The sequence below is a fragment of the Diadema setosum genome, chromosome 8 (assembly GCF_964275005.1).
Source record: "Diadema setosum chromosome 8, eeDiaSeto1, whole genome shotgun sequence".
Lineage (NCBI taxonomy): Eukaryota > Metazoa > Echinodermata > Echinoidea > Diadematoida > Diadematidae > Diadema > Diadema setosum.
The window spans coordinates 888352-1121302 of NC_092692.1; the positions used below are offsets into that span (position 1 = coordinate 888352).

Below are 232951 nucleotides of genomic sequence, written 5' to 3' on the forward strand. Positions count from 1 at the left end.
GCTCTGAGGACCAAGAAGATAACAATCAAGAAAGGACAGGATTATGAACTTGATCCCGCTTTACCAGAATCAATAAATACTAATGCTGGCAGAATCGACACACTGGAAGCAGAACCGCCTTCTTTTGTCACAAAGTCTACTCAACAGACTATTGAAGGTTAGAGATTTTGTTCAAGTTATTGAATGCATAGGGGTAAACTTTAATGTAGTAGTCTTTATGATATGTAAATATGATCAATTGTGGTATAGCAGGCAGAGCTTTGGATCTTCAGACAAGAGTCTTGGTGTAGATCCTGTATGACTGCAGACAAGATGTTTAGCCCCTCTCTTTGACCAAGAAGCTTCCCTGCAAACCTGGCAGTAATAGGGTAATTAATAGCAAGCCAGAGTCCTCTAGGAGAACATGGCTTACACGGGAGAATTTCCTCTGAGCAATAAGATATTAATTTTGTCATTGTTTATTTTGAAAAACATGTCTCCTAGTTCTTCTTGACTCTGAAATTGTAGGTAGATAGTGCTTTTTATTCTGGTTTCCTTAGCAAAATAGCAAGACAAAGGATATTCATGCAGAGGGGAATCTGTTTTTGATGAAGGACAAACTTGAAACTTTGTTGCATTCGTTAAGGAAATTTGTGAGAACAAAGTGGCTTGAAACAATCACTTGCTATAAACTAATAGAGGTATACCCTTCATTTTTCTGTTTATTAATAATGTCCTTCAAACCATAAATCCTTTTAAGCTGACTTGAATCTCATGTATGAATATTCATGAAGTATCATTCACCTACACACACATTTATCACATCATGTAAACTTTCCCCAAACCTTTCCATCGTCCACAAAGGACCTGTTACTGCCACAGCGACACAGACCGTCGTCACGGGCAACGGTGCTGCTGGGTCCTTTACATCAGATGACAGTCTCATCAGCTCTGTCAACCTTCCCTACATTGACAGCGTAGCCTTGAGGAGCAGCGGAGATCAGACAATGACTGGTCAGGTGACATTCAATGCCGATCTGACCGTTGGAACAGCTGTGACGGTCAATGGGCTGATCGGTGGCATATCAGTTCCGGGTAAGGTCATTGTAGAATGCTCCATGATATTGGACATTGACATGACATTGGATATTGGATTAGTGACTATTCAAAAATTACTTTCTCTCTCTCTTTTATAAATGTTTTGAGTTGAGTGTTAATATATGCAGTTGTTTTTTTAAATGAAAAAAAAGTACTTTACAGGGGTGTATGGCTTTTGCAACCATTTTCTCCCTTACTCTAAATGCATACCTAAGTAGATATGTACTCTCTCTGTCCTGTGTTAGCAAAAGGAAGAAAATACCAAGTGTTATATTTATTTTTTGTGTATAAATGAACAAAATGTGTTCATCATTTACAGTGAAATCAGTACAAAGTTGTGTGGTTTTGACAGGTTATCTTTCCATAGGTTATATTTCTGCTCAAAACTTCGTATCCAAGGAGAATGTTCTAAGCCCAATATGAAAAAAAAAAAGAAGATGATAACTAATGATTTATCACTCCTCCATCTAGCCTTTAAAGATGTTGATCCTTTCTGCAGTATCAAAGTGCGTTTCAGATATGATGGAGATATTTTTGATTTGCGTCGCCTAAAAGCCAAAACTAAGATACTCACAGATTATATAAGAGAAGCTCAGTATGCTGATGATATTGCCATTTTTTGTAATGAGTCTTCTGCACTACAGACTCTTTTATCTGCATACAACACATTATCCCTAAAGATGGGTCTACGTATCAACATTAAGAAAACAGAGACAATGAGTGTGGGAGAGCAAGTTGATTTCTACATTGATGGAAATAAACTTTGTAGAGTTGACCGTTTCAAATATCTTGGCAGTTACATTACAAAAGACTGCAAAGTAGATGAAGAACTCAAGGCACGCATTCAAGCCGCATCATGTGCAATGGGAAGATTGAGGCAAAGAGTATTTCAGTGCCGGGATTTGACTACCGAAACAAAACTCAAAGTGTATAACCAATGTGTGACCCCTTTACTGCTATATGGGAGTGAAACATGGACACTCTATCGGCGCCATATAAAGCAGCTCAGGACCATTCAACAACGACACCTTAGGTCTATTCTCCACATCAAGTGGGACCACTTTGTCACAAATGATGAAGTATTGGAACAGGCAAAAACACTTGACATTGAAACCACCCTCGTTAAAAATCGACTACGATGGGTTGGTCATGTTGTGCGAATGGAAGCTGCCAGACCTGTCAAGGAGCTCTTTTTTGGAGAGCTTGATGATGGCTCTCGCAGTACAGGACGCCCTCATCTGAGATACAAAGATACAATCAAAGACATTCTGAGGAGAGCTGATGTCCTTCACAACTGGAGCGACCATGTTGATAACAGACATGAATGGCGGAAATTCACTCATGATGTTAGCATGAAAATTGATCATCAGAGGAAGGAGGTTAACAAGTTGAAAATAGAAAAGCGTCACCAACAACAGTCAAGATGAAAAATGGACGTTTGTTTTGATGTTTCTTTTGAATTTTTGGTAATCTCATCTTGTAAATTGTATTTTTGCCCGTGTCGGGATTTAGGCGTATATACATATCTTTCTTAACCTTTTGGCATTTTAAACACACTGCATGTTATTAATTGCTTTGCTCTTGTGCAGCTATGGAGCCTGTAATATTTACTATGACATTCAGGGTCATACAGCTGTACAAATACCCATACATATAACTGCTGATTAGTGTTTGAAAATCAAACATGGAAAAATTCAGTGACTTTTGTTGCAAATACAAGCATGTATGTTATGATATCAAATGCCAATTTTCAATGAATATGGCAATTTCAGGCAAAAGAGGCCAAAAAAAAAATGCAAACAAAAAAACAAAATATGTTCTTTTAATGTCTCCAGTATTATCAAGTTTGTGTTGCTATTGAAATAGTGGGATAACAGAAATCAAGTAGATACACATGTAAATGACACAGATAAACACCAAACTTACTGTAGTATATAGCACTTTCTTTCAACAGTATATATGCAGCAAGAGATGTCAAAATCATATGCAGCATATTTTGTAAACCTTTTCTTTTGACACTCAGGTTGCAATCATGTTATTTACTCTCCGTTGTACCATCACACAGCCAATGTCATGGACAAGAGTAGCACCCAGACTGTCGATGGATCGAAAACTTTTGATGCAAACGTCAACTTCCATGCCAACGTAGACGTTGACGGCACAGTCAATGGTCTCGACCTTAACTCTGACGTAGTCCTGACAAGCCGGACTGCCACTGTAGCTGGGACTAAGACCTTCTCCCAAGACATTACCCTCAGCACACCCTTGGCTGTCGCCAATGGAAAAACTGTTGATACGGTAATCAAGGGGTGCCATTAAAACGTACTGATGGATTACAGATTCTAAGCAAATGTCAACAAAGTTGCAGCTTTTAATGACTATGAACAGTGAATTTCTTAACATTTTTGTTGTATCTCCACTGAGATGCATCATATCAAAATTCTTCAACTTTTCCAGACAAAAAAATTACTGTCATGTTCAACTGTATGGGTAGTAATGTATAATGATATGCTGTTTTCTTTGGGAGTCTATGAGATCTCGCTCTCTGTCAGTTTGTGTTTCATTCTCACAATGCAGTTTGATATTCTAGCAAAAACATGTCAATACTAGGATCAGTATTCTGCCATAGTCTTATAAAGACCTGTTATTCTCAATCATATATTTTATGACATCATCAGTGGTATTTTATGACATCATCAATGGTATTTCCTGCTCCTGTTATCAGGTTGATGTATCAGAGTTTTCCAGCTTAGTGCTGAGTGTGAGTGAAGGTGGCTTGATCACTGGGGATGTGGACTTCAGCAGTCCTCTCACGATTGATGGCAATGTCGTCATTGACAACGATGAGATCAATGGAGTGGACTTTGTAGCTGCCTACAATGATGCTGTGTTTGTAGACACATCTCAGACAATCACAGGTTTGTTAGGATGAACACATCTCTCTCATTCTCTCTTCTCTTTCTCTCTCTTGCAATTTTTTTTTTAATCTTCCTCCTTTGCTCTACCTTCCTCCTCTATCTCTTTCTCATTTTTTTCTCCACCTTTTCATTTATCAAATGTTGTTAATGCTGCTCAAAAGGTATTACAACTTGTGCACAAAATTCTATATTTTGTCTTCTCTCTGGTGTTTTCCTCTGTCTATGTGGATACTTTCACCTTTTAAAAAAAAATTTGTATTTGTGTGTGTTGGTGGGGGGGGGGGGGGGGGGTGTCGTTCCCTAACATTTGAAAGCGCATGATTAAGTATTTTTTTTTGGCATATATAGTCGGGTACCTAAGGGGGGGTCACCGTGCACCCCCCCAGGACTCCTCAAAACTTACATTTTCAGGATCCTCATGACATACCAAAACATAATCAAGATGTTAACAGGAACGAAAAGTGGCTGTTCTAGGTGAAATTTAATGTATTCTATTGTTTTTCATAATTTCTCATGTATTTCTTTGTTTTTCAACTTTTTCAACTTTTGTTTTTTCTTTGTTTTTCTATTGGAAATTGTCACTGATCACTTTTCTACCATAATTAGCACAAAACTAATCAATGAAAGCGATTAATTGTAAAAATAATCAGGTTTTCATGACTTTCATGACAGAGCACCTGTTTTCCATAGGAAATGTACACAAAAGCACAAAATTGTGCCCGTTTTGGGACGACATTCCGTTACAAAAATGGGCGTGACTTCGCATAAGTATGCGGGGAAGTTGCAAATTTGGTCTCAAAAGTTGCGTGAGACTTGAACAAAACAAAGTCAAGTAAGTTTTGAGGAGTCCTGGGGGGTGCATGGTGACCCCCCCCCCCCCTTAGGTACCCTACTATGTAGGCCCTACATGTAGTAAGCACATTATATATTACATACATAAGGACGGGGGGGGGGGGATCTGCCACCCCCCCCCCTCAAAGTTTCGCGCTGTAAATCTGTCGCGAGGCTTCTTGACTTTGTTTGGTCAAGTCTCGCACAACTTTTGAGACCAAATTTGCAACATCCGCGTATACTTTTGCGACGTCACGCCCATTATTGTAACGGAATGTCTCCCCAAAATGGGCACAATTTTGTGATTTTGTGTACATTTCCTATGGAAAACAGGTGCTCTGTTATGAAAGTCATGAAAACCTGATTATTTTTACAATTAATCACTTTCATTGATTAGTTTTGTGCTAATTATGGTAGAAAAGTGGTCAGTGACAATTTCCAATAGAAAAACAAAGAAAAAACAAAAGTTGAAAAACAAAGAAATACATAAGAAATTATGAAAAACAATAGAATACATTAAATTTCACCTAGAACAGCCACTTTTCGTTCCTGTTAACATCTTGATTATGTTTTGGTATGTCATGAGGATCCTGAAAATGTAAGTTTCGAGGAGTCCTGGGGGGGGGGGGGGGTGTACGGTGACCCCCCCTTAGGTACTCAAGTAATAAATGATTGATCTAAGACCTATGAAAGGAATTCAGATTCTAGACTTGAGTTGCATCATTTGTTTGTTTTAACTTGAATGTCTGTGTTACCTTGAGAAAGATTCTATGAAAGTATGAAGCCAATATAAGCATACCATGGTGTGAGCAGAAATGGAAATGAAATTTCTTCTGTCCTCCCATTTTCTGTGCAGCAAGCAAGACATTTCTGAATGATGTTGAAGCATCAGGCAACATTGATGTGACTGGAACGGTCAATGGAGTGGACCTCTCAGAGCAACTCTTTACCTTCTCCACTGACCAGACCGTAACTACCAATATCACAGTGATTGAGGGCAAGGTGACCGCAAACCAGGACATCATTGTTGAAGGAGAGGTCAACAATATTGACCTGTCAGAAGAAGTGGTTTTGGTTAACACCAGCCAGACAATACAAGGTAAGAAAAAAGTATGTAATGGTGATTTGAAAAAAAAAAAGAACATTTATTTGAGATGTGTGTCTCATTGTGAATCAGGATCAGTTGTAAAAATTACTAAATGTGATTACCTTGTGTGATCCATTCACTGAAACACTCGTCATTATCTTTGCCATCAATCAGAACCAAACCAAACCGTATTGAATCATACCATACTTTACTGTGCCAGATTGAAAGTGTTCAACCGCTCTGTGGAGAAAGCATACCTCACGAGTCATTATTGGACTTGAGTGGGAGGGTCACATGTTCTGTAGCAACAGGGGTCTTGTACTTGGCATGCTTACGCTTCATCCAGCTATCCCTAACAAATAGAATCAAATCATTGCATTATGATGTAGTGCATGTTACGAGTATTCTTCTCATGCAAACTTCTGATATACTATGCTTTTGGACCACTGTGTGGCACGGTACAGAATGATACGCTAAACTTTTGGCCCACAATAGGAAGTAGTCTACTTATGACATGATACAGTACGGGACAGTACACTTGGGGAGCTCCTCTGGCTTGGGTACTATACGGTAAAAGTGTATGATATGCTTTAGCAGAGCCCTTGAATGTACCCAAAGCCACCCATTATGTAATTGTGTGATCACCAACAAGTCTTCTACTCTTGTCAGTGATGTGCTCCTAAAATAATTGGTTACAAACTGGTAGTACTGATATTCCTTGTTACTTTGTGTTTTTTTTCCCCAAAACTCATGATGATCTCTATTTCTACTGATCAGCAAAGAAAAAGTGTGAAATTTTATTGATATTAATCACAGACGTTTTACCTCAGTATAGGCATGAAAAGCATATTGTGATTATATGCATTTACAAGAATAAAATATAAACTCAATATTATTAGATTAGAGATCATCAAAAATTTAACCCTAAAAAGACTGGGCTATTTTGGTAGCTCGAAAGACTGGGGGGGGGGGGGGGGGGGGGGGCCTAAAGGGCCCCCCCTTAAGATCTCGGCCGTGGATCGCGCAATCGCCGCGGAAATTTGCACAATGGTAGTGTGAGATGTAATCTACAAGATCGTATATTTAAATTTTCCAAAATAGTCTTCTTTTATTTTATTTTTATTAATTATGCTAATTTATGCGAGAAATCAGACTTTTTTATCTAAATCAGTAAATAAAGCTCCAAAAGTGCTCATTTTTGGTCTAGATATTCTTTGTAGCATTCTTAGCAAATGTACTTGAAAAAAAATTCGGTATCAAAATTGATTTCTTATTTATTTTATTGTTTTATGAATTTCTTATGTATTTATTTGTTTTTTCGACCTTTTGTTTTTGTTGTTTTTTTCAACAAAATTTGTGACAGACCCTTTTTGAAGCATAACACTACTAAAACAAATTGATTTTAGCCACTGAGAGTAAAAATAAGCATATTTATATGAACCATGTGATAAAACTCAATTTGTATTGACTTTGTACACAAAATCACATTTTTGAGCCATTTTCGGTCTCACGTGCATGTACAAAAAGTTATGTAACTTCAGAACCGTACCCCCGGGCGTCACAAATTTGGTGTCAAAATATGTGGGAAACTCGAAAGAAAAAAGTCATAGAGCATCGCGGGGAGAGCATTGCGTGTTGCTGAGTAATCGCGCGAAATGTCGAGGGGGGGGCCTTTTAGGCCCCCCCCCCCCAGTCTTTTTAGGGTTAAGAGGGGAAACAGGTCCCAATGAGATTGTGTATTCATTAGTTGATATTAAACATATTAGAATAGATCACTATTTGGATAGCACACTCTTATAGAGGCTACCATATGTATTTGTGGGACTGTGAGCATGTTTTCACAGACACTTCTATGTTGATTTTTCTACTCTATTTCAGGCCTGGTCATATTTGAAGAAGACATAGTTGTGAATGGTTACACCTACGCTAATGATGGTGTTACTGTGGATGGTGTAGACCTCAGTGTGTATGCTGCATCCGTTGCTAGGATCGACCAGGACTCCCAAACCATTGCTGGTGCTAAGACCTTCACAAAGCTCCTTACAAGTTAGTCTCGTACAAATTAATATGCTCCTACACAAGCCCCAAGTTTACATGTATGACTTTGGCCAAACAAAACCAAAGAAGGCATATCTGAGCATATCATTGCACTAGAGCTAATTGTATTAATGAACATTTAATCAAAAACCACTAACTAACATTAATTCTTAGGATCAGTGGGTTACTTGCAGTGGGTTACTTGCAGTAGGCTGAAATTCTGACGTATTCAAATTCATTGCTATTCTCTATGAGGATGTAGTCACAAGATACTAGTAGTCAATGCATGTGCCACTGTTAGATATCCCTCATTACTTTGAATCTGGTTTGTGTGCTTTATCAGGAGCTGCTAAGTCAGGCAAGACATGGGCCCATTTTCTGGTTGTCAGGAGTGACCTGTGAAATGCAGGTATAAATATATGTGACCCGCTACAACAAAAGGATCCAAAAGTCGGAGGAGGGCAATTTTCTGAAAATGGCATGACATTATTCCCTTAATCTTCTACTTTAATTTCATATATAGCACAACTAATAAAAATACTTGGTTGCGGAGATATCAATGATTTTATTAGCACATTTCAAGTGGTTGAGACAATCAGAGTTTCGAGAAAAACGCCTTCAAAGTTTTCCTTCCGATGCTATCAGTTTTCACTGCTTGACTGTAGAAGGCATGTTCCTAGCGACCTCCACGATGTTCATTCAAGCTTAGCGCCAGCGGTCTACGCACGACCAATCAGTAATCAGGATGCCACGCACTGACCAATAAGATCACTCCCTCGCTGCTAGGGGCAGAGTTTAGCTGCGGCGCTAAATCCAAATCTTTGGACACGTTTTTCTTACGTTGAAAGTCGGAAAATCATGGCCCAGAAAAACGCTGATTTTTTGCCTTTCCTTTGATCATTTAGCTTCGAAATTTCGGCAGATGATAGACAAAACATTAGACTACAAAATCATGCCAATAACAGAAATCCGATTGTTCTGACTAATTTTGATGATGCGACTTCAAACTCGATTTTCTCGGCTCAGCCGTCAGCGACTTTAGGATCCTTTTGTTGTAGCGGGTCACATGCATAGCAATTTGAATTTGTCAGTAAACGCGTCGCTGAATTAAAACAACCAGAATTTAGAGGAGAACAGCGGACTTTGGAGGGTTCACTGGTTTATCACAAGGGTGTGCTTACCCTATAGTCATCTTGACTCTTGCACATATTTGGCTTCTTCACTGCACCGCTTGTTGGTGTGCCTGTGGATGGTATTTAGTGGTACATAGTCTGTTTGTGGTTATGTTAAATTTATGAATAGTTAACACAATGCATAACCTTTAACACATAATGTTCACGACATATCTACACATTGCTCAGGTATTGGCATACATTGCCATGACATACTTGCAATTGTCATTTTTTTTTTTTTTTTTTGTGGGGGGGGGGGGGTCACAAGACTTAGTTTAAATGGTTCTTGTATGTCTGCCCTGCTCCACATACGGTATGTGCTGGAACAGACAGTTTGTATCTAGGTTGCGTATAGTTCAAGAAGGGTTTGCAAAAGTTTCTTCAAAATTTAGTTGTGCCAACATGTTGACAGGATTGCTTCCCATGTTGGCACAAATGATGCTCAAACGCAAACACGTCCAAGTGTCAGGGTGGCCTATAATTTACCGTTGATGTTTTATGACACCAGGGTGAGGTGTTGAGGCTTTTGTTTGCCTTTCCTTTTCTCAAGTTTCTGGAGACCTGTCTGTTGGTGGTACCATCAATGATGTCGACATGGACGTCCTGTACACTGATGTGCTGTTGATGTCTGAATCTCAGAGTTTTGATGTGGCAGTTGATATCAAGAGTTCCATCGAAGTGTCTGGTGATGCTACGCTGCAGGATACGATAGATACATTATCAATTCCAGAAGATTTGGTCCTTTTGTCTACCTCGGATTCAATCTCTGGTAAGTACCAATCCCTATGGTATGTTTTTTTTATGCCTCCGCCACGAAGTGGTGCCGGAGGCATTATGTTTTCGGGTTGTCCGTCCGTCCGTACGTACGTCCGTACGTCCGTACGTCCGTACGCCCGTACGTCCGTCTGCATTCGTTTACGCGATAACTTGAGAAATATTGACTGGAATTTTACCAAACTTGGTCCAAGTATAAAGTATGATGGGTCTATTACTTGATTAGATTTTGGGTGAAATCGGCCAAAGGTCAAAGGTCAAAGGTCAAGGTCAAATCATGAAATTGTATCCGTTTACGCGATAACTCAAGACTGGATTGAGCAAATTTCACCAAACTTTGTCTGAGGATGATGTATGATTGGACAATTACATGTTAGTTTTTTTAGTGAAATCGGGCAGAGGTCAAAGGTCAAAGATCAAGGTCAAATCCTAAAATTGATCTGTTTACGTGATAACTCAAAACTGGATGAAGTAGCTTTCACCATACTTGGTCCAAGGATGATGATGGGGCAATTAGTTGAGGAGATTATAGTGACATTGGCAAGAGGTCAAAGGTCAAAAGGTCAAGGTCAAATGCTAAAAATGTTGCTATTTCCCCCATATCTATGCCATGCCCAAAGGTATTTTATTGAAACTTAGTGTAGACATGTACTACTGCGTAAAGATTCTCCAGAGAGTTTCATGTCATAAGGTCAAAGGTCAAAAGGTCAAAGGTTAGGTGAAAATGTTGCAATTTCACTTTTCTCGCAAATGGTTTAATGTATCTTCATAGAACTTGGTACATATGCATGTACTGACTGGCAGGGATTATCTAGGGAATTTAGGGGTCATGGGTCAGTATGTAGTCAGGGGTCAAAGGTCAAGGTCAACTCCTCAAAATTTTACTGTTTCCCTCATATACTAGTGTATATTCAATGCTTGCATTATTAGTTTTAAAACTTAATATATACATGTTGTACTACCTAATGGAGATTCTCCGGGAAATTTCCAGCCAGAAGGTCAGAGGTCAAAGGTTAAGTATCAAAGGTCAGGTTTAAATGAAAAAAAAATCTATTTTGTACTGTAATTACACTCTTTCTTCATACCTTGAAAAGTACTCAATGCATAAACTTATAACAGGGTCGGTCAGAAGTCAAGTAAAAATCCTCAATCCCCCAAATATGTGTACCTTCACTCTTTGACAATTATAGCAAACCCAGTTTGAGGAAAGTGAACATTCAATACATTTCTGACAAACCTGTCATATCAGTATTTTGCCAGTTATGTGAAACTGTCATTACACATTGTGAAGACATTGTACTATAATACACCTATTGGGAGAATCATGCATTATGGTGGAGGTATCAGTCACCATAGCAGGGCTGCCAACATTGGAAACTACTTGAGAGTGAGACTCCCATAGACCAATGCTATAATTTCGGAGTCAAAATGAGTGAGATCAATAGAAATGCATGCAAATGAAATAAAGTTTTAGAGTGAGAAAGGACCAAAATGAGTGAGTCTCACTCTCAATGAGTGAGAGTTGGCAGCCCTGCCATAGTGACATTTCTAGTTTAAAATGTGATTTTCAGGGTATTGGTACACTTTAACATAAATGCACAGGAAGGATAGTACACTGTTAGCACAATTCCCGCCATGGTGTCAATCTTATGGTAGTGCTCTGATCCAGCACCTTACAATGCAGCACATCTATATGAAGGTCTTGGTTTCACTTTATTCAGACTTCGGGAATTTGTGATGATGCATGCAAAGGAAACAAGCCAAATAGCTCTAACATACACACACACACACACAAATCCAACTCAATAAATTGTTGATGGTTTTGCAAGCTCTGTTTGATAGCCAACTGTATGTTTTCCATCTGAAGAGGGCTGCATACCTCTACAGAGTTCATAATAACAAGCAATGAGTAATTGAACTGTACATGTCTTTCAAGTATTGTTCAGTGGTGTGATCTTTCTCCATTGGCTGGTTCAATCAAGTAGCATACTGTACACATGAATGTACACTGTATGCCATTTATACATGCATAAAATTTGCTATATATGAATGACCGCAGATCTGACACCGTAACAGAATGCCTGATCACATTTATATATTCATATATAATAATATATATATTCACATACGTTGTATATATTCATATATTCATATAATCATATATTCATATATTTATATATTCATATAGTCCTATATGTAGTATGGACCTGTTGATCATTTGTGATTATTTGTAATTATTTGTAATTATACAGTTACAGACAAGCCTGATTTCACATAGACCATGTACAAAGTACAGCCGGGCCAAAGGCGGGGCCTAAGGCCGGACCCAAGGCCACGGGCCTTAGCCCGGAACCAGGGGCCCAGAGCCCAAGTGGGCCCAGGCCCAGGGGCCCATAGCCCAAGTGGGCCCAGGCCCAGTGGCCCAGGGGCCCCGTACGGGGCTCACGGGGCCCAAGGCCGGGCCGAGGCTAGGAGCCTAAGTGCTGGCCCAAGGCAGGGAGCCCAGCCAGGGGCCACCAGACTGAGACCACTAAGAGTACCAGTCATGACTTGCTGTGATAATGATGTGACAGGCCTGTACACACACATATTATGTAAATACACTGTACAGGGCTGTGCATATTATGTAAATACACTGTACACTAACTATACACAGTCATGACTTGCTGTGATAATGATGTGACAGGCCTGTGCATACACATATTATGTAAATACACTGTACAGGGCTGTGCATATTATGTAAATACACTGTACACTAACTATACACAGCCCAGTCGCTGTATAAATCGCGACAGGGCTGCACCTGAGCAGCCCACAACACAGAGCAAACACAAAGCAAATTTTACGATTGCATTTAGTTTTGATACTTGACATCATTTTTTTGTCACCTCAAATGCATCAAAGACAATCTTTATTAATGAGACTTCATACCGTAACAACCATAACAAGTACCAACCATACCGTAACAACCATAACAAGTCTCACGCATTCTGCGTGAGACTCGAGCATTTAGGGGCAGTCTCACGATCTCACGCATGGCACCCATTTTTCTCACGCATCGGACGAAGTCTGCAACTTGGGCCTATAATAAGGAGCATATCTAAAAGGATTAGAGTGGTAGTTGCAATTGAAGGTATATTTTCCTTTTGTCTTTCAAAATAAGTAAAGAATAGTCACTTAAGTATGCACCTGATCGCACCATTAAGAGCTAAGAATTGAAAAAGCTCCCTACCGTGGGAGGCCACAGGGGGAAAAACCCCTCCCACACCTTCGCTCGTGCGCACATTCGCTCGCCGAGATGCCGAGTCATGAAAATCTCACTCATAAAAATTTTTTGAACTTGGCATCCCTGACATTTCTGTGTTTACTGCTGTATTCCATGAACATGAATTTAACAACTACTGTTATATCCTGTAATATGAGCTGCCAGAACAAAACTCACATATGCTCTGATTCTGTATAGCAATCACTTTCAAAGCAATGCATTGATACATTTCTGCCAGCTAAAAATTCTTAAATGTCGGTTCACCCATGTGAACGGGTACAGAAACTGAAGCCTAGGTGGTGGGTTAAGCAGAATTGCTGCTGTCCTTACAGTCCCACTCATATGTTTTTATGTTAGTCTAATGCTAGTTTGTGGCAGTAAGAGAGTGTGCCAAGCAGTTTGCCAAGCAGGGATTCAGCTGGATGTCGAAAGTGATTAGCCATTCTGATACTTGAATTTAACAATACCATTCAACAATTCCATACCACCTAAAACCCCAACCCTATCAAATTCTTTAGAATTTCTGCTATCAAAACAATGATAGGATAATCTGCAGATAAAGTAGATTTTTTCTGTCACAAATCTGCTGTTACTGTGTTATTACCTCCGCCCAGGGGGAAGGGTATGTTTTTGTTACCGTTGGTTTGTTTGTTTGTTTGTTTGTTTGTTTGTTAGTTAGTTAGTTTGTCTGTGTGCAAAATAACTCAAAAAGTAGGTAACGAATTTGGATGAAACTTGCAGGAAAGGTTTAGATTGATACAAGTAACAGATGATCAAATTTTGGTAGTGATCTGAGAATTATGAAGGATTTTTGATATTTTGGCAGGTAGTGTCAATGAACTTGGGAATTCAGGCTGCGCGTATTTGAGGTTTGCATGCGCGCACTAGTGCGTGCTCTAGTTTCTGCTAGGGCGAGGCACGCCGTGCAGCTGAGGGTTTATGACGTAACAAAGGCTTCTATATTGGGAAATTGGACGACTTTCAGCACACAATGCTATAAGTATGTATGGGTGGAAATCACTTCTATGGAAGAACAAGATCAGTGGTGGAAATGAGCTGCATGCTTGGCAGAGGTCTGCGCTCTCAGAGTGCTTCTGTAGTTTTGAATGTCTTCCTCTGTGAAAAATGTGAAATCAATGAAAGGAAAAAATATGGTACCTGGTAAATATTAATAGCTGTGCACATTATTCACACATGTACTATACAATGTATGACAGTAGCATATATTCACTCACAAAAAACACTGATACATGTAAAGGAGTTAAAGAATCAGCAGACATAGTTTTACAAGATGTATTGCAGAGTTCAATTAGTATTATTATTGTTATTATTATAATTATTAGTAGTAGTAGTAGTAGTAGTAGTAGTAGTAGTAGTAATAGTAGTAGAAGTAGCAATGATAATAATAATGATAATAGTGGCTACTTGTATAGCGCACAGGTCCGCTTTTTAGTGCTCATGGCGCTTCATAAATGAAAAGATAGATATAACACATGTTCAAGCATGACAACAGAGAAGAAAATGGCAAACAACAACAAACACATACCAGATAAAGAATACAATTGTTCCGAACATTATAGACTGCAATTATAGTCCTGAGTGTGAGAGGAATAGGTAACGTTTTGAAGTTTGGATTTGAATGTTTCTGTAGATGACAATTATAGCTGTACACACAGAGAAAATGTTCCAGTTAAAGAGGAACATAGTCATACAAAGTGTATGTATTTCACATTTTTCAGTATTTTCAATCTTTCATATCCATATGCAATGGGCATAATGGACTCATTTGCATATCATTTGCATAGTATGCTATCATAGCGTGTGAAAGTATGCTGAGTGTTGACATATACAAACGATAGGTCATCCACTCATTGTATCCCCCGAACAGAGTTCGGAGGATACTATGGATTTGGCCTCGTTGCGCCGCGTCCGCCACAGAGATTTTCTTGTGAGCACTCTACTGGCTGCAATTCTTCTTAGATCATCTTCAAATTTGGCATGAAGGTGTGTTATGGTAAAACGAAGACGCCTATTGTTTTTGGTGATGGTGCCCTCGCTTGTTCCGTCTTTATACATGAAAAAGTAAATTTAACAGGGTCTGTTTGTGTGTGCGATGCTGGCCTTGCTTCGTGACCAATTTTTTTTATGCCTCCGCCAACGAAGTGGCCGGAGGCATTATGTTTTCGGGTTGTCCGTCCGTCCGTACGTACGTCCATCCCATTTTGTTTTTGTCGATATCTCAAGAACCGTGTGGTGGTTTTACATCAAACTTGGTATGAGGATATATCCCGGGGGTATAATACTTTGTTTGGATTTTAGGGTCACGGGGTCGAAGGTCAAAGGTCACACGTCACACGTAAAAAAGGTTGAAAATTCATGTTTTTCTCCATATCTCGCAAATGGTTCAAGGTATCTTCATGGAACTTAGTATATATGCTTGTTCCAATGGGGCAATGATTATCTAGGGAAGTTGGGGGTCATGGTTCAAAGGTCAGGGGTCAAAGGTCAAGGTCAACTCCTCAAAATATCACTACTTTCCTTATGGTTATGCAATGCCTGAAGGTTTTTTTTTTTTTAAACTTGATGTATGCATGTATTACCTGATATATATTCTGTGGGAATTTTCTTGCCAAAAGGTCAAAGGTCAAGTGAAAGTGTTGAATTGCACTTTTTCCTCCATATCTCAAAAGTAACTCAAGGTATCATCATGAAACTTACATATTTATGCATGTTCAACCTAACAGTGATTCTCTTTGGAACTGTGAGGTCAAAGGTCAAAGGCCAGGTTTAGATAATGCTATTTTCCCATTTGATACTGAAATTATACTTTTTCTCAATACCTTGAAAATTACTCAATGTATAAACTTATAAAAGGGTCAAAAGTCAAGTAAAAATCATCAGTTCCCCAAATACCTGCACTCTGACATTTTTAATCATTCATCCAATTGAACCTAGTTCTAGGAAAGTGAACATTCAGCACATTTGTGGCAAACCTGTCATTTTAATATTGTGCCAACTGTGTGAAACTGTCATCGCACATTGTCAAGACATTGTACTATAGACCTATTAGGAGAACCATGCATTATGGCGGAGGCATATCAGTCGCCGTAGCGATATATCTAGTTTTCCCTGTTTCTCCTTTTTTATAAGTGTTTTGGTATTCATCTCTGGGGTGACAAGACCTTGTATCTCAAAGTTTGGTGAAAATTACTTTTTTTTTGAAAAACGAATAGCCAGATAAACAGTTATATGATGTTTTGTCCAAATCCTAGCTGTCTTACCCCAAAATGAAGCCACCATAGCATGTCAAAGGAAAGGCTATCCCATTTGATATATGGTGCTTTGGCTGTCATTTTTCTTGGCTCTCCTGAACATTTAATATATTGTAGATATGAGGTCTTGTCACAATATGCTCCTTCCTTTTGTTTGAAAGGAGACATTAATTGCTACATCAATATGATAATGCTTGGTATAGCATGACATTGTCATATTTTTGAAATAAACAGGTCATCTGTTTATTCAAGAGTATTGCAAGCCATGCTTTTTTTTTTCTGAGATTTAGGTAAGCTAATATTTTTTCTTTCATAACAATATATGATACCAAATATAATATTTTTTAAATGCTAATAAGAAAAACATGAAGTAAATGAAACTTCGGTTACACTCCTCAAAAGATATGAATACTTCAAGGTTGTTCTGATTGGTGAATTTGGTGTTCATTTTGATGTTACGGTATAAATATGCCATGAAAAAATATCAAAATTTGTATTGATTTTGTGTACCGCAGGTCTGAAAACATTCTCAGCACTTCTTGATGTGACGGGTAATCTGAATATGGCAAGTTCAAAGACGGTGAACGGCAAGGATCTATCAGCCTTTGATACAAGTGTGAGTGAAAAATGAAATGTAATTTCATTTGTTTGTCCTTGGACAGCTACAGACGTAGATTGAGGAAAATATGATTCAGGAAATGAATTCAATTCTGAAGTTTAAAATTGCTCTGAGTGTTTGCTAACTGTTCCTTTTTTCCCCCTTCAATTACTTGAATTGTTGTCTGCAGGAAACATGATTACTTTAATGGAGAAAATGTTGTTTTTTTTTTTTTTTTTTTTTTTTTTTGTCCAGCAATATTGACAGAATGACTTCAAACAGATCTATGTGATTCTCAAATGGAACCTCAAAACACTGAATGCAGCAAGTCAGTCACTAAACACAATGAAAAATATTGTCTCTATAGCCATACTCATTTTCTCAGTTTGCATGGCATTGTGTTTGTAGAAAGAATTATTAAACCTTTTTGTGTGTGTGTGTCTGTTTAGATCCTGAAAAAATCTGGAGCACAATCTGTGTCTACGTCTGGCATCACATTTAATAATGCATTGTCTGTCGGTGGAGATGTATCAGTGACTGGGACTGTGAATGGATACACTATTCCTAATGACTTTCTACTCCTAGCAGGAGAACAAACAGTATCAGGTGAGAGAATCAGTGTGTGATTGTTCACTTCTACAAGCTACTGTAAAACAAGGAATGTTTGCGTGCATTTTAGTTTCGCGAATTTCCCTAGCGCCAAAAATTTGCGAAATTAAAATGCACATGAAAGTTCTTGTCTTCACTATATGCATTGAATGTTAGAGGCAACTCGCGAAAATATCATGCTGTGATAAAGGCCGTTCGCTCCAATTTGCAAAATTTTCATGCTGTGAAAATATACAGTATCTGTCACTAGCCATGATTTCTGTTCATCTTTGTGATATTCACCATTCATGGAGTGAAAAGACTGGAATTTTTGGAATTTGTGTGCACTATGGTTCAGACACAAACTGGAAAGGAAATCAGTGAAGTGGAATAGTGGCAATTGGCCAAACTGCCACTTGTACTGCATGAAGTACATTGCATGGGTTCAATCCTCCATAGTATTACCTTAAAGGGATGGTACAGTTTTGGTTGAGACCTAATTTCAGGTTTCTAAAATTTTTGGTGAGATAATGAGAAACCTCTAATAAAATATGAAAGAGCATGTAATTCCATGAGGATTTCAACATTTATTTGATGAAAAGTGGTTTTGAAATGGCTGAGATATCCAAAACAGAGCGATTCTAATAAAGTGTGGGACCCACACTTACTTACGATCACTTTGTTTTACTTTGTTTTTGGATGTTTCAGTCATTCCAAACCCAATTTTCATCAAATAAACTTTTGAGTTCCTGTTGAAATGGTGTGCTCTGTACTATTTCATAAATGTTTTCTTGGTATCTCGCAAAAAGTTAAAAGCCCAATTCTCATCTCCACCAATACTCTACCATCCCTTTAATTTGATATGTTTGTGGACGTGGAGGACTTTAAATTGTTTATATTGAGCTCATTCATGAATTCAAAAGTAAATAAGATGAGATAACGATAAAAATGATTAATTACTTTCATGTTTAAGGCATAACTTTTACCATTATTCTGTAATGTTCTGTTTCTCTACATTGAATTACTGGTATTTATGTATTTAGCAGCATTCAGCAAGGTTTGTCGTTGGTGAAAGGACTGTATTCAGTATGGTAAGCCATATTGGAAGACTTTGATATTTCATTCAGTGATTTTTTTTTAACCTATTTATTGATGGAATTCTCCTCCATCAGGCTGCAAGACTTTTAACCAAGCATCTCTTCCTGTCAACACCTTGATGGGAACGGTCAGCCTGTCTGTGACTGGGACTTTAGATGATGTGGATATCAACAATCTCTACAGCCAGGCTTTGCTGACGTCAAATGGCAATAAATGTACCGTGGCTGGTCAGAAGTCATTTCCTACCTTGGCAGGTGAGATTCTGTGGCTAGGACCCTTCAAAAAATATGTTAGGCTGTCCATTTCATAACAAGCCATGAGTGTTGATTAGTAGATTTCTAGTAGGCACTGACAAGATATGCCATTTGGGTGTGTTTTGTGTTTGTTTCTTACATTACTGGGTTTGTGAGGATTTCTCATGAAAGGAAAGTTACTATATAGGTATCTCACAACAATTAGAGATATTGTGCTATATTCATTTATGAAGTCATAACCATTGCAAATCAAAGTCATTTTTACAAAACAAAAAACAAAGTAATTTCCCATTTTAACAAAGTCCTTGGGACCAACACTTTTCTTTTGTTATATCAAGATTTCATAACTGAACAAATAAACACTAAAAAACATAGAGTGGATGTTGCAGCCTGAATTTTTACTCCATTGTAATAGGAATTTCGTTATGACTGTGTTTGTTATAATGGGAGTGCGCTGTATTAATGTTCAACTGATACTGTGCTTACACAAAACTTTTCTGAGAGGTCATAATTGTTGCAAACACTACTCCTATTTAGATACTTAACATTAAAGCACTCAGACCATTGAGGTGTTATATAATGTACTGTATCTGATGTACATGTACATTGTACATTGTACAATGTTTTCTGCCATTGTTTATAAATGTACAGGCTATATCTCATAATGTATTGATTTTTTTTTTTCTCCAGTTAATGGTGCTATCTCAGTAACTGGCACAGTTGATGGAGTCAACCTAGCTAGTCTCACCTCCAGTGCTGTCTACCTTGATGGAACTCAGTCAATAGCAGGTGACACTCTAATACCTTAACCTGTTGAGGATGGTGTGATTTTCCTACAACACGCATTTCCCTTACATGCTTGCCTGAGTATACTCAGGACTCGTCCTCAACGAGTTAACAGCAAAGTGGCCAAAGTGAAACAAAGAAAGAGATTTATAACAGGTTTATTACTGCTCACATATTGTAGATACATGGAGTGTCTTTGAATGCAATGCTTTATTGTTAGATAGAAGAGTTTTCACCACCTTGTAATTATCGTGTTTAGATTAGTGTTGTCACAAGCCATGGCTTTCTCAAAATAGAATTTTTCCCCTCTGTGCACTGTCGAGGGTTGTTGTAGGAAGTGATATCTCCATTGAAGGCATGTGATATTTTCTGCACATGAACTTGGGTTATACATTTACGAGAAAGCAATGAGTTCAGTGAAGCAGTAAAAAAATATTCCTTTAGAAGATGTTTCTGATGTTTATGGAATATCATGATGGATTTACCATCAAACTTTTGTCTTGCATGTTATGAATGAGGTCTGGTTACCATATACATGTATCTTTACTCTGTTCTTCAACGTCTTTCCAATTTAAATCTGATTATAATTACCAAACTCTTTATATCAAGATGCTTTTCTGTTCATTTCCAATGGCATTTTTTGATCTAGTTTGTGTCACTCCCTAACACATATAATAGAGATGCATCATTATCATTGATTATTAAACAAATTCTGTAAACTTTTGCCCATTGCAGGAGACAAGACGCTGACCTCCAGTGTTCACTTCAACCAGGACGTGTCTGTCACAAACCAAGTCAACTCACTAGACTTTGCTGAAAAGGCTGAGACAGTAATATCCAAGATTGCAGCTGGACCAATCAGGGGCCAGAAAACTTTCTCAGGGTGAGCATGCATATTCTTCAGGTTGGCTACATCTGTGACCACACCCTGATCTTGTGAATTAAAAAAGATGTAGGGAAATTATTTCCTTCAATATTGGAGAAAGGATATTGTTGTATGAGTTAAATCTGAACAAGGTTTGTCATAACCAATCGAGCTGTGAACATTTATAATGTAAGCTTCTCTTTCTTCAGTGTAACCAAGGGTCAGTGTGTGTTACCACTTTGGTCATAAATTAAAGATACATTATCTTCAAGCAGCATGCTCTAAACTTTACATGTAAGCATAAGTTTGAAAATCAAGTGTGCATGCAATTTATGGAAAACATAGAAATAAGAACTGGTTCCAAAAGCATGCATTTATCTCCAGTGATTGATTGTGTACAAATGCACATGTAGTCTTCATAATACCATCCAAAGTTGAGTGTATACTAGTGTGATGAAATAAAATGCATTACTGTTATTGCTGTTATTATCTTGCCACTAAGGACCAGGTAACATATGAACAAATGTTTTTAGACCAGTGTAAATTAAGACTGCCAATCTAAGACTTCAGGGAACATACAGTGTAATATGAGGAAATGTTTATAGTGGTTCCATGACATTTGATTCTGGGACAATTGCTCCCATGAAACACCTGCATGCTTTCAAAGTCAAACATAAATTCCACCTACAAACATAACACTTAACCCTAATCCTCACATCAAACTATGCCTAAAACCCTATCACAACCCAACCTTAGCCCTAAGTCTTTGGAGAAAATAAGACCGGAGCAATTGTTGCAGGAGCAAATGTTGTGTCACCATTTATAGTCCAGTTACGACTGCCAATTCTAAGACTTCACATATCAAGGACACTTTTCTCTTTATGTAAATTCTACTATTTTTCGACGTGAATCATGGGCACAGGTGCGCACCTGGTGTGCCCGTCCTCTGGATCCGCCACTGTGGGCATTGTCCACTGTGTGTATGTGTGTGTATGTTCGCTCACAAATGATGACACCTGCTGGTTTGTTTTACCCTGACAGGGGGATGGATGTAGATGGTGATGTTGATGTGAACGGTCTGGTGAACGGTGTCAACATGACCAAGTTTGAGGAAGTCTACCTCTCCAAGGAGTTTGAACAAGTTATCTCTGGTCACAAGACCTTCACACAGTCACTCTATCTTGGTAAGTTTCTTCATCTTTGTTTATCTGGGTGCAGTTTTTATCTGGATTTCCCCGAGTGTCTTGATGTGAAATGTAATTCCAAAATGTGGTAGTTCTAGATTTCTTTTCCATCAATCTTGAATAGCACTGATTTCAGAAGTGCAATTTTGCACCTTTTCACATTGGACTGATGTGCATTTGCTGCACTTTTTTGAATGATTCATTCAAAGAGTTTTTTATTTATTGTTTTCATTGAAACTTTGAGGAGTTTTGTTATGAATTGTTGCTAATTTATGTGTTGCCATTCCATACCACAATTAAGTCATTGTTCTATAAAATCCGCCATAACATGATTTGCAATTTACAGCTCACGCCTGTAAGTGCACCACTGATGCTGATCCTTTCTTGTGAACAGATTTGCAATGTTTCTTGTCTTTTTTATTCTTACATCAAGCTAATCTAAAGCTGGCGGCAGGGAAGACTCTAGATAACGTTGATCCAAGTGACTTTCTCCTCCTGAGCAGCGATGAAGGCATTAACGCGGCCATCACATTCGTAGATGACTTTGATATAGAGGGCGACGCTACCGTTTCAGGCTACATCAATACTGTTGATATTGTAGAGGTTTGTAAATTCTTGTGCAACATTCAATGACCGTCTATACAGTGTTTTTTTTTATCAATGGAATATGTTAACAGTTGAATATTTCTTGTTTTTCTTTTGAGTGTAACAATTACTTCCACTGATAGGAAGGAGTACTTCTTGTCCCGTGACTGGATATTCATGTTTTTGAATATGAAAAGGAAGTATCTTATCATACAGTTGCATGCACAGATGTGATGGATGCACCACTGTTACTTTATATTGGATATTCGGTAGTGTCTGTCTACATATGGTAAATCTTGAATCAAAGACTTTCATCCTAATGAATTCATTACTATGTTCATTATAGTTGAAACTGCAGAGGACTAAATAAAAGATTTGCATCAGTGATCGATCATAATGTCTTTTTGTACTTCCTAAGGGTGTTTTCAGGTGCACAGGAGATCAATCATAGTCAAGTAATGTTACAGTTGAATGTCTGATAAATATTATGCCCATATAGTGCTCTAGGTGATATATTGAAGTCTTGACATGTTTTGCTCACTTTCTATTCTAGTTGAGCAACACAGTCGTTCACCTGACAGGAGCAGACCAGGTTGTAGGTGGAGCCAAATCATTTCCTTCCATCACAGTCCACAACAACATCGTCATCGAGCCATTAGGACTGGTGGATGGTGTGGATGTATCTGGTAGGAATTGAATCATGAAATATTGATAGTGTTTGAGGTGTGCATAGAAATTCACTATAGTCAAAGGCTTTCCGGCATGTGAAGCGTTATATGACTTAGGCCTGTACTTATAGGAGGAGGTGCTACATTTTTGGGGTTTTTTTTTTTTTGGTTTTTTGGATGATTTCATTGATGAAGTAATGTTTACTTTGCTGCTCTTTACATTCTGTCCTTATACAATAAGCACCGATTTGAATGAACTGACTGGCATTACACCACACAGGGTATTGGGCCTTTCTATACTCTATGCATTTCAATTGCAAACTAAGACATTTTAAGTTAGAACTATACTATGATACAATAAAGTCAAGAAAAACATCCACCGTCAGAGTGCATTTTTGCTATTATTTTATGTCCTCTATCAAATTGTATGTTTTTTAATTCCAGGATTTTTTGCTCGTTACTTTTTTTTCTTCTGTAGACATACTTATCATTCTGATCCATTTTAGACTAAGGAGTAAGAAGTAAAAATCAATAAAAATACAAGGCAGTATCAGGGTATCTGTTGTATGTAACATGACATGTATGTGTCTGGTGTGTAGGAGAGTGTTATCCTTTGCTTGCCACTATTCAGATGTTCCTGGGCGACACTCCTGTCATCTTAAAGGAGAGATATCCTTACCACGGAAGGTTAGGTTTTTTTTGCCCAATCCTAGAATTTTATGGGATGCAATTCATTGCAAGGTCAAGGTGTGATTAATCTAGTTTTCATTTTTTCTGCCTCCCATCTAGATCTATCAGACAGAGTTCTTGTCTCCACCCAGAGTAATGATATCTCAGTGAGGACGGTGTTTAGTGGTGGTGTCACCATCTCTGGTAACCTGGATACGGAAGCAAACACGGGAGGAGTTAACATCGGCAATCTCCTTCAGGATGCAGTCTTGCTCAGCGAGGATTTTGTGAGTTCAGAAAAGAAATTTTCCCCATTCCATAAGTTGTTGAGCCCAAGGATATACCGTAAAGCCAGGGCTTTCACTGCATTTGGAGCCGATGGTCTTTTTTATGGCATAAAATTTTTGTGAATCGTCACCGACATTCAATGCATTGCATAGACAAACACTTTCACATGAATTTTAATTTGGCAAATCTTGGCTCCAGGCAAAATTTGCAAAAGTTTCAAGGATGTGAAAATTTCAGGATTTACAGTACATTTCCATAAAAACCTTTATATTAGAGTTTGAGCATTTCTAGTTTATTCACTGTACGTCCATGGCATAGACCCTGCCTGTATTCCTATTTCAATTTGCTTTCAGATTCCTGATGATGGTAATGATGTTGATGATGATGATAAATGATATGAACAGCATTTATATAGCGCCATTTTTCTGTAGAAACATTCAAAGGCTAATTAATATTCATCCTGTCATTTGATAAAGAGTGGTAGTAAGCTGTTATTAAACCCAAACATTTTGATCTCTAATCTTACCTATCACTTTTATTCATTTGTTGTACTTTCAGGACATCACTGGGACTGTTGTCTTTGACTCCGAAGCGGTCATCATAATGACCGACATGACCTTTGAGGATGATCTCACTCTGACGGTCACCTTAGACCGGACGACACTCAGCAATGTTCTGACCTCTACCGTCCTGGCTTCTACAGAGCAAGAGATCACAGGCAACGTTGTCTTTGATGACAATGTTGTGCTCCAGAAATGCCTCAATATTTATGGTAAATCATGAGTAAAATTTGGGAGATGGCTGTTCAGAGTCCACAGGAATCAATAGGTTTTCCTAAACTTGTAATGGTACTCTAGTAAGTCGGGAGTCCATGCTATACCAGCTGAAAAAGTCCATGCTGTCTTATCAGCAAAACCTGTTCATGTGTTGAATAAATAACTTGTATGTGTAAATTATTTCTCATCAGATGTACATATGATATACCTCATTTCAATATCAGACAATAAGCATTCTCCTATGGTATTCTGATTTCTTCGTCATTACCTTTTTCATATCATCCACCACAGTTTTAAGATCTTCTCTTTCCTGACAATTTATTCTAAAAAGAAATTATTTGAGCAGAGGGGAGAAGACGTGCTACAACATCCAAGTGTTGATCTTCTAACAAACATGTCAGAAAAACCAAACCAGTAGGATTTGAAATCTTATTTTCTTCCCCCAGGTTCAACCGATAACATCGACCTGTCGGAATATGCTGTCCTAAAGAGTGGAGAGCAGACCATATCCGGCTGCACCCGTTTCCAGGCTGGTTTCCGTGTCAACGGAGACATGACAGTGGGAGGGACCGTGGATGATGTCAACCTCGCTACTCTTGTCTCAGAGAGAGTGACGTACTCCACCGTTCAAACCATCACGGGGACATGGACTCTAGCCGACTTCACAGCAAATGGTAAAAAGGATGTCCCATTTCTACATGTTAATAGGCCAGGGACCCATTTTTCAAAAATATTTACAATTATAATGATGTGCAATAGCAGTTTCTGTGGCGACTAACCAATTAGCTTTGAGCAACTACCTTTTGCCATGGTAATTGCAGTTGCTGTAACTACTAATGGTAAGGGCAATAGTTTCAGATCGGGGATGGAGAGGGGGGAGGTGGTGGGTTTTTGGCAGTTTTCATTTCTGTATGAGTTATGGAAGTTGATGCTTTTCCTTTTATCAATGCACGACTGTATAAGCTGTTATTTTGGGGAGGGTTTAATTTTCACAATTTCACGAATTACAGCTGAACTGTGAATCGAACAACATGATTAATGTCGCCATGTGCTAGGGTAATGTGCACTGACCATGGCCTCGGTGTGTTAATCCACTAGTGCTTCTCACAAAAATGTCCAGGACCTCCTCATTCGTGGAAATATCTGTATGTCAAAATAACAGCTTAATCTACACCATTTATTCATCTGCTGTCTTCCATGTTCTCTCTCTCTCTCTCTCTCTCTCTCTGACTTAAAACGAGAGAACAATTGGATATTAAGTAGAAAGAAAACTTGGTAAGCTAATGTAATCAGATGCTGTGGAGATTAAAGTTTTGTAATCCTTTTTAATACTTTGTAACGGTGACACAACATTTGCTCCTGTGACAATCACTCTGACATACTTGCCAACTAGTAAGATTTTATCAGATTCAGTAAGATTTTTTACGTTAAAAATAGCAAAATCAGATTTTCTGTCAGAAAAATCAGATTTTTAAAAAATATTTAGATATACCTTTCATGTGTATTTTCTGAAGATTTGACCGAAAGTAAGATTTTTAACTTCAGTTTGCATATAAAATAAGATTTTTGTAATCCACGAGTAAGATATTTCATCTTGAAATGTTGGTAGGTATGCTCTGATCTTATTTCTCCAAGGACTTAGGGTTAGGGTTAGGAATATGATAGGGTTTAAGGTTTAGTTGGATAAGAGGATAAGGATTAGGGTTAGGGTTATGTTTATGGGTAGAATTTATGTTTGGCTTAGCGTGTAGATATGTCATGGGAGCAATTGTCGCAGGAGCAAATGTCACAGAACCTTTGCCACATCAACATCAAAGTAAGATTTTTAACTTCAGTTTGCATATAAAATAAGATTTTTGTAATCCACGAGTAAGATATTTCATCTTGAAATGTTGGTAGGTATGCTCTGATCTTATTTCTCCAAGGACTTAGGGTTAGGGTTAGGAATATGATAGGGTTTAAGGTTTAGTTGGATAAGAGGATAAGGATTAGGGTTAGGGTTATGTTTATGGGTAGAATTTATGTTTGGCTTAGCGTGTAGATATGTCATGGGAGCAATTGTCGCAGGAGCAAATGTCACAGAACCTTTGCCACATCAACTCTTTATCAGAATCCATGCTGTCTCTCACTCTCTCGGAACGAGACAGTTTTAGCTCTCATGTTGATTGATGGTATGCTTCATATCTCAATTCCTTCTCCTGATGTCCAGGTGATGTGGACATCGATGGAACCCTGAATGACATCGATGTCGGAGGAGATCTGGTGACCATCTCTGACAATGCAGTCATCACAGGAACAAAGGACTTTGATGCTAACATCATTGTCACTGAGGACCTGGACTCTGCCGAGATCAATGATGTTGACATTGTGGCTCTTTCCCAGAAAGTTGTTCTCAATGAGGGATCATTTTCTATTGATGGAGAAAAGGTAAGAAAGTGCATCAACTGTCATATAAATCAGTGTCCTTCATACGTAATTTATGTATAACTCTATGATGTGTGTATTCTCACATCTGGGAATACTTTGTAATTTAAAAAAACAAAATCTAACTTTTGTTTACAGTGAAAAAGAATAGGAGAAGATTTTGATCTCACTGATTGTACTACAGTGCACTCCCATTATAACAAACACGGTTTTAACGAAATTCAGTTTATAACGAAGAAAAAATAAAGGTTGTAACGTACGTTATCCACTTTATTTATTTTTGTTGCTTGCTTTGTTATAACAAAGTTCTGATATAACGAAAGAAAACTGCGGGTCCCAAGGACTTCGTTATAACGGGAGTTCATTGTATGCATTATGTCAATTCAAGTAACTTGCAGGGTGCCAAGTAAATATGCAAATATATTTTTCCTCCTGAGAATTTTCGTGACTCAACTATGACCCTTTGTGTACAGATTGTCAGAGACACGTATATTTGTAACTGTGGGGAGCGTTGTTAATGATATCATTTTCATTTCTATTTCTGTCTTATTCATGAAATCACGACAAATCTTAATTTTGCTTCTGAATTCCGTGGTAGACATTTGAATCAGCCATCACCGTAGAAACAGATACTGACGTGACAGGGTTGGTGAACTGTGTAGACGTGGGCCTTCTGTCTTCAAGCTACGACACGTCCACCTCAAACTTTGACTCCTCCCTGGCTAGTCTCAACACCTCCATGAGGGACCAGTGCATCTCAGCTGCCAGTATGCAGTCATCATTAGGAGGTGAGGATGATAGATACCAATCTCCATGGCAACACATCTCAGTTTATCCAGACAATTTCATCCAAGTCATATAGTCCTGCCAAAGTTTTTTTTATCAAGTTTCAGTTAAAATCTGAAAAAAATTGCTGTACATTCTGAGCAGGGTTTGGACTACAAGCTTGAAACTTTTTTGTTTTTGTTTTTGTAGAGAGTTAAGTTTGTAGAGGTGTTATTGCCAAATATCAGTACAGCATGGTACCCAAAGTTCTTGAATGTTTGAAATCATTGGTACAAACACCATATGGACATAGGGAAAAAGTTCTATATCGCTTTCACTCTCTCTCTCTCTCTCTCCATGTATACTTAAAAGTTCACATCTGCATTAGACAGGTCTGGTGTTTGAGAAAGAGTTGTTACAGGCAGTCAGTGTGTATATGTCTGCTTCTTAACCTGTTGAGGATGAGTCCTGAGTATAATCAGGCAGATGTCTATAGGAAATGTGTGCCATAGGAAAGTCAGTCTGTCCTCAGCTGGTTAAACTACAGCTCGAAATAGCATGACTGCCCCCCCCCCCAAAGAAAAAAGAAAGAAAAGAAAACAAAATGTGAATGAAATGTCTCTTCAGTATTTAACAGTCATCTGAATCAATATGCATTGCATTGCATGACAAAATCCCTAAAGCTGAAGGTTACTAAAAGCAACGTAAAATCTCATTTCAGAACAACCTCTTGTGTTGACACACTGGGAAGACGTAGCGGACATTGAGAATCCTGCTGCGGGACATTTCCATTCTGTGACCCTAGAGGGCGGTGACACCATTCTCAGCCTCGCGGAATCGTATCATTCTGCTGTTGATCGCTGCATTGGAACACAGCTCTACCTGTGCCCTGCAGACTGGATTTCATGCGTTCTTATTCTGGAAGAACTACTGCCTGCAGCCACCTTAGCATATCTCTACAGTTACCGTGGCGATACTTTCATTGTCCTCCTCCCCAGTCAGCAGACGGGACAATGCGATGAGCATCATGATGAGAAGGTCAACGTCCTAACCGTGCTGAAGTTGGAGGATAAGGATTTTAATGTCACTCTGGAGACCCCTCACGCCTTGGGGGCAACCATGTTTGAGATGGATGGTAATCTCTTTCTGGCTGTAGGAGATTTCATGGATGATGAATCTCGTAAGTCTGAGCCATTCTTGCTCCTCATTGTACCCCTCCATATGAACAAAAGCAAGCTAACCTCATTAATAACCTGCAGAGTAAACATTTGACAACATGTTGGAATTTCCCTCCTTTTTTTTTTTTTCATTGAGTCCTTTGAATAAGCTAAACTTGCTCTTAAATTGGATGTATGCCAAATCTACTTGTCACATCTTGAGTAATGTAAATGTCATGTTTTGCCCGATAAATCAAGTCTTTTTTTCATTTTTCTCTACATGGAGCTCTTAACTGTTTTTGGACTCAATTTATGTTTTCAGGATACTATGATGCAGTGATGAATGACTTCAGTTATATCCAAGCTCAAAGAATGACTTCTAACATGTGTCTGCAATGTGCTCCCCAGATAACATGGATACGAGTTCTATCATATTCCAATTCAACGACACCACACAAGACTTTGATGTTTTCCAAGAGATACCAACCCATGGCGCCTACTCAGTCGCTCATCTCTCCTGGCAAGACAAAACCTGGCTGTGTTTTGCAAACAATGCTCTTGACCACAAGTCACCAATATATGTCTTTGATGAGGAAACCAACCAGGTGAATGTTACCAAAGTCACAGAGGAGTATTGTACAAAATCTCCATCGATTTTACAACATACATCATTTTTCTCTTCCCAAGCTTGATATACCAACATTTGTGATGAAAAAACTCCTATTAAAACTCCATGGTAATTTATATTCCTGTCCAACATTCATTCTGTGCCTGTTATGTGATTATAAACAATTAAAACTTTACTGGCAGCCAGCGTATAATTTGGAGACTATATATTGGTCTGCATTCCAGAATTATTACTTCATACTCATAACCCATTGAGGATGAGCTGATTTTGTAATAATACACATTTCCCATAGACACCTGTCAGAATATACAGTACTTGGGACTAGTCTTCAGTTGATTAAGATTTTTGGCATTAGTGACACATTGTCATTTAAATACATATCATCGTGACACCTTAAAAACCACTAAGATAAATGACCCTAGAACACTCCATGGATTTTGGAAGTGATATTGAGCTATTGATATGCATGATTCTATGATCTGTAATTCATTTTCAATTGTAACTACCTATCATCTTGACATTTTCTTACTCCATTTCTGTCGCACATTTCAGTTTGTAATAGATGAAGAGCAAGGCACAAACCACGCCTCCGATGTGTCAATGTTCCTTGTGGACGGTGTTCCATTTACTGTCATCTCCAGTGAGAAGCTCATTGGTGATGAGCGTGAGGCAGAATTCCACCGGGATCTCACTGTCCTGGCTTACCAGGATGGTGGCTGGGTGTTGCTGGAGAGTATTCAGGCTTATGGCATCATTGATACCACAGTCTTTGCAGTTAGTGGTGAGTTTGAAGATTCTTTATATGCTATCTTTTCTGACGTTGTCTTCTTTCTTTATCCTTACCTTGTGTCTTCTTTCTTTCTTTGTCATTTATATCTGCTTCCTCTTATTTTTTTTTCCTGTTGTTGGTTTAACTTTAATTTTTTGCATTCTTGGGGGCGGAATATGAAGAGACTGTTAACATTTCACAACTCAGAATCTTTAAACGTTCAAATTTCCACTTCACATCATATAGTTGTGCATTCATAATACTATGTGTTTTGAGGGGATTATGTCTTTTACAAGTTTATCGTAATGTAAATCAATCTTTCCAAGTTTTTTTCTATCAATATCAGTTGACATGTCAAGATGGTAGTGCGATGGCCAGTTTGAAAGTCGTTTCAATACAATGCACTCAAGTTACAACAAACATGGTTATGATAAAATTCACGTTACAACAAAGTAAAAATTTAGGTTCCAAAATTATCCTCTATATATTGTTACATAATGTATTTGTTTAATTATAACAAAATTTCGATAATAACAAAAGAAAACTACCACTTCTGAAGACTTCGTTATAGTGGGAGTTAACTATATTGAGAATGTCAATAAAGGCATGACAAACTGACCAAAGTCTGTGGTAAAACACAAACGTGATCATACCGGCCTGGGGAATAAGATACTTTGGGTTGACAACGTATCAGTCAAAGACTTACATGTCTTGTATACCTATCTTCTAAAGATGATAGTATGAATCCACACTGTTAATCCAGTATATGCATCTATCATTTACTATTCAAGTACAGGCAACTCCCATTATAACAAAGTCCTCGGGAACAACAGTTTTCTTTTGGTATACTGAAATTTTGTTATATCTGAACAAATGAAGCATATAAAGATATCTAATTGTTAATTTTGGGCCCTAAATTTTACAACGTTGAATCTGAAATGTTGTTAAAGCTGGTCTGTTATATCAGGAGTGCACTGTAGTGGTGAGGTACCCTGGGATGAATTCAAAGTAATGACCATCTGGCTCTGTCTCTCATTCTAACTTGTCGCTCCATATGATGCTATTAACCTTCACACAGAGTTCGTCTACCTTGTGAGTGTAAGTCTGGAAGGAGGTATCTTATCCATCCATGAGTGGCATCATGCCGGGATGTTTGAAGTCTACCAGGAGCTGCCCTTTAGTAATCAATACAGTGCACATGCCTTCATCCACAATGGTGAGATCATGCTAGCCCTGGCCAGGCCTGCGTTTACTTCGGTTGACATTTACTCCTGGAAATCCAAACTCATGAGGGCGACAGTCAGAGGTAAGGAAGTTTACAGTGGACTCCTGTTATAACAAAGTTCTTGGGACTGGCAGTTTTCTTTTGTTATGTTGAAATTTCGTTATAACCGAATTTGTTATAACCGAACTAATAAACATTAAAAAATAAAGAGTCAATAATGTTGCGGCCTGAAGTTTTATTTATATTGTTGTAACTGGAATTTCGTTATAACAGTGTTTGTTACAACGGGGGTGCACTGTATCTCAAAGAACTCTATAACATTATGAGCAGGTACTAGAGTGCTCACTTGCCATATGCCTTGTGTAATTACTTTGTGATTGCATTGGGAGGAGACACAAGGTGGTAGGCTCATCCCTCATGAAAGCACGCTCCCATTTGAGCATCCAAGGAGCTGCAAGGAGTGCTTTCTTGCGTAAAACTTCAAAAGTTAAAGTATGCCTTGTGAAAATGCTACTTGAGCGAGCAGAGCACAAGTCTACCATTACTAAGTAGGGCACTCCAGCACTCTTTGTAATCACAGACATATCTGAGAAAAATATTATTAGTGAATATGAAGTGGAACTCATTCAGAGTAATTCTATTGAATTTAATGGAAACTAGTAGCGTAAAGAAATCAAGATTTAGTTGAGATAATTGACAGCGGGTAGTATTATCAAATGAATGATTTTCACTGTGGTCATACCTTCTCTGAAATTGTTGTTGTTGTTGTTTTAAAGAACGAAAGGAGAGAGAGAGAAAATGGGGCCCTATACAAATAATTTGTCCCAGACAGCACTTAACATAAAACAAACATTATAAATCTTATAGAGATATAAACAAGAAATTGTCAGTGGAATATTTGTTATCATTGCAGGAAAAACCAAGGATACATTTATGCAGGCATGGTGATGTGATCTCCGTAGCAACCATCTTCAATTGGAAGTTCCAGAAACAGCTGATGGAGTAATCCCTTGATAAATATGAATATCTATCGAGTTGAAATATGTAGAATATGAGGTCTAATATATCAAATATATTTCTAGATTGCTACGTTTACTGTCTACTTCATTCTTTTAAGCAAAAAGTGATATATGTCAAACATTCACTGGGATACTTTTCATGATTTATAACCAATATATGAGACATTCAAAATGTACTGTGAATTAAAGGCATGATAACCTTCATCTATTTAATATTGCATGAAAACATAGGGAGTCATAGAGTAGTAACATTTTGACCATGTGTACTGACGAAGACCTCTATATTTTTCAAGACATTTCGTCTAGCCGTAAGTATCTATATGCCAACTTATGACTTGCAGTAATCATTAATTTTATATTGTTACAGACCTACCTCCCACATCTCCAATGTTTGCAGAGTGCAGCTGAAAATGTGCATTAGGTTGATCAGAATATGTAATATAGAGCATGTTGTTCCATGAATAGATAAAAAAGAAAGAAAATTATGTAATTTCCACTACGTGGCTGCATTAATTGTCAATTTTGAAAAAGGAAAATTAAAGGTATCATGTAATGATAACAATGTGAATACCTTTTTTGTAGCCTTTCTACATGCTTTTGTAAAGGATCCGATTACAATTAATTCCAACTCCACTGCTTTCAGCTGGAAATTTCCTGCCTTGAAGCCGTTTTCTCAAAATCTCCCATTCTCCAGCTGAGTTTGAATTTCTCCCACGCGAGGTGTGTGTGTCCCACTTTAAAAAGATGCATTTTCTCCTACTCAAAATTTACTTTTTTCCCAACAAATTTTTCTTTTGTCATGAGGAATCCCCCCAAAACAAAAAAATGGCTTGGATAGCACCATAGGCGTATATACAACTCTTGAGCTTCCAGACCTCCTGCTAGGGACATTTACGCCTGGTGCTTGAAGTGTGTTTGTGTGTAGTGCACACAGTGTTGTAAACCTGTTCGTGCAATCAATGGCCCGAATTCATGAAGGTGGTACAATCTTTGTCCATGGTTTAAACCATGGACAAAATGTATGGGGCATCAAGTGTCGCATAGCCTATTTCATTACGAAATCAGTCATTTCGTTGACGAAATGTTCATTTCATTATGAAATGATTAATATTTCACCAAGGAAATGATCATTTCGTAGACGAAATGTTTCATAACGAAATGACTGATTTTGTAACAAAATAGGCCATTCAACACTTGGCGCCCCTTACAAAACTACGATCTTTGTCCATGGTTTAAACCACGGACAAAGATTGTACCACTGTCGTGAATTTGGGCCATAGTCTCTGGTTTGCCAGGGTGTCCACAGGTGGGAGAATCTCCTATTTAAGAGATGCTTGGGGTCTGAGTCTCAGCATTTAAGGTTCAAAGTCTGTGTAGAAGGTGATCACAAATTAGTTAAAAAAAACTTACATAATTTCATGCTTATTGTTTAGTCTACAGATAAAATTCTGGTGGCTTGATTGTCAGTCAAATTTGAGTACATCATATCATTTTGTGATTTGTAAAATCATTTCAGTTTGTCATAGAAAAAGAAAAAATTAATGTACTGTTCTGTTATCTGTTTAAACTTTTCATTTTGTTTTCCTGGATAACAAGGTTGCAACTTGCTTTCAAAGCATTTTTCCTTTTTTTGTCCTTAATGTGTTCATTCCATTTCTGTGAAACAGGAGAAAAAGTAAATATGTTTTACAAGATGCAAAGGCCCGCTGTATTTTTATTTTTGTTAGTGTATGTGATGTTTTGACTGCTGAATGACATTGGAGAAGTGCATGCAACAATTACAGTGCATCATTTAATGATTTCACTGTGGGTGTTACATGAGGTTCTGAGGTTCAATCAGTCTGTACTGTTCTCAAGGTGATAGCAGCAGCCCGTAGCTACTTTCTGTAGTGAATTCAAACCACCTAAGAGAGCTAGTGATTAGATGTAGAGATCTTGGTTGCAATGATCACATGCCAGTTGGCAAGATCCTAATTATCCATCTCCCACAGGTATAATAAATCATACAGTACTATATATGTATGCCAGCCACTCCTTGTTAAACCCTGTTTGATGGTATATGCTACTTGTTGCCCTCTATATCAGAGGTTCAGCATCTCACATATTACATTTTTGAAGGGCAAACCGAATTAATCCCTTCAAAGTAAATGCAGATTAAAAAAAGAAAAAGAACAAAGTAATTTCCAAGACAGGACAGTTTCAAGATTGTGATGCAATATGTAGATCATATTCATGAGGCGACATGATAAAAAAGCACATTTTATCATGTGTCATAAATATCACCAACCTGTTTATTGATATCACATTACCAATGAAGGTTGTCTTTCTTTATTTTTAGTATTCAGTAATTATATATATATATATATATATATATATATTTTTTTTTTTTAACCTGTAGAAATTTTTACAAAAGTTCACTTTAATTGTGTCATGCCAAGGAGGCTATATAGCACAAGATGGATTGATTGACAGACTTCACAAGTGCAGACTCCCAGATTGTGTTTCTTACATAACTCTTTGCTCAGGACCGCCGTCAGTGGCCACATAAACTGACTGAGATAAACAATACCAATACGTTACAATGATGGATGGTAGTATCTAGCAAGAGATACTACAGTAGTACTGGATTACTCTGCTGATAGCATAGTTACAACGTTGTAATGATACTACGTGAAAATGTATTTTACCTATTGTTTGTTAGCTTGGGGTTGATGGAATGGATGTTTGATTTGAAACTTCAAATGACATAGGGAGCAAGGGCACAAAAATTATTAAATGAGCAGAATACATGTATCTGTTTAATACTTTAATTTAGTAATTTAAGAATGTTCATGAGACAAATTCAAGAATCAAATACAAGTATATCATTAACACTTTTTTATGCCTCCGCCACGAAGTGGTGCCGGAGGCATTATGTTTTCGGGTTGTCCGTCCGTCCGTCCTTCCGTCCGTCCGTCTGTCCGTCCGTCCGTCCGTCCGTCCGTCCGTCCTTCCGTCCGTCCGTAATGAATTTTGTGGACAAGGTAACTATCGAAACCTGTTGAGGTATCCTAATGAAACTTGGCATGTATGTGTATTAGGGGGTGAAGTTGTGCCTATCAACTTTTGGGTGCACATGCTCAAGGTCAAAGGTCAAAAGGTCAAGGTCAAATACATAAAATTTCACTATTTCCAACATATCTATTGAATGCCTGAAGATATTTTCTTGAAACTTAGTGTATACATGTATTACCCAATTAAGATTCTCTGGTGAAAGTTTGGGTCATGAGGTCAAAGGTCAAAGGTCAAAAGGTCAGGGTCAAATACATAAAATTTCACTATTTCCACCATATCTATTGAATGCCTGAAGATATTTTCTTGAAACTTAGTGTATACATGTATTACCCAATTAAGATTCTCTGGTGAAAGTTTGGGTCATGAGGTCAAAGGTCAAAAGTTCAAAAGGGCAAACGGTCAAGTAAAAATATTAAAACTTCTTTTTTTTCTCCATACATTTGTACCTTGGAAAATTGTTCAAGGTATCTTCATGGAACATAGTATATACATGTACTGACTGGAAGTGATTATCTAGAGAATGTAGGGTTCATGGGGTCAAAGGTCAGGGGTCAAAGATCAAGTGCAAGACTTCAAAATTTTACTATTAGCCTCATATTTATGCAATGCCAGCAGGGTTATTTTTTACACTTGGTGTATGCGTGTGTAACCTAATAGAAATTCTCTGGAAAGTTTTTTTTTTTTCTCTTTTTGCCTCAAAGGTCAAAAGGTCAAAGATCAAGTGAAAGTGCTGAACTAATTTTTTCCTCCATATCTCGGAAGTGGCTCAAGTTACCTGGAAACTTAGTACATATTATGCACGTTCTACCTGAAAGTAATTATCTTATGAATTTTAGGGTCAAGGGCCAGATGAAAATGGTAACAATTTATTATTCAATTCAGAAATTGCACTTTTTCTCCACACCTGTACCTTGAAAATTACTCAGTGCCTAAATGTATGAATGGGTCAAAGTCAAGTTAAAGTCCTTAAATCCCTAGATACATGCTCTCTTATTCATCCAATTAAACCTACATCAAGGAAGGTGAACATTCAACACATTTGTGACAAACTTGTCATTCCAATATTTTGCCAATTTTGTGGAAATGTAATCACACAGTGTCCACATGTACTATCTAGACCTATTGGGAAAATCATGCATTATGGCGGAGGCATACCAGTCGCCAAAGCGACATTTCTAGTTCTAATTTGAGAAATCAATTTAAATTCCTACCATTTTCTTTTTCAATTTAACTCAATTCAATATTATTGTTTGTTTCTGGATATTTGTTATGTTTGCATGCATACCCAGTTACATTGATACATTATACATAATATTATACAAAGCACACATATAACATAGATACATAGACATGATAGACATACAAAAGATATACAGCAATACAATAACACTATCATTGTCAAAAATACATAGCATTAAGAAAGTATTAATCTGTATGAGTGTGCATGGTGTGCATATGATATATACAGGTGTATAAAATGTGTGTCAATAATTATTGATAATAACTATAAAAGAAATTTAAACAATACAAGTGAATGCATGTTTATATGTAAATAAATGATTGTATAAAAATCTTGAAGATTATAAATGCGTGTGTGTGTGTGTGTGCGCACACACACACACATATATTTTATATTGCTTCTGTCATTTCTTTTGAATTTGGATTTGACAGAACATTCTTCATTTCCCTTTGTTATTTTAGCCTTCATTAATCTTTTTTTTTTTTTTTTTTGGGGGGGGGGGGGCTTCAAAGATATTATAGAGGTCCTTAGCTTTATTTTGCAACTTAAACGAAGGTGTTCGCTCATGCATACAGTTTACCTTTTTATTGACCTACCAGGTTAATAGCCAAATAAAAATGTAATACATTAGACTTTTAGCCAAATATTCTGTGAGAAATGTAAACTTGAAAAAGTGTTTACTTTTTTTTTCTAAATGTATATACATATATATATATATATATATATATATATATATATATATATATACATATTGAAACAAAGGAAGGGAATACTGACCAGAAACAAATAATAAATAGTGAAAACTTTGAGCAAAGAAAATGGGTTTTCATTGGGATTCGAACCCGAGACCTCCGGATTACTAGACATAGCTCAGGTGCTCTACCGACTGAGCTATTGAAAGCCCTAGATCGGTGTTCGTCCCAAACCCTTAACTCTCTTTGCTCGTGTGGTCAGAAGCTGTAGTGTTGAATATGTAGGCCTATTACCATCACACCTATATACTTGAATATTAGAAATGAAATTACGACAAACATATATCTCTACATTTCTCAAGTATTGAGGGCCTATAGTCAACATAGGAATTGTATAGGAAGGCCCATTTCTATAGAAATCATCATATTCAATCTCGATCGAGTGGAATGTTTAACTGAAACGAGACAATCATTAAACTTACTGAAGATTTTACTCTTCATTATACCTTGTGAACGAGTATACTAACTTGGCAGTCTCCATGTATATATCCCTGTAAATGCAATTTCATTTTTTTTTTTGCTTTTTCTTTGTTTTTATGGTTGCAGTATAAATTTGATGTCAATTATTTGATATGAAAGAATGTAAAAAAGAGGAAGAAGAGGAAAGGTAAACCACTAGAAACTATTCAAACTACAGTATATACCATTCTGCTGTCTCGTTTATCATGCAATGATCAGTCGATCACGTGATGAAGCGCAGTGCTAAGAAAATACTCAGGCAGTCACATGATTGTTGGGCTTCTGTACTGTACGCAACATGTGACTCCCCTCGACATAAGTTAGTGCGTCGCGTCGCATCGATCATGCATCGGCGGGCACGCCCGCCGCCACCCCGTAGATCTTGCGAAATCAGCTACTGGTAGCTGGCGGCATTTGGGAGATTTGCCTTCTCGAACCGCCCTGCTTATTCCATTTCAGCCGTGGCCCTCAAATAGTAAAAATGGAGAGGCTCTTTATTCTACTCTCCTTCTTTTTCGGGGCCTCTTTAGCGCTGCAATGTACTCAAACAAATGACAATTTGCGTTTCGACTGTTACCCAGAGTCTGGTGCCTCGCAGTCGAAATGCGAGGCGAGAGGCTGTTGCTGGGCGCCGGCGAAGTCGGGCGATGTGAAGCCACCGAGGCGTTGGAACACCACGAAAAGCGGTCCAGAGATCAACGTGCCTTACTGCTACTACCCATCCGACTATCCTGGCTACAGCTTCAACGGGGCAGCCCAGCCGACGAGCTATGGCTACACCGTCAATCTCACTCGGAGTACGAAAAGTTATTATCCCAATGACATCGTGAATTTGAAGGTGGATGCGTATTTTGAAAATGACAATAGACTTCGGATCAAGGTGAGAAACCTGTTTACCTTTGTAACACTATAAGTTATAACACTAACACAAAAACAGAGTTGGTTTCCCAACCATAATATGCAATTAACATGCTTTGCCTTTGCTGGATTTGGATTTGAATGATCAGATGTTGGTTTTACATGTTGTAAAAAAAAGTTTAGTGTCCAATTAAGCAATGCAATGTTGTGAATGTATTTTTGTTTGTGTTCTGATGAATGTACAGGCAACAGCCTACACTAGGGAAATAATATCAGAAATAGACATGTTGAGCTTTCCTTGTCATCAACTTGAGTTGAGTGTGAAGATGGCTGGTAAATCATTAAATTTATCACCACTTGGGTGCTGGAGAAGGGGAATTGGGTTTAGGAGGAGGAGGAGGAGGTGGAAGAGCTCAAGGAATGGTAGGAGGAGGAAGAGGAGGAGGAGGGGTTAGGCAAGGAAGATGGGCGAGCGAAAGATCGGTCTGTATTTTGTCATTGGGTTTATGGGGATATTAGAGGAGGGTTGATGTGGGGGAGAAGGGTTGTATTACATGCTGATCTTGAATGTGGATGCTGGCCAACATCAAATCGATTGAGTTAATACTATATAATAGGTTTAGTGCATGCCATCCTTCTCTTGTGCCATGTTTACTTGCAATACACATTTCTTCTTCCTCAAATTTTGACCAATATCAGTTTAGTGAGACCATGGTTGTAGTCGCTTACCCTTGAAATTAAAATCTAGTGAGATGCAATTTCAGTCTGATTTTCTCGTAAGACCCATTTCCTATTTACCCGAAGCCCAAGAATACTCGGGACTAGTCTTCAATGGGCTAAAGAATGTATGTTAATATTGCTTTTCATAGTTTGTAGGTAAAGTTAGATTAGAATGAGGTTCAAATGAAATGATTGTGCCAGTATTCGCAACGATATTTTGAAACACACAATGTGCTTTATATGGATGTTTGAATTGTCCTATTCTAATAGGACAATAATCAACAGAACTCTGAATTCCAGTGGCTATGAATTGTTTGGGACAATGTTACTACTTGAAGCAAGCTTCTTTAAAGTGTGGCCATCATCTTTTCTTTTTTTTTTCATTTTGGAATAATGAATCATGAACCACGTCACAAGATAGTCACTTGACATGACTATTATACTTCCCTTGATCTATAAAGCTGTAGAGATATGTACTGTATATATGTAATGGTAGTGAGAGTTGTGAATACCAATCTGTGGAAGTCATAAAATGATAGTTTTAGCACTTATATGTGAAATGCATTAATATTTACTCTAAAAGTGAAAGTTGCTCAGTTGCCCTTTTCTTTGCTGCCATTACTATGCCATCTACATGCATGGCAGTGTTTTCTTTGATGACCTGCATGTCCATTGTGTTCTGCTGCTGAATCTTCCCAGATTTATGACTCCAGTCAGGCAAGGTACGAGGTGCCCATTGACACACCACCTTTCACCCAGAGAGCCAGCAATCCTCTCTACAAGGTGGCATTCAACCCTCCCTTTGGTATCACAGTCTTCAGGATATCCACAGGGGAAGTCATGTAAGTTGATGGTCCTTCCTCTCTGCCAGTAAAGTGCTGTGCTGAGGAGCATTTCAGTTTTGCTTCCAAGATGAAACCCTTAGCATGAGCCATCCCCCCCCCCCCCAATATGTGCACAGCCACATTCATCCCCACCCCACCCACACACAGGCTGGGGAAGATTTTGCAACTTATTATGACAAGTAAACAAAATGTTGGGACTTCTTCGGCAGTGATGTTCAGCAAACTTCTGCTGGAATTGTTTCTCAACTTTTGTGTCATTCCCTGCCTGGTCATATACTGTCAAATTCAACACCAATTACTAGCACCCTCAAAGGATTACTTCAGGTCTTATTTAGCTTATGAAATTCATGAAAGATACATTTTGTTACTTAATGTGTACACACAAGGGAAAGTGTGGAAAAGTTTCATATGGTACACTGTGAGAGAACAAAGAGATCCTCTGCTTATGTCTGAAAATACCAGAATTTTCCATTTCATTATGTTGCCCAACTGTAATAGTTGCCTTCATCTGTTTGTATATCATTCTAACAATTGAGTCACATGAGTACCAGGTAGATTTTTTTTATTGGTAATTCTTGAAACATGACACAGCTGAGCTTGTAAAAAATACAAAATATCACAATACACCATTGTTCCAGGTGTTTCCATATTTAGAGTATCTATGTTTTTATGTACTTCTTGTCATGTGAACCTGAATTTTGAATTGGAAAAAAGTAATGAAAAGTGTGCCCATAGCCTTGTGGTGCAGTCTTAATAGTATCATAGCTAAAACTGCAAAGGGTTTAGGCAAGATGCCATTTATGCAGTATTTCATGATTTAGCATACAACTTTATGTTGTCATTTATGTTAAAAAGAAGAGAAAAAGATAGTCAATTGCCATGATGTCACTCTTTATGTTCTTTTTACTGCAATATCTCTAAAGTGCTTGTGTTGTCAAATTCACAACATCATATATTCTAGGCACCATTACAAATGGTAAATTAGGGATTGGTAGGTTAGTATCTTCTTTCATCTTAGTCAATTTCCTTGGTGTTTCTTGACTATTAATACCATTGTTCTGGCCAGGGCGGAACAAACTGGTACATTGTATCAAAGTTGCTGGAAAGTGAAGGTCTGTGTATGAGTAGGTGTGAGTATGACATTAGATGCCATTCCTCTGTCACCTCCGGTCATAGGAGGCTGATTAATGTATTGAAACAAAGTCCACTCTTCCTTAGCATTGTAAATCAAACTTTACTAATCAAATTTCGGCTTTGTGGAGACTGAATATTAACTACAAGGTTATGACTCCAAGCCTTGACAGTTGTCAATAATTTATCTTTTTTATGAAAAGGTTGTCTTTTATGTGACCTAATACTGTTGTGGATCTTTCTGATATACGGCATTTTGTTATATATGTATATATTTTTTATCATGGCCGGTGGAAGGGGGGGGGGGAGCTCCCCCCCTCCCCACTTTTTTTGCACCATTCAAAGGAATACATAATGTGTCACCACTTTGGGACCCCCCCCCACTTTGTTTGTTTTTTTTTGTTTTTTTGTTTTTTTGTTTTTTTTTTGGGGGGGGGGGGTTTACCCTGGAAGTGCGTAAGTGGCACTAAAAAGAAATAGATGGAAACCTTGAAGTGTGAGTGCAGTAAGGTTATGTTTTTGCACTGGAGACCTTTTTTTTTTTTTTTTTGCTTGTCAGCTGAAGAAACCCGGAAGCGGCACCAGAAGTTGCGCTGAAGGGCCCTTTTTTTGTGCTTGTTAGCTCATGGAACCTGGAAGTGGGCCCCCCAACTTTGAAAACATTGCGCTGGCGATGTTTATAGCTTCGTTGTACCAAGTCAGAGTATCCTAGCCCTAGCTATTTAAATCTCCAGAAAATAGATAATGTGAGTGCTCCGTTACAAATATGTCATTTCATTCACCAATTTTTAGAGAAATACAAGGTGTCATGCCTGCTAGCAATTACCACTATTCAGCAGATGATGAACATTGGAGTATTCTTGTTTTATCCAGTTTCAACACCAGCATCAACCCAGGCTTCATCTATGCAGATCAGTTCATCCAGGTGTCAGCCCCCCTCAGCTCCTCCTTCATCTATGGTCTTGGTGAACATAGGAGCAGCCTGTCTCTGCCCACTAATTGGCAGGTTTTCACCTTCTGGGCACGAGACCAACCACCCTCTGTAAGACAAGCATTTTAGTACTCTATCTAATTTACTGTCTTTTCAGTCTGTTTGAGTTATGGATATAAGCCATTTATTTGGGAACAGCACTCCAGTTTGATGATTATATTATAATCATCAAATTGGAGTGCTATTCACAATTAAATGGCTTTGATTGAATAAAAAAGAGTGTATTTCAGAGACCACTGAACTTAACTGTTGTACAAATGAGGTTGATGTTCAAGGGATTTTCTCTCTGTCACACCTAAACAAAGTTATTGTGTGATCAGCTGTATTATGAATATACATGTATGGATTTATGGCCATCTCGGACTGTTGTTGATTATAAACTCAGGTTATATCCTAGTAGAGGAAATGAATGTTACAAGAAAATCAGTTCATCTTCAGAAGCCCATGTAATAGTATCTTTCTCTGTGTGTCACTTGACCTCTCACATGACACAGCTAAACTCCAATCTCTATGGCGTCCATCCATTCTACATCAACATGGAGCCAGATGGCCTGGCTCACGGAGTCTTCCTTCTCAACAGCAATGCCATGGGTGAGTGAATCTCCTCCCCTCAAATAAAAAACACCTGCAGGAAGATTGATTGTATGATTACATAATGAAAATAGACTGACACAGTTCTGACATTGTTTCAATATTTTATCTGTTACATGACAGAAGTTCCATATTCTGTAATAATGCCTGTAGTGTCTACTTGTATGTGCATGCAATTGGCTAATTACTGTAAGGTACCTGTGTATTTCTTCAAGACCATGACAAATGGAACATACAAAAGTACTACAATACACATATCACTATAAATTAAAACTGGTACATATAGGAAACTTTGGAATTGTGATTTTATAACAAACCTGACAAAATGTAATTTATTCATTTGAAAATTATATTTTTCCCTCTTCTCTCATATCTTTAATACCTAATAGTCTTTGTACTTTTTAAGTTTAGTTATAGATTTAAAAAAAATGAAGGTTTTACCAATCTGCCAATCACAAGACCTGTCGAGTCATAAAAGATTTATTTTCTGATTCCATGGTATTAAATCACAAACATTTCATGCAACAGACACTTTTAAGCTGCCATAACAGAGTGAGATGATTTCAAATGACTTTCAACCAGATTGTGCTAGATTCACTGTAATCATGAGCCACACCAATCTCTTCCCTGCACTATAGATGTCATCCTGCAGCCAGCTCCAGCCATCACTTACCGTACCATCGGTGGGATCCTAGACTTCTACATACTGCTTGGTCCAGACCCGATAGACCTGGTACGCCAGTACCATGGGATCGTGGGCATGCCTTTCATGCCTCCCATGTGGGCCCTTGGTTTCCACCTGTGCCGCTGGGGTTACAACTCAGCCAACGGCACCCTGGCTGTAGTAGAAAGGATGCGCAATGCAATGATTCCCCAGGTGGGTGCTTTGGTTCAGTCAGTGGTATGTGATCCAAGTGGCAGTCATTTCTTGCCATATGTTTAGAGTTCATTTGTTAGCTTCTAGTGAGAAGGCTTGACTCTTCTAGAGACAGCACAGGTCTGGATATGAGAGAAAATATCTTTGTTCTTTAAAGTGGGTTTAATAATCTATACATTAGTATCTGTCATTGTTTAAAGGAGCCAGATTTGTTTTGTTTGTTTGTTTGTTTGTTTGTTTGTTTGTTTGTTTTTTGGGGGTGGTTGGGGGAAATGTCTTACATAATGACTAAAAAATGCAGTAATAAAAAGTCACCTAAAGTCAAATGATCTTTTTATAACTAATTTTTCAGGTGTTGCTTCCTGTTTCTGCAGGAATTAATCCATTGTTTTTTGTAAAGCAGATTATCTTCAGTTTCTGTGCTTTGGGGATGTTTTTCTCAAAGTTATCTCTGATAGTACAGGCTGAAATTGATAAAGGTGGATTTTACACATGCTTCCTACTAAATGTTATCACTCCTTTTTCCTCTTTCAGTTGAAGAACATTATAAAGTTGCAATGTGATACAAGTTGGTTTTTTTTTCTGTACTGCAGTGTCAATTGACTGCATGGATATCAGTAGCTGCTGAAAATCTATGGTAATTGCCCTATGTATGTTTAACAACACTGATCTAATTTTTATTCCTCTTGCATGACTACAGGGACACCAATTTCATGAACATTGGTCTTGCTCTAGATTTCATGTCAATGTGTCTTATTAAATTACCTTGTAGACTGCTAGATAACAGCAGTGGATTGCATTACGAATTTATTAATTTTATAAGCTAAAAATGTTTTTCAAGAAATGATTGCCTCACTAATTGTAGGCATGCCTTGTGTTCCTAACTTATTCCACTCTTTTTCTCTGAGCAGGATGTCCAGTGGAATGACATCGATTACATGAACAGCCACCGTGACTGGACGCTCGATCCAACCAAATATAATGATATGAGTAATGTAGTCAGCAATCTCCATGACAACGGGCAGCGCTACATAATGATCTTAGTATGTTGAGGAGTAGCTCATGACCTCTCATTTGACGAGGAGTGTTTTTGTCAATCTTTTCTCAGTTTGTAGTCCAAAGACAAAAGCAGTGTTTGCAATATCAGTCAATGTGTATGTAAAGAGATCACCGTTAGTAACAAGGGAGAGATGTGATAAAGAAATTGGATAACCAGTCAGTACGTCACTAGAAACTATTTGACTTCCCCTTTACTATGTACGCTTTTAGTTTCTGTCAAATGATTTTGTTTGTATTTGCTTTTACCTATTAACGTGAGTACAAAGAAATCCAAAACCTGTATCATAACTGCTTTTATCAAAGCGCAGAAATGTTGATTTTGAGTCAGGGACAAAATAACAAAGCAAAACCAAAGAGCTCTCCTTTGTATATTACCAAGCGTGCAATGGGACAACATCCAGTTTATATTGACTGATATGGCTGAACATTCTTTTGTCTTTTCTTGCTACATTTTTGCTGTGTACATCAGACATGATAACGTCAGTCCACTCTGCATTATTTTCTTTTCAATGCATGCAGGATGTACAGTGGAATGATATAGAATATTCCATCGGCCGCAAGGATTTTACTTTAAATACGGAGACGTTTGGCTCGCTGCCAGACTTGATTGCAAACATTCATGCTCATGGTCAGCACTACATTCCCATCATTGTACGTCATGCACTGCAACTTTCTTTTTCATGCTCGCATTCTTTGATTTGATTTGTACAAAGTTCTTTTGTAGTACTAATCAGTGAAGGTGCCATTCACAAAAAAAAAAGATGTATTATATCACTTACCAAATGATAGACCATGTACTATAGTAAAACAATACCATGACATAGCAGCAATGGAATATTTCAAAAAGTATGTCCTTATGTTTTCAGCTATCCCCTCAAATACATTTTGATTTCTTCAATCTGACAGAACAAAAAGTAAAGAAATGTGGCCCTCCAGCAGTTGTTTGCTTTGCTTTTCGAAATATCAAATGCACAACCACATTTCGTCATGTCGGACCAACCCCCTTTCAGGGAAAATCATAGATTTTCTCTAGACACAACTGAAGCAAAATATCAGAATATGCATCGATATTAAGCTCTCTGGCTTGCATCAAAGATACAAATTCTGTCGTTAGCCATGAGCAACTTTACAGAACACTCATAATTTTTAAAAGTGAAATCCTCAGGTTTAATAACATGTATTGAAGAACAGTGCTGCATTCATCAAACTCATGTCATGTTTATGCTGTATGCAAAGTGAATCATCAATCACATTCCATTTCTTTATGATGACAGTAATAGGAAGTGTTCATGCAAAATTAAGCTGTTGTCCTCAGTTTTTAGGGTACATACATTGTTTGCAACATTCACTGACATGCTTTGGCTAGCATTTGCATGCTTCTTTTGTTTGTTTGCTTCAAAATTAAGACTTTGCTACATAGTAACATAATCATAAAATCATTGTGTCAATGCCAGGATCTTAGCTGTGGTCCATATCTGATTGTTGTCATTCATTGTAGGATATCATGTTTTCAAGGATAGCCTTTCAGCTGAGTTCACATGTATCACCATTTTAGACTGGTATTTGAACTCCATATAAATTCTATTTATAGACAAAACCGGGTATGCTTTTTATTTGTGTTGCCAATATGGCAGTCCTCACACACAGAGATACCAGTCAAGTACAATCCAATGTTGACGAACTTTACAAACTTAAAACTACATTTATTCAGTTTGTTTTTCAAAAATGCTTGATCTGGACTGTTATAACTTTTTTTTTCAGCATCAACCAGAAAAAAAGAAAGATACTTTACAGAGATATGATTAATTGATCAAGTTAATTGTATTGAATTACACATGAAGGTGTCATCTTTTGTAATGTTATGTGTCATAATAGCCACTTAATTGCCAATCAAGACCTTCATTTACATGTATGAGACTTCATCCTCAGATTGTAGACGAGTGGTAGAGAGTGATGTAACTTTGCCCCCCTGCCACACCCTCTTCCAGGATCCAGCCATCAGCAGCTCCCAGACCCCAGGGACGTACCCTCCGTATGACACCGGGATAACAGATAATGTCTTCATTAAGACTGAGGATGGGAAGGTCTTCATTGGACAGGTGTGTCTTTTGGAATAATAAATGACTGAACAGCTTTCATTTCACTTTACTTATTACATTGAAAGGATATTGCTAGAGTTAAATGAGTTTGAAGTGTATCCAAGAATTTACCACAAGCAGTATAATTCGATATACATTAAAAAAAAAAGATGTTGAGATACATACCATGGTGAAAAAAAAAATGAGTGTAGTTTTCATAACTTCAGATATTGAGAGCATACAAGTGTCATGGATTCAGATGGTCATGGTCAAAATAGGACTTTGCTGAAATGTTCCAACAGGGAGATCATTTTCCACAGAAAAGACATGAGGTTTTTTATTAGAATTCTTTAAAGTTTTATTTGGAATTGTCTTTATCTAGATATTGAATTAGCAAAGTTAAAATGTAACTGAAACCATGATGTAGTGTATATGTGAGAATAACAAGTGAAGTCAAAGGAGAAAGAATTAAAGGAAAAATTAAAGATATGAAAACATGATGAAACGGGTGCAAGCTGAATAGATGAATGAATTGTTCTCCAATTGACTAGAGTGAATGCTGAATTTTTGAAGTGCAAAGCTACTTTAAGACATAATCGAGAATGTTCTTCTTTCACAGTAATATGAAAAAATATGTCATGTATTATGTTTATGAGCAATTTTTTGTTGTTTTTTTTTTTTTGGGGGGGGGTTTGTCAAATGAAAGACTTACAGTACATTCTGGCCTAATATTTGGCAAATGAATAGCTTGGATTTTTCCTAAATAAGTAACATTCAATTATGTTCTGCTAAATATCCATGTCTACCCATGTTTTATGTGTTTGTTTGTTGTTGTTTTTTTTTGTATTGTGTACATTGTCTTGTTAGTTTATACCTTCAGAGAAATATTTGAATAAAGGAAAATATTCACTTAAAAAAACAACAACAACAACAGTCAGCCTGTTTCATATGAGGGAGCTATTCCTTACTAACTACCAAGGGCAGTGACTACTAGATTATTTCTATTTTCAATAGCCGTATGCCATGAAAGAAAGGATATGATACATTGCCTTATCATCAGTTTTCCTCTTCTTGCCGACAGGTGTGGCCTGGTGACACCGCCTTCCCAGACTGGTTCCATCCCAACACCTCCTCCTGGTGGGAGACTCTAGCTCAAAAGTTTCATGACACTGTGGACTTTGATGGCATGTGGCTGGTAGGAAGACATCAAACTTTGATAGACTGTGTTTTTTTGGTGATAGGAAAATTTAATGCTTTGATAATTTTTGTTTCGTATAGATTTCAATAAAAAATAATTGACATGTAGTATATCATGACACGAATATGCAAGTTTGTTTGGTAAGCTGCATAATAATTGTTCTGGTATGAATGATTTGAATGCTCAGTGTACCAAGCACCAAACACTACAATGTATTTTTCTCAGAATGAGTAGTTCTCATCTTTCAAAACTCAACTGGCAAGTTAGATTATAATGGAGATATTCTTAAATTATAAGCAGGAAGTGACTCGTTTGATTTTCAACATTGGAATATCATAGAGGTGATTTATACAACAAATGTAACATGAAAAGTTGTCAAATGATTTTTTGGACTGATTTTCGTGCACAAATTATCAGCTTGTCTTTGAATTGGTAACACAGTTCTACTTCTTATTCTTCATCACATAAAGATAAGATGAATCTACAAATCTAGTTAAATTTATTTGTGCTGGTATAAGGTTACAGGTGCAAGTTTCCCAGGATGAATGGAGAATTTGTATGAATCAGTTGTTGCTTCATCGATATGGAGTGTGAATATATTATCTCTTCCGCTGATGTATGAAACTTGAAGTATGAAAAAAAAGGAAGCTGGGTGTCATAATAGCACAACACCAATGTTGGTCTATTTGACTGAATGTGAAGTGGGAAAAAAAAGTTCTAAAAGTTATCTGGAAGATTCATATGATTTTGTTAAATCAAATAGTCATTTTGATATCTTCTTCAGGATATGAATGAACCATCGAACTTCATTGATGGAACCAAAAATGGATGCCCAGATAACTCATACAACAACCCTCCATATGTACCAGGTTAGTCATGTTCATCATTTATACCCTCTTGAGGTAGACCTGAAACCAGAAATTTAGAATTTCCTGTCCTGTTTAAAGAGAATGTACACCAGTGATAGGGTCACTAAGAGTTACATGTATAAGCAGTTGCTGATCAATAATGATCTAGGCATATTTGACAAATATCAATAATACTATCATTGTTTGAACTCAACTACATCAACTACCAGGCTGTGAAATTTGAAGTTAGCCATTACTGACTCCCAACTGTTACTGTTCATTCAGGATAATATTTTATCTGTGAGAATATTTTATCTGAGATTAATGTTTCTGTGATATTGTTGCTACTGTTGCTAGATTTAGTTTAATATGTTACTGAATGTGAAGATCATTAAAACAGTTCTTTTTGATAAAATGATGTGACAAGAATATTGATCATTCTATCAATTTATTACCAGTGTCTCTGCAAACTTTCTCCCTCAAAACAGTTCTAATTTCAAAAATCCTTTGCAAGCTTGAGTAAAGAGTTTTGTTTCCAGTCCAGGATTTCCTGTTCACAGTGAACATCCTTTGATCAGGAAACCATGGTTTAGATTGGGCTTCTTGCGGTAGTCCTTTCATTCTTGTTTGATGGAAGTATCATTGTGCCAGTAATACATTGTTGGAATAATCAATATTCTTGTCATATCATCTTATTACCTCTGCCAAGGAAGGAGGTTACGTTTTTGTTTGCACTTGTTTGTTTGTTTGTCTGATTGTCTGAGTGCAAAATAACTGAAAAAGTTGAGAGCAGATTTGGTTGAAACTTGGAGGAATAGTTGATAATGATACAGGGAACAGTTAATTCAATTTTGGTATCAATCTGAGAATTTGTATGAATTTTTGAAGAATGTTTTATATTTTCACTAATAGGGTCCATGAACCTGGGAGTTAGTGCTGCAAGTATTTGAGGTTTGCATACACACACTAAAGCGTGAGTGTGCTCTGCTTGGGCGAGGCACCTCGCAGCTGGAAGCTAATGATGTCAGCAAAGGGCATCTATATTTAGAAATTGGGTGATTTTCAGCATGCACTACTAGTATTTTGAAATTGGGTTAATGCCTGTTATATGTGCACATATATTCAATAACCATAAAGATAAAATAAGTACTTCAACAACCCTTTAAGGCTCCTACCTGTTGTGTAAAGAGAAGATTCCTTTACACTTGAATAAAGTGTGAATAACTTTAAGAGACAGGACTCATGCAGGCCAATATTCTTATGACTTCCAGCCGTGGTTGGTCAGAAGCTCTACTCCAGGACAGTGTGTCCATCAGCCAGACAAAGTCCCTCACTCCACTATAACCTGCACAGCTTGTATGGCATTTCTGAAGTTATGGTATCATTCAAGTAAGTAAACAGAATATGTTATTTCTGTAACTGTGCTATTCCAACTGTACTTTAGAAACGCTGGTCCTCTTCACCAGCTTGATATTGGAAAATGACGGCTCATATCAAATTATCAGAAAAGTTTTAAGCAAAAATACCTGTGCTGTGAACGCCAGGGCCTGTTGCTTAAAACTTTTTTTTTTTTTTCCCCGAGTGAATGTAATGAGCAATATCAGTAATTGGGATGAAGCAAATCTTACCAGGAATGAATATCTTCTGATGTCAGGGCCCTGTTTTATGAAGAGTTAAAATCGATTATAAAGTTGATTTCAACTGTAAGTCTATGGCAGACTGTGTGGTAAGGAAATTTAAAATCGATTTTATCTTTTGATAAAACGGGGCCCTGGGCCCTGTTTTATGAAGAGTTAAAATTGATTATATAGTTGATTTCAACTGTAAGTCTATGGCAGCCTGTGTAGTAAGGAAACTTAAAATCGATTTTATCTTTTGATAAAACGGGGCCCAGGTCTTCTTTTCAGTGTTATAAAGCTCAAGATGGCAAGATGTAAAGTTTATCCATGTCTCCATAACATTATGACAACAAACATAGGTATATAGTACTATGGTGTGAAGGATTTGTTGTAACAACAATTTGTAACTAGCCATCAAAGTGTCGAGCAGAAATTGAATAGAAAAAGAAAAGTGAGCATAAAATACTCTGTAAATATTGTTGTTGGTTTTTTTTTTCCTTTACCAGTATGGAAACAATGCAGATTTGAGTCTGAGGGTTTCTGTGTTTATTTCTTTTCTTTCTCATTTACTCAAATATTTATATTGTATTTATTTCTTTCTAACAGCACCCTTAAAAACATCCTCAAGAAACGTCCTTTTATCATCTCCCGATCCTCCTTCCCTTCCTCTGGTCGCTATGGTGGCCATTGGCTTGGAGACAATCGCAGCGAGTGGCCTGAGATGCACTACTCCATCATAGGTAACTATGACTTCATGCACCATGGATTCTATATTCTTGTTTCCATTCTCTCATATTGTAAATATAACTTTCAGAGATGATTACAGCTATTCTGCTAGTCATTTACTGAAAATTAAACAGAAACTGGATAATGTGCCATTTTATTAAATTATTCCACACAATGTAGCTGTGGGTGTAATTGAAAAAAAAAAAAAAAAAGTATAAAACCACATATTTGTGTGCTGTCATTATGATAGCAATTTTTCTGGATGTTTGTGGAGTACGCCTTTACGAGTATAAAATGAAATGAGTACCGGTATCCATTTTCTATCTAAGCCAAAAATTATTTACGTTTTACTGCTGTGCTTTCATCAAATTGAATTTGAACTTATTCTTAGGAAAGTGTCTTGTACATTGTATGTTATGTCTGGAAATATATAAGAGTAGACAGAAAATATGTACTGTTACCTCTGTGATGTGTTGTGGAAGTAAATTCCAAATGTGAAAGAACTGTTACTGCACCAGCTATTTTCAGTGAATGTCTTATACTGAACAATGTATGGACACTCATGTATTAGGTACTGATCAGAGAAAATACATGAATCAGTACATTTACTTTTCAAGCTGTTGGTACCCATGCATCTACTGATAACTGGGCACGATTCATGTCTGTGTATTCACATTGTACAACACTTTGCATTCTCCATGTGTATACATCATAAAAAGATCTGTCCTGAATTAAGATGCTTACTTCTCCCTCCCCCAGGCATCCTGAATTTCAACATGTTTGCCATCCCAATGGTTGGGGCTGATATCTGTGGTTTCAGTGGGAACACCAATGAAGAGCTGTGCACACGTTGGATGCAGCTAGGAGCTTTTTATCCTTTCTCACGGAATCACAATGGACTGGGCAACAAGGTCAGACATTCAATCAATAGCTTAGAGCTATGTATCACATTTATGATCCATTTATATATAGATGTGACTCTTTATACTCTGTGAAGTGTTGATCATTTTTTGGCATGTTGATGATCCTAGAATCAAAGGTCTCAGTACACCAACTCTGACATGAGATGACTGAAGATTTACCACATGAGCATACTGTAAAACAGGCGCGGTGGAGCACCCCAATTTGCATCTCATTATCGCCCCGTTCTATTTGAATTTCCAACGGGCATCCACGGCTGCCCGAAACTGTGTGCATGAAAAAGTCAAATCTTTACCTTCTCCTTGTGCCGCTATGCGTGCCGCTAGTAAACTCAAACTTCCCACACTATCTAAGTTTTTAAAAACCTTCCTTTTGATGAAAAAATTATGAAATTTGCTGCACTAGAACTTGAGATATTAAAGCGTTTTGAAAATCACCTCTCGCAAAACATGCTCTCTGTTTTTTTCCGACTGGACTATGGCCGGGCTCCAATGTGTCCGAAACTGGCAACATAAGTTCATCAGGCCTCAATCCATATATGGTGAAAGTTTTCGCTTTGTACCACCTGTACTTTTTGAGAAATCAACTTGTTTCTACAGGGTTTGGAATAGAAAATTGTAGTCGGCGAAACAATTGAAAATGACGTCATTTCTTTTCCCGTAATATTGGGCATGCGTGGTACGTGAGATTCAGGATTTCGTGCTCATTGTTGGTTACCGGTTTGCATGTGACGCAGTCAATTTTGCTGAGTGTCGCACGGCGGTGATTGCTGAGCTGCTGCCGCGCACGCTGCATGCAGCAGTGCGTTGTGTGTGCTGTGACATGCAACGCCACAGTGACGCGATTAATTATACATGGGACCGACCTGTACGCTTTGCGTTCGTGTCATTTTTGACATCACCTTCTGTTTTTTTCCGACACAACCATGGCCGGGAATATTATGGTATGAAATTTAAAATGCAAGCAGATAAATGAATTTCGGTGTACTTTGTTTGAATGGCGCTTTTGTTCCGCAATCACACTTCGTGAATTTTAGGATGATTTTCGAGGCATATTTCTGGTAATTTTGCTCGCCAGGTTTTCGCTAAAATTTCACATTTTATCATTGTCAAATCCTTTAATATGTTATATGTGCATATTCGGACATGTTTTCAAATTCAAACTAACTCAATTTTAATCCGAAAATAGGTTTCCTGAAATTGTTATTAGCTTGAGAAGTTGTTTACTTTTTCTCAACTACGCGAGTACATGTTGTTTACTTTATGCAAATGAGGCTCGGCTGCCGATGGATTTCTGCGAGATAATTGGGGTGCTCCACCGCGCCTGAAAACACGATATTTTCGCGGCATGTAATTTTTGCGAATTGGAGCCAACGGCCTCTTTTGCTGCATGAAAATTTTTGCAAGTTGCCTCTAACATTTAATGCATATAATGTAGACAAGAACTTTCGCGTACATTTTAATTTCGCGAATTTTGGCTCACGCGAAATTGAAATGCATGCAAACATTCCTCGTTTTACAGTACGTCATGCTCTGCTGTCTGCTGTCTAGCACATCTATACTGGTACTCTTTAGTTTCAGTGATAGCACAGATTTTCTGAAAGTATTTGTTAATGAATAAATGTGTGGCCTGCCTGCCACATTTTTGGACAATCTTTTTTTTTTCAATGGGAATAAGTAAAAATATCATATTCAGTATGTGCCAGATCACATGATGTACAGCTTAAAAGTGGTAAAGCTCCTTACTGTACAAGGAGTGAACACCCCCTGCCATACCCTCCCCTGCTTGGTTACTCCAATCACTTACTCGGCTCTGATGTACCACAAAATCTCACGTCTATTAACTGCTCAACAACCATGACGTTTCTGTAGGGTCGTCTTACATCATAACCGATATGTCTATATGTGGGGTTTAGGTTAGAATTAGATAAAAACCATGCATGTTATGATGTAATGCATGGGCATGTAAACAAGTACAGCAAAGGATTGCAAACCCCAAGCTCCTTAGATATATTGTATGCTCTCATATGTTATGTTTTGTACCAAGACGAGGCTGTTTTCCCCAAGATATGAGTGAATTGGTTCCATATTAACCCTATGTCTGGTCCTCTGTCCCTATTTCCCTGTGTGGTCCCTGTAGGACCAGGATCCAGCAGTCTTCAGTAAAGCCAGCCAGGACTCCAGTCGTGATGCTCTCCTCATCCGATACTCCCTCATTCCATATTACTACACCTGGTTCATGAGGGCGCACATCAACGGCAGCATGGTGGCACGTCCTCTCTTCTTTGAGTAAGTTTTCTAAACCCACCATGTTTTCTCTGGCTGATAGACTCGTTTGTTAGTACAATCAACCTTGCCTATGTCGAATAAATTTGGACTGAGGAAATAGCTTCAACTTAGAGAAAAATTTGACTGGAGATGGATTAAAATCAATAGAATATAAAGAGAAGAAGATTTGAAAGATACCTTTGACTATTCAGGCGATTATTTGAGTTATGCGAGGTTGACTTAAGCAAGGTTGACTCTACATTCAAATTTATGGAAATTTCCTCTCCTGAAGATTGCACAAGGCGCTCTTCAGTTTACCCGATTCTCCTGAATACATTTCATTATGTCAATTTCTACTCGTGTCTTGACAAACTCGGGCAAACTTCACATTGTTAAGCAAGATATTTTGGTGGCATGAAATTTTTGCAAGTTAGAGCCGACAGCCTTTTTGGGGCAGGAAATTGTCATGAATTGCCACTGCTATAATGCATATATTGTAGGCAAGAACTTTTGTGTGCATTGTAATTTTGTGAATCTTTGCTCTTGTGAAATTCATGAAATTTAAATGCATGCAAATATTTCTGGTTTTATAGTAGTTTGTCAACCGTAAACAATTTCAGCAGAATAGGATGGCAAGTTGTGTCTAATTGCAAGGACATGTGACATGGTATGCATCCATGTCATGGTGGAGGTGTGAAGGCATGCACATAAATTTTGAATTGTCCTGGTAATTGAGATGTATCAATGGATGTGTTCTGTTTTCCTCCTGTATGTGTGTTTGATGTTTTTGTCTGTCTGTCTGTCTGTTAGTATGAAGTCATCAGAGTGACCAGTGAGTGCTGGTAGAGTTTTTTTACCCCTTTCTGATCCCTTCTTTCCCTGCACCATCCCACAGCTTCCCAGGTCTTCCTGAGCTCTACTTAGTAGACACCCAGTTCATGATAGGCGAGGCTATTCTGGTCAGTCCAGTCCTGACCCAAGGGGCCACTACCGTCAATGCCACATTCCCACCCAGCAAGTGGTATGACAACTACGGGGTAAGAAGGATGCAAAAGCAATGAAAAGATATTTCACTTCATATCAAGAATAACACAGAAAAGGGGCTTAGTAAAGACTGACCAAATAATGCTCAGATGTGATAGATATCTCACAAGATTCTAACTTTTGTCAAAATATTAGTGGAAGGTCAAATATGTATTCATTTGTTCTGAAGGCAACAGAGAAAAAGTGGAAATGTTTGAATGAATATTTGAAAATGTCAATGAGAATAGATGATGATCTCATTTCTCAGTCAAATATATCTAGTAGTTGAGCTAGAAATGGAAACATCAAACTTAACTTGTTAATCTCTGCCAATGTTATGTAAAAATGCACTTTGTTGATATTGGAAGAGCTTGATGAAAAGTCTATTTCTACTTTCATAAATAGAGTGAGAGAATGAAGATATGATTTTGATACATTATATTGTCATAAATACTGTGAACAAATTGTTCTTATTGTACACTTAGCTCACTTTTCTTTGCAAGGGCTTGTTGTAAGGCTCATTTTCTAAGAGATTTGAGGGAAAACAAAAGTAGTGCCTGCTTGTTCAAAACAAGTATTGGTAATAACATGCAGTTTAGAGTACTGTAAAGCAAGATATTTTCTCAGCGTGAAATTTTTGAGAATTGGAGCTGATGGCCCCCTTTTTTTTGGCAGCATGAATTGTTCTTGTTGTTTGTTTGGTGTTGTTTTGGTTTTTTTTTGACAGAGAAAAAGGTACAAGACAAATCATGATAAAACCTCCAGACAGCTAGTGCACTAAGCTGCAAGATCTTTATCTTGGTTTGTATTGTGATTGATCCCCAGGCTGCACCAATCACAGTTTCGAAGACAACGTCCAAAATCCTGGATGCTCCTCTTAATAAGATCAATATCCACCTGAGGGGGAGTAAAATCATCCCATCGGTCATTCCTGGCTTGACTGTCAACCAGACCAGGGGGAATCCTTTTATGCTGATAGTCTGTCTGGACATTGACCTGACCGCTGCTGGAGAGATGTACTGGGATGATGGGGAGAGCCTAGGTGAGTCACATGACCACAGTCACCATGGTAACCAATAGTAGTCACAGACAGTGCCACAATATTGGATGCTGCTATAGTTACAGACACAGCCAAAATGGCCGATACACTCACAATATCATACACTATCACATTTTTGACGCTGTTCCATAATCATTCTTTTTCTAGAAAGGGAAGCTCTATTTCAGTGCTATCTATAACAATTAATAGTACCATGCAAAAGATTACAGTATTGGAGTACAATTTGATCTCATTTTCATTCTGAAGTGGTCCATATGTATCTAAGTTGTGATATTGTGCTCTAATACAGGAAAATTTATGCTTTAAAAGTGTAAGCATGCCTTTAGAAAGATATATGTTCTGGGCAAGAATTGGACCCCAGACCAGTTGTTTAAGAGTCCATAAAACTCTCCCCTCTGAAAGAAACAATGCCAGCTGTAAATGAAGTTTGAACTAAGAGCCTTTTTCTCAATGGTCAGGAGTCCAAACTAACAGATGACACCCACATCCATTGACATTTTATAACAAGTTAACTTGACCCAAACTTGACCTGTTCTTAATTGTATGATTCAACTCGTTTTGTGTCTGTACTCTGATGACCAACAGATACCTTTGAGAAGGGACAATACATCTTATTCAACTTTACGGCTGCAAACAACACAGTAACATCAACCATTGTCCATGATGGCTTTGCCGAGTCTTCTTCTATGGAGTTCTATGGTGCCGTCATCTTTGGTGTGATAACCCAACCAACATCCGCAACCATCAATGGACAAGCCTGCAAATTACTGTATGAGAAAGACTATGAGGTGAGCCTCTACCTACGTCATGCATGATTAATTCATGTGACTGACTTTTAATTTGGATATGTTTGATTCTATTCCAAGGTGTATAGATGTGGGAACCATTATCAAAAGTGAGCACTGAGATCCAGCAATCTCAGGATTAGTCAATATAGACCAGTGCAAAGCTGAATGGTGGTCAACGTAAAAGAAGTAACTTTTATATGAATTATGACGACGACAACGACGACGATGACGACGACGACAACAACAACAACAACAACCACCAAATACCAGTTTTAGTGAAAGATTTAATTAATCTCAGTGTGGTTATTCTTTTATACATGTAAGAAACATAACTCTTATCCCATGGAAATTTAATACAAGCTATCAAATGCAAAAATATTTGAAGACTATTACTCTGACCTATTTCACATTTTCGTGTAGATGTATCTCTTTCACAGTATTCCATCCATTTACAGCTCTGTAATGCAATTCTTAAGATTCAACTAATCTACATTCCATATTTTGTCAAATTTTTTTTCTGCAGAAACTCAGCTTGACCTGTCCATACATGCCATTCAACAAGCCTCTGACCATCAGATGGAGCTAGAGAATTCTTGGTCCAGCCTCTGACCATCAGGTGGAGCTCGAGATCTCCTGGTCAGTATTCACGCCTTCAAGCTCCCTGACCGCTCACTCTACTTTGGCATGCTATGGATACAGCCACCTGATAACACGACTGGAAGAATGTTTTTATACCCTCACTGAAACATTGTTATCTCTCTATCAAGCTCTGAAATATCCGAGCAGTGTTGCTGTGTTGCATTATTGTGTTTAAGTTCTTTGATTACTATACACTGTACATTTTGCTAAAATGTCTTTCTTTGAATCACTTTATTCAAAAATATGAATGCTATCTTTGTATAGCTCTACCTGGCCACATGTTTTCATCCTTGTGGGAGGGGGGACAGGGAAGTGTAGGATCTTCTTGTTGTTATTCATAAGAAGTAAGATGCTGATATGCAATTCACAATACACCTTTTTCTTGCTCATCACTGTGCTCTTTACATAATTTGATTGATTTCAGCCAAACACTCCTATATTAGAATGCTTGGCACTGTATAACAATACATACATTATACATTCTGCAATGCAGCAATATTCCTTCATTGCAATATGTTTAGAACATGGTGTGAGCCAACCTTCTTGGCATATGGGTATTTCTTTATGAAGCAATTTATGACATAGCTTTGAAAATGCTTTTGAAAGTGATGTTTCTGAGAGTAAACCCGATATCTATGATGGTTGCTGGGATTAATCCCTCTGATGAGACCTTGAAACAGTAAAAAAAGTACAACTTTTGTGTACAATACAATCCACAATGTTCTAATTATTAATGGACTCTAAAATCCTCAGAAGACAGCATGATATGCAGGTATGCATCAATCAGGTTTAGAGGTTGACAAGGTCAAGTGTATACTAGGTAGTTACTATGTATGGAATATATGTACATGTATGTACCTGTTCTTAGAGCAGCTCTATTGAAATATCGAAATGCATGTACTGTCTGTTATAGCTTAAAGCTGTTTGAACATCATCGTCAAGGGGTAATGATTATGATGTGGTACATTGTAGTTGGTAAAAGATGTCAAAAAGAAATACATGAATATGTGCAATTGTGAGATGCAGTACTTTGAGATGAAGCATAAAACTTATTTTAGGAAGTCACTGATCATGGGTATTTGTGATTACTCTTCATTTGTTCATCCATATTTTCAAGTACACTGTCGTATCGAATGATGAAAGTGTCTTTGGAAGTGTGTCCATATTAATCAGCTTGTTTGGGGTTAATACACTATTTGCTCACATGCCCTCATGACATTAGATGATACCAAAGAATTTGAGCCCCCGACAGTTCCATGTAGAGTGTTGTTTATGTGTAATGCAAAAACAGATGGCTAAAGAGGTACAAAACAATTTTTCATAACAGATTACAAGGTGAAAATGCACTGTATGTTTTGTATAAATTGTGATTTAAATTTCAAATCTCAATCATGACAATGAAGGATGAAAAAAAAAATTAGTGTATGAATAAAACCAGAGATTCTCTTTTGCAAAACCTTTGTTTCTAGTTGTACTGAATTACTGGTAACTGTATTTATGGGAGTAGAAAGTATATGTGTACATGTGTGCACGTGTATGTGTCGGTGTGTGAGTGTCATTGCCATAGCGTATATTTGTAATATTACAGTGCACTCCCATTATAATGAACACAGTTATACATGTACGTAAATTCTCATTACAATGAAGAAAATTGCAGGTCCCAAAATTATCGTCTCGGCCTATATATCTGTATGTACTTCATATACTGTTGCTGCTAGAACAAAATTCTGATACTGTATAAAGAAAGAAAACTGCTGGTCCTGAGGACTTCGTTATAATGGGAGTGCACTGTAATCTATGGTTTACAAGGAAATGGAAGAAGTGAGTGTACTCGGTAAAATGACAGTCAACCTCTAATACAATGTATGTCAAGTCCCTGGAATAGGAGTTTTAGCTATGATTGAGTGTTGCGGTTATTGGAGTAAATGATGGCGCTGTAGGGATATTGTCTCCAGTTTTTCGGCCAATCATGTTCAAGGTACACAAATCAAATACAAATGAACATAACACTCCAAATAGTGAAGCAGAAGCCATAAGCAAAAAAAAAAAAAAAAAAAATAGAACATTAAAAACAAAACAGAACCAGATAAAGAGTTGTTACATAGTTTGGCAATCAAGAAGTTTATTTGGCAGCGTTTCAGTGAAGGTATCATTCGCTTCCGATTGGACAAGTATCAACAAGGTGCTACAAATACATGTATCATATACTGACCAGCTTACTCAAGGTAACTACATCATACTGAAAAATGACAGGTGCAGATCACTGGGACTTTAGATTTTACCTTGTTATAGCAAGGAGGTACAAACCTAGTACCTCCTTGGTAATTGCCAGTATCTCATTGTAAACACGCCAAACAAGAGACCAGCTAAAAATACAGCAATTGAAAATTGGGACAGTGGAATTAACCTCGTTAAAAGCGATGACTCGTAAGCAATATCATTTCAACAGGGTTTCCCTGCTCATGTACTACGGAGAGTATGTAAAGGATGCTTGACTGGTGGTAACCTTATGAGACCAACTCAGAAGTAAGTTATTTAATGTATTGTAAGAGGCACCTGATGTTTATTGAACAAAATTTCACATATGGCACAGGTGTATTGCTGTAACACCACAAAATTTACAAAAAAATAAATGCATTGTGAAATATAAGATGTATGCAGTAGGTAGGAAATCCTTTATGGACGCTGTGCTACATGTAATGAATCTGTTCTTACTCTATTCTTATCTTGTTTCACGAGGTTGAACATTAATTGATACAATGTTATTTAAAGGGAAAGATTAACCCTTATCTGCAGGGTTCATATGAACAGGAGTGAACTGAAGAGAATCTGACAATATCAGCACAAACGACTGTAAATTTAAGAGCATTATCTGCATATGTATGGTGTTAAGTGCATTATTGACATAGCAATATTTCACACTCATAGTAAAAACAATTTTCTCTTCCAAGTAAACTTTCATTTACAAGTTAACCCCCTTTAATTTACCTTTCTGAAACTAATTGCATCCTTATCTTTCAAACTCACGTCAACATACAGAATATTCAGGGTGTTATTGTGTCTTGTAGAGAACAAACTTAACATTCAATTTGGTGTATGGGTGAAAGTACCCGGTAGGTGGTAGGCTGAAATACTAGTGATCAGTATCAACAAAGTTTAGCTTCTGTGGCTGTATTCACTTCATTCTGCAGTTTCATGCATTGACAATAGAGCTAAGCATGCCTTATAAAGCACATTCAGACCAAGGCAGTAGGCTTGTACTGTACATTTCACTACTGTCAATATAGATTATTTTAGTGTTAAGTCCTGGTAAAGAATAAAATCTCACTTTTTGCACAAAAATTACAAATAATATATAAGTACTGTATTTCATTTTAAGGTGCAGGTATGACTAAAAAACAATATCTTATTGAACAGTAAAAATTAGTTTTACATTTCATATCTCCAACAGGAGCAAAAGTCTACAAAGTCAATATCTCAGTGAGCTGCACTCATAAGCTACAGTTGTGAAGAATTGGTTCATTATAATGTCCACTACTTTGTCATCAACAAACCAACATTATCAGCAAATACATGGTCTATGTAAATCTTTCATTAAATGGGTGCCATGTCTTATGTTAGCTCCACATTTGCCTAATTCAGCCCTCTCCACTGCTTAACTTTCTTACACCAACCTTTCTTCACTCCAATAAGAACAAAACAAGCAAATCACTGAAGTAGATGAATAAAGCATTACAAGGAATAGATGATGAAATGACATCTGATTTCAATTCTGAGTATTTGGCTAACCAAGAATATAACTCCGACAACAAGAGTCAAGTCATTATAATGACATAAAGTTGATTTATGTGTAGAGAGAAAGATCTATAGATCATAAAGGCCTTACATGTTTGAAACCATGTTTCTTTTGACTTAGGATTTAGTGGCTACCCCAAAGCCTTAAAGGTAGGGAATCCCATTTGCATGCCTTAAATGAAGAGTTGTATAAATACAGTGGTATGTTGAAGAGAGTATCATTTTAGAAACTCCCATAAAGTATTGATAGTGGAAGGTAACATTTAGTACATTTTTATTGACCGTTAGATTTTGAATTGAATTTTTTTTCGGGGCTCACCATAAATTCCAGTACATTACTAGGCTACCTTTGCAGACCCATGCACTGCATGTGTGTCCATCATGTATATTTTGTGAAGAAAGTTCATCAAAACTTACAAACATTTCTATATACATTCTTGCCACACACTCTATATGTTATTACATCAGCTCTTATACTTTTAGATTTGTGTTTATATATTTAAAAAAATACAGAAGACTGCAACAAAAAGGCTTAAGTGTGGCTGACACACAGAACTACTGAGTAGTTGAGTTTTGTGCATTATTCAAATTGTAGATAACTGTTGACTTCCAAATTTCTCAGCAGTGGCCTAAACAAGTCCCCTGAGGTTCATATTTAATGTTTTGCTGCATTTTGGGAGGTCTGTAAAAGGTATCCCCTACCTTTAAAAGAATAACAAGGAAAAGTAGAAATTACGCGGTGCGTAATATATGTCCCCGCCGGAAGTAGCATTTAGTAGCAAAATGTACAATATAGGTAAAAAGATGAAGGTCAAAGGTCAAAGAAGTCAAAGGTCAAAATTCTACGTAGAAGTTTTGAAGCCCTCACCTAGTGCCATCACATAAAGCAAACGGAATCGAAATCGGGTTAGAAATGGCGAAGGAGTAGCATTTGGTAGCAAAATGTACAATACAGGTCAGAAATCAAGGTCAAAGGTCAAAGAAGTCAAAGGTCAAAATTCTGTGTAGAAGTTTTGAAGCCCTAACCTAGTGCCATCACTTAAAGCAAACGGAATTGAAATTGGGTTACAAATGGCGAAGGAGTAGCATTTTGTAGCAAAAATGTACAATATAGGTCAAAAATCAAGGTCAAAGGTCAAAGAAGTCAAAGGTCAAAATTCTGTGTAGAAGTTTCGAAGCCCTCACCTAGTGCCATCATATAAAGCAAATGGAATCAAAATCGGGTTAGAAATGGCGAAGGAGTAGCATTTTGAAGCAAAATGTACAATATAGGTCAAAGGTCAAGGTCAAAGGTCACAACTGAAATTCTGTATAGAAGTTTCAAAGCTCCCATGTAGTGCTATCATATAAAGCAAACAGAATCAAAATCGGGTTAGAAATGGCGAAGGAGTAGGATTTTGAACATTTTGATCACACACGGACGCACACACGGACGGACGGACGGACGGACACACGGACGGACGGACACACGGACACACGGACACACACACGTACGGAGCCCGTTTCATAGTCCCCTGCTCGAACTCGTTCGGCGGGGACAATAATCACAGCTATCCAAAGGTACTGTATTCAGAATTCATGCATTTTTTATCTATTGGAAATGAACAGAAGGCAGACATAGCAGTTATGAAGGACTTTAATGTGAGAGTTGGGGTTGTTTTTGAAAGACATTTACACAATGGCCTTCGCCCAGTAGCAGTGTGTGTTTGTCGTGTAGACACACGGAGGACCACCGAGTATCATCAACAATGGATGTCATCAGCAGCAGCTTACTGGAGTAAAGATCCCACAAACAAACAGTTCCACTGGACAGACACACTGCCAGGGCGCCCTCGCTCACTGAGGCTTGCATTATCCTGAAAAGCAGAAATGATGGGGAATAGAATTATTATATAATGGGCTTTAGAATCTCTGCAATCTGATTGGTCAATTATCATGCATTGATTTTTACTGATCCACACTGAGCCATGCGTCTGGTAAAATCTAAACGCATGGCTCAAGTCTTGTACAGTGTTGTAGGTGTACCAGACGCATGATGGGGAAAATGGTTGGATTTCATGAATTTACGGGCCCATTCTATAACACAAATGATGCACAGGCATACTTCGTGGATCAGTGAGAATTGGATGCTCTCATTTAACTTTGGGACAGTCTAAAACCCAATCCTTGCACTCGTGGGTTCAAACAGTTCCAATAAACTTGCGCATCCAGTTCTCACCGATCCACTCAGTCCTGTGCATCATTTGTATACTGACTGATGCCAGAAACTTTTTAACGTGGACAATGTGTGTAATCAACATTCCAAGTCTTGGAACACTGTCAATTATTCTGCATTGTGCTGATCTCCTTGCTCATTTCTTGGCTTATTTTAGTCCTTAGATGAGTGAGAATTCCCAAAAGATTATCAAACAACGCTAGGTTAGCTTGTTCGGATAACACACTCCAAGACAAAAGATATCTGATTTGAGACTGACATACAAGACCTACCTAAAAACACACCATAAAGTTAATGTATGGTTACATCATTATGTTAAAGAATCAACTGGAAGCAAAAGTTCCCTCACTAAAACACAAACAACAACAAAAATCCTGACAAAACACTCTTGCCAAATGACACTCAAGAAAAACAAACACACAAAGAAACATACAAAATGAATGTTTCACAAGGAATTAATGAAAGCTAGGAGTGAAACATTTCAGCGCTAATTCCTGTAAGGACAGACTTGACTAAAATTAATGATACAAACAGCAAACTGTCAGCAGTATTAGTTGAACAATTCTGCTTCCTAACAAAGGTAGCACTTTGCAAACGTCATTGTGGAGCAACCTTGGTGTCGTCATGGTAATACTCCATGGCAACAGTGACTGGTGTGTGCTCACCTGACACCTGGCTTGAAGCAAGGTGCTGTGTAGTCCAGAAGTTTGGAGGAGCGACAGCTGGCAGGATTGAGGACAAGAAGACTGCAGGATAGAGGATCATTCTCTGAAGGCTTGCCTGTCTTAGCATCATCCATTTTGTGAGTGACCATGAAGAGTAGACCCTGTTTGTATGGAATGATACAATCACTTGTGTGATGGATGTCAAAAAATGTGACTCACAGGCAAAAGTAAAAGATGTTGAATACATCACATTAACCATATCATTTAAAGATAATATAAAGTTTTGGTATTACCTCAAAAGTTTCCCTGAATTTCCTTGTCTTAGTTTGTGTTTCAGGTTAAAGTACCTTTCATATAACTAACACTGTGAGACTTACTCGCCCAAAAGTGCTCTCATGTCTTAGTAATCATGCAATAATGGTTTCGTACCAGAGTACAAGTACACGTATTGTACGAAACCATTATTGCATGATAACTGCGACCAGCAGCGTGCAGCCCCATACGCATACTGAGTAGCTAACTGCGACCAGCAGCCCCATACGCATAGCTAAATGGGGCTTCGCATTGTAGCTTACAGGATCATGACAGATTTAGTATCGTGGGTAAATTATCAACTTAAAATCCAAAAAATTCTTCAATTTGAAGACTTACCAATTAAGTTGAAGTCTTGAAAACAGGTTTCAGGCAACATTTGGTCCTGCCAATAGTCCCTTTCTGTTCGAATTGATGACTGAATGTGACTCAGTCGAGAGGACCTTGGGAGAGCTACACTGAATTGACTGCCAGCGCATGCGCACACAAACATCTTATCCGTTCGTGGATTTGAAATTTGCTCGCATGTGATGTGTGCTTATGCGCTGGCCCTGGTAATCAGTGTATGTAGCTCTCCCAAGGTCCTCTCGACAGAGTCACATTCAGTCATCAATTCGAACAGAAAGGGACTATTGGCAGAACCAAACGTTATTCGAAGCCTGTTTTCAAGACTTCAACTTAATTGGTAAGTCTTCAAATTGAAGAATTTTTTGGATTTTAAGTTGATATTTGCCCGCGATACTACATCTGTCATGATCCTGTATGTTACAATGCGAAGCCCCATTACGCTATGCGTATGGGGCTGCTGGTCACAGTTAATTGCATGATTACTAAGAAATGAGAGCACTTTGGGGCGAGTAGGTCTCACAGTGTTAGTTGTTTGAAAGGTACTTTAACCTCAAACACGGAAATTCAGGGAAACTTTTGAGGTACCAAAACTTTTTATTATCTTTAAGCAAGTGCTCTGCATTGATAAAAAGCAGCTTTATGGCACACAAAAGTTACCACCATTACACTCTTCATACAAGATGGATGCACAGCAAACTGAGGTGGCAGTTTTCCTGTGCTCAACACATCTTGATTTCTCATAGCATAAATGTTACTGAATCTATGATTAATGTAAAGTATCTGAATGCTTTTACAGGACAAGTTAACTATCACATATGATTTCATGACAAACCCGTTTCAGTCCATAATATCATAGAATCTTGTGGGTTGCCACTGGTAAAACAAGACACAAAATATTGACAAGCACACATTAACAAATGCATCACTAACCCTTACAAATGGACATGGAAAATAATAAAATTCAGTAGATAGGATAACAAAAGAAAAAAGATTATGTACCTCATTTATGATTTACTATCAAAACAATAAATGATTCCTCAGACTCCTAAAGAGCAGAGCAGTGGAAAATCAAGAATGTAAGATGATAATTCCTAAACACTGCAGGACTGCCACACCACAAATCAGTCTTCATTTATTATTTACTCACCGACTCTGCTATTGCATGAATGCAAGCCAGGCTTTGTTCTACCAGAGTAAACATTTGCACTAGTTGCATGGACGGTATATGCCTACATAATGAAAAATAAGAAATGAAAAGTTCATTTCATCTACATGAACTACCTCACACATTTCAAGCCAAGTGGGGTAATGCAAAAATGAACTTTCAATACTTTTCTGTACATGCTTTACTGATCACACTCTATCTCATGTCATAATTTGAGCATGCTCTAATGTAACAGCCCTCTTTGACAAACATTCCAAACTTTCACAAATTTCACCTTCTGTTGGCACTTGATAAATGAGTAAATCAGTCTTAAATTTTAGCTAAGTGTAAGTAAATATCCCTGGGTGCATAAATGTTTGTGTCACTGCGAATAGTGCCACAAAAATAATGAGAAATAAATGTGTGTAAAAAAGAAGTAAACAAAAATATAAAATAAAAATCGACTTTCTTTGTAACATTGAGTTATCTTATTATCTTACACAGCAGCCATATGATCTCTCAGGAACATGATTATATCAAGACAATGTCCAATGTGCTGGTACATCTCTTGAAGAGTTCTAAGAGTTCATAGATACTAGTATTTGACAAAAAAAGTGAACACTATTTTAAGACAATCATAAACTAAGCAGGTTTCTCCAGTCTAATTACAAATCTAAAAGCAGATTCTGATATTCACATCTACAACACTCAAATTATGTTTCCCTTTAGATGTTATAAAGTTTGTATCAGTACTGTACATGAGACGATCACAGTGAGAGAACAGTGCCAAATCTAATCTCACCACAGAAAGGCCACAGAGTCTGCCATCCCAAGTAACATATCAGGTGTTCCTTGGACCTCAGTCAGAGACAGGAGTCTTGTCCTACCACTGGTCCTAGAACTGGTTCCAGCACTGGTCCTAGCACTGGTCTTGGGAAGTGAGAGGCATATTGGGGAGGCTCCACTGTTGAGGTTCAGAATGAGGTATGAAAATAAAGAAGTGAGGCTCTGCATACAGAGATTATACATATGGTTCTTGGTAGCTGCATCTAGATGCCTGGAGCTGAGTACCAATTGAAAGTGCTGGTCAAGTTATGCACGCATAAATGTGACACTGCCATTTCTTGTACATTTTATCTGCTCGTGCTGTTACTTTGATAAAAGAAGTTTTTCTTACAACAAATGTACATATGAGATCGTCTACTTACCTCTTCTCTCTAGGCAGTTACATTACACTATGGGGTATTTCTTTGATAAGCCTGCCAATTTACAAACTCCTCATTGAATTAATCAAATGCAGTAATGCATCTATTGATCTTCAACATGCAGCAAAACAGAAAAGGCTTGATATGACCAGTCCCCTTTTTATCGTACATACTACCCAAATTTTTGACTGCGATTATGAAATGGTACATGACAAACAGAATACAGACTGATACCATACCAAAGTAACAAGAAAGCATCAGCCGGGAGAAAGGTTGTTAAGTTTACCTTGCTCCCAGTCCAAGAACCTGGACCTCTCCTTCTCCTGTCTCCATGGAGACACCGGTGGCAGCCCGTCTCCCAGACAGCACACACCAAGGCTGGAAGTGATGCTGGCCTCCAACATCCCGAGATGAAAGGATGGTTCTCTCCTCCCACTCACTCATACAGCTATCAAACTGAATGAATCTATCAAGCCAAGGTAAGGGAAATAAAATGATTGGGTTTACTATTGCGTTTAGTAAACACAGATGTAATCATAAAGTGCATAACAATAGGGAATATATATCACATACTACTGAGTCAAAGGGGCCTAAGTTTTTTTCTAAACATAATACCTGTATTATATTAAATCAGCATCTGGCATACTTCCAATGCAAAGATTCAGCAATAGGCATCTATCAAGATTTAAACAAAAAGTAACAAACTTGGCATCTGTTTCACTGCTACTAAGTTCACTGTGAAGAAAACAATTCAGCAATGGTGTTATCTTACAGGGAAACTTGATGTAATGAACACTGATATAATGACATATCAGATGATACAAGGACATTTCAGCAGTCCAAGAGCTCTTTCCATACACAAGACAATGCTTTATGCTACTCATAATACCCAAATGCACTTGCAGCCTTTTAGGGAAATTTCAGAATTGTTTTGCTGATCATACCTGCATTCTCTTTATGTTTGAGTTTGAGCTGAAACTTTCACAAATGCTTTCCTGGAACCAAAAGTCATCTCTGGAAGGCTTTGGTGGAAAGAGGATAGTTTGCAATCTTTCTCCTAAGAGCATACTCCAGGAATGGCAAAGTGAACCATAACTTCTTGTTTTATGATGAAATGAAAATTACATACCGGTACATGTAAATACATACATAAACATTTACACTGTACAATTAATACAGACAAAGTTATAATAGAGCAACAGAAAAATAATTGCTATCATAAAAAAAAAGAGTTAATATGGCAGAATAAAGCATTTCTTCAATATGGCATGAAAAGCTTTTTTGAACATTTCATTTCATGTATGAGACTATTGCTCCAAGCATTGGTGCAACACACACAAATGCTAGGTCACCAAGGCTTACGTTTGTCCTAGGGAGCTGAAAACTTAGGATTGCAGTTCTAAAATGAGAAATGCAATTGTTGAATTATATCTATATAATCTGATTCTTATTTCTCCTGTTAAACACATTTGTTGCAACTGAATTTATTTCATGTTCATGAGAATGCTATTGAGATATTTAAAACATTTGTAGTGCTCAGTATCTGAATAGGAAACTTTACACTGTGGAAGGGTGAACAACACATTGTAGTGTCCTTCTGATGGTAACCATTCATCTCATCATACTCTCCTAAACGCCCTTGTCAAAGTGATCTTCATGGTATTACCTGATTGTCTCTGAACCAGTCTCTGTCCTTAGCATCACTAAAGCTTCAAGCCTTTTGGTTTGACCAGATACAGGAAGAACACTTGAGATCTTCTCTCCCAACTGCAAAACATAAGAGAATGACAAAATAATCAAAATCAAATAGATTAAGATCACCAACATGTCAACAAACAAATCTTAAAAAGCCTTCCAAGCAAAGGGAGGTAGAGGGCAGAGAGAGTCGGAGCAGGGTGTGTCAGGCATGAATAAACTTATTGTTGTGAAATGTTTTCTAAAAAGCTTGGAGCAAATATCACACCCAAAATGTAATACATGTTGACAATCACCTTGGTTGATTTCCAGACAGAGAGAAGGTTGTACTGGCATTCTTGCTCAGGATCATGAGACCAGAAGAAAACTGTATCATGGAAGTACACCAGCAGAACACTTTCACTTCCCTTGTCAGTGAGATACTGAGATGTAACGAGCCCTAGAACTCCATCAGAACTAGGCACTTTGTGCTGAAAAGGAGAATTGGGGGAAAATGTAATTTACTCAACATCTTTGAATTTTTTTTTTTTTTTTTCCAAATGGAAATCATCTTCATAGAGAAAATCCTGCAATTAATCATATAAAGCGATCCATTATGTGAAAACTTTAACACCACAACTGTTTCCAGCATATTGACGTGATCAGTTACAGAAGTACTTCCATGAATGTCAACAGCAACATACAATGTACATATTTAACTTTAGATTAGTTTGAAGTGCAATATCAGATGCCTGCCAACACTGTTTAACTGTGAATTCTGTAAATTGTGAAGATATACAGTGGACTCCCGTTATAACGAAGTCCTCGGGACCGGCAGTTTTCTTTCGTTATAACGAAATTTCGTTATAACCGAATGAATAAACAATAAAAATACATAGAGTTGATAATGTTGCGGCCCTAAATTTCATTTCGTTGTAACCGGAATTTCGTTATAACCGTGTTCGTTATAACGGGAGTGCACTGTAGTCAGTATAAATGTTACTTTCTCTCTGTACTGCCCTATGCTGACATTAGTGGAATGATTGGAATATGGAGGTAATAAGGTATTTAATTAAATGATCAGATTTAATATTCATAGCATAACCAGCTAAATCTATTTATTAAAAGACATGTACAAGGTGTCTCTTTCTCAGTAAATTGAACAACATGTTAATCTATTTATTTAAGCAAGATGATGCCAAAAACTTTCATTCAATGTAAGAACATATTCAAAATCACTAATTAATTACTTATTAAAAGAGACTAGAATGTCAGTGAAGTTACACACACCTCTAGGCATCCCTTGAACCAGAGGCAATTCTTCTTCTGGATGTCTAAGCTTCCATCAGCAGTGTAACTCATCTCTTCCTGGCTGTCAGGGTTCTGGGATGGCTCCTTACAGGATTCAACACACTGGGACTGGGTCTGAGGCATCTCTGCCTCCTCAGGAGGGGTTCCTGTGGCTGCTCCAGCATTAGGAGACTCAGGGTGAACATTGGAACAGACACTGGAGGGCAGGGTTCTCTGAGTGCCACTCAGCATTGGTTCAGCAGTATCTCTACAAGAAGGAATGGACTCTACCTCCATTCCCACAACCAGTGGTAAGGCAGTAAGAGAGCCTTCTACCAGATTCCTCTCCACTACCTTGGCAGATAGAGATGAAAGTTTCATCGGCAACGCTGCATAAGAAGTGCACTCTTTCCTGTCTAAACAGGGCTCACAGTGAATTTGAATACCGGTGCCTGAGGGATCAACGACAGTATCATCTCTTTGCTTAACACTAGAGTCTGTCATAGCAATTTCTTCTCTAAATTCTTGGATGCATTTGTCCTGTCCTGCAGAGCTCTGAAGCAAATGTTCATTTCTTTCTTGGCTGACACTAGATCTCTTTTCCTGAGATGTTGAGCTGCCGAGAAGTCTTCTGGGCAATCTGTAGGAAGATGATGTTGGTGTGCCTGGCGACCAACCCAGGAAACCAGGGGAAGGTCGTCCCGGACTCCCAAACACTTCTGGGAGGGCAAAATTATCAGGAAGCTGGCTTTGTGAATACTGACTTTCCAGGAGATTACGTGAAGCTTGTGTGTTTGATGGTTTCTTGATGATCTCTGACACACTGGCCTCAATTACATTTTCTCTGTTTTCATGTGCAGAAAGTCTTTGTATACCTTGTTTTTCTGGATAATGGTGCGTAATTAAGCTGGTAGTGTTCTCAGCACTGAGCACACCGCAGTCTTCTCCCTTGCTTGAGGTAAATGAAAGTCCATGAGAGTCCTTGGAATGGAACGTTTTCACTGAACAGTCTTCCAATTCAGAGCCATCCCGAAGACTTTCTGTGATAAGGTTTTCATCTTGCACACCACTATCTGTGCCGTGCTTGGTCGCCTGTTCATTTGCATTCTTTGAAGATTTCTGCACTCTCTTTTTCTTCTTTGATGCTGCTTTGCGAGACACCTTTATCCTCCTGTTAGAGTGGCACTCCTTAGCTTCCACAGACATTGTTGAGTCAGGGTGACTGCTAGCACAAGAGGTAGGACCCTGAGGACCAAGACTTAATGCTGGTGTTGCAGGGTCGCTCACTCTACAGCTTGCATCATCTGCTTTATTGATGTGGCTGGTGTGATTTCCTGTTTGGAGTGATACAGGATCACTGTACACCTGCACGTTTTCATGTGTATGGACAGTAGCAGATTTTCGCTTTTGCTTAGAACACTTTGATAGTTCTCTACTTGTGACAGGCGCTGAATGCTGGTCAGGAGAACTCCTAGACATACTCCTTGTTTTCCTGACATAATACTCTGCAGGATACATCAGTCCATCAATCCAAGTGTGGTTTCCCTCTTGGGTGTTCTGGGAGAGAACAAAGTCCTTGAGGCTGATATCCTCCATGGTAAGGTTGTCAATGCTCTTTTGTCGCCGCCTTCGACCTTTCCTTTGCTCATTTCCACACTCAGAGTCAGAATTTTTATCTTCCCTGGGCTTGACTTTAGAGTGGTCACTGGCCTGCAGTGGGGTCACCTGCTGCACCAGTGGACTCTGCTTTTCATTCTCAAAGCTTGCCACTGGCTCTGAATCCACAGCTATCACTGCAACTTCATCATTCTCAATGGCATTTGGAGTACATGCAGAGGTCACTTCTGTGGTGCCAGGTAAACAGCTGTCAGCTTTATAGGCATTGTCTGATCCTACTGTCATGTGTGCGTTTCTGTTATCCTCTGTTAGAACACCATCATCACTGATATATACTGATGTGACCTGTCCACATGATATCTGCTGACCAAGTTCTCCAACACTCAAGGGACTTTGCCTTTCCCTACTTCCATGGATGAATTTAGTGTGCTTTTCTTTCAGAAATACACTAGACTTTGCAATACAGTTTTCATTTCCTTCTTCTGAGTATGTCCCTGGTATCACATCAGGATCATCATCATCATCACAGTCCAGTGGGTCTTCACTCAACTTTGCTTCATATGCAGATTCTCCTCCCATGTCACCTTTGCTGAAGTCTACAACAGGAGTCCATGATCTCTTATTGAGTGACAGTTCATGGTTAGGGGATGGCGCTCCATGGGCAATTTTGACAGTGGATGAACTTGATATCTTGCAGGTATCACTTATCTTGTTTGCCTGGACAGATCCACTGCAAACTGGATCAACAGATGAAGTTTTAGGAGTGGTTGTCAGTGTATTCTCAATGTGCTTGTCAGGCAAAACACTGTCCACAATCACCAACTCCTCACTTCCCTCTTCTGGGTCCTGAGACACTTCAAATACCAGCGGAGAGTCATCTTGTGAGGTAGAGTCAGCGAAGAGATCTACCTGGGTGTCATCTGGTGGTGTTCGGTCTTGTTCTGGTGACGTTCTAATGTCTGCAAGGGAAGACTGTATGTGACTGGAAAGCTTTCCACAAGATTTCAAATGATGGAATGATTCAGATTGGTTTGTCCTTACTGTATGCTGTTTCAAACAATCCCTTCCAGCTCTACCTCCTGCATTAGGTTCAGAAACATCCTTAGTCTGAGATTTACGGGATTTGAAAGATATTGGTGAATCCCTTGTTGATTCAGTTGGATCTTTAACATTGGCTAGGTTCTGTGAAGCATGTTTACTTTCAGTTCTTCCTAAAATAGACTCCCTGCCCTTTATTTCTCTGAGTTGATTCCTTTTAGATTCTCTGGCAGATATCATCTGAATATCACCGTCGGCCACAAACTGCTTCTCAAGAGTCGGTTCATCCAGTTCACTCTCTAGCTGAAATGACACACTCCTCCTCTTATTCCTGTCCTTGCTAGAACCAGACCCTGGGTCCTTTGATACAGTATGCCCTCTGCAGCCTGCAGCATAAGAAGGGCTACTTCTAGAGCAAGGCCGTCCAAAGGAGGATCTTTCATCCCCTCTCACGGATTTCTGCCCTTGTCTTATGGTAGTGCACTCTGGAGAGCCACCAAGAGACTGTCGATGTGCATGCTCTGCAATTTTCTTCTTCACATGAGCCTTTGCCCTTGCTGCTTTATCAGATTTCTGCAGTTACGATAGTAAAGAGAAAAAGTCAAAGAATGTAAAGAGCAAAGAAATAATGACATGCCCTAGTGGTGTGCTAAGGGACCTGCAGTCATATTTCTGTAACCTCATTAACATTGGATTCTAGTGCTTGTATATGATATAGCACCTCATTGGTCTAAAGAATTTACAAGAAATCCTAAACTGAAAGCAGAAGACACAGACATATCTCAACCTGGACTAAGTGTCCACCATACTAGACTCCAGTGCAGTTTGTAATTCAATTCATTACTCTTGGAAAACATTTAATGTCAGTGGAAATACCTTTTTCTGCTTACCTCCAGTTTTCTCTGCATATGGTCATATTCCTTCTTGATCTGTGCCAGCCGTTTCTTGATCTGTGTGGTAAAAAACATTCACAAACTAGATATATCGCTACGGCGACTGATATGCCTCCGCCATAATGCATGGTTCTCCTAATAGGTCTATAGTACAATGTCTTGAAAATGTGTGATGACAGTTTCACACAATTGGCAAAATATTAAAATGACAGGTTTGCCACAAATGTGCTGAATGTTCACTTTCCTAGAACTAGGTTCAATTGGATGAATGATTAAAAATGTCAGAGTGCAGGTATTTGGGGAACTGATGATTTTTACTTGACTTTTGACCCTTTTATAAGTTTATGCATTGAGTAATTTTCAAGGTATTGAGAAAAAGTATAATTTCAGTATCAAATGGGAAAATAGCATTATCTAAACCTGGCCTTTGACCTTTGACCTCACAGTTCCAAAGAGAATCACTGTTAGGTTGAACATGCATAAATATGTAAGTTTCATAATGATACCTTGAGTTACTTTTGAGATATGGAGGAAAAAGTGCAATTCAACACTTTCACTTGACCTTTGACCTTTTGACCTTTGACCTTTTGGCAAGAATCTTCCCACAGAATATATATCGGGTAATACATGCATACATCAAGTTTAAAAAAAAAAAAAACCTTCAGGCATTGCATAACCATAAGGAAAGTAGTGATATTTTGAGGAGTTGACCTTGACCTTTGACCCCCTGACCTTTGAACCATGACCCCCAACTTCCCTAGATAATCACTGCCCATTGGAACAAGCATATAGTATACTAAGTTCCATGAAGATACCTTGAACCATTTGCGAGATATGGAGAAAAACATGAATTTTCAACCTTTTTTTTCACAAAATAACCTGTGACCTTTGACCTTCGACCTCGTGACCCTAAAATCCAAACAAAGTATTATGCCCCCAGGATATACCCTCATACCAAGTTTGATGTAAAATCACCACACGGTTCTTGAGATATCGACAAAAACAAAATGGGACGGACGTACGGACGGACGACCCGAAAACATAATGCCTCCGCCCACTTCGTTGGCGGAGGCATAAAAAAAATTGGTCACGAAGCAAGGCCAGCGTCGCACACACAAATAGACCTGTTAAATTTACTTTTTCATGTATGTCATGATGTGACTGAGAGTGCGAGTGTGGAATGTGTGAGATTCCTTTGTTCAGGCAAGCCATCAGGTGGGAAATGGGGACAGCAGGCGTAAACAGCATAGAAAGTTAGAATCGGGCGAGCCAGGTGGAGAGAAGTGGTTAGGGAGAAAGGACAGTGTGGAAGAAAGAGGGAGGCTCAGTGGAGTCAGGGTAGAATGGCTAATGTAGAAAGGGAGAGTTGGTAGGAAAGAATAGGTATTTAGTTAGGGGGAGATAGTTGGGATAGATAGGTTTAAAGCCAAAAGGAGGAATTAGTTGGAAAGAAAAGGGACATGTAATAAAAAGGGGAAAGCTAGTTGGAACCAGTTTAAGCACAGTAGAGGGTGGAGTTATATTAGAGGCGACAAGGAAAGTAAATTTGGAGGGAAAAATCAGTTGGATCTGAACATCTGTCAGAGCAAGACATGCTCTTCTAACTCACTGCTAATAGGAGTAGAGAGGTAGTTGATCGGCCTACAATGCAGCGCTGCATTTCAGGCAGGAGAGTCATGGCACAGCAGCCCCACGCATTAGGGCAGGACACGCGCAAGACATGCTGCAGGCACTGACAACAGCTGAAGTCTCCTCCTCACCATTACTTCAGGGTCTGAACACCAAATCAGACGTAAGTAGTTGTGTAGCTGTATTAATTTGTTTTTGCAATATTCTGAGTTCGTCATTATTGTTATATATATATATATATTTTTTTTTTATATAGAGATTTATGTTATGTTCGCTGGTTCACTATAATATGTGGATTAATGATGTTAGAGTAAAGATTGTGCTACATGTCAGATTGGATAAGGTTGTATAATGATGAAATAGGATTTGTTTTAGTTTGGCAAGAAGGCAGGCTAAGTCAGCAGGTGAATGTTATAGGTGGAATGTTTAAATCTACAGCGATATTTGTGGATACAGTATATTTTGTTTTTCTATGGTGGTATCAGGAAAATACAATCCAGGTTTTGTTGTTCATAACTAAAGTGAATGAAGTTAAAAGTTTGTTAAGTGATAAGTTAAAATGTAATTTTGGTTGCTGAAGGATTTAAAGGTTAGTTATAATGAGAAAGGGATATATGTTAAGAGAATACAGTTTAGCTGGTTTTTGATTGAGATAGTTTATATGAGATGATCTGTCATGTTTATATGTTAAGTGAGTTATGAGTATATACATGGCGATGGTTTATTTCTGTAGTATGTATATATAGGTCTGTTTGTCATGGTGGAAGTATACAGGAGCATTATTGGTTAAGTATAAGGAAGTATTGAACTGTGGTTCAGTTCATGTTTGAGATTACCCTGTGAATATATAATGTTATGAGAGGTGGTTATAATATCCCCTTATAGATCGACACTGACGAGCTGGGCTCGACGTCATCGCTAATACGCTCGACGTCATCGCTAATACGCTCGACGTCATCGCTAATACGCTCGACGGCATAGTAAAGACGCTCGACGGAATCATAGTTATCTCGACAGAACCATCGTTATCTCGACGGCATAGCAAATACGCTCGGCGGAATCACCGTCAGGTAACTCAACGGCATCATATTGACGGCATCACCATTAGCTCAACGGCATCTCGGTTAGCGTGAGGGCAATTCCCGCTACCCGGACAGAATTCCCGTACCTTGGTAGTCCTCCGCTGCAAGCGGTAGCATCTCGGTCGACACGACGACAATTCCCGCCAGCCGGACGACATCCTCGACATCGCGATTATCCAGGCAACTTCTGCATTACCGCACAGACTAATTCACACACCCCCCCCCCCCATTCCCGTCGGACTGTATACATTGAAACCACACGTGCGCACAGTAAAGTATTGAACCACAGGTATTTTATTCAACCCGGGTCTAGGATGTGTTTATAAGATTAGTCTAGGATGTGTTTACATGAGGAGAGGATTTATTAGCATATTATATTGTCTCATTGGATTGCTCCTGAACGTTTCTATAATTTCTTGGGTGTAAATACGAACGCAATTGTAATAGTTTTTTTTTGTGGGAAAGTATTGTAAAAATATATATTTTTTTTGAAGTCTTGTTGGAAAAATAAATAGCATAAGAGCTGCATTTTTTGTTCAGTAAACTCACGAAGTGTTGAAGTGTATTAATTACAGTGTATCTCATAGCAGAACCAGACTTATCGTCAGTCGTAGATAAATACAGATCTTAGAGCTGACAATGTATAAAGACAGAACAAGCGAGGGCACCATCACCAAAAACAATAGGCGTCTTCGTTTTACCATAACACACCTTCATGCCAAATTTGAAGATGATCTAAGAAGAACTGCAGCCAGTAGAGTGCTCACAAGAAAATCTCTGCGGCGGACGCAGCGCAACGAGGCCAAATCCATAGTATCCTCCGAACTCTGTTCGGGGGATACAATGAGTGGATGACCTATATGTCAACACTCAGCATACTTTCACACCCCATGATAGCATACTACGCAAATGATATGCAAATGAGTCCATTATGCCCATTGCATATGGATATGAAAGATTGAAAATACTGAAAAATGTGAAATACATACACTTTGTATGACTACGTTCCTCTTTAACTGGAACATTTTCTCTGTGTGTACAGCTATAATTGTCATCTACAGAAACATTCAAATCCAAACTTCAAAACGTTACCTATTCCTCTCACACTGAGGACTATAATTGCAGTCTATAATGTTCGGAACAATTGTATTCTTTATCTGGTATGTGTTTGTTGTTGTTTGCCATTTTCTTCTCTGTTGTCATGCTTGAACATGTGTTATATCTATCTTTTCATTTATGAAGCGCCATGAGCGCTAAAAAGCGGACCTGTGCCCTATACAAGTAGCCACTATTATCATTATTATTATCATTGCTACTTCTACTACTATTACTACTACTACTACAACGTACTACTACTACTACAACTACTACTACTACTACTACTACTACTAATAATAATAATACTAATACTAATTGAACTCTGCAATACATCTTGTAAAACTATGTCTGCTGATTCTTTAACTCCTTTACATGTATCAGGTCAATTCCATTGTGACTTATGGGACAAAGTGACAATTTTCGGCAATTTCAAGCCAGTATTTTGAGAAAATAGTTGCATCAAATGCATTTTTCTCAGTTCATGGTTAGATCCATCATATCACAGTTTATGAAAACACCATACTTAGTTTGAAAAGTATCATTGCATTACGTACAGCAACGAAAAATTGCTGTCGTGACTTATGGGACATCTGAGGACCACCGTTTTTCACATGGGAAAGTAAGTTCTGAAATATTCTTACACACAGAGTCTCTGGAAAGATATTTTCTTTCCTGAATGTAGCAAAGGGTTGGTGCTTACCCTGAGCCAAGTGGTATGAATATCTACTCATTGGTACAGTAGCAGGATAGGGAAAACCAGTGTGACTGATGGGACACAAAAACGTGACTTATGGGACGCTATCAACTACCACATTTTGAGATTGAGAGAATAATATTTACTGATGCCGGAACAAGTTCTAGAACATCATAAAACCAATCTATGACCAAAGAACATTCAGAAAATAAGCCATCTGAGAATTACACAAGCTGTATTATGGTCATAATAGTGTATCAGAAATGATACATAAATTCTGCAAAAAATTTGCAATTTTCATGAAAAATGACGGTTTTTCGGACATAACTCCACTCCACGTTCACCGATATTCACAAATGAGGTATCAAAATATCCGTTGTGAAAGGCTGCTTTGAGTAAACAATACCAGATCATCTAATTAAGCTTCATTAATCATCTATACTCAATAGTTTGATTTTCATAAAATGCAACCTTTCCGTGGAATTGACCATCAGTGTTTTTTTGTGAGTGAATATATGCTACTGTCATATACATTGTATAGTACATGTGTGAATAATGTGCACAGCTATCAATATTTACCAGGTACCATATTTTTTCCTTTCATTGATTTCACATTTTTCACAGAGGAAGACATTCAAAACTACAGAAGCACTCTGAGAGCGCAGACCTCCGCCAAGCATGCAGCTCATTTCCACCACTGATCTTGTTCTTCCATAGAAGTGATTTCCACCCATACATAGCATTGTGTGCTGAAAGTCGCCCAATTTCCCAATATAGAAGCCTTTGTTACGTCATAAACCCTCAGCTGCACGGCGCGCCTCGCCCTAGCAGAAACTAGAGCACGCACTAGTGCGCGCATGCAAACCTCAAATACGCGCAGCCTGAACTCCCAAGTTCATTGACCCTACCTGCCAAAATATCAAAAATCCTTCATAAATTCCTCCAAAATTCTCAGATCACTACCAAAATTTGATCATCTGTTACTTGTATCAATCTAAACCTTTCCTGCAAGTTTCATCCAAATTCGTTACCTACTTTTTGAGTTATTTTGCACACAGACAAACTAACTAACTAACAAACAAACAAACAAACCAACGGTAACAAAAACATACCCTTCCCCCTGGGCGGAGGTAATAACACAGTAACAGCAGATTTGTGACAGAAAAAATCTACTTTATCTGCAGATTATCCTATCATTGTTTTGATAGCAGAAATTCTAAAGAATTTGATAGGGTTGGGGTTTTAGGTGGTATGGAATTGTTAAATGGTATTGTTAAATTCAAGTATCAGAATGGCTAATCACTTTCGAAATCCAGCTGAATCCCTGCTTGGCAAACTGCTTGGCACACTCTCTTATTGCCACAAACTAGCATTAGACTAACATGAAAACATATGAGTGTGACTGTGAGGACAACAGCAATTCTGCTTAACCCACCACCTAGGCTTCAGTTTCTGTACCCGTTCACATGGGTGAACCGACATTTAAGAATTTTTAGCTGGCAGAAATGTATCAATACATTGCTTTGAAAGTGATTGCTATACAGAATCAGAACGTACAAACTGTATGTGAGTTTTGTCCTGGCAGCTCATATTACAGGATATAACAGTAGTTGTTGAATTCATGTTCATGGAATACAGCAGTGAACACAGAAATGTACACATGCACATTACATGATCAGGAGTTTATATTTTCACATGTTGTTAGATTTGCGAATAGTACCCAGATCGGAGAATTCCCACAAATAACCCCAGGAAAACAGGTACGGTATGAAGTCTCATTAATAAAGATTGTCTTTGATGCATTTGAGGTGACGTAAAATGATGTCAAGTATCAAACTAAATGCAATCGTAAAATTTGCTTTGTGTTTGCTCTGTGTTGTGGAGCAGCCCTGTCGCGATTTATACAGCCTGGGCTGTGTATAGTTAGTGTACAGTGTAAACATAATATGCACAGCCCTGTACAGTGTATTTACATAATATGTGGCTGGGCTCCCTGCCTTGGGCCAGCACTAAGGCTCCTGGCCTCGGCCCGGCCTTGGGCCCCGTGGGCCCCTGGGCCACTGGGCCTGGGCCCACTTGGGCTATGGGCCCCTGGACCTGGGCCCACTTGGGCTCTGGGCCCCTGGTTCCGGGCTAAGGCCCGTGGCCTTGGGTCCGGCCTTAGGCCCCGCCTTTGGCCCGGCTGTACTTTGTACATGGTCTATGTGAAATCAGGCTCGTCTGTAACTGTATAATTACAAATAATTACAAATAATCACAAATGATCAACAGGTCCATACTACATATAGGACTATATGAATATATGAATATATGATTATATGAATATATGAATATATACAATGAATGTGAATATAAAATGTGATCAGGCATTCTGTTACGGTGACAGATCCGCGGTCATTCATATATAGCAAATTTTATGCATATTATACAAATGGCATACATTCATGTGTACAGTATGCTACTTGATTGAACCAGCCGATGGAGAAAGATCACACCATTGAACAATACTTGAAAGACATGTACAGTTCAATGACTCATTGCTTGTTATTATGAACTCTGTAGAGGTATGCAGCCCTCTTCAGATGGAAAACATACAGTTGGCTATCAAACAGAGCTTGCAAAACCATCAACAATTTATTGAGTTGGATTTGTGTGTGTGTGTGTGTGTGTGTGTGTGTGTGTGTTAGAGCTATTTGGCTTGTTTCCTTTGCATGCATCATCACAAATTCCCGAAGTCTGAATAAAGTGAAACCAAGACCTTCATATAGATGTGCTGCATTGTAAGGTGCTGGATCAGAGCACTACCATAAGATTGACACCATGGCGGGAATTGTGCTAACAGTGTACTATCCTTCCTGTGCATTTATGTTAAAGTGTACCAATACCCTGAAAATCACATTTTAAACTAGAAATGTCACTATGGCGACTGATACCTCCACCATAATGCATGATTCTCCCAATAGGTGTATAGTACAATGTCTTCACAATGTGTGATGACAGTTTCACATAACTGGCAAAATACTGATATGGCAGGTTTGTCAGAAATGTATTGAATGTTCACTTTCCTCAAACTGGGTTTGCAATAATTGTCTAAGAGTGCAGGTACACATATTTGGGGGATTGAGGATTTTTACTTGACTTCTGACTGACCCTGTTATAAGTTTATGCATTGAGTACTTTTCAAGGTATGAAGAATGAGTGTAATTACAGTACAAAATAGATTTTTTTTTTTCATTTAAACCTGACCTTTGATCCTTAACCTTTGACCTCTGGAAATTTCCTGGAGAATCTCCATTAGGTAATACAACATGTATATATCAAGTTTTAAAACTAATAATGCAAGCATTGAATACACTAGTATATGAGGGAAACAGTAAAATTTTGAGGAGTTGACCTTGACCTTTGACCCCTGACTACATACTGACCCATGACCCCTAAATTCCCTAGATAATCCCTGCCAGTCAGTACATGCATATGTACCAAGTTCTATGAAGATACAGTTGAACCTCTCGTATCCGGACAAGTCGGGACCGGGGCTCGTCCGGATAAGGGATTTGGCCGGATACGGGAGACTCAATGCTTTGTACATGTAGAGTCTACATATACATCACTGGGGAAAATCTCTTTGATATACATACACATGTACTGATGTAGCCCATTGTAGTACCACATGTAGTAATGTGTATACTGCAACCTTTTCATTGTTACATACAGTAACAGACCCCAAAATAAAGGTTCGTGTTTGCAAGAATGAAATCATTTTCTTTTATAAATTCTTGGGATGATTTACCTAAATAATTATTAAGAAATGTATCCGTTGGGAATCCCCCTTTCCTCCCGTAATTATTAAAAAAAGATTTAAAAATCACGGCGAGATTGCGTCCGGATAATAGAGAGATCCGGATAAAGGGAGGCCGGATAATAGAGGTTCAACTGTACATTAAACCATTTGCGAGAAAAGTGAAATTGCAACATTTTCACCTAACCTTTGACCTTTTGACCTTTGACCTTATGACATGAAACTCTCTCTGGAGAATCTTTACGCAGTAGTACATGTCTACACTAAGTTTCAATAAAATACCTTCGGGCATTGCATAGATATGGGGGAAATAGCATCATTTTTAGCATTTGACCTTGACCTTTTGACCTTTGACTTCTTGCTAATGTCACTAAAATCTCCTCAACTAATTGCCCCATCATACATCATCCTTGGACCAAGTTTGGTGAAAGCTACTTCATCCAGTTTTGAGTTATCACGTAAACAGATAAATTTTAGGATTTGACCTTGATCTTTGACCTTTGACCTCTGTCCGATTTCACTAAAAAAACATGTAATTGTCCCATCATACATCATTAAAGTTTGGTGAAATTTGCTCAATCCAGTCTTGAGTTATCGCTGTAAACGGATACAATTTCATGATTTGACCTTGACCTTTGACCTTTGACCTTTGGCCGATTTCACCCAAAATCTAATCAAGTAATTGCCCCATCATACTTTATACTTGGACCAAGTTTGGTAAAATTCCAGTCAATATTTCTCAAGTTATCGCGTAAACGAATGCGGACGGACGGACGGGCGTACGGACGTACGGATGTACAGACGCACGGACGTACGCATGGACAACCCGAAAACATAATGCCTCCGGCACCACTTCGTGGCGGAGGCATAAGAAAATACAACAAAGGTATATACACAGATTATATTCAAAATTTTTTTCATCTGGATTGTCTGAATTTCCTCCTAATCTCGAAAATTATCTAAGAGCAATTTTCATTTGGGTCTTTCACAATAGTCCTTAGACAATACTTTGATTAGTTACATTTGCAACGTAATGCAGAAATCTACAACTATCTGAATATTCATCAATATCTGCTATACAATGTAAATTGCAGCATGCTACAATTTGCATTGTAGTGTACTGCATCTTTTATGGGGGGAAAAAAATCAGCATCCACATAACAGAATGGAAAATTCTAAAAATAGATCCTTCCCTAAAGTGCAGATTGGTTGATAGCTTTGCATTACACATTTTCAGATTGTGGTAAAACTATAAATAGGTCTCATATCGATGTGCCTCGTCGACACAGGCACTGTTGTCATACCACCAGTATGTTGTTTTCTTTTAGTGCTTACAGCTAATTCTTAACTACCAAAAGCAAACCTTCAAAAACATGCCCATTTACACTGCATCTGAACCTTGAAAAGATAATCCCTGAAGCAGCTCTTTCGAAACTGACAGGGATGGGATGTGCTGTAACAATAGGTGACAGTGCAGTCAATACATTGTAGCATATTTACAATAAAAACAGTAATGTGCACACTAAACATTCTTATAAATTTACAGCAGCATGGAACCCACAAGAGGTTTCAACCCTCTGATGACAGGAAGGGCAGCCTCCTGGAAAGCAGTGACTGTTGGGGCAGTACGGTAACTGTCATGGTTCTAGATGCGAATGGTTCAGAGCTAGAAGGAGAATTTGTAGGAATCAATTGTTGCTCCGGGGATAGTGAGTTTGAGTACATGTCTCTTCTGTTGATGTATGGAGCTTGGGTTATGAAGTGACTGAGGAATATGGATGTTGACTAGCTGATGATGCATTCTACAGAACATGGTGCTTTGTGCATGGAGACTATGTATGTGCAGTTGGACCCATCCCAGCTTGGAGACAAGCCCCTAAAGCTGATGTGAATCTTCTGTAACCGCAGGTGACCAAGCAAGCAGCTGCTTTCTGCACTCTCTCTAAGCCTATAATGACACTGCACAGCATTTGTAATTCCCAAATGGTATCCCTGAAATTACTTTTCTGTAACTATGTATTACACAAATGGCTTTAAGCCCGCAAAATTTTTCAACCACCCCTCCCCCTAAAGAAGACAAAACAAATTAAAAGAATTTATAATGATGCGTCAAAGATAATCAAGCTTAAAGGGGGTGTACAGTACTGGTTGAGGTGGGGATTCATGTTTTGAACATTCCTAAGTGAGATAATGAGAAACCTCTTATGAAATATGAAAGAGCATGTAATTTTAAGAAGGATTCAACGTTTATTTGATGAAAATTGGTTTTGAAATGGCTGAGATATCCAAAAAAGTGATAATAATAAAAGGCGACAGGCCACAACTTTATTGGGATCTCTTTGTTTTACTTTGTTTTTGGATATCTCAGCCATTTTAAAACCGATTTTCATCAAATAAACTTTTGATACCCTTTAGAATTGCATGCTCTTTGACATCTCATAGAGCGGTTTCTGAATATCTCGCAAAATGTTAAAAGCTAAATCCTCACCTTGACCAGAACTGTACACATCCTTTAATGACTTCATTCCAGTACAAGTATGCAAACAGGTTTGAATCAATGCAATTGAATGTCATGTAACTTACAAAACTGTCTATCTAAAGTGCTTACAAAGCAATGCACATAGTCTAAATACAGGACAGCAAACTGTGCAACAACTGATTGCACCTGTATGTGCTTGCCAAGGTAACCCTCGACAGAAATGTCAAGAGCAGACTTTCCAGGTGCTATGAAATAGTGTGAACTCTAATGAGCAGATTCTGTACTGCGTCTTTTGCTTAAAACTTGACAACTCAACCATCTTCCAGTTGAAGAGAAAGCCAACACTTTAAAATGTCACATTTATAAATCTACAGGGTATATTTGAAATACATATTTTGCATTTAATGATACAAACCTCCTCCTTGCCGAGTCCTTCAGCTGATGGACTTGCCATGGTAACCACAGCTCTCTCATCAGCTTTCTGTCAGAAATGCTGCAGGGAGGGAAAGAAGACAGAAAATGTTTGTTGGTAAAAGTAATCAATGACACAATGACCCACATAAAATTCCTGAGCACAATATCCTGCTGAGGATGGTTTGATTTTACTACAACACGAATTTCCCATGGACACTTGCCCAAGTATACTCGTGACTAGTCCTCAGGTGAACAGGTGAAGGAGTGTTGATGTTAGATTATTACAGCCCATGACACGTGGCATTCATTGTGTAGGGATGTAGCGGCTACATGGTTACATGGTACATGTAGATGTATGGTTGGACCTACTACTTATCGACCGCCTAATGTTTATTTGCTTGATAAGAATATTTAACACTGAAATTCAAGTAAAAAACTTGACCTACGTGATTGAGAAAATCCAGCTCTATCAAATGCTGTTGTTCCCTTTTCGATTCGAAGTTTCAGTGCAAAAATATCGCCGATGAACTTGCGTGGCCTCGTTTCAGCTCCCCACGGTAAATCGCGTTATTAGGATCGTCCGCTGTTTTTGCATTGACAATGCACGCAAACCGAGTTGTACTGAACACCGTGTTGTACGAAGCTTTTTAGAAGCCTTTTAGAAACTTCCATAGACATTACATTGTGCTGTCATTACGATTCGGTGAAAATATTCATTCGAAATTTTGTCCTTGATTAAAACCATTAATGAACAGTGAATTATCGCGTTTTCCCACACCATCCTCATCTACATTCAAAGCCAATCCATTTTTATGTGCTTTGCGCGCAGAGAAGTGCATACCAAGTGTTCAGTGCGCGAATTAGGAAGTCTAACGGTTATACGCGGTCGGTTTTAAAAAGAAGGTGGTCGATATGTAGTAGGGATACCATACTGATTGACAAACCACGTTCATGCAAGAGTATCTGATGCACTTTCAAGCTTTACTTTGCGAAAACACGCACCCCGTCATAACTCATAGACTAGTAAAATACCAGTAGGACCTAGGCCTATTAAGGTTTGATTATAGGCCTACAATTCACTAATCGCCACTTATCACTCAACGGGCGGGCTAGACAGATGGTATCTCAGGTAACTACACGCAGCCGCTGTCGCTTCGCTAGGCTGTGCACAGCGGTCTGGTCAGGCTAGTATCTCAGTAGACAGAAAGATCCGTCTGTCCGGAGGACTCTTTTATATTTTGCCATTGACGCTGTCCTCCGTAGACAGTGTATACGGAGGCAGGCGCGCCGGAAGCAGTTTTGGATTGGGGGGGGCAAACATTGGAGGGGGCTCAAGATTAGACCATGCATATGTTACACAATATACACATACACACACACACACACACAAACACACACACGCACACACATCTATTATATATACATATATATATATATATATATATGTATATATATATATATGTAAAGTGGCGTACGGTGGGTCGAAACATGGGGGGAACCATAAAGTAATTTTGACGGTCTGTATGCTTGTGCGTGTGTGCGTGAGCAATAATGGGACTACAATACATTACGGAATGTGATACATTCAACAACGCAGTCATTGAGGAACATTGTAAGTTTTCCTTACATGGATTATGGAATGACGGTGTGAAACGATCGACAAATTATATACTGTCAGCAACATAAGGTGAATGGCATAACAATAAAATGCGAGCGAGCGAAGCGAGCGAGCTTGAAAATTTTGATATTCTACAGTTCCAAAACTGGAGTTTTAATTGTAGCTACATATTTCGCTTTGAAATAAATGGGGGCGCATCGGGCGCAACTGCTGGCAATTACTGGCAGCAACATTAGGAGAATGGCATAACGATTCAATGCGAGCGAGCAAAGCGAGCGAGCTTGAGAATTTTGACATTTTACAGTCCAAAAACTCCCGTTTGTAGCTATATCTTTCGCTTTGGAAATTAAGGGGGGGGGGGGCATCGGACGCAACTGCTGGCAATTACTGGCAGCAACATTAGGAGAGTGGCATAGCGATTCAATGCGAGCGAGCGAAGCGAGCGAGCTTGAAAATTTTGACATTTTACAGTCCCAAAACTCCCGTTTGTAGCTATATTTATCTTTCGCTTCGGAAATTAAGGGGTGGGGGCATCGGGCGCAACTACTGGCAATTACTGTCAGCAACATTAGTAGAATGGCATAACGATTCAATGCGAGCGAGCGAAGCGAGCGAGCTTGAAAATTTTGACATTCTAGTGTCCAACAACTGCCGTCGTAGCTATGTTTTTCGCTTTAGAAATTAAGGGGGAGGCGCACCGGGCTCAACTGCTGGATGCGAGCGAGCGAAGCGAGCGAGCTTGACAATGTTGACATTTTACAGTCCAAAAGCTGCCGTTTGTAGCTATATTTTTCCCCTTTTATTCATATATATACATATTTATTTTATTTTCTTTGTTTATTCATGTATTTTTATTATCATTAGTGTTATTATTATTTTTTTTTTTTTGGGGGGGGGGGGGCTTTTTGGGGGGGCAAAATGCGTTTTGCCCCCCCACTTTTTGGATTGGGGGGGCGGCCGCCCCCCCTGCCCCCCCACTTCCGGCGCCTATGTACGGAGGGGATCCGTGAAGCCAGACGTAGTCTCCGCGGAACATTCCCCGACGGACAGATACAGACCGATCTTTCGGTCAAGTATCTCAGGTATCTGTGCATGTCTCTTCGCGGTGGGCTTCTTATCTGACGTTGAGACATGTATGGTCATGATGGTTCAGCCCTCCGTTTAGAGACAGTTCTGCTCGTATCACTTTGTATTTTTAGCTAAAGATTTATTGTTTTTGTTTCAAGAAGTCACTAGCGCTAGCACTGTAACTGCGACCAGCAGCCCCAAACGCTACGCTACGCGCGTTTCGGGCTGCTGGTCGCAGTTACTAGCACTGTGCAATGTAACTACACGCAGCCGCGACAAAACGCGGCTACACCTCTATTCCTTCGCAGACGTTGTCATTTTTCAGTGTGGTTGTGCGACTCCTTCATGAATATCTTTATTAATCGTGGAAAACTAAAATACAAGGAATTATCGTAATCTATGATAATCATTCAATAATCGATATGCGATTTTTTGTTTAATTACGTCAAAAACTCACCGAAATCTGTGGCTGAAATCAGGTTTGTAAACGTCCTTATTGCTTCACTCCTCATCTGCGTGTTATTATGAATGGCATTCACTCTCGTATGCTACAACGTACAACGTAGGTAGTCGGAGAGGCGCCCTCTAGCTCTCCGACTACCTACGACCTACGTTGTACGTTGTAGCATACGAGAGTGAATGCCATTCAAATAACACGCAGATGAGGAGTGAAGCAATAAGGACGTTTACAGACCTGATTTCAGCCACAGATTTCGGTGAGTTTTTGACGTAATTAAAGAAAAAATCGCATACTGATTATTGAATGATTATCATAGATTACGATAATTCCTTGTATTTTAGTTTTCCACGATTAATAAAGATATTCATGAAGGAGTCGCACAACCACACTGAAAAATGACAACGTCTGCGAAGGAATAGAGGTGTAGCCGCGTTTTGTCGCGGCTACGTGTAGTTATGTGCAATGCAATGCCCAATGTGGCAGTTAGGCTTACATACGAGTAAAGAGAACAGAACTCTCTGAATTGTTCACAAATTGAACTCTAACGTTTATCAGCATAATTACCAACAACACTCGTCTGTTATGTAATAATTACCTTTAACTTTCAGGAGCTTCAAACCACAAATTTACTCACACAACTCGACAGCTGACTCGCGGGACCTCGATGTCTCTTCACACCCCTTCTCACTGTACACAAACATAACGCAATTTGTGCATGGACAAGGCCATTGCCAGCAGGACGACCGCGTATAACCAAAACCGATTACCGGCAATCCAGATTGAATTTCCCCGCGCCGCCGCACCGCCGCTACACCTCTAGACTCCGTACAGGCCGTGCAAGAACGAACCGCGCGCGCGACTATGTACAAATACTACGTTCTGTTTCTGTGTGAACTGTATACTGAATAGCAGAGTGCAGTGGGCAGTTGGAAACGTCTGGTCTGCACTCAGCGATGGCTTCTCAACGGAGCCTAATAACTCTGGCTAACTTCTTTATATATAATCCCAAGATAAAATGTCGAGAAGGCGAGGTAAGAGGCTGTTATTGTCGATTCTGTCGTTTTACAATCGCTCTGTTTACGAAATATTGTTGAGTGGTTCAGCTCTCCTTAGTCCCATACACTGTCACTGGTGTCTGTGTGTGTGTGTGTGTGTGTCACTGCCTTTGAAGAAATGTGTCGTCAGCGGTATTAAGGTAAACACTTAAAGATTCCGATTTAGAAACACTGCGTAACACTTTAACAGGGTTGTGTGTGCACTAACGATATAGAATTCCAGTTTCATACAAGTGAGTCGAGTGTGTGTTAAACATTGTTAGGTTACGTCAATACCAGATATTGTGTCTTTTTCTTTCTTTCTTTCTTTCTTTTCTTTTTCTTCTTCTCCTTCTTCTTCTTCTCCTCCTCCTCCTCCTCCTCCTCCTCCTCCTCCTCCTCCTTCTTCTTCTCCTTCTTCTTCTTCATCTTTTTGTTAAGCATTTTTTTTTTTATAGCAGTGGCGGACCCGACCTAAACTGCGAGCAGCGGGAATGTATAACTGTAACTTTTAAGGAGCACCCCGGCCCGGGGTCAGGGTGGATCCAGGAATTCCGGATGAAGTAAAGGGGGGTGCACGACCCCACATTTTTTCTTTTTATTTGTTTTGTTTTCACCAAAAATAAAGAGGGGGCGCGTGCCCGGTGCTCCCCCCTCTGAATCCGCCACTGACTAGTAAGTTTAGTAGAAGTCTAGTCAGTAGATCTATAAATTCTATCTAGGATGTAATGAATGTTTGATCTGCAAGAAACTGACTGCTACATAGTTAGATTTTAAACATAGAAGTGTGAAAGCTCTCTTGTAGGAAATGCAGAGAAAAGGGTAACGAAAAATAATTTTTGTTTTGCAATGAATTTAAATTTAATTGTAATTGCTGTGCTATACCACTTTTTTGTATAAGTTTTACTGGCATCACCACAATGATACTGCACAATGATACTGCACAATGATACTGCACATTAATTTGGCCTAGGTGGATAATTGCCTAGGTTTGACAGTGACCCTTGTAAGTTGTACCCTTTCAGTTCATTACTCGGTTGCAAATCATGCGGTGTAACTGGCATGATTTTAATGATTTATTGCATGTGGGTGCCAAAGCTCAATTGTTGTTATAAAAACCTCCTCATCATCATGGATACACAGCAGCAATTTCTATAGGTCTAGATTTATAATTAGTACTGGTATGACAAAAAGAGTTTCAAACCATTGCGACTGATTGAAAAATTGTCCTTCATCAATGTAGATATGAAATGCTGATTATTCAGTGTTTTGATAAATTTGTGGTGATAAAAGGCAATTTGTCAACTACATTTGTACTTGAATTAGATCTAGTTGCAATAAACTCAACTTGATGCAAGAGTTTCAAACCAATATCTACAGTGCAGTATAGACCCTATGTACTCCTGGTAGAACTTTGAATTTATCAAGTAGTACATGTAACTAAATTGTCCACAAGCAACTCTGGTTATAATTAAGATGAAAATTATGATTTGTCTATATTTATGTGAGACTTGATGTTTTTGTTTACATCTCAGGAACACAAGAAAATCATGTTCTACCAGCCGTCCAATGTTCCTCTGGATGTCCAGACGAGACATGTTGGGCTTTGTGAAGGAGTGGTCATGTTCACCGAGTAAGAAATTTGAAATGGAACTCTTTCACTCGACATGAAAAGCAGTTTTTTTCAAAAAGCATATTTCAGTGGTTGGAATGTAAGCAGCTAAGACTTTATTTGTATTAAGATTTATACTTTGGTAATGTACAATGTGAGCATAGGTTGTCAAAGAAAATTATAATATCTTAGAAACTTATCAGCAAGAAAGGGAGAGATTTCATTTAGGGGATTTTCTTAACAACAAGAATGTGTTTGTCAGACATGGAAACATTTAACATGTTTTAGGCACATTATGTGATAACCATTACTCATAAATGATAAGAAGGATGTCTGTCATATTTGCATGATCTAGTTAGCATATTTGCCATTGGAACATAATGATTCACCAGTTAAATAGGAAATATCATGTTTTGTTTTGTTTTGTTTTTTTATTTTAGAAACTTTAACCCAGACAAACCATGTCAGTCAATGCACACCCAGAAAACAAGACAGCTGTATCTCCATCCAGAGGAAGAGTTCTGGATCATCATGGTGAGTGGTCAGAGAGAGAGGCAAGGATAACGTTGGAAGTATAGACGGTGATAGTGCTATGCAGTGCAAAAATACCCGATCATACAGCCCATCAACAAGCCAATACACTGATAACAATAGTTTGAGAAATAGGCAATTGTAGTGCCAAGCTCAAAGTGGTTAAACTTAGTATTGAATGAATTGTTATGGCTCTACTCAAAAGGATGCAGGGGGCATGCATTATACAAGACTGGATAAGTCATTGCTTGGAATATTAACCCATTGAGGACGAGACCGGAGTCTTGGGCAGGTGTCTATGTGAAATGCGTGTTGTAGCAAAATTAGTCTGTCCTTAACTGCTTAATTATGTTGTTGAATGTTAATTTTTGTTGTTGTTTATTTATCTATTCATTTATTTATTTATCTTTTTTTTTTTGGGGGGGGGGGGACTACCCAAGTGTGTGGATTTTCCATTTTGGTAGTATCTTAGTCAGGATAAACAGCAAGTTGTAGAGATGTATGTTTTTGTCAATACACACTCATTCTTATTCTTTCATCCTGCCATAGACTGTCACTATCCCTTACACAGAGAAAGTCAAAGAGGGAAAGACATACCATGAGTATCATGAGGACGATGTCCAGGATTCTGTGTATCTCGCTGTCCTCAAGCATGCCTATCAACTATTCAAGGTAACGTGATGGCTTGATCTTTTCTCACTTACATCATTCTTCATACAAGGGAAACATTTAACTTCTATGCCAGAATGGTGTCTATTCTCCAAATTACAACTGCCCATATATTTGTTTATTTTGTATCAGCATATACATTGATTAAACTCTAACTTTAATAAGATATTATTGTAGCTGCTTACCAATAAGTGATATATTTCTATCAATTCCAAACCAGCTGAAAGTATGTCCTCCGTGCATACTTATCATGCAGCAATACCAAAAAGTTTGACATTCACTATCCACCAACAGTCAGTGTCAAAAAAAAGTACAGATGCATAATGAGGAATAAATTCATTGTGTGACTATGATTGTACAATACAATATTTGCGACGAATTATGAGATAACAAAATCAGAAAGTAATATTGAAACCAAATGCAAATTGTAAAGTCTAAGCTTCCAGTCTGTACTGTGAGAAAGAATCCAGTTTCAATTTTCATCAATAACATGGTGAAATGCTTTGAAGAAGTGTTCAACAAGAGACAGTCAATTTGAGAAACAAATGAGAAAAGAATCTTGTCCTTATGGAGACCCTGAGGTGAATTGGACTGGCACATAAACAGTATGAACACAGCATAGCATACAGGACCCACCCACCCACCCCCCACCACCCCCCCCCCCCCAAAAAAAAAAAAAAAAAATAAGATAGAATCAAATAAATGAATACCAGGTAAAGGAATGAATGAATGAAAGTGATAAGTATCGACAACAACAACAAAACTAAAAAGTAATTGGAAGTCATTGGTAGGAGACATTGGCCTTGATGTGTTGCTATGGTAATTTATTGTATATCTGATGTCTTACAGCTCTTCATGGGTACATTTACTGAGATCATGAATCTGCATGGAGTTGATCAACTCAAGCATAGACTCAACCATTTCTTTTCAAGGGTGAGTATGTATCTTTAGTCTCCAGGTAGGCAGCCCTTAACCTGTTGAGGACGAGTCCCAAGTATACTTAGGCAAGCGTCTATAGGAAATGCGTGTTGAAGCAAAATCAGTCCGTCCTCAATGGGTTAAGACATAATTGGAATAGCAAGATAGAGCACTTTTCAGCTGAACATGATATTAAACTTCTGTGCCAAATGTAACATACAGTACAGGTATCTGACAATTAAGTGTGTGGTCCCAAAGTTAGTAGAAAGTCCATGTAATAGCTTACAAAGCAAATTAAAGGGAGATTCAATGAGTTCTTCTCAAAGGTAGGTGTGTAGAGCATGACAAATGATAAACAAATTCCCTCTTCAGAAAGAAAAATTCACAGAAATTAGCTGGGCCTGTGAAGCTTTAATGTACCACTCAACATATCAGTGAGGTTGTTCTTATGATGAAGATCCTTTTCCCTGTGTGAACGGAGTGTAGTTGATGGCAATCTTTAGTATTCAGCTGCTCTATAGGTCTCTTAGATCATTTTGCAAGTTACTGATTTAATTGCAGTGGTATATTGGCAAATATTCAGGTTTTGAACAAATTTCAAATATCATTTGTTGCTTTGCAGCAGGGTTGACATACAGTCTGTTTTTGTTGTATTTCAGAGTGGACTGACATGGGATCTGTAGATGAATTATAGGATAAAAAGGAATATTTATAACTAAGGCTAGAAAAAACAACAACAATCAATTCAGTGAAATATTTCAGTCAATCTTTACATTCTCATTCAGTGAAATACTTCAGTTCATCTGTAGATACATTGAGAGATGTATCGTTGTGCAAGTATTTTATAATTTTTTTTTAATTATTTTTATTATTATCATTTTTTTTTCTACAGTATCTATCCAATCTACGTCTGTCTTCCTGTGATATTCTGGAAGTCCACAATGGTATCCAGTTCCTACCGTTGGATAAGAACACATACCTTAGAATCCAGTGCTTCATTAACTTGGTAGAAGCCTCTTTTAGTCAAATTAAGTATACAGCATTCCTGTACAACAACCAGCTCGTATGGTAAGTGACAGCAAGAAAATCTCTGGACTACCCTCATCACTATTTATGAATAATTCACTGTGTCTGTATTGAGTTTGTATTTTATGATAGAAAAATAGCTTTTTTGGAAATACAGTGTATTATGGTATTTATTCTGAAACAATATAAAGGGCCACTTGTGAAAACCTATGGAAACTGCAGGGAAAGAGGTACAGTATTTGTATGATTATTTGCATCACTTCTGTGAATACCTAGTTTGGGCTTTCTGAAAGAAAATTTGCCAACAAGGAAAAAACAGAAACAAAAATCAACCTTTTCAGACCATCATCTGTTAATCAAGATACCTCCAGCCAGTGGTCACTTAATTGTAATATGATCTGCACAAAGTTTGATTTTATACCCTTCAATGTTTGTTTGATTTTTTTTAGCTCTGTTGTCAAGTATGTCAGGAATATGTTCAGTTCAGGCCCTTAACCTTTAGAAGGTTGCTTTGAATAAAACATGTTACATAATCTAGCAGTCAAATGAAAATATGAAGAAGATATGACTGATTTAAAGTTAAAATGTTATGTAATATGGAGTCTTAACTACTCACTATTCAAACTAGCAAAGTGATATGATAATATGTCCTGTGCAATGCTGCTCATTGGTTTTGTGCACAAAGTGCTTTAGGTGTGAGTTTCTTCAGTTTGTCTCCCTCTACAAATTAAATTTGTTAAGATCGCAACTGCTGATCTGTAAATTAACAAACATGTCGGAAAAAAGGAACCAGTGGGACTCAAACCTGTCATCTACTGCTTGAACCTGTCATCTACCGGGCAGCGACACTACCGGTAGTTAGAACTTAGAAAATTTGCTATAAGAAAAAAACAATTGCTATAAGAAAAAAAAAATTGCTACAAGAAACATCAAAAGCATTCTGGATTGAAAAGCTTTGTGGCAGGTGAATTCAGAGTATTATTATTATAGATAGTGAAAGGACAATAGTGAGGCATGTGGATTTTATCAAACTGAAAGTATCAGAGATATGATGGAAAAAATTTTACTTTCTTGTATTTATTTGCAGGAGTGGGTTGGAACAAGATGACATGAGAGTTCTCTACAAATATCTCACTACAGGTCTCATCCCATCATCTCTAGACACAGAGGTAATTCTTACATCTATTGATTCCCAGCTTTAACACCAGAAGTCAGAATATATTTTTGTCATGTTGCATCATTATTATTTGATATAGTTATTAAGGCAGCAGCCACAGAAAAGCTGACCAGTTATTAAGTATTAAAATATACCTTAGCAGCGCTACATTATTACAGTACCATTGGTTATTGCAATGGGCAATAATCACAGACATTTCTGGGAGTAGAACTGGCAGTATTTCGTGTAGTTTATGTGTATATAAATGAGAGTTTCTTATGAAATACTCTCCAAATCTTTGTTCTGTTAATATGCAAGTTAGTGTATTATTTTTCCATTGTTTTGTTTGCTGCTAAAAGTATCAACTGTAATGTACTGAGAGAATCAGTTTTTAACCTGTAATGTAAAGAAAAAGGAGCAAGCTCACCAAAGACAAGCCTTTATCTGAATTTGTTTCTGCATCTGCTCTATAATTCAATAAGATACAAAGGGTATGGAACAGTAGAATTGGAACATGATGTGAAGCAAACTATTGAATGTAAATATTTCTAAGAAATTGTGTGTAACATTTAAAGAAATCATCCTTACAAGAATCAGTCTCATGAGTTCCACTTGACTAACTCTTTCCTGCGACAGCTGAGGGAAACGCCGAAGTCAGCATCATCACATTCTGGAGGCTCCTCTCATTATGGAAAGTAAGTCATCATATCACCAATATCTAACACTTCTGTCTTTTTAGTAAAAAGAAAAGTACCTGTAGGACTAGATCACATAGAAATTGCAAGCTGTGAAAACAGGAGAAACGAGTATTTGAAAAATTGAACAAAATTAGAGTGATAGTAACATTGTTATGATCAGTTCAGTGGCAGGGAGTCATATGAAATTGTGTCCTAAGCACACTTCTTTATTTTAGTAACCATCTAGTGGACATTGATATGATTTTTTTTTATACTACTTGTTTTTGTGGGGTTTTTAATGACATAACTCCAATTCAAAGTTTTCTTCAGTTTCTCCAGTATGTAAAGAAAACATTGAAATCTAAATTGTATTCTATATCTAAAAAGAGTTATTTCTCTACATATTCCGCAAATGCATGTTTGTTCACAAATTCTATAAATAAGTAGTATGAAAGTATCACCTTAGTCATATAACCAAGCTGGCATGTTAGAAAATATGTGCCAATAAATTCAGTCATTCACTGGCCTGTGCATATTCAAGGATTCCCCCAATCTTTTCAGAAAAGGTTCTGAATTTTTCTGTGTGTTTTTAGACTTTTGATTTTTCATCAAAATAAACATTCTCTATTGCTTCAATTCTGATTTAATCTGGGGTATTGACATGAAACTAGATCTGTTGAGAATTATTGGGATTGTGTGTAATATGTTTGTGCATTGGAAAGTAACAATGGGACTTAAAAGCCTATCATAGAGTATGGTTAGTACATAATAGTTGTATGTTTGGTTCCAGTGATTGGGGTCATACAAAGTCGTCAAGTGCTGTGAGCACTGCAAAGGAGTGGAAAGGGTCATATGAAAACCAGCTTACATTCTAAGTGTTATTATTATTGTTTGAGAATCCTTCAGTATGTTTTCTTGACAAAGAGGTGCATCAAATCATCACTTTCCTCCATCAGTTTGTTGCTGGATATCATAATGTGCAGGAGCTGGATTTGTATTGACAAAGTACACAGAATTTGTGCATAAAATTGTTCACAGAATTGTTAAATTGAATTAATTTGATGTAGTATATCCACATATTCCCATGTCCCTCCTGCATGTACTATGGAACCGTATTGTAACAATGTCAGATTTAATGTAAAGTTGCCTGATGTAATGAGGTAATTTTGCAAGTCCCATTTTGATCCTTTCATATTCTCTTGTTTTTATCCCAGATATGATAAGATTCCTGGTGTAACAAAGAAATTTCAGCCAGTTATAACAATGTTCCCTTGTAATTCATCTCTCTCTGATTTCACGTACCCGGTAGGTTTGTTGTGGGTCCCCAGAATCTCCTAGACCCTAGTGCGGCAGCCAACAAGGTTCCTGTTCTTCATATCAGCAAGGGTGACCATGTAGAAGAACTCTTTCTCATCATCTATAGGGTAAGCCTACACAAGCACATTTCTCCCTGTGTTTTGTATGTATGCTTTGTAAGATGCACCTTCTACTGTTATCCAAGTGGTATATTCAGCAGTGCCAGGTCTACATGGGAAAGTGTAGTCAGGTATATAGACATACAGACATAACATTCAGGGATAGGGTACTTGGGTATGTAGGCATATAGATTAACGGTCAGGGATAGTGTACTCAGATATATAAACATGATGTAAACATGATGCCACTCATGTGAATGATATTCTGTTGAGTAGGTATTATATGAATAATTTAAATCAGGGATGTGAGAGTTCAATTAAGTCTGATTTCAGACTTCTTTTTTCTTTGACCCACACTGACTTTTCAGGCTTTTTGCAGTTCAAATGCAGTGAAATGCTACAGTTTAAGACACTAGAAACTTTTTTTTGGGGGGGGGGGCAGTAAGTTTTAGATTTTTTCAGACCCTTTTCTGCAAGCACTCTCACACCCCTGGTCAATAGACCGATGGGCGTGAAAATATGCCTTTTGCTTCATCAATGTCAGATACATGTTTAATTTAATGGATTTGTCTGCCTGCTGTGGATTTTATGCCCTGATTTCTACTTCTCTTTACAGGCAATGAGTGCCACTATATGCCTCATGGTGGAAGGTAAGCAAAACCAGCCAGGCTTCATGAAGGTTTCAGAACGAGTTCACTTCTTATTATGACGATGCCTTGCACTTTTTCATGCCATTCTACATTGCTTCATTTACCATATGATTTTATGCTCAGTGAAATGGTAAAAAGAGAGGTGGGGGAGATCTGTATGATGGGGGGGGGGGAGGGGGGGTAGAGAGCTTCAGTGGCAGAATAGGGTCAAATAGACATTGTTGTAAATGAAACAAAAACAAAAACAGGTAGAGACCACCTGAAAAGTGAGGCCTGCATCATATATTGATGTAACCATAGTTGGGGATTTTCTTGTGATGTTGCTACCTGTATGCTTCCTAGTCTTATTCTTTACAAGCTTTTTCTTTCTTTTGTTTCGTGTCCTATCCTTTGTAGCAAACTATTACTGTACAAACCCTGTACTATGTTTTGATGTGCAAAGTTTGTGTTTTTGACAAAGGAACAGCAGCATCGCTAGAGTGTGCTAACTTGCTTGATAATGAAAGTGTCTTTGTTTTAAACCAGGAAGATAGCCCGTCTTGCAGTTATCACAGTGATAAAATGTATAGCAGGTGTGTTTGTCATACCAATTAAGATACCATCTTCAGCATTCAGTACTGTATTTTTGTGAGATTTAATCTGTTATAACTTTATTCTGTTTTACTCATTTTTGTGAAATTTACTCTGTCGTAACTTTATTCTGCTTTATTTATTTTTAGAGATTTAATCTGTTGCAATTTTATTCTGCTTTATTTGTTAAAGTGAGGTACAATTTGTATATGCAAGTACTGTTTCATGTCATGGATGAAAAGTACACCTGTAATTCAATTTAGTTAGTCCATGTTATGAGTGAGTTTGAGTTTGTATGGCACTCTTTGTAATGGCACTCTGTAAAATGTTTGACCATCCAGGTACCCAGCTGCCAAGTTTAGAATGGTACAAAAACATAGATAGCTTCCTTGGACCACAGCTGAGCACTCTAGCTTCGGACATTGCTGACCAGTACGCTACCAGGAAGTCATCAAGGTGAGGTGTGGGTCAAATGTCAAACCTTTTAAGTGGACAGTGACCGTATTTTAACAAGTTTAGACAAGTTTCTGTTCATAAAATTATTCTATGATAGGAAATGTTGCTGTTATTATTGAAAGGTTGTGGTTATAGTGACATTTGCGTGCAGTGATAGCATATTGAAGCATACTAAAAGCATGTGATGTAAAATATCAGACATCCATGTTTCATCTGTTGGTGGAGAGAGAGAGGAGAAGTTGATTATACCCGTAGAATTTGAATAATAATGACAATGATTAACCCGTTTAGGACGTGTCCCGAGTATACTCGGGCTGACGTTTTCCAGGCTGTGGACTGGTCCCGAGTATACTCGGGCTGAGAGAGTGAAATGAACACGCATTTTTAAACTTAGAATTTCACCAACAATACGATGCCTATGTTGAAAATGATTTATATTTTGTAGGACTACATACATCAAAGTTGCCATCTGTGAACATTTTGTGATGATTGGTCATATCTTATGTCTATAAACAAGCAAAATATTGACAAACAAGAGTGCAATTTTCACGACATTCAGACCTTCGCAACGGTCGGGAAACTGACCAATGACGAGCAACCAGCCGCACGCTCTGGCGATCTCATTTGCATCGGTATGCAAATTGTCACACTCAAGTGAAAAGCGTGCGTGCGGCGGTCAAGACCGTTGCGTGCACGCACCTACCTTATTAGCACACATTTACATGATAAAGTATAGCATACTACTTCGTGTTATATCAGGAATCCAATGTCGTACTTACGGATCTTCTATGAAAGCCATCTCGGCATGACAACTTACCATTATTGGCATGAAATGTTGGCCGCCTTCTTCCGCTGCCGAGTCCTGGGATTTACCAAAACTCGGCGAATTGAATAAATTTAAAAGTAAATCTTTTGCGTGTCCCTGCATGCATGTGATGTGTGTGAATGTTTTTGTGTCTGTTTGTTATCATGACAGCGATGTTACTTGTAGTTGTTTGAAGAGTTTTACCATCATGAATAATATTCTGATTATGTTATGAAATCGTTAAAAAAAAGAAACCACTTGGCCAAGAACAAACCGAGTAGGGGATGTACTGCATACAAACAACGCAGTCGATTGCGCTACTTCATCGAAGTCGTAAATTCATATAAATTGAATAGACCAGGTGGCCAGAGTATCAGGCTACACAATTTGTACCTCCTTGAATAGACAAGATGTTGATACAAAAACATTCCTAAGACGCACTCGTAGACGCCATCTGAAAAGTCGGGGATTATGAGCATAATAGAGAAGTTCAAAGGCCGATTACAGACAGTCTCTTTTTTCTGCACCGGTCCATAGAATGCATTATAGTGATGTGCTTCGTATGTATTACGTAACCACTTTTACGGACCCCAATGATTTTATGGTTGTTGGGAAGCGAATGTGCAAGTTCTCATGTGGTTGTAACCAACATATATGTATAGAATTTAAACTTCGACAACGAAATACGCTGCAATAAAGCGAGTAAACAAGACACATGGCATTTTTTTTCTCTCATACGCTTAGCATTCGCCAAAAAATTGTAGCTATAATTATGATGTTCGGTATTTGATGTTTGCAGCATTTCAAAGAAGCAGTCAAAATAAAATAATATCCCATATTTCGATGATACCGACGATGGTGATGTCGACTGTTTAGTCTTTTTTGTTCTAGTTCTGTATGAATTCCTCATAATATGTTAATATTCGGCTATAGTCGCTCTGTCAATTACTTATACATTTAGAAGTCTGAGGTGTTTTAAGTCCACTTCTTTCGTAAGTTCACGAGTCATTTTTTTTTTCGATCATTGAGTTCAATCCATTTATAATCAGTCAAATATGACAACTTATACCGAAAAAGAACCCCGATTTTTCTTTTTTTTTTCTTTGTAGAAAGCGCTCCAAATTTGCGAAGTGGTTATTAAATTTTGCGAGAGACGGAGATGTGATAACCACATCGCTTCAATTGAACACTTTGTCTAGGAGCAAGGTATTTCGGGCAATAAAAACATGAAATTAATGTTCTTGTCTTTTCTCATGTTTATCGATGTAATCAATTTTTTTTTTCATGTTGCTATTGAAGTAATTTATGCACTTATCGTGCCTGTGTATTTTTTTTTATGTCTACGTATATCTCTGCATTTAGGTATGCCTACATTCATTCATTCCATTAGACTTCGTGAAATTGCATTGAAGCATTTTCATATTCATAAACGATTGCAGCAAATGCTCGTTTCCTTTATACATTATGCTTTTTGAATGAGATTGTTAGTACTTCAGTTTTGTTTTTGTCTTTTATCGGGGGATGACTGGTATACACAATAAAAAAAAAAATATTGATTTACACTCATGACATAAGAGAAGATCATTTCAGCAAAATTAGCCGTCTGTTATGAGATATCAAAGAATGCCGGGAGAAATGTCGTTTATTTCAACAAAAATATCGTATTTTCCTTATTTTCTGAAGTGATGTAATAATTGTAGGTCTTCAAGCCTGTGTGGCTTGTGCTTGCCATACTTCCATGATCATGTCGGCTTCTTCTACAGCTGCCGGATGGCCAACCTTTTTTTGTTGCTAAATTGAATGAATTTCTCCGTCGAACTCGGGAATGCTCACCTGCGACCCTGTTTGAAAAGACGCTCTCTCATATTGAGACGAATTTGAATTCTCAATGGACTTTCTAATTTAAATTGTGTTAAGGCTACGTAATTTGAAGTGATAGGATATAGTGAAAGGAAACTGAGATTGAATGAACATCTTCATTGCGCGATCTTTTTTTTAGGCGATTTTGAATTACCTAACTGTGAAATTAGAAGACAAACGTACACACACACACACACACACACACAAATGACTGCAAAATCTTTGCATAATGTTGAACCATTTTGAACACTCGAATATGCCGTTTTGCTCTTCCTTTATAATACATTTGCCTCGATTAGTGCTGCTTCGATTTATCTCATTGCATCTCATTATTTTCCTTTCCAGCTATCCACTTCTTCATTCCCATCATCTACAATTAATCGTTTAGATTGAATATCCCCATTGATGGTGGCGATCACCTTTCCAAGATACTTTGCCCGTATTATTATATATAATCTCATAAGATATCACCATAACACAGATTATAGGCAAACCTAGCCGTGTGTAATATTTCATTTCGTTTGCAAAAGTGTGTTCAGATTACCGTCCATGGAACTAAATTTAGAAGACCAGCCTATTTTTTTATCTCTTTATCTCTCAATCTTTCTTCTTATTTCGCATAGACACCGATGTTTCGTTTGCAGACCGGAAGAGCTCATAAATGCTCCATCAACTGACTTGAATAGGTGTTATATATATATATATATATATATATATATATATATATATATATATATATATATATATATAACAATAATCTATCCCGTTTGCTGATGATTATCATATCACTGTGTGACATTTAATTTCAAGTGATGTGCAGTGAACAATACCTTCCCGCCATTACGGTAGAGTTGTAAGGGAATCATGATTGCACATTAAATTTGCAACATACAACCCGACAGTAAACTTACAAATGCGCTCGTTGATCTCCTTTATTCATCTCATGGAAACCTAAGTCATATAATTATTGTCGAAATCTGGAGGCAGTCATGATGGATAATTTCACAAAGCAAACGTCTTTATACAAAAATGCATGGAGTTCGCAGGTTTAGTCACCATTAGCTGTCAAAGATTGCAAGAAAGATGCAACGATTTATCTGATTATTGAACATTCCATCAGGCTCTTGTCAACATTATGAAAATTGTTGAAACAAAACCAAGAAACAAACTCAAATGGAAGATTGGTTTGAGAAACTCAATTTCGATGTTGCTTGAAGCTTTTTTTCTCTCTCTCTCATACTTATGAATGACAGCGTGATTATGTTATAAGATCGTTCAAAAAATCTACTCGGCCAACGAACCAAATAGAGGATATACTGTATAATAGTCATCATTTTCATACAATGCAAGAGCCGATATTGCCACTATGGGGTCTTACAATTATATTCATCATGGTGAAACACAGCGTAACACGTGCGCGTGTTATAGGCAAGAACACTTTGAATAGACCAGGTGGCCAGAGTATCAGGTTACATTGTACCTCCTTGAATAGACAGGATGTTGATACAAAAACATTCCTAAGACGCACTCGTAGACGCCATCTGAAAAGTCGGGGATTATGAGCATAATAGAGAAGTTCAAAGGCCGATTACAGACAGTCTCTTTATTCTGCACCAGTCCATAGAATGCATTATAGTGATGTGCTTCGTATGTATTACGTAACCGCTTTTACGGACCCCAATGATTTTATGATTGCTGAAAATCCAGTGTGCAAGTTCTCATGTACTTGTTACGAACATGTATTACAGAATTTAAACTTCGACAATGACATACGCTGCAATAAAGCGAGAAACAAGACATACGACAGAAGTTGTCTTTTTCTCTCTCTCTCTCTCATACGCTTAGAATTCACAAATAAAGATTATGATGTTCAGTATTTGATGTTTGCAGCATTTCAAAGAGGCAGTCAAAATAAAATTACATCCCATATTACGACGATACCGACAATGGTGATGTTGACTGTTTAGTCTTTTTTGGTTCTATTTTTGTATGAATTCTTCATAATATGCTAATTTTCGGCTATAGTCGCTCTGTCAATTATTCATACGTTTAGAAGTCTGGGTTTTTCAGTCCATCTCTTTCGGAAGTTCACAAGTCAAATGATTTCGCGATCATTGAGTTATAATGGTTTTAGCAACACACTACCGTTTTGTAGCTCAATTGATTTATAATCAGTAGAATATGGTAACTCATGCCTAAAAAAAATAAACTTTTTTATGTAAATTTGTAGAAAGCACTCCAAATTTGCGAAGTGATGATTCAGTTTTGCGAGAGACGGAGATGTGATAACCCGTCGCTTCAATTGAACACTCTACTTTGTTTAGGAGCAAGGATTTTCGAGCACTAAAAGCATGAAATGTTCTTGTCCATCTCATATATTGATGTGATCAAATGTTTTCATGCTGCTATTGAAGTGGTTTATGCACTTATCGTGGCTGCGTATTTTTTATAATAATTGTACTATACATCTCTGTATTTACGTAGACCTACTTGTATTCATTCCTTTAGACTTCGTGAAATCGCATTGAAGCATTTTCATATTCATAAACGATTGCAGCAAATGCTCGTTTCCTTTATACATTATGCTTATTGAATGAGAATAGTACTTCATTTTCTGTCTTTTACCGGGCGATGACTGGTATACACAATAAAACAAAATAATATTGATTTACACTCATGACATAAGAGAAGATCATTTCAGCAAAATTAACCGTCTGTTATGAGAGATCGAAGAATGTCCGGAGAAATGTCGTTTATTTCAACAAACATATCATCTTTTCGTTATTTTCTGAAGTGATGTAATGATTTTAGACCTTCAAGCTTGTGTGATATGTGCTCGCCGTTCTCCCATGGTCATGTCGTCTTCTTCTATCAGCTGGCGGGTGGTCAACCTTTTTGTTTCTAATATGAATGAACTTCTCCGACGAACTCGGAAATGCTCACCTGCGACCCTGTCTGAAAAGATACTCTCTCACATTGATGCGAATCTGAATTCTCGATGGGAATTCTAATTTGAATTGTGCTAATGCTACATTTTTTGAAGTGATAGGACATAGTGAAAGGCAAACGAGGTTGAATGAACATTACATCTCATCACTTTCCTTTCTAGCTATCCCCTTCTTCATTCCCATATACAAACGTGTAGATTGAATATTATCATTGATGGTGATGATCGCTTCTCCAAGATACTCTGCCCATAAAATTTATATATGTATATATATATATATATTATATAAAACGTAGAAAGATATTACCAAAACACAGGTTGTAGGCAAACCTCATCTTGTATAATTTTACATTACGTTTGAAAAATCTTTTCAGATTATCTACCGTCAATCAAACAAAATTTAGATGACCAGCCTATTTTTCTCTCCTTTTTCTCTTCTCATCGTATAGACTCCCTGTTTCATCTAAAGAGCTCATACATGTTCTGTCAACTGGCTTAAACAGGACCGGTGTTTTATTCTTAGTTTTTTTTTTTCTATGTAAGAAATAACGATACTCATTTAGGTTGGTGATTACTTTTTATAATAATTGAATATATGTCTTGTATCACTGTGTGAAATCTCATTTCACTTGATACATAGTGAATAATCATTATCTTCCCGACATTACGTCAAAGTTGTAAAGGAATTGTAAGATCGCACAGAAAAATAGCAGCATCAAACCCCGATAATAAACTCACAAATCCACTCGGTGATATCTTGTATGCATCCAATGAAAACCTATTATAAGTCGCATGATCGAAATTTGTAGGTAGTCACGATTGATAATTTCAGGAAGCAAACTTCTTTATACAGACTTCTTCAGGGGATGGCAGGTATCGCGCAAGGTGGATTATGCATTTTTATTCGTCTCAAAGAAAGTTAGAAAGATGCAAAGATTTGTTTGAATATTGAACATATTCCAGGCTCTTGTCAATTTTATGGGAATTACTGAAACAGAACCAAGAAATAAACTCAAGTGGACGTTATTCTATTACGAAATTCGACTTTGATAAATCAGTATCACCAATTCTACTTGTAACATTACATCGTTGATGGTTTGCCTAGTGTTGAAATAAAGCCACGTGCTTCTGTTACAGACACGCGAGCTTTGTATTTGGATACAAGTAGCGGGAACAAACAAGGTGTAACAGATTTTCAAATGTTGTATACAATGAATAAACTTCCTTCTGTTTCCAAAATTCATTGACTAGCTATGGTAAGGAATTTTGTGAACAACAGGAAGTCAAGAGTGGGTTCGTGTGCCTTTGATATCGCCACAATACGAGATTTACTTGGCGTGTCTTACAGTCGTGTAAATGGAAATACGCAAGCCTGTACACAATCCTCCGATCGATCGCTTTTCATTCAAAGACTTTGAAGGCTTGTGATCAACGGATTACAGTTTCCATAAAAGATTGCCTCCATGAATCAGTAAATTCAAGACAATTATGTAGTAGAAATTTGCGACACCCTCGACATAGCCTGGTGCCCAATAATAAAAGACGCTATTCATTTGAGTTGACGAGGGAACGTAAATTGACGATCGTACAGTACGTGAAGTTCAAACCGCGCCCGCGAACCCAGATAGCGAAGGGAAGCGACATTATTATTCATGAGCGGTCGTTATTCATCCAATCAGAAAGCGGATTCCTACACCGCATACACGGCAATTTGATGATTGGGTAAAGCGGGACCGTAAGTCACACCCCCTTAGTAACCCTCGGTCCGGGCTCGATTTTGGAAAACCTGTCCGTCTGTGGGGGTGTTCGCTCGCCAAAGCAAACCGTCCTAAACGGGTTAATGAGACTCAGCAATGATTATATCACTAACACATATATTTTTGTCCCTTTTAATATGCACTCAAGACAAGGACATGCTATGGAATATACAATTGCAACAATGGCTGAGTTTCATGTTTGCTTAAACTTTAAATACATGCATTTTCAAGGCAGAAGTGAATTTATTGTTATTGGTATTAAATTTATCTTTGATTCTGAGGTAGATTGTTCCAAAAAGGCAGAGGCATTATATTATGCAAATGTTCATTCTCCATAAGGATTTGGTTCTTCATTTCAGAACAACAAATAGTACTTTGATTTTTTAACTGAGATTCCTTTCTGTTTAGATTTGAAGTAGTTCTCTCAAATAGTGTGAAGCAAGCAAATAAAGATATGGTACTGGTATATAAGACTACAAAATGAGAACAAAGTGACTAGATTTATGGCAAGAGTGAGAAATAGAATGTGAAAGAAAGCACTGAAATAGGGAAATGTGTAGCTATGTTTCCCCCATAGGAAGATAGCCAGAAGTTCTCTACACTAAAAAATGCCTTGAGTGTGATTCATTGATTTCTTCTTCCTTCTGTCACTTGGTATCTCTTCCTATTTCCAGTTCGTCAAGTCATGAATTCAAGTTTGTCTACTTCAACCAAATGAACCTTGCCCAGAAGACAACTGTGCACGACAGAAAGACAATGGCAGCCAACATCAATCCAGAAACATTGCGACTTATTGCCGACATCAATGCCGACTTTGAAAAGTATGTAGTGCCACATAAACTCATGCTGTTTCTATCAGATTGAAATTCATTTGTGCTCTAAGGCCACTGCACACTATTATACGACTTTCGGTCACATGACTTACCAACTTTGGATCTGAAATTAAAAAAGTGTATTTATTCATAGGCTATTGTGATTTATTTCGGATCCAAAGTCAGTCAGTCGTGTGACCGAGAGTTGTATAGTGTGCGGTGGCCGATAGATACACTATATTATTATTTCTTTACTCTCAGAGTGGTGTTATTTACCAGTGTATGTTGAAGTAATCTGGTAATGGGGACGGCCTAATGATGACAGATGAGCATAATGATGACATTTATACTAGCAACAGTTTGAATAACAAAAGTAGTAGTGATGTTCCTTAGTATTAGCAATTAAAGCAGATACGTGCTAATAAATTTTAATAGTACAAGAAGATGTACATGTTTCCCTTACTAGCATTGTCCAGTACAATGAGATGGTCAAAATTGGGGATGCTTGTACACATTACATACACACAAACATGCGCAAACATCTCACTTTGTCACACACAAAAAGGAGATGTGATACTCTTAACAAATTGGACGCGAGTTCCGGGTCTGTAGCAAGCAATGTACAGTGGACTCTCTATGCACATATAGGAGAGAATCTGTGTTTCTTTGGCTATGATTAGCCAACATTTTTGGTCCCATACAGATGGTAGGAATCCATAGAAAGCTTGTCACTGAAGATGAATAGAACATTTTCTCTCCTCCCCTTATCTCTCTCCACTGTAAAAAGGTGTTATTTTTGCGTACAGATATTTTCGCAAATGAGGTCACAGACATTTTCGCGAGATGTTGCTTTCGCGATTTTACACCATGGCTATCGTAAGTGCACTAATGCCTGTCTGTTCATGATGTTTTCGCATGCTGTTGAATTTATGGCCCAGCAGTGATACATGAAATTCGGGAAATAAAACCCTACTTACACTCGCATGCCCACAAATGAACTGAATACAGTGTATACTAAGTAATAGGGCAGTTTCACTTTGAGTTTACAAATACACATGATAACAAAAAGGTTTCAAATAATATTTCCTTGATAGAAATAAATGATGACAAGATGACTCTCACCTGCAAAAAAGGCTAAATGTGTCACGATCATCTGTAGTCTTATACATCATTACAGTGAGAAAATTCTCACCAAAACAGTGTCTTATTATAACAGGATTTGCCTGTAGTTACAGCAGTAGTAGTAGTAGCATTAGTAGTATACTAAAAGTGGTAGTAGTAGTAGTAGTAGTAGTAGTAGGTAGTAGTAGTAGTAGTAGTAGTAGTAGCAGCAGCAGCAGCAGCAGCAGCGGCAGTAGCAGTGACAGTAAGTAGTAGAAGGAGCAGCAGAAGCAGTAATAGAATTAATAGTAGCCAATGGCATATTTTTTATGCCTCCGCCCGAAAGGTGCGGGAGGCATTATGTTTTCGGGTTGTCCATCCGTACATTCGCATGCCCATACATCCGTATGTCCGTCCGCATTTGTTTGAACGATAACTTGAGTAATATTGAGTGGAATTTTACCAAACTTGGTCCAGGTGTAAAGTATGATGGGGCAATTACTTAATTAGATTTTGGGTGAAATCGGCTGAGGTCAAAGGTCAAGGTCAAATCATGAAATTGTACTCGTTTAGGCGATAACTCAAGACTGGATGAAGCGAATTTCACCAAACTTTGTCCAATTATGACATATGATGGTGCGATTACTTGATTAGTTTTTTAGTGAAATCGGTCAGAGGTCAAAGGTCAAAAGTCAAGGTCAAATCCTAAAATTTATCTGTTTATGCAATAATTCAAGACTGGATGAAGCAAATTTCACCAAACTTGGTCCAAGGACGACATTTTATGGGTCAATTAATTGATTAATTTTTGAATGAAATCGGCATGAGTTCAAGGTCAAAGGTTAAGGTCAAAAGGTCAAGGTCAAATGCTCAACATTTCACTATTTTCCCCATATCTATGCAAATCCTGAAGGTATTTTCATAAAACTTAGTGTATACATGTACTACCAAATAAAGATTCTCCAGAGAGAGTTTCAGGTCATGAGGTCAAAGGTCCAAAGGTCAGTGGTCAGGTGAAAACGTTAAAATTTCACTTTTTTCTCCATATCTCGCAAATGGTTCAAGCTAGGTATCTTCGTGGAACGTGGTACGTATGATGCATTACACGTTACCCCCGGGTACCACGTTGTGTAGCGCCACCTCACGTCCACTTGAGGACAGCTGCAGAGAAATGCATGCACTGTGTGTGCGTGTACATAGCATACTTGCCAACTAGTAAGATTTTATCAGATTCAGTAAGATATTTTACATTAAAAATAGCAAAATCAGATTTTCTGTCAGAGAAATCAGATTTTTGAAAAATATTTAGATATACCTTTCATGTGTATTTTCTGAAGATTTGACCGAAAGTAAGATTTTTAACTTCAGTTTGCATATAAAATAAGATTTTTGCAATCCACAAGTAAGATATTTCATCTTGAAATGTTGGCAAGTATTACATAGTCATTCCCGTGCCACTGCATGTTATACTATGCATGCATGCTACGCTGTGCTAGCAATAGCGTGTGCTTCAGTGCCGTGCTTGTGGCTGGCGCGCGCTAGCTCCAGCACTAAATAATTTTCCACTTTTTGGCACCCAGGGTACAACCTTAAAAAAAAAAAATAATAATGATAATTCAACAAAATAGCTGATTTTTATTTGGTACCCCGGAATACCATTTATGTCATCATATACATGTGCTGACTGGCAGGGATTATCGAGGGAATTTAGGGGTCATGGGTCAAAGGTCAAGGTCAACTCCTCAAAATTTCACTATTTCCCTAGGAGAACCATGCATTATGGCGGAGGCATACCAGTTGCCATAGCGACATTTCTAGTTTCTTCATTGTATTATTGGTACCAGTAGAAGTAGTAATGCTTGTAGCAGTAGTATTTGGGATGGTATCATGGTTATCACAGATTTCTCAATGTCACCTTCTATTGTTTCTTGTCATATTTGTAAGCTCATTAGCATATGAAATGGAAACATACATTCGGGAAGTTTTGTTGATCAAGTTTATACAGTTGTACATAATGACCACATTGCATGCCACATGTCTCTAGACGAATAAACAGACCTTGAATTCTGCATAATTCCAAGTACAATGATGTTGACAAAGTAAGTTAATGCAGATTATTCCACCAACCACATCCTGGTCATCTGGATGTTGTATGGTGGCCTCTAAGAGCAATCAGGAAATCAAAGCCTTCTCATTTCCTCTCCGCTGAATCACACTTTGATCAAAGCAGCATGCCATTGTTATGCTAGGAAATGATGAGTGGGTTATTTGAAAAAGGAGGAAATCAGTGAAACAAAAACAGAAAAATCTTTGAATGTATGACTGTGAATAATTATGGACAATTCGTGTATAGTAGAATCCATACTTTGGGTATGTGTGATTTACTACTTTTGTATTTGGTCATTTGTAAAGGAAAATACTGTAAAACGAGGAATGTTCGTATGCATTTTGATTTCACAAATTTTGCGAGCGGCAACATTCGCCAAATTAAAATGCATGCAAAAGTTCTTGCCTACACAATATGCATTGGATGCCAGTAGCAAGTGGTGAAAATTCATGCTGCGAGAAAGACCATAGGCTCCAATTCGCGAAATTTTCATGCCGCGAATATATCGTGTTTTACAATACTGTGCACTTAATACTTGATTTGTTTGAATATAAAATGTCCTCTCTGTTCCCGTTACTTGAATCCAAAAATCCAAAATGAAATTCAGTGCATTTTTAATTTCATTTAAAGACGTAATTAGACGAAGTATGAAGTACTGAAAGAGCAGATGGACCTGATACTCTGTGTACAAAGATCTGGAAATGATACTGTATAAGCTGTTATTTTTGCAAGGGTTTAATTTTAGTGAAACAGAGTTGGATCACAAATTCAACAATATGAGAAAATGTCTTGATGCACTTGAGTGATAGTGCATTTACATTAGCGTCGGCATCAATTCACGAAAACAACGTCTCGCAAAAATATCTATGACCATTCGCAAAAATATCTGAACGTGAAAATTACAGTGTATACAGTAAATTTTACATCGGGATCATCTCAGCACCTGTATGTAGGTCAGCTTTCTACACTTGGCCGAAATCTTTCTCTGAGCCAAAGTTTATTGCTTTTGGCATTTTATAAATTGTCATTATCTATTTTCTAGGTCAGATGATGCAGGAGAAACATTAATGAGAACAATGTCTGACTACTGGGTCGTGGGCAAGAAGTCTGACCAAAGGGAATTTTATGTGGTCATCAACCAACGAAACTCCAATCTTATAGAAATCAATGGTAAGTACAAGTGTATGTTTGATGGAAGTATTATTAACCTGTTGAGGACGGGCTGATTTTGCTACAACAAGCATTTCCCGTAGACACTCGCCCGAGTATACTTATGACTCGTCCTCAACGGATTAACATAAAAAGTCACAGGCTTACATTTGTTGTTGTTGTTGTTGTTGTTGTTGTTGTTGCTGCTGTTGTTGTTGTTGTTGTTGTTGTTGTTGTTGTTGTTGTTGTTGTTGTTGTTGTTGTTGTTGTTGTTGTTGTTGTTGTTGTTGTTGTTGTTGTTGTTGTTGTTGTTGTTGTTGTTGTTGTGAATCAGAGCTTTTCCCTGATGTGTTTTCTATGCCTATTGACACCAGTGATCTAAAACCTACTGTCATGAAAAGAAATCACATAATCAAAGCGATCTCTTGTATTACACTAGCACTCGCAAGACATTTTTTACACCTGAGAAGGATTCTTTCAAACCAAGAAGACATCCAAACAGGAGAGAATTAATCAAATGCAGTGAATTATGAGGCAGCTTGGCAAGTAAGAGCAAGATTCATGGGTATATTAAGGGCAAAAGACCTTACATGTAAATTAACCCATTGAGGACAAGTCGTGAATATACTCAGGCAAGTGTCAATGGGAAATGCTTGTTGTAGCAAAATTAGTCAGTCCTCAGTGGGTTAATAAATACTTGATTGGTGTAGTATGCCCCCTTGGTCATGGTCAGGTTATAGCTGAAGAGTTTTGAGGAAAAAGAAATGCTGACTGAGAACAAATATGAAAACATACAATGTAGATATGCAGTGTTAGAATTCTTGTAATCTTCCAGGATAGATTTTGTAAGCCAAGATCCTGAAAGGAAGAGCTTTATGTTTATGGTCCTTTTGAATGTGTACACTTCTCAGTGAAATTATGAATGTGAGTAGGACCAAAGGTAGGCATAAGATTCCCTTCTAGTGCCTGATGTATGAAATTGATTAAAATCCTGCTTCTTCACACACTCACTCACACACACACACACACACACTTTTCCACCCAATTCCAGAGGAAGTGAAGAGGCTATGTGCCAGCCATTTCTCAAACATCTTCTTCCTGGACTGAATCTAATGGTGTGGTAATTGACCTATGACCTGGATGTGACCCTGCAAGGTCAAATGGAGAACTCCTGTATTGGCAAGTGCAATAAGGTCATGGAGGATGGACCTTTGACAGCATAATTATGGAGATGGCTGGGATGCGTGCAGCCAGACATTCACATTGGGTGTCGCAGCTATATCTTGTTTAATCGCATATGAGTCATCAGATGAACGGGAGAGAGACAACAGTGTATTTCAGCAACTCCTGTACAACATGGCTAAACAGACCTGGATGTTACACTACATCAAATTTACCGATTTATCAAAACCGGTGACTGTTTTGCTATATTTATATGTTTTTTTTGTCAATAGCTCTGCATTCATAATTCTCTTTTTTTTTTCTCTCTGAGAGAGATTTATATTTTGCATATGACTTGTTATAGCGTGGCCCTAAATTCAAACATGTGCATTGTTGATAATGTTTGTAAGTAAGATACATATTAACATGTGACCCACTACAACAAAAGGATCCGAAAGTCGAGGAAGGTCAATTTTCTGAAAATGACATGACATTACTCCCTTACCCTTCCGCTGTAATTTCATGTATAACACAACTCATAAAAGTACTCATTTGTGGAGATATTGATGATTTTATAAGACCATGTCGAGTGGCATAGGAAATCAGCATTTTAAGAAACCACCTTCTAAGTTTTCTTTCCCACGCAATTGTGATCACAGGAAGGTAAGACAGTTTTGACCTCTTGACAATAGAAGGTCTGCTCATAGCAAGCTCCACGATGTTCATTCAAGCTCAGCGCCAGCGGTCTATGCAAGACCAATCAGTAACCAGGATGCCATGCACTGACCATTGAGATAACTACCACATTGCTAGGGGTGGAGTCTACAGTATATCTACAGCGCTAAATCCAAATCTTCTGACATGTTTCTTTTCTGTTGAAAGTCAGAATATCGTTAATCAGAAAAACGCTAATTCTTGCCTTTCCTTTGATCATTTAGCTTTGAAATTTTAGCAGATGATAGACGAAACATTAGATTACAACATTATGCCAAAAACAGAAATTCAATGGTTTTGACCAATTTTGATGATCTGAGTTCAAACTTGATTTTCTCAGCTCAGCTGTCGGCGACATACAGATCCTTTTGTCGTGGCGGGTCACATATGTCTATGTACCCAGATATATAACTGTGTACCTATAATAGTAGTATGGAAGCCTTTGACCTGTTCAATGAGAGTAGGCTATTAAAGGAAACCAGTCATGAGGTACTGAAGATAGTGCACATTACCGTGCAGATCTGCATTATATCTAGTGATTTGTGTGTAAGGCATGAAGCGCCCAGTGATAGACAGACTCGAGTTATAATCTGGACTTTTATATTAAAATTGCAGTCAACATCAATCTGTGCATTGAATCCCATACCTTTGTCACAACTTATCACTTAAGGCAGGTAAAGAGCTGTTGAAAACTGTATTTCAAATAAAAGCAAACCAGTGAGGTCCGTTTGCTCTTTGTCATTTTGTTTGTCATTCTGCCAAAGAATCTGCTAATATCAAAACCTGAGGCCCACTTTGGCTGTATTTGTCACTTTGTCAAATATATTTTTGTATTTTGTTGTAGCAAATGACTTTGACTGCATGAAGTGCAATTACTTGTACTTGAATCACTAGCACCCATTGTTCCTCGGTCTTTAAGATTTTTGATACCATGTACAGCCCCTAAATTCCAAATGAAATTGGAGTAAAAATAATTACTGTCAATGAGTTTCAGCCATGCTAACTGATTGTGCCCTGTTGGTGACCCGAATGCCATACCTTGGATATGTCATATATAGGGCTCACACTACCAAAAATTTGAAATCAATTGTTTTGTAAGCAGTGAATATTGAGAAAAAGTATTTATTTGTAAAGAAGTCAAAGTTATAAACATTGTTAAAAGATATATGATTAGTCTTAGTTGTCAGTGTTTTCTACGAAAAAATTATATTTATATTTCGTATTAGCCCTTTGTTGTTCTTAAAGAATTGCTTCTTGTTTAATATGTAATACACAAATCCTTTTAATTGCTATATTCATAATGATTATCAAATTGGCAACACATAACAGAAGACTTAAATTCCTCTTTTACTCTCTCAGTTTGGCTGTTTTTTACTAACTTAAGTTCTTTCTGATTGTTTGAAGATTAAATGATTTTGACTAGTTTCATCTAATCTTTCTGTATTGCAAGACATGCAGAGAAATTTATAGGTGACATTTTAATGATGACAAGATAACTGCAGCAAACGAGTTCAAAGCTGATACCAATAGGATTTTGAATTGTACCCAAGTACTAGTTGCCAAGGAAAGCTTGTCAATGAGGAACCTCAAGAAGTAATGAATGTTTTGTTAAGGTTTAAGAAAAGCTGTGGGTTGGATTTAAGTCAATTTCCTTGTACAAAACACACATGTTGTGCAATGCTTTGCCTTGTTTTGTGTCTTATGAGGCCATTTAAATCATGTTTAGTGTCAGTAGGACGTGCTACCATGATTTGACTGATCTCTGAAGTAGTGCAGAGAATTAAGGAGATAAGATATGTAAGAAACCAGTTCACTAGCTGGGTGGAGCTGTCACCATCAGTGACATACATAGGTCTCCAGAATCCAAACTAAGCATTTACTAGATGGAAGCAAATCATCCCGACTCTGATGCACTCGATGGTTGTCTGATGATAAGAATAAAATCGCAACAACTTGAGACCAAGAGATATTCATTCTGTGTCAAAGTTGTGCTATGTCAGAGTTACAAAGGGATATGATATGATATTGAGGTAGATAAAATGTGTGGATCCTAGAAATTATTCTTTTTTAATACAGTCAACCTCGCATAAGTCAAATCACCTAAGTTGAAGGTCTTTTGACATCCACTTTTCTTTATATTCTCTCGATTTTAACTCCTCATAAGTCGAATTCTATCTATTAAAGGGGAAGGCTAGTAACTGATCAGTGGGAATCAGTGGAAATGCTGGGAGGTGATTGTTCCAATCCTTATGGGATTCATTCAAGAGTTCATTGTATATCTATTGTTGTGTGAAAATGATTTGCTTCAGAACGGTCTCATATTCAAGTAATGTGCAGATTAATGCTCCGTCACTGACCAGGGACGCTAACCTGGAAGCATTAAACTGCACATTACTTGAATATGAGACCATTCTGAAGCAAATCATTTTCACACAACAATAGATATACAATGAACTCTTGAATGAATCCCATAAGGATTGGAACAATCATCTCCCAGCATTTCCACTGATTCCCACTGATCAGTTACTAGCCTTCCCCTTTAAGTCGAAGCAATTACTTCAGTCCAAATAGATTTGACTTAGTCAAGGTTGACCGTATTCTGTTGAGTCTGCATCTCTGTGTAGATTAATGTATCTGCTGTCAGTGGGTATGTCAATGATCAGAGATCATTCATGTACCACACAGTTATTCTATGAATCAGTTATACACCGTATGTTGTAGATTTGAGTATTTTATTTCTGTCTCATCAAATGGGTATCATTATATTCATATACAGTGAAGTATAAAATTATTGTTGTCGAGTCTCTTTGTAGAGGAGACCCCGTGAGCATGAATACTGGTCTAATGAAACAGGCTCAATTTGCACAACACTGTCAGGTGTGTGCACATGAAGATGAATTATAATTTTAAAAAAATCCTTATCTTGTAAGGTTTTCTTACGGTGCATACATTGTGGTTAACCCATTGACATGATGATAATGATATGTGACTGTGCATCACAAAACCAACAGAAAGTCGCACCCCTTGATTTCATGCGAGGACTCAAAAAAGGTGAAACAGGTCAACCAAGTCAGTTTTGAGTTTTCCATATTTTCTGAAAGAGCTATTCTTTTTCTAGATTATGCTTAAGTTTTGGATCATAAAATGAATGGGAAATTAAGTGTGTTTTCATTAGTTTTTATACAACCCCTCTTTTTGTAGAGTAGGCCCCATTTCATTTCTTGAAAATCCTTTGCACAGTCACTCTTTAATACACTTTCAACTGTAATAAATTTTGAAAAGATAATGCTAGTGATTTGAAAGTTGGCATTAATCATGGGCAGAATCTGAATGTGTTAATAGAGCATGCTCAATTTCACTGTAATCTGCTCAACTAGTGGTTTACATCCTGTTTATTGTTCCATTCATCTCACAGCCAGCACAGATTGGTGAAGATTAATCACTTGAATAGACCCTGTACTTCAGAGCCTCTTTTCTCAGTTCACACTTTTCCAGAGTGCGTGCTTTCTTTCCAACATTAGATAGGTTAAGAGAGTCCATCTGAATTGAGTTACCAGTATACATCATTTTAAAGCTTAGAGTCTGCTCTTTTAGAATCTGCCCCAACTGAAATCCATGTCTGTCCACTTTTTGTGGAGCCCACTGGAGGTGAGGGGAGACTAAGGGATCGCCTGCGGCGTCTGTCTCCGTCGTCCGTCCGTCCGTCGTCTGTCCGTAACGCTACAAAAACTTCAAGAACTCTTTATTCTGGGCTTCAATTGCAATCAAACTTCGAGGGAAGAGGGGTCATACAAAGTTTCACATTTTACCATATATGAAGGTCACCTCAAGGTCAAAGCTCACAGGCAGGGGTCAATGAACTTTAGGGCCCAATGTAAAGTTTTTATGGTGCGATTCTATAATGGGTCATAACTTTTGATCCATAACTCCATTTGTGACTAAACTTGGATGGTAGATGTCCCTTGGGGAGTGGATGGTCACCACAAGGTCAATGGTCACAAGTATGGGTCAACAAACTTTTAGAACCCAATGTTTAAGTTTTTATGGCGCGTTTCTATTATGGGTCATAACTTTTGATCCAAAGGTCCGTTTGTGACTAAACTTTGATGGTAGATGTCCCTTGGGGAGTGGATGATCACCACAAGGTCAAAGGTCACAAGCAGGGGTCAACGAACTTTTAGAGCCCAATGTTAAGTTTTTATGGCGCGTTTCTATTATGGGTCATAACTTTTGATCCATAACTCCATTTGTGACCGAACTTGGATGGTAGATGTCCCTTGGGGAGTGGATGGTCACCATAAAGTCAAAGGTCACAGGTAGGGGTCAATGAACTTTAAGGGCCCAATGTTAAGTTTTTATGGCACATTTCTTTTTTTGCCATAAATTTTTACCCTTTTATATCTCTTTATCTGTTATATCTCTTTTTTTATACCCCCGCCAAACGATGTTTGAAGGGGGTATATAGGATTCAGTGGACGGTCGGGCGGTTTGGCGGTCGGTCGGGCGGTCGGTCCGTTGCAAATCTTGCGTCGCGAACTACTTCCTCAGTTTTCAACCGATTCCCATAAAACTTGGCACAGATGTGTGCCTTGGGTTGTAGATGTGCAAGACGTATTTTTTTACTGTACCCAAAAGTATGTTGCCATGGTAACGGCATATTATGGGCAAAAATGGGTACAAATCTTGCGTCGCGAACTCCTCCCACAGTTTTTGATCAATTTTTATGAAATTAGGTACCGATGTTCATCTGAATATGTTAATATGCAAGACACATATTTCCGCAGTGGCAAAAAGTGCGTTGCCATGGTAACGGCATGTTGATAAAATATAGGGCAAAATGCTTCATGGCAAAACTGCTTCATCAGTGTTCTTCCAATTCTCATGGAATTCATATTGAATGTTTGTCTTAGGATATAGGTCAGCATGACACATTTCTTGACAGTGACAAAAAGTATGTTGCCATGGTAACAGTTCACATATTATGAGCCAAAATGATGGAAAATTTTGTGTTGCAAACTACTTCCTCAGTTTTTGCCCAATTTCCATGAAACTTGGTACAGATGTGTGCCTTTGGTTAGATGTGCAATACGCATTTTTTGACAGTACCCGAAAGTATGTTGCCATGGTAACGGCATATTAATGGCAGAAGATCAAGGAAAGATCTTGCGGATTTAACTACTTCCTCAGTTTTTTGACCAAAGCTTATGAAATGTGGCACACACCTTGATCTTGGTGGGAAGATGTGGAAGACATATTTTTCGGACGTGTCGGAAGCTGCGTTGCCATGGTAACGGCATATAAATGGCAGAAGATCAAGGAAAGATCTTGCGGATTGAACTACTTCCTCTGTATTCGACTGAAGCTCATGAAATGTGGCACACACATTGGTCTTGGTGGGAAGATGTGCAAGACATATTTTTTGGACATGTCGGAAGCTGCGTTGCCATGGTAACGGCATATTAATGGTGGAAGATCAAGGAAAGATCTTGTGGATTGAACTACTTCCTCAGTTTTTGACAAAAGCTTATGAAATGTGGCACACACAATAGTCTTGGTGGGAAGATGTGCAAGACATATTTTTCGGACGTGTCGGAAGCTGCGTTGCCATGGTAACGACATTTAAATGGCAGAAGATCAAGGAAAGATCATTCCTTGGGTAAGACTGTCGTCACGGGGCGGGGGTATTAATCACCTTAAGTGATATTTCTAGTTTTATCTGTTATATCCCATTCGCGTACATTTCTTGTACGCGAATGGGCGAGACACATTATGGCACTTTCCTTGTTGTTAGTTTTGTGATGCAGGGTCACATACATGGTGAGATGATTCTGTTGTATGACTTGTAGAAGGTTTTGAGGAACCCGTAACAACCTGTGCTCCTTTACTCTCAACATTTTATGTTTTAAATGATTCAACATTCTGTATATATGGTATGCATTTATACTGTCATTTGTACATGAAGATTGTTGATATTAAATTACTGAATAAAGTCATTAACAATGTACAATACCAGAAAGTTTCACTGTCTCTTTACTGGATGTCCACTGAAATACAGATGGGGTTTTTGCTTGAAATGGAAAGTTATACATTCAGCTTCATAGTGCATCATACAATGAAGAAACACAATTATGGGTTATTCTCTTTGAATTGCTAACGAGTCTAGAAATAAAGATTCAACATTTGTGTTTCTAACTTCTTCACTCAGCAAAGATTGCAAAGCAAAGATAGGGTCATAATGTAGATGAGGATAACCAATTCATATATGATTGTAATTTTCTCAACCCCCCCCCCCCAAAAAAAAAAAAAAAAAAAACTAGCAAACATTACAATTTCTCTTGTGATTTTTTTTTTTTTTCAAATACAGTGTACTCCCGTTATAATGAACACGATTGTACAAAATTCCGGTTACAGCGAAGTAAAAATTCAGGCCGCAACATTATCCACTCTGTGTACATGTGTTTTTATTGTTTCTTTGCTCGGTTATAATGAAATTTTGCTATAACAAAAGAAAATTGCCAGTCTCAAGAACTTTGTTATAATGGGAGTCCACTGTACATGAATGTTTTCAATATCTGCATTAATGGTTGATATTTTAATCATGAATGTTTGCCTTGACTTTGATAAAAGAAAGTGGGTTCTCTCACTTCTTCACATGTAATTACATGTACAGTTGAACCTCTCTTATCCGGCCTCCCTTTATCCGGATCTCTCTATTATACGGATGCAATCTCGCCGTGATTTTTTTTTTTTATAATTACGGGAGGAAAGGGGGATTCCCAACTCCTTGACAACTCCTACCCAAACACACATGAATTACATATTACTTCCAACATGATTAACATACATTACATCAAATTTCCTTCCAAATTGCTTACCTCCAGACATTTCAACATCCCCAAACATCCCCAAATGTAACAATGAAAAGGTTGCAGTATACACATTACTACATGTGGTACTACAATGGGCTACATCAGTACATGTGTATGTATATGTACATGTATAAAGCATTGAGTCTCCCGTATCCGGCCAAATCCCTTATCCGGATGAGCCCCGGTCCCGACTTGTCCGGATACGAGAGGTTCAACTGTACATATACAGTGGACTCCCATTATAACAAAGTCTTTGGAACTGGCAGTTTTCTTTTGTTATATCAAAATTTTATTATACCTGAACAAATAAACAATAAAAATATAGATATAGATAATGTTGCAGCCTGAATTTTGACTTAATTGTAACCAGAGTTTCGCTATAACCGTGTTTTTATAACATGAGTGCACTGTATAACATACAGTGTAATGATCGAATGGGCAGTCATTGCCTCTGGTGCAAGTGATGTACTGATGTGTTTTGATAAATGTTGAGCAGTTGTCACAATATCTACATTAAAAGCTTATTGCAATTTGAAATGATTATAGACATCATTGTTACGTGATAGAACGATTTCTCTTGTGTTTTTTTTTTTTTTTAGTGCAATTGATAGACCTCTTTGATTGTCATCTGCTTCAAACAAAATCTTTCTTTGCACATAATCACCTGCAGTACGGAAGGTATCAAAGAGAAATGAATGCATTATATGCAGGTTCTGTATGTATGGTGCATATTTAGGATGTCCCTCTGAAGTTGTCAAAATGCTGGCATAAAGATGTTATCCCACCCCAAACATCAAAACCCGACATTGCCATTATGTGTATGCTGGATTTTGCCTAGCTTGGCCAAGAGGAATTTTTTATGAATAATCAGCACAAAAATACCAGTGATCGATTTTACACTCCATATGATACTGTTAAAACTTCTAGCACTTGAAATGTTTTGCTTTTTCTTATTTTGTCTTATGTATGGATTAAAAATGGATGGGAATGATGTCGAGACAAAATAGATAACTTTGTGAATAATGTGTCACATTTTTTTTTTTTTTTTTTTTTTTAGAGCCATAAACCTTTGAATGTTCTTTACAGACAAATGGCATGCTGTTCATCATCATCATTGTCATCATCAATTAATGTCTGGATATATCTATTCCTATCTATCTCCTCTTTCTCTCTCTCTCTACATTCATGTATACGTATGTACATTATACACAACACACACACACACACACTCACACATACATATATATATATATATATATATATATATATATATATATATATATATAAAGGGGTCAGTGCAATATATTGCTAACCCACACTCTTGTCAAAATTGAGTTACATGCATTTTCATAATCCTTAGCCTTCACTCTAACCTCCGTGAAAATATCATATTTGAATTCAACCTATAAGATGGTAAAAAATGCATGCATTCATGTTTTATTCATGTATAATGTATGGACTTTCCAAACATTCAACAGTGATTATCTCAAAATGACTATTGTGTGGGTTAGCACTATATTGCACCGATCCCTTCTATATATAATATATACATGTGTGTGTGTGTGTGTATGTGTGCGTGTGTGTGTGTGTGTGTGTGTGTGTAGAGTTTGCAAGCGAAAGCATATCAACCATTTTCAATTTTGTTAAAGTAAGGTCATCTAGTAATAGATGATAAAATCTTTTCGGTGATTCTGCATACCTAACAATAATATTTTTAAGATAACTTTATCACATAAGTAACCTTGCATCACAAAGCCAGCAAAAAGTTGCTCAGCCTGATTTTGCTTGAGAACACAATGGATAAACTGGGTCAACGTAGTCAGTCTTGAGGCTTTCATATTATCTGAAAGAGCAATACTTGTAAATTTTCCAGAAGCATGGAAGAAAAAAAAAAATGAATGGGAAATATTTTTCCAAAATACTTTTTTTTTTTTTGTGGAATAGTGTGGTACCTATATGTCCTTTAGATGCCCCTTTTCATTTCTTTAAAACCCTTCACACATTCTTCACTTCACAATTCTAAACTTTTGAAAGGCTGATGCAACTGCTTTTAAAGTTAAATGTGTTAATACAGAGTACAGTTAATTTTAAATCAATCCGATGATTCCTTCATTGTTGTCAGCGTAAGATTGGAGAGACAAATAGGCAAGAAGTGCAATTGGGTGGTTGTAGACTCGTAGTATTTCAAGTTAATGAATAGTTATTAAAATATCAAAACGCAACAAACAGCAAGTGAATAATCGATTGATTCGCAGAATATAAGGAATGGCAAAATGTGGACAGACATTATATGCGTGCAGGGGGGCGATACAGGGAAAACCCCTCATACAAGATTGGTAAACGCCCTCTTTCTGTATTATCGTCACCATGCTTGCAAATGATACCGATCATGCAATCTGTGCATGATTACGTGTATCGTCGTCAGTGCGATTGAGCGATGACTGCTCTTCCGATACGATATAAGTAACCGTGTAGACGGAAACTTCTAGTGCATGATTCAGCGTACAGTTTAGTGTGTGTGTGTGCATGTACATGTACGTGTGAATGCGGAAGAAGTGTCTACGTCTCGCCGGGACTGCGCGGTCGACCTACACCTGCAAATTACGCAGAGAAAAGGCGCATAATCTGACATCCTCCGTTTGCCAGTTTGACTTAGGACGCTGGAAGTCAAGTTGGATATATACCTGGAGTTTTTAATCTAAGAGCTTCTCGTCGGCACCATGAATGAGAAAAACAGAAAGAAGCTGTTGGAGATCATGAAAATGCCAGGCAATGACGTCTGCGCAGATTGTGATGCACCTTTGGGTAAGGACCATAAGACGACGCGAGGTAAGGGAGCCCAAGGTAGGTCAGCCGCTGGGCTGGCCGGGCTTGCGGCTGGTCCTCTGACCACCGTTCTTCGTACCTCCGCACGCACTCCACTTCGCTGCATACCATCGATAAAATACACTCGCAAAATAGCTCATCTCAAAATAGAATTAGCTGATGATGGCATTGCAATTGCTCTTTCTTCACAAAGCACTTGTTTGATTCGCATTCTATCACCTTTGGTCTAGATACTGATATCCCTATTAAATGTAACGCAAGCCATTCATAATTTGACCGCAACAACGTCCTAAACTCAACCGCCTCCTTCTGCGCATGGTCGAACCTTGGCAGGGTTGGTCGAACCTTGGTGCAGGTGCTGATAAATCTAAAAATCTATTTTATCTCTTGACTGTTAAAGCAGTGAATTGTAGACTGTACTAGTACAGTGACCATGATGACTGCTTCAACTATCCAAAGATGTTCTTGGTGCTGTGTTGACTCTATCTGCTATCAATGTGGTGTTTGCATGTGCTTGCCTGTGAGTAGGGGGATTGACTTGATTGACAAATGTCATGATACTCGATGAGATCATCCCTTCAGCTCTGTCTAAAGTGGTCACTAGGTCTAGTAAAAATAGTGGAATGGTGCCATATCAAGTGTCAGAAAGGAGTGCCCTGATGAGAACTGGTGTATGGTATTGATATTGATATTTGATATTGATATTTTATTATCTCTGTCGACCCCCTTCAGGGGTATGAGAGTACAACACATGTTCAAAAATATGATACAAGGGCTATATTATAGATCATTCTATACATAGTTACAATACACAGAATATAATACTGTAATAAAAACTGGCAAGTACAAATAGAATACTGTAGGCTATAAACTACTGAACGTACAAAATGATGGCTACAGATCTAAGATATCACATGGTTTGGTTTGTCTACCACCACGAGTAACTACGCTTTTAAAATACATGTTATATACAGGATCAGGACTAAGCCTGTTTGCCTTTGGAATCAAATCAAAATGCTGGGTTATAATTTTTATGAAACGCACAAGATTCTTCAAGTGCTTAAAACTAAATCAGTTAAATATACTTTCCATATAACAACAATGTACAGTTGTATGCAGTGTACTGGGGTTGCCTTTGGGCAGTTGACTACCTAAATGTTTCTGACTTTCTTCCATAAAATAAAGGGCAAACAAAATGTAGTGAAATTCATCCCCTCTAACTTTTAAATCACAACATGGGCATTCAATATCACTGTTGATCTCTACATTTGTTTTAAACCTCCCATTATTGATTGGCAAACGGTGTGATCTACACCTGAAACGACACAGCAAAATTGCATCCTGTCTGCTAAGTGTTAACAAATAATTTTCGAACAATATCTGTCTTGAAAATTCGACAATTAATACAAACACTATTAGACCATATTTTTGACATAATATCCTGCTTAGCAATATCAGTTAATCTAAGCTTGAGAGCGTTAATGATCCAGGTATCACTGAGCCCTTCCCCTTGTCGCTGCCACACATGTCCTAGACCAGCATTATTTAAAATACTTTCTATGTATGATAGCCATTTTGACAACATGGGGGTGTTGTTGCGATTTTCAATTGACCTTAAAATATTATATAATCTGAATGTATATGACTTCCCTTTACTATCTTTAACCAAAAACCTATCATTCTACACTTAATGTGAACTTCAATATATGTACAGCCTGTCTCACCATAAACAATCAGGTGTACCTTAAGGGTGGATCTTAAGAATTTCCAATGAAAAATTTCAATTTGACTCAAATTTTCAAAGCCCCATACCTCACATCCATACAGAAGTACTGGAAGAACTAAATGGTCAAATAACTCACATTGAATATCTAGCAGTAAACTTAGTCTTTGTGCTTTAAATGATAGCAAGAAAAGGGCTTTCCTAGCTTGGATCACCTGCTTAGAAATTGCCTTGTTGAGACTCCCATTGTAATTAAGCTTCATTCCTAGATACAAAATCATGGACAACATCAACGGTATCATTTTCATACTTAGAAATGGGGTAATTGCGAACCTTTCCCCTAGAAAATATCATTATCTTTGTTTTACTTGTATTAACACACAATTTCCATTCCTTGCAGTATGATGACCGGGCATGTAAGGCTGACTGAAGTTCTTCTGAACTCTGCCAATATGAGAGTGTCATCTGCATACAATGATGAATACAAATTTATAGAAATGTCAGCGTCTGTCACATTATCAAGATGGGCTGAGCAGACCTCATCGCATAGATAGCGGAGTCCTTTAAATTTGCTTTTATATACCTAACAAAATCATTGAGATAAATTGCAAACAGCAGGGGGGGATAAGTTATCACCTTGCCTTACCCCAATATCACATGGGAATGGTTCTGAAGTAATACCAGCAGCTGACACACAAGACTTGGCAGAATATATGTTTTAGATTACTGAGAACACTTTGCCTTTTACTCCTGATTGTACTAGCTTGTACCAAAGGGACATCCGATCAACCGTATCGAAAGCTTTTTTGAAATCTATGAAGGCACAATAAATCCTCTTCCTACTACCAGATAGGTATATATCTAACAGTGCCTTCATTGCAAAAATATGGTCCCTCGTAGAATAACCAGCTCGAAAACCTGCCTGTTCCTCGCTGAGCTCTGACTTATCTTGAAAAAACAGTGTAATCCTCCGATTCAAAATTGAAGTAAATAGTTTCCTTAGGCAACTTAGGAGGGTTATACCGTGGTAATTATCTGGATCCCTATCTGAACCTTTATTTTTGAAAATAGGAACAATTAGACCAACACTCCAGTCATGGGGCACTATTCCACTTCTTAACACAATATTAAAAATTTTGGTTATTACTTCAACAGCCATAACCCATGAAGTTTTTAAAAACTCATTTCTAATTTGGTCTGTACCACATGCCTTACATACTTGCCAACTAGTAATATTTTATCAGATTTAGTAAGATTTTTTACATTAAAAATAGCAAAATCAGATTTTCTGTCAGAGAAATCAGATTTTTACAAAATATTTAGATATATACAGTGTATTTTCTGAAGATTTGACTGGAAGTAAGATTTTTAACTTCAGTTTGCATATAAAATAAGATTTTTGCAATCCACGAGTAAGATATTTCATCTTGAAATGTTGGCAGGTATGGCCTTATTATTTTTCAATTCTTTTATCATGGTAACAACCTCCTCAGTAGTGATGGGTGCATTCAATTCATCATCAATTGTTAAATCTGCTTCTGTCTCATGCTAGGTTTGTACATTCTCTCTAGGCTGAACTGCATTCAAGCCCTGGAAGTGATGCACAAAATCAAGTAGAGAAACCTTATTGGTTTTTGTCTTTATTGAGTCACTGCTCAAAATTTTCCAGAATTCCTGAGGCTGGGATTTTTTTGATATTCTGAGACTATTATGAAGAGATAAATTCCTCTTTTTCCTAAGCAGCTTCTTATATACTCCTGATGCTTTAGCAAGATCCACATTAATGTCTTCTCTCTCTTGACCTTGCATACCTTTTCTTTTTTGCGTCAGTCTATTTTTATTTTGAAAATATATGTCCCTTGCTTGTTTACATTCATGATCAAAACCAGAGTTTGTTTTCCTGGTTGTGAGACTTTTTCAAAGGCGGGGATGTTCTGTATGCTCTCTTTTTACAGATATCGGCCTCTATGGCGGCGTTGATAAAAGAATCTGAAAGAAGAGAACATAAACCATCTATACTGGCTTGAGTAATGGTACCTTCTGCATTGCCAAGATCATCTAATATGTTCTCACATGATTGTCTAATTTTGATTTAAAATTGCTTGCTTTTTCAATAGACCAGTGAAAGGACAAATAATTTCCTTGTTTAGGAGGTTCAGGGGAAACGTTTGAACCTTCATTCTTACAGTCATCAGCAGCACCATCATTGCCAAGTGAGAAAGAAAGTAGGCAATGTACATCTGACATGCATTTATCAAATTCAACTATTCAAAGCAAAACTTTGCAATAAAATTGTTCATGAGTAACACTTGACAGAGTAAATCTATCTCCGTAGACTAATAAAGGATGTAGGAGCATCCAGGAGGATGCATAGTTCTCAGGGGTGAGAATGTTAGAGCATCCTTGAGTTGAAGGAACCGATTCCTGTAGCATTGAGAGAATTTTGGGGAAGATGATTCCAAATTCTTGCTTTTCTACGAAAGAGTAACTATTCGCATGCATATCGTTGCCACAGGCAGGAAAGTATACTTCAAATTTTGATCCTGTCTAGAAGTTTGTACGGTAGTATATTGCTGGTGATGATGAGCATGAAATAGATAAAAGAACTATGACATAAGAAAAGTTACGATATATGCTGCACAGTGGATGATCTGCACACTGAATACATGAATTGTAGTGGCACATTCATTGCAGTGGATGCAACGACTATCAGTGTTTGACTTTGTTGTGTTACGCAATTAAGCACATAAAAAAAAAACGTAGTTGCAGACGGTTGTTGCTTTCTTTTTTTGAGACTTTGATTAGACTGTTTGTTTGTTTGTTTTTTTTATCCTAGACTTTGTTGTTACTGTCAACATCAGGGGCCTGTTGCATAAAAGTTACAATTATGGTAACTTTGTCATCCAATGGTAACTTCCATGGAATTCTTGATTTTGATTGGCTGTTGAGTATTGTTGCCATGGTAGTTACCATTGGATGGCAAAGTTACCATAATTGTAACTTTTATGCAACGGGCCACAGATGTAACTTTAAATAGACAAGATCTTGATCTCCAAGGGAGCTGCCCACCTAAGTCTAGAATTTAGTCTTTTACAACTGGTCAGCTGACTGTGAATACATGACCGATAATAATGTATTATTGTATTATGCATTATTAGGTGCATTTTAAAATAAATGCACAATATACATTGTAGAATGTTTCTGTCTACTTGACCATTTGCCTACCAACCACTAAGTCACTCTAAAGCCACCGCGGCTCATTCAGACCCAAAGCCTGGATTCCTGTAGGCAGGTGCCTGTAGGGATGGAGATCTATGGATCCTGTGGTTGTTAAAGCTGATGACAGAGGATACACTAAACACATTTTGATCTAATATAATCTGATTTGATCCTCATGATTAAAGGCATAATTTACCATTTGCAGATGAAAGCATTAGTGCTATAAAATAGTTCTAAAATGTGAGTTAGGGATAGAAACAACCACTGTCAAAATTTGAACTCGTATAATCGATGTTAAGTGTTGTTAAATACACAAAATGTGAACAATAGTTATAATAAAAAATGTTCCAGACTAAAACGTATACAGTTACGGTTTATTGAGAAAAACCCTGATATCTCCTTATATTTTAGGTTTTATTGCAAATATTTCATATGGTAGGATGTTTTATGATACAACAGACCTACACATATGCATCAAATATGATATCTTGAAAATTTTTGAAATCACTGCTCCCAAAGGTAAACTGGACCTTTAATACAAAGTCAGGATGCTACCAATGTGAATGAGTTGTTGTGAGGAAGTTCCTTTAAGTTTAATTGTTTACTTCTGAAAGTCATTTTAAAATAGGATTTACATTGGAATATTTTGTATGCAAAAAAACATAATCGCAAAATGAACAGAAACTTGTGTTGTTTGATAGTGCTTTCAGATTTACAGTGGTACCTATCCAAAGCACAGATTTTCTAACATGCAAGCCTTGTCACATTTTATCGTATAAAATATAAAATCTGAGCCTTTAAATAACAAAATATAAGATGAAAATACAACTGATTTTAATAGCATACATTGTCACATCACATTTGAAAGTAAAATCAGATTTACAGAATTCATGGTAGAAGTACATGTAACATCAGATTCAGACATTTTTATAATCAAAAAGTTATGGAATCTCATATTGCAAGTTTTGACAGAGCGGTGGTATTTGTAGTCTCAGCAACTTCTGGTTTGGTCACAGAAGTGATAAAAGTTCCATTTTGTCAGGACATACAGCCCCTTCACCTTGTAGAATAGTCAGCAGGTTGCTAGGTTATGACCTGAAATGCAAATTTATGCAAAAGTTTGAAAATTTTTTTTCCAACTGTTTTAATTTCAAACAATCAAGTAAAGACCAACTGTTATAATTTCAAACAATCAAATGAAGAAAAACATTCAGTTGCAGATTAGAGGGAGACTTCAATGATGACATCAGAACATCAACCATATGTATCAGTGGTACATCACATGTGGTTGTCGCGTATAATAGACCTGTCATTGTTACATGAAAACATTCGAAACTTATATCGTAATATTCTCAATTCATTTCATACATATTGTATGAAGAAACCGGTACCACCACATTAAAAAAAAAAAAAACACAAACAACATTTGAAGCTTTAAAATCTTAACATATTTGCTGTACATCCTAATTATTAGAAAAAAATATGACAGAAACTTCAGCTCGGTCCGTCAGAGTTAATATTGAATTTTTTTTGTATTAAAGAAGCAGACAGTTTTATTTTATGGATAATTGATACTGTAATCTGTGATAGCACAAAACTCGTATGATATGAAAAGCTATTCCATGAAAGGTAATATTCAAGGTGTGAGTTCAAAGGAAGTTTTAAGCAATGCTATGGTTCAGATTACTCTTGAAAACATATATGCGTAGATAAAAAAAAAAAATCGAAATTATACAATATGTAAGCCTATCTGAAACTATAGGTCTAGACACGGCAGTGTTATATGAGAGGGTTTGTCACAATGTCAAACTGTGCACTTCTAGATGGCATGAAGTTACCCCCTGTAGTCAATGATGATAATTTGATTTGATTTAATGATTTGATTTAATGATTTGATTTGAATCATTAAATTAAATCATAATCATTGACTACTGGGCGTAACTTCATACCATCAAATGAGCAAGTATTTTAAGTATAATCATTCTGTAATTTTTTTAACGCATTCTTCATATTCATCATGTTAATTCATATCGCTCTGATCCCTGGACTGTTTTTAGAATAAATTATTTGGATCCCTGAGAATCAATGTGCAAGCAAAGGGAGCGTTTTGTCTCCTCTAGACCTTAGATGTCTAATTTTTCACCATGCTGCATGATATAACAGCTGCAAAATGAAGCCTTTTGTAACTGTTGCAAGGAGTTCTGTCATACCTTGCTGTTAGGAACATAGATTGTTGGTAACTCCAAGAAGGGAGTGGGGGTATCTACTATTTGAGCATGTCAGATTCACGTTGATCAGCAAATGTCAGATAGTAATGTTTCAAGATTCTATCATTGTTGCAAAGGATGAAGAGCAGAGTGAAGATACCACCCAAAGGTTGTAATTTGAAGTGATCATAAGAAAAGAGAAGGATCTACAGTCATTGTTACAGCAGGGCTGTGTAGTAGTCGTCATGGTAATAAATCTATTGCTAAGTTGTCAAATGACACGGATTCTTTCAAGGCAGAGCATGACACGAACAGTTGTAGAATAGATTGGACTGTCGGTATGGTTGTGCCATGCATGCCCTCAACCATGTAAGCTTGCAGAGAGCTAATGGCAGGCTACAATGTACTATGTGAGCAGGAAAAAACTGTATTACGGTAAAGGCCTTATGAGTCTGTTCATAGAGTACACTGTATAGAATGTGGAATGTAAAGTGTACAAAGTTTGACAATGGTGCAGGCATGTGGATCCCTCTACAGCTAAATGCATGCCTCAGGGCACATTTGTGCTATTGTAATTCAAGCATAACTCCAGTTAGGTAAGATTACCACAAATTGGAGATGGGATAGATTTATTTTCTATTCTTTTTTTTATTTAATTTTTTTTTTTTATTTAATTTTTTTTTTTTTTTTTTTTTTTTTTTTTTTTTTTTTTTTTTTCAAGGCAAGGGCCAGTTACATTGTACCTAGTAAGATACTCAATATGCCTGTATGTGCCACAATCCAGTACTTTGTGGTGATGGGGGTATTTTTGTGAATCTTGCGAGTCGGGTGCCATTCAGGAATTTACATTGTATGCAAAAGTATTAACTCTGATCTTGACATACAAATTGTAAATGTGACGGGCATGCATACATTTCTCCATTCACTACTTACTCCACAATTCAGATTTAATTTTCTGTCACTGCTGTGTGTGCAAAAGTTGTGCCTCCCAGTCCCAGACAATAATACAGATATAGAGTTACAGGTCATTTGAAAGAACAGTAATTGATCACAGAATGTCATAAAATTTTACATCATAGCAAAGCTTGAAATTTTCTGTACCATTTTGCTCATTACATGGCCAGTATAGAAAAATTTGAAAAACAGAATGCTTTTCCAAAGCATATATGTACCTGAGTTGCAGTCTCAGAATAATTTGGCACACAGGGGGTTTATACCATGGGGCATAAAGAGTTTAAAAAATAAAAAGTTTGTTTCCCAACCCCTCTGTTGTGAGGAAAGGTAATGGGAATGACTTACTTGTTGTTGTGATGGGTTATATTATAGTCGTTGTGTGTGTTTGTGTGTGCTCTTGTGTACATGCATTATATTCGCTGTGGTGCGTAATATGAGTTTCACTTGTTCAGGGTAAATGATAAGTTGCTTTACTTTTAGAAATATGAGTAATAAGGCTGGTGACTCAAGGACCTAAATTTAGCAAGGGGAGTTCTTCATACACTCCTTGTACAACAGTGATAGCACCGTCACCTGCAGCTTAGTGCCTGTCTTGTAGCCCCATGGTACAGCATACTGATCTCTGTGATATTTTAAAGGTAGGGGATACCTTTTACAGATCTCCCAAAATGTAGCAAAACATTAAATATGAACCTCAGGGGACTTGTTTAGGCCACTGCTGAGAAATTTGGAAGTCAACAGTTATGTACAATATGAATAATGCACAAAACTCAACTACTCAGTAGTTCTGTGTGTCAGCCACACTTAAGCCTTTTTGTTGCAGTCTTCTGTATTTTTTTTTAATCTATAAACACAAATCTAAAAGTATAAGAGCTGATGTAATAACATATAGAGTGTGTAGCAAGAATGTATATAGAAATGTTTGTAAGTTTTGATGAGCTTTCTTCACAAAATATACATGATGGACACACATGCAGTGCATGGGTCTGCAAAGGTAGCCTAGTACTAGTAGTGTACTGGAATTTACGGTGAGCCCCGAAAAAAAATCAATTCAAAATCTAACGGTCAATAAAAATGTACTAAATGTTACCTTCCACTTTCAATACTTTATGGGAGTTTCTAAAATGATACTCTCTTCAACATACATGTACCACTGTATTTATACAGCTCTTCATTTAAGGCATGCAGATGGGATTCCCTACCTTTAAGGTACATGAGTAAGAACTCATTTGCCTCTATTATTCTTCACTGCTCAGTAGATCCATGCTACTGCAATATATGCTACTACCACATTTGTGTTGGCCTACTAAAACTTGTATGAGGCAGAAATATGTACACACTTGCCTTGAGTTTTGGAAGAGCAGTTTTGGACAGGAAAAAAAAATGTTGGAAATGTGATATGTTATCTGTAGTGTGCCTTTTACAAAGTTGTATTTCTTTCTACTGACCTTGCTCGATATACATAGGCCTCGAGACACTATCCTCATTGCCTACTGTGTACAAATTTCCTAGCTAATCAATTTATTCTAATCATTCCCATGTATGCTAGTACTGTTTGTCATTCAGGTCGTGGCAAATATAGATTCAGGGAAGTTGCAGTTTATTATCTATTGAGTTCTGGTATCGACAATTCAAATCTCATTCTAAAGTTACATTCTCTCTTAATTGAAACATAAACTTCCTTTAAGTGTATCAGGTCTGGAGTATAGGGGGATATGCTATCTGTTCAGAGGTTGTAATATCAGGTAACATACCATTTCAGAAAAGTTTACACATATAACCAATAATATGGGTAATAATAAACCAAAAAAACAGCAACAACAACAACATCAAAAACAAAACATATCTTGCCAAAGCATAGGGGAATGTGTATTAAGATAGATTCCAGGCTTTCCTGGAGCTATTCATTCTGCCTGTGAGTTCTCGTATTCACAAAGTACTGAAAAACCAGGAAGTACAAATTTGTAATAATGCGAGCCGCATTGAATGTGCATTGCAATAATAGAAACTGTGTTTATTGTACATTGCTGTACTTTGTGCCAAAAGTGAAGCTGAGATGATTGTGCAAAGGTCAAACTTTGCAAGCCGTAGGTGATTTAACCCTTTGAGGACGGGCTGATTTTGCTACAAAATGCATTTCCCGTAGACACCTGCCGAGTATACTTGATGGGTGTCTACATCTTCATTTTACAATACCGTAAGTACGGGCAGAACGAGCGAGCCACTTTTACTTTGCAATTTATCTGAAATGTACTCATTAAATGTATACTTGGCAGGTATTCTCAGGACTTGTCTTCAACAAGTTAAAGGCAATGATATTTTTTATCAAGATAGTTTACATTTCTGGTTAAAAACTGAACAATTTGATATTCAAGTTTTTGTGTACATCTCATTCTTACAGTCTTTGTATCCCATTCTTGCAGAATTAAGAGTTTGGCCAAACCAGGCAAGCAGGCATGTGTTATTTGATCATCTCAAGTGAGGGGAAATTGGATTCTAGTTTTAATTTTGGGTCCATTTGTTTAGTACTCTCTGAAGAATGAAAGTATTGGAAGGAGCATTATATTATGGCAAACCAAATGCCCCATAAATATTATAAAAAAAAACTCAATTTGTTGACCAATAAACTTAGTTTATCACAAAAGAACTTAGTTTGTCAGTCAATAATCTACATATGTAGGTAGTTCGATAGAAACTGTTTATAGAGTGAAAAACTAAGTTTATCTATGAATCCCGTTTATCAAATGAGAAAGTGTAGATAATGATAATTTTTTTCACATTAGTTTATCTCAACAAAAGAAAAAGCCTTGGGTTTCCCAACCGATAAAGTATTGTATAGACTGACAAACTACCATAGTTTTTCAGGTATTAGACCAAGTTTATCATTAATAAACTCAGTTTATCACCTTAATGGTACTTTTGGCTTGCCATGTGGCGAGACAAATGTCTCATAAATCAGCAAAGTAAGTTTATTCACCTATAAACTCAGTTTATCCACCTATAAACTCAGTTTATCACCTGTATGAGACATTTAGCTTGCATAGGAGCACATGATAAACACAAAACATGAAATGATAGGCAAGTCAAAGGACCATATGGATAATTTGCATTGCTTTCGTGGTGCAATTGGTGAACGTATGTGAACTTTCAGATAAGATTATACCCAGGTTTTCCTTTTTGGTTCTGACCCTGCTGCTGACTGGGCTGTGAAGTCCGTTGAGTAATTCCCAAACTTAACAGTTGTTTCCAATCTTGAGGAAGCTGTCATGTGACTCGCACATGCAACAGTCATGAGCTCTGCTGTCTGAAAAAGAACAATCTGTTTTCTTGTCAATGACAGTTCAGGTTTAGGCAAATTCATTGACGATATAAGAATGTATTATCATACACAGGGAAAAAAGGAAATAATTTTGTGCTTGATGTAGTGGAAGACTATTATGAAATAAAAAGGAATATTTTAAATGTAGGCCTAATTGTGGATAGATCTGTTAACATTTTTCTTTTTCTTTTTTTTTTTTTTTTGGGGGGGGGGCAATTACATTGTATTGAATTTTGCTGCTTAATTTGCAATGAAAAGTTTGATATTTCCTTGAATTTCCAAGAATGACCACTGTCAATGTCTGCATTTTGCTGTTTTGAGAATGAATGCTGTTATGACTTACAGGAAGTATGATGTCATGTTTTAAGTCTGTTTGTCGGTTTGATTTTATGGTTTGTATCTGTAAGTTCATTGTAAATCTTAATCATTCTAAATGACTGTGTATCATGATTCTGTCTGTTGATCAATTCTGGCTTAGCTTATAAAATACTTACCACAGAAACCAAATTATGTCAACTCAATGTTCTTGAAGTCCTTGAAAATTGATCTGCTCTTTCCCTGCAGATCAAGAAGGCAGTTTAAATGGATAATAGTACTGATGGAGATGAGAAATGGGCTTTTAACTTTTTGAAAGAAACCAAGAAACCACTTGTGAAATACATTGTAGTACAGAGCATACCATTCTAAGAGGAATTCAAAGTTTATTTGATGAAAATCAGTTTTGGAATGACTGAGACATTAAAAAACAAAGCAAGACAAAGCAATCATCATAAAAGTTGGGTCCTACCTTTTATTAGGATTGCTCTGTTTTGAGTATCTCGGCCATTTCAAAACCAATTTTCATCAAATAAACATTGAATTCCTCTTGGATTTTTATGCTCTTTCACATTTCATAAGTTTGAAAATGGCATACAACACACACATACTGAAGCTTTTCGACATGCACTCATCAGAGTAAAATCACATGAATGTACCAAACACTTATTCATTTCATAAGTACTTTCTCATTATTTCACCAGAAAATATTAGAAACCTGATGTTAGGTCTCAACCAAAGCTATTCAGTCCCTTTAAAATGACTATTAAAACTTTACGAGATGTCAAACTGAAGAACAGTGAAATTTTTTCAATAAATTTCTTTCTTACACTGAAATAACATACTCCTGGCTCCACAGAATCTAATTTTGTTTCACAAAGAAAAAAAGTTCACCCCATTGGCTCGCCTTTATTGGATTAGCAGTTTTCAGCAGCTTTTTTGCCACAAGAAAAAAAGTATAGCCTAGCTTCATTGGGGAAGAAAAAAATATATAAAATTAATAATTCATAACAAAAAGTGCTGCGAGTGTCAAAGTGTGGTATGTAACCCTGTTATGATGTATGACAACTTTCCAATTTAAAGGAGGCATATGCAAAGGTTCCTGTGGCTACCGAGTTTAAGGGTTGTTTGTGTAAATATGACCAAGGTTGAGTCACAAGTTTCAGTGGCCAAAGCAGTGTTTTGTGGCTGTCCTTGAGTTGGCCTGCTGAATAGATATTGCTCCCATTGTCATAGTGTTGCATGACAATATGTCCAGGAAGAATGACTGTGGCATTTTATTGTTGCTACAGCACAGAATTGTAATATAGTAGACCATTTATGCCTTTTTTTTCATTAACTCCGAAATGTGATTCATGAGCTACACATTTATACAGCCGTTAGCATTTGTATCTATCTTTAATTAGGTATCATTTAGTGGTAAATGTTCGCCAACAGGCTTTTAAAGATCAATATAAACACGCTTTGTCATTCTACTCACCCAATGTTCTTGTTGGCTTTCAAAATCAGATCAAGTTTCATTAAGATTGGATGAATGATAAGAAAGTTGTAAAAACATTTGATATATTTCTATGAAAAAGTGGTATAAGTTTTAATGACATGCAAGTGATATGAGGTGAAATCATTGCCCCAGTGTCTCAATGTTACAAATGACATTCATTAGCACACACATCCTTTGCTTTTAAATTTGCTCTTTCACCTGAAATAGGGTAATAAACTTGTATTCTTGGCAGCAATTATTTGTTTTGTTGTGATAACATTTACTCTGCTAATCTACAGGGGGAATAGAATGTAACTACTTCATTATCAGCCAAAGAGATTTTTTTTTTCTTTTATTATCTCTCTTTATTTATTTAATTTTTTTTTTTTTTTTTTTTGGGGGGGGGGGGGGCACACGTAGGGTTCTTGTGTGTACAAACCAGTGGTAGGTTTGTGACAAGATGAAATGTTCACAATCCATATCAAAACTTCTACCGTACTGTGTGAATTACTCTATCTGTTGAAGTCAATATGAACACTGAATTGTACTTTAGCCTCTGTCTCTTGTGTAATAATGTTCCTCCCAATTTTCACAAAATCACCTTACACTGTTGTATTATTACATGAAGATAGAACAGAATATTATCACTGATCTATCTATTTCGATACACTCCTTGTTTGCCAATTAGTCCGAAAGGAGAGTATAGTGCTCCCATATCTTTCTGAATTTTATTAATATGTGTGTGTTTATGTGCTGGTTTGTCCTAATTAAGATCTGAGTGATATTTGTGTTACCCTTGGTACCCCAAAATTAGGGTAGGACACCAAACATTAAATGAACACAACAACAACAAAAACAAGATTCAATTTTTGTATCACATTTTGTAACATACATGTACATACACACATACCATACAAAAAACATTGAACTTTGGATTATATGACCGTGTGTTTACAGAAATTGCATATTGTATGTGCAGGTGATGAGATTTTGCCTATGTGCCCCAACTCTATGGAAAGAGCCTGATGCATTTGACAGAAAAACAAAACAAAACAAAACAAAACCACAAAAAAAAAACCCTCAAAGATACGTGATAAAATTATTGATTGAGGCACTATCAACTCTTGGAAAAAAAAATAATGTAAAAATCTCCTTCACTATCACTTTTGAATGAGATGTGTATGTCGCACCATCGAGATTTATGAACAATGCTTGCTGGTATGTATTCGATCAGCCTGTGCCAGTCACAACTTTCTCGAGAATTACAATACATCTATGATAACTATACTTTATCTACTTTTAATTTGACACTCCAAGTACCAGGTTCATTATCATCCCAATTAACTTGCTATGGGATCTTCAATACTGTACACATGAGCCTGCTCTCTCTACCTCTACAGTGTTGAAACAAACTTAACACAGGAAGTGTAGACTTACAAGCTTGCGTGAAGAGTGCTGTGGTGGCTGTATGTCCGAATTGCACATGTTGCACACAAGAACTATAGAACTGTATCAAAAATTGCATTGCTCTGTACATTTCTGGGAAGTGAATGCTCTGGGTTCCATAATGAAGGCAAGGGAAGTGTCTATAGATCTATACTGATTTGTCTACTTCTGCTAAAAGGGAAGTCAGCTCTTACTCTAATGGCATTACTGCCTATACATTGTAGATGTCCTCAATAAATACATAACATCATATAGAAATGCTATGGGTTTTATTATCGACTGCATATCAAGAAAATTAAAGTGCAAGCCTTGCGATTAAAATCAGTTCATTTAATGGAGTGGAAGTGAATTGTCATATCAGCAGAAAGCATCAAAAGCATGTATTACTCCCATTTGGTACACATGACTATTTCAAATCATCGCCTGAGAACCAGAAGGACTTAATTACAATTTTGGGGAGTATTGAGTTATCAGTATCATGTTGTTGAACTCAATCTCCTCTACATTATCGTGCCCAGTTTAAATCATTTTCATCATCAGTAAATTGTTAATTTAAATTAAAGTCCTATGGGACCAATTTGGAACAATATTTGAATAAATCTACCTACTTTTGATTAAATTTAACTATCATATATTTCATGAAAATTTATTGTTTTGTTTTTATTTATGTTCAAATCTTACAAAGCGATAGTGCCCTTCTGGTTCTCAGCTGACAAAATGTTCTTTAATAAATCATATTATGAGAATAAACTAATCACTGTCAACATTCTACTTCAAATTAGTCAGTTCCATTGAATCATTTTCACTTTTACAGATTTCAATTCCAGTGTGCTGAAAAAGTTTTTGTTATATATTGCAGCACAAAGTGTGTGAGCATGGAATTATGTTTTTAAATCAAAATATTGCAGTGCATATGGAGTCATATTTCCAACACTTTGTAAAAGGCCCTTTGCAATGTGCATGTGGTTTCAAAAAGACAGGCTTGACTCAGGTAAAACATGCTGTCTACAGATAAGGAGGAATGTGTTCACACTACATTTATTCAGGGTTGCACACTAAGACCCCGTTTACACTGTTGGGCTCGGCCGCGCTTTTGATTCAAACCTTTCAATATTTTGTCGTAGTGGCGCTCTGCTTGTAAACAAACGCAATTTGGTATTGTCTGGTTTTCAGACCCTTTGCCAAATGAATTCCGTGGCGACGAAGTCGCCGTTCGGGCAAAGGCCTTTGCCGAAGGAAAAAATCCTTTGCAGGACAAAACCACCTTAAACTATACTAGTTTTCCAACGTTGAGGGGGGTTAATATCCTGAATAGCGAAAGATACATGCAGAGGGTTTGGTAGCCAGACTAAAATTGGCCGCGCAATTGGCCGCGCATTTGGCCCAGTTTGCGTTTACACCAAGAAGAGGCCGGGCTCGGCCGCGGCTCGGCCGTGGCCGAGACCACCTCCAGAGCGAGGCCAAATGCGAGGCCAATTTTGGCCTCGCATTTGGCCTTTTGCGCGTTTACACTGAAGCGGGGCTGGGCTCGGCCGCGGCTCGGCCGCGGCCGAGCCTCGCACTGTAAACGGGGTCTAACAGTTTTTTTCCTATGGTCTGACAGACAGGTCGACCAGTAGGTATCCAGTTTTTCCAATTTTTACTTGTCCATTCCTGAAAAAGTTACTGGTCCGTCAGTGATTTCTACTAGTCAGGGACCGTCAGACCAGTGCCAGTGTGCAGGCACTGGTTTATTTCAGGTGCAGCTCATGATTATGACATCACAGTGTGCCATCAACTAAGGACATTATGATGATTTGGAAGCATAATGAAGCAAATTTGACCATTACATTATTCCAAACCCACAAGCAGTTTGGTTTAAACAAAGATATACTTTAGAGGACACCAGCATACATGTATTTGTGGACTAAATTTGCATCAAATGTCACATTTGCTTAAAAAAAAGTATTATCTTATCACAGTAGATGGGACCCACTCTGAAGTAATGTGTCCAATTTAGCTGTCAATTTTGGTCCCAGTGCAGTATCTTGTCATTGCACTGTCACACTGTCGGGTAATGTTGCAATTCATTAGACCATAGAACAAGTCTTTTCGTTTTGGTAGTACAGTACCCGTATTTCACATGGTCATCATGTTTGCAAATTTCATGAGTTGGATGCTATTTTTTTACAATGCGTGAAGTCATCTGTGAATCCGACATGAATGTGACATGCACATGTACATTTCTTTGTCTTTACTGTACTCCATGATCGAGAATTCAACCACTCATGAAATTGTTGGGAAGTCCCAATTCGCAGAAAATTCGCTAAATGATGGCGTTTACAGTGTCCCATAATTGTATGTGGGCATTAAGAAGGTTAGTGGCGACCAGCCAGTCCTTTCCCTTGAGTGATTTCCTTCTGTACCAGGGCTTCCAAATCAGCCGAATGAGGCAAGCAGCGGTGTTACAAGACTGCACTTTTGTCTTTTTCTGTATCATTTGTGAGGGGCTGCCAATGATTCAGTTTGTGAGTTGCTGCACTCTGAGCCAAGCTTGCTCTGAGAAAGATCAACATCCAGTACTGTTGTGAGGAAAAATAAGATAACCAATCCAGATTCCCAAATTGGGGAGGAAAGGACAAGTTTTTTTTTTTTTCTTTAAAATCACATAATCGAGACAAGGTGCAGCTACCGGTAATCCTTATCTATCACTAATAACATCCAAACACACTATGTCGAGATTTTATAAGAAAATACATTATTTGTTAGGGATAACAAATATGTCACATGGGAGGGAAACATTATTTTATCAGAAAACATTTTAGCACTGTTACAATGAAGTACTGCTTGAATGTTGAAAGCTGCTCGAATGCTGGATAATGTTTCCTCCTTGCAGACTTTATTTGGCCACTTCAGTATTTGTGTGTATTATTTTTGAGCATTTATGAGAAAGGATGGCTCCATTGGCTGTACACTTCAATAAGAATTTGCAATTCATCATGAATACAGTTTTAATGAGGCAGAAATATCAATAATCTCAAACCACAAAGGTTTGTTAACCTGCTGAGGACAGTTTGCTTTTGCTACAACACGCATTTCCCATAGACACCTGCCCGAGTATACTCAGACTCATCCTCAATTGATTCTCTTCTGCAGAGTAGCATCATTTCAATACAAACAGTGAAGCAAAGGATGGGATTTACCTGGGCTCTCTATGTGTTCTGGTCCATGTCATACTGCAGTGAAAGACTGCCAACATGCAGTTCACAGTGCTCTTCCAGCCTTTCATACAGTTGTTATATAAATGCACAGCAGGATCTCTTTTTCTTCACCGAAGTTCAAGTCTTTATAATGTCTTTCTGGGTGGTACGAACAAACATGCCTTAGGGCATTGTTCCCATGAAATATAGCTGGCAAGTACAGTGTAGAATGTACATAACATGTAGGTAATTCAAATAAAATATGGATAACTTTGTGATCCAGATATCTGAAGCTGTATGATGTCTTCATTAGGCCAGTTTTCATGAGTATATTCTTTGAGATTTCCGTAAAGAGACTGCCCAGTAAATGTTATCAACACAACCAGCGCCACATTTTCAAAAGTGGGGGGCTCAGTTTATATTTCTGGTGCCACTTCCAGGTTTCTTCAGCTAGCAAGGAAAAAAAAAAAAACCGCGTCAGCCCAACTTCTGGTGCCACTTCCAGTTTTCATCAGCTAGCAAGCAAAAAAAAAAAACAACCAAAAAAAAAAACAACAAAAAAAAAACAAAAAAAAAAAAACAAAAACAAAAACAAAACACGCATCAGCCCAACTTCTGGTGCCACTTCTGGGTTTCATCAGCTTTAAACAAGCAAAAAAAAAAAAAAAAGGCATCAGCATGCAACTTTCTGATTACGCTTGGGTTTCTTCAAGCTTTTTCAAGTTTCTGACAAGCAAAACAAAAAAAAAGAAAAAAAAATTGCTGAGGTACAGCTTGTTAACCATGTCCCGCATTTTATTCTTTTCTAGTGCCATTTCCAGGATAAAACAAGTGGGGGCCCAAAGTGGTTCCGCCGGCCCTGATCAATGGCATTAATGTCAAAAGATTGCATGTTGTCTCTTAGTAATGCTCATCATGCTCTCTCTCTCTCTCTCTCTCTCTCTCTCTCTCTCTCGAACTGTTTCAAGTGGTCACTGTTGCATCAAATAATTGGAAAATTTTTACGCTGATATTCCCGTTGAGAATCAATTATTCAAAAACTGTGTGTGTGTGTGTTTTTGTATGTTTTAGAGTATGTATTGGTATGGGTTTATTAAATGCAAACCTTAAAGGGATCATATAGTTTTGGTTGACACCTAATTTCAGGTTTCTAACATTTTTTTTTTTTTTGGTGAAATACAAATTGTAATGAGAAAATTCTTATGAAATATGCAAGAGCATATAATTCCATGAGGAATTCAATATTTATTTGATGAAAATTGGTTTTGAAATGGCTGAGATATGCAAAATCAGAGCGAATCTAATAAAGTGTGGGACCCACATTTTATTACGATTGCTTTGTTTTACTTTATTTTTGGATGTTTCAGTCATTCCAAACCCGATTTTCATCAAATAAACTTTGAATTCCTCTTAAAATGGTATGCTCTGTATTCCATAAGTGTTTTCTTGGTATCTCGCAAAAAGTTAAAAGCCCAATTCTCATCTCCACCAATACTGTACCATCCCTTTAACTGCTTTCTCATTTTGTAACCCCAAATGCTTCAACATGCCTCAAATTCAATGCGTCTACTAGAAGCAGAAAATACGAGATGCACAATGCTTTGTTCACAGTGTTTTTATAATTTGTCTTAGGACCACTGATTTTTTTGAGTACAGGTAAGCAATAAGGCCCTAATGCAACCTACAGCATTGTACAGTAAGACTGCAGCATAGTTATCTTTATATTTTACTGCAATAGCTAGTTTATGCTCTCTTCTACTGAGTTTTATTAGTTCACACAATTTTAAAACTGCACTCACTCGCACAACACTCTTGCTCTGTCATAAATGTGTAGAACTACAGTGTAATATTAAGATTGATGAATGTGAATTGAAATTTTATTAACATGAATTTGACCTCATTGATTTGTTTTCCTCTTTAAATTTGCTCTGAAGATTGTTCATGTAGGCCAAAGATAAGCACTGTATACGCCATATATTTCATGGGGTTTTTATTTAAATTGTGAATTTTGCAAGTCCAATGCTACTTCATGTTTATATCAACATGAGGTCTGATCCTGACTGGATGTGATGTGCACACGTACATTTCTCCATTCATTCCTGTACCCCAGGATTATGAAGTTAACCAACTAAAATGATGTAATTGTTTGGTAATCCTGCTTCATGAAAAATTAGATTTACTTTTTGTACATATGGCGTATATGGTACTCAATTTGTTTTTCATAGTGTTGTTTTCTAAGGTGCTATTCCCGTACCATGATCAAAATTTCTTTCATGATTAGAGTAAATCCAACAGAGTTGTGATGGATTTCTGCAAAATTGGACTTAATGCTGTAAATTGAACTTTCACATATTTTCATGAAATATAAAGATTAGTAACAACCATATGAATAATGAATAAGATGCATTGATTGATGTCATTGACCCACAAGTTTCCGATTGGCCTACACACAAATTTTGATTCTTCTGAAACCATAAAAAAGAAAAGAAGAATAAACAGTAATATGTGAGAAGGGCAAAGGGAACACAATTAGTGTGCATGCTAATTTGTATACAATGTAAACGTGTTTACGTGTTGGTCTGTTTACACTCTCTTGGTATTGCTGATGCAATCTCATCAGTTTGCAGTATGAAGAGGTCCATTATATTTTAAAAGCATTAAAAAATGTCTCTTTCCTAGTATGTTTTGTGCTAAACAATCTTTTACCCTTATCTTTCTGTTTTCTTTCCATATTCATCCATCTGTCCATCCATCCATCTTTCTTTTTGCCTGCATGCTCCCAAACCCAACAGAGGACTCAGACTGGGGCGCCTACAATCTGGGTGTTTTTCTGTGTGTCCATTGTGCCACCATCCACCGCATGCTTGGAGTTCAGATCAGCCGCACCAAGAGCATCCCCCTGGACCAGTGGACTGATGAGCAGGTGGCGGTAGGTGCTCCTCTTATTTCTGATTGGGCCTTTTCTTACATTTATAATGATTAAGTGTATCCATGAGCTTAAGGTTTGTTTGAGAGAAGGTATTCACTTCTGCATCAAGCTTTTACCACCCCCTCCCATTCAAAATGGGGGTAAGAGGCTTAAAACACTATATTTACAGGAAATTAATGTTTATGGTAATGATTAAGATAGAAAACACTTCATTTACCTTTTCCTACATACATACATTAACCCATTGAGGACGGACTGATTTTGCTACAACACACATTTCCCATAGACACTTGCCCGAGTATACTCGGGACTCGTTCTGGACCTGTATAAAGTGATTTCAGTGTGTATACACAAATTTCAGAATCTTCGTGATTTTCCAGAGGACCAGACGACCTGGTACTAAATAGGTATTTCATTGGTAATGTCTAATTCAGTGCATATGCTTCCCAACAATTTTTAGGAGTGGTATCCTGTAGGATGAGCCTTTGATTTTGCTCTTGTAGATCTTTCATGGTTCTCACAATGATTAGCTCTACATTGTGCACATAACTGTGCGGACTGTAGGCCTATATTAGTGTTAGTTTTGCAGTATCTTTTGGTCGTAAGAAATCTGGCTTGTTTCTATTTGTCATGAGTTTGCGATAAGGTTTGTTACCAAAGTATATTCACATTCACACGCATTGAAACAGTGTGAGTCGGATTTCCATTCAAATTAAGATTCAAATCATACCTTTTTGCACTCTGGTTCACACGTACACAGGCAGAAAGTAAAGCCCACTGGTTCACAAAGCAAAATTGCAATTAAAAATTGCACTCTATAAAGCGAGACCAAACTTCGCATGGGTGTGAAGCTTAATGTTTGACCTGACTTTGACCTCTTTGTCCTGCGCACCTTGCATAGTGGGATACAGAAAGCTGGTGTGATTTCTCACAGCGTTCATACATACTTCACACTGCAAATAATCACGACTATACAGAAAAAAGCTTGACTATTTCAGAAATGTCACACTTTTTGTGGTGAGCAGATCGCCATTTGAATATCACTATAGTCATGATTAGTATGTCCATGCACATTAATAAAAAAAAAGGTTTCTGCATTACTTGTCAAATCCGACCCAAATGATTGCAACTGTTGGTGGCTGTGTGAACTTGCCTGATGTTTTACAAGTGTTTATAATTTGTATTTCAAAGTGATCAATAGTTCTTCAGATACAAATTAGTGATAATCCATCAAGATCATTTAAATGCTGATTTGTAATACAGTTGATAAGCATTATACAAGATTTCCCTGTTACGTGTAATCCATTGCAGAGGTTGCAAGCATGTCTATCACTGTATCAATGAAAGTCTTCTGACTTATGCAGTAATACTACCTCGTCTTGTATTGCACACCTGACTTGTGTGGGAATCTGCTGTCATGATGTGTCACACAGTCACAGTGTCGTGAGGCAATGCGAAGACTTTTATATGCCCATGTAGTGCCAAAAGGAGTATTCCTCTCTCACAAGTAAGCAATGCAACAACTGTGAAGGCGTGTACAGGAAGTGTAGGAAAGGAGAGCTGCGAAGAGCGAAATAACATTGTGTGGAAAGTTGTCGCTCCATGACAACTATACACACTGTTCATGTGTGAGCTAACCTCAGAAAGTTTCACTTCATGTTATTCTCTTGATCGACAGCTGTGTAAAAATAAAGATTGTTCTTCAAACCATGTGCAGATAAAAACTAGAGCAAGTATACAGTATGTTGGATGGCCAAGTGTCTGTCATACATTTTAACCTGTCTGACAGTGATTTATGGTCGCATGAGTAAGCCCATGTGGATTTGTAACACCCTTCTTGGCCACAACAATCAGATCAAGGAGCTTGATATGCATTCCTACCATGCCCCCCCCCCCCAAAAAAAAAGAGACATTAAATCATGCAAATCAAGATTTTCTATGTCAAAGTCTTGCAATCCTGTGATTTACTGTGTTTACCTGCTTGTATTATGTTAGAACAGCACTTACAAAAAGAAGAAGAAGAAAAAGAAAAAAAGAGGATTCCATAGCGCAATACAGTGGGATTACATGAAATCGTGCTTCTTTCATTGAAAAAGAATTGTATGAAATTCTTTGATAATCCGTTGAACCATAGGATCGCTGCAAATGTTAAATAGAGTAGCAATTTGTTATCTTATGATTGGGCATTACTCTAATGAATGCCTGTGTGTCCTTATTCATTTTACTAAAAAAGATTTCTTTTTCAAAATGATACAATTTCTTTCTTTTGTGTACTCCGAGGTGCAGAGTTTATGGTGTGAAGATAGAATGTTTATTGAGTAGCACACTGCAAGCATTACACATTGTGTAGAAATCATGTGGGAAATAATGTAGTGGTAGACACTAATGTGTGCTGCAGGAATGTGTTTGCTGCATCGTCATGTACCAGGTAGTACAAAGTTTGAATCATTCATGATCATGGGAAGAAAACTTCCTCTAGTCAAAAGGGGATAGCAGACATTGTATGCATTGGGATGCTGGTTTCATATCTCACAGCCATGGTTGCAGGAAAACATTAATTTCATATTGTTATTTTGTCAAGGTTATATCAGTTTCATTTCAGGTACAAAAAAAGGGTTAACATAATAATGGATATTGGAGCAATAATGTTGTTCAGCTGGAACTAATTGCTGTGGTGCATACTGTGAGAGCTACCAATGCTTCCATAGTTGCATTGACAGTTTTGGCTTGATTCTGAAATGCGTGAGTGCGCAAAGTAATTTGTTAGTTTGACAAACACACGTACACGTTGTACATTCAATTAGTCACAGAGCTGTGATCACTGGAAATGACCTTTTCTTTGTGTTGGGTCACAACACAAGTCATTTGTTTCACCTGAAAACCATTCAACCACTCAATTACAGAGATGTGCCATGGGTTTGGAATTCTCAGTGAAGAATAGAATACAGAGTCGCGTCCTTTAAAGGGGAATTCTGGACCAGTTAGTCTGATAAGAAAGGATAGAATTTTATCAGCACAAAAGTGAAAGTGTGTGCAAACCGGATAGAATTAAAGGAAGTTATGAAATTTGAGAGTTTAGCTACTGTGAGTATGAATATGCAAATGATTGAGTTGATGATGTCATTGCTTCATGACTTTCATTATACAGATAGTTTGTACACAAAATCTTGTAATTCCAGTCTTTTGTTCTTTATTTTTTTGTTGTGTTCTTTTTTGTTGGTGTTGTTGTTCAAACACAATCATGCCCAAGTCTCATTTCCTGATATATATGGTTGATCATGATTTTGAAGTTGTTTAGCAAGTAACTATCTCAGAAAAATTGAATTTTGTCATTTTTTTTTTGTTCATAATGAATGGAAAATTTAAGATGATGGCATCAGCTCACTCATTTGCATATTCATAACTTGTTAGAGAACAGTTTTGCAAAAATAAAAAAATAAAAAAAAATAGCAAAGCTTCACAATTTTGTAGCCTTAATTCTTATCTGATGTTTGCTGTTTTTCTTATAAAATTTTATTGTAGACTCGTTTTTCGGACTAACTCTTATAACTCTGAAATTCCCTTTTGATATGTACACTCTTCATCAGTGAATGATGATATCATTTGAACATTTCTTTTTTTTCCACAGTATTGTGACCAATATCTCTCTCTTTTTTTAATGTGAATCTTTGAAATTATGTCTTAAACTTGAGTGAATTTTTTGCATTTCAGTTTCTTTGACCTATATATCATATGTGTGATTCAGTTTCTTTGACCTATGTAATGTGTGAATGATAAGTTATTCACCTGATATCGTGAACAAGGGGAGGTATTCAAACGTACAATAATCATAGACATCCCTATGTCATACTTCCGCGATGACGCATCTAATCCTAGTACTGCACTGAATGCAGAAACCTGACCAAGTTTTTGAAATGTGGCCAGAAAACTGAAATTGGCAGTGAAGCCATGTTCTTGATTGTCTTGTTGCCTTACTGGATGATGTTCATTATTCCAAAGTTTTTTTAAAATCTGAATATAAAATAAGGTTTGTTACTCTGAAACACACAAGTGCCCTGTACTTTGACAATCAGAAAATGAAAAAAGGTTTGTTGTTAGCCTGAACATCTGTGACATTACATGTATTTCCAAGGCTTCTTTGACTTAAAGTTCAATTAAAATCTTAAAATGAAATGTGGTTTGTTAATCTGAAAATGAATAAGGGTCATAATTCTGAAAGTTTTTAATACCAAAAAAAAAAATCCAAAAATGTTGGTTCATCCAAAAATGAAAGCAAGGTGCGCACTAAGAACCTTTTGAAAAAGTTACAAACCATAATTCATTTTAGAAACAAACCTTGGAATAACAAACCTTTAGTATAAATGGGCACTTATAAGACCAAACCTTTGGAATGAAAAAAAAAAAAAAAAAAACCTTTAGGAGTAACAAGCCTTCAGAATAAGGAATATTGCTTTTACATATAAATTCCCAGTCCTGGTACACATGCATTGGTAAATTCTATGAATTAAATCTTTCTGAATATAACAAGTACATTTTGCACACTGTAGCTGTACTCCTTTTTTCATGCATTTTTCAAGAGTTTATGCCCACTTTTTCTGCCATGGCTGTTTATATATTTTGTATTAAAGCAATTGTTGATGTTGTGATGTTCTATGTTCTGATATTGTCTGTTGTCATCATGACAAGATCTAGTAATGTCTTACATTACCAATTGTCCCGACAGCTCAGAACCCTATTTTATAAGGACTGTAATTGTTTGTTTAGTTCCTCTGGCCATTACTCTCTGAATGACAGTAAAAAGTTTGACAATAGGCAGCCTGACAATTTCATCGCTCTGTCTGACGTATTCCTTCATCTGTCAGTCTATTCCATAATCTTGCCCCGTAAGTGACGACCCTGGGGATATACTGCAAAGTTTTCTCACACTTGTTGCACACATGAGTCATTGGGAAATTCATTCATTAGTTCCCCTGCTGCATGATCTGCTGAGGTTAAAGGTCATGGTCAAGTATAATGCCATTCTCATCATTACTGAAACGTTATAAAAATGTTGAAGTGATTCTGGTGCAACATGCCGATGGAGATTAGCCATGATTGATTGTTTAGCAGTTCAATTGAGATTAGAACTAACAGACAACAGCTGATAAAGTTCTCATGTCAAATTGTTCTCAGTGAAGACATTTTGAATCAAAACTGAAATGCCCATTCATTTGTTTGTAGCATTTTATCTGGAATACATCTATTAGTCTGTTTGTTTATCAGAAAGTTTGATAGAACAAAATTAACTTTGACATAGTGCTCAAACTACATATTTCCAATTTAGGATTAATTTCATCAACTTGTAGATTTTCAGATGGAAGTAGTAGTATAAAGGGACCTCCGAGCTAACAAAGACTTTGTTTATCTATCTTTGCTTTAAAAGGCATCTATAGCATAGATGCAATTGAAGTGAAAAGAAAAATAGCAGTAAATAATTTATGGCATTTACAGTCTATCAACTATACTTAAAGTCTGTGTATGACTGTGTATGACTTTCGTGTGCTTGTGAGTTTTGATTACATGCATACGATGTACATGTATATGTCCAACGCTTGCGTCTTCTGAATTACTAGGCCCACTGCATTGATACTGTTAAGGGAGCTTCTGATTTAGGACGACAGTACAACAGGACACAGAATTTTCCGTTTGTTGAGTCGGCAGGAATATTTGAGATGAAAGAAAAGTGATACACAATTTTTATGAGTAGTGTACTTGAGGAACCTTTTTTTGTGTGTTTGCTATAGAACCATCATGGCTCGACATCAGCGGTGGTGGCCTGGTAGGCCGGGGCCACTAAAAATTGGTGTCCGTCCACCAAATTTATCTTTAGTAGCCTGATCGGGCAACTAAGATTATAAGTGGGTTGTTACATTATCTTTTATTTCAGGCCACCAAGATTTCAGATTCAAAGATTTTAGCGAGCCCAATGGGCCATTACTAGTCAGAAAAGATAGTGTTGAGCCTTGCACATACACTGTGTATCACTCATAAACATTAGAACTATTTCAATAGTTATTTGACTATTACAAACTGACTATTTCCCATCATACAATCATGCATTCTTTTGCTGGGTTGACACTTTGTAATGATATATTTAATTGATGCAGTCGATGTAACATAGAGCGATACAATATGTATTGCTGGCCCGTCCATGCATTCAGTCGTAACCACCACACATAATTTTGTCTGGACACCCACAGTATACTTGCATGTGTGCGACCAATGCTTTACTGCTGTTGATAGCAGTGGACTCAGTAATTTAATTGAAGCAAGAAGTTTAAAACATACATTAATTGTACGTACTTGTCACTACGAAAATGCAGAAACAGACTTAAGTTGCACACAGGATTTGTATACTCATTATTTCCATCAACTTCATTAATTATTGCGTGGTTTTCTCTTCATTGAAATTAGAGTCATGCTGTGTAGATATCCCATCAGCATGTGTTTTTGTCCCCGCCGAACGAGTTCGAGCAGGGGACTATGAAACGGGCTCCGTACGTGTGTGTGTCCGTGTGTCCGTCCGTGCGTCCGTGCGTCCGTGTGTCCGTCCGTGCGTCCGTCCGTGCGTCCGTGTGTGATCAAAATGTTCAAAATGCTACTCCTTCGCCATTTCTAACCCGATTTTGATTCTGTTTGCTTTATATGATAGCACTACATGGGAGCTTTGAAACTTCTATAAAGAATTTCAGTTGTGACCTTTGACCTTGACCTTTGACCTATATTGTACATTTTGCTTCAAAATGCTACTCCTTCGCCATTTCTAACCCGATTTTGATTCCGTTTGCTTTATATGATGGCACTAGGTGAGGGCTTCAAAACTTCTACACAGAATTTTGACCTTTGACTTCTTTGACCTTTGACCTTGATTTTTTGCCTATATTGTACATTGGCTACAAAATGCTACTCCTTCGCCATTTCTAACCCGATTTCGATTCCGTTTGCTTTATATGATGGCACTAGGTGAGGGCTTCAAAACTTCTACACAGAATTTTGACCTTTGACTTCTTTGACCTTTGACCTTGATTTTTGACCTAAATTGTACATTTTGCTACAAAATGTTACTCCTTCGCCATTTGTAACCCGATTTCAATTCCGTTTGCTTTAAGTGATGGCACTTGGTGAGGGCTTCAAAACTTCTACACAGAATTTTGACCTTTGACTTCTTTGACCTCTGACCTTGATTTTTGACCTGTATTGTACATTTTGCTATTAAATGCTACTCCTTCGCCATTTCTAACCCGATTTCGATTCCGTTTGCTTTATGTGATGGCACTAGGTGAGGGCTTCAAAACTTCTACACAGAATTTTGTCCTTTGACTTCTTTGACCTTTGACCTTGATTTTTTACCTATATTGTACATTGGCTACAAAATGCTACTCCTTCGCCATTTCTAACCCGATTTCGATTCCGTTTGCTTTATGTGATGGCACTAGGTGAGGGCTTCAAAACTTCTACATAGAATTTTGACCTTTGACTTCTTTGACCTTTGACCTTGATCTTTTTACCTAGATATTGTACATTTTGCTACTAAATGCTACTTCCGGCGGGGACATATATTACGCACCGCGTAATTTCTACTTTTCCTTGTTCTTCATTAAATAAAAGGCAAAAGTAGATGAAACAAGTTTTCCTTTAATAGCCTAGTTGTCCCCTTTAACATGAATGCCTGAAATTTGAGTATAAGTAAATAAACCAGTTTATTAATCCATTAGGTCTATTGTGCAAGTACCTTTTTGGAGACAGAATACTGGTATCCTGCCAACAGTACATCTAAATTTTATGTGCTGCACAGTTTTAATAGCACCTAATTAATCTCGGAAGTGCTTCCATGAAATTGGCAGTATCATAACTGAGTACATTGTCTCTCACAGTTTAGTCTGACAGGAGTATAGTCCTATCTGAATGCACATGTGTGGGAAGTACTGTAAAAGTGCATCGATACTTATGCATGAGTAATTTTTTGCACTCGGTAGGGCAGGATGAATTTTTTGTTTTTTTAATGCCGTGGAATCAGGACATTGATTACTGGAACATGGCGTGCAAAAATATTTGCATGCTTTTATTTTCATGCTAGCTTCTGGTTGTGAAAATTTTCACACAGCGAAAATTTCCTCTTATTCAGTAGTTTAAAGTGAATGTGTGCTAATCTACCACTGCTCAAAATGTGACAATTTAATAAGACATTTACTTTACAAAGTAATCTCAATTGGACATAGCTCTGAAATGAAATTATTCCCACACACCTGCACAACAAATCCATGTTTACTCCTGCATCCTCATCAATAATATCTTTGGACAGGTATTATGTGCCAATCTACATAATTCAAAAGAACTACTGAATAAGCTGTTATTTTCTTGAGGGTTTAATTTTCGTGAATTTTGCGAATCAAAGTTGGATCACGAATTTAACAACATGCGAAAATGTCCCCATAGGCTTTTATTAATAGAGCATTAATGTAAAGGTTGCATTGATTCGCGAAAACAACATCTCGTGAAAATGTATATGACCTCGTCATCTGCGAAAATATCTGTACATGAAAATAACAGCGTATACAGTATATGATGACATAAATGGTACACCGGGGTACCAAACAAAAATCAGCCATTTTGTTGAATTATTTATTTTTTTAAAAAGGTTTTACCCTGGGTGCCAAAAAGAGGAAATTATTTTGGTGCTGGAGCTAGCGCGCGCTAGCTACTGCACTGCACTGCACTAAAGCACACGCTAGTGGTATCGCAGCTTCCATGCACATATAGTATAACATGCAGTGGCATGGGAATGACCAAAGAGTATAGAAGCTACGCTTAGACTCTATTCTCTTTGGGAATGACTATGTACACTCACACACAGTGCATGCATTACTCTGGCTGTTCTCGTGTGGACGTGAGGTGGCGCTACACAATGCTGTTACCTGGGGTACTACGGTACCCCGGGGTAACGCGTGATGCATCATATATTGACTGTTTATGACAAAATGACGAATTATTAAAGGATGTTACTCCAACCATTTGAAATACACCCACCCTAAGACTATATTTCCAGCAGTCCACTGCATGCAGTAACTAGGGTAACCGCTATTATACTGTATACAATTGTTAGTGAATCTAAATTTTCATGGGACTTCCCAACAATTTCGCGAGTGGTTAAATTCAGGCATGTGGAATACAGTACTGAACACAGAAAAGTATGCATGCATGTTAACCTGTTGTAGACGAGTGTCGAGTACACTCGGGCAGGTGTCTATGGGAAATGCATAATGTAGCAAAATCAGTACGTCCTCAACGATTTTAATTCATGTCGGGATCAGAGTTAATATTTTTGGGTGGTTGCAAATAGCACCCGACTTGTGAAATTCGCAAAAATGAAAACCTCACAAAATATTCGGCATTTTTATACACGTTTGTAAGCAATTGCCCAAGGCAGCTTAGTGCATGCTTTCATACATGTATGTAACAGTCAGAGGGAGAAATGCGGACATCCCGTGTAAGTATTTTGAGATTCCTCCAGTGAGCATTTTATTGACTATATTCCACATTAGACTTTACCAGCTAGGGTAAAAATACATATACTCTCTCTTCTGTGTGAGTTTTGCATTAAACAACATTTTGTTTAAGACTGTTGATACAGTTGCTTGGCAACTTCGAGTGAAATGTTGCAATATTTGTTGTGTGAATTTTGTCTTGCAGTGCATATACCAGTAACCCTTCTAGTCAGCAGTACAAACCACAAGGAGCAAGAATACATGAAGAACTAGAAATGTCGCTACGGCGACTGGTGTATGCCTCCGCCATAATACATGGTTCTCCTAATAGGTCTATAGTACAATGTCTTGACAATGTGTGATGACAGTTTCACACAATTGGCAAAATATTAAAATGACAGGTTTGCCACAAATGTGCTGAATGTTCACTTTCCTAGAACTAGGTTCAATTGGATGAATGATTAAAACACCAAGAGTGCAGGTATTTGGGGGAACTGATGATTTTCACTTGACATTTGACCCTTTTACAAGTTTATGCATTGAGTAATTTTCAAGGTATTGAAAAAAAGTATAATTTCAGTATCAAATGGTAAAATAGTATTATCGAAACCTGGCCTTTGACCTTTGACCCCACAGTTCCAAAGAGAATCACTGTTAGGTAGAACATGCATAAATATGTAAGTTTCATGACAATACCTTGAGTTATTTTTGAATTATGGAGGAAAAAGTGCAATTCAACACTTTCACTTGACCTTTGACGTTTTGACCTTTGACCTTTTGGCAAGAAACTTCCCACAGAATATATATCGGGTAATACATGCATACATCAAGTTTAAAAAAAAAAAAACCTTCAGGCATTGCATAACCATAAGGAAAGTAGTGATATTTTGAGGAGTTGACCGTGACCTTTGACCCCCTGACCTTTGAACCATGACCCCCAACTTCCCTAGATAATCACTGCCCATTGGAACAAGCATATATACTAAATTAAAGTTCCATGAAGATACCTTGAACCATTTGCGAGATATGGAGAAAAACATGAATTTTCAACCTTTTTTTTTCACAAAATAACCTGTGACCTTTGACCTTCGACCCCGTGACCCTAAAATCCAAACAAAGTATTATCCCCCCAGGATATACCCTCATACCAAGTTTGATGTAAAACCACCACACGGTTCTTGAGATATCGACAAAAACAAAACGGGACGTACGGACGTACGGACGGACGGACGACCCGAAAACATAATGCCTCCGGCCACTTCGTTGGCGGAGGCATAAAAATTATTAGTTAGGTCTCATTGAAATATTCTGACGATACCTTTGTATGAACTTTGAGCTGCATATTTCAGACTTTAGGAGGTAGTATAGCTTATCATAATCCTGCTTGTTCCTTGCCATATTAGGTACCCTGGTTACTGCAAAACCAGACATTTTAGTGTGCATGAAACTTTTGTGAATTTAACAAGAATTCAAGATACAAAAGTAAATATACATGCATATTCAAAGTGTTTTGTTTTGTTTTTTGTTTTTTACTGCACAATGTATCATGCCAGTGACAATTTGTGAAAATTTCTTGTGGTGAAAACAGCCATCACCTCCAATTCATGAAAGTTTCATGCTGCAAATGTTTCTGGTTTTTGCTGAAGTGTTCAAGAGCTCATAATTTTGTGCACTTGTGAAGTTTGCCATTTCTCCGCTGCTATCATTCAGTGGTGTGCGGTCCATCCATTGAAAGCGAGACTGAGTGTGTTGTGTGCATTCCTAGCTGCAATGTAGACAAATTGTCATTGTGTCACGTCTAGCAAGAGACCACATGCTTCCAGAATATATGCGAGAATTTGACCCCGTGTTGACTGATAATGGAGCGGATCCTAGCACACTTCCTGGTTTGGAATCAGCAGCCTGCTTGATGTCGCAGCCTTGATTGTGTCACACATTGTAGGAGGGAATTCTGTAACCATTTTACTGTACATGATGGTTTAAAATGGAGGTCACCTTGCATACATTTGTGTGTCAAACTTGCAGGATCACAAGAAATAACCTATTAACCAGCTTGATGAGTGAAATCCTGTATTTCAGTGCAGTTCAGTTCAGTATACTATTTTGGTGTCCACTTAGGACATTTGCCTTGTTTGCATGCATACACATTACATACATTTGTACATAAATTGAATACGGTACTGTAAAAGTGGAAATTTTCGCGGTGTTGAAATTCTCGCAGATTTCGCGCAACTAGAAGCTAGCGCGAAAATAAAAGCACGCGAATATTTTTGCGTGCCATATGTTCCAGTAGCTGATGTCTTGATTTCGCAAAATTAAGAAACTCTTCTTACCTGGCCAAGCGCGAAAAATTAGTCATGCGAAAATATCCACTGTTACAGTACATACATAAAACATAGATCTTCTATGAAGCTTCTTTTTTCTTCTGATGTTACTTTGGATTCATGAGCCATTGAGTTTTGACAGATTTTTTTTTTTTTTTGACAATTTGAAAGCATATCTTTTGCACAATTTGAAAGCATATCTTTTGAACACCATGACAGTCTTAGGTCAAAACAGTTCAGATCCTCTTACATCCAGTAGCATGACAGTCCTACTTGTATGTATACTCTGATTTCCAATTTCTTATTACTTGAAAATGGTATCACACATAAAGGGTAATCATATTTCATGGTCGTTTTTTTTTTTTTTTTTTTTTTGTGACAATTTGAAAGCATATCCTTTGAACACCATGACAGTCTTAGGTTAAAACAGTTCAGATCCTGTTACATCCAGTAGCATGACAGTCCTACTTGTACACTGTATACACTCTGATTTCTAATTTGTTATTACTTGAAAATGGTATCACACATAAAGGGTAATCATATTTCATGGTCGTTCATCGCATGGCTATCATAAACATACGAAGTGAAACATTGTTGTCATTGTCGAAATACCACAGTAATAAATACCATGGTATTTCATTTGTTACCATTCTCATTCACAAAATAATGTGGTATTTCTGCCCTGAAAGTACACCTCTCTGAGGTAAGCACTGTGCATTGTGCATTATGCATATAATACTGTATAAGCTGTCATTTTTGCGTACAGATATTTTCGCGAATGAGGACATCACGGATACTAATTTTCGTGGGATGTTGTTTTCGCAAATGGACACCAATGCTGACATAAGTGTACTATTACCCTAGCGAATGGTGACATTTTTGTGTGTTGTTAAATTCGTGGTCCAACAGTGATTCGCGAAATGCGCGAAAAAAAACCCTTGCGAAAATAACAGCTTATATAGTCTATCTACTACGGGGAAAAGACAGGAAGCGTGTCTGGTCATGTGAGAAATACACCGCTATGCAGTTGGGGTTTTTTTGTTACACAATTCACTCTCAAAGCTCAGGTGTGTATAATGCGCGAAGTTTGAATTACAACCCTAAATACCATGATATTTCATGGTGTATGAAATGCGAGGTAGTTTGCAGTGTATTTGCATTCACATTACGAAATACCGTACCATGGTACGTGTTATAAACCGTATTCTAGAATGAATTGGCCTTTTTTTCTCACTTTTGGTCTTTTGGCCTAGGGCCCCTTACTTTGAGCAGGTGGGTGGCTATTCATTCTTAATACTTGCCAACAATTAGTTTTATATGCTCAGGGCAAGTGGGCAAGTAGCCTTGTAACATCCTACATGTAAGATGTTATTATAATTTCCTAGAATCGCAGAGCTGCCAACCTTGAGTGAGAGTTTGGCGTGAGACACTGCGAGAGGGAGCGGAGCGACCTCCTGGCTAGTGCCTGGCTGGCGGCCTGCTGTGCGGCCGTACGTACATTGTACGTTCGTACGTACGTACTATACGTACACAGTCAGTGTATGTAAAGCGATGTTAAGCACACGTCATAGCCATACATGTACTGTAATTTGCCAAAAGTACAAGCTACGCTCACGTGGTATAGGTAGAAACCAATCGTAACCGAAAACAATTATTATTGGTTAAGCTTTACACCTGCGCGGGAAAATCTCGAATTTTTTTTTTTTTTTTGGGGGGGGGGGGGGGCTAATTTGGCATATCGATATTCGGAATATCAGAGAATTTAGAGATATATTTATTTTTGTAGTCATGTACATTCCATTTTGGGGGTTTAGCGTGAGATTTCGTTTATCCGAGTGAGACAGTCAAAATTGGTTGAATTGCGTGAGTCTCACGCTCAATGCGTGAGAGTTGGCAGCCCTGGAATCGTCTGCATGGGAGTAACAGTGTCTCATACGTGTATGATGTAACGTGTAGTTGCAGTATTTAGTAGACTTCATTAGAAGCGTAGCAGTAGTAGTATTATTGAGCTAAGACTCCATTTTGCTCTAAAGGGAGCTGAAAAGGTACCTGCCTTTAAATCAAATTAGACAATAATTGGATAACAAAGAAAAATAGGGTATTGGAAAGATTGAAGGTCACATTGTATCAAACTTTCCCGATCGGATGAATTGGTAAATTGTGATTAGAGTACTCTTGAGGTTCATACTGCATTACATTCGTATTCTATGTGCAACGGCTATGTCTAAGAAGTGCAGACTTTTCACTACACCTCACTGTATGTTTGCAATAGATACAGGACGTACATTGTATGAAAAGAGGCACGTCCTTGCTGCTATAACTAAGGATTGGACTCTGTTCATAGGAACACACACAATGCAGTGATCAGGGGCAATAGAGAGGAAAGTCGCCATTAAATGATCCCAATACAATGAATCCTGTGCATTACAGTGATGATGGTGTAGCATTATACAGCTAGAGAAGCTCTCTGAGAGCGCAGACCTCTGCCAAGCATGCAGCTCATTTCCACCACTGATCTTGTTCTTCCATAGAGATATCAGTGATTTCCACCCATACGTACTTATACAAATATAGCATTGTGTGCTGAAAGTCGCCCGATTTCCCAAAATAGAAGCCTTTGTTACGTCATAAACCCTCAGCTGCATGGCGCGCCTCGCCCTAGCAGAAACTATAGCACACACTTTAGTGCGTGCATGCAACCCTCAATACACGCAGCCTGAACTCCAAGTTCATTGACCCTACCTGCCAAAATGTCAAAAATCCTTTATAAATTCCCCCAAAATTCTCGGATCACTACCAAAAGTTAATCTATTGTTACTTGTATCATTCTAAACCTTTCCTGCAAGTTTCATCCAAATCCGTGCACAACTTTTTGAGTTATTTTGCACACGGACAAACACACAAACCAACGGTAATGAAAACATAACCTCCCCCCTTGGCGGAGGTAATTACAGTGGAAATGAGTGTGGTGCATAATTATGTATACTGTATGTGAGTCAGTATGAGATTTTTCCTGGAGAACATACCGTACCCCTCAAAGTACTTCTCAGAATTGGATCGGTGGGATTGTGGTTTGTTTAGGAGTAGTTATGAAAGAGAAATGGGATGTTGCGCGATGTATGTATTAATAGACAGGGCAGAGCCAGGCAAAAACTGCCTTTTTTTTTCCAGTCAAGGTTTTCTCACTTGATTCTGGTACTTTAGACCATACTTAACAAAATAAGCTCCTGCGCCATCTTGAAATCTGTCCCGAATCCAAGATGGCCGCCAAAAATCCAAAATGGCCGCCAGAGGACCTGAAAAGTGCCTTCTGTGGTTAAGATTTGTCTGGGGATGGGTTTTTTTTTTTTTTTTTACTGTATTTGATGGTAAATGGTAAGAGAAATAAGATTCGGTGGATTAAAATTAAAATTAGTTGGTTTTATTGCAAAAATCCAAGATGGCCGCCAGACGCGGCTCCCGAAATTAATAAATGTCATAACTTCTGTTCTGAAAGGTTTATGACCATGATTATGGTGTCTACCCCTAGGTTTTTAGGGGTGAGGAATCTATTTCTGCATGTATTTTACCAATTTGAGTGTTTGATCCGTTAAGAAAATTCAATATGGCTACTACAACTGGGTCCCTGAATTGGACTATGACATTCTCTGAAACTTTTTTCAGGGTATGGTTTTGTGAACTAAAGACTCTGTAATGCTAACTTAAAGGTTTTTCCCCATCCAGATGCATGGATTACCAGAAAAAAACCCAGGTTTTTTTTTTTGTGTGTGTGTTTTTCCCCAGGCCATTCCTTCAAATATTTTACAAGCAATATACTGGTGTAAAATATATACCATTTAAGCCTGAATTTTCTTCTTACTACTGTATTGCCACTTTTGCGAGATTTTCCCGAAAATCCTTTTTTTTTTTTTGTCCCAAAATACTTTTTTTTGGCTTCTAGGAATACTTTTTTTAGACGCCGAAGGTTGGCATCCTTTGTCCCAGGTCTTTTGGATCCCTAAGATACAATGTGTAGCGAGTTTCAGTGGGGTTTTAGAGAGAGCTGTCATTGTTGGTTTCAGTACAACATTTTTAAATGGGAGGATACCATGGACCTGGGATATAACCCGGGACACAAGAAGTCCCTTTTGGTGATGAGAATTAATCAAAATGTCTTACAGATTCTGTGATGCTGTGACTCATCAGAGAATGCTAACAGTGCAAGCAATGCAGTTTTAGAGACTAAAGCAATGGCTGCGACACCTTTCTTGAGCAAGGGAGCCTCTGAGGGCGAAAAAACTGCCTTCTTTGCAACAGTTACATTAAGGCAGATGAGAACTTTTGTAGGGTGCCAGTGGCAGAAAATGGACTACAACGGTATAAGGATTTAGCAGACAAGTGGTCAAGGATAGACAGCAGTTTGCCACAATGCTCGAAGAATCCATATGCTGAGTTTCTTTTGGCGGCACAACGACTATCCGCAGTTAACTCTGACATCACCATTCATAATAGCTGCCGTATCAATTTTCAAACGAGACTGAAGCGTTTTGAAGACCAGTCCACCAAACTGCAGATTACTCATACTGCACATTATTCATATGCAGTAGCCTTTGCCTGCGCAATGTATCTCTGCCAAGTGTGCATTAAATGAGTGGGTATGGTCAACCTTGATCAGAAATTTAACAAATCGGGACAAACCACAATAAAGCGTACAAGCGTATTTTTATCAGAAAAATCGGAAAAATACTGCTAAATTGGAACAGTTGGCATCCCTTTGGGACACTTAGAACCCTGGACAACCGCAAGCCAGAAAATACAATAGGCCTACGGCTAGTACAGCTGGGCAAGAGCTGATCCATCCTTGATCTGAATTTTCAAACTTCATGGGGATTTCCATTTGAAATCTGAAATAATGTTTCACCTGGGTTTTTCTAGGTAATCCATGCATCTGGATGGGGCAGAACCTTTAAGTTAGCATTACAGTCTCTTTAGTTCACAAAACCATACCCTGAAAAAAAGTTTCAGAGAATGTCATAGTCCAATTCAGGATAACAAGGGCCCAGTTGTAGTAGCCATATTAAATTTTCTTAAAGATCAAACACTCAAATTGTCAAAATACATGCAGAAATAGATTCCTCACCCCTAAAAACCTAGGGGTAGACACCAAAATCATGGTCATAAACCTTTCAGAACAGAAGTTATGACATTTATTAATTTCGGGAGCCGCGTCTAGCGGCCATCTTGGATTTTTGCAATAAAAACAACTTATTTGAATTTTAATCCACTGAATCTTACTTCTCTTACCATTTACCATCAAATACAGTAAAAAAAAAAACCCATCCCCAGACAAATCTTAACCACAGAAGGCACTTTTCAGGTCCTCTGGCGCCCATATTGGATTTTTGGCGGCCATCTTGGATTCGGGACAGATTTCAAGATGGCGCAGAAGCTTATTTTGTTAAGTATGGTCTAAAGTACCAGAATCAAGTGAGAAAACCTTGACTGGAAAAAAAGGCAGTTTTTGCCTGGCTCTGCCCTGTCTATAATAGTCTCATACAGTTTTTGTGAGTAATGCTCAGTTGATCTTGAAGTAGCCCCTGTATAAAAGTGTAGGCTCTCAACTAAACTCCTAATTGTAGGGCTTTAATGCTTTTTTTTTTTTTGGGGGGGGGGGGTTATATTTTTTACCTACTCAGTGATACATTCTGAAAGTTGCTTTTTGATGATTTTTTGTTAAAATGATATTTATGACTTCTTCATATTGTAAAAATGTAACATGTAAATTTCAAGACTTCTTCATAATATGTATTGCTATTTTTTTTTTAAACTTGATTTTAAAAGTGCAGCTTCAGTGATATTTTGCTTGACGATTGTGTACTTTATTTGGATGATGACTGGTACACAGAATATTCCATGTGAAGGTTTTGAAAAGTTGATAGGCACTTAAGAGCTCTCTGAAATTTTACCCATATCTGAAACCATGAGATGAGAACTTTCTGTACTATATAAGCACCGAGTCATTATCTGTTATATCAATAGCTTGGTCAAAGTGCTGTACATATGAAAGTATCTTTATCTCCGCCAAGGGAGGCGGTCATGTTTTCATCGGCGTTGGTTTGGTTGTTTTGTCTGTGTGCAAAATGATTCAAAAAGTTGTGGATGGATGTGGATAAAACTTACAGGAATGGTTGAGAACTACACAAGTAACAGATGATGAAATTTTGGTAGTGATCCAGGATTTTTTTTTTTTTTTTTTTAAGGATTTTTCAATATTTTGGCAGGTAGGATCAATGAACTTGGGAGTTCAAGCTGTGCATTTTTTGATGTTTTCATACGCACACTAAAGTGCATGCTCTAGTTCCTGCTAGGGCAAGCACGCCATGCAGCTGGAAGTTGATGACGTAACAAAGGCTTCCATATTGGGAAATCAGGTGACTTTCAGCATGCATACGTATGGATGGAAAACACTGATTTCTATGGAAGAACAAGGTCAGTGGTGGAAATGAGCTGCTTGGCAGAGGTTTGAGCTCTCAGAGTGCTTCTCTGGTTTACTTCTATTTTCTGTAGTAGCCATTTTTGCAGCATCACCACTAACCCCACAGCATACTGTTACGTTGCAGCATTTTGAACCCCATTGAGCATAGTACCGGCCCAATTTTATTATACCTGGCTCCCATGAAGATTTTACTTGTGATTTTTTTCTCATGTCCCAAATAACTGGTCATACAGTTGTAAGTATTGCATGAAATACACAAAAAACAACAACAACAACCACCAAACAAAAATAAGTCAATTTTGTCATTATCACTTAAAGAGGAAATCCACCCCAAAAATGAATAAAAACTCAGTCTTAGTACAAGATATATTCTGCCATTACAAGATATATTCTGTCTTAATTATTTTGTGTTAATTGTTTGTTTTTTTAAAGAAACACTTGAGTGGTTCACATCATACAGGCATTGCTTTTTAGTGGACATCTCAGTTCTCTTTTTCCCTCTAAACATTATATGTTAACATTTTGCCAGTATAAATATCTATTTGTTAATTATCATTTAGCACATTCTAATGTATATGCTTAATGATACAATTCCTGATTTATTCTGTGTCATATTTTGTTGGAAGAAAAATGAGAATGAAAATAAATTAATTGAATCGAATTGAATTGAAGATGCAGCAACAGTTCTGAATCAAACATTACTTGATGACCAAAGAATTTATTCTTATTTTTTTTTTTTTATTGTAAACACCATCCCAAACATCTTCAGTGCTTTATCAGTTATGAATATCCTTAAGCCAAGGATGTGAGTAAATGCTAGAGCCAAAAGCAAACTTTGATTCAAATCAGAGTTTAAAATGTCGAGGTTTGTCAAGATCAGAGTTCATCTACAAACTGATAGTTAAAGACTCATTCCCATGGGAATTCATCAAGTGGGAAGGCTGGCCTAGTTCATAACTATTCAAGAATCCCCACAACCAGTGGTATACAGCTCTATCACTGATCACTACAAGTACACACACAGCCTCAGAATCTCAACTGGAGTTAACCATTACTGATGAGAGTTCACTACAATGCACATATTTACTGACTGATGCCATAAATTTGTAGTTTTTGTATGTATGTACCCCAGTGGGTAGCGAATTAATTAGACCCCCCCCCCCCCAATGAATTCCCACACTACCTGGTCTTTAATTTCTACCTGTGAAGTGTTCAAAGGCCATTACAAGGTATCAGTACAATGAGCTTTCATAAACAATGTATATTGTACGTATCGCCTGTGCTTTAGAATCCAGACACTTATGGTGTTTGGGCAGGTATCAGTCAACCCATTGAAGGTGATGTGATAAAGGGTGAACATACATTCCATCTGCACTTTAAAGACATTGTTTACCATTTGCAGGTGAAACAAAAACCCAGCTTTAGTGCTTCAAAATAGTTCTGAAATGTGAGTTAGTGATAGAAACAACCAGTGTAAAAAAAGTTAATAAGTATAATCAGTGTCAAGTATTGTTAGCTATACAAAATGTGAACTATAGTTATAATACAACCCTTTCTAGACTAAACAGTCTACAGTTATGGTTTAATGAGAATAATTGTGATATCTCCTTATAATTTAGGCTTTATTGCAAAATTTTTATATCGTCGGTTGAGAATGATAAGGGCGTTAAGTTGCCACTAAACCCATAGTGTTCACGACCACTTGGAACGCCCTTCTCATTCTCAACAGACGATATGGTAGGAGGATTTGTGATGCAACTAACCTGCACAATATATGCATCAAATGTGATAACTCGAACATTTTTTAAATCTTTGCTCCCAAAGGTAAACGGTACCTTTAAACCTAAGTACAGAGGAGTTGACCTTTGTAAGTAGGTGAAAAATGAAACAAATGTTTGTGTTTAAACTCTGTTGAAGAAAAGCAAACCATGAGTCAAATCCGTGGTTGTTTGCTTGTTGTAAAACAAATACACAGGCACTAGAAATATTGTTGCATGGTAACTGGGTATGTTTATATTGGTGCACAGACAGGATATTTATTCTGTTGATTATTAGTTTCAGTTAAACTGTGGGTGGTTGAGCACTGTTTCCATATGGAAGGAATGAATTTCCCCCAAACTCCCCCATGCAAAAGATATATAGGTGAAGTTTAAGTAGCAGATGAATAAAGTAAACAATGTGAGTCACAAGACCATCGAAAACTCACAAAATGTTCATTTATGTTATCAGCAGCTACTTTTTTTTTATAGCAAACTATAATGTTGCCCAATTTTACTATGCTTATCAATGGATGAGCTCTCTGAATTAAAATATGGAACAAAAAAAGTATATTTGTTCAAGCAGAAAAAGTCTCTTAACAAGTCTATCTCCTTTTTCATTTCATATTTGTGTAAAACAAGTTTTTTTGTTTTTTTTTTTTGCTTTAATCAGCATATCATGCAATGAACCTTGCCATTCAGAAAGAGAGATGTGCTTTCACATTGTCAGACAGCTACTGAAACCTAATCTCACTACAGGTGCTTTTCAAAGCTTGACGTCTTGAAATTAAAAACTGTAGGTGAAAATGTATATTTGTTCTAAAAACCTCAAAACCAGCTTCTTCTTTTTTTTTTCCATTTCTTTAATAGTATCAGTATATTTCTGCTCTGACCAGCACATCATGCAACAAACCCTCAGAAATAAAGGTTCTGATTATGCTTTTTCTTGTTACAGATACAGGTTTTGTATATCACATCAATTCAATTGCAAAGTTATCCTGGATATAGAACGAGTCCTTTCTAAAGACCCATTAGTGTGGGAAGATTTCAAATGGAGGTTTTTTTAACATGTCATTTATGTCTTGACATGTGATCCTTCCTGCAGCAGTATACAATACAAACCTAGAGATCTAGAAGACGTATCATTTTCTTGAGATGGAGTATATGCTGTCGTGTCTGTGCATTTGAAGAAGTAATGGTTGTCCAAATCAAGCAGTTGTCTTGTATTACAAGCTTGTGATCTTTACAGTTTCCTAAAGACAGATTATGCAAAAGTATTTGATTTTCTATTCGGTTATTATTGTTTTTGTTGTTGTTGTTACTGTTATTGATGTTGTAAAATGATTGGTTCGAATAGTTCAAAGAGCATTTGAATAGATCTTAGAAATTCTATTAATTGTTTGCTGTTGGTACAGTAGCAATTAAAGTGAGTCACACTGGTCTGTATAGATCATGGGAGTTTTTTTTTTTCCAACTTTCCCGTTGTATTATTAAAAGCTACCTCTTCAAAGGAGGCCCAGAGGAGTTATTTGTGTCTGAGATTGTACAGGCTGGCATGCATTAAATTAGTTTATTTATCAATACACATAGAGCTTGTTTATTAAGGAGAATCTTGGTAGAACACTTTAGAATTTACAGTATCATGTGTAATGTACTATCCCATTCATATTAAGTGATCTTTTTTTGTGTGTGCATGTTTATCAAGTTTCTGTTGCCGTGAATTGTCAAACCAATCTTGGCATTGAGTACCTCTATTCAAGATGTATGCATGATGAAGGCGATGTTTTGTGTTTGTTATTTTATGAAGATTTATATTGTACAAATATGACTCTTACAGTTTCTATCATCTTGCTGTCATTTTGAGGGATTGAATTGTCTTCTGCTACACGTGTGCCCCTATCAGTTCTTTCTTTTTCCAGGCGAAGTAGCCTACAAATGCAAATTGTAAAGTACAAAATAATCTCAGAAGAATTCTTGTGTTGATTTGTCCAATTAATGCTAGATGTATACATTGTACATTGTACCACTTTGAGTTGAGTATGAAAGGAGTCATGAAGGGCTATGTCTATAATATTACTAGATTCTAATCAACAAGTCTTGATGCTGTGTGGAAAGGAACATTGAGAAAATGAACAAAATAAAGCAGGAAACTTTTTTAATGAGTATGAGAGGGTGTGACAGACTCAGATACACTTTACATGTAGCAATCTGTTTTCTGCCTATATTACACTAACAGTCGGTGATACTTCATACTTGACTCAAGTACATGTGTACTGTCACATATTGTATCGACAGATATTTGTCCAAACCAGTGTGTAGGCCCTGGGATAGAAAGTGAAACCATGCCAATAAAATAAGGTTTGCTTACATTGTGTATAGCTCAGAGTGATTTTGGGGGTTGAATACTTTTCAGCGAATGCAACAAGTACACTGGTCAGTGTGTGGCATATAACGAAGAATGAATTCTATGATTTATAATTTGATTGTGGAAATTAGTCTTTCCAGTTTGGCTGGATTTGTGAACCTTACATTTTGAATCATCCATAGGCTCTTGATTGTTTATAATTTGTGACTATGTAATCAAATCATACACATTTTATATTCTTTCTGGTCAGTTTATTACCTCCGCCAAGTGAGGAGGTTATGTTTTCGTTAGGGACGTTAGTTTGTGTGTTTGTTCATTTGTCCGTCTGCAAAATAACTCAAAAAAGCAGTTAACGGATTGGGATCAAACTTGCAGGAAAGCTTGAGAATGACACAAGTAACAAACAATTAAATTTTGGGGGTGATCCGAAAATTTTGGGGGAATTTATGAAGGATTTTTGATATTTGGGCAGGTGGGGTCAATGAACTTGGGAGTTCAGGCTGTGCGTATTTGAGGTTTGCATGCGCGCACTAGAGTGCGTGCTCTAGTTTCTGCTAGGAAGAGGTGCGCCGTGCAGCAAAGGGTTTATGACGTAACAAAGGCTTCTATATTGGGAAATCAGGCAATTTTTCAGCATGTATACATATGGGTGGAAATCACTAATGTCTATGGAAGAGCCCAGAGAGCTTTCCCCCAGTGGTGGAGAGGAGAAATAAAAAAATCTCTTTGGGAAGAGCAAGATCATCGGTGGAAAGTAACTGCTTGGCAGAGGTCTGCGCTCTAAGAGTGCTTTTCTAATTCTGTCTTCATTTGTTACATACTCAAAAAGCTGCATCACTTCGGTGATCCCTCGCATTTATCCCCAAGTTGAATATCCTTCTGGTTTATGCCAGGTTTTAGTGTGTGCGTGTGTGTCACACACAAACACACTGCTATAGCTTCTGACCATTCAAGCATTGAGAATTTAGGGTTTCTGGGACGAACACTGAACTAGGGCTCTCTATAGCTCAGTCGGTAGAGCACCGGGCTAGCATCCGGAGGTCTCAGGTTTGAATCCCGATGGAATCCCATTTTCTTTGCTCATTTTTCCACTAACAAATTATATTCTTTCTGGTCAGTTTATTCTGTCTTCATTTGTTGCAAATCATACACAGATACATTTTGCAGTCAACATCAAGGTTTTTAATGTTTATGCATGTATTCTGAAAATCTTCCCAAGTTTATTCCTAGAAGTTTCCTAAGTCAGAAAGTTAGGAAGTACCGATAGGAAAGACAGAATTGGTATTCTGAAATTTCTTCCGAGGAACTTCTTAATGCAAATTAGGCCAACCTTATCCCTGCCTCTAAAAGCCAATATGAAATGTTGTATCATAAGGAACCAACCAATGACAATCGCAGAGACATACCATGTAGGGTTGAATAAACGTATCCGCAGCATGTCCCATTTTTCATGCCAATTTTGTGCATATAAAGTACATGTTGTGTGCAGTGAATGACAAGTGGCTATCACAGTGTTTTGCAGCTTGCTATATCTTAACAGTGTACTTAGGACAGGGGTGGGGCTTTCCTAGATATCTTCCTAAACTTCTTCTTATGTGCATTCTACAATACCAACTTCTTCCTAAGTCAGAAATTTGCATATCTTCCTTAGATTTATCCTCATTTGCATATTTATTTTTTTTTTTTTTTAGTTTCTTCCTAAGTTTTGGGGAAAAGAGTTAGGAAGAGACTTACAAGATTTTCAAAATACCACTCGGGAAAAATCCTGACTTTAATGGGAAGAAAAATCTTTCTTGGAACGATTTCAGAATACCACCCCTAATGTGCAGATTTATTAACCCGTTGACGATGAGTCCCGAGTGTACTCGGGCAGGTGTCTATGGGAAATGTGTGTTGTAGCAAAATCAGTCCATCCTCAACGGGTTAACGTCAAGTGACTCCAATCCATAGTGTCTGGGTAGTATCTACACGTATGTGACTTTATGTGACTATGCATCGCAAAACTCCCAATGTTTACAAGAGAAGAATTCTAGGCCGGCGTGGAAAAACAGGTTTGGGTCATTTTTATGCCTCCGCAACGAAGTGGCCGGAGGCATTGTTATGTTTTCGGGTCGTCCGTCCCGTTTTGTTTTTGTCGATATCTCAAGAACCGTGTGGTGGTTTTACATCAAACTTGGTATGAGGGTATATCCTTGGGGGTTAATACTTAATGTGGATTTTAGGGTCACAGGGTCAAAGGTCAAAGGTCACAGGTTATTTCGTGAAAAAAAATTGAAATTTCATGTTTTTCTCCATATCTCGCAAATGGTTCAAGGTATCTTCATGGAACTTAGTATATATGCTTGTACCAATGGGCAGTGATTATCTAGAGAAGTTGGGGGTCATGGGTCAAAGGTCGGGGGTCAAAGGTCAAGGTCAACTTCTCAAAATATCACTACTTTCCTTATATTTATGCAATGAATGAAGGTTTTTTTTTTTTTTTTGTAACTTGATGTATACATGTATTACCCAATATATATTCTGTGGGAGGTTTCTTGCCAAAAGGTCAAAGGTCAAAAGGTCAACGGTCAAGTGAAAGTGCTGAATTGCACTTTTTCCTCCATATCTCAAAAGTAACTCAAGGTATCATCATGAAACTTACATATTTATGCGTGTTCAACCTAACAGTGATTCTCTTTGGAACTGTGAGGTCAAAGGTCAAAGGCCAGGTTTAGATAATGCTATTTTCCCATTTGATACTGAAATTATACTTTTTCTCAATACCTTGAAAAATTACTCAATGCATAAACTTATAAAAGGGTCAAAAGTCAAGTAAAAATCATCAGTTCCCCAAATACCTGCACTCTGACATTTTAAGCATTCATCCAATTGAACCTAGTTCTAGGAAAGTGAACATTCAGCACATTTTGTGTCAAACCTGTCATTTTAATATTTTGCCAATTGTTTGAAACTGTCATCACACATTGTCAAGACATTGTACTATAGACCTATTAGGAGAACCATGCATTATGGCAGAGGCATATCAGTCGCCGTAGCGATATATTTTTTTATATTTCTTTGCCTTTTGGGTGCACATCTACTTGCATTGAGAGCAAGCCAGTGGGCTTCACTAGACCCAATGTTTCAATGTCCTTTTCTCTCATGTGAAGGCAATATTACTAGAGGTGGAATTTCTGTAATTTATTCAGTTTGATAGTGACATCCAATTTTTATTAGTTATTAAAGTGACTTTTATGCCAAGAATCTCTTTTAGAATCTGGCTTTAGAGGAAAAAAAATCTTGCTACTCAAGACATTTGGGAGTTTTTGCTGCAGGTCACATCAATGTCAATGTACATGTACATTGTACATGCACACAGTCATTTTTCTAAATACAGTCAAACCTGCATAAGGTGGCCACCCAAGGGAGATGAATGAAGTTGCCATCATAGACAGGTGGTCGCTCTAGACAGGTGGCCGCTGAAGCAAGTTTGACTGGACATCAATATATAACTTTGTATAGTTATGGGCATTTGTACAGTAAAAGGTTACATTTCAGGGATGTCACTTTATTTTCTGTTGTCAATGTGCATTACCCCCCATACAATACAATATTTAACACTTCAGTGAGAGATAACTTTGCCCAAAACTTGCTTCAAAGAAGCAATTTCATAGAATTGTTGCCAAAACGAATATGGGGTAACATATGTACCACTGGACATATGTTTGTAGATGTCTTTAGATTACAAGATGTATTTTGCTGACAATCACTAATCTAATTTTCCTGTATCTTATCTGTGGTATGTCTCTCTTTTCTCTCTGCAGTTCATGGAAGCACATGGTAACCTCAAGGCAAAGCAAGGCAATGAGCAATACGTACCGAAATTCTACCGCAAACCAACAGACAAGGATTGCCAGTAAGTCAATATTGTATCATAATACACTGTATCCATAGTGTCACATGTTGTTATTTTCATAGTGATGATGATAATAATAATAATGATAATAACAATAATAATGATAATAATTTACTACTAATAATTGCATTTATAAGGTGCCTTATGCTGGTGTTTCTAAGCGCACAAAACGTAACATAGTATTACATAGTAGCATGTATTAAAAAATGATTAATACCTTTTTATACAGTTTAATGCATTCTTGATATTCTGCTACTGATGATAGTAAAACACAATGAGAATGATACAAAAAGTGAACCATAATTTATATTTCCTTTATTAGAATCACCATCATCAGAGGTAAAACCTTAGTGAATCGATTACAAGATAGTATTTTCCGACCTTTCACTAGAAATTACATACATTGTATGAAAGATTTAGTATCATAGATTTGGAACATGTGTTTCATCTGAACTTTGTTATCAAAGAGTAAGGCTTGCTTTTCATTGCAGGAACTAACAAATGAGACTTGGTATCTGTCACATAGTCATGTGTTATTACCTCTGCCAAGGGAGGAGGTTATGTTTTCATTACCGTTGGTTAGTTTGTTTGTCTGTGTGCATAATAACTTTAAAAATTGCACACGGATTTGGATGAAACTTGCAGGAAAGGTTGAGAATGACACAAGGAACAAATAATTAAATTTTGGTAGTGATCTTAAAATTTTATTGATATTTTGAAGGATTTTCATTATTTTGGCGGGTAGGGTCAATGAACTTTGGAGTTCAAGCTGGGCATTTTTGAGGTTTTCATGCGCGCACTAGAGTGCGTGCTCTAGTTTCTGCTAGGGTGAGGTGCACCGCGCAGCTGAGGGTTTATGACGTAACAAAGGTTTCTATACTGGGAAATCGGGCGATTTTTCAGCATGCATATGTGCAGGTTATGGGTGGAAATCACTGATCTCTATGGAAGAGCAAGATAATCTGTGGAAAGGAGCTGCTTGGGGGAGGTCGGCACTCTCAGAGTGCTTGTGATTGTAGTTGTCACCATACAGATATACCATACACAGTACCTCAAGGAATAAGCGCATAATACAGGATGTTTTCAGCTGTAGTAAAGAATTTCTAACATCATAACGTTGCAGAACATGTATTGTTTATTAAGCTATTTGATTGTGTCGATTAATATATCTAATATACGTCGTCGACCTGGCAAAAAAAAAAAGAGAAAAGAAAGAATTAGTACAGATGTTGTCCTTTTGTAGAGTGGGTAGGGATTTTTTAGATGAAAATTATGATATGTTTATCAGTGGTGTATCTGTCATATAGCAAAAACAAAATGCTTGCCTGGCAGCACACTTTTAGGCAAGTAAGCTCATGTACACTGCATAAAATTTGCTTACAGGATACAGTGCTCAATATGAACCTCAGTCTTGTGTGTAACATCACTGAGTTTGTCTGTGACAGATAGTTTCTGTGATGCAACTTTGACCTGTTGATGACAAGCTGATTTTACTCTAACACACATTTCCCATAGACACCTGCCTTAGTGTGTATACTGTATACGGGACTAGCCTTCAACAGATAAAGATAGTAACTGACATTAGGCCTACATGTCAATATGATATTTTCAAAGTGACAAAAGAAAGATGTTCTGAGATTCTGTGTCAGTAAAAAGAAGTGACATAAATGACTTGATGTCCCATGTAGACAGTGACAGAGCTAAAAGAATGATTTTTTTTTTTTTTTTTTTTTATTAAATCTGTTGACACTTAAAATTGAGCATGGGTCTGGAGCTTTATATTAAAGGGACTGTACAGTACTGGTTGAGGTAAGGATTCATGTTTTGAACATTTCTAAGTGAGATAATGAAAAGCCTCTTATGAATTATAAAAGAGCATGTTATTTCAAGAAGGATTCAACGTTTATTTGATGAAAATTGGTTTTCAAATGGCTGAGATATCCAAAAAAGTGCTAATAATAAAAGGCGACATGCCCCAACTTTATTAGTATCTCTTTGTTTCACTTTGTTTTTGGATATCTCAGCCATTTCAAAACCGATTTTCATCGAATAAACTTTTGATACCCCTTGGAACTGCATGCTCTTTCACATCTCATAGAGTGGTTTCTGAATATCTCACAAAACGTTAAAAGCTAAATCTTCACCTCGACCAGAACTGTACACACCCTTTAACAAAGGGAAAAAGTTGACAGGTTGGTCAAACAAAAATATGGCCAGAACATAAGGTTACTGTAATACTCCTAAAGAGGGAATATGAAATTCAGCTTGCATTGCCTGTGAACTCGGGTTACCGTTATAATGGCAATAAGAATGTGAATTGGTAATAGCCTTGTCTAAAATTTATCTTGAAATCCCCCAATATTGAATTTGTTTACTTTTAAATCTCTTTGTTGAGTTAAACATAGAACTTTGTATATTTTTAAAAAAAGGGAGAAAACTTTCACATTCTCCCACTATTTTGTGGTTCCCATATAAACTGGTCTCTCCAAACTCATGGATGTTGTGTTCATAGTTCATAGCTCTCTTCTTGTGAAATGCTATATGCAATGTATGAAGACAAGTTCACAAACTTATGTGAAGGTTGTTTCTCTTCTGTGCTCCTACATCACATGGTATCCTATAGGCTCTTGATTTCAACGTTTCTCCCCTAGTCACATGCACCAGCATGAAATGAAAGCAACAATAGTAAGGTAACCATACAAAAGTGACTATGGTGCCAACAACTTCCTGGATACTACAAATGAAACTTAAACTAAGTGACTATAAGTACTGCACTGTGTGTCAAAAGATTGTACAAGAATGTACTAGTCTTTTCTGTATTGAGAGATGCTTGTTTCAGCACATTGTGAATAATCAACATTGTGGTTTGCTGCAGTTATTGGAACACAGACAAAAGGAGTACAAGTGGTATCCTTCCTGCATTTTCTCCATCTCTTCTGTACAGAGTTCTGAGGGAACAATGGATCCGAGCCAAGTATGAGAGACACGAATTCATGGACATGGACAAACAGACATACCGAACGGGGAAGAAGACGGGCTACTTGTGGAAGAAAGGACGCGATGACAGCAAATTCCAGCATCGTCTCTTTGTCTTGTCTGAGGATGATAACACTCTCAAGTATTACAACAAAGAAAACGTGAGATGATATCTAGTATTGCCAGCTGCCTTGTGACATTGTCTCTGATATCATGATTTTATAATAGTAATAATGATAGTTGATATTTTTAGAGCGCCTTTTTCCACTGGATACAAAGCGCTATGAGATGTCATTCCTGGTCACCACAGGTACCAGGCAGTGACAGTACAAGCCCAGTGCACATAAGAGGGATATCAAAATAGGTAGATCTTCAAATTTTGTTTGAAGTGATCCAGGGTTGGTGATGATTTCAGAAGAGGAGGGAGCTTATTCCACAGCCTGGGAGCAGTAGAGGAGAAAGCTTCATCATTACCATTTTTATCCATAAAAATACTCTCACAAATTTTGGTCATATGTCATGGGAATTGCCAAGTTCATTAGTTTGATATACAAAATTATAGTTACTAAGCTTCAAATGTTATTAGTTAATCAGTATGCATGCATGTGTGGTTGGAAATAGGCTGCTTGGCAGAGGTCTGCATTCCCCTAGTGCTTTTCTAGTTATGTATGTAATGATAAAGTTTGTACATTGGACTCACGTTATAACGAAGTTCTCGGGACCAGCAGTTTTCTTTTGTTATATGATGACATAAATGGTATCCCGGGGTATCAAATAAAAATCAGCCATTTTGTTGAATTATTTATTTTTTTAAAAAGGTTGTACCCTGGGTGCCAAAAAGAGGAAATTATATTGGTGCTGGAGCTAGTGCACGCTAGCCACTGCACTGCCCTGCACTAAAGCACATGCTAGTGGTATCGCAGCTTCCATGCATGCATAGTATAACATGCAGTGGCATAGGAATGCTATGTGCACACACACACCACAGTGCATGCATTTTTCTCTGGCTGTCCTCGAGTGGACGTGAGGTGGCACTACACAACGCGGTTATCCGGGGTACTACGGTACCCCGGGGTAACACGTGATGCATCGTATAGAAATTTCGTTATAACCGAACAAATAAACAATAAAATACATAAGAGAGGATAATATGCGGCCTGAATTTGTACTTCATTGTAACCGCAATTTTGTTATAACCGTGTTTGTTATAACAGGAGTGCTCTGTAGCATTCATATAGAATGTATGTCAAGAGTTATGTGATACATTTGATGTGCAGTATTTACCTCAGTCATGTAGCCATCTTCAATGACAGGAGTATTTTGTCCTTGTCTGTGCAGGCCAAAGAACCAAAGGCTACAATACTCCTGTCTGAGCTCAATGCTGTCTTTGTACCAGAGAAGATTGGGAATCCTAACGGCCTGCAGATCAGCTACTTAAAGGACAACGTGACAAGGAATATCTACCTCTATACCAATGATGGAAAGGTAAGATCTCTTAGTTAGACTTGAGCCCAGTTAAAGGGAACCCAAACCAAAAGAGCAATGTGGATTGAGTGAAAGCAGCAACATTAGTAGAGCACATCAGTGAAAGTTTGAGGAAAATTGGACAATCGATGCAAAAGTTATAAATTCGTAAAGTTTTGGTGTTGGAACCACTGGATGAGGAGACTACTAGAGGTTACGATGTCATGTGTGGACAACAATAGAGAGAAAATATAAAGAAAATTCCATAAAAGTTCACTTTTCTAGCATAATGAAAGAGCACTTGACTAACCGCTTTCAGAAAGCAGGGGGAATAATTCCTACCCTTAACATATGTCAGTATCAGGTAGATGGAATGTGTAATTTTCATGAAAAATGAATTTTTGTGGAATTCCCTTTATATTTTCTTTATGTTGTTGTCCACACATGATGCCATAACCTCTAGTAGTCTTCTCATCCAGTGGTTCCAACACCAAAACTTTAAAAATTCATAACTTTTGCACCGATTGTCCGATTTTCCTCAACTTTTACTGATATGTTCTACTAATGTTGCTGCTTTCACTCAATCCACATTGCCTTTTGGGTTTGGGTCCCTTTAATCATACTGATGGATCCAATATGACCCTGCATCACTAAGCCTACAAGAGATCACCTCACTAGCTAAGATATTTGAGTTCAGGTCAGGTTCTAAAGGAGGAAATTTTCAGTTTTTAAATTATATTTAGATTACTCATCAAATTTCAATATTTCTAGCCCCCCCCCCCCCAAATAGTTGGTTGAAAAACAGTCAAACAAGTAGGATTGCTGCTGTTCTGAAAAAAAGACTTTGAGGTGAGCCTCTATTCTAGTGCACATCAATCCAGAACACCCGCTCATGAGGGGTGCTCGCCCTCATAAGGATCCCTCGGCCTCATGAGCATGGCCGGCATTTTGTTTCGTAAGATGCCGTGCTGTGCTTGAATTTATTTTCTTGATCTGTTGAGGACGAGTCCCGAGTATACTGGGGCAAGTGTCTATGGGAAATGCGCGTTGTAGCAAAATCAGTCTGTCCTCAACAGGTTAATAGCTCAAGTTTGAGTTTCTTCAGTTTGTCTCCCTCTACAAATGAAAATTTGTTAAGATCGCAACTGCTGATCTGTAAATTAACAAACATGTCGGAAAAAAGGAACCAGTGGGACTCGAACCTGTCATCTACCTGTTATCTACAGCAGTTGCGATCTTAACAAATTTTCATTTGTAGAGGGAGACAAACTGAAGAAACTCAAACTTGAGCCTTCACCCCTCTGAATAATATATTTCTTTCAGGTTAATAGCTGTTAGGGTATGTCACCATTCTTTGAGCAGTGGCTAATAACTCAGTCATATGCTACACACTCTCTTGCCTTATCAAGAGATATTTGCATATTGCATAAAAATGTAGCCCTTAGATGAGATGTGTCCATCCAAGACAATTTTTCCTGCAAGGTGGTTTTGTTGGTAGGTAAAGGCAAGCTCACATAATATAAGCCGCCAGCTATACATAGTAATAGTGTTATAAATATCATACCTGATGGACTTGAAAGGAATGTTGGTTCTTGTTTCATCCTCTTCAAATTTTACACATCTTTTACAATAGCAGTAATTCCAAGAGTTATATTGCAGAAAAAAAAAGAACTTTTCAAAAGGTAAAGGCCCGGTCCCACTGCACTTACGGATGCAAAGAGGATGTAAAGCGTACAAAAAATCTTGCCATCCGTTGGAAAACGCTACAAATCCGCTGTGTACCCATCGCATACGTGTTTCATCCGCTCTATCCATCGAGCATCCGTCCACTGTGATTTCATCCGCGCAAAAAGTTTTAAGCTGCTTAAAACTTTTAGAACGGATGAACTTTCCGCTGTGTACGATGTAAATCCGCGACATACAAGCAACAAACGTTGTATGTCCGTGCGGCATCCCTTAAACGTCTACTGCATCCTCTCTACATCCTGTGGGCATCCTCGCAACTCACATCCGCTGCAGCTAAAAACGGAAAGATGGAGGAAAGATATGGTACGTGGAACGTCTTTACATCGTTAACAGCACGTTAATAGAAAGGATGTAAGCGTATGCATCTCGTATATGAAGCATTTCGAAAGCATCCCCTCTGCATCCGCTCTGCATCCGCTCTGCATCCACTCTGCATCCGCTTTTTCTGCTATGCGTCCGTTTTGCAATTATCTCCGGTAACCCCTTCGGAGCTGTCATCCCCTTCCATCTGCTTTCATCCGCTAGGCTTCCGATGAACATCCGTTTAACATCCCCGCTACATACTACCCACGTCCGTTCTATTTCTGTTCTGTTACCGCCAATTTTCGCCAATTTTGTCAATTTCTGGAGTGGATGAAAGCGGATGAAGCCATCCCCGAAATTTTGCTCGTCCGCTGTGTCCTTTCTGCATACGCTTTGTGTCCGTCGGCCAGTGGGACCGGGCCTTTAAATGTTCTCAATTCATGGAGATTGTTTACCAAAATGTTTACAATTTCAAGTGAAGTAAATAACAGGGAAATGCCTGATAGGGAACATTGTGGCAACTATAAAAACTTTCATATATCTCCAGCCAGACTTTCATGGAAACACTGCATACATGCTGACTTAGGTACTCAATTTCTTGAGTATTTTTGCCATTATAGCAAATGGTTACAGTTTCTCTGCATATGTGTCATCTTCCTTACCAAACTTACCCTTACCATTATACCGTATGTCCGAAAAAAATTTACAGTGGGACCCTCCGCTATGATAACTTAAAGAATCAATATGAATACAATTTTAGGGTATGAAACTATAACTTATTACCCACATCTTGCAGAAAACCCCATCTGGTTTGCTGCAATGGTCCAGGAGAAATGAGGATTTTTGTAGAGCATGTCAGGAATCCCTTCCCTCCGACTTCTGTCCATTGTATTCACACGTTAACCCATTCCTTACGGGAACCTGGTATACCAGTTTCCCGTGGGAGCAACTGATATATGGGAACCTGGTATACCAGGTTACCAAGATGAAGACAAGAGTGCCTGCTTTCCTGGCCAAAATTCATGCTTCTTTGTGTTATAAAGTCCCCAAAAATGGGTTTGATAAAAAGATTAGAGTTGATTCTATCAGCACTTGATCTCTTTTTGTTAGAAGAATTTGTATATCACAGTATGTTTTACCTTTGTTCTGATTTAGTTTGCCCTTGCTCTGCTACAAAACTCATATGAACATGTACATTAGCGATCAAAGCTGATCACAGTAGATATCTGTGTTCGCTGACCCCAGTCATCGCATTCTGGTGCCTGATTTGTGTAGAACAAAAGAGTCTGTGAGCCCATCAGCGCACGCTGTATTCATACATCGCACCCGATCAATATTTCTTTTGTTCAAGGGGACACGTAGTTGACTGTGGGGGAGCGGATGCATGCACCGCTTGACTGCTTTCGCACAGGTGGATTAGCAACCTGTCCGTTCTCTGTCGACGGGCAAAAAGAATCTCATTTGGGGACATTGAAGGTATTTAGAGAATTGCGGAAGGAACGGGTTAATATGCAGTTCCAAGAGCATCCAAGTGCTAAACTTGGAAGAATCACACCCGTGACATGCTTCACAAGGATTTACATTTCTCTGTGACCACTTAACCAAATTGAATGGGGGTTTTCTGCAGAAATTAGGTAAGATGTTATATTTTCAGACCCTGAAATAGCATTCAGACAGTTTTATCATATTGGAAGTTATCAATGTAAAAACCCAAATGTAATTTTTTTGGGGACATACTGTATATACACCTCAGAATAAATTCACGTGGAGTAGGAAGAAAGAATGACCCAGCGGCAAGGCTTGTGGTAATGAGTAGGAAGGATATTGTGGATGTGTAAACTTCCTGGGTTGATGTGTATCCTGCTTCATTGTGTGTGCCCTACATAGGTTGTGTATCTGCCGATGATAAAATGTACGCCATTATAGAATCTTTTTGAGCAAAAAAGGCCATTCATTTGTTTGTAATGCAAATTTTGTACACCATCTTTGTCCAGTGATAGAATTAATAGCAGGGTGGTCCACAAGGTGTTTGAGCATGATGTAGCTGCAACATGCTCGAATTCTTGTGCAACATCCTCAAAAGCCAGCATCATGCTATGCAACATTCTCAAGAATTGGCAACATGTTCAAAATGAAATTAAATCAAATGTGAAAAACATGTGCAAAACTTGAGAAACATCAAACTACTTAGAAAATTTGTGCAGAAAACACAAGACAGAACATTGAACGTATGCAACACAAAGGAAATACTCGTAAGTGCTTGTGATGTGCGCTCTGTGCACGTATATATATGGAAGAGTTCTCCAATATTCTCACATTCAGAGCTTGCAACATGCTCAGATTTAGAAGTGTGGACTACCCTGAATAGATTTAATAGATTTAAACTGTGGTGACAAATCTCAGAGCTCCAAAGTCTGCCTGACTGTAAGTACTAAGGAGGCTCCTTACAGACTTATAAATATCTCCTCATGCCATGAAAAGAGAAAATATGCAACCCCTAGATTTCAAAATTAGAGTACTCTTGCCTACGATGATGAATGAAGCATCCTGATTATATTGATCCGTGAAACCTCCATGATTTCAATGTGTGAATGTTGGCAGCCTGGTATGTCGTAGGGTGCATTCAAGCGCATGTACCGAACCATACCCATGCTGGAGGAGCGCCTGAATGCTCCTAAAGTGTACTGTACCGTATTGTGCCAAGCCAAAAGTGGACCACTTCCCGATGTGCGCCAAAAGGGCACCAAAAGCGTACCAAAAAGTTCGCGTGTGAGAATGCATGTAACATGCGCATACATCACAATGCAAAGAGTTCATTCTCTTTGTTTGGGACATTTGTGAGTAGTTTATGCACGCCAGTTGAATGACCCTCTTGCTACAAAATGTGTGACCCACTCTAAAAATAAATCATGAGGTACACTTTCTCAATAGAGTGCTGGAACGCCCCAAATCTGGCACATTACCGTATGCTACGCTTTAATTCAGTTCGCTTTGGTTTGCTTTAGAGCGCTTGAATGCGCCCGTAGCTACCTTATCCTAATAGTGAGATTGTGAATATATATGTTGGACTGGGTCAAGCAGAAATGCAACGTGTATGATGTAGAGAAAGGTGCACAAATTATTAGAGTCAGTGAGATAGGGATTCTCCTACCCTTTAAACTTTTTGTAAGTTGAAGATCTTTGATTTTATCTGTTCATAGCACAACATTTTATGATTGTTTTGTCTCACTCTCAGAAGGAACTAGAAATGTGCATTGCAAAGTGTGGAGTAGATGCCATAGGTTCTGAAGCACCATTATCATCTTTACAAAATATTAACTGCATGGCATGGAGTAGCCTGGCGTTGTGGTGTGTGCCTGTAATCCAGCTACTTTGGAGGCAAGAGCGGGGATATGGCTCAGTCGGTAGCGCGTTTACCTTCACATCCAAGAGTTCTGGGTTCGAGTCTCATGTCTCACTGAGCAATGTTGTGTGTAAGCATTCCGTCCCCCCTCTAGTAAGAGGCAGAAACACTCTGTCCCTCGGATGGGACATTAAATGGAGGTCCCGTGTGTGTGTTAGCCACGACACACGCACATAAAAGAACCCACTTCATTCATTCATTCATTGCAAAGAGCGGGGTGCTAACCGGGTGAAATGATTCCCATACCCACCCACACAAGAAAACGGGCAAATGCTGCCCACCCCTCGTGGTTCGCCCCACGTGACTAGCAATAGTCAGCGAAATGGTATCAACCAGGCACACACTGTGCCATACGCTTGAATGAATGACATGGAGTTGATTTGAGAATGTTTTGGCACTAACTTTTAGACACCAGTCCCTCCATCTTCAAGAAGGCTAACAAAACAAAGTTTTTTGTATAAACTTTCCTTTAAAGCCATTTTACTTTTTACTTTAATTTGCTTGGCTACATGACATCATCATAAACAAAGAAGATTGACAGGTCCCTGGGAAGTTTGCATTGACTTTTTATTCTGATTTCTTCCCCCCTCATCTTATCTTCAGGATATTGTGGACTGGTATATGGCTATCAGGCATGCCAAGTTCAACAGACTGAAAGTTGCTTATCCTGGCGTAAGTGATGATGAGGTAAGAGTGAAGAAGCTACCTGGCTAAAAGGAAGTTGTTCCCACTGCCGCAGCCCCCTCTTTCTTTGAGCTTTTTATATTTAAGACTGAAAGATATGAATGCTTATTTTACCACACATTCATTTGGTTACATAGGTTGTATTTACACAGAATAGATTGTATTTAAAAATCATTTTTCTATTCTTATATAGCTGCCCCAAAGGATGTTTCGAGGGATTATTACATACAAATTTCTAGAAATTACCACGTACTGTGAAAGTGGAAATTTTCTTAGCGTGGAAATTTCATGCAATTTGCGTGACATGAAACTAGTGTGAAAACAATAGCACACAATTTTTCATTGCTCGTTATGAGTGGTACTACTATGCACTTTATATATTGAGTCCATGGAATGAAAAGCAAGCAAAATTCTCACTTGGCTGAGGGCAAAAAATTGTTCGTGTAAAAAATTCAGCTTTTACAGTGGTTTAAAAAAAAAAAAGATTGGATTATCCAAACAAATCTGAATAGCATATTACAGGGTAAAAAGCTCCCTGCTAGACAACAGAAGGTATGAGAATGAAATTCATGATGAAATACAATATAGGTGTGATAATGTCGCTGACACCAATCATGGTTTGATTTCAGCTTGCCGATCAGCTGACAAGAGACTACGTGAAGGAGGGTTGGCTGAGTAAGACAGGTCCAAAGGGTAATGAGGCTTACAAACGCCGCTGGTTCTCACTGGATGGAAGGTTATTGAGCTACTACCAAGAACCGCTGGTTAGTCTCAACCCCACTCTGACAATAAGGAGTGAATATGTATCTTATTGAGAAACATATACATTATGTTTATAATGATTTACATGTGCTTTTTTTTTTCTTTTTTTTCTTTTTTTTTTCTTTTTGTAATAGACAAGACATGATACTTCAGCAGTGTGATTACCATTATTTTTACATGTTAACTGTATTCATCAAGACAGGGTCTTTTTTGTAAATGTATTTTGGGATACTGTCTCTTGAATGATAATGCAGTTTAAGGGATTCTTTGTCGTAATCTTTGTTCTACTGGATTAGATCTATGTTCCTTAAAGGTATAATGAGTGAACTTCTATTTTTACCCATCATACATACACACTTCCATATTCCCCCAATTCTCCCCATAAATGGTCTTTGGTTTGTGCTCGAGTTTTAATGAAAGAAGAGAGAGAGAAAAAAAAAATTCAAGATTCAAGATTCAATCATTTATTGTCTGATTTAAAAAAATACAGAAAATCTTCCTCCACTGGCAAGATAACAGAGCATAACATGACAAGAATAACAAACAGATCACATATAAATGCACATGCACATATAGATACATGAAATCAACTAACAATTTGACACATCACCAAACAGTACATTGTAACTAATTAGACTGAAATACTAGTGAAATGAAAAGGTATGTTTGAGACTATAACAATAAGATATTAAAATATACTATTGATGCATTGAATCTTTCCATATTAAATCCAAATCTATCAAAACAAATGGGCTACTGGAATCAACAAAACAGAATATTGAACGAGAACAAACAGCATCCAGCCAGGTCTTGATGATACAGCTCCCATTTTGTCAACAATTAAAACCGCACAAATCCACAACTTAGTCAACAAATAGTGAAAAACAGGACACGAAACAGGAACAGAAAAAAGCCAGTGGTGGTCGCCACTTTAAAACAAATAATTTGCCCTAAATGGTCTTTGGTCTCAGTTTCATTACTTGTAAGAGAGCAAATAATTGTATGATTTGGTATCAAAGAGCCGAATAGTTTAGTTCCAAGACTCTAGCAGAAGTTTACAAAGGACTGGTCATGTGTATGAAATGAAAAAAAAAAAAAAAATAAATAAATAAATAAATAAATAAATAAATAGACAAATCATGATAAAAAATAATTTCAAAACAAATATCCTCAGCAAATATTTTCCTGAAATGTATAAGAGACTTATTATCTGGCCGAATTACCTAAGAGAGATGAATGATATTGCATAAGCAATGAAATATTTTTATCTATAGCCTGCAGATGCTTAACATGAAGACAGCTAATTAAGGAAGATACTGTAAAACAAGGAATGTTCACATGCATTTTAATTTTGCAAATTTTGCGAGCACCAATATTTGCAAAATTAAAATGTACACGAAAGTTTTTGTCTATACTATATGCATTGAACGCCGGTGGCAAATCGCAAAACTTCATGCCACGAAAAAGGCCGTTGGCTCCCTATCACGAATATATCATGTTTTACAGTATACCTATACTGATATAACATCTCTTTCTCCAAAATATTTTCTGTGAGTCTCAAATAGTTGGAGCTCATTTCAGCTTCATGTTGGCAGCTGATATCATAGGTGTTGTGTCACAATACCCAATTACGATCACAATGAAATATTCAAAGAAGATACCACGTAATGGACAACTTCCACATGACAATGCAAAAATGAGTTAATTTAATTTGAAACATACTTCTCTCCTACCAAATAACAGTTTGAGCCAAAATGTTGTGCATACTACTCTTTGATAGATCAATTACTGTCTACGCCACAATTTTTAGGAGTCTAAATGTTTTGCAAATCAGGACTTCCCTACGATTCCGCAAGTGGTAAATTTTGCAATTGTGTAGTACAAAGCGTGGACAAAGGAATGTATGTCTTCACTTTGCATTTACGCTGTACATCGGGATCAGAATTAATACTTTTGCATGTTACTAAATTCCCGAATAGCACCCAGCTTGCAAAATTAAGGAAACTGAAAAACCCCATAAAATATATAGCATATACAGTAAACATGTCTATGTGAACAGCGCAGTTTGTATAAACTTGTATTCAGCTATTGTTGCAAAACCAACGTGTCATACAGTAAGTACATAATGTATGAACACACAGTACATAATGTGTGAACACAATGGTCAGAACTTGGAGGGAAGGGATTCCTGACATGCTCTCCAAAACTCCTCACTTCTATTTGACCACTGATGCAAATCAGACAGTATTTTCTATAAGATGTGGGTAATAATTTATAATATCATATCCTCAAATTGTATTTGGATTAATTCATTATTTTTAGAATTATCATTGCGGAGGGTCCCGTTGTAATTTTTTGGGGGACATATGGTAGTAACCCCTCCCTCTCTCTCACTTCAGGATGCATTCCCCAAGGGGCAGGTTGTTCTGGGAACCAAAGCTGATGGCTTCACAGTTCGAGAGGGGGTTCCCCCAGGCCGGCTGGATCAGCTCTACAGCTTCACACTGGTCACACCCACCCGCCAATACTACCTGAGCGCTGAACTGCAGGATGAACGTAGACAGTGGATGGAAGTCTTCATGAAGACAATAGAAACACCGCTGTCCAGGCAAGACATGACGCTGATGAGTTTAGTCAACAAGGAGAGTAGATAGATCCACAAGCTGTGTAAATTTGCTATGCTTTAATAGTCTTCCGGTTTCTCTCTCTCTCTCTCTCTCTCTCTCTCTCTCTGTCTGTCTTTGCAAGGGAATCATTGGAAATGTATTTGGAGAATGTCTTTTCATCTGAATTGATTCCACAGTCTTTGGCTTTGACATGCGTGATCCAAATAAATCTTTGGTGTATACATACAATGTAGATAACTTCATATCGTGCAGTTATCCTTTAACGTGAACGCAAATTATTCTCTTTATGAAGAGCGACATTGAGACTGGATTAATGTACACTATCCTGACTTGATACATCTGTGAATTACCATGCATGATACTACGTAGCAATACTGTATTTGTGTTTAATTTCTGTTTTTATATTCTGCTTAATTGAAACTAAAAAAAAAAACCCACATATAATTGTAAATATATTCATAAATAATCTTCACCCAGACAATACCATGATGTAATGCATGTTAAAAGTGCCTTGTAGTATTTTACCAAACAGTGTAGTGCCTATAAAGAAAGAAATGCACAGAAAATGCGATAGGTAGGTACCTAGGGGTTTGAAAAAGAAAAAGATATCATCGCTTTTTTTGTGTACAGACTGAACCTGCCAATCAAAGATATACAGGCTACAATCAGCTACAGCACAACTCACACAATTTGGCACATTCACCAGTGTTAACTGCATTTTTGGCTTTGATGTGGCATGTGTTTCATGCTTGAAATTGGGTAGGAAGTGTTATCTAGCTCAACATGTGGTTCAGCTTCAAAAACGTGACATCAGGAAATCACTCTTATTTTAATAGTGAAAGTTTTCAAATAGAATTTATTGCCTCTGGGTTTTTAGCTATTATAGAAAACAGTAATTACAATAATAGGACAATAGTCAAAATGCACGATTTGTCTCATTTCACTTGTTAAAATGAATCACATATTTAGATCATTGCAAGCTGGTTTCTGCCATCAGTACAGAAAAATAAGAGACACATTTTATCATGGTTCTACAGAAAGTAGTTTTGAAAGTTTTCTATCGTGGAGAATTATTACATTGTATTCCATGAATTTACGTGCCCATTTTATAACACAAATAATACACAGGCCTATTACATGGATCAGTGAGAATTGTATGCTCTTGTTTAACTTTGGAACAGTCTAAAACCCACTCGCTGCGCTTGTGGGTTTAAACAGTTCCAAATTTAAACACGCATCCAGTTCTCACCGATCCAGTCAGTCCTGTGCATCATTTGTATACTGTCCTCACTGATGATTTAATACGTTCTTTGAGAGCTTCAAGTGCTGAAAACAGTATAAAGCAAGATTTGTGCTGACACCACTGAAAGCAAGACCAAATCAACTTCTGCATTGAACAGAAGTGACCCTTTTCTTATTTTATTAAAGATTTTGTTAAATATAGTAATCAAGATGCATAATCAAAACATGATTTTGGTTACAACAATAATTTTGGTATAAGATCTTTTTTGAAATGGTAAATGAGATGAGATGCTGTAAGTATAATCTTGTTTCTGTAGGTTAAAAGGAACATTTCAGTGTGATTTTGTGTAGATAGCAAGCTAAATGAATGGCACATTCATTCCAATTTTTTAAGTAATGAGTGTATAACAATAAATGTTGTACTATGCAATTTTTATATAAAAAACAAGGTATTGAACATTGGAAGACTGTGATTCATGTTCCTTATTGCATTATTTTTTCTTCTTCTTAAGGTGCTGACAGATGAAATCACACAGTAAAAGCCACTTGCACCAGAGTAATGCAAAATAGAAAAGGCAGAATCACTAACAATTGAACTTTACACTTATGTAATGAATGGTATCCCACAAACTTCAATCACCAGTACATAGAATAAAAATGCCTCATGGGTAAAGGATGTTTTATGTACATTAAAATCATGTAGCATGCACTTGTATAGAACTCTGTTGATTAGCATCAGGATCTTACCAAAAAAAAAATAGCAAGTAATTTATATAGTTTGGTTCAGTGAGAATTAACAGACTGGGTTTTTTTTGTTTTGTTTTTGTTTTTTTTGTTTTTTTTTTTTGGGGGGGGGGAGGGGGGATACAGAGGTTACCTGTACAGTGTATTTCAGATCCTTTTGTTCCGCCACATTTGAAGCCTGTAATATAACACCTGTCTAGTAATACATTACAGGGGACAGAATATCTTCGGCCAAAACCTGTACAGTCCTAATATACAAAATTTGCTTTGCCCATTTCATTTTATTATGATACTACTCGATTCCTTGTATATTTGATTAATATACCAGTATGCAGTAGTAAGTCTGACAGGGCAATTGCTGTATATGAGTTAAGTGTGTCAGCATGAGACACACACTGGGCATGTTGTCATGTCTGAAATCATGGTGGTAGTAGTATGTTTGTACCTCCATGCTGAAATCCAGTGATACTGTGATGAGCTTGGCAAGTGGTATAAAAGTTTTGATCATCATTAACCCTTTGAGGATGGACTCATTTTGCAACAACACATATTTCCCATTGGCACCGAGTATACTCGGGACTCGTCGTCAATGGGATAATGAGTGCAATAGATCCTACAAAGTTATACACATTCTTTTTCAAAGTGGGAGTGAAAACTGTGCTGTGAGTTCCACTATAGAAATTTGAGATAGTAGTCATGGGTATGACAACTGGGATCCATTCACAGAGTAAATTTACGGTGTATGTGTGTTTGTGAGTCAATTTGCTTCCAATGTATGTAAACATGTAATACAAACATTGGTCCGTACTTAATTTCCAAATGTTTAGGTCACAAAATGCAAGTCTTCCATACAAGCTCTTTCATACACAGTAAATCAAGTATTAAGATGTTTTATCAGTTTTGACAATTTATTTTGCTGTAAAGGCAGTGAAAAATGGATGTATATATATATATTCTTTTTGCAGCAGAATATAGAAGCTTTAAATGAAATGACTTTAATTTTGTACACTTGAAACATTTTGTATGAATCATCAGAAAAGCTGAGCACACATTCCTGAATTGTGTTTGATTGTATGCATTGCTGAGGTGTAAGTTTCTTCATATCTAAATGAATTTTGCTGAAACATGAAGTTTGCCTTTGTATTGCTCTGTGCATGCTGTTTACTTTTTTTTTTTTGTCTGCTGAATTACTGTCCTCTTCAAGGATTATGTGCAAATGTGTAATTATGTGACCAGAAATGTAATCTAATTATTACCCTTTACAACTCCTGAATGCACTGTTCTTAAGGTAGCTCTCAGACTATTATATAGTAGAAGTAGTAGATAGAACATGTAGTACAGATTACAGTGACAGATTGTAAGTATACAGAACTTGACATCCCTGATGCAATTCCTAGGCTTCCACTTCCATTAACTCCATTTTGTTTCTGGCGATGGTTGCATCGTAAACGAGACAAATTGCTCCTAAATTACTGTTAAGAATTCTGACTGAAAGCCAATTTTGATGATATTTTTTCTTCTTTCTCCCTCAAACTTCAAATGTGAGAAATAAGGTAAAAATATATTGCAGACCAAGTAATGCTTTCCAGAATACTGCCCTAGGAATGCAAACTTTGGAATTGGTTTTTAAAGATCAGTGATACATTTTGCACTATACTGTGTATATAAAAAAGAGATCAAGGAAAAAAGGTGTGTCATATGTTTATTATTTGTCCACAGATATTGTTCTATTCCTACTTGCCGTCTGAGTGTTGGTCTCCAGAATGCTTCCAGTAGCAGGTTGAGGACCGACACTGATATTTCAACATTTTGTCTGAAACACACACACACACACACAAAATCAAACAAAATTAAACTTTCATTTCCATGCTCATTTGAAGAGGACAAGGATAAAATGATAAGAAAGTTCTGATAAGAAATTGCTTTTACCTCGTGCATTTTGACAATCCAGTAGCAGCATGAAACACTATGAAGCATTCATAATATTTATGTATGGAGTGTGCGCTAAAGTTTTATTCATTGTGAGTTTACTAGTCAACTTGATTTCAGAATAACAAGAGCTCAAATCAGTGGTTATTCTTAAAAATGTTTCTGCCGTTTCCTGGATATAATATTAATGCTTATACTACACTGCACCTTCCTTGGAGGGTGAATAAAAAAAATAAATAATTACCAGGAAATTGGTAACAAGCTGGAAGAAAAGTGGAATCTTGTCCAACATCACACTAACCATCCCAACATAGCATCATGGAAAAGTGTTGGTGTTGAACTGCCAAAATTGTGTTTAATTTTGCACTTCTCTGAAATATCAACCTTGTATATATGTTCTCATGCATATAAAAGGATTGAATCATTGTATGTCACAGTGTAGGAAAGATTCAACTAGATATATAGCCACACTTTAGGCATGTTCTATTGCTTCAAGATCCATGATAGCATTACTATTTATTAGTATTTAATCAAGATAGAGTTGTGTGGTGTTGAAACCTGCTGTCAAATACTTCTAAATACTGGGCTTATACATGTACAATATTTCCCAGCCAAGTTAAATAGTTTATTTACGGCATTGTTCAGCATGTAAATATCACTAATTAGATGGTAATGTCAAAAATACTTGGTAGATGCCACACAAAGGGAAAAATTGCGACTGAATCATGTACCGGTGTACCCTCGTCACAGTATACATTGTACAGAGACTCCAACCCTAAGCACCTTCTGATCTGGAGATTCTCCCGCCTGAAAACCCCTAGCAAACGGGAGACTCCAACTTGATGTGCGCGAAGCGCATATCACAAGTGCAAAGTTCCTTGTGCCCTGGAAGCTCTAATAATTAGGGTTCTTGATGCTCTTTCGTGCTATCTAAGGCTTATTTTTCAACATACAAAGACAAAAAGTAAGAAATCATTTCAAACGGGAGACACAGAGCCAGGGCGGGAGAAATTAAATCTCAAGCGGGAGAACGGGAGATTTTGCAAAAGTGGGCTTTCGGCGGGAGATCTCCCATCGAAAGCGGGAGAGTTGGAGTCTCTGATTGTAAGCTGAAGAGTAACTGACATATCCAAATGTATCACAAATGCCTGCTTCCGTAGTCAGCACTTGTTAACTGCTTTCATTTTTTTTTTTACATGTATGTCCTGTTTTGTACCAAGAGTATGTTTTGTATATATTTGTATGTAAGTGTTAGGTCTAAATAATGAAATGCCAAAATTTAGGCTTGTATAATGTTAGCAATGTTTGTCTTAAGTTGTTGACATTCACCCATATTGCACAGCTGCATTTTAACACGAATACAGGACACAATTATGAAAAGAATGAGATTAAAGAAAAAAAAAATGTTGTTTTAACATGCATTTTCCACATGCCCCAACCTATAGTATGCTTATGACAAGACTTGAAAAGGTTAGTGCAAGGTGCATTGAACAATAGAGGGCTCCCTTGCACACTCAGATAAGACTTCCCAGGACACATGCTTTGCAAAATCCTGCAAAGTGACGTTTGTTTAGACCCTCAGAAGTCATCTAGTGTTCACCAAGACATCAATGTTTCACAGAGATGGAATGATACTGTAAGAGTTGATATTTTCGTGCAAGTAATTTTTCACGGACAAGATGAATTTTGCATGATTGTAATTCTGTGGAATCAAAACATTCATTACTGGAACATATGGCAAGCAAAAATATTTGTGTGATTTTATTTTTGTGCTGGTTTCTGGTCTCACAAAATGGGCGAAAACTTCCACACCACAAAAGAAAAATTGCGCTTTTACAGTAATTAAAAAAGTGAAATGAAAGGCTTATTTCAAGCAGATTATGGTAGCTGGGAATGGGTTCATGTTTAACCCTATCAAAAGCCCCATTTCAAATCATTCATTGTTATTACATAGAGTTGCCTTGCCTTTGGAAGTGGTAGAGTCAAAGTGTTAAGAGACCAATCCAGAAGATGCCTTTGTTTGTGTCTGTGGAGAATGCCAAAGTTTGCAACCTAATTGCCTTCCAGAGATCATAACTTTGTATTAGTCACAGTCATGGATGAAATCCTTACTGAGATACATGAATGTTAATGGCTCATAAGTTTGTGTCAAGATAAGACTCGTTTTCTGTACCATTACCTGAACACCAATGACTTTGTGATTTCTGACAATCTCTCATGTAGTTGTGTTCATTGACTTTATACCCAATGAAAACGGGATTCAAAGAAGCATTCTAGAATGTTCGAGAACATTTATGTATGTTTCATTTATTCTGCAATATACATATACATGTATCATGCACCTGTACATGACAACTCTCTTATTGTATCTTAGATGCTGTTGTATGTAAGCATGCTATATGGAATTGCTGGTATCGTGATAGCAAAGTGACATCAGCCTTTTGTGAGCTCAAAGATCAGACTCTTAGTTCTCATTTGTTCTGTCTCAAGAGGTCCTTTCTGAGAGAGGATTGTTGCAAGTTGGTTGGTCATGGTTTGGAACTCTTAGGAAGGAATTGTGAAAGAATTGTGAGTGGCAGAGTATACAGGATTGAGGGTTAAGATGTTCCAAAGAGTGACTTTAGTTCCAAAAATTATTACCAAATATCCTTAACCAAATATCCTTAACCCATCGAGGATGGTTTTGTTTCCCATAGACACTTGCCCAAGCATACTCCAGACTCATCCTCAACCGGTCAAAGCCTCCTACATTCCCCTAAAATATGGTGTTCACCATCATTTATCAGTTTGTTCATAGTCTTGATTTTATGCATCTATATACATAGTGTGTGCATAATGTGACTTTGCTTTTACATCAAGTTTAGTCTGTAAACCTAGATTAAAAAACAAAAACAAAACACTCATACTTCATAGACTTACTAAGTCCAAGCACACAAATGCATGCACACACACACATACTCAAAGACATGATATTACACTTGTACTGTAAAACTAGAAACATTTGTGGCATGAACCTTTTGCATATTGGAGCCAACAGCCTTTTTTACGGCATGAAACTTTCGTGAATTACCACTGGCATTCAGTGCATTGTGGACACAAAACCTTCACATGCATTTCACTTTCACAAATCTTGGCTCCCCATGAAATTCCTGCAAGTTTCATGCACACTAAAATTTCTGGTTTTAGAGTAATTTCTGTACAATGTATTGCAATGTCAGTAATAACACTGTAACTGCGAGATTATAATTTTTTTAAAGGATAAATTACATCATGTATACTTCTCTTTAATATGCATGAGTACGTGTAAGCAACACATAATGATTCAGAATAACAAAAACAATGACCATCGTGAAATGTATGACATGCCACAAATCAAGATGAACTCAAAAGGAGTCATTTCCTGGGGTATTTCTCCGTCATTACAATCTACACTGAACTCTTGTAAAGTGCTAGCGTGTCCTTTGTACAGTGTACTTTTAAAGGGCTGCTACAGTATTGGTGGATTTGAGGATTGTGATTTTACCCCATTGAGGACAGGCTGATTCTGCTAAAACACGCATTTCCCATCGACACCTGCCCGAGTATACTCGGGACTCTTCCTCAACGGGTTAACTTTTTTGTGAGATACCAAGAAACCACTTAATACAAAGCATACAATTCTAAGAGGAATTGAAACTTAATTAGATGAAAATAAGTTTTGGAATGTCTGAGACATCCAAAAAACAAAGTAAAACAAGTGGGTCTCACCTTTTATTAGGATTGCTCTGTTTTGGATATCTTGGCCATTTCAAAACCAATTTTGATCAAATAAACATTGAATCCCTCTTGGAATTACATGCTCTTCCATTTTTATAAGAGGTTTCTCATTATCTCACCAAAAAAATGTTTGAAACCTGAAGTTCAGTCTTAACCAAAACTATATGATCCCTTTAAAGACCCAGTTGCATGGGATTCATGGATGGCCCAATTCATTCACAAGCCACATGGGTACATTAAAACAACCATGAATAGTACCAGTCAGCAAATATATGCATCGAAGCACACACAAATTTTGATGGTCAACTCCAGTCAAGATCTGTGGCTGTGTGTGTACTTACACAGAGAGCAGTCATAAAGCTGTACATAATTCATTATGGAGATCCTCGAATATATCTAAGCTAGGCCAGCCTTCCCATTCCATGGTATCTCCACGCTACCAGCAGGATGTTTCATAAAGCTGTTTCTTAAAGTTACAAACGACTTACGAATGACTGGAACACGTTCTGATGTGCTACACTTATTAGAATTTCAATAATTCAGCACAAAAACTGATCATCAGTCGCTCTTAAAGTTGTTCTTTAATAGCCTAAGAACTACTTGGTGAAGCACCCCCCTGGTCTTAAATGTTTGAGGACATTAATTACACTCCCCAAATCACACAATGCCTTAAATTGGTGTCTTTCTTTCTCTAATAAAATTCTGCATGTCAACAAACAAAGTACAATTCATGTAGATTATTAGTTTGCAAGCGGTTGCACACTCTGATATTGACCTCCCAATTTGAAATACAGTATATAGTAAAACTTGACAAGAAAGATGATGCCCCTGCTTGAAATTCTAGTGCCTTGTGAAATAGGAAAGTCATTAAAAACAGGTCTCATCATTTGCCTTAGAATTGATTTCAATAATCTGTGCAAGCAATGTCCAAAGATTGGACACGAGGAACTTTAACTATTACCTGGTCATCAATGACTGACCACAACAATGGAATGGGACATTGTATTTTCATATTTTCACCATATCTCATACACACTGCTAGCCATGCACACACAGTAAAACAAAATCCAGGAAACAATTTTCTTCAACTTTGTTAGCAGTCATTACACACTGTTCCAGTGTGCTTATATACAGGTGTGAACACGATCAGTTCATTAGCATAGCAACCATAACACACTCACTATTCCAAGTGGCAATGTGCTTACATGTGCATAGATGTGAACACAATCAGTTCATTAGCATTTCTAGCACCCTGACAACAGGAACATGGCTGTCATACTGGTCATGTATACTTGGCTATGAGTTTCATAATGCTCTGAAAACACAGCATTTTGTTCCATTCCTCCCTTTTTGGCAAAACCTGAGACTGCTTCTACGCAAGACAAGGGATACTGTTAAAACCGTATTTTCAAGTGGTTAAATTTTCACATATTTCCCAGGTCAAATGATGCTTCCACCATAATATTTCAAATATGCAAAAACTTAACATACATGTATATGTATTGCACATTATCTCAAAGGAAAATATAGCTGCCTTAATGCCTCTTGAAAAGAGACAACACCAATATTTCATTCTATTCTTATGATTTGAGACCAAGTACTGAACCAATCACAAAACTGTTATAAAACAAGTCCCAATCCACAATATAAGTAAGGCCCAGACAGTGTTGTTTACAGTGCTCTATCGATCAAGTCATGTCTATGACTACTGTAAAAGTGGAAATTTTCTTGGTGTTAAAATTTTTGTGCATTTCACACAGTTAGAAACTAGAGTGAAAATAAAAGCACACAAATATTTTTGCTTGTCACAATGTTCCTGTAGTCAACATCTTGATACCACGAAATTTAAAACATGCGAAATTCTTCTTACCCGGCCAAGGGTGAAAAATTAGTCACGCGAAAATACCCACTTTTACAGTACCTTCCTCCTGCATACTGACAATACTGATAAGAGGTAGAAGAATACAATCGGGTGCACGTCATGAGACTGACACCCACGAGTCATACAGCCCACGAGTTCGACACTAAGCTGTAAACAAAGCCCACGAGACCGACACATTAAGCCCTGTGTTGTATCTGTTGAACTCAACTGTTTTCACCTAGTGTCAAACTCATGGGCTTTATTTGCCTAGTGTGGAACTCGGGCTGTGTGACTCACGAGCTGTATGACTCATAGACCCATTTTCAATGTCAAACTCATGGGCTGTATGACTCATGGGTGTCCGTCTAGTGGGATGACCCCATATAATCCTTCCAGTCTTCCAGCCAGGCAGCTATCTTGAAATCAAGATGACCTCTCTCGGTCCTGTGTGAAATGCTTTCTCGTCAACGCTTTCCTACACATCTGATCCAGTCTTGCTAGCAATCGGCTGGCTACATCCTCATCAAGAGACCAAGGATTGAGCACCCACACAAAGGAGTGGATGAGGACCTGGTTTCCTTTGATTTATCGTTTTCTCAAGTTTCACCACCACTGCTGCAGGGCACCGGGTCAAAAGAGATGAAAACAAAAGGAAAGCAACAAAATTTGACTGCCTCCTTTTTGTTTCATTACGCAGTCATCATTTTTTTTTTCCCCTTCCACAGGGTTCCTTTATTAAATAATATCATACACACAAATATATACAAAAAGAGATATGTATGTACATGCAGATTTAACACATGATATTCTTGGCCATTCTAAATACAATAAGAACAGCAAACAGTTACAAAAATCAATTATAAATTGCAAACGCAGTCATCATGACGTTATGGATGCTATTATATTTGAAATAACTACCGGGTATTATCATTAACCGTTGTATTCATTTATTATAGCATCCAAAGTTCTTGCATAATGGGCATTTCTCCAACTCTGGAAAGGAACCACAAGCAACATTTCTGAAATGTAACACTCAAACCACAACTCTAAAAACATAAGTTTGTCTGTAATTACTAGCACAGCAGCTCATACAGTAACAGGGAGCTAAAGTCACTAAACTGCATTTTTGACTCTCTGTTACTTTTTGTTTGAAAAGCTGATACACCCATAGAAGGTCAGTTTATGACATCACTAGAGCTCAAAAAAATTCTTGAGATGTTTTGCGCCATTTCCTAGCAATCACATGCAGCAAAGTATGACATTGCAACTGAGTGGGGGCCAACCTTCAACTCTCCTTAAAAAAAAATAATAAAAAAACAAGAGATGAAATAAAACTACCAATAAACAATGTATAAAAATTTTGAATGTGTCTATTGTTTGCATGGGTATCTCAGAACCAAATTTGTATAGATATATATGAAACTAATCAATGCTTGACCCACCTATCTTTTGGATCTGCGCTACCTCTTTGGGCTGTACTCTGTGATCTTCTGGTGGCTTGTCTGCTCCTCCAACCACCGCTGGACATCAGGATTGACCTCTAGTTCAAGGGTCACTTCCTGGAAGACTTTACTCACTGATGTCTGAAAATCAAAATGTAAAAATCTAATAACAATCACCAAAACAAGTATGCTGTACAATGACGAAACCAATCAGAGTAAAGCCTACTTATTTATACAGATATTAACTGTATCATGTGTTGTGAATTGACAAGATACATTTGAATCACATTCCACACAAGATACTGCATTGTAGTTTCTTTATGTTGAGAGATGAGAAGATGAAATGAGTTGGCATTCTGGGCACCTATACAGTAATAGAACACAACAGTGTCTTTTTCTTTAGTACTACAGTCAGGTGTAGTTGCTTCCCATGAAATTTCATATACTGTAAAACAGGAAATATTGGCGGCATGAAATTTTTGCGAAGTGGAGCCAGTAGCCTTATTTACAGAATTAAATTTTGGCGAATGACCGCTGACATTCAATGCATGTAGTGCAGACAAGAACTTCTGTGTGCATTTTAAATTTTGCGAATCTTGGCTCTCGCAAATTCTTGAAATTAAAATGCATGCACAAATTTCTAGTTTTACAGTATCCCGACAACATAAAATGGAGACGCACCTCTTGAAAGCCAAGCTTTTTGAAGAGCTGGAGACTAACTGTGTTCTTCTCTCCAATCTTTGCCACATATCTCTTCACATTCAAGAATCGAACACCTGCCGGCATATAACAGGAAATAATATTATAACAACAAATTGCACTAGGATTTAAAATGTGCAATAATTATCAGCACTGATACATTATACACATGCTGCTAAAACACAGATAATAAATGCATGACATCATAAATGTGTTTGCACTAATTTGTTAAATCCAAATGTGAAGAAACCTTTTAAACATTTACTAATATTCAATTATTTCAAGAACTCTACACAACATGAAATTTGCATGTATCTGTCTGTACACATGGACTTAAACATGACATTATCTCAAACCTCTACTCCTTTTACACCACCATGCAAACTTTCAAACAAGCACATAAAATTTGTGAGTTGAAAGGAATGTACAGTATTGGCGGAGATGAAAATTGGGCATTAATTTTTTTTGCAAGCTACAAAGAAAACACTTATGAAATAGTACAGAGCATACCATTTTAAGAGGAATTCAAAGTTTATTTGATGAAAATCGGATTTGGAATAGCTGAAACATTCAAAAGCAAAGTAAAACAAAACGATCGCAATAAAATGTGGGTCCCACGCTTTATTAGGATCACTCTGTTTTGGATATCTCAGCCATTTCAAAATCAATTTTCATCAAATAAATGTTGAAATCCTCTTGGAATTACATGCTCTTTCATATTTCATAAGAGGTTTCTCACTATCTCACAAAAAAATCAAGCAAAATTATTTGATCTCTTTAATGTAAAGCTATGTAAGCCCATTGTCTTAATCTTTTATTAAATACCAGTTAACACACAGAGAATTTCAGACCATTTCTTGCACTGTTCTCTTTGTGTGATTTTCAGCCAAGGTTTGGTTCTAACTCTCTGTGTCCATTTTTCCTGCATTACTGCAATTGCTTGTCCCCTCCTCTTCCCTTTCACTGCTAATGCATTCCTCTACCATAGAAAATTTATCAATCTGTCCACTATCCATTCACACAATTCTTTAGAGGTCATGTTTATCATTGGGAGCAGCGATTTAAAAAAATGTTCAAGATATCACATTTGATACATGTGTGTAGGTCAGTTAATATCATAAAACATCCTACCATATAAAGAATGTTGCAATAAAACCTAAAATAAAAGGAGACATCACTATTTTGCTCAATAAACCGTAACTGTAGAGCGTTTAGTTTGGAAACATTTTTATCATAACCATTGTTCATGTTTCGAATATTTAACAATACATGTACTTAACATTGATTATACTAATTCAAATTTTTACATAGGTGGTTTCTATCCCTAACTCAATTTTAGAACCATTTTGAAGCACCAATGCTGGGTTTTTATTTCATCTGCAAATGGTAAATTATGCCTTTAATCTATGAATCACTCATGTTTCAAGTTGTCAATAGATCATTGAGGCATCATATCTACTGACCATAGTACATCATGATTAGAATAGCCTCCTTTCCAATTCCTTTTCCTCTGCAGGCCTGTTCTGGGGAGAGGAAAAAAAAATAGGTAAGTAAAGACACAATCATATCATGTTCTGATTCATGTACAGTGTACATCTTTTAATCATGCAAGCAAGTTTAAAAACTGACTATTAAAGAGGGCAAGGGGTCAAGCTTCCACAAGCCAATTTGGGGCCTGATTAGTTGACTGAATAACAGACCTACGCAAATACATTCATCCAACCAATAGCATTGTTTCCTCTTCCACGAACATACCAAGAGTGTTTATAGCAAGTGTGAAGATGTCATCTTCCAGTAACAATTTCATTTTAAAATGTCGAGGACTGAAACTACTAGATATCAATTGTTATGAGTCTTCACAGGATTACTTAGGGAAACAAGAGCAAGAGAGCAGTACAAATAATGAGCTCACATCCACTGATACAAGACTAAACGAATGGATTGATTTGGGATCATAATCAATCACATGCATACTATACACAGATTATATTTGATAATCAGAAAGCTTGCCCGACAGGACAACTACAACTATGCATACAAACATCCATGTAGTGAAAAACGCATTTACGGGGACATGTTGTAGACAAGTTTGGTACAAGGTTCTATGGGAGGAATCTATTAAATTGATGGTAGCAGTATAGTGACATTTTGTAATGTGGGTAAGCATTGCAGTCAGTGGAAGTATTTTAAAGGAGATCAATGATCTACTCAATATATTTTGCAAGGTTTTCATTTCGCAAATTTTGTGAGTATGATGCTAATCGTGAAATTAACAGCAAGCTAAAATATTAACTATGAAGCCTACATAAATGCAATGTGCACACATACATCTCTCCTTTCATGTACTCTACTCTACAATTGCTAATCTAACCACCTTCAAAATTGCAGAAAGGTCCTGATACATGAAAAATTAGACTCGCTGAACATATGGGATATACAGTTATTGTAGTCGGTGAAGTGTATACATCACTGTGGCAAGTGAAGGTTGCAGAACTAACACTCACCTGCAACCATGATTTCAATCTCGGCTGATGACGGATCTTCAGATACATTGAAGAACAAATTCACATCACCACACATAGCATCTATAAACCAAAAATAATGGCAATATTCAGCAATACTGACTATATGTGATATTCACTGATTTGAATCTTGTAACAAAAGCTTTCCACATTGGCAATACAGAGGAGATACAAACATGTACCTATAAAATTCATTTCAAATCTTTTTTGAAATTTCTGAAATAACAGCTGTGAACTCTACCTTAACTTTTTGTCCATCACAGTTATCCAGAGCTCTAGGTGATAACGGCTAATAAACTAGATTAAGAAAGGACTAGCTAGCACATTATATTACATTGCATTTAGACTCACTGCCCTATTCAGTTTGTCAATAACACAGTTTTGAGAACAATCCTTTAACACCAGGCAAGTTATTGTGTGCATGTTGGTTTTCAAATTACTATACCAGCCCTTTTAAGCTGTGAGTGCTACTAGCAGTGCATATAAATGTTCACATACTGGTAGTCTGACACAAGGCTATCTTATATCTAAGTCACTCATCCAGTAAGCAGCTTGAAGAATTTCGATACAACTCACCTATTTCATTTTCTCCTGCTTCCCACTTGCTTCTGTCCAGTAATATGAATGTGCATTCTGATAAGAGTTGAAACAATAAAGAATAAAGTCATTATTTTATTGTTTGCAAACAAATCTTGAAGTACTCATTTAACAAAAATATCAGTGAGTAAAAAAGAAATATATAATTATTATCAATGACTCATGAAAAACTGTCACATGGTGATTCACCCAAAAATAAAAGGGCCTCACACAAAGATCTTTATTCTTCCTCTCCTCGTTTGTTTGTTTGTTTGTTTGGGTTTTTGTGGGTTTTTTTTTTTTGCATTTTCCCCCCTTCGTACTGCAAAGCTGAATTGATAAAATGGTGTATTGACTCAATATCAAATTGTACTTGTTTATTTAAGATCATATAATATATATATATGCATTATGTTATTTTACCATTTTTTTTTCTAAGTATACTACATCTATACTTTGTGAAATCATTTGAACTTCAGCCTTAGTCTGCAATTAATGACTATTGGATGAAATAAAGGTAGGCCTACCCTTAATCAATCAATCAATCAATCAATCAATCAATCAATCAATCAATCAATCAATCAATCAAATTATCAATATCTTCTGGTAAGATCACAAAATATAACAAGTAGTCATAAATCAAAGCAGCAACATAACCTTGATGTGGAAGCATGATGGGGGGGGGGGGGGGGGGAAGGTGTTCTAAGACATATCAAAGGTGTGTCAAAGAATTTGTTGTGTTCCCTCTTCTATTATTCTGTATTTCACAGCACAGGTGATAAGAGGACTGGAAGACTTCATTAAAATCAAATCCAGTACAGATCAACAGAACATAGGAGACCAAAGAACCAACAGGCAAGATTTGATATCAAAACTTGACTGAATCATTTGACTACCTGATTTAGATAATGATGCCCAGTAAGTCAAAGACTTGTAGAGGACCATTCAACAGGTCTAATTCTGAGAATGGACAATTCAATACGATGTACCCAGTGCAAACCACAGGGTGGTCAGTTTATGTAGCCTGGAATAGATTGATTAAATTTCAGTTTCCCACAGTCATTGAGCTTAGACTCAACTGATGATGCCTCAACAGTCTCAGCAGTAAGACTGTTACAGGAGTTCATCCACTAATCTCTGAAAGAGTGTAACCTTAGTAATACTAGCGTGACTTTACTAAACAAAGCTGCATATTTTCACTTCCCGAATCTTTTCCTTTTGTTTTCTCTGTATTTTGTCTCAACTCATTGTGGCATTTATCCCTGAAGACAGCCTGAAATACTTAATGCACACAATTTGCACCATCATTACTATCCTGCACCAGCAGGAAACTCCTAAATGCAGGTAGAGAGCTGTGTTGGGATATTCAGACCTTTCTAAAAAATGTTTAAAATTTCACTCAACGTAATATATTGTACAATATTATTTATCTCAGCTATGCTGTTATCCTAAGTGACTGAGGACCACTCTTTGGGTGTTCTCCTTACTTACACCTGGCATTACGGGGTGGGGAAAGAAACACCACTGCTAAAAATGTGTAATAGTGGGTGATAAATAGAATTTTTCCAGAGCCAAACTCAGCCAAGAGTCTAAAATTTTGAGCAGTGCACCATCAATGCAGTGTACTACATTGCACTCCTGTTATAACAAACACGATTATAAGGAAACTCCGGTTACAATGAAGTAAAAATTCAGCCGCAAGATTATTGGCTCTCTGTGATTTATTGTTTATTTCTTCAGTTATAATGAAATTTCCATATTTATAACGAAAGAAAACTGCCAGTCCTGAGGACTTCATTATAACAGGAGTCCACTGTACTCCTTGCAGACTGCTAGGCTTACTGTTTTCATCAAGATGCCAGCTCTCCTGCATCTGGTACTCCTGTTCCATGGAGAGAGGTTCGGAGGCAGTCAACTCCTGAAGCTCACTCGACTGCATCCATTCATGATACCTGGCAAACGATACAAAAAATCAATCGCAATCCACCTGATCTCTTCTTCTCTTTTCATCTTCACATTTTAATTTGTCTCACTACCATATATTCCATCTGTTCTCCTTACCCGTCTCCTTATTTTCCTTTTCCATTTCTCATCTATTCTTCTTCCTCCTCTGTTTTTTTCTCCCTCTCTTCTTTGCTATTTCATCCTTGCAAAGAAAAAAAGCAATGCCATTGTCAATCAAAATGTTGAATATGTGATATAGTATTAAAGTGCAAAAACATACATGTATATGTTTAGGATTAACTCACACTGTTCATTAATTTACAAGGCATGCTGAATTGACTCTACATGATAATTAGAATAAAATTTGGAAAACATATTGTAGTCATCACTCTCAAAGGCAGTCATAAGTCTGTGACAGACAGGATGGGTGATGTAGAAGTTGATAAACTAACCTTGGGACATGATATTCCTTGTATGGAACCAGGACCACATTGCTCCCGATGATACAGGTCGCTTCATTGATGCGCATCTTGACAATGAATCTATAAAAGCGATAGGATATTACAAGCACAAAACACTGAATGCAGGGTAGTCCATGAGGGGTTTTAGCATGTTGCTGCAACATGCTAAAATTCTTGTTCAACATCCTCAAAAGCCAGCAACATGCTATGCAACATCCTCAAGAATTTGCAACCAGCTCAAAACAAAATGTAGTCAAACATGTGCAAACATAAGAAAATCAAACTACTTGGTACTTATATATTTGTGTGCAAAACACGAGAGAGAACATTGAATGTAAGCAGCACAATAAGCCACGAAATATTGCGTACTACGTGCTCACGATACTTATAATTTCTGCAATACTCTCAGATTCTGAGCTTGCAACATGCTCAAATTTAAAGTTGTGGACCACCCTGGAATGTCTGTCTGTGAGGTTACAACAGTGCACAGACAGAAAAGAGTCTGATGTACAATCATTTACAGTTAACACAAGCCATAATTCAACCACAGCACCATCCAAAATTTGACTGCCTGCCACTTGTAAGAAACCTATAAACTTACCAGGTACTATTCTTATCCTAGATCCTAATGCTTTTGCACACGGTCAATCTAACCTTGGCACGGGAGGTCGAACCTTGGTGTGGGTGCCGATACAGGTTGAATACAACATATTGACATGTAGGAGTTCTAATTTGTATCAGACCTATATGACTATAGCACTGATTTACAACTGAATTACCGGTATCCACCAAAAAAATTGCTAGAGCTGGCATGGACCACAGACCAAAAGACTCTCTGATCATTGTTAACTGAACATTTCGATAGTATTTGAACGACTGCTTCTCTACATATTCTAAATTGGCACTGCGCATACCATCCCATTGTTTCATAACAGTCGTTAATTGTAATACTGCCCCTGGGCCCTGTTTTATGTAACTATAAAACAGCCCAGTCGCTGGTAGTGTAACACTAAAACCTGTTACAGCGACGCGACTAGACTGTGTATAAATTTACTATGTTTTATGAGCTAGACTAGAGGTCTAAACAAGAGCTTTTAATAATTGATTATAGATCTATAGTTGATTCCTATTTTAAGTTTATATGGCAGCCTGTGAAGCAAGACAATTTATAATCGATTATACTTTTTGATAAAATGGGGCCCTGGGGGACATTTCATGAAGGAACTTGTCGGATAAAATGTCTGAAAAGTCGATTATATCCGACAAGTTTTGAGAAATTCTTTAAGTCTGATTGGCTGATTTCTCTGAACTTGTCGGATATTATTAATTGACTTGTCGGACATTTTATCCGACAAGTTCCTTCATGAAATGCCCCCCTGGTGTCATTCATCCGTGTTTGACTATCACAACACTGCAACACTAGCCAAACGCATCAGCTTAATACTATAACACTAACACTTAACAGGCAGGATGGTATTTATTATTATGGTCAGCTATCACATAACTCATCATTATATAGTCCCACCTATTTAAAATTGTGTTGTTCATTCGTGAGTCGGTACTTCAGGTCAGGCTTTGCCAGCTTTTATTCACAGTTTACCGTCCACTATAATAAATATCAGGGTCAGCTTACTCCTATTTCGTGCAAAGAATAGCAGAATAAGAAAATACACTTACCTCGTACCATTTAACTTTCGGGGGACACTTTGCGACTTTGAGGTGATCCCACGTCTGTTACGCCTAATTACGGTATTAAAGTGTAACTCGGGTCTTAAAGTGTAACTCGATGCCTTAGGCTCCTGAAAATGTGTCAGAGCGACGCGGATGCGGTCGCGTGCATCGCGTCGCGCACACATTTCATAGTCCAATGTGTTGGCATCCGTACCGGTTCCGCGGCGGTAAATAATCTCACCGAAAAAAAATAAGATAAAAAAGAAGTAAAGGGGAAAATCGATATGTCAATAATGATTACAAAAACACACACGCACACACACACACACACACACACACACACACACACACACACACACACACACACACACACACACACACACACAGGAAGATACAGTTAGAAAGAAAGGAAAAGAATAAGGAAAGAAACAGAGAGAAAAATTATGCAGGGTGTGGGCCTACCTGAAAACGTTTATCATCAGGCGCATTCAATCGTTTCAATTCAATTTAGTTAATTCGTTTTCAACAGAATATAAATGAATTCATTATTATGAATGAGTACATAGTCATCATAAACGAATACAAGCTACATAAAGGCATGAACTTATTTTGTCACGCAATGCAATAACAAAACTTATGTTGTCCTATTGCAGATTAATTACATGCATTAAACGAAGAACGTATAGGGGTTTACTAGAAAGCAATAGTTTGATGTGTACCCCTCAAAGTATAACTACTCTAAAGAAAATAGATTTATAGAAAACTGGAGCGAGGAAGAGAAAGAAAGCAAATTCAAAATTACTGTTTTGCAAAAAGAACTGAGGAATTACCTATACTCGGGATAACTAGAAGCCCTTAACTCTACCCCTTCCAATGTTTTAGTTATCGTAGATAGCTTTTAATTATATCAAATGGTCAACATAAAATACTGTTGGTGATTGGTCATAACGTAGTCGCGTGACTAATGCAGCGAGAATCAGAATTGTTATATTGCCTGCTGTGACGTCACGTCAGGTCATGTAATTCCAGAATTTACCGGCTGGCGACGGGGCCAGAATAGAATAATGAGTATTCAAGGCTTCTAGAATTGTCTCTCGACCCTAATTAATCTTGCGAAATGAAGAAAAAAAAATCTTGGACAAGATCATCGACCAGGCTAAGAACTTAAGAACGGTCTACGAACGGTCTACAAACGCTGGTTTCGTACGGACTTCTTAAGAAGATCTTACGAAATTGTCTAAAAATCATTTGTACGGCGTTCGTAGCAGTTCTTAATTTTTATTTGTGACCGAGCCATTACACTGCGTGACAGGAGCCAAACTGCACACTTTGTTTACGTGTTATGATAGCCTCCATTTTCAATGGTACTATCGAATTTTATGACGGCACCCCCAAGTATGGATACATTAGGGTGAGCTGTTACGAACGAGTCGAAGTTTATGATTGCCATAGGTGCCTACCAGGAAATAGAACCGGGCATCCGGGAAGAAAGTACTGCACATGTGACTACTGTTTCACTCTCGTGCACACGTACATCCACAGAGGAGAATTTTTCACGTGTAGGAAATTATAGTACAGGACTAATACAAACGTATGATCATAGCCCTTGTACGCATCTAAACTGGTCAAACCTTACAATCTACATTACATTACATTACAAAGAGACTCAAATCTGTGAACTCTTCTCTGAATCCTACACTCTGTTATACGCACTCAAAGCAACAAAATAATATACTTAATAATAAAACTTTTCACAGAACTATCAAATCATGACATTTTCACGAAAGGGGGACATCTGTTGCAACCTCAAAATGCAACTTTAAGTGATGACGTCGTCAGCTTGAGTCTTCGTTGATCTGTATACAAATCTTCACATTTCCTCTTTCATTTTGATTCTAAGCCAAGACGAATAAGATGGCTCCTGAATTGTTAACACCTTGTTAATGCCATTGCATAGCTAGAACTGTGAGAAAACGATAAAGGACACCTATATAACATCTCCTTTTCGAGTTTGCTTACGTTGTTGGGACCATCATGGCAATGCAAATGTGTACTGCGTAAATTTGGTGAAAACATGCATGTAGGTGAAACGTTGAAATCCCGTAAACTGTCTAATTTTAATTCTGGTTTTGCTGAAACAACGAAAAACTAGAAATGTCGCTATGGCGACTGATGCCTCCGCCATAATGCATGATTCTCCCAATAGGCGTATAGTACAATGTCTTCACAATGTGTGATCCATGACAGTTTCACATAACTGCCATATATTGAAATGACATGTTTGTCAGAAATGTCTTGAACTGGGTTTGCTATAATTTTCTAAAAGTGCAGGTACACATATTTGGGGAATTTTGGGGAAGTTTATGCATTGAGTAATTTCCAAGGTATGAAGAAAGAGTGTGATGATGGTACAAAATAGATTTTTGTGTGTGTGTGTGTGTGTGTGTGTTTTTTTTTTTTTTTTTTTGGGGGGGGGGGGCATTGAAACCTGGCCTTTGACCCTTAACCTTTGACCTTCTGGCTGGAAATTTCCCGGAGAATCTCCATTAGGTAATGCATGTATTAAGTTTTGAAACTAATAATACAAGCATTGCATATACTAGTATATGAGGGAAATAGTAAAATTTTGAGGAGTTGACCTTGACCTTTGACCCCTGACTATTGACCCATGACCCCTAAATTCCCTAGATAATCCCTGCCAGACAGTACATGCATATGTACCAAATTCCACGAAGATACATTGAACCATTTGCAAGAAAAGTGATATTGCAACATTTTCACCTAACCTTTGACCTTTTGACCTTTGACCTTATGACATGAAACTCTCTCTGGAAAATCTTTACGCAGTAGTACATGTCCACACCAAGTTTCAAGAAAATACCTTTGTGCATTGCATAGATATGGGGGAAATTGCAGCATTTGTAGCATTTAACCTTGACCTTTTGACCTTTGACCTCTTGCCAATGTCACTAAAATCTACTCAACTAATTGTCCCATCATACATCATCCTTGGACCAAGTTTGGTGAAAGCTGCTTCATCCAGTTTTGAGTTATCACGTAAACAGATAAATTTTAGGATTTGACCTTGATCTTTGACCTTTGACCTCTTTCCGATTTCACTGAAAAACTAATCAAGTAATTGTCCCATCATACATCATCCTCCAACAAGTTTGGTGAAATTTGCTCCATCCAGTCTTGAGTTATCGCGTAAACGGATACAATTTCATGATTTGACCTTGACCTTTGACCTTTGACCTTTAGCCGATTTCACCCAAAATCTAACCAAATAATTGCCCCATCATACTTCATACTTGGACCAAGTTTGGTGAAATTCCAGTAAATATCACTCAAGTTATTGCGTAAACGAAAGCGGACGGACGTACGGACGTACGTACGTACGGACGGACAACCCGAAAACATAATGCCTCCGGCACCACTTCGTGGCGGAGGCATAAAAAAACTGTCTTGACTTTAGCCTTAATAAAAAAAAAAACTGTCTTGATTTTACCCTTAAAGAAAGAACTAAGGAATGAACACAATTACTACACAACACAGCACACCACATAGACACACGAGCACGGACAATACTACGACAAGATGCCATACTTCAGAATATGATATAGGGAGAGGGATGCAGACTGAGTTATAAAATTATGTTAAATACATAAAAAGAAAGAGAACAAAAAGAACAACAACAAGAGCAAAAACGGCAATAAAAAGAACTAAGCTATTACGACTTTTTATATTGTATTTGTTTGTTTGTCTGATTTATTTCTTCAACATGATTTTGTACATGAATCAAAATTCTTTTCAGCAATATCTTAGAAAACATCAAATTACAATGTATATGATTTAATGGGAAAAAATGATATGAGTACATTAATTCTATTACCAAAATATATTGTATTATTAAGTACTTTACCGTAGGGTATATAAGGTAAGTAATTACCAAAGAAAATATTCTGAAGGACTGCCACTATAAACGAATGCTTGAAAACGTGGCAGGTCAGGAAACCTGGCCTGCGAAATCAATATACTTCCAGAATTGTTTTGTACTGAATGCGTCCTGTTGAAAACTCAGACTAACCAAACGCTGCATGGAGAAAAGATGTGGCACTATTAAAGCTTTTCAAGAATAGTGCAATTCCTTACCTTTCAAGACTTTTGAATTCTAAATCAATGTAAGTTGTTTTGAATTTTATTGTTAAGACGACTGCAACAAGTATCTGGTTGTAAAGAACGATAATTTATCATGCCTCTTCATTCTTTTACGTTTCCTCATTCTCCCTCTCTCCCTCCCTCTCTCTCTCTCTACTTAAGCCTTTTTTCTTTCTTCTCTTCTTCTCTCCTTCTACCTCCCCTTTTCCTGTTCAGAAGAGGTTATCAACATCATAACCCCTATATAATTACCCGATTATTTATAAGTTTTGCCATGTTGAATTACTTTTTTTTTTTTTATTGGTAAACCGCTCAGCTGTGTAATACCATGAGGTATACCGATAACTGATAGGACGACAATGTTTTGACTCGTGCACTATTGTATAATCATCAGCTATCCTTTCTAGGGAAGATATGTCTTTGTGATGGTAAATACTTTTCGCTTTCCCTACTTATAAAAGAAAGGTGATATGTAATGGTAAAGGCATAAGGATGCGGGAATGGAAATTGCGCAAAAACTCTGCAAATAAAAGTGAAAATTACTCGACTGGGCATGCATGGGCACTAATCTGATATATCTATCGATAAAGAATTATCCTTGAAGATTATTCCATATCATTTTTATTTGTGGGAATTAAGCTGAAAAGTGAAAAAACCGGCTTTTTAGAATGGAACAGTTTTAAACACTTCACATGACATAGCTCTGATTTACACTTTTGCGCAAATCTCTTGACTGGCTTGACTTTTGATTTATATGCTTTATCAATAAGTGAGACTTCATTTCATTCAATAAATAAACAAACAAAATTCAGCCAATACTATGTTAACGTTCAAATAATCGTCAGATTGATCAGCAAGACTGCAGCATCGATTATCGATCATCAAAGGCCCAAATACACCTGTGAAATTCTTTTGCACATCAATAGAAATCTGTTTGGAGAATTACAGCAAGTTTGAACTCCTATAACCGTCATTATGCTCTTTACCTCCTTGATTACTTGATACTTCATACTTGATACTGTAATCCCTTTTCCAGCTCCAAGAAGCTATACTGGGATGAACTACACTTGCGTGCTGTCGGGAGGTGCTATACAGTGATGATCTCTTTTTACAATAAAAGTGTGCGCTGTGCGAGTAAAATCTGAATACATCTCTTTTTTTTTAAGGACGAGGGATCAAGAAGAAGGTTGCAAGGATGTAATAGAGGGAATAGCAGCCTCTCTAAATATTGTCAAGGTCGTGACATGCACCATCTATAGGTAGACGCTTCCAGATCCAAATTGTCCTTGGAAAGAATGAGTACTTAAATGCATCAATGGATGTCTTGGGTATGATAAATTGAAAGGACTATACCTTCATATACATAAGGATTGAGTGAATGCAGCAATACTGTAGAATTCACACTGTCATCAGCGAGAGTTTGAGGAAAAATCGGACAATCCGTTTATTCTTGCAATTCTTGCAGTGCCAACACAGTCATTGCTGGATGAGAAGACTACTAAAGTGTATGATGTCACATGTGTAGAACGATGTATGGAAAATGTAAAGAGAATTCCACAAAAATTCATTATAAAAAATAGTACACATTCCCTCGACTCGCTACTCACGTATGTTAAGGGTAACATCATTCTGTACATGTTCGAGGCTGTCAATATGTGGCTTTGCTGATCTTTTTTCCCCTGTGTATCTATTTCCAAAAATTATATCGGACATCCTCCCCACCAAAAAAAAAAAAAAAAATAGAAAAAAAAATATATATATAGTCCATGCCGATCACCAATTAAAAAATGTAAATGAACTAACATTTTATACAATAGACTGGCAAGGCAAACTCCATGTGCGTCTAACGTAGATTGTCTAAGGCAATTTCCTATGGATTAACAGTCTGCTTCCGATAAGAAGTCTGATAAGAACAAGGAAAGGAAGGTAGATATGCAATATTTTTTCAGGACAAATGTCCTATCGAATAAAGATTTTAACAATATTTTCAAAGGCTGACTATATATAGCTACCGTTTTTTTAATGGAAAGGACATTGTATAAACTGTGCATGCCTACAAAAAACATAGGTTTTCCCGGCCAATTTCACACTTTTGAAAGTGCATTTGATAAAGGCTCATTCAATTTACAAAAACTCTCGTTATCGCACAGTCTGTCTTTAAAAATTGCAACTTGTGCGCTCAAGTCAGCATTTCGATCACTAAAATTTGCACAACAATATAGTATGTGGCTTTCGAATTCGTGAAAACGGTATTCAAATTGGCAGGTACTGTACGTTCATTCAAATTCGCCATCACTGACCGAAAAGGGTATATGAGTCATTCAATCGCGCGAATGTGCAGTCAAATTTCAAATATATAATTTATTCTAATTTACGTCATGCTATTTCTGTTTTGAAAAGGTGAAACATATAAACATGTGTATTTCAATGTGACTTTTTGTTTCATTCACGCATTGTAAAAGCATCATATTTTTTACCCTATATGTTGTTCTTTAACACCCCTTTTCTGTCATATATATCATTAGAGGCCTACATGTACCAGTACCTGCAGACTCACTTCACCTTCTTGGATACAGTCATGACAGCACAAATTAGATACAGACGTATATCTCAAGAAGACAGAGAAAAAAATATATATAAAATCATCTGAGGATCATAACCTTGACTACCAATAGAACTGGCCAACACACTTAAAGCGTCAACGGTCAGATAAGTTGTGGCCAAATTCTCTATCTTCGGACTGGGAGACTCAATTAGCACATTGAGAAAAAAAAATTGTTGTCTAAATCTCTAACATAAATAAGAAAATATTAAATGTTATGATGCTTACAAAACAATAACTGTGATGAAAGAAAGTAAAGAAAGAACCAAAGCATAAACATGTCTGCTAAAGTGACTCCAGAACATGTTAAATTGGATGCCCAAAATGAATTGGAATGAACGGGCTAAGCATAACGAGATTGTATCATTCTAAATTGAATGAAAGAATAGCGAAGAGGTGCTGGAGTTGAAAAAAAAAGTGTTGGTTAGAATGAGGGCTGTAATTCGAATGCTCCAAAATGAATTTGAATAAAGATCACAAAATTGAAATACCGAACATGTCATCTAGGCTTAATTTTGCTAAACTGAATGCAGCAATAAGGAATTGAACTGAAAGAGGCACGAAATTGACTGGGAAAACCTAGATATACAGCGTTTGAGGAGTTTTTGTTGGATTAAAGACCGAGATGTGGTGAAATGAAAACTAGTTCAGAACATGATGGCACTTTATGAAGGGGGCTGAAATACAATGTAGATAAGAAATCAAGTAAAGAAGAAAGTCAAATGTTTAAGTTTCCAACATTGGGTCTGGTCTTGTTCATTCTTAAAATAATCAAGAACTGTTGATAACAGGTAGGCGTGCTGAGAAAGTTATGAGGATTTTTTTCTTAAATTGAAACTTTAAGTGTTAAGCAAGAACGTGTATAGTTCTGCGTATATAGAAACAGGGAGGTGAGAGAAAATAAAGTATAAACTTAGAAATACAAATTTCTAATCGCTTATGTGCACTTTTTATATCAAGCGATTGATACAATTTTGCGGGGTCTTATTGTGAGAAGGACCCCGTGTGGAGCCGGAAAATTTATAAACATTCAATTTTTGACGGGAAATGTATACAAACGCTGCCAGGGAATGTTGTTTTGTTCAAATCATCGGTATTACCGATGGTACAATAACGATGAACTTGATGTCTATGAAAACTGCCCACGAATCTTTACCATTTTCATTTTCTTTAAAACCCCAAACAGATTTTCACCACACTTGGCAGATAACATCTTTAATTTGATGAGATCTTACATTTACATTCATTTAAATGAGCTGCCCCTCCCCAAACCTTCTTGGGCGGGGGGGGGGGGGGGGGGGTTGTTGAAGCCTCAGAGTCCCTAAGCTCTGGATTTTCTCTTTATCTTCTTGATTAGAACTGAATAATATGATAGAGCTAAGTGCTATGAAGACAGTAATGACTGAAGTTTCATGTTTGATTATGGCGGTATCTAGGCGTGCCCTGATAGGGGGAGGGGCAGTGGCGTATCTAGGGGGGGGGGGGCAAGGGGGGCACGTGCCCCGGGCGCCACTCCTTGGGGGCGCAAAAAAAACGAAAAAAATAACGAAGAAGAAGAAGAAAAAAAAAAAGGAGAAGAAGAAGGAAAAAAAAAACCTCGCCCGGAAGGGGGAGGGAGAATGGTGGGGGGGGGGGGGGGGAAGGGGCAGAAAACCAAATCAAACAAGATAAAAACAAAACATGATGATGACGCGGACAAAAGCTAATGACAATGTTTATTGTGTTCACACAAAAATTCCATGTTCTATGAGCTGAAATACACAAATTTTCGGCTCGCTTGCTGCGCTCGCTCGCCAAAATTTATGTAAAAAAGAAGGTAAGAACAAAACGTGATGATGACAAAATGACAGTGTCTATTGTGTTCACACATGTCATTTTATATTTAGCAGGCAAAATGTTTCATGGAGCAGCGGCTGCAATTTCTTTCGTTCTGAAGCGATCGCCAATTGAATTTTCGCATTTTCAGCCGCTTTTTGAAAATCATCATCTCTCTCTGTATGTCTGGACGTGGTTGACATTGATACTCAACAGCAATGAAAACAGGAAGAAACACCACAATAACAATACTCTGCAATTCATTCTCGAATCTTTCAAAGTGCAATTTTTATAGCGAGCGAGTAAACGACAAAAGAACTGGCTGATAACGTACTCAAAACCACGGGTAGTGAGTGAGCAGACGACAGAAACAACGGGCTCATAATGTATCCACAACCACAGGTGGAGCTCGATATGCGACTGACACATTTTCAGAAGCCTCTAGGCATCGAGTTACACTTAAAGACCAAGTTACACTTTAAGACCGTCCTACACGTCTCGTTCACCCAAGTCACTAGTCTCCGAATCGTGGCCAGTGCGCGAGTACCGTACCGAGTCGAGTGCTAGTGCCATGCGCCATCAGCCGCTTTGCCAGGCGCACGGCGTATGGAGGTCGTTTAATTGCGGGGGCGCGGGCGGGCGGGCGGGCGGCAAGGAAGGACCGACCCACCGCATCCGCCCCGTCCCTTTCGTTGGACGTCCTCGAGGCTCATCATTGGAGGATGTAAGGGAGGTGAGCAAACACAACAACACTAAAACTGTGAAAACCCTGCTCTAAACCAAGTTCCACTTCATCTCCGCACCTGCTTTGATAAAATCAGCACTCAATGACTCCTTGCAAAAATGCAAAGGCTCCTTGCAAAGAAGAATTTCATGCGAAAAATAGAATGCATGAGAAGTACCAGCGCTTGTTGCTAAGTGAGGCAAGCTTTTAGAGCCGAACAGGGAGAGTGAGCACATCACAATGAAAAAGGCACTACCCCCCCCCCCCCCCATCATATTCGGCCCAGGGGCCTGTCTTATAAAGACTTGTGATAGAAATCAATCACAAGTTTTTGTGTGCTGCAATGCAAGTTGCGATTGATTTGGGGACTTATGATTGATTTGAAGGCTTTATAAGACGGGGCCCAGGTGTCGGCTTCACCAGGGTGAGTTCAACCCCTTCACACACCGTTCTCTTGAAGACGTTTAAATCACCCCAGTTTTATACAGTTAGTTCGAGACAGAAGTTTAGTCCTTTTAGTAGAGCAATTTCGCGGAATGTTCGTCATGTAAAGTCGCTCATTAACTAAATACGAAGATTACACAATGAATTTCAAAGTTTAACATGTTTTCGCAGAAGATATCGTCTGTCATATTCACGTGTAGGCCCTAAATGTAGGCCTAGATGAATTATTTGTAGCGAAGAAATGATTTGTCAATCATTTATTTATGAATAGGGCCTATAGCAACTATTTATGTCTTTCCATTCCTTTAAAAAATCGGCATTGCCGTGAAATGCAAAAATTAAGGTTAAGGACTTGATTTCTTACAGCCTGTCCATTTTTTTTTTTTTAATTGAAGGAGAAAATGGTGCTGCGTATAGGGCCTATAGCTTAGAAGGAAACATCCATGGTGAGCCATGACGACAATATGTATGATGATATCTAATAATTTGGGACTGATATCACTGCTCCAAGAAAACTAACCGAATGTAAAATAGAATCCACAACTTTTTTTCTTTTTTTTGGTGGTGAAACGTTGCAGTTTTAATTAAGGTTCTTCTTATTTCTTGAGCTCAATCCGATTTTCAAGTAATATTCTCATTTCTTAACGGAAGGGTAAATGACCAAATAGACTGAGAAAGGGGGAATGTCATGTGATGAACAGTTTACCAAGTGTAAGGGTGGCACAAAGTATTGTGTAATCAATCTTGATGAACTCCTTTACCACCACCTAAGACAATCAGAGTGCGTGTAAAGGTGTCACGTACACAATAACTTATTATGCAGTCTCCTTTATAATATTATAGTCGCAGTGGGCCTGCACGGTTGGATTACGACAGAAGCACTTCGGTGAGGTAAGCCTACTGCATTATGTAATTCGTGGATCATTTTGCTGTTTTGTTTTTGGTTTTTTTTTTTCGTTAGAGCGATGTTTTCCCTTCACTTAAATTCACAATAACTAATAGCAGGAAAGTTACAAAAATGGAAAATTCAAGAATTTATAGCCTTTACATGCAGTTTCACTTAAGTCTCATTGCTATAATGTTTAGCTTCTGGGCTCATTATGTCTAAAACACTCCTTTCAGATACTGTTATTATCAGCAATTTACAATTTTTCCGCTTACAATACGAGGTCCTTCCGCTATACACGTCGGTGTACCTATACGCTACGCAAACTGATTAAGAACCTGTGCCCACTGTTTAAGATATAGGCCTATAACTGCATCCATAGCATGATCAATGACTTGTGGGCCCTATGGTAATGCCCGGTCAGTAAAGGACCATTCATTATAGCTGACCTATTCCATCTGTTGGAGTACCATTATAGGCCAAAATATAACGTAGGACCTATTGTGATATTAATATCGCTACACTGTACTTTAGAATAACCCCGCAGAGAAGGCCAACTTCATTGACCTAAGCTCATTAACCCCCCTCCCCCACCAAGACTGGTCAACCGATGATATCACTAAGTATGACCTTTCTCTTTTGATAGGACAAAACCTTGTCCTTTCATCATAAAAGATGTTCATCACACAACGGACTCGCCCACGGACAAATTTCTATGAAAGTCCTTGTTCAAAGGGTGAACAGCTGCCAAGTAGTACCAGCGGATGTGTATGGGGATATACTATGGCATTGCAAGGATTATACTTTACACTGTTAACAGTGAAATGGAAGGTTAACGTTGTGATGATACGAATTTGGGCATTATATTCTGAGCTGTAGAACGAAAAAGACAACTCCTCTATAAGGCTGCTACGATTTAGGTTCTAATCATGGCGGAAAATCAGCATCTGGAAAGCAGGTAAAGTAGAAATTTTACGTATTTTCACAGTTCGTAAACGATTCTCCCATGATTACAAGGTCATACAAAACATAATTATAGGCATTATGTAAGACATATTAGTGTTGGCTGCATTATTATGGGGAGGGGGTGATGCAAAAGAAAAATAACGTGTTAGTACATCATTGATGTTTGCTATGATTGAAACTATAAGTATTTTCAGACTTGAAAAGGAGTATAAGTACATGTGGAGAATGAATATTACAACCATGACAATGGGCACTTTTATTGTTTCCGTCACTCAACATAACAAGTTGCGGACATTATTTTGATGTAAGTAAGGACCGCCACACGAGTTTTATTATTAAAAAGCGACTAATGGCATTATAATCATGTTTACTGTTCTTGTTGACAGAGTTTCAAAATCCATGATATCAGTTCAATTTGCTACGTTTGTACTTGGACATTGTTAGAAAAAAAAAGTTTTATACGCATCACTCTTTGCTTATTTTGCTCAATTTATGAAAGAACAATTGCATTTTATGGCTAAGAAGATGGTCAGTATCTGGATTTGTTAGAAACGATACCACGTGACTGTTACCAGTCAGAATATGATGATAGACATTACCTGTCTATCATCTGATTATTACATAAATCCATCAAAAGGAGATAACCCATTTACAACTTCTGTCCATCTTAGTATTCACTAGTCAAAACTTTTGGCAATCAAAGTAAATTTACTTTAAAAAAGTGTACATGCACTTATGTCAAATGCACAAAGTATGTGGTGGTGGTGGTGGGGGGGGGGGGGTCTATATGGTAAAAACAGTGGTGGATACCGAAACACATTTCTTACCACTAACACGATATGTGGTGGTGCACATTGCGCTGTAGGTCTAAGCAACAGTTTCTATATATGTGATAAACACTTCGATTCTGTTATGGCATTAGCTTTGAGCATCTTGGTATAATTTTTTTCCTCCGTAAAATTTGATTAAGAAGTTCTCTTGCAAAACTTAACCTCATTCTCAATGATGATTTAACATAATCCAGACTCACTGAAATATACTGGCCATCTAATGTGTTTATAAGTTATTTCACTGTCTTACAAACAAGTTAGTTAGCGATAAAGGTTGCTGAAACATGATCGTGTCAAGGACTAAGTATACTAGTGCCATAAGAATTGTAATGCTTTGGTGGGAATTACCGAATAATCTGGATATATTTTGCATATATAGTATGAAATGTTTCAACATCGTTTCTAACGATGTGATTGTATTCCACCATTCAATTTGCATTGTTACATTGATATTTGAATATTGTAAGCAGATCTTTTTCAATAATAATTCCTCCGACTTGCCTTCTAACTACAGTGAGAGAATATATTTCATCTGTTGCAATTCGAAGAGCAGGGGCTGATCCAGGAATTTTGTAAAGGGGGGGGGGGGCGTAATTAATATTTCTGGTGCCACTTCCGGGTTTCATTTCATTTTTTTTTGTTTTTATTTCTTTTGTTTTTAACGATAAATAAAGGTGGGGGGGGGGGGGGCATGCGCCTCTTGCGCCCCCTCTGGATCCGCCACTGGAAGAGTAACATTCAACTCTACCAGCGCTTGTTCACATCTATCTGTATACTAGAACCTACTCGTAAGCGGTGTTTATTGAAGAAAGATAAGGAATGCAAAGGTTCAGTAGACTTGTTGCTCTATACTCCGGAATATGTGGCTTTAAAATAAAGTAAAATATTTATGGATCAAATGTCATTTTAGTCAATCGTATAAAAGGTTTCACTAAACCTATTATACTGACTGAAAAAGAAGAAAATGTGATAAAAAAGTCCTTTCATTTGTGTGTGTGTGTGTGTGTGTGTGTGTGTGTGTGTGTGCATGTATGTGTATTTACAACAGGGGAGTAGTTTATTATGCTGCCTGTTGGTTAGTGTGACTATAGAACTATATACGCTCTGGTAATTTTCTTGAATTTTCAGAATGGAAAAAATTACCATGCCCTCTATCATTGACTGTTAGTGAAGCGTACCCTGTATGGTTCACTAGTAACTACTGGACAAATGAGAATGCCTTTTGTATTAATTCACATGAGGTGATGGCTGTTTCTGTGCTTTATAAATAGCATAACACGAACTAACTCCCCAAAGAACACCGTGTTTTTTTTTTTATCTGCCTCTCTGGTACCAGAGGGTAAAATGCAAATAACCACTGTATAGACATATCTCTTTTGATTTCTCATTTTGTTTGCCATATACTTTACACAGGTCACCAGGTTTCGAGAGTGGAAAGGTTTGGGTCAATGGAGTCGAACTGTACTACGAGAGAGTTGGACGTGGAGAGCATGTTCTACTGCTAATGCCAGGAGCCGTGGGTAAAGACATGTAACCATGATATGAACAGAGCCAAGTATATAGATCATCATTAATGTCGTATTCTTGTCCTTCTTTCGTGTCTCATAGAACGTTCTTAAATATTTTTCATATCAAAGCGTTTTTCCCTACTCTCCATGTCTCCTTCTTTCATTTCCTCCCATTCTTTCTCTCCCTTCCTCTCTCTCTCTCTCTCTCTCTCTCTCTCTCTCTAGATATATATATATACACACATATATATATGTATATATATATATATATTCATATATATTTATATATCCCTCTCTCTCTCTCTCTGTTCGGTCTCCTCCCCCTGTATACTTAAAGATTTATTTTGTCGTCATGAAATATATGTATTATTCACAATCATGATCATGTACTGAGAACTCGTGGTCCTGTTTATATGTCCATGATTTGTGAATAATATGTTTGATATTGTCATACTTATTTTGCTTAACAAGTGGAGAGATAAAACTTACTGAAACTGAAACATTGACACTATACGGCCTCGTATTATTTACTCCATGCAGAATTTGTAGGTATTTTTGTTCGAAAACCTTTCATCAGTTTGAGCAATGGCTAAGGTTATAAAACATTTTACAGTATTCCACTACTTGCACTCTGTATTTTGCTAAAATCTCCATACAACAATGGTCTCTCTCTCTCTCTCTCAATGATGTTTCTTAAATTTCATATGATATGAATTATTGGGTTTGACTCGTAAACAAATACATGAGTTTAAAAAAAAAACCAGTGATGTTAAGCCCTTTTCACGAATCCAAAAAGATTCCAAAGAATAATTGAATAATGGTTACAATTTTAAAACAAAAATTCTGCATTCAGGGATGAGAAAGTTAATATTAAAATGGAAAATGGATTTTTTTTTTTTAGTTAAAATGTTCGAACACATTCACATGCATCAGAATCAAATCAAATCAAATTATCTTTCAGTTACATTACAATTTATACAATATTGAACATCTCCTGACAATCAATTAAGTCATAACTATGTCAGACAGACGTTATCAGATTACGAAGAGCACTTATTGTGTTCACATGCAATCTATTCATGAATCATAAATTGATTTTTTTTTTTCCATCACAAGCTTCAATTCGGTCAAGCTTTCAGCCCCAGCTTGATACTCTGGACCGAGAAATCTTCACTCTAGTGGCGTTTGATCCACGGGGTTACGGTTGGTCGAGACCACCACGCCGAGACTTCCCCGAGGATTTCCTGCTGAGGGATGCAAGAGATGGAAGAGAACTCATGAGAGTAAGAATTCTACTACCAACCGGAATGGCATAACGCTATGTATATATCTACGTACGGAGGTTCGTTCGTCCAAAAATGAAATAGGGTTCGTCCGTCTGGAAATTAAAACAAACCTGCGTGTTTTTTTTTTTTGTTGTTTTTTTTTGTGTGGTTTTTTTTTTTGTGTGTGTGTGGTTTTTTTTTTTTTTTTTTTTTTGGTCTCTTTCATTTTTCATTTTCGGATTAACGGACAGCTGACGAACCTCCGAAATAACAAAACTTCATGAGAGTAAGAATAATTACAAAGTAGGTTTGTGAAGAGACCAGAAAACACAGATATTCTTCAAACAAAAATAGATCAAATTAATGTGAAGAAAATAGGTCCACTGTCGCTTTCAGGTCACATTTTGCGTCCCTATCTACCAATCTTACCTTTTTTTTTTTATCTCTTCTTTGTCTATGCTATGAAATTCGGAATGGAGTACTTTCGGCAACTCCGAACCGAGACGAGAAACGAGATAGCTGAAACAGGAGCAAACGAAAGTACATATTTTGCTGTCATTCCTATGTGATTCACATTTTTTTTTTTTGCATCGAAATTACAATTTCAAGTTTGAAAGCAAAAAAAAAAAAAAAGTTAGTTATCTATATTTTCTTTTTCTCTTTTTTTTCTGTTTTGATTTCTATGGTCTTTAAAGAGGAAATCCACCCAAAAATACGTAAACTTCAAAAGAAAGAGAAAACCAATCCCTACAGAACGATACAAAACGACAAAAATCGTATAAGAAATAAGGAAGATATGACATTTTGAAATTTCACATTTTTATTTTTTTTTGGAAAACATTTCTTGACCAGTTCTCATGAATATTCTAATGAGCGAGTTGATGTTACACCCTCACAATTTTTCATGTATATGTTTTATATATATGAAATTCGAAAAATTGTTATTTTTAGCCAATGCAGATGCACAATTAAAAGCATGTTCTTATACTATATATCAGAGATAACATTTGTTCTTTTTTTATTTTGGGTGGTTTTAAGGCAAGTTTTACATTTGTACAACTGAAATATGAGATTTTTGTCTTTTCTGTATATGAAATGAATATGAAATTGTGAGAGCGTGACATCGTATTCGTCTATTTATTTATTAATTCATTCATCTATTCATTCATTCATTCATTCATACATTCACTCACTCATTCCGTTTTCCTTTAGCAGGATAGCCATTTCAGCTCACCTTGAGCTGCCCTGCCAAAGGTCCCTGCAACACATACAAAAATACAAACTTACAGACATAGTTACTAACAGAGAGGAAAAACAGACAACAAATCATATAAATACAAAAAGCTGACATAAGAATCAAAACACTCTTTTATAAGTATTTCTTTAGGGATGTCCGCGGATTGTTTGATTCTATTCCTTTTTTGTTTGTTGTTTTTGTTTTTTTTACTGATATTGTAAATTTTGATATGAGTTAGGATGGGGAGGAGGAATACATGGGATGGGGATTCGTTATGAGAAGAGATGATGCGGAGTAAGACGTTGGGGAGGGGGAGGTTTTCGTTGCCTTTTTAATGATATATTTCATTTAGTGTATTTCTTTGAGATGTTGCATATCAATCAAATCCCTTTAATCAATCAGTTGATATTTCTGTAAAGATCGACATAAAATGTCTGAATTATTATATTTATTGATTTGAACGTTCAAATAGAGAAATAGGGTCTTCACTTTTGTATGACTCTATTGTGCAAAATGAATAAAAGAAATTAAACCAACATTTGGGAAAAGGTTATTCTGATGTGCACGCGCGTGAATTAATGTGTGTGCCCGTTACATGTATTATTGCATGCGAAGTTTGACTCCTCTATATGTTTATTTTATCTTGATCCGATCTCACAGGCTCTAGGTTACTCCAGGTTCAGTATTTTAGGCTGGTGTGCCGGTGGTATCTCTGCCTTGCTTCTTGCGGCAACCTATCCCGACGATGTGAATAAACTCGTGGTCTGGGGCTCGTTTGCTTACATGACTGATACACTGGTGGACACATTTGAGAGTACTGGACATTTTGTTTTCTGACAAGTTTCGTAACGTAAATTAAGGATTCTGTTTCATTCATCCAAAAGACACAGCCTCAATGGCTCTAAATCGGTTAATCTCCGTCGCTTAACCATGGTGATTGATTAGACTTGAGTACTGTATTAAGAAAGCACCATTAATTGCATGCTGTAATTTAGAAATGAAATATATCAAAGACTTACATTACTGAGCACATAGCAGTTGGTAGTTCGAGCATCTTAGTTTTCTCCCGAAATACAGGTCGTTTGCATAGAGTGACAAACACCAATGACAAATCTGATTACCAAACAATTAAAATGTTAACATGATGTTTGTAAGAACATTCATATGTTGTTTTTTTTTACTCTGCAGGATATTATCGACTTATATATTTTCCCCTGCCCCTCTTTTTTTTTCCATTACACTCTCTCTTACAGCTCTTCGTGACATAGATAGCTGGACTTTTAGACCAATTGTTGATGAGCTGACCACGGTCTACGGAGAGAAATACTTCCGAGACACATGGAATAACTTCTGTGACGCCATGAATACTTTCATTTCAAATCCAGATGGCGATATTTGCATAGAGGTGGGAAATAAGCAGAAATTTATGGTCAAATGGAAGCTTTCATCATTTGTGCTTAGAACTTCTCCCGTTTGAAAAAGAAACACAGCTAAATATGAATATAAATATGAATATAGTTCATTAGCAGGCTCAGAAGAGCTCTAATGCAATTGTAACTCTTGTGGCCACTGAAAAGTCCTTTCTCGATTACAACCAAATAAGCTTTGAATTGTCTTTCGGCGAGGGTAAAGGAGGTATCATCCATAAAATGATGAATATTTCCAAATTCCTTTACAGAGATATTCGTTATGAGCTCCCTCGTGGAGACATTAATTATAAGCCCCCTCGTGGAGACACGTATTATGAGCTCCCTCGTGGAGACATTCATTATAAGCTCCCTCGTGGAGGCATTCATTATGAGCTCCCTTGTACACTGTAAAAACATGGGTGTTAGATTTAACACCACGGGTGTTAAATCTAACACCGATCAAACTTCAATAAAGGACCACACCCACAGGTGTTAAAAATGCACTGTGATGGTGTTGAAAAGTGTTCACCTGACACTTCGTGGTGTTAATTTGACACTGTACCTGGTGTTATTTTGACACTGTACTGGTGTTAATTAAAAAATGACACCACATGGTGTTGATTTGATACTTGTTGGTGTTAATATCAATGGTTTAACACCCGTCCAGCTTCAATAAGGGACCACACCAGCTGGTGTTACTTTGGTGTAAAATTATTTTCACATTTTTTCAAAAATCTAGTATTTTAATGTAAAATTCTTGATCGTCTTGTTTAAATTAAAAATCAACAAGAAGTGCAGTTACTAAGAAACTCTTCAAAAAACAGTTTAAAATTTGGAAATGACACCCGGGGGTGTTAATTTAACACCATAAATGAGCACCGAAAATTTAACACCAGCTCGGTGTTCACTATTTAACACCGGACTTTTTGCAGTGTAGAGACTTCCATTATATGAGGTCTTTCGTGGAGACGAATATATTTCATAAAAATGTAAATAGTAATGTTTGATTTGATGTCAGTATTGTTTGGGACTTTTTTTTAATAGGGTCCCATTTCTTTTCTTTTTTTCTTTTTCTTTGTAACACATCCATAAAATCTCACTCTCTTAACCCTCTAGTTTCTTTGTTTCTTCATTCACCTTTACTCAAAATGGATGTGAAACTCATTTTATGGCCCACAAATTCAGAATGGAATTGTACAAACGGTCCTGGGATTTACGGAAATTATACCCCCCCCCCCCCCGAAAAAAAACCCAAAGAAATAAATGAATAGATAAATAAAAGATAACCGAAAGCAACTACTAAGTAAATTGTGATACTCCGACATTGGTGGCGCCAGCTCTACTTGGCAGGTTTTTGTGCTTTAAGATTTTCTTGAGCTTTAATTGGCCCCATTGGTCTATGCTTTTTGAAGGTAACAAAATCTGCAATAAATCCTTGCGTCATCGTCACAATAGACTGATCGAGTTGTAGCTTCTGAAGATGATTGTAGACTTCCACCTTCTAACGATAATTGTAATAAAGCAACAATATCACATTGAAATAAAAAGGGACGGGAAGCAAAAACACACTAATAAGGTAGCCTACACACAAGGTCGCTTTCCTCGCACAGGAGCAGAAATGACCCGCTGCTTTTCAGCATCTTTTTCTGAAGACGAGCAAACATAAAAAAGGCAAATTAGCAACAACAACAACAATAAACTCTTTCCTTGATGCATACATAATGGACATGCTGCTAAATACTACCCAGTTTACATTAAACAAACAAATGCATGTACACTCTTAAAACATCGAGTCAGAACTGACCCGGAACTGGGCCCGTTGGGGTCACACACCGTTCCGGGTCAGAAATGACAAGGAATGGGGTCAGAAATGACCCATTCAGAGTCATGAATTGGGTCAGGGTGACCCCATTCGGGGTCTTCATGGCCAAAATCCTAGTCATTTTTGACCCGGAACGGTGTGTGACCCCGCTGGACCCAGTTCCGGGTCAGTTCTTACTCGGATGTTTTAAGAGTGTATATACATGTAATTGGGTTTACGTCTTATTGGATCATTCATATTATTTGGATACATTATCTGAGCATAACAACATACTATCATACAGTTGATGGTCAGTTTGACATTCGTTTACCATGGAATAAATCATATAAAGTATGTTAGTCGTCCATTTTGCTTATTTTCTGTCTGCACGATATTAACATTTTGATGTTTATAGGCGACAGAGCGCGTTACTTGCCCCACACTTATCGCTTACGGGAAGCTGGATGGAATGGTATCGGAGGAACATCCCCTCTACCTGGCTACGAAAATCAGAAATTCTCAGTGAGTTCACAGCATACATTTTTCATGCATATGAGTCATTAATGGTTGCTTTTGAAGAGCATGCAAAACATTATTCATGGATTCGGCGACACACTCAAAAGTGGAAAGTTTTTGGGAAAGAAGAGAGAGAGAGAGAGAGAGAGAGAGAGAGATAGATTAATGGTGTTCGAGAGCAAGCAGAAAAAAAAAGAAGAAATGCTTCAGCGCAATCACTCCCTTATTTTCATACTTTTCTTTCTTGAATTAAAAAAAAATATATATTAAAGGCTGGGCGTGCACCCCTCAGTGGTTCCGCCACTGTGTTACAGTAAGAATGGACATGATGTTAGTACCCCTCCCCCCCCCCCATACACACACACACACACACACACACACACACACTTTTATGGCGTGTAGGCCTACTTTTCATTTGGTCATCATTATTGGTGGTTTTGTATGAGATTACTGAAATACGGTTTCATTAAAAAAAAAAAAAAGAATGTTACACCACAGACAGGTGAAAATTTAATATCCTATTAATCTCTATAAGCATATTGATCGGTAGATATTCAGTAATCATACTCAATTCTGATGTAATCGTTGACACTATAATTTTTATCGATATCTTGTCTGATAGATGACGAAGCTATCAAAATAGTTTCTGTCGACACTTCGAGATACAACATTGATTTCATTCTTTTTTCAAGCCTTGCTACTTACGTTTCATGTTTTGATGCTGTTTGTCCATCAGGCTAATCATGTTCCCAAGCGGAAAGCATGCCTTACACTTGCAAGACTCAACGACTTTCAACGAAATCATTGAAAAATTCTTGACAGATTTGTGAAAGAAGAGCTATGGATTGCAAGGAGATCGTGCAAATTGTGAAATATTTGTATCGAACATTCAACTGACACCATCCGACATAGACCCGAGTCACCGCATCTCTCCACGGTTCGGATCAGCTGACCTCAAGAAACCGAGACTCATCATCATGAAATTCACCAGCTACAATGTGCGCCAGGAAATCTACCCGCAGTCAGTAAAAACTGAAAGGCACAAACATCTACGTTCACGAGGACCTGACCAAATCACGACAAGAACTTCTCAACGAGACACAACGATCGGCCCAAGTTCTCAAAGTCTGGACAAACGACGGTCGCATCACGGCTTTCCTGAAATCAAAGAAGAAGGTGCACATTAACAGTGAAAGAGACATTGAAAAATTTGACTAAGAACTCAATAGCAGTAGTTTGATATGTTATACTGTTTCCATATGAACTATAAATACATATACTCCGCAAAATCTGTAAAGAGGAATAAAAAATCCATATTATGGATATACTAAATGCAAGAAATGGGCGCATGTCAAAAATGTGGTGAAGTTTTCGATGAAATGTTTTACTCATGTGTTTACTGGATTTGCTGGAAATGTATAATTTCCGAACTGTCAAGTTTGATGACAATGGGCGTATTAATTCACAAACTGAAATAGCCGAGGATAGATCAGCAACTGTTCACTTCCCTAAGTAAAAGGGGTTAAAAATATATAGCCCATCTCAATGTACGTAGTATTCGTAACAAGTTTGACGAACTATGCATTTTCCTGAAAAACAATCCATATGATATATTTCCATGTGTCGGAGACATGGTTGAATGCAGATTATCCCTCTGCTTCTCCTGTTGTTCACGGATACCATCTGGAAAGATATGACCGTGTAGAAAGAACTGGGGGAGGAGTTGGTGTTTTCATAAGTGCCGCTACCACATACAAAAAAAAAAAAAAAGACAGACCCGGAAAAAGATTCATTGGAACTGATGTGGTTAGAAATCAAAATACCAAATAATAAACCAAATTTTGTTGGAATAGTATATCGCTTACCGGCGCGGACGTAGCCTTTTTTGAAAATCTTGAGGAAAGTATTAAAAATGTATGTAATTTTAGTGATAAGATAGTTGTGATTGGAGATATGAATTGTAATATGTTGAACTGAAAATAATTTTTCCGGTGAAACTGTGCAAATGTGTAATACTTATGTTACAGATTGTAACCAAGCCAACTAGGATAACTCGATACAGTGAAACATAGATAGATTTGATTTTGATGTAATCCTTTTTTCAGACGTGTACTCCATGGCCATATCTGACCACTCTTTGATTTATGTAATTTTGAAAGAGTATACGCCTAAAGCAGTTCCAAAACTTTTCTAGATCTTTGTAAGGCATTCGATGTTATTCCGCATGATAAACTATTGGCATTGAATGGAGAAACTTGAACGATTTGGCATAACCGGAAAAGAATACTGTCACGTGACTAGGCTTGTTGTTTCACTCATATAATAGAAAGAAAACAGTGTGTTTAAATAGACGACAAGATAAGTGACTTCCTGACAGTGAAGTCAGGTGTACCCCAGGGGTCTACCTTAGGGCCTTTGCTGTTCACAATATTTATCAATCATCTTTGTCATGTCAAATTTTCCTCATCCACCAAGCCATCGTTGTTTGCTGATAACATGGTAATGTTCAACAGGCGAAAGTCACTGCAAGAAATTGAAGCTTCGTTACAAAACCAGTTTAATCTCATTGTTAACTGGATGTATGCCAATGATATGTTTAACAATGTTGCTAAGACAAAGGTCATGCCGTTTGGGTCAAGAAATAGAGTAAGAAATAAAGAACTTAACATTACTTGTCAAAAGGAGAGTATGGAAACAGTTGTAACCATGAAGTATTTAGGAGTAATTTTAGACTCTCATTTAATTTGGTCTAGTCAGGTAGATCACATTGTGAAAAAAAGTATCCAAAACATATGCATGCCTCCGCAAAATTAAGCCTTATGTTCATCAGAAAACGTTACTTGATTTATATTTTTCTCTAATTGTCCCCTATCTGGATTACTGCTGTACGGTCTGGGGTATTAAGACTAAAACAAGTACGCAAAGACTGCAGAGATGCCGGAATAAGTTTGCTCGACTGGCCTTAAATGCCGATAAATTCTCCTCTTCTCCTCTGCTAAAAACGCTTCGGTGGCAATCAATTGCACAAAGACTTGAATACCAGCAATGTGTAATGGTCTACCTGTCTTGAATGACAGATCGAGTGTCGTCTTACCTAAGACCACTCATTATCAATAGACCAGTATAATATACTACCGTACCACAGATACGCAGTAAATAGCCCCCTCTTTGTGCCTGCACCACGGACAGATCTGACAGAATACATGTGAACTTCCTTTTCTTACCAGGGAAGTGCTATATTCAACACTTTTACCACTGTTCCTACAAACTTGCCCCTCTCTTGAAAGAATTAGAAAATTATGTCATCAGTTGATATGAGTTATACCTTTTAAACAAAATTTACATAATGGTGATACTTTCCTTCTAACGCTGTGTGCATTTTTTGATGATTTTTGCGGTCTCGCTTACCCCTTTTTATTGCATTTTAAACTCAGTTTTCACCTACGGTGCGACATAAGAGTAATTACACAGTTAATCTATACGTTTTGGCTTTTTTCTTGAATAATTCACTTCGTCTATGCTGATTTTAGTATATGTCAGTCTCATATCTTTTTAGACATATTGTTTTGTGTATGTGTGTTATAACTTTTTATGAAGTATATTGTACTCCAGTGTCTTATCATGTATTTGTACACAGGGCTCCCCTAGAAAGCAGTTGAGAAACTGAGGGGACTACCCTGCTTAAATTTGACGTAATAGATAATAATAATGATAATGCCCATTTCAGTATATGTCAGTCTCATATCTTTTTAAGTGTGAATTGTTTTTTTTTTTTTTTTGTATGTGTGTTATACTTGTATGCGACATTTATGAAATCTATTGTACTCCTGTGTTTTACCATGTATTAATTGTACACAGGGCTGGAGAGCTGTAAAGCAGTTGAGCAACTGAGGGGACTACCCTGTTTAGATATGACGGGATGATGATGATGATAATAATAATAATAATGATAATAATGATTAAAAAAATAACAAACGGTAAAACCTTATATATCCATATTATTTGATGCGTGTTTCCCCATGCTTTAATTTTGTAATTTAAATGAGGTAATAGATTATCAAAGACGAATACAGTTAATTACGAGTGTTATAGAGCAATTATAGATGTATCAAAACAAAAAAAAATATGCTTAGGTCCTTATTTCAGAAATATTTTCCCATTTTAACATTTTAACAAATGTAATCAGAACCTATTTCTTTTTAAAGCAGTTTCTTTTTCTTCATCCCGATATACCATAATCTTCTTATAAATTTCCTCAAAAATAAGGATTTTACTAGTACCCTCGGACGTAGATCGAAAAATAATAATATATTCATTACACACACACTAACACACCCTCGCACACACGCACACACACACACTCGTGTGCTGCGGGTATGAGGTACGAATTACATCAACAAAAGCCAAACCTTTCCACCGTTTGTACATTTTGTGGGCGACGTCCACTGACAGGTCAGTGGCGACGTCTCGTCTGCGAATTACATGCTATTTTTATTTCTACATTAGAGGGCGTTTCTAATTTTGTGGGCGCGCTGTCCAACTTCTATATTGTGGGCGATTTTCTATACTTAATAGCTGATGAATTTCTACATTAGCGGGTGTTTCTAAATTGTTGTTTTAACACACCTCACTGGTATACAGCGGTATATGAGCATTACTTCTCAGTCCCATTCAGTTCCTCCTTTGTACAACACTATAGCCATGAAAACCCTGCTCTAAACCTAAGTTTCAATTCATCTCTGCTTCTCCGCACCAGCTCTGATAAAATCAACACACCTGGTCAAATGACTCCCTGCAAAGAAAAAAATTCAAGCAAAAAATAGATATAATGCACGAGACGTCCTTGCTCTTGTTACTATGTGAGGCAAGCTAAGACGGGAAAAGAGAGGAGTACACGCATATCCTACAATGTAAAAGGCATACATTAAAAACGTGAAAACTCCCCAGGCGTCGGTTTCACCAGAATGCGTTCAACCTTTAATTTCACACACCATTCTCCCTTTAAAAACTTTAAAGAAAAATCCCCGCAGTTTTGTACAGTTAACTTGGGATTGGGGTTGGGGTTAGATTACGACAGAAGCACCTTCACTTCAGTGAATATTCGTAACTGGATCATTTCGTTCTCGTGTCGTTGAAGCGATGTCTTCCCGGATGTTTTCCCTTTTCTTTACATGATTGATAGCAGAAAAGTTATCACAGGAATGAAAAATTCAGTAGATGTCTATATACAGCCTTAAGAGTTTAATCTAATGTCTCATGGTTAATTTTTGGTTTGTAGGTTTCCCGATATGTCCAGAACATTCCATTCAGAAACTGTTATATTTTTCACATGCAAAATGAAACCTCAGACATGTCATGTACAGGGCCTAAGCAATTTACAATCATTTTTTTTTTTTTTCGCTTACGAGGTCATTCCGCTACACGATGTTGTGAACTATATATGCAAAGAACTATGCACTGTTTGACGTCAAAGCAAGACCAATGACTTGTTTTGACTGGTCAAATCAAAAGACCATTTTAGCTGACCTACTGAATCTATTGGATCGAGTACCATAGATCAAGTGTAGTAATTAACAGTTCCTTCAGAATAAGACCAGGGACGACCCATTTCGACCCACTGACGTAAGCCCGTTTTCGAAGACCAGTCAACCGATAAAATCCCATAAGTATGCCTTTTTTCTTTCTTTTGTTACTATAAAACCTTGTCCTTTCATCGGAAAATCTTCTCATTACACAAAGGACCTGGTCGTCCTATGGGACCTATGAAAATCCTTGTTCAACCTGTTCAAATGGTGAAGAGCTGTTAGGGGGATAGGTAAATGCAGCTATGACGTTGCAAAACGATCGTTTTTTGAACTGTTACCACTGAAATGGAATGTTGTGACTGATACCAAATGTATCAAATTTCTGAGCTTTGGAACGAAAACGAAACTCTTTTTATTCTAGACTGCAACAATTGAGCCTAATCATGACGGAAAATCAGCATCTGGAAAGCAGGTAATGTATAAACTTAACGTATTTTTTAAACAGTGGATGAACGTTTCGCCCGTGGTTAATTCTAATAGGTCACTCTCGCCACGATTTAGCAAAAATTTTCAATTACGAGTACAAAATAAACAGATCTGGGCCGAATAGTACGTTAGAACGCGCTGTAAGAACGCTGTATTTCCGAACCTCGGTACGCCCTAACTGCCAACATTCAGAATGACGATGTCGGACCCAGAAGCTATACGCTCCAGAATAGCTATCTATATGCTGTAAGTACGATATGGTCGATGTCATATATGCGCGCTGTTGTATGATAAGCTTTTAAGCTATTTTGACCCGTTCAGGCCCAAGGGGCGGAGATGGCACATTGTGCCTCCTGTATAACTTCTGAGATGTATCATATTTCCATAATATACTGTACTGGAATTTTGAGTTTGCATATTGATAACAATCATGATAAACAAATGATAAGACAGGTAAAACTTGTGTGAAATGACACAATATCAAAGGGTAGTCTTTTGAAAATACTGTATTTTCAGTTATTGCTATTTTATCTACTGTTAAATGCCTTCATAATAAAGAAATAAAGGAAACGATAAGAAGACCTTTTCAGGGTAATTCACGACCATGACTACTTCACATTTTGGTCATTCACCAAATTACAGACAAGAAAACCCTCATTTTATTCATTATTATAATGTTATCTGAAAGGAACAGAAAAACATGTAAAATTAACGGACATAGTTATCGGTTTACGGTTGCCATGGCAACCAGCAATATCGGATATAGCTAAATTATGTATCAATATGTTTGTAATATTTTTTTTAAAGGAAAAGTCACCAAATTTGATTGAAATTGGGTAAAGGGCATAGGAATGACAAATAAGAATATGGTAGGGGCATAATGTGCCCCGCCCCATTTGGGCTTTTCGGGGTTAAAGCGCGTGTCCATTTTATCAAGTTTTACAGCAATGTTGTTTTTTTTTTTTTGTTTTTTTGAAGGAAAGCTTGGGAATGCGAGGTTCAGTGGAATTAAAGGATCGTATAGTTTTGATTGAGATTGGAAATTCTGATTTTTTGTAAAAACTATTTATTAAATGTTAATTAACAAAAATTTTATTTGATGAAAATCAGTTTGAAATGGCTGAGATATCAAAGACAGAGCAAAATAAAGCAGATATAATTCAGTTCAGTTCAGTTCAGTTTTTATTTCTGCATTTCAAAATCAATACAAATCAATAAATCAACAAAATATTTACATAGTCATTTACACAGCTAATATTCGTAACGTTTGGATCTTACATACATTTTCTTTTTTTTTTTCAAGAACGAATATCATATATGAAATGAAGCAATAGGAAATGATAAAAGTGAAATGCAGGGGACCATCATCATAAGCTAAGCTTGACGAGGAAGATGGCCCCAGGTAAAGAGATACATAATAGTCTGGGTGCCAAAGCCACTTTTTCGGCCTAACCTTGTTTTACCGTCCACCCAATGTTTTTTGATGGTTTTACCCTATTTCGGGGGTGCTGAATCCGAATCTGGATGATGCAACTCTTGCATCCTTGAGGGTTTTGAGATATTCGAGATGACCGCCAAAATGGCCGCCCGAACTGGAAATGCCCACGTATTTCCTTCTAAATGGTGTGAAATTGAAAATAATTGAGGACCCTAACCTATTTGGAAGGTGCTGAATCCGAATCTGGATGATGCAAGTCTTGCATCCTTGAGGATTTTGAGATATTCGGGATGGCCGCCAAAATGGCCGCCGAAACCGAAAATTCCCATGCACGTATTTCCTTCTAAATGGTGTGAAATTGAAAATAATTGAGGATCCTATCCTATTTGGAAGGTGCTGAATCCGAATCTGGATGATGCAAACCTTGCATCCTTGAAGGTATTGAGATATTCAAGATGGCCGCCAAAATGGCCGCCAATTAAAACCAAAAAAGTTATATGTATTAACTTTTAAATGGTGAGAAATAAAAAACAATTGATGGTTTTACCCTATTTCTAGGGTGTTGAATCCGAGTCTGGATGATGCAAACCTTGCATCCTTTAGGGTATTGAGATATTCAAGATGGCCGCCAAAATGGCCGCCAAAATGGCCGCCAAAATGGCCGCCAAAGTGGCCGCCAATGAAAACCGGAAATTTCTATGTATTAGCTTTTAAATGATGAGGAATAGAAAACAATTGATGGTTTCTCCTATTTCGAGGGTGCTGAATCCGAATCTGGATGATGCACCTCGAGATAGTCAAGATGGTCGCCAAAACCGAAACTCTTATGTATTCCCTTCTTATGAATGGTGAAAAATTGCTAACAATTGATGGTTTTAACCTATTTTTTTGACTGAAAGATTTCAGGTTTTTGTCAATGGCACAGTTTGATGTTGCTGTATATACAGTGAAACCAGCTCTACCGGATATCTTTGAGTTCGTGCGATACAAATGTGCCAGCAATGAACCCTTCAAGACTACAAATGCGGTTGAATAATTGCAAGATTAAGGATGCAAGAGTTATATCCTGAGCTTCGGATTCAGCACAGTCAAAATAAGATAAAAACATCAATTGCTTTCAAATTGTCACCATTTAGAAGGAAATACATGGGAACTTCCGTTTTGGGTGGCTATTCTGGCGGCCATATCGAATATCTCAAGTCTTCAACAATGCAGGGCAAAACCATCAATTGTTTTCAATTTCTCACCATTTAGAAGGAAATACGAGGGAATTTTCGGTTTTGGCGGCCATTTTGGCGGCCATCTTGAATATCTCAAAATCCTCAAGGAAGCAAGAGTTGCATCATCCAGATTCGCATTCAGCACCCTCGAAATAGGGTAAAACCATCAATTGTTTTCCATATCTCACCATTAAGAAGGAAATACGTGGGAATTTCAGGTTTTAATTGGCGGCCATTTTGGCGGCCATCTTGAATATCTCAAAAACTTCATAGATGCAAGAGTTGCATCATCCAGATTCGGATTCAGCACCTTCGA

The 232951-nt window shown here is 37.5% G+C and overlaps 7 protein-coding genes across 10 annotated transcripts in view; 5 read left to right on the forward strand and 2 right to left on the reverse strand.

The window, feature by feature from the left end:
• Window positions 1-34443, forward strand: part of LOC140231626 (uncharacterized) — a 44274-nt gene extending 9831 nt beyond the window's left edge. Inside the window, exons 9-33 of the mRNA XM_072311777.1 lie at window positions 1-157; window positions 844-1074; window positions 3143-3375; window positions 3803-3995; window positions 5683-5925; window positions 7792-7959; window positions 9673-9891; window positions 16949-17049; window positions 17481-17637; window positions 18792-18971; window positions 19662-19760; window positions 20493-20640; window positions 21664-21806; window positions 22240-22409; window positions 22945-23077; window positions 23849-24015; window positions 24575-24788; window positions 25239-25466; window positions 27002-27219; window positions 27815-28004; window positions 28703-29161; window positions 29547-29743; window positions 30319-30547; window positions 31614-31841; window positions 32674-34443. The exon at window positions 1-157 is cut by the window's left edge and continues 17 nt beyond it. Of these exons, the coding sequence (XP_072167878.1) occupies window positions 1-157; window positions 844-1074; window positions 3143-3375; window positions 3803-3995; window positions 5683-5925; window positions 7792-7959; window positions 9673-9891; window positions 16949-17049; window positions 17481-17637; window positions 18792-18971; window positions 19662-19760; window positions 20493-20640; window positions 21664-21806; window positions 22240-22409; window positions 22945-23077; window positions 23849-24015; window positions 24575-24788; window positions 25239-25466; window positions 27002-27219; window positions 27815-28004; window positions 28703-29161; window positions 29547-29743; window positions 30319-30547; window positions 31614-31841; window positions 32674-32708 (4740 nt within the window). The 3' untranslated portion in view covers window positions 32709-34443. The remainder of the gene's footprint in view (window positions 158-843; window positions 1075-3142; window positions 3376-3802; window positions 3996-5682; window positions 5926-7791; window positions 7960-9672; window positions 9892-16948; window positions 17050-17480; window positions 17638-18791; window positions 18972-19661; window positions 19761-20492; window positions 20641-21663; window positions 21807-22239; window positions 22410-22944; window positions 23078-23848; window positions 24016-24574; window positions 24789-25238; window positions 25467-27001; window positions 27220-27814; window positions 28005-28702; window positions 29162-29546; window positions 29744-30318; window positions 30548-31613; window positions 31842-32673) is intronic.
• Window positions 34444-38757: 4314 nt separating this feature from the next.
• LOC140232369 (lysosomal alpha-glucosidase-like) lies at window positions 38758-59955 on the forward strand. Its single transcript, XM_072312495.1, has 17 exons — window positions 38758-39164; window positions 40562-40704; window positions 42712-42880; window positions 43324-43420; window positions 44059-44297; window positions 45209-45340; window positions 47345-47455; window positions 48516-48629; window positions 49417-49501; window positions 50752-50869; window positions 51706-51839; window positions 52585-52736; window positions 54886-55034; window positions 55909-56050; window positions 56862-57078; window positions 57682-57884; window positions 58408-59955. The coding sequence occupies exons 1-17, from the start codon at window positions 38766-38768 to the stop codon at window positions 58468-58470; spliced, it is 2667 nt and encodes an 888-aa protein (XP_072168596.1). The 5' UTR covers window positions 38758-38765; the 3' UTR covers window positions 58471-59955.
• A 3562-nt stretch (window positions 59956-63517) lies between these two features.
• Window positions 63518-89690, reverse strand: LOC140231685 (uncharacterized). The gene is made up of 11 exons (XM_072311838.1): window positions 89656-89690; window positions 85916-85993; window positions 74717-74776; window positions 71172-74399; window positions 70199-70372; window positions 69874-69974; window positions 68494-68673; window positions 67805-67966; window positions 67006-67087; window positions 65199-65359; window positions 63518-64174 (listed from the first exon to the last, which is right to left on the reverse strand). Exons 2-11 carry the CDS (start codon window positions 85952-85954, stop codon window positions 63955-63957), a joined length of 4407 nt encoding a protein of 1468 aa, XP_072167939.1. The 5' UTR covers window positions 85955-85993; window positions 89656-89690; the 3' UTR covers window positions 63518-63954.
• A 277-nt stretch (window positions 89691-89967) lies between these two features.
• LOC140231962 (vacuolar fusion protein CCZ1 homolog) lies at window positions 89968-113626 on the forward strand. The gene is made up of 14 exons (XM_072312112.1): window positions 89968-90091; window positions 91630-91727; window positions 92147-92240; window positions 92787-92909; window positions 93756-93839; window positions 94717-94892; window positions 95938-96019; window positions 96643-96701; window positions 97993-98107; window positions 98715-98748; window positions 99660-99774; window positions 107818-107964; window positions 112206-112333; window positions 113364-113626. Exons 1-14 carry the CDS (start codon window positions 90014-90016, stop codon window positions 113417-113419), a joined length of 1389 nt encoding a protein of 462 aa, XP_072168213.1. The 5' UTR covers window positions 89968-90013; the 3' UTR covers window positions 113420-113626.
• A 10001-nt stretch (window positions 113627-123627) lies between these two features.
• On the forward strand, window positions 123628-184985 carry LOC140231867 (arf-GAP with dual PH domain-containing protein 1-like). 2 transcript variants are annotated; one of them, XM_072312017.1, is made up of 8 exons: window positions 123628-123885; window positions 144517-144653; window positions 170902-170993; window positions 173938-174130; window positions 175308-175454; window positions 181489-181572; window positions 182199-182333; window positions 184731-184985. In XM_072312017.1, the coding sequence occupies exons 1-8, from the start codon at window positions 123777-123779 to the stop codon at window positions 184983-184985; spliced, it is 1152 nt and encodes a 383-aa protein (XP_072168118.1). In that variant the 5' UTR covers window positions 123628-123776. The 2 variants fall into 2 exon arrangements, with proteins under 2 accessions (XP_072168118.1, XP_072168119.1); XM_072312018.1 differs by having other exon boundaries at window positions 123628-123861.
• A 9151-nt stretch (window positions 184986-194136) lies between these two features.
• Window positions 194137-203878, reverse strand: LOC140231501 (N-acetyltransferase 9-like protein). Of its 3 annotated transcripts, none has more exons than XM_072311636.1 (9): window positions 203812-203878; window positions 202126-202215; window positions 201572-201681; window positions 199730-199786; window positions 199136-199216; window positions 198095-198154; window positions 196614-196708; window positions 195933-196073; window positions 194137-195102 (listed from the first exon to the last, which is right to left on the reverse strand). In XM_072311636.1, the coding sequence occupies exons 2-8, from the start codon at window positions 202200-202202 to the stop codon at window positions 195951-195953; spliced, it is 603 nt and encodes a 200-aa protein (XP_072167737.1). In that variant the 5' UTR covers window positions 202203-202215; window positions 203812-203878; the 3' UTR covers window positions 194137-195102; window positions 195933-195950. The 3 variants fall into 3 exon arrangements, with proteins under 3 accessions (XP_072167737.1, XP_072167736.1, XP_072167738.1); XM_072311635.1 differs by having other exon boundaries at window positions 194137-195105; XM_072311637.1 differs by lacking the exons at window positions 202126-202215; window positions 203812-203878 and adding an exon at window positions 201791-201814 and having other exon boundaries at window positions 194137-195105.
• Window positions 203879-215363: 11485 nt separating this feature from the next.
• Window positions 215364-221077, forward strand: LOC140231686 (valacyclovir hydrolase-like). The gene is made up of 4 exons (XM_072311839.1): window positions 215364-215392; window positions 217644-217750; window positions 218855-219021; window positions 220901-221077. The coding sequence occupies exons 1-4, from the start codon at window positions 215364-215366 to the stop codon at window positions 221075-221077; spliced, it is 480 nt and encodes a 159-aa protein (XP_072167940.1).
• The last annotated feature ends 11874 nt before the right edge of the window (window positions 221078-232951 follow it).

Bases quoted from the DNA above. Each gene is read 5' to 3' on its own strand.
- LOC140231867 (XM_072312017.1), top strand. From the start codon at position 123,777: ATGAATGAGAAAAACAGAAAGAAGCTGTTGGAGATCATGAAAATGCCA. The intron at 144,654-170,901 runs GTAGGTGCTCCT...TTCTCTCTGCAG, and splicing joins GGACTGATGAGCAGGTGGCG to TTCATGGAAGCACATGGTAA. The intron at 174,131-175,307 runs GTGAGATGATAT...TTGTCTGTGCAG, and splicing joins AGTATTACAACAAAGAAAAC to GCCAAAGAACCAAAGGCTAC.
- LOC140231501 (XM_072311636.1), bottom strand. From the start codon at position 202,202: ATGCGCATCAATGAAGCGACCTGTATCATCGGGAGCAATGTGGTCCTG. The intron at 198,155-199,135 runs GTGAGTGTTAGT...TCCTCTCCCCAG, and splicing joins GATTGAAATCATGGTTGCAG to AACAGGCCTGCAGAGGAAAA. The intron at 196,709-198,094 runs GTCAGTAGATAT...ATATGCCGGCAG, and splicing joins TCTAATCATGATGTACTATG to GTGTTCGATTCTTGAATGTG.
- LOC140231962 (XM_072312112.1), top strand. From the start codon at position 90,014: ATGGCTTCTCAACGGAGCCTAATAACTCTGGCTAACTTCTTTATATAT. The intron at 98,108-98,714 runs GTAAGCCTACAC...TTCTCTTTACAG, and splicing joins TCTTTCTCATCATCTATAGG to GCAATGAGTGCCACTATATG. The intron at 112,334-113,363 runs GTAAGTACAAGT...ACCCAATTCCAG, and splicing joins CAATCTTATAGAAATCAATG to AGGAAGTGAAGAGGCTATGT.
- LOC140232369 (XM_072312495.1), top strand. From the start codon at position 38,766: ATGGAGAGGCTCTTTATTCTACTCTCCTTCTTTTTCGGGGCCTCTTTA. The intron at 47,456-48,515 runs GTGTGTCTTTTG...TCTTGCCGACAG, and splicing joins GGAAGGTCTTCATTGGACAG to GTGTGGCCTGGTGACACCGC. The intron at 56,051-56,861 runs GTAAGAAGGATG...ATTGATCCCCAG, and splicing joins AGTGGTATGACAACTACGGG to GCTGCACCAATCACAGTTTC.
- LOC140231686 (XM_072311839.1), top strand. From the start codon at position 215,364: ATGGCGGAAAATCAGCATCTGGAAAGCAG. The intron at 215,393-217,643 runs GTAAAGTAGAAA...TACTTTACACAG, and splicing joins AATCAGCATCTGGAAAGCAG to GTCACCAGGTTTCGAGAGTG. The intron at 217,751-218,854 runs GTAAAGACATGT...TTCCATCACAAG, and splicing joins GCTAATGCCAGGAGCCGTGG to CTTCAATTCGGTCAAGCTTT.
- LOC140231685 (XM_072311838.1), bottom strand. From the start codon at position 85,954: ATGGCAAGTCCATCAGCTGAAGGACTCGGCAAGGAGGAG. The intron at 74,777-85,915 runs GTTTGTATCATT...TTTACCACACAG, and splicing joins AAGGACTCGGCAAGGAGGAG to ATCAAGAAACGGCTGGCACA. The intron at 68,674-69,873 runs GTAATACCATGA...TTGGCTTGATAG, and splicing joins ACTGGTTCAGAGACAATCAG to ATTCATTCAGTTTGATAGCT.